The following is a 243,793-nucleotide window of genomic DNA, read 5'->3' on the forward strand; positions in this document are numbered from 1 at the left end:
TATTAGGATTTGTTGTTCGCAAATCGTAGGGAAATATCCTCAGTTTACTGCAAATCAAGAATAGTTTGCTTAGATTTGTGCACTTTTCGCTGTGTGAAATTCACAGTAATCGAGATCAAGTGAAGCCTTTTTTTGCAAAAAATGTTTTAGAGTTTAATGTCGTAGAGAATTACGCAATTTGACTCTTCTGAATGCTGGAAACGAATCCCTACAGCATATTGATAGTTTCTTTCAATAAAATATGCAAATCCGAAATGAAATAATCGACATTAAAATTCTGTATGCGGCTATTTTTATAGCCATTAGGACCGCCCATTAGTGAAAAAGCTACAAACGAAATCAGGTAGAAACAAGCCTCTCAACAAAACTTGAATCAGTTTGGATTGTATCGCCACTGCGAGCAGATGTGTTTTGTGTCGTCTGCACGCTTTCGACAAGAGCGATTACGTCACAGCTGCCAGTCATTAGCATTGGGAAAAAAAAAAACAACGGTGGAGAGCATTGCACAATATCAGCCGTTCTAATGGCTCTAAAAGTTTTCTAAAGAACTATTAGGATTTGTTGTTTGCAAATCGTAGGGAAATATCCTCAGTTTACTGCAAATCAAGAATAGTTTGCTTAGATTTGTGCACTTTTCGCTGTGTGAAATTCACAGTAATCGAGATCAAGTGAAGCTTTCTTTGTTTTTGCGAAAAATGTGAAAAAGGGGAATGCGTGCATAATTCATACAATTGATATTCGCAAGTGTTAAGGAACATGTCAGTTGTTTTCGTATTCACGACATCCAGTTATGTCTCTGACATTACCCACCCGCCTTTTTCTTCGGATTTGACGAAGCGCCAGTCTCGTGCATGGATTGGTATGACTTAGACTAGCCGTTGTTGAAATTTGTTCTCGACAATATCGCTTCTTGCACTGAAAGAAAGTGAACTGAGCGAAAACCATCAACAAAAGGCCATACTCTCAGAGGATTCAAACATTTCAATATTTCACACTCATTGCACTCTCTTAGTGCGCCTGTGGGACAACGCGAGATTGCCGAGTACGAATTTCAACGAGTGCTAGTCCACGTCATACCAATACATGCGCGAGCCTGGTGCTTCCCGTTCCGTCCATCCCTGGTCCCGTGGTAAAAATAATAGTAGTTAAATTTAAACCGCAAAATTAGCACTGACGAGCCGAAGAAAAAGAATATGTGCTTTTGCACAAACCAAGGAAACTCCTAAATGTTCAATAGGAATTAGCTCTTAGTGTAGTATCCGTGTATCGACATAAAGGTTATGATATGAAATTTTTTGAGAAAATAAGTGAAATGTGAAATTCTTTGAAGTGAACCAAAAGTCACTAAAGGCGAAGTGCAATCTATGTGGCAAGAAATATGCGTATACCAGTTTCACAACAAATTTATGGAAAAACCTGCTGCTGCTCAAGTATCAATTGATACTTACAGATATCGATACTTTATTGCCTTTTGATACCATGTATCGATACCCAAAATGTTGGTATCCCGATACCCTAGGTATCGATACTTTACCTTCCGAGTACCATCCCTACTTCCGGCTCCGATTATAGAAGCGACGAAGAAAAAGAGAGATTTTTTCAAAATTAGGCTTGAAACTGTTTCAATTTGTAAGCAATATTTATGTTGGTCGTACGAACCAACTTCGTCTATAGCGGTTCCCAGAATCCAGTTTCAGAAGTACCGGAAATAGAGCTCAAAACTGCAAAACAGAGCTCACCCCTTTTCCTCCAAGATGGTTGATTTTCTCAAACTTAAAGTAATATGAAAATTCTTACGGTTTCATACAGAATTCATGATGGTGTTTTGATGTGTAGATTTTGTTAGGTTACGTCCAAACAAATTTTTCCGTCCAAAGCCTTTCAATATCATAATTACATTTTGAATTGTTCAGAGTAATTTTCAGTCAACTCGTATCTAAAACAAACCCGCTTGGAATTAGCTCCTGTATATTGACCCTTATTTAGATTTACTATAAAACGGTAATCCGAAAATATTTTGTTCTAATTCTCACACAAAACCTACTCAACTTAGGAGAATTATCACCTGTCTTGAAACAATATTCTACAAACGAAATAAAACTAGAGACTAGAATGATGTATAGTTGAAAGATCTAATAACAAAATCTCATAGAATGGGAATGGAAACAACGAAACGGTTAGTTCCTGTAACAAGTATTTATTTGAAGAAAAAAATGTAACAATTTTGAACCGAAATATGGTTATTTCTAACAAAAGTATTGCCTGAAAATTTTCTTTATTAAAAACAAAAAAAGTTTTCTGGAGATGCGGGGCATCGATCCCCGTACCTCTCACATGCTAAGCGAGCGCTCTACCATCTGAGCTACATCCCCATGTCTTACGATTTGGCAAACAGTGCTATGATAAACACATTGCATGACAAACTTTAAAAATACATTTTATCGTGTTTACCAGCAGAATGAATTTTCTGTCAGAAGTGACATACATCAAGCAGATTCATCATAACAAATGAACTGACGTTCATTTTTGATAATTCACGTGCACTGTTTGTTGCGGTTGCAAGAACGTAAGGGCGACTTCCGGTGAAACTCTCAACGGGTGAGCACGTTGCATCGTGTTAGTCCGGAGAATATTCGAATATTTCGCAAGAAAGAAAGGATTTTCACCCGTACTTTGACGACTCCACGCAGCCAAACAGCGAGATTTTCGCTTGTAGTGCAGTGAAAATGAAGTCCATTAGTTGCTGTGCCATCAAATCGACGTCATCTCAAGTGAGGTAACGCCAACCAGAATAAGAAGAAGAACGTAAGGGTCCCTCACGCAGAATTTCGTGTAATGGAATTACATAAATTCTGATTATGCTAATTTATCCATGGTCACTCATCCCATTGTCTCAAACAAAGCTAGTGAGTTGTTGGATATTCACCCCTATTCTATATTTCGATCGAATCGGATTTTGTCAAACGAATGTAAAAATTTGCATTCTCTAATTCGATCGAGTGATGCTTTTGTATGGAAAACTCCAACTCGATCGGGCTACAGAATGCTAAATTTCGTATACGATCGAAACAATCCGATTCGAACGAAATACAGAATCAGGGTGTTTTACTTGTTTTAACCCCAGTGATTCCCAAATTCACCCTGAAACTGCAGTTACGAAGTGAAACGTCTTATGCCTTACCCATGCTGTCAACCAGTAAGGGTTTAGGAAACACCAATTCAAACACTCCACACTTTTTCACAAGTTTTGCAGGACTCAGAAGAGAACCTAGTGAAAACAACTAACTTAGTGACGGGATCGTCGGACTGCCGGTCTGCAGTAAAACAGATCCAGAAAGTAAAGAAGAGGAAAGGTCACGAATTAAGTTTTTGAAAACGCATATTCCTTTGCGAAGAAGCAGCTTATGGGTTTACTTTCCATCGTTCGAATTCAGATCAAAGGTGAAAAAAAACTTCTTGAAAACTGAGGCATAGAGGAAGATGTTTCAAAGTAAATGTTTTTACGTGATACTGTTTGGAACATCTTTCACAATACATTATAACAGGCTTTCACAAAATTCAATCTTTAACAACTAAAGGGTGTTTTTTTTTAACAAAAAGGCACAAATATGTACATTTTTGCGCAAAATTTGGTTTTATTTGAAGAACAATTCATGATAATTACACACTAAGATTTAATTCCTTTGTTCGATATTATTTTTGACGAGAAAATTTCGGTAATCTATAGAAATAACCGATATTTCGGTACATGAGTTTCATTTTACAAAATTATGAAAATTTTTACCGGACGATCAGTTTTACGTAAATTTTCATTACAGAATTTAATTTTAAAACCTGGATAGTCGCCGAATACGGTAAAAACCATACTATCCGTATGGTAAAATTATCTTCCAATAACCGAACTTCTGTGAAAACTGATTGTCGTGAAACTAACTGTCAAACAGTTATTAAAATTTTCAATAAGTGTCTTATTATTAACCAAACGAAAAAAATCTTGAAGAGTTCATCGAATGGATTGAGGTACAGGTGCTAAAGTTTTTAAACCAATAGAACGAATCAGGGTCATTTTGCCGAAAGCCGTTTCGCCGAATCCTGAAATCGTCTTAAAATCGTAATTAGAATTAATTTAAAATGAAGACAAATAAAAGATGATAGCGTTAACACCCGTTTTGTTGAGCGAAATGGTTTTCGGCGAAATGACCCACTCCCCAATAGAACCACTAAAAGCTTTTCGTTTACTTATAGACAGAAAATAATTTTGTATCACTTGTCCACTTGCTGCCTACACAAATCGTTCGAGGGTAATTTCTGGTGGACTCGACGGATTGTGCAGTGTTTTGAAAGGCGCTCATAATTCCGGTCAGTCGGAACATTTGACCCTTTTTTTTCGTGGAATAAAACCATACCACAACAGGTTGGAGTTTTCTTCATTCGTTTTTGTCAATTTGCGTTGTTTCTTGAAATCCGAAAATCCAGAATTTAAACAAAAGGAAAACATACAAACAAAAAATTACCCAACAATCCGTTAGGTCTGTTTGGTTTACAATTTACGGAATTTGTTTGATAGTTCAGCAATTGCCAACCGATCGGTAATCAATTTAATTATCGAACTGATTACCGAACGTTCAGCTATTGAAAATTCGGTAAAAAATTACCGAATTCTGCGAAATTTTCTAACTACACGTTTTTGAATATGACGCCCACAAACCGTGAAGTTGGCTCCATCCTCTTTATAAATAAATGAAGACTGATGATGCCACCAGCGTGAATTCGTCACTTTCCTGGCTGTAATGATGTCTCGGGGCCTTCGTGAGAATTGCTCCTCGCTCCAAAAACGGCAATTTTGTTTGTTTTCAAACTCTGCGCCTCGCCAGAGAACACATTTTTTCGGTAAAAAAGCGGATCTTCGGTCAACTTATCCAATGCTCTCTGAGTGAGTGTTCTACGCTTACCATGGTCGAGCGTCTTCAATTCCTCAACCAACTGGATCATGTATGGAAGTGGACCAAGGTCTTTTCGTAAAATTTTCCATTTGGTCGACGAGCAGAGGTTTACTTGTGATGCGCGCCGGTGAATCGACAAATTCGGGTCTTCCGAAACACTCTTATCAATAGCAGCGTTTGTGGCTTCATTACGCACATTACGCGTTTGTGGCTTGATTTTGACTGTTGGATGACCAGAATGACAGTTACCCCTATCGAAAAAAGTGACACAAAAAACACCCTTTGTAGACAGGGACAAAATTCCAGATTCCATCTCTAGTAATTTATTTTATTTTTTCATTAGTATTCTGTAGGAATCATAAACAATTTGGACTAGATAGGTGAAACTTTATTCAGCGCTTTTGATATTTAATATGGAGATACTCAGTTTGTAAAAAACAAAATTATTTGGAGAACACCCCACCTATAAAAATCAGTGAATGAATTTAAGGAAATACAATCGAAAACGAGGATGCAATCTACAAACTTAATATGAAACATAGTTTCACCAGTCAAAGTTGTGTAATGCCTATAAGATCCAAATGAAGTACGAAAAGTTAACAGAAGCTTATCAGTTTTTCATACAACCTTGCCCACCCAAAGCCAAAACCTTGTTATTACATTCCTTTTGTGGAATTTGACCTCCTGTTTCAACAGACTTCCCAGTCGATTCATTGCGTACAGAACCATTGCATAGCAGGGGCTACGATCCTACTGATTTTAAAAATCCTTACAGGTCAGGGCTGCCCGCCCGACACTCTTAAGTCGTTTTCGCTTGAAGCTAAAACTAACCCAGTTACAACCATAACTGCTGCAGTTCGGGTTTACATCTCATCCAAGTCAGTCGACAAACAAAACCGCTTACGTTGGGGACAGAAGAAACCAAGTACAGTATTGTGTAGTGAACAATAGACCTCGAAAATGAGTGAACCAAACGAACAAAAGCTACCGTCGGTACGAAAGAATACAATTATTGTTGACTTCAGACAGTGCAAAATTCGACCTTCGATACGAGAACTTGAAGGTTTGCTTAAGGAGCAAATGCATCTTGACATTAAACGTGTGCATTTACTTCAATGCAATCAGACAAATAATGTAATTTACAACCAGTTTTATAAAGAGTTGGATGCAATTCAATTCGCAAAAGACAATAACAATGTGCACTATGTGGAGCACGAGAACATTAAGTACAACATTCCAGTATATATGGAAGATAGTGCTATAGAAGTGCGTGTGCATGATCTTCCCTCAAGCGTCATCGATCCTTATATTCGCAAAACCATGTCCCAATACGGAGAGATTCTCTCTATCGAAAAAGAAAAGTGGAAGAATTTTTTTCCCCGGTATTCGAAATGGCGTACGTTTGTTACGCATGCGCTTGAGGAGGCCTATACCTTCTTATGTGACATTCAGTCAGGATACAAGAATCCCGTGCAAATCATTTGTTACCTATGACAATCAGATGACCACATGTCAATATTGCCAAAAAGCTGTTCACTACGGTAAGCCATGTGATAAACCGGACAAGGAGACAACTATACCAAAGGACAACGGTGCTTCCTTCACATCAACCCCAAGCAACCCAAGAACACCTGTGACAGTCACCAACAGCAGTGAAGAATCCTCTTCAACGAAACCATCCAACGTATCCCCTATAGAACAAAGTACACCAGCTGCAGTTAACAGCTTACCATCCAACCAACCAGCAACTGCAAACAATGTACAACAAAGCGCAGCTACAGCAACTAGCAACGAAATCAACAACAATACCACCGATGCGGCAATGGATGACGAGACGAACCACGAACGAAGTGCCCCTCAATCCTCGCAGGAGGAAAATGGAAGCTCTTCTCCCCCTAGAAAAAGGGTGACAACGAGATCCAATACAAAAACAAATCTTTTATTTAAAAATTCAGCTAAATCGGCCACGTAAAGCTTGTACGCAAATAGGCCTAATAATAGAATAAAATATCTTTTGAATAAAAAACCATAACTGCTGTCAAATTCATACATTTGACAGCAGTTGGGGTCGAAACAGGGTTGGGTTTTGATTCAAGCGAAAACGCCATTAAATTGAATACATTTAAGTGCAAGGAATAATTATCCTCATTCTTGTTATCGCCCCTATCGACCATACGACGAACAGATATTTTCGAACAAATACGAATAAGCCATACTTGTTTTCACTCGAATGAACTCTAACACGAATAGTTTGTCACAAAATATTTAAATATCAGTAAACTGTTAAGTTTCGAACGTACGAACAGACGAATAGACAAAATGCCGTGGTTTGGATTAGTCAGTTCAATGTTGCGAATCAACGTTTCAAATACATTAAAAACAGTGTAACCGATTTCCAACAACATTCTTTTTTAGAATTTAAAGGTAATTAGCAATCAAATTATAAATTTGTTTTTTTTTTAATATTGACGAACCTTCGAATATATGCGCTAAGTTTTTACGGATCAAATTTTACTCTAGGTACTTCATGGAAAATACGTCACGGGTTAACATGCTTTATTTTATTTAAAATGAATAATTTTACCAATGGAATAAGTATGTAGACTATCGAAAACATGAAAAATGAAAAATGCAACATATTTTGAGTAGATCGGATTTCAGAACTGACTTTTCAATGCTTTCACTTTGCACGAAGTTTAATTTCAAAATTTTATTTACCGACTTGAATAAAATTTATCTTGAGTACGATATTTATTTATTATGTAGCATTCGTCACTTCTTGGATGCTTGGAATCTTCCTGAAAAACTAGCTGCGATGCCGATCCTTCTTTTGCACATCAATCGCGTTCGTATGCTTTCGAGTGAAAATAAGAATGGCTTGTTTGCATTCGAAAGTATGTGTTCGTCGAATAGTCGATACAAAATCAGCGAAAAAATAAGTCAAATAACAAATGATAACAAACATTTTTGATTACAACATAAGTCTATAACAGACCTGATGGTTTAAAGTTGGATTGGAGTTGTTCTTATGCATGTACGGTGTTTGAAAGTGTGATTGATTCGAACGAAAACGGTACTACGAGATTGACATACTTTCGAACCTATCGCATACGGCCGTTAACAATAATTAGAGTGAATAACATATTAGCATTATTTTGTAAACATACCGGAACGGTCCGGCAGTTGTTTCAAATGATCCAGTAGGGCGCCAACAATATAGTCTAACTTTCGGTAATCGATTATACTAACCTAACGAGCTGAATATCTTGATAAAATGAATTTTTTGTTAACTTTTTACCGAACATTAGAAAACAATTAATACATACTGCTGCACAATACTTTCCTAATTTTGCACTTTGGTACAGAAAGCAAAAGCAAGGTAAAATCTTCCATAGACACTCGGATTGATATTTCTTTTGTTCTAGTTCTAGTCAACTTAATTGATTACAGAATTTTCATTTTTCCCTTCTTTTATTCTTTTCATCCACTTTTTTTCCCAGCGCCTTCATTTGTCCTGCTGCAGATATATGTCCTATTTACAAACATTTACAAGTGGTACACAATAAACGATCCAGTACTAGGTTGTAGTATCCTACGGGTTGCTTGTAACCCCTTTCCTAACCCTTCTTCTTATTTCGCGCACAAAATTTCATTCTCTATCACTCGATCACTCGCACTGTTTTCGTCGATTGCATACCTTGGAGAAATCCCGTTTGCAAAGTTATAGTTGTACGCGCAGTAAACGCCTACACTTCTGTATGTTTCTTTTGTTTTGTCTTGCTTTTACTGGTAGGAGACTTGATCACTTCTAAATTTACAATATGTCTAATATGAATGTATATAATAAAAATTAAAAAATAGATCTTCATATATATTGGTTATCTTCCCCATTTCGCATGCATTATCTTCTTTCTTTCCTCACTGCACTGTTTTTCTTTCTGCTGTGCTTGTTACGACGGTCTCGCCTAATTAGAACAATACTTCATTTCACTTCGGTTTCCAATTATTATCTTCTTTTACAGTTTCTGCTTCTCTTTCATCAAGTTTTGTTCAAGTTCAGTGGTTTCTCTAAATGCCGTTTTGCAACATCGACTCCTCCACCCATCGGTGGTTGTCACTTTTAATGGAATTATTTTGATTGCTCTTTCATAACTGGTGTATGATAGCACGAAAAAATAAGACAACAGATTAATCGCTCGTAATGCAACCTGGGACCTAGGAAGAAGGTTGCAACGATAATGGTTTGATATTGTTTTTTTTAAGTGAGATTGATATATTTTCTAACTAACTAAATCTAACTGATTCTAATCAAACACAAGAACAGTCGAGAATCGAATATTAACTAAACATAATGACATATTTTGGTCTAGACTATTTGAAATATCCTTAACAATAGTTAGTTCATACTACAGTTGAAAGTTCGGTATTGCTGAACGGACAAAACTGAAAAAAAACTAAAATTTGGCCTGCACCCGGTTGATTGAACTCTGAACTAAAAATGACAAAGAAAAAAAACAACAAAAAAGAGGAGTTTGAGCATTTGGCTTCGCTGTTTCGAGCTAATGACTATTCTATAGCAGCTGTGGGAAGGATTTTTTTGGGTGAACTAAAATCACCAATATCATAGCGGTAGGCAGTTTGGCGAAAACTTTAACGCAGAAATGCAGGAATGATTCCTATCATTATCACCTATTGTATCGTAGTAATAGTAATAGTAGTATCATAGTAGTTGCATTAATAAGACCATCAAAAACCAAATCCGTGTAATACTTTTACTGTTTCGTCCCAACAATTACCGCCGTTCAGATTGCTCGAAAAAAATAATCTTTTCCCGTTCAGTGTTTTGTTTTCGTTTAGAAAAATATATATCACATATAGCACTTTTTCTTCATACTCGCTACCTCCCCGTTCGTGTGTACGTTTTATGCAACGCTTACAACGCTATCCGTTTCTATCTGGTTGGTAGCAAAACCCAACATACTTTTTGCTTGTTTGATTCATGAACCTGTGTGATCGATCTAGTCGAGTGATCATTATTCCCATCCCAGTCGAATATGCGTTCTGCGCTGAGACCTGCTACCAGACGACGACGAAATCGTTTCCGATTTTCCCAACATTTGCCTAAACTAGTACTACAATTCAGTTCCACACTCACATCCATAACAGAAGGAAAGTAAAAACTTTATATCTTTTGCAGTTATACTACAATATTTTGTTATACTTTTCTTTGTTACAATAGTTACTTGTTTAACACTGTTTTTTGTTCATTTTGTTTTATTTTTTTCTGGACCCGGAGGAGAGTGATCTCTTCTTTTTTTATGCTTTTCTCGTGTTTTGTTTTTATCTATACTCATACTGAGGGCGCTACCTTGTAAACAACTTTTCTAACTTCTTCCATTCTTTTTTTTCCTCTTTTGTCTGATACGTTTTCCTAATCCTAGCTTCATTCATTGTCTTTACAATTTATGATTTCAGACAGGCAAATGCAAAAATGTTATCCTGTTTTAAAGTGTTTCGTGGCTTCAAAATTACAATAAGAAAACGAAACACTTTCCGCGACGATCAAACAGTCGAGTAGAACTCACGGAATTTCTTAGTGGTTGCTTATTTTTTTTTGTTCTAAATAATGAGAAAAACGTCTATTTGATTCTCGGTTTCCTATTTGAGTGGTGTGTGTACATGCTTGAGTTCTGCATCATACTTGCTTTCAATAATCTTTTTTTTTCTTTGTTCACTGTATTTGTTCTTGTTTTTTTTTTGTTTGTTCACCTTATTAGAAAAATAAAAATATCTTATAAATATTGTTATTGTAGTTGTAGTGGATTTTTCGCTCAACATTCCCGAAGAATGCACCGTTGCTGCGTGTATTATCATCAGCAGTGATCGAAACGTCGTCGGGATGATGATGGCTGTTGCTGCTGTCGCTGCTACTGGACCGGTGATGGTGGCCATCTTGTCAGACCTTATTGTTACTGTAGTGACGACGGGTCTGCTCGCCGTACGTGCTGCGGTCCGGATAGGCTTCGGCGTACAGCTCGGCATTGCTCATCCTGCTATAATTCTGTATCAGTGGCGCAGTTGCTGGAAATCGGTACAAATGATGGACGGTTAGAACAAAAATAGGAAAAGCTAAAATATTTACGCAAATTAGTTAGTCTTCGGGTTAGCACAAACTGAAGAAAAAATAAAATAAAACGAATGCATGTTCGTAGACATGTTAGTATTTGAACGATCTGAAATTAGTAATCCACCTAATGACGACTGCCGGGACGGAATGAAGTTTGTTGAAATTCTACCACCTATTTTATCTGTATATAGATCAATTGAGAAATGTGTTAGTCCAGCAGTCATTGTTAGAAATGAAAATGTTAGTCCAGCAGTCATTGTTAGGACTAAAAATGCGGCATTTTTTTCTTATTGTAATATTCAGTTTAAATTCAACCTACAATGCAGAAGCAGATCCAATATGATCTAGCAATAGTGGTCCCTGTTACGTAGAAAACTTCAGCGATTCAAGTACATACAATGCGAATGACAGTACTGGCCCGTTTAACCTGCTTTATCGCAACTTATTTCACAAATCGTATCGTTGGTTGAACTTCCTTTCGCATTCCGAATGGAGGTTGATTGTGTTTGATTAAATTCGATTGATGTTACGTAGGAATCCCTAAGAAGTAGATTACAAATAGATTTAATGACCGCACAAATCATGTTACACTATTGATAGGTCGCATTGAATCTGCTTCAGGATTATAAATCAGAACTCAACATAACATTTTGCATAAGAAATACCCGCTTCGAAAATAGTTGGTGATTTCAATATCGCAAAAACATTTCAATCGTCGTGAGCGTTTTCCAGGCGACTGTGAAAACGGTCTAAAGCTTGCTTCAGATAGAATTGGAACAAAGACAATTGCCTGTATTTCAGTTATTTATTATTGAAGTCAAGATCTTTTTTTATACAAATGCGTTTCTTCATACTTTTAAGAATGCTTTTTCTTCATACTTTTAAGAAAAAATACGGATCAAATTATAAGTCACGGTTTCGAAGGAATTCTCGAATTTTTTCTGTAACACGACCCATTAGGCGGCATGACAACCATTCCCTTTGCCTTGAGTCTTCTCTTCATGATTGCCCAGTATTTCTCAATAGACCGGAACTGGAGGCAGTTGGGTGGGTTAAGGTTTTTCGGAACAAACTGGACCCCTTTCTCTGCATACCATTCTTGAACGACTTTGCTATAATGTCAGCTTGCAAAATCTTTGCAAAACATTACGGGATGGTCGTGGGATCGAATGAACTGCCAAATTCGTTTTTGGAGACACTCTTTTTGGTATAGTTCCGATGTCATTGTCTTATTTGTAACGAAAACTTTCGTTTTTTTGCCACTGCTGCAATTGCCATGTCAAATCATAAATTTTCTTGTAAATTTGTCGGCAAAAACAAATTTCAATTTGGCTGGAACATCCCCCCGTGCCGTTGCCAAGTAAAATTTTTGACCTGGGATTTGCCCGAAGTCAGCCTTGACATAGGTTTCATCGTCCATCAGAAGACACCCGTCGAACTTGGTCAGCACCTGGTCATATAGTTTCCGAGCACGAATTTTGACCACACTATTCTGTTTTATGGTCCGATTTGGCTGTTTGCTAGCTCGATACGACTTGATTCCTTCCCGGAGTCGAGTTCTCCTCACGGTAATATGGGCAGCACCGAATTTTCTGGCCAAATCACGGTCCGACAGATTAGGATTCTTCTTAAGCGTCTTCAAAATCTTACCACGCAGTTTCCGGTCGACAGTTCCACTCCGACGGTTGGCTTGAGGCTTCCGAATCGTCGTCAATGTTTCCTTATACCATTTGATAACGCGCCATACGGTATTTCTGGGCAATTTCAGCTGTTTAGCTAGCCTAGATGCAGACCACAATGGATTTTCCAAATAACTGTGCACAATTTTTTTCCTTCTTTCGGCTTCCATGTTGATTGTTTACAAAGTACAGTCGATTTGCGGAATGTCAAAAATCATACGTGAAGCTGACAAAATTCCCGACAAGTGGGCGCCAAGAACTTTCAAATCCGTCTGCCAGGAGCACCTCAGTATGAGCAAAAGTTTGTTCCAATTCTAAATGAAGCAAGCTTTAAGATTGTGAAAAGGAAAGACAACAATCCGCGAAGAAGACCACAGGTCCTCAAGAAGTAAACTCTGATCCCGAGGGTTATAGCTGCCATCAGAAAACAGATCCGGGCAGAAAGAACAAGAAATCAGCGACTTGATGGCACAGAAAATTACAAAGGAAGTTTCAAAAGAGGAGTCGAAGGCACGGGAGAAAAATTCACATAATTACCAACCCCATCCAGGAGCTACGAGTTGAGCGCTACAAGCGAAAAAAAACGGTTATCCTGTTTACCGACGAGAGCATGTTTATCATCGATCCTATATCAAATATTAGATCTCTCCCGGTAAAAGATGTATCCGATGAACACAAAAAACGTGTATCTGATCAAGCATCCGGCTAGCGTTAAGGTGTTTTAATTGGTGACATTCGATGGTAAAAAAGGCGGATGGGTAATGTCAGAGACATAACTGAAGGACGTGAATACGAATAAAACCTGCATGCTTCTTTCACGCTTCCATACATCAATAATCGTTCGTATTAGTTGATTGATTGTGTGTTTTCTGTAGCTTTTACTGCTTCGCTTACAAAATTGTAATGGTACATCCATACTAAAGTTTTATTGAAGACAAACAAATTCTACCATTCTACCGCACAAATAACGCAGAAAAAATGAAAGGTAAACAATACAACAAACAATGTTACAGTTTTGTTTTTGAAGATTTACATACTCAGTGGAGAAAAAAATTTGCATAGTTCTTTCGGAATACTTTACTGCTTCTAAAAATAACCGATTTGTGAAATTCATGCGATGTCAACAACTGTTCAGTACTTTTCGCCACCATTTTTTTTATCTACACCAGCACCTGAATGCTGGACATTTAGGAACGAAAAACCTGGAACTGGCTCCAAATTCCCTGGGCTTTGGATGATGAGCTACAAGGGCGCGTACCCCCCTTTGGTGGATGGGGGTGGGAGTCAATTTATACTTCGTATTGACAAAGTCGGACCATACCGAGATCGATCGATCGTTCGCTTATAAAAGTAAAAAGATGAAAATTGTTATGTTATCTGGATCGATCACGGAGTGGACAGGACTAATAATGCTTGAAATTGACAATAGGTCATTAGGTGGTTTCGAGCATTCTTATGCCTGGAATTGGTCACCAATTTGAATTATTTTGATCCAGTTGGGATGAATATTAATATATAATAATCGTCCTGGACTGGTGAATTTAATTCAAAAAGGAGGACTATTGTTATCAGGAATAGGAGTAAATTGATATCTTATGAACCGTTTAGGAACTTTCACCCTTTCCGATCCGGCTAAGTATCGGTAATGTTCACAAGTTGCAATAACAGCGAGGATGATTGATTGGGTGTAAATACACTCTCAAATCGAAAAAGGTTTGAATGTTCTTAGATTTCTCCAACTTGGACACAGATGTCACCTTCTAACTGGGAGTGTGAGATGTGTGTGTCTGGAAGAGAACGGTTCACGTGGACCATTTCATCCAATCACACCTAGTATTTCTTCACGAAATACATGTAGTTCTTGTTTCCTGGATGCGTGCTCAACACTAGAAGGCCCAAAACTTAGTTTAGACCTGAATTGCTCTAAAGAAGTCAAAATTATTGGAAGAGAGAAAGTCAATAATAAAAACTGTGACAGAATAAATAAAAGCTAGTGCAGTGTGCCTAAGTGCATATATCGTTAAATAAAGAATTAAAAAAGTTCACAGAATTTTAAGCAATCCTTACATTGTTTACATATTGTGACTTTCCTGGGCAATCTAGTGTTAAATGCGCATCCTTACGTTATATAATTTAACAAGCTTACTAACACCTGATTTTATTTTATTTTATTTTATGTTCTTAACGAAATCCGAGCCTGATGAAACAAAGGATTATCATCGAAGATTTAAGACCAAGAAACAGACCCTAGAATGTTCTCAAGAAAATGAAATATAATAGGTATTTTATAAAATTACCTAGCTTTTGGTAAGTAAATTTTAGTATTATTATTATTATTCCTTTATTCCTGATAATCTACTAGCTTGTGATATTAACAGGTGTCTCCGGTATAGTAAAAAGCAATGCAATGGGGTAAAAGGAAACGTATCGTAATATCGACAAAGATAGAAACAATTAGAATAGATTAGATTGGATAGTGTAAGTAGACCAAACTTATCTACATTGATTAGGGAACTTCAAAGTAATAATCGTAAGTACCGCTTCAGACATAAAAGACTATATAGGAAAGCAGGGCCAAGACCGAAGCGGATACAATGCGAAATTTTCCAAAGTTTCATCGACGAGGACATTTAAGACACAGAAGCAGCTGGTAGGATGACAAAATAGCAATACGATACAGACGCACGACTCAATGATTGACTGGTTACAGGGTGAAGCACACACTTCCTGCCCAAGTGACAAACTCTCTGGTGAACTTGCAATAGAAGATATTCGTATCTTTCGTTGCAAATTGATAACCGTAAAGGAATCTGTCACTTGGGTTACATGCTGGAGGGAACCTATCAATGATAGGGCGGTTTCCTTCTTCGTTACTAGTGTTCATTTGGGCGCCATAGCCTAGTTCGTCCGGTATGGAAAGTGTGGATCGTTGTAACCACCCCCCTCGGCCAGAGCAGCCTATAAAGGGGAAAAAAAGAAAAACCTGGAACTGGCTCCAAATTCAGTATCAAAATGTCGGGATCCAGATCAAGAATTCAGTTCAGGAATTAGGTTCTAGAATTCGGGAACTGAACTCATTTTCAGAATACCGATTTCGAATTTAATTCTAGCACTAAATTCTGAGCCTGGATTAAGGAACGACAGAATCTAGTTCCAGGGCCCAAGTACTGAGTTCAATTCCAGGTTCTAAATTCTGAACCCGAATCTGATTCGGAGTTCAGAACTAAAATTTGGTTCCAGAATCTAGATCTTGAATTTTGTTTACCAATTCTGAAGTTGAATTCCTGAGAAAGAATTTTAAATATGGATTCCAAACCTAAATTAAAACACTAAATTCAGTTCCCGAATGTAGCCAAGAAACCAGTTTCAAAAATCTATCAGGTGTACAACTTTGATTCCGCCGTTTTCCGATAGGTGGCTGTACCGGCTGAGGCTGGTCAAAATACATAGATGATAATGCCTTTAATAAAAGTGTGTACAGTGCCTAACGAATTGTAATCGCTTTTTCAGTGACAGTTGTTCTTGTTTTCGTATTATTCACGTCCGAAAATGTCTGGTTATGAGCCCAATTCTCGCCATTTGCGGGTAGTTTTATTTTTCTGTTACATTTCGCAAAAAAAAAAATGCAGCTAAAGCGCATCGAATGCTCTCAGAAACTTACGGTGATGCTGCTCTGAGTAGAAGAACATGTCGGGAGTGGTTTCAACGTTTCAAAAATGGTGATTTCGATGTCGAGGACAAACATGGCGGTGGAAGAGAAGAAACCTTCAAAGATGAACATCTAGAAGCATTGCTTGATGAAGAACTCTTAAAACATGGTGAAACCATTACAGGAGATCGCTACCGAACGCAACTGATGCGCCTTCGTCACACGCTAAAAGAAAAGCGGCCACAATATCAAGAGCGACATGACAAAGTCATCATCCTCCAACACGACAATGCTCGGCCTCACATCGCAAAGTGGTCAAAAAGTACATGGAAAGGCTGAAATGGGAGGTCTTGCCCCACCCGCCGTATTCCCCATATGTCACCCGTTCTGACTTTCACCTATTCCGTTCGATGGCACACGGCCTGGCAGATCAACATTTTCAATCCTTCGAGGAGTTGGAAAAATGGATTGCTTCATGGATAGCGTCAAAAGAGGACTCCTTTTTTCGAGCCGGGATCCGAAAATTGCCGGAAAGATGGGAGAAAGTTGTCGCTAGCGATGGACGATACTTTGAATAATACATCTGTAAGCACTATTTCGTAATAAAGCTTTTAATTTTGCAAAAAAAAACGGCGGAAGCAAAGTTGTACACCTGATAGTTTCGGAATGTAGGATTAAGATTCAGTTCCAGAGTCTAAGTCTTAACCTTCGATCCTGTTTTCTGGAACTAAATTACTCTAAAACAGAATTCTAAAACTAAATTTTAAACCCTAAATTATGTTCAGAATTCAGGTGGATCAAAATCCAGATCCTGAAATCAGTTTAGGAATTCAGTTCCAGAATCCAATCCTAATTAGGCTTTACACCACACAGAAGGTCTATTTTTGCTGCTGCTGGTGAAAGGCTACCACGTCACCACGACGGCTAGTTCCGTGTGAAGCACGAGAAGAAATGTTGTACATCGAGACTGAGACTACCTCAGAACCGTTGTCCGAGTGCGAAATTGGCATGCAAGTGTGATGAGTATTTCGTTCATTCTATTCTAGTTGATTGAACAGGAAGTAAAGCAAGTGTATCTTAAGCACCTTATAGCGGTTCAGGTCCAGAGCTCAGTTCACTACGAATTCAATTCCAAGTGACCTAATCAACCAATTAAAATGCACCAAAGTACTCAATATCGGAGGAAATTCCACAATTCGACCCTTCTGAAAGCCAGAAATGAATTTCGTATAGCATTATGATAGATTCTTTCGTTGAAATGTGCAAAAAATGTTTATACTAGTATGGGTGTCATTCCAAAATATGTCGCGGTAAAAGGAATACTCGGTCTCCAGAATACTCGGTTCATACACTCCAAATTATCTGTGGTAGTTAACAATATAATATTGTACTGTTGAAGAAATTATTATAAAGAAAGGTGTCTACTATTTCCTCTACCTTCGTTACATGTTATCATATAGCATATTAGACCAATTATTATTACTATTATTACCTTTTATTTAGCCCCAACTTTAAACCTGTATTTGTCGTACAGAGTTGATATCGTGCTTCATAAGGGCACATTTTCAGTCAGTGAACCAATGTTATTCGTATTCACGTCAATACGGTTATGTCTCTGACATTAGCGACCCCCCTTTTCAATTTGATAAATGCACTGGGCTACTCTACAGACTAAACTCATTAAATTCAACCATTTCTAACTTCACCCGCACGGCAGAAACAGTACGAAAGATAGTACGAAGCATATTGCGATTCATAACACCATTTTGAAATTTTTTCATTTCAGAGTGAACGGTGTCATAGTCTTACGATGTTTTCAAATGAATTGTAACACACCGAAAGATTTGTAGATCCTTATTTGTATGATTTTTAAAATAAAAAACAAAAAAACAGAAGGTTTTGAACATAACACTTGCATAGTTCTTAGGCATCACAATGAATAGGTATCATTCCAAATGCCTATGATGAATTAATTTCTAACAAATGAACATGAAATTCTCTTTAAACAAAATCTCCAGACAATTCTATATAACACAAATTATAAATTTCATGAAGACAGTTTGAGTAATGGATTAGATGATAATGGTAGCCAAACAAGTTAGGGGAGAATTTTCTCCAAAGACATTTTTTTCTATGAAATGAAAAAGCCATGAAAAAGTATAATTATAACAAACAACACTGAAAGATATGTTCTATCTATAGAAGAGATTCCGTTGATGATGGTAACATTGAACGAACTGCTTACGGTCTCATAGAAACAAACATAAACATTCGTTCATACATTTTGAAGATGTTCCAGAGCAATTAGGATAAGGGAACCTAAAAAGAAAACGTACACAGCTCGACTACAGCATTATAAAAAAGTACCTATGGAATTCGTATTACTCTACAGATTTGGTGCAAAATTAAGAAAAAAACGAAAAGTTAGTTAGGCTAATACTATGTTTGTTCAGATTGGATTAGTGAGTGCGAAAAAGAAATACAAACAAAACCAAAAAAAAAAAAAACAAATGCTTACTACTTTTGTTCCGGATCAGTTTTGAACCATAAAGCCTCAAACAAAATTGAGTCTTTTAATGCTTGATGGACACCAATTTGGCGTTTATCGCTAATCCTAGATAGTAAATTTGCTGACTGAACACTCCTTATCAAAAGCATAAAAGTAAACTAGTGATGTCTGTTTTGTTTGTGTATGAAAGGATTGTGTTTGGTTGTTGAATAATTTAGTCCAATCGTTTCTGTTTACGATTTGGTTCTATGCTTACTGGAGTGTCGTTTTTTATGAGCAGCTAAAAAACAAAAACATATAAATTTTCATGATAACAAGCGGAAAATTTCAACTGTAAATAGCGAAAGGGAGAGGGAAAATCTAAGAGAAGAAAAACAGAGGGAGGAAATCTCATCGAAGAGAAATAGGAAACAACTTCAAAAAACATTAGTAACTCTTGGTAGAACACACCTTTCGGTGGATAGTATTGTTGGCCTCTGCCCTCACCATACCCATGCGCTGGCACTCTGGAACTGTTGTTCGGTCGGCTACCCCCAGTGGAGGACGACGGTTGCCCGCTGCGACGTTCACCGTGACCGTCACCACCTCCGCCACCTCTGCTTCGGCCTCCACCAGCACCATTTCCACCTCCGCCACCGCGGGAACGTTCACCGTGCGGCACGGGAACACTTCGGGGCCCGTGCCCATTGTGATGACGCTGAAAAATCAAGAAACGGTTATAATTTTACTTAGCACTAGCTGATCAACTCTCACCATTCGTCTCAGCGTGTTCATTGGCCGTCGCAGGGTGTCGGTGATCCGTCGAGCTGGAGGTTTCTTCGGATTCGAGCTGGGTGTATGAACTGCACAGCATTTTATGAACATACCCATGAAAATGACGAACAGGATGCTGAACAAGCACACCATATACCAGTTCTCTGTTACCCATTGGGCGACAGTTTGCAGTGTTTGCCGGTTGAACAGCATATTCTTGAGCCGCACCAGCGGTCCCTCGGCATCGATGGCACGACATTTTAAAAATACATCACAGTAACCCTGGTTAGGGTAGGGAAAAAGAATAAATGTTAGAAATCGATCGGGGAATAGCTGAATCGAATTGAAGTTCTGAATCGACTTACTTGGAAGTTATCACAGGGTGACCCTGGGCGCAAGCTGATACCGCCATCTGGCAAACCGTAGAGGTGAGCGAACTCACTCGTGCTCCGACACGTGTTCGTATCGTTCCCGTTCTGACATGCCAGTTCGCACAGTTTGCGTTTGTCGATGTTCGGAATGATGTGAGATGTTAGGAAGCACTCGGTCATATTCCACAGCAGACAAATCGATCCGGAACAGTCACCTTTGATGCACAGTTGAGTACCTGTTGGAAGACGCGGTAAAGAAATTAGTTTGAACAAACAAACATCTCAAAACCATTACCATTATTGCACTTGGTCTTATCGTCACGAGGTTTCGGTTCCGGACATTCGGCAGTCGTCCCATTACAGGTCGAACTCCAGGAACATTCAGTTTCTTCCTTGCAGGTGATGTTGGCATAGCTGGAGACGAACTTGCACGTGTTACTGTCACAGCACGGACCCTGCGACGGACTGCACTGTGTACGTGCCTTCCTGGTACAGCCCCGGGCAGTTGCATTCAGACCGAGATCTACCTCACCGATTACACGAGGATAGCAACACTTGTCCGCACACTCTTCGTCGTTGAAACCACAATCACATTCTTCACCGATTTCAACAATCTTGTTGCCGCAGAACGCACCCTCCGATGCTTGGAAACAATTTCGCTTTTTACTGTCTTCTATGGCATCCAGCACATTTGAGATATTCCTAACCGAGCAAGTGGAAAACTTACTGTTGTTCGGTCGGTCTCCGCTAGTGGCACTAGCAAACATGATGAAATTCCCATTAATACCTCCGGGACGGCACTCAGCTGGGTAATCATGCTGTAATGAATTTCAATTAGAAGGATGTATCTATCTATCTATCTGTGCAACGTAGCTGGTGAACTCACCGGTGACCCAAAGTTGTGACCAATTTCATGTGCCAGCGTTAGCTGAGAAACTTTCGGTGGAACACGGCTATTGTAGTTAACGAATGTGATGATACCCGTGTTTAAGGAACGTTTAGTGCTCTGGTACAATCCCGCCACAGTTTCGGTGTAGGTTTTGTACTTTTCACAAATGCCACCGGATGCACCGGAAGCTGAAGCGACCCAGGCAAGACCGAGAGTACCCCCGGTGAAATCTCTGCGGGAAAAAGTGTGAAAGAATGGTGAGTTTAAGTGGAAAACTAAAGAGCCTCTCTTCGATTCTCACCTATAAGTGAACACATAGGCAAGACAGAAAATCTCATGATTTCCAAGCGAGTGCAGATTCAAAAAGTTCGAAACATCAATATTTTCCATGCAGAAAGGATTCGATTCTCCGTTGTAGTTTTCATTGCAGGCGGAGTCATCATCAATTTTGATTCGTTGAACCTGCAATAGAAAGCAATCATCAATAGGTCCAAATCGGGTGTATTTCAATTAGCACACCCACCTCGAATCGAATATTCCGGTGCTCTATCCGTCCGTCAAACTTGGTATTACGATAGATATAATTCACTGCGGTTACATGATGAGCAATGAGTGACAAGATTTCTTCGCGAGTTTTCTCATCAATCTCCGACTTGCGGCCTCGGTCATGCTGGAATGAAAAGCAAACAAAAAATTGACGGAAATTGAAATTATGCGAACGAACGGGTTCACCCCTAAAACAGACACACAAAAGGAGTGTGATAAAAAGAAATTCACAAAACATGTCAAGTGCCAAACACATCAACCGGAAACGACTATGTGAAGGATGACTCGCATTAGCATCGGCATTTGTATTCACTTTCAGCCTACAACGAAACCACCAGCGTTAAATTGAATCGCGTCAACTTCATTCAGGCGCTAATAGCTTCATGTTCGACATAGAATCCTTTGGCATGGAGGCCGTTCCAAAGCACACCAAAGCAAACTGTGATTGGACGCCCACTCGAATCATCACGACGACCAACATTCACAACAGCCCGCAGTGTCTCGGACTTCTCACACACACGATAGAGTCATCCATTAAAACAAACGTGGAAATTTATCATTATGCCTCCCAGAAGTGAAATAAATAAATCATGTCGTAATTTATTATCCCACGGGCTGTGGTCAGTAAAGGTGAAGGAAAGTTTGTCCATCGTCTGCGGTTTGCCAAGTGAAGAGACGACCATAGCCAGTAGTAAATCGGGTGGCAACCGCGGCGGACTGGGTTGACTCTCATGGACATGGACATGGTGACATGGAGGATGAATATCCGAAGTAAAACCAATGTCACCAATGATTAGTGAAAAAAAGATGAGAAAGAAATCGATCTGGGAAATTATGTTTGATTTGGCAGCAATCTGGGATATATTTTATAGGCTTAAAATTGAGGAATATTACAGTCAAACATAGCAGTTCATAAAAAACTTAACATTAAAAACATAAAATTTTGCAAGTTTTCATGATCGAAGCATCATTTTCTAGTCTGTTATTCGCGGGGTGCAGATATCAATTAAAAAATCAATTATGCGATCTGAGATGTTCATGACGATTTTACGTCAAAAAGAAACTAAATAAAGGTTATAGTTACGAGTATTTTGAATAATCTACATTGAATATGATAATTAGTGTAATCAGTTTATAAAAGTAATAAAAAATAAAAAGATGCTATAATAGAAATAGTAAAAGCATCTTACCAATTAACCTTCATATTAATGCCCAGCTAGAAACAGATGAATGAAATAGCGCAAATGTAACTTGCGAAGAAGTATCCTTCCGGAGTTAGAACATTCTTGAAATTTGGGAACACCAGATTTCAAAGACAACATTTTTGAACTATTATTTAGTTCAGTTTTAATATTTTCTCTAATATAAGGCTAATAACGCAAGTAAGCATTTTTAAATTATGACTAGTCATGTAGTGTAGTGATTTTGTCTCATTATTGTGTAGTGATTTCGTCTCATTATTGTTCCCTCAGAAATAACGAAACTGAAAACTTGCGATAAAATTATCCGTCTCCAATCGGAGGTGAAATCTTTCTGCAAATGGTACTACTGTTGTTTTTTCGGATAAAAGAAGATTGTGGATTCAATTTTTTGGCTTGCTTGATTCTTGTGAGAAGGAAATTTGTTTCTTCGTCAAGATGGCAAGTATTTTTTAAATTATTCTTTCATTCAAACATTAAGTAGAAATCACATGCTCAAAAGAATATCGAGAGTTGAGAAATGAAGTATTTTTTCGGTACCTCGATTCAGTAATAGGAAATATTCATAATGACAAGAAGTCTTTCTTGCCTTTCTCATATACAGAGGTTATGCAATCACCCGATTTTTGAAACCAGGCCCAGAGTTCTGAGTATCATATACCATTCGAATCAGTTCGTCAAGATCAGAAAATGTCTGTATGTGTGTATGTATGTATGGCTGAACTGATTTTCTTGTGATCCCATACGAATCTTATCCGGATCCAACTTCCGGTTGTGAAGAGGGTAAATAAGTGGAGATCTGTTCAGTGAGAATATCAGCTCTGATCTTGATTAAAACGGCTTCTTCGGTTCGATAGCCTCCTTGTATCGGTTATATGATTTTTAGTGCTGTTTTGTTAATTACGCAATATAGCATTATCAACAATACAAGACTTCAATACGTTTTTGTTCGAGAGAATATGGGGATTTTCTTGATAGAAGATTTAGGATAATCCAAAGCCTGATAATCAATATTGAAATCACGAACTATTCAGTCCTTTGCAAGACTACCACTAAATCAGTCTTTCCAGACTATCTAGAAAGACAGTCCTTCTTAAGACTTATTCACACTAGGAGTGTTTCTAGAGATGGGCAAAACCGTTCATTTCAAAGAACCGCTTGAAACTTAATAGATCTACCTAAAGAATTAGTTTAACTGAAAAATTCGTTCATTCGTTCTTCTGAAACTTTGAATGTTTCTTCGAAAATAATATTAGAGCTACAAATTATATTTTGTAGGAAACAGATTAAATAATAGTGAGTGCTTTTTGCATGTATTCCTACCAATAATCATTCTCTTTTGGATACGTTTTCAAAAGTCAAGAATGTATGTAACTTCTACCAGACTCCTCAAACCAGCACACGTTTTGAAAGAGGCCACTAATTTGTATACATCCTGAAAGAATATGATTACGTCTATTTCTATTGAGAAGAATTGAGAACTATCATTTTTCAGTAAAGAACTCCAGTTCACTCACACTTCGAGGAGAACTAGTACTTTTGAACTGTACGCGAACAGATTGTTCATCTCTAGTGTATTTCAATACTATTTTAGCTTAATATAGTCAAGAAAAAAGTATACCTAAAAAATAAAAAATAAAAAATGAAAAAAAAATAAAAAATGATTGAACAAGGAACAATTCTTCTTCTGTAGAACCGATTCCATCTAACAATATATACGGTATTCATTCAAAATTGGATTTTAACGACACAGAACAACATCCTTCTAAAATTCTTAAAATGAACGCTTGTCGCTCTGGGAAAACAAAAAAACAATCTATGCTTTTAGTGACTGGGATGGTCTAAATTTGATTCTTCGTCGACATCAATATCCGTATTCTTGTGAGCCTACCATAACCAATCCATGATTTTCTTTGAACAAATCAAACTATCTTCTAAACTTTTCTAAGGTTTTTACAAACTATCAGAAACCGATTTTAGCTCTCAAAGAAGAAAATCAAATACTCCTTGCAAGCGGCGGTTAAAGTCAAGGTCGAAAGCTTTTTCAATTTTGTGAATCCCATTGAAATGAAAACCGAAATTACAACACAAGTATTGTCTCAAGATGATGAAATTAGGGCAATCATTAGCTCACTTAAAGACATGAATTTTATTGAAAATATTACCTTATATTACTTTTGCAAACTTATTCTGAAATTCAAAAGAAATCTAGCAGAAGCATCCACATTATCCTTATTAATCATTATGAGCATTCAATGTGCTGTTATTGATAACAACTAAGAAAGCTCTGATGCTTACTGATTGATTTAAAACTGCTGCCAAAACCCTTACAAAAATCGTTGAACGATAAAAATAAATTTTACTACTTTTTTTGATCTACAAAAGTGGTAAAAAGTAAACGAAACAATCTCAATTCAAAAACAAACTAATTGTTTTGGAAATATCATGGTGAAAAAATCGTGTTTGAAAAAAAGTACATTTCAAAATTGTTCATTATTCACTCTACTTTTCTTTTATATCTGTTCCTATTGATCAACTCCGGAAATATTTTATGAAATAACTCCGGAAATATTTTATGAAATGACTTTAAAGATTGTTTAAATGTATTGAAAAATAATATGTAATATAAACATTATTCTGTTTTTCACAATTTAAAAAATTCCCAAAATAGTATCAGTAAACAATGGCCACTCTAGAAAACCCTCTTAAACCTACAAAAAAGAATAAACAAAAAAATTATATTTTGTCATAACAAACAAAATTGGGGAAATCCATATTTATTGTAGAAAATTGACAAAACGAACTCCACTTGCATTCTACAACTTTTGTTAATCTTTCACGATTCTTAAAAAAAAGAGTTGGTTTAGAGTCAATCCACGAATCGATGCTATTTTTTAGATATCCGTTTAAAGTGAACTGCTTTGAAGTAAGTTCAGTTCAGTTTCAATTCAGTTTCAGTTCAGTTTCAGTTCAGTTTCAGTTCAGTTTCAGTTCAGTTTCAGTTCAGTTTCAGTTCAGTTTCAGTTCAGTCTCAGTTCAGTTTCAGTTCAGTTTCAGTTCAGTTTCAGTTCAGTTTCAGTTCAGTTTCAGTTCAGTTTCAGTTCAGTTTCAGTTCAGTTTCAGTTCAGTTTCAGTTCAGTTTCAGTTCAGTTTCAGTTCAGTTTCAGTTCAGTTTCAGTTCAGTTTCAGTTCAGTTTCAGTTCAGTTTCAGTTCAGTTTCAGTTCAGTTTCAGTTCAGTTTCAGTTCAGTTTCAGTTCAGTTTCAGTTCAGTTTCAGTTTCAGTTCAGTTTCAGTTCAGTTTCAGTTCAGTATCAGTTCAGTTTCAGTTCAGTTTCAGTTCAGTTTCAGTTCAGTTTCAGTTAAGTTTCAGTTAAGTTTCAGTTCAGTTTCAGTTCAGTTTCAGTTCAGTTTCAGTTCAGTTTCAGTTCAGTTTCAGTTCAGTTTCAGTTCAGTTTCAGTTCAGTTTCAGTTCAGTTTCAGTTCAGTTTCAGTTCAGTTTCAGTTCAGTTTCAGTTCAGTTTCAGTTCAGTTTCAGTTCAGTTTCAGTTCAGTTTCAGTTCAGTTTCAGTTCAGTTTCAGTTCAGTTTCAGTTCAGTTTCAGTTCAGTTTCAGTTTCAATTTCAGTTCAGTTTCAGTTCAGTTTCAGTTCAGTTTCCTTTCAGTTCAGTTTCAGTTCAGTTTCAGTTCAGTTCCAGTTCAGTTTCAGTTCAGTTTCAGTTCAGTTTCAGTTCAGTTTCAGTTCAGTTTCAGTTCAGTTTCAGTTCAGTTTCAGTTCAGTTTCAGTTCAGTTTCAGTTCAGTTTCAGTTCAGTTTCAGTTCAGTTTCAGTTCAGTTTCAGTTCAGTTTCAGTTCAGTTTCAGTTCAGTTTCAGTTCAGTTTCAGTTCAGTTTCAGTTCAGTTTCAGTTCAGTTTCAGTTCAGTTTCAGTTCAGTTTCAGTTCAGTTTCAGTTCAGTTTCAGTTCAGTTTCAGTTCAGTTTCAGTTCAGTTTCAGTTCAGTTTCAGTTCAGTTTCAGTTCAGTTTCAGTTCAGTTTCAGTTCAGTTTCAGTTCAGTTTCAGTTCAGTTTCAGTTCAGTTTCAGTTCAGTTTCAGTTCAGTTTCAGTTCAGTTTCAGTTCAGTTTCAGTTCAGTTTCAGTTCAGTTTCAGTTCAGTTTCAGTTCAGTTTCAGTTCAGTTTCAGTTCAGTTTCAGTTCAGTTTCAGTTCAGTTTCAGTTCAGTTTCAGTTCAGTTTCAGTTTAGTTTGGGTTCAGTTTCAATTTAGTTTGGCTTCAGTTACAGTTCTGGTATTTTTAACTTGCTTTCAGGAACATATTTTACATTAGCGGTTTTTGAAATGGCAGCCTGAGTCATTTCTGATTTTATGCAGCGTTATGAACACCCTATCAACGTCCCTTGAATCTTCCTGATTCAAGTTAATCAAATCATAAAATCATACAAAACAAATCATACCAAACCAGGAGCGTTATCAGATCAATACTCACATCAGCGATACTATCCCGGATGTGCCGCCAGATTAGCGGGTCAGTCTGGATGTACAACGAGCAAGTATTTTTGTTCTCCTCCTTCATGCGGAATGCTCGCCGGACCCGTTCGTGGGACCTCTGGTGCCAGTCTCGATCGTCGGGACTCTCGTCCGACGCCCGCCAGTTGGCTGCCTTCGAATACTTTTCGTGAGCAAATTTGAACTCGTAGCCGGTCTCGAGTCGGTTCGTGCCACTGCCGCTACTACTACTACTACTGCTACCGTTATCTGTCTGCCCATAATTATTTGCATTCGCATTCTGTTTAGAATTAATTTTACGATAATTGTTATAATAATTCTGGCTTCCGCCAATGCTACCACTATCGTTAACACTATTATAGTTTGGCTGAGTTGATGATTTTTGGAATAAATCTTCCTCTAAATTATTCACACTGCTATCTGCGCTGTCGTTGCCAGCGTACGAGGCGCTCCGTCGGCGGTCCGAATCATCTTCAGTCCTTTCCACGGTGGTTTTCTCGTTACGCTGCTGTTCCTCGTCGCTCTCGTCTACGGCAGAGTTTTGGACCCGGTCCATCCAAGCAGACACTTCCTCGTTAATACCGCAACCGGAGGGATGACCTGCAATGAAAGAATATACAGCGAGGGTTAGATATGTGCTGAAAATATTTCACCCTGGTGAACAAGGATTTTATCAGATTAGACAGAGCGTAGTACGAAATTATGTGGCCGAGATGATTTTCCTTTTTGGTATAGTGATATGCTTCAGCAGCGCGGATATGATGAGACTGTTTATTGAAGCCAGCCGTTCTGTAGGGATTTGATAAAAAAAACGTGACCTCAAGCATCCGTTGCGCAAATACTTGAACCAAATGAAATTTTCCCCTGCACTCTCTGTATAGTCTTTAACCAGTGATAGTCTAATCAATTTCATGTGTTATTACATGAGTTCAAATATGAATCATCGAATTTAGACATTGACCTGCACAGCTTTGACACTCTGTCGCTAATGAAGAAACGGTTCGGGATCTAGCTACTACAGGGTGCTCCATCTTTTATGTCGGTATGTAAACGCTGAATAACTTTCACATTTCCCAACCGAGCGATTGCATCGGATATGTTTTGGAAACGTCAATTCAGTACAATTTTTGCCATGGATAAATACTGACAATTTACATCGAAAACAGTCGTTCCATTGTGTTAGATCAACGTGCATATCAGAAAAAATATCACGGCGAAAAGGACCATCTGACAATACTATTGACTTTAAACTGACTTGGAATCACTGGTTACAGTGGCGATGACAGCCCTTCACTGAAATCACTTCTGTCCAGGTTTATTTATTTTTCCCGGTTTACTCAAAGCTAGTTTCTTTGACTAAGTCGAATGAGTGGTATCGGGGTTGGCTAGGAAGAATTCTAAAGCAATTCAAAGATTAATCTATGATTCAGCGAAGTAACCCTATCGACAAAATAACCCATTCGGCAAATGAAATCTCGGTAAAACGGCTTTCGGCAAAACAACAGGACTTTAATTAATGTTTCGCTATTTCGTCCCGCCTTTTTTATGATATTCATTAGCCTACCAGCACACAAGAAATTGTTACTCCAGAGCTATGTTTCGGATTCGTATAAAATTTAACCGTTGCCTCTGAGACAGGCTTACTTTTATTTATATTTAATGGTGAATAACGAATAGAAATCGTCTTCGAAAAATGAAGTTTGTTTCCACAAAATTCCATAAAAGGAATATAACATAAATACTTTGCTAGTGTTATTTCTTAGAAAAAGATATTTTGAAATTAATATCATTCAATGTCAAAATAGTCATTATACACCATTGTCGTTCACTGACAAAATAAAGGATAGAATTTATAAGATATTTTGATGATTCAACTTCTTAACTAGAGGATGACGACTCATCAAACTCGCCAAGAGTAGTCGAATAAAGAATATAATTTATCGTCTAGTATTGCCTTTCTCATATAGAAAGGTTATGCAACCACTGTGAAAACCAACTTTTGAACCAAGGGCCGGATAGCCAAGTGCCACATATCATTCGACTCAGTTCTTCGAGTAATGTATATGTGTATGTAACGTTTTTTTTTCACCAAATTTTTTTCTCGGAAATGGCTAAACCAATTTTCACAAACCTAGTTTAAAATGAAAGTTTTCATGGTACCATACAAAATTCCTGAATTTTGTTTGGATTTGACTTTCAACGGTATTTGACGGGATCGGAGTTAAAATGTACAAAAAATAACAATATGTGTACTAATTATTCTTAGAGAAGGCGGGACCGATTTTTACGAGCTTGAATGTTCGTATGGACCTTTACAAATCTTCTGAATTTAATCTGGATTCTGGAATTGTAATGTAGAGTATGTCAAAAATGTTATACCGTCACTTAGAGCGGCAAATTTTTGTTTTTGAAAAAAAAATTACAGGGTTGTGGTTGAAAATGCAATTTTCAAAATCTCCCATCAACAAATTTAAATTTGAAAAATAGGCAAATAATTGTGAAACACTATTTAGGTGTCTACATGGAATGAAATGCCCCAGGTCTCTCACAGAAAAGACATGAATAGTTTCGAACCGTGTATATTTTTGTTAAGCACAAGCCTCTAGATGGCATAATACAAAATTTAACGACAATCTATCCACTAGTATTTGAATAACAGCTGATCGTGTCAGACGAGTTCTATGGAAAGCTATGGAAGAAACGCACCAGCGCATTCAGGCATAAAAGTAACGGTGAAATTGAATGATTTGCGGTACGGATTAGTCCACCATCACCCGTATTCCCCAGACCTGGCCCCCAGCGACTATTATCTATTTCCTGACCTGAAAAGGTTTCTCCAGGGAAAGAAATTTTCGTCGAATGCTGAGGTCATTGCAGGAACGGAAACCTATTTTGAAGGCCTTGACAAATCCTTTTTTTTTTAAAAGGCATCAATAAGGAGTGTATCGATAAGTAGTTAGCAACATTCAAACAGTTATTACTCTGAAATGGCTTAATTTTTTGCAGCTTGTTTTGCGGTTACATTTTTGTTTACATGTCAATAACAGCTGCGCAATCGATTGGTTTTGGTACGGTTTATCGTTTCAATGATGAGTCGAATTGATCCGGAAACGCGAAAGAAAATTCTGCACACTTGGTGCTCAGAAAGTGGTGTCACGTACAACGAAATTGCAAAAAGGGTGAAAGTGCACCACACCAGTGTCAAAAATATTATCGAGAAGTTCGGTAAGACCCTTCCCATGAAGGATTTGCCCCGATCCGGAAGGAAAACGAGTCCCAGCCAGCCCGGCCGGGACTTAAAAGTGGTTCAGTACATCAGGAAAAACCCATCGGCGTCGACGCGGGATTTGGCCAAGCAGTTCAACACCAGTATCGGGATGATTCAACGGTCAAAGGTCGGAACTCCCTGAAAACGTACAAGAAACAGAAGGTGCTGAAAAAGTCCCTGGTACAGCAAGTTCAGGCCAAAACAAGAGCGCGAAAACTGTATAACCGGATTCTACAGAATAAAGACGGATGCATCCTGATCGACGACGAAACCTACGCCAAGGAAGACTCTCGAGCGCAATATTATACGAAATTGGTGTACCAGGACCTGGACGACGCTGACACCACGGTGGCGATGGAAAAGTTTGGGCAGAAGGTGTTGGTCTGGCAAGCAATTTGTACCTGTGGTTTGCGGTCGTCGAATTTCTTCACGAAGGGCACAATTAACGATAATGTGTACAATAATATGGCAACTTCAATTGCTTCGACATTCACCTTACTCGCCCGATTTGGATCTCTCAGACTTTTATTAAATCAGATTTGGCTTACGTAAAATGCTCATCGACGCCATGAGGATCGATAAAATCAATTTATTGTATTTGTTATTGAGCTTCTGTAATTGTTTCAACAGATTTCTATTGCTTATGCTGACAAGCTGACACCTTTAAATGCACATGGAATTTCAGCTGTCGATGTTCATGCGCGATCGCTACACTATAAGTCCAATGAAGATTTTCATTTAAAATTATAGTGCTGAAATTAATTCTCAATTCTCCGTTACGATGAGACGTACAAACAGCTTGATTTAAACCGTTTTCGTTCCCGACAACTCGCCATCTTCAGTTTCAGTTCATAAACCATTCAGTTCTTTCAATTCTAAATTATGCGCAAGCAAACAAAATAGCTGAATTGATAAATTTATTGATAATCAGATGTTGAAATTTTGAAATTTAGAATTCATAAGGGTATATTTGAATATTGATTCAAAACTGTTCCAGAAAGCGAACATTTAGGGGTTTTGGTGGTTTGTGCAAAAATCACATATTTTGTTTCGATTCCTTCGCATTTCGTCTTTGGTTCATCAGTGCTTAAAGTAGTTCAAATTGAGCAGCCATGTCCGCCAAGCAGTTCAGTTTAAACCGCTAAGCAGACGCAAAGTTTGCACTGTTTATGCAACCCTTCAATAATATTGCACCGGTGCAATGTTATTTCTGACGTCTCAGGCGTAAACGAGTGACGACTTATTACTGGCCGTCGCAGAATGTGAACAAGTAGGGGTTTTGTTGGTTTGTGCTTAGTGGTTTATATTGAAATTAAGCACTGATCAGCCGAAGGCGAAATATTCCAGAAAGCAAAGACACCGAAAAAAGCATTATGTTTTTGTGATCTGATAGTCTTCTGGATTAATTTCGTTTTTGTTCGCAATTAACCGTCAAACATTTTGAAGTTGTCTGGAAAATGTGAAAGTTTTTAATCGATTAACGTTGTGGTACACATTGAGCGAATCGGTGAAAAATAAAAGAACGACTGAGAGACAGGTTCAAGAGTTTCTTTGAGAATCTTCAGCCAGAGTGAGACACGAGGAAACATTAATTTATTAGCACTATTAGATTCAAATATAAAGAAGTCACTGCGATTTTTACTAAATAGTTGTTAGAAGGAAATTGTACGGCTAGCAAGCGGTTAACGTGGAAATATAACCCAAAGCTGAAGATTGTTGGTATTTACGTCATTCAGACCTGAAACAAATCTATTGCTTCCGTTGTAGCGACATGATCATCGTCTTAGCTTGGTCTGATTTGATGTCATGTTACTAATAGAAGTTGGACGACAAGTTCTATAGCTCGAAAAACGTAATTTAATGGTAGTGATAATGTTCTTTTGAAATGTAACAGATAAGTAAATAAAACCGGGTCGATGGTTCAGAATAAAAGATGTTGGTCTCGCCAACCAGTTCTTGTATGTTCGAGCTTCGACCTGGAAGGATTCTTGGTGTCAGTAGGATCGTACCATCCTATCCTATATACCTAAGAATCGGTTGCGAGAAATGTTGAAACAGCGATGGTCAAGTTTCGCATCGAAATGCAGTACCCTTTTCTTTTCTAACTTTGCTTTTCTAGACTAGTAAATGATAAGCTAATTTTTTGGAGACTTGCTTTTCAAACTAGATATTATTCTCGAATTGAAAATCTAATATGTTTCTTGGATAACAATGCAAAAATGCACGTCGCATATCGATAGAGATGAAACTTACTGATAATTCCCTGTGCCAATAGAAGAGCTACTTGGCATCATGACAGCCATCATGAGGTATGCAAACATTTGATTGCATAAAGATGAGAAGATGCACCACGAATTTACTGACATCTCGATACAGCAGATCAAGCAGATTTTCATTGTCAAGACGACACTATTACTCATTACCTCTATTATTGGCACACGTTTCATAGTGCCTGCAAGGGGAATTTTGATTTCTTCAATCATCCAAATTTCAATCGCTTGCTGTTCAGTTGTTGTTCGAAGTAATCTTGAAGCGCGGCAACATTCAAAGGTAAATAGATTTTCACTTTGAGTGTAGAGGCGAATCAGATACGAAGCAGCAGAAAAGAGATTCTCAAACCCGTCTGGATTTTAGATACTATCCTTCCGAAGACAGTGACTCATACTCCAATCATTCGTGCAGCAAGGAATCATTTTGATGTATCACGTTCTGCTTCACAATTCAGTTTTGGTACTTCTTCTTTGAACATTTAAAGAATGAACACGAAAAAAATCGGACTCGAGCGTTTTTGTTCCTGGTATTTATTTTTATTATTATTATTATTCTTTGCATCGGTTGTACATGAGTAGGCTTCATGTGCATTGTAAGATCATATTGTCAGTTTTACTTTCTTTGTTTTATAGTTGTCAGTGAAAACTGTTCATTCAGTACTAAAAAAGAAACTTAATAATAATTCAAACTATTATGTAGTTACGACATGCCGAGCGGTATCAGCTAAAGCAACCAACTTCGTGTTTATTCAGAACAAAAACTGCAGCCTCATATTCTGAAGGTATTCAGATTGATTATTTTCATGGTTGCTGCTTTCACAATTTTCTTGGTTGATGAATCCACAAATGTTTGTTTGTTCCTCGGAAAATCACAGTCACAAGTGTTTTAAACTTTGGTGTTACCCTTTTTGTGGAATTGGTGATGTAATTTTATAATTAGTTTTATTCAATTGTTTAATTAAAACCTTGTTTCATCCGCTGATGCAAATTGCTTGCCAAACAAGGATTTCTAAAGTGAATGTTGATGTCTTCTGTAGATTGCACTCTTGCAGATAGAACTAGATATAAAATTATTGTCCAGGAATTTATTCCTTCACACACTTTAGTAGAACGTCCATAAATGTTGCTTGCTTAAATAATGTTACGATCTGATTACAACTTGTGTTTGAGAATTATTCAAAAAAATTCATTTCTTCATTTTCTGGACAATTAACCATTTTTTTTTTAAATTAATTACAGCATCGTTTTTCGTTTTAAAACCATCAATTTCAGGAACAGACTTCGAATTACTCTCCTTTCAGTCAGACCCACTCAAATACTTCCTTATAGACTATTTGACCGGATTACTCAAGGTTAGATTAACGCTTTGGAGATATCCGGCAGAGATACAAGTTACCCAAAAAAAATCCGTGTACATGAATTACTGCACAGATTCGACAAGAGAATTTGTTGTTCATTCTGTCACTTTCGGTTATGTGAGAACTTTTATGCACACATTCAGGAGAGGGTTTCAGTGGCTTATGCTTATGGCAGCTGAAAACAAATTGCTGTCTCAGTTGCAACGTCGAAGCGGATTTAATGATGAAGTTATTGACAGATTTGGACGACGTGCACAGCGTCGAATTTTTCTATGGTATCGATAAATCAAAATAATAAAAAACATCAAGAAGTATATCGTTATTTCATTTCATATCTGATATCGTACCACATCAATCTGTAAAATTTGTCATGAGATGCCACTGATGTGGGGAATACGTACCGCATAAATAAATTCGCATGAAAACAGCACAGCTTCGAAAAATTCCATATAAGCCTTCAAACCTTTTGAAATTCATATTACAAAAAACCCGCATAGCAGCGGCTACAAAATACAGAGGAAAGTCAAAGCAGTTCGTAAGAAAGTGGGTGAATCGATATAAGTTGCGCAATTTTCCTGATCGCTAGAGTGCAAAGATTCTTGCAGAGATTTCGACAAATCTAACTTGTCGAAATCTCTGTGTCGATCATATCATACGAAACGATTAGTGGGTATTTGTTGGCAAATAGAGTGATATATCGGAGTAAGCGGAAGAGAACGTGGAGCGTGAATAGAGCAACGTGATCTTTTCTGATGAATCTTCCTTTTAATCATTTCCTAGCTTCAAACAAATCTACTTTCTCGACAAAATCGAAAAATTTGAGTACCATAAACTTTGTAGAAAACATGCCTCGACTTTGAGTTTTTTGCATTAAATCAGGGGTAGAAATAAGTAAATTTTTTGATTCACAGTGAATAAAAACAGTCAGTATTACCTTTTCATATCACGTGTTTATTGTAGATATTTCAATGCTAATTTTTGGTTTTACTTCCTCGTTATCAGTATCACTGTCTAATTCGGAATCCACATTTCAACAAAGTTATGCTCGTTTCAATGCTATTCTGCGTTCATTAAACAGGTTTGAAGTTCAAATGACTGTCTCTTACGGTTCCGATGATAGCATGGGATAAGTGATGTAAACGTCACAACTGATTACCGCTCAATTTTCTAGGATATGGACTATCCGATATCAATAATTTTAGGCTCGTTAGGTAAGTTTATTTCGTCCGTCGCATCGAAATCCCATACTTCGTGATGTATTTGAAATTTATTCACCAATATCGTCGTGGAGGAGTAATATAATCAATATAAACTGCTAATAACATTGACATACATGCTGCGATAAATAATAATTATAATGATAAGAAAAACACGTTCAATCACAAAGCGTGTTATGCAGCTGATTAATATTATCCTATTTAGCTTGAATATCATACACAAAAGTAACAGGAATGCAGGACTTTGCTACGTCAATTCAAGCGCACCATGCAAACGCTGAGCTAAATGCTGCGCTCCTGTTAATTCTATGAATCAAATTCATTTCAAATAGCGTTTAATTGGGTTTAATCTAAATAGTACACGAACATCATCATCAGCATTAACCAGCTGGAAGTAAAACAAAGTCTTTTGTCGCTATAATCACTATTTGGTGTGGTATATTTTTCTACTAATTTTGCATTGCGAATTGCTTTTGCGCAATGAAAACTGTTGAACTAACATTATCAATGTGATTACGATCCTGAGGATGTTGCACTTGCTGTTCTGACGTTGTGGGTGGGTTATTTTTCTTCTCCAAACACAGGGCGATATACTCTTCTCCCTTCATTAGTTTCAGGTACTCACAATTACTATACCACATGGCATGCTGTTCCCAGGGTTCATCTTCGCCTTCCCAATCTTTCAGCCTCCCTTCACAGCCGAAACATTTGACTCTATCCCTCTTACCAGTATAGAAAAAGCCTACATCACTGAGCTCCCTGGGATTTTGCTTCATAAATTTCGGCCAGTCCTCGTAGCTTTCCAACCGTTTAGCTTCGATAGCATAGATGGGATATTCGGACCGTCTTTGCTGCGGTTCCGGCTGATGGTGTGGTTCGGAAATAGCTCGATCACTCGATATCATGCTCGAATCGGACGTAAGAGAACTAGGCGGCGATGACAGTGAACCGGTGCTGCTTTAAAATTCGATAATTATGTGGCCTTGGCAAATTAAACTATATAAATTCAACGCAATAATCACTACTAACAACCAGTTCAACCAGTTAACGGGCCAAAAATAACGTCTGAATTTATTTTTCCAAAGAAAATGCGTTATGTACTCGATCTTATCACTAAGATAAGAGCTGATAATGATAAAAATGCTACATTCAAAGATTAAATATTGTCGACCATCCAAACAATAAATTTGCAAATAATTAAAATATCTATTGTTTTCAATATTGAGTAATGACCATGCTGTTAAGCAACAGAACGTAGCACACAAACGATCAGCTCATGATTTTCAAAACGATTGTGCAAAATTGGAACGCACTTGACTCCGTAATGAGAACAATTTAACTTATTCCGACTACCAATAGAGCCCAGATTTATTCGTGCTCAACCTCTAGTAATGTCATTGACAAGGTGATACGATTCACGGGTTTCGCACTTGAGCAGTAAGCGGCCAATGACTTCCCGACAGTCAAAGAAAACAAGAAATTGGAATAACGAAACATGAAATCATTGATTGGGTTGGAATAGCGAAAGACGTTTCAGTAAAAAAAAGTCGAGACAAAATACATTCGAAATGAACAAGGAGCAGAAATACGATAGCAACCGTAATCGTACTCTACTCTGAATATATCTAAAAATCCATCGGTAACCATATTCGATATGGAAGCACACAATTGCGGCATTACGTAAACATTACCTTACTTTCGCTTTTCACATCTGACCAAAGGCACTGTCCAGCGTTGAAAAAAAAAGGTACAGCATCGTGTATGAACGGAAATGTTTTTCAATCGTACCAAAAATATTACCGAGCTGTTTTTTTTTCTTCTACATTTTGATTGGTGAGATGAGAAAAATGACTTCCGAACCTAAACCTGCTCAGACCACCTTCGTCGGCGCAGATAACCCCGACTATTTATCGTAATTTACTATCGGCTTCTGCACAATCTGTAACTTTCTTTCGGATGTCTCACTTTCATTATCGAAAAAACCCAAGTGCACAGCGTATGATTAGCCTTCAGTTAGCGGCAGTTTTTATTTCGGCGAAGAGGAAAAGATAAGCAGCGGACGGCACCGCAGGGAGTTCCGAGAAGAAACAGATAGACACAGACCTAGTGGGCACCGGGTTGATACTGGGGCCCCGTGAGATAAACTAACGAACAAACAACGATGATGCGGTCGAAAAGAAAGCGAATGTTTATTTAAAAGGGGTCCCTCGTTGGCAAGGAAAACGTTGTTGCGGAACTTTGACCTTGATGTTTTGGGCGGTTTTCGAAAGTTGCCGTTTTTTTTGTCACGGTTTGGTAAGATTCGCTAATTGAAGTGATAGATAATTGATGAACGACTTCGTTCATCTCGTAGGACTTGAGCCACACTTCGCGTTCGTGAAAGCACTCGAATAAAAGTTGACATTGAAAAATAGCATCGGACTCGAAGCTACCACGAATCTTAATTGCCGTTTATGAGTTTCTAAAGTAATCGGATTGTTGACGGTTAAGCGTTAAATTTGAATGTTTCATGAATGTATTTTTGGCTACAGAGTCTGTCGAATAATCATTAAATTAGCAAATATAAATACTATGAAGTTTTTCCTATGCCTCTTTTTCGTCTGTTCAGTGCTTAGCATTTCAGTCGAAGTCGAAAACGAAACGTAACGGAAATTAAAATTTGTTGCGTTCCCAAATACAAAATAGACACGGAGTAGTGCCAAATTTTGCAGATATATCAAGCGACTTCACGGTTTTACAGGGTGAAACAGAGAAAGAAAAGCTGTACAGTGTTGTGTTTTACACGGGAAATCCTGACATTCGAAAAATCTTCTATTCCATTCAAATGTAATCATTACTTTGAAACAAGACGAAGGCGTCGCAAACACTGTTATTTGCTATATTTATTTTGATGTTCTAAACTCTTTAAAGGTAATTCTGTCTGAGCACGTCTCGTATTTTATGTTGCATACATTCAATACCAGACCAGCTAGGCTACGTTGCCCACGTGAACATTTGAAACGCATGGTCGAGGCTATCATCAATTGATGTTTCATTGGTTTGGCCTGGTCGGGCACCTGTTCAGTTTCAGACCTTGTGTTCAGCAGACGTTAATCGGATATATGATTCTTCATGTGTCTAGTTCTAGGTGTGCCTCTAGTATCTATTAATCTTTTTTTAAAGAGTGAGGGCAAGTAATTAGCAATTTATGTAAATACTCATATATTTTTGACAGGACAATGAGAGATTGAAGCAAGAAGTTCTATGTGTCAAAGTAAAGGGATCGATTTTTTACATTTCTTCTATCATATAGTCCCATAGTCCAGATTAGACTTCTGGTATCCGGAAAACTGAGTGAAAGTATTAAAACCTTCAATTCCAAGGGTGTGTTCTTATAAGTGAAGATGTAAAAAGGAGCAAAAATTTAGAAACTATTCGATAAGCTCTTCTAGTTTGCAAAGTTTGTTGATTATTTGTCGAACTGTGTTGATGGCCGGGTTGGCGGTTCAATGCATAGGACACTGCCCGGGTAGATGTAAATGGCAAACAGAGATCAAAATAATAACACATTTTACTATCATATCTTGTCTTGACGTTTCTCTGCCATCATAGCGATACTTGATATCTTCGTGATATCTCAACTAGAGAATCAAGAAATTGCACAATATCTGTTTAGCATCTAAATTAGTAATTATATCTTATTTCGTTATTAATGAGTTATTATAAAATAGGATTAAGTACAATTGATCCAGTAGTTCTATCTTCAAATAAAATACAATTTAATAAACTGCATCAGAATCAGATAAGAGAAATTCTTATTATATTATTTAATTCTGAATGCTAGAATATAAAATAACTGTGAAATTCTTCTTCTCAAAATATTTTGTTTTTGGTTTGATATTACAATGACCGAATTTTATATTTTATTGACATTTTCTCATGAAGACTTTGTTATGTATTTTGATATTTTAACTATCAAACTGAATAATGTTAATTTCTACCATTGAGAAGTTCGGTTTTAATAATAAATTTGTTATTGGTTTGCAAATCTCTTCTACCCGGGTGGTCTCACGAGCCAGTTGGTCGTATGTTCGAGCCTCGACCTGGAAGGATTCTTAGTGTCAGTAGGATAGTAGCAATAGCCATGCAATGATTCTGTACGCTATGAATCGGCTGCGAAGTCTGTTGAAACAGAAAGGCCAAATTTCACGAAAGGAATGTAATGCTCAGGACTTTTTTTGCTTGTTGATGGTCGAGCCGATTTTAACAAATTCGTATCCAAATGAAGTGCCTTATAATGCCACATGACCCTATTTTATTTTATTGAGTCACCTTCCGGGTTTAGATCAACGATGTCAGACCTGCATATTTGTTTGTAAATCAGCTGATTTCTAAAATAAGCTGCGAACATGTTAAAGTTGCAGAATTTTTTGTAGACTTTTAAAAATCACGTTTTTCGTAGACATTCGTAAAAAATTACAGGTTTATTAAATCGCCGCGGTCTTTTTTTTTTTTGTTCGCTAAACTAATTCCGTGCACCATTCTTTATAGAAAACTGTTCATGAATATATTTGAAATTTTTACCTTGTATCTCTGATGATGAGCACTAAAAATTTTAATTCGTCATTCGGAGTGACGATGCAAAAAACAGTAGCGGTGAAAAACTCCAAAACGAAGTTCACATAAATTTCTCAAAGATGACTGGGACGATTTGTACAGATGTAAAAATTTATTCAAATGAAAGGTGTCATAGACTTATATACTATTTCAACCGAATCCGGCTTCTGGTCTCGGACCAGGTTCCGGAAGTAGCGGTCAGAACTTCAAAATGAAGCTCACACTATGCTCCTGTGTACCGACGCATTTTCTCGAAAATCGATTTTTCCGATTTTCAATTGCTCCAATAATGCACACTTATACTTGCTGTCGATGGTGTTTTTCTTTTTTCGAGGTAGTCCACGAAAATCATATTCTGACAAACCCAAAGAACCGACTGCATAACCATTCCGCCCAATTTCAGCCTATTGTCGGTTATTCATTCGCTTCGTCAACAGTGTCAACAGCATAGGCATCAGAACATGCTTCCGAAATGTGCTTGCGTTCCTGTTTTTAATCCTGAGTATGCAGCATCCTTGAATCTTGCTTAAACTATGATATATTTGCTTAGTACTAATCCTTATGTCACTCTCTGGTCACCCAGTATTATTTCCTTTAATTTTGACATTGATTTTTATAATCACAATGGAAGGCCTGCCGCTACGGACTTCTCTTCACGGTTTAGTCTAATGCTTATGACAGACATGAGATATCGGTATCACTGTACACCATGAGATCACATGTCTGTCACCCTGAATTACGGTGGTATCACGCGAGCATCATGATACAACGGTGATTTCCGTACTACGGTCATTCATCGTTGTACTGCGCAAAATCACATCACTGTTTACTGCTACCAGCGCCATTGACGAGCGATGGTGAACTCACGAAACAATATTTCCTTTTTTCAGAGTATCAAACAATAAACAACTTTTGTTTTGTTTTGAAAAAAAAAATGCTAACCAGTAGCATAAAACTTGTACACTTTATCAACGTTGTAGCTTATTTTAAAAAGGAAGTCAAACCAAGAAATGTTCATAAATTTGGTGATTCATATTTTGAATGCACATGCGGTAATAATAAACGATAAATATACACAACATCTATAAACCAATTGTGTAGTCACAACTTTAAACTCCTCAAAATCCTAATAAAACCATTATGAGATTATATTCCAGCCTAGTAGACCATTTTTCATAAGCGTTATGAAGTAAAACGAAGCATCAAACTTATGTCAAATCTATTTCGGAATGATTTCAAATTCAACTTTTAAAAGCAGCTTTATGATAAACGTAATCCTTCTTATGAAAATTTCGTAATGAATAAAATGTTTCGTTGAAAGCATTTTTTTTTTGAATATGTGTTTGCTATGCCGTTTTTATTGGTTACATAATAAGAATATCTTAGATTTATTTACTATTTTGAGGCTCAATGTTAAAAGTTTATGCGCTCTTATTTTTATTGTGAATAAAAAAAGGAATTATTACTGAACAACTTGAAATTTTTGCGGATTTTGCAAAAGTCGGCTTGATTTACAAACAAAATTCGGTGATTAATCACCTTTCCGGAACAAATCAGCTTCGTTGCATAAAAACTAGTGCTAGTGTTCCGAAAATTAGTTCTGAAAGCCTTTCATACTTCCTTCATTTTCCATTTTTATTTGGTTTTGGTAGAACATCAAAATTGTGGACATCAAATTTTTCCTAATGCTAATTACATTTAAATAGTGAAGATAAAAATCATGTATCCCAGAACAAACGTGTCAAAATTTTACCTTAAAACCATAAAATTTGATATGAGTAAAATTGTTATCCGAAGAACGCTCACACACAAAATTAGTTTTAATTCAGAGAGGCATTGATTATTTATGTCATAAATCAGTTACTAGGAATACACTTCAAACCACAAAAATTATTGGTTTCTATATTATCGATCAAAGTTTTGAGTTGTTTCGTTTCACTGTACATTCTTTCTGTGCGCAAAACATGTCTGTCACCTCATCGTTGTACGCGTACAGCGTTGTACAGAAATCATTGTACGGAAATCACATGTCTGTCAGCGGTATAAAGGAGCTGTAAAAACTGACTTTTGAACCGAGACCCAGAGGGCTGAATTCCACACACAATTCGAATAAGTTCGTCGAGGTAAACCAAACTTGAACTTTAAAAAAAACTTAAATTTTGTTGAAAGGTTTTGTGGTCAGGTATGACGTTCCAAATTTTTTTTCTGACTCCGACTTTCGGTTCCGGAATTACAGGATTATTAGTGTTCAAAAATGAAAATATGTGCACAAACTTTTCTCGGAGATGTTCACAAACTTAATATCAAATGTAAGGGTTTAAGATCTGATTGGAAAATCCTGAATTTCACTTCGATCCGACTTAAAGTTTAAAGTTACAGGGTTTAAAGTTACAGGGTTTAAAGTTACAGGGTGATGCACAAAAAAAAATCGATTGCAAAAAGAAGCGAGTTATTTAAAAGTGGTTGGTGGAATCCTCTAATTAGCAGATCTTGTTAGTTGATGGCCAAAAAAACACATTTCTGTTACCGATTCCGGAAATAATATTTAAAAATCCCAAAATAGAAATTACTTTACTTCGATTTTTCGAAGACTTTTCGACCGGTTTTCATTGATTCAAGTGAAAGATTTTATCATCCCCTAGATTACTATGAACATTTGTATGGATCCGACTTCCGGTTTTGGAATTGTAAAACATTTCCAATATGTAGGTCCTATTAGTTGATGGCCAAACTAAGTAGTTTTGACTATACCGGTTCTCAGATTCCGGTTCCAGAAGTACCGGAAGTAATAGTCCAATGAATGAATAAATAGTATGTATCAAACCAACCGATGAAAGTGTCCGATTTCGGGACTACTATTTCCAATACTTGCAAAACCTAATTTTGAGGACCGCATCACCAGCAACAAATATGACCTACAAATTGGAACAATTTTGAACCTTACTGAAAAGAAATTTTCCCACTTTTGCTTCGTCGCTTTAGGTAGCGGTATAAATTTTTTAACGCTTAACCCAGTAATTACGGAACCGGAAGTCGGATCCAGATGAAAATCTGGATTTTTTTTTGTAGGGATTATAACACCTTCTACTTAAACCTAAGTTCATGAAAATCATCCAAACCGTCTCTGTGAAAATAGTCTGAGTTTCATTTTGGATTAAATGAACCTCAGACACTATTTTCAAAACTTCCAGAATCGGAAATCGGGAAACAGGATAGCCGGAATCTGTTTGATAGGCCGTCTACTAACAATGACTAGCAATGGTTGGAATAATTTCGAGCCCAGTTAAGCATTTTTCCAATGTTTTCTGCTTCGCCACTTAAAGTGACGCTATACGTTTTTAAATACTCTTCACCTTCGTAATTCCGAAAACGAATGTTATTTTCGGGTGAAATTCTAACGGTTTGGATGGGATCACAAGACCTTTAATTTGAATCTAATTTTGTGATCTACGGTCACGCCATATGAGCCAGACCTTCGACTTAAAAAAACAGTGACTTCAAATCGAGTGCCTAGAAAAACGTCGCATTTCTTCTGACAATACATTTTTTCTACCTAGCTCTTGGTGGATTTGGTATCTTGCCATTACGGAAATATGATGATATGCAGCAAGCAATGTCCAGACAAAGCTTAAAAGTGTCACGTGCTGCTTCAAACGAACTGCTTCATTTTCGTTTTTCTACTGTCTCGTTCGTGAATGATCAAATTCAAAACAAACAAAGAGAGAGAGGAAGCATTTTCGTTTTTTTCTTCAACAAAAGAGAGTATCAATGCCAACGTCACTCGTTTCCCTACGACAAGCCGAAACCAAAATATTATTTGCCTGTAAATTCAGTTGAATTTCAATTCTCATTCCTTTTTCAATATATTAAAAATCTGGTTGAGAAGAGACTCTAAAATATGATAAATCGAAGTTATTACATTCTGTAACTTATTTGAAACCAAAATGACTATAGATACAAGCACCAACAGCTAAACATCATTATGTATCGTTTTCTATCATTGTCGATTCTCGAAGCATCCGTTGAACAGTATATGATTATCACTGAAAAACCGAAAATGCATGGAATGCTAAACGAAAGAAAGAACACAAATTTGTAACCATTATTCCGATTTTGTCATTGACTAGAAATTGATTTTGTTTTCAAAATTTACAAGCGGAGTTGGGAGTGACATTTTTTTCGGCTATTTTGAGTCAATGCCAATGAAAATAACAACACGGATAAAAATCCATTGCCGGTACCATGATTAAAAATCATGAAATCATGAATAATGTCTATCATGAATAATAAGTCATGATTTCATGAGCAAAATGATTGTTTTCATGAACAATAACACATCTTCCATAAAAATTTTCATGATATCAATCATTTTGCTCATAAAATTCCATGAAAAGACATGGCTCATGATTTCATGATTAAAAAATCATGATACCGGTAATAGATTTTTATCCGTGGAGGATATAATTTGATATGAATATTGTACCATCGACGGTAATATTACGGTTTTTCTTTTGGTCCAGAAAAGTGCAAGTATTGGATATCAGAAGCAGGTGATCTGTCATTAGCTCAAGGGTTAATATTCCTAGAATTTGACGCCTCTTCACATGGCATTATAATGCGTTAGAGAATTTATAAAAATAATTGAATGTGAGTAGAAATGAAAATTTTCTACTAAATTAAGCTTAGTGCTTAAAAGCGATTGGGCAGATTCTTGAGTTTTTAAATTCCCAAGTAAGTAACAACCAGTCTGTTTGAAGTAGTGAAATTGAGCAAATTCACTTGACTGAAACTAATTAATGATTTCAATCAACTATTCATGTTACACAAAAACAGGTTTCAACTACTGAAACTACGAAAAAAAAAATTAAAAACTGACTCAACACAAAACTATCTAATTCAGTTATCGAAGCGAATGCAATCGCAGAATTGCATCCAATCAGAAGAAAATAACTCGAACAAATATTCACTTCTGGTAGTGAAAAAAGTCGATACAAATACGCTAATCAAAGCACTGCCCGCTACAGTTCAATGCAATGTTCATTCCGCAGCAATCAGATTCTACTATCCATAGCATCCAAATTGCCAAATGTACGTTAGATTTCGCTTTCTAGTAAGAAGCAGAAGCTCTGACCTTCTCTCGATGCCTTCAGTTTTTTTTTTGTAGACGAGAGCAAATCCTGCCAAAAACGATTCTATGTTTTTTTTGCTCGTTGGATTTGTATCTCCCTTTTTTCCGTGCATCATGATTAAACTTGTTTCGTGCCCATCGTTGGCGCTCTGAACGAAATCGGGGCGCATAGAAAAAAAAACACACTGTGAACTTGTCCGACGAGTTGCAGGGATCTTCTGGTGCGAAAAAAAGGTGGTTAATATTGTGCTCTATCTTTCCGGTGCAGACTCGGATCTTCGAGCCGAATGGAGTGCAACTTGTGCCAAGTAGAATCACAATCTAGGTCAGATCGAACCTTGAAAGGGATCATCCAAAAAAGACTAGACATTTTGCTACCGGCATTAATGAAGTGGGATCAGAGCTTCAGATACTGTTAGAAAATATCAGTTTGCCTAGATAACAATTTAGGACGGGGACGTTTTCCTTGAATGAACCCTGAACCGGTTCGTTGTCCATGACCAGTAGTAGTCTCTGACTCATGGATGACAGCCCAGTGGTAAAGAAGTATTACCATTTCCAATTAGGTTTGCGAACTGCTACGAGAGAAAACCAGTACCGAACGCAGACATGTCTAATGACTTCCGAATATAGCATGTTTGTCTGTCAGAGTAGCAAGTTTTGCGTGCACCATTCGACAGTTTTGGATGTCTCAAGTAGGCGGATTGGGCTCAGCAGATCAAATGGCGGTATGATCCAATTTATGTCTCTATTGTATTTCGAACCAAATACTGAACACAATTGACCAACCATCGGCCGCTAATAAGACAATTAGAGCTTCCAATTGAGGCGGTTTACTGGTAATTTTTCATTGCTTAACATTGCATTAATCTCCCTCCTAACCATGAATGCCGTTACGCCGCATAGTACAGCAATGAAACCCCGCCAGCCCGCCCTGCCGCAATCAGCCACTGGCCATTTGCTACGATTTGTTATGTCTGCTCTTATTTCGTCTAGGCTTTCGCGCTACAAGTTATGCAATTTTTATGCTGGTCCTCTGTTTCTGAATAACCGTGATGAATGCAGGTAAAAGTACTACCATTCACCGACATTCGTTCATTCATTTAGTTTGGTGAATTGGGCGGAGCAATAGTCCGTTTATGCAGTCAAACCGCGAAGAAATTCCGCCTACAGTCAGCACTAATTGCAGGTAATAGTCTGTAAAAGAACTCATCTACAAACGAAATAGGTAAGAGCGATGGTTGTGGATAAACCGCTGCACTGCACTGCACTGAAGTGAATGGAATGGTTTGATCCTCATCAATATGAACTCGATATCAATAGTCGGAATATCCTACCTTTCCGCCGTTGCCGGTACGGATCGTCCACATGCTTCTCGTTATAGATGACCGAGTGGAACGGTTTATCGTGGCCATCCACGTGGTGCAACGGGTGTGTGTCCGGGTGGGAACTGTTGCGGAAATAGTGCTTCGCCCGTTCGACATAGTAGCTGTCCCGAGCCGTAATCAGCTTGCCCTCGAACACCCCGTCGATGATGGAACCGAACGCGTGACTGTCGGGGTCACCCAGGACCTCGCCCTGATAGAGGTGGGATGTGTCCGCCTCGATTGGACCACTTTCGGTGTGTATCTGGAAGCGATAGCATGACAGTTAAAAATGGGCGAGTTGAATTATTGATTCGAAGAGCTACTCACTTCTAACTTATCGCTAAATGTACTGAGATCTCGTCTTAGCCTAATGTTAAAATCTCTCCCGTGCGCCTTAAACCTAAGATATACATGGTGATCTTTGGTGACCGATCGCTTCGCTCTACTGTGACTAGCATGCAGATGTTTATGGTCGTAGCTGAGTGTTTCGTAGTGGGATATGTATTCGTTGAGAGGGCGTTCTGAAAAAAAGATACAAGATAAAATATCGTTAAATCTCTGGATAATCGGAGTATTTGAGAGTATTGTTTAGATTTTTTATTTCAAGGAATTTTTTTCTGTGTAAACAATTCACTAAAGATTTTGTAGATAAATGTGATTCAATTAATAGTATAGAGCTTTCAAACCAATCTCAGAAAGTATTGACCCGATTGTTCATTTAAACATGGGCCCAGCAAGCATCCACAAACAATTGCCTTGTTCTACATGGGATCCAGATGATGGATTCGATTAGGAGAGTGTTTCATTGTTGTTCATGGTTGCCGTATAACTACTAGGAACAGAAAGTACCATTGTATATCGGTGTAGATGTCTTCTTGTCCAATTTATCACAAGGCTTACCGTAGCGTTTGGGCAATATTGACATGTAGCCATCTGGTTGTCGTAGGTAACGAGTGATTTACTCGGAATCCTTGTGTCTCGACCGAAAGTCACATAAGAAGATACAGACGTACGCCATTCAGAATATCAGGGAAAAAGTTCTTTCACAATTCCCTTTCGCGATATTTCTCTCCGTATTGGGACATAGTTTTTCGAAATCGAAATGATCACCAGCGCCTGAAGTAAGATCATGCACACACACTTCTATCGCATTATCCTTCATTTGAACTGGTATATTTTAGTTGATGATTTCATACTCCACAAAGTGCACATTGTTATTATCGATTCTTATGGCCAGCAGTTTACATGACCTAATGCATGAGCTGGAAAGTCCCCACATAGATGGCGCTAGTTTTATTACAATCTCTTTTTTCAGTTAATACTAACCTTTAAAAAACGACTGTTAAAATTTCATGATATTCTATTCATTGGTTAGTGAATTGAGTGTGCTGGGAGTGCCACTACTTTTGTTATTTTCAGAACAATGGATCAAAAACAATTTCGTGTTTGAATTTTACACTGCTTCTTGATGGGAAAAAATACCACTCAAGTGAAGCAATGGCTTGAAAACCGTTATGTCCGCTCCATCAGAAACAACAATAAAACGACAGTTTGCTGGCTTCAAACGTGGTCATGAAAAAATCCACAAAATCGTTTTGAATGATCGAAAAGTGAAGTTGATTGAGTTAGTTGACATATCAAAAGAACGTGTTGGCTTTATATTGAATGAGCAAATGACTATGAGAAAGCTCTTTTCAAAGTAGGTGCCGCGTTTGCTCACTGTTGAAAAAAAACCGGAGTGATGTGACAATGGATGAAACATGAATTCAATACTTCCCTCCGGAATCAAAACGATCGTCATCTGAGTGGACAGCAACTGATGAACCTCGTCCAAAGCGCAAAGCGTCCGAAAGCACAACAAACATATGGAAAGGTTATGGCCTCGATATTTTGTAATGTGCGTGGTATAATATTTATTGACTATCTTGAGAAAGGAAATACCATTAACCTTGAATATTATATAGCGTTATTGGAGAGTTTGAAGGTTAAAATTGCAACGCACCGTGTCACAAGTCAATCAAAACAATGGCAAAGCTACATGAATTGAACTTCGAACTGCTCCCACCTACACCGTATTCGCCAAATTTGGCTCCCAGCGACTATTATTATTATATCGTTTATTTATACCCGGTTTTAATCTAGTTACGGTCGTTCACCGGGACGACTACTGACTGTTCGCAGACCTGAGAAAAATGTTCGCCGTTAAGAAATTTCGCACTTGCTCTTGGTGGAAGTGATGAATAAAGTTAATTTTGAACCAAAAAAGTATGGGTATGTAACGTCAGCGACATAACTGGATGTCATGAATACGAATAAAACTGACACTTTCAATTCCGAATATCAATTAGTTGATCGATTGTGTGGATTGTGCCTTTTCGCCGCTAGAATTTGAAACGATACACCTAAACTAAAGTACAGATTAGTTACATTGAACATTCTGACATACAATTAAATATTATGATTAATTGTATATCAGAATGTAAATTCTTCATGATAAAATAATGGTGATTCTAAAAAAAACCTTCTATGAAGGCGTTCGTGATGGAGAGTGACGAGTTGAGTTCGAATTTATTTTGAGTCGGTGCTATGCATTTTACATAGCAAATCAGCAGAAAATACTACTACAAAATACAACTGGTTGAAAAATGGGCCGTATACAGTATAGTATAGTATAGTATAGTAGTAGTATAGTAAAGGAAAATTTTGCAAAATTCTTTGGGTATACAATTATGGTTCCAAATAACAACATACAGAATTTTGATGTCGATTATTTCATTTTGGATTTGAATATTACAGTAAAAGAAATTATCAAAGGACAGTACGGGATTAATTTCTGGCATTCAGAAGGGCCAACTTATGAAATCCTCTAAAATTTTAAACACTGTTGCGAATTCTGCACTGCAAAAGTTGCACAAAGTAGATCAAATAATCTCCGATTTACACTACACTGATGGTTTTATTTACCGCTTTGCAAATAAGCAATAGTTTATAGTTCTTTGAAATTTGGAGTAATTAGAAGGGTTTATTTTGCATAATGTTCCCCATTGTTGTCAATTTTTCGTTGCATTTTGCTCCAATGCAAACGACCAGCAGCAGGATGATGCAATCTTCTTTGAAGGCAAACTGGCTCTGTTACCTGTGCATTTGAGGTTTTGTACCACGCAAAAGGTCTGTCTCATTACTGACTACTGTTGCTTTCTACGATCGAAGCCCAAATGAAAGCACAACCTAAGCGTTTCACGCTTTATACTTGGTTTGTTCTTACTGATGTTGGTGGGAGAACTTCACCTCGACATCCAGTTCCGTCTGAAGCACTAGAAGTAATGAACGATTTTCAATCAAAGTTGACCTCGTCCAGTAGATAATCGGAATTGATATGTGCTTGACTACCTCAAAACCATCGTCCGGGTGATGCATTTTCCTCATTGTTTCCAAAAGATTTAGAAAACGTTGTTTTTCAATTATTTATGGTTATCTCACACTGTTGAAAATTTAATCACAAATTCCTGATCATATTTCCGATAGCTTGTCGAAAAAATTATGTTGTTGGGTTAAGTACATCAAGAGATATTCACGATAAAGTTCTGCCCATTCTTGTACACGGTAAATTTTGAAATAACGCCTCATAGTAAAGTAAGTCGTATTCACGACAAAAAAAATCTTGTTCTTTTTGTTAGGCCCGGAACTTTTCAGCCCATGTGTAATATAATAAAACAGTTTTGAACCCAATTTAGAAGAATTTTTCCTTATTTTGCATCGTCGCTCAGTACGACGATTTAACATTTAAAACATTCATGAGAACAAAATTCAGGAGTTTTGTGAAGAACCGTAAAATCTTTTATTTGCATCTAAGTTCGAGAAAATCGGTTAAACTTCTGGAGCCGGTTTCCGGGGACCGGTATATCCGATGTGAAATCATATGGTTGTCAACTTACCAGACCTATGAACTCGAGACATTTTTTCACTATTGTTGATAAATAAACTAATCTTCCTATTTTCTTCTATAAAAGCAAACTATTGAATTTGGCCTTCAGGCCTAGGTTCAAGAGTTGGTATTCATAGTGATGATCGGTGTGATCTCCTACGAGCAGCTGCAATTTCGTGAAATTGTCAACAACAAATGAAGTATTTGAGCTAAGTAAATACATACTTTTCGATGAATTTATACAGTTGAAGATTCCTCTGTACACAAAAGTTTTGTTACGGTATAAAATTCTGACCTACGCATCGGTATGGCAAATGAAGTATTTTTCACTGGTCTAGAGATTTTTTCAAATCAAGACTATTTTTTTTTTCTTGGAGGAGAAGCGCTTTCCCTGTTATCTAGCGAATGAAGGGGGAGCAGTGGTTCGCTATTCACGCTCCCGTCCATTGGTTCGACATCACTGTTATTGGCGGAACAATCGTTACTTATTTCACAGGCGTTGGGTATGTTGCTAACTGCAGCTGGTGTACTTTGTTCTATAGGGGATACTGATGGTTTCGTTGAGGGAGATGCTTCATTGTTGTTGATGGTTTTCACAGGTATACTGGGGTTGGTGCGAAGGAAGCATCGTTGTCTTTTGGTGTAGTTGTCTCCTTGTCCAGTTTATCACAGCTGTTTCGCAATATTGACATGTGGCCATCTGATTGTCATAGGTAACAAGTGATTTACACGAGATTCTTGTATCCTGACCGAATGTCACATAAGAAGGTATAGCCCTCTTCAAGCGCATACGTAACAGACGTACGCCATTTAGAATACCGGAGAAAAAGTTCTTCTACTATTCTTTTTCAAAAGAGAGAATCTCTCCGTATTGGGACATAGTTTTGCGAATATAACGATCGATGACGCTTGAGGGAAGATCATGCACACGCACTTCTATAGCACTATCTTCCATATATACTGGAATGTTGTACTTAATGTTCTCGTGCTTCACATAGTGCACATTGTTATTGTCTTTTGCGAATTGAATTGCATCCAACTCTTTATAAAACTGGATGTAAACAACATTATTTGTCTTATTGCATTGAAGTAAATGCACACGTTTAATGTCAAGATGCATTTGCTCCTTAACCAAACCTTCAAGTTCTCGTATCGAAGGTCGAATTTTGCACTGCCTGAACAATAATTGTATTATTTCGTAGCGGCGGTAGCTTTTGTTTGTTTGGTTCACTCATTTCGAGATCGTTCTATTGTTCACTAGACAATACTGTACTTGGTTTCTTCCGTCCCGAACGTAAGCGGTTTTGTTTTATCGACTGACTTGGATGAGATGTAAAAGCGTACTGGTCGAAAAATGATGTTTTTATAGAAAAAAGCTCATAGGAAGCTACTTCCTAAAAGCAGTCATTTTCGAGATTTATGAGAAACAAAATCGAGAAAATTAATATTTCATTAGAATATGCCCTTTTTCAAATTAGTCTGGGTTCTCCATCGCCAAATTTATTATTTTTGTAATTCTCATGAAATTTTGAATAAATTATTCTTTGACATCAAAAGACTATGCGAATAACTGTTTTTGAGAAATTTTGAAAACAAAATCGAAGAAAAATCGCTGGTTTATAAACAAACAAGTATTTTTTATAATTTAATTAGGTGCAGTTTTCCATAAGCAATACCAAGGCGGATTCAAGTATTCAAGTTGCAAAGTACAATATTGAAGCTATAATTTGCGAAAAATAATAGGACAATTGTCGTTTTGAAAACCAACTTTATTATTTCCCATCGGCACCAATACTCATTACAGTTTTCATGTTTGGAATATCTTTATAATAATAGACTTTAACTTTAACTAACCATTAAGCTTTATTTTTCGCAGATTTATCTATAATATGATTGCTCGTTTCTGTATCTGTTGAAAATAATTTCACAGCAATCTTTTTTTGTGTTACTGGAATAAGCAGTGATATTTTTGTATACCTTGAATCATTTTATTGTTGTTGATAAATATCTTTTCATTCTACAGCAACATCGTCATATTCGTCTTGTGACATATAACAAAACGAGATTGCTGTAAAATTATCTGGTAAATACGAGCAAAGCAAGAATTGAACGATTAGAGATGAGCAATTAAGAAAAATCGTCTAAAGAAAGATAGCAAAAAACAATTCGTATCTACGACAATGCATCATTGCACAAGTCGAAAGATGTTCGCGACACGCTGGGAAGTCTTCAGTGGGAAGTGCTTGACCTTGACCGGTTTACTCACCAGACCTGGCCCCACCCGACTGCCATCTATTTGCTTCGTTAAATCCCACTCAGTGTGATCCCAGTGTCCTGCCCTGGTTATTCTTACGATGGATAGCTCCCATGATACGTAAGTTAGTTAATGAGAACATTACTATAGTGAATGTATTTCCTTTGACAGTAAGATCTGGTTCAATAGTAACCCAAAATGAAATAAGCAGAAATCACGCTTCTGATATCGCTACCACTTTGTAAATTAACCTAGTTTCCGCTCACTCAAGGTTCTTCCCAAAAAAAAAAAACAAAAAATACCCTAAGCTCACCGGAGCAGAAAATTCCTACCTCATTCAGATCCAAGTAATATAGGAAATAAACTATGTTTGCTGGCAAGTACATCCTCCTCACATTTTCCGCCGGTTTCCACCTTTGATTATGAAATGCCATTTTATTGCCCCATGACCACCCGCAGTGTTTTCGTGCTCTATTTAAGTTCGCAATTCAATTTATCTTCTCATTCTCTCCTTCAATGGCAGCAGCTCCGTACTTGCTAACCCTTCGCCTCGGTAGGGCCAACCATGGCCAGAACGAGAAGCGACGCCCTAGAGGCAGTGGTAGGTAATCCCGATTCTCGACCGACTTTCAACTGCGAAACGATATGACGACATTTCCGGTTGGGAAAATGTAAACTATAGAGAACTGGCAGAAGGGAAAACCGTGTACTAACCTACCATCATATGTACCATCACATACATACATATATGCAAATACAGACCCACTCGAGTTTGCAGTCGTCCGTACGTTATTCTCCTTTTAAGAACAAAAAAATATGCAACATATGCCACTCATCCGGTGGGAAACTGAAAATGGGGTTTTTCTTTCTTTTGAACTTGTTCAATTCCTTTTCCCACGTGATGAGGGAGGGATCTGCTGTGTGAATATCACTGCGCTAGGGTTGTGCTGATGCGGATATGACGAGCAAAGGGTCTGTTTTCTGCGGTACACCTGACAGTACTGTGATGTACTGTTCCGTCACAGGTGTACAACAATACCGAAGATAGGCGTTTGAATCGGGGAGGAGGAGAAGGAGATGGAGAAGACCGGTGTTGATTCCCGGCATCGTAGCCTACTTAACAGAACAGGTGTAATCAAGTTTTATTCCACTTCCTGACTCCTTACCGGTGCCTTGTCAGATTGGATATTTGCGGTTTTGAAGCAGTCCGATCATTACGGAAACGGAAACCGTACGGCAGCCGGATTGTTTCTAGCTATATGAAAGGTACGTGGTTTATTGGCAGTGGGACATTTGCACTAAGCAGGACCCTTTTTGTCGTAAGTTTCGTGTCAAGTAAACGTTTCATGTGAAGAACTTAATATTATAAAGAATATTCTGCAAATGCATTGCTAGCAACAATTCAAAGTGTTGTTATACTAATACTTCATTTGGGTTTTCTGATTCATATAATAACAGACTTTGGTGCATGCCAGGGTACCTGCTATCGATTGAATGCGAACAAATAATGTACGAACATAACAATAAATAATAGTTTTTACAAAACAACACGAAATTGGTCACCGGTTGAAGCCGAACAAAAAAAACCAAACGGATGAAAATATAATTAACCATACATCCATACAAAACGGAGGTGGTTAACCCTCCCAACGTCAGGTTCGTATTAACATCATCAACAACAAGCAGGGAAAACCCTTGCACCGATTGCCGGAAAAAGAGACAATACGATCACTGCGGGTGTGGGTGCAATGGCCTCAGCACCGCCGGAACCAACGAACCGTATTGCATAAGCGAACCGTGCTTAAAAATGACTGGGAAAATTATGCTCGTAATTATCATGCTCACTCGGTGTAATAATATAATTCAGGAATGGACGACTGAACGTGCAAAAACATATAAATATAGTCAGAATGAACTTCTGTGACCGAAGCCCTTCTAACCTTCTTCTTTATCTACAATGTTCAAATCTAGATCTACGTTTATACTTAGTAGCAGTAATTGATTGGGGCCATATTTCAAACGTCACTTATTGTCCCAACCAGTCTCCGGCCATCGCATACTGTATTCGTACTGTACTATTTTGCTACCGTCCGTTAAGAAGAGAAACAAGCAGGCTCAACCTACCGTAATATAATTTCCTCCAACCTGTCTGTCCGCGCGAGTCGAACGAAAATAAAATTTTTCTGGTTTATTTTTCGCTACGTTTGGAATGATCGTGTTTAACAAATTTATTTCAACTTTCGATTGCTGATAATTGCAACCTGAAATCGCTGCTTTTTTACAGGACTGACATAAATTAACATCCCATATTGTCTAGTGGTTAGGATATCCGGCTCTCACCCGGAAGGCCCGGGTTCGATTCCCGGTATGGGAAATTTTTTTCCCTTACACTTTGTTCTCTAATTTTCCAAAGCCCTTTTTTTCATCAACTACAAAAGTAGTTCACATCCATCTCGATGATTGCATGTGAAGTTGCATTCCTCGTTGCAAACAGACATCGAAAACAGAAAACAAAACAAGGGCACTGAAACAAATCACTCAAATGTCTTACCCGGGTCGTGGGAATGTTTCATAACAACGACAGTAAGCATGTGTTCCTGCACCTCGACTGCAGTTCGCATGACACGGTGACGACTAATTCGATATACCGTAGGCTCGGTGAAATACAGTTGAACTTTTTGTTTTGCATCACCTACTGCATTGACAGCGAAGTAACAAACTTTGGATTTGGATGAATGAAGCTGGATTGCATCAATTAACTGTAGCACACGTGGGAGAGTGAGTGCGAGCACCGGACACACTTGCTGAGAAAAAGGAAATACATTGTTTAGATTCAACCTTGTAGAGCTAGGGCACACTGAATCATGTAGATCTAGCAGGTTTGCACTAATTACGAGATGGAATTTAACATACCGTCATCAGATGCAACATTAAGCAAAATATAAAAAAAAAAAATATATGAATGATCTAAAAACAGTAGAAGAATAATGTTGAGTATCATATGATTTTAAATTTCACGATATTAGCCAAATAAAAAAACGTAAAAAGATGCTGACAGCTATGTCATGCCTACCAGTGAATCCACAATTAAACTTAGTCGAAAGAACGAATTTTTTTTTTGATACCGAAGCTGCAACATTTGTTCGAGCGTTATGGTGACGAAAAATTACGAACTCGGTCCTGGGTACATTTTGGCCGTTTTTCTTTTCAAGCCCATATCTGGAGCATTACTTGGAATCGATATAAGTGGCGTCTCGTTATAAAATTTACGAGTTATGCACTGAGTATGTGGTATGATAATATTTAACGAATGAGGAATAGATATTCGCTTGTGGTTTTCAATACAACGAAATAACAATATTCTTTTGGATGGGAATTTTCGGTTAATTTTTTTTTTCGTATCATCGATAAAATAGAAGAATCCGGCGCTCTGTACATCGCGCAAATCCGTCAATAAATTCATCAATAAAATTACTTCGACGTTGCAACTAAGACAGCAATTTGTTTTCAACTGCCATAAGCATAAGCCACTGAAGTCTCTCCTGAAGATGTGCATACAAGTTCTCTCAGAGAACAAACGTTACAGAGATAACAACAAATCTCAGAACTGAATTGAGTGATTCCTTCTCTTCTTGAATCCGTGCAGCAATTCATGTGTACGTAAAAGACGCTAACACAGCGACAAGGCACACTAGAAATATTAAGCTAGATGCATATGAGATATGTGCAAATACACGCAATTTCGGTGCACAAGGCAAAATGCTCGAGTTAAGAGCTCCACGTATTGGCTACGGTTATGCGACATAAAAAGATCGTTTGGCTGCCGTTGACCAACAAGCGAAAATAGCTTAGAGTGAATTTGTGCATTATTTATATCATTATTTTATATTCGGTATCTATAATCTAAAAATAACAAAAATTATTGTGGTCGAGACGCCACTGATAGATACATAAGTTCACTCATGTGATCTTAGTATATTTCGAAGCCAGTCTAGATAATGGTCTCTGATTTTAGATGTATTTTAATGTTTTAGGATTTTATTTGCAATCGTCCATCCATCACTATGGTAGGCTCAATCTACCGTGATATAATTTCCTCCGACTTGTCTGTCCGCGCGAGTCGAACGAAACAAAAAATTCTGGTTTCTTTTTCGCTACGCTTGGAATGATCGTGTTAACAAATTTATTTCAACTTTCGATTAATGATAACTGCATACCATAACCCTATATCACTGCTTTTTTACAGAATTGACATAAATTAACATCCCATATTGTCTAGTGGTTAGGATATCCGACGGTAGCTCAAGCTCAAGATGACAAGTTTTCTCTCCCAGAAGAGTGGCATCGTTAGTCGCCGTGTGACCAGTGATTTACATGGATACATCGAGTCCTGCCCGAAGACCACGTATGAAGGAACAGATTTCTCCATGCGAATATGTGAGCTACGTATGCCATTTTGAATACCGTAGAAAACTTCTTCGCGTTTTTTTTTGTAATAGTGAGAATCACGCCGAATTAATAGATGCCTCTTCGACACAACTCCTCGTAGGCGTTCGGAAGAAAGTTATGTAGTAGCACTTCTATGGCACAATGTTCTACGTACTACAAAATATTCTCGTGTAAATTGCATTGTTAGTTGCGTTCAGTTGAATCTTCTGCACGTTGTCTAAACGTAACACGTTTGCTTCTTAAATCAAACTTTCGTTTATTTTACTAGGTGAAGTAAAAAGTAACGTCCTCAAGGTTTCAACGGTTGAAACAATTGTTCATTTTCTTTATTTTATTAATAAAATAAAATATCGATTTTGCATAATGTTTCATAAGCTCTCTTAGCAGCCAAAATACAATCGAAAAATAATAGGGGTTAATAGCCTATTCATCCTCATTTTGTATCACAACGATTAACGTTGAGCGCACACGTCATAAGAAAGCAGATAGCTAGAAAAAATCGGAAGATTTGGTGATTACCTCCAATAAGGACCGCTGTAAATCTCGTTAAAAGCATTCCCCGAAGAGGCCAGGCCAAGTGGTGGTAACTACACTGTTAATTCATGCTTTGGAATATAGGGGACTGCACACTGGACCAAAAACACGAACGCGAGCACACTTCGGGCAGCGTGTTTGGCCACGTTGATGCGGAATCGGATGAACTTTTGGCGTCGACTGGTAACTGTTGATGAAACCTAAATCCACTATTACACGCTAGAGGACAGAACGAGCGACCGGTAATTCGATGAAGCTGGCACGAGTGCTCCGAAGCAGCCTAGGAGGCTCAAAATATCGATTTTGCATATTATTTCATAGCCTCCTTTAACAATCAAAATTCGCTTCAATCGATAAACAGATTATAGTGTCTAATAGCCCTTCTATCTTTATTTTTTATCACGACGATTAGTGTTGAGCGCACAAGTCATGAAAAAGTAGATAGCTAGAAAAAGTCGAAAGTTTTGGTGATTTCTTCCAATAAGAACCGCTGTAAATTTCGTTGAAAGCATTACCCGAAGAGGCCAGGTCATTCAAAAAGGCGATGGTAACTACACTGCTTCATGGCACTAAAACTTTGTATTAAAAATACTTTCAATAAAAAACCAAAAACACAAACGCGAGCATACTTCGGAAACGTGTTTGGCCAAGTTGATGCGGAATCGGATGAATTTTTTTGCGTCAGCTGGTAACTGTTGATGAAACCAAAATCCACTATTACACGCTAGAGAACAGAATGAATGTCCGGTAATTCGATGAAGCTGGCACGAGTGCTCCGAAGCAGCACAGAAGGCTCAATGGGTCGGAAAAGTTTTGGAATCGAATTTCTGGGATTTTTTTACAAAACAATGAGCAGGTGCGTGACAGTATCGGAACTATGATTATCAAAGATTCAGGGAACCATTTGTTTCTGCATCCACCGATTTAGGTCTCTTGCGAAATTATCTAGTTCATAAACAAAACACAATAAAGATCAGCCCCATGGGGTTGTTCGAGTTATTGATGTGGAACAAGGCAACCAAAATTTATAATAGTCTATATTTTCAATAAAACAGTTCAATCCATCGACTTACTTTTGAATGTGCAATCGCTGTGATTTCCATTAGGATACAACATGGAATACGCGAACCCAGAACATAGACTCTGTTCGACTTGATTTGTATTTGTCTTGTATCCGACGAAATTATATCAATAGCCCAAATATATGCAATTCTATACATGTGCTTACTAGCGTAACGGATTTCGATATTTAAGCTTCTCTTCACCAAGCTTGTGTTCAAGTTTTGCATGCATGCAGTTATTTTTGTAGCGTTCAGTTTCTCTTGTGAATGTGTAACATAGCGATTTTTGGTCCATTCTGCGATTTCGATTGAAGCGATAAATTTTTTCTTATTATTAATGGAGTTCATCTTATTTAAATTAGCAATTCATCTTAAGCACCCTGGGGTAGTTGCAGAATTCTCAGACGAAAATGACATAACATAGCAGTTTATCCAAACTCGCATGCCACTTAAGAACAAACCAAACCAGTTAAGCTACAAATCATTTTATAGCGCTTTGTGTGATACTTGCTGTCTAGCTGCAACCTTCCTCTGACATGTTTCATGTGACACTGAAGCTATAGCAGCGCCAGTTTTACATATTAATGGGTCCGGGGTCGAGGTTTAATTGTGTGTCACTAGCTAACTGAACGATTTTTTGTTTTGCTCGGTTGATCCCATCAAAGGCCTCCCAAGACTGTGATCCCGGGGGAACGTGCCCCTCTGTAAAAGCGTCCCTGAGCTATAGAAATAATTTCGCTTATATTCATAGATTCACGTGCTTCCACAGTTTCGCTTTCGCATTGACCAATTAGAGCGATGCTTCCCAGCTGATAAATCGCCTACTCCTTCAAAACTATCGTCTCGGTCAGGGAAATCCAGTAAGCTTGCATAGTGTTTTAGATTTTAAACAGACAAAACAGGACACTGTTCGCTATTAATCAAAATTTTAAAGATTTATACATTCAAATCGAAATTTTGGAATATTTCCAATCAATATGTGAAGTGTAAGTGTTAGTGTTCAACACCTGACTACATTTATAAGTGTAATGCAAGGCAATCATTCATCCCTTTATTTCTACGGAAGCCTAATTGAGTATCTGACAACAAACCGTTCATCTCGACCCAAGTGTCGAGACGACGAAGAATAATTTTTTCGAACAATTTTCTGATGCAGGACAACATTGCAATGGGTCTGTATGAGTTGTCAGGTGGAACAATATTTTGCTCAAGAAACTTGTTGAACAATTCCAGCAGACGTCTTTTTGCAAGGTCGGGCAGATTCTTCACCAAGTTGAATTTAATTCTGTCCAACCCAGGAGCGTTATTGTTACAAGACATGAGTGCTATGCAAAATTCCATCATTGAAAAGGGGCTATCAACGGGGCTACCATTATTTGGAGAAGACTCCCTAATAATGCTATGCGTAGGAACAGAATCTGGACAAACTTTCCTCGTAAAATCAAATATCCATGAGCTCGAGTATTCCTCACTCTCATTTCCTACGTTACGATTCCTCATTCGTCTGACCGTATTCCAAAGAGTGCTCATTGAGGTTTCTCTTGACAAACCTTCGAGAAAATGTCTCCAAGATCTACATTTCTTGGTCCGAAGTATGCTCTTGTACTTGGTTTCTAAAGTCTAGAATTTTTCAAATAATGGCAAATTTTTCCTTATCCTCGTTTTGAAAACGTCTTGTAAGCATTTTGTTTCGCGTGTTTAGCCTCTGAGCACTCTTTGTCCCACCAAGGGTATGGAGGCCTTCTGTTAGACGATGGACTAAGAAATCATTTGGTTTGTGCTTGTTCTGCGGCCTCCAGACACTTGACATATTACTTCGGTGTTTAATCCAGTCAACATTTTTTGTTAAATCATATGGAATATTAACTGAATCAGCAATGCCTTTGTTACTGCTAATTGAGATGATGATTGGTAAATGATGGCTACCGTGTAAATTAGGAAATTCTTTCCAGGTGAAATCTAGTCGAGGTGAATTGAAGTCGAGCAAAGAGATAAATCTAATGCACTTGGACGTGCAGGAGGTCTTGGGATCCGTGTCATGCTACCCATATTCAATACCGTCATGCTAAAATTGTCGCGAATAATTCCGTGCGAATTGAAATCTCCCAGAATCAATCGAGGAGCAGGGAGGGCTTCGACCATTTCATTAAGCTGTCGTTATCCAACTTGAACTCTTGGAGGAATGTATACCGAAGCAATGCAAATGTCCTTTCATTTAATGTTTATTTGACAAGCAACAACTTTTGTCTGAGAAACACATGTACTTTGCGCATGGTGATTTGTCGACAATACGATTCAGCTACATGGGTCTTCCTCAGGGCTCATGCTTAAGCCCCCTTTTATACAATTTTTACGTAAGTAATATCGATGAATGTATCAACACATCTTGCACGCTAAGACAACTTGCCGACGACAGCGTTGTGTCTATTATAGGACCCAAAGCTGCCGATCTCCAAGGACCATTACAAGATACTCTCGACAACTTATCATCATGGGCTCTTCAAATGGGTATCGAGTTCTCTACGGAGAAAACTGAGCTGGTTGTATTTTCGAGGAAGCGAGAACCAGCACAATTACAGCTTCAACTAGGGGGTGAAACCATAGCTCAGGCCTTCACATTTAAATATCTCGGGGTCTGGTTCGACTCCAAAGGCACCTGGGGATGTCACATTAGGTATCTGAAACAAAAATGCCAGCAGAGAATCAACTTTCTTCGTACAATAACCGGATCATGGTGGGGTGCCCACCCAGGAGACCTGATCAGGTTGTATCAAACAACGATATTGTCCGTGATGGAATACGGATGCTTCTGCTTCCGATCAGTGGCGAACACTCATTTCATCAAGCTGGAAAGAATTCAGTATCGTTGTTTGCGTATTGCCTTGGGTTGCATGCAATCGACTCATACGATGAGCCTCGAAGTGCTGGCAGGCGTTCTTCCACTGAAAAACCGGTTCTGGGATCTCTCATATCGTTTGCTCATTCGATGCGACATTTTGAATCCTCTGGTGATTGAAAACTTCGAAAGGTTAGTTGAGCTTAACTCTCAAACCCGTTTTATGTCCTTGTATTTTGATTACATGGCTCAGAATATTAATCCTTCTTCGTTTGTTTCCAACCGTGCTCATTTCTTGGATACTTCTGATTCTACTGTGTTTTTCGACACATCCATGAGAGAAGAAATTCGTGGAATTCCGGATCACGTGCGCCCTCAAGTGGCCCCAAATATTTTTTATAATAAATTTAGAACAGTCAACTGTGAAAAGGTGTTTTACACTGACGGATCAAACATCAACGAGTCCACAGGCTTCGGCATCTTCAATCAAAACATCACCGCTTCTTACAAACTCAGTGATCCGGCTTCAGTTTACGTCGCAGAATTAGCTGCTATTCAGTACACCCTCGAGATCATTGAAACCATGCCCAAAGACCATTACTTCATTGTCACGGACAGTCTAAGTTCAATAGAAGCTCTCCGGGCAATGAAGCCAGGAAAGTATCCCCCATATTTCCTGGGGAAAATACGGGAACATTTGAGAACTTTATCTGAACGGTCTTATTTAATATCGTTAGTCTGGGTCCCTTCGCATTGTTCCATTCCGGGCAATGAAAAGGCAGACTTATTGGCTAAAGTGGGCGCATTGGAAGGTGATATTTATGAAAGACCAATCTGCTTCAATGAATTTTTCAGTATTTCTCGTCAGAAAACTCTCGAAAGTTGGCAAACTTCATGGACGAATGACGAACTGGGACGATGGCTACACTCCATTATCCCTAAGGTATCGACGAAACCTTGGTTCAAGGGGATGAACATGAGTCGTGATTTCATTCGCGTTATGTCACGGCTCATGTCAAATCACTATACATTCAACGCACATCTCCGGCGTATCGGGATCGTGGAGAACGGGCTCTGCACCTGTGGCGACGGTTATCAGGACATCGAGCATGTCGTGTGGTCGTGCGTAGAGTATCGTGACGCCAGGTCGAAGCTACTGGAATCCCTCAGGGCCCGAGGTAGACCGCCTGAGGTGCCGGTTCGGGATGTGTTGGCGAGTCGGGATAGTTCATATATGCTTCTCATATACCAGTACCTCAAACACATTGATATACAAGTGTAATGTGTTATTCCTCGCTCAGAAAATATAATCTCCACCTACAGGTTCGACACTAACATCCGCCCGATTCTCTCGATCCCCGTCCCTGTTCACCATCTTCATTGGAATTAACAAGATCTTTTTTTTTGTCACTAACTTTTTCGTTCCCCTTTCCCTGTTTTTTCACCATCTCGATGGCAACTAATTAGATCTCTGTCGTTTTCAAACATTTTGTTCCCACACCCCTTTTTTACCCCGTTTCCCACAATATTTACTTCTTTTTTTCATTCTCTTCCGTAACATCACCATCACCGGAAGACCGCTCCAGTCAATGACCAGCATGCGGGCCACCCGCCGGGCCTTCGTAGCCTGGGGGTGTTTCCCGCGGACCCTCACGGACCGAAGAATGCGGCCAACATAGAAAATTACCATCGCCATCTGGAATCATCTCATCCTAAATTCAATTCACCGGCCACTACCGATCGCCAGATACTATATTACATAATGATACTACTCTAGTTTTAAGTTAGACGATAATTAAGATTAGTAAATACCCTTGGCATCTTAGAGCTTAAGCAGTGTGCCTTAATATTATATTATATTATTGAATAAAAAAAAAAGCAACAACTTCTATACTAGAAGTCGAATGAATGTTTAATCTATAACAGGGATAACATTTCTTAATTCCTAAAAGCACTTCACCATACGGAGAGTCTCTATCGAGACGTATAATGTTAAAATCATAACAATTTAAGGCTATGTTTGATGCAAGCCATGTTTCGCACAAAGCAAATACATCACATTTTTGACTATGCAACAAAACATTAAATTCAATTCCACTGCAGGACAGTGATTGCATCATTTGCGGCGGATGATAAATTATCCATGAAATGGAACAAACCCTGAGAGAACTGGCCATTGAGCTGATAACTGTTTCAAAAAAGTTCTAGCTATTGGAAGTAATACCGTTATGATGGTCTTTAGAGATTCAGAAATATTGAATGCTGCGAAAATCCATTCGACAATTTCTGAAAACTTCAGTAATCCTGTTGGTGAATGTGAAACGGAGCCCACTGGATTATTGTCCTCTTTGGTGCTAGTTCCTAGATTGGTTTGTGAGTTTGACAAACAAGGAGGCACAGTTTTTGCTTTTAAATTTGGCTTTTTAGATTTAACACGGGGATCTTTTTATGAAGGGGTAATTTGGGTGGGGACTTCCTCCTCTTAACAGAACCTTGAAGAGTGACTTCACTATTTTCATCAGAGTCAGATTCCTCTGGCTCTAGATTTGATTTAATTTTAATCAATAATTATTTTAAGCATTTCTGGATATGTGCGCTTAGACCGTACTTTTAAAGAAAGCAACTTAAAGTTGTTGAATCAACTTTAATTCGTAATTCATGCCAACATAACATATTTGAAAGCAGAGATGGCATTTCACTAGAATGATACACCAGGGCGTAGGTTTCAATTATACACTGCGGATACATTTGCTCCGCTCCACACAAAGAGCAAAGCGCACTTCTTCTCATTGTCTAGACAGACAGAGTTTGAGTGCTGGTGCGAGAGAAGAGACGGTTGAGAAGCTGGTGCGAGAGAATAACATTCTCTTCGCGCGAATCACTCTCACGTGCTCTCGCCTAAATACACCCAAGTGATCAATGGCGCGTGATGTTGAACGAACACTTCTGTGAACTTCAGTTAATAGAGATCAGATCTGGCCTTGTTATGAAAAATTTGCAATGAAAACTGAAAATTTAACGATAAATTGTTTTATTTTGCTGATTTTGCGTGCCCCACGCTTCTTCTACGCAAACCATACACCAGAGTGCTCACCGGCGTGTACACCTCTGTGAAAGTATCTGCATCCACCTCAGAGAATTTATTAGCTAATGCTCTAGCACTTTGGTGCGATTCAGTGGAAGAGGTAAAAGGAAATAAATAAACGCACTCATGATGCGTGCACACTTTATACAACAGTGGTGTATATATTTATACAACAGTGGTGTATATATATAGCTCTCGTTGAAGTTGCCAGTGCGAGGGGAGAAATTTTGCTTGCTCTTCGTCACACAGAGGAGATGGACATCTCTGTTTGAAAGTATTAAACAGAAACATCTCCCTGTTCGATGAATTTTCTAGAGTGGTTCATGATCTCAGTATGAAAAAACTTCCTCAAATTTTATTGAATGTAAAGTTAGCACCTACTTTCATCCGCCAACTAGTATTACAGTTCGTCACTTGAAAAAATAAATTCATAAGGCTTGAAAGAGTACAAGAGAGAAACTGATTATTTTCTTTAGTATCGACTGTAAATGAAACATCTCATTAACCGAAAAACGGCAACCACGACAAAGTGAAGCAATTAAATTTTGTGTCTAAGCGAAGATTCACTCCAACGCCGTCTACAGGCAAATATTTCACAATCAACCAGAATCCGGTGTAGCAGAGCGAAGAAGGGCAAATTAATTTTCATATTCTTTTCACCATTCACCAGCATAAGGTCGAGATCCCACTCAAAAGCATCGGGGGGAAAAAACATCGCTCGACATTGGTTTTTTATGAAATACAGAAGTTCCCATTCATAGTGCAGTACGGGCGGTTGCCAGGCTTATTTACAACCACCAACCAACGGAATCTTCTCTCCATCATCGTCATCTTCAGCGGTCACAGCATCCGTTGCGGAGCGAAAACATCCAAAGTTTGTTGATGCGCTAAATCGTTCTGTGACGGCTAGTTTATGAAAATTTAATTTCTTTCTCTTGCTGGTTATCTTCATTCAAAAAAAAAAAAACAAAATAGGGATTCAAATGAATATTAATGCTGTACTTTGATTCGTTTTTCTTTGTTGTCAAACCCGATGACGACCGTTTCTTTTTTTTTCTTGCTGACTAAGCTGGACAGTTGCAGCTATGTTAATGCAAAAAAAAAATGGGAACATTTGCTCAGAGGGATTTTGTTTCGGGATCAGACCGGGATCATGACACCTACCCCGTAGAATAAGGGCAAAAACAGACAGAGTCGACTGCTGCTCACAGGCTACCCAGTGCTGAAATTGAATATGAGTTCAGTGAAATAACAGCTTCTGTCATCGTCTTTGAAATATGGTTCTCTGGGAGTTTTCTGTGCTATTATCGGTAATCGGATTCAACATCGTTATTGTTAGCTACTACAAAATTAACGGATGGATTCGATAGCTCAATTTGACTAGCCGTACTGTGACTTCAGAATGAAAAATGTTATGCGAGGGAATTCACGATCCAACTTATGATGAGTATCGGGAACTTGTTATCACGTCACTAACAACCGAAGCTCTTGTTGTTCCATCATCTCGTTTATCACGCCGGAGAACATGACAAAAAAACCTTCTGCATTCTTTTTCTTTATTTTTTTGTATAATCTTTGATGCCGGCGCTGGTGTTATTTTGCCTGACACACTGACTGCCTCACGCGAACACGTTGCAAGTGAGAGTTGGTCATACTCTCGACTACTCGACTCGGCACGTTGTTGGCTCCGTACACAGTATTCATCTTACACGCCATGTTTCGTCTACTAGTTTTCCCCCATTTCCTCAGGGAAAATGTTTAATTTTCCAGCTTGAAAGAAATGAAACTGAAATTGCAAGGTTTCGCATGTTTTCACAGTGGGGCCGACCAGTGCTAATAGAAAAGACGTACAAGCCAATGGGTCCCAACCTTGAACTTTGGGATGTTTCTTCGGGGAAGCTGAAGCTGGGAGCTAGGACATTCCGTTTTTGTTTTCAGCTAGTGGTGATGAGGGGGTTGCCTTTGATCAGCAGTATCAACAAGTCCGATGAAAGTGTTGTATGATGAATACATATTTATCGGATGCATTCCACAGAAGATTTCAGAAATAGATATCATAATTTATGTATCAACTCTGACATCAGGATATTACACATTATTACAGTTTAAAAAAAATCAGGTTGTCAACCAACTACGCGTTACTTCTCCGGTAATTGTGACTGATATATGGTGGAATTTTTTACTCATGTATTTTCGTGAAAACTTGATTTCGTACTGCGTACGCACAAAGCGAAATCTGCTAAAGCACTGACCGTCCCGTCCCGTCCGTACCATACTATTAGATCAATATGCTTCGCATGGCAACCAGCATCGAGTTCGCTGTGAAACAGTACAAAATTAGATTTTAAACAGATTAATTTCTCCGGTTACGACCGTGGCTCGGCCGTTTATGGGTAACAAGGAGGGCTGCAATTGTAATTAGTGCAGTTGCAATTAAAACACACAACAAATGAACGCACATTAAATTTGAATAGTTTGTCTGTGGGCGATGGTAATGAACGGTACTTATGTGAGAGCGTAACTTTTGCAGGGCCAAAGCGGGGGCGGGGGAGCTAGTTTTTATTTGCGCAGTCTTTGTGTTGCCAGTCCGGATGCTGAAAAATAGCATAACTTGTGATCCAATCCAAAGCAAAGAGAATTAATACAATTATTATCATAAACCGTGCAAAAATCCATACTAAATTCCACGTTTAATTTATTACTCAATGTAATTACATAATTATGTGCTTTTTTCTGACTGTGTACTGTGTAGCGACCATGAATTATATATTATGTTAGAGCTTCGCACACAAAAACCCCATGCATTGGTACTGTTCGCTCGAGAAGGATTGCAACTTGCATGGCGGTCAGCTACTAATAGCTCAACTCGAATAGAATCCATCCCTTCGGAACAAGGAAGTGAAGCCTTGAAGTATTTGTGGAATCCTATGTCGGTGTAATTAGACTGGTGCTTTGAGAGTAGCACAAAATGATAGTATTTAGCAAGTTCAAAGCAACGGAAAGGATTTCGTTTTGCACATTAAATACTGCAAATGTTGAAAGCCTAATTATTCTTAGAACGGACCACGAAATGTGTATTTACGTTTCGATGATGGTTTTGGAAAATTTCATACTACTTACTACTGCTAGTTGAGTACTTTTCGATTCGAGCATTAACAGTTCAAATTGAAATTCTAGCGCTTCTAAGCATTTTAAGTTTAGCTGCTCAATCGACTTTTTTCCAGTAACACATGGCAAAACTTACACTACAGCTGTATGTCTTTTTCTTCTTTCTTGGACGAAGCAAAATATTTAGATTTAACGTATGACAAAAAACCTGTTTAAATAAACCTAGTGGTGTAATGATGTCTTTCTCATGTATAATATTGTGGTATTCTATTCAAAATTTTTCTCTTCGATTTAAAAAAAAAACGAGGGATTGCTTGTGCATGAACTAGTATAACATACAGAATGAAACAATACTTTGCTCGCGTAGGTCATCCTTAAGAAAACGAAGTGGGTTCACTTGTATATGCACTTCCAACACCGGAACCCGAGAACCGGTATAATAGAAGTCGGCTCGTACGGCCACCAACTAACATGACGTACAAACTCTACTAGTTTTTATTCAAATTTTGAAGATTTAATACAATTTTACCATCGCACTCTAAATGACGATTTGAACGTTTGTTGTATCCGAAAATATGCAGTAATTTTTGGTAGGACCATAAGACCTTTCATTTCATCCTAAGATTAGGAATAAGGGTGTTGTGCCCAGTTTACAACATTTTTACGGATTTGTTCCGCCAGTTCAAGTGACGGTGTACAATATTGAACACACTTTACCCTATAACTCCGGAACTGGAAGTCGGATCCGGATTAAATTCAGGAATTCCGTATAGGACCGTGAGACCTTTCATTTGAATTTGTGGAAATCGGTCAAACCATCGCTGAGAAAAGTTAGTGAGATTCATTTTGGTATACATGACTACTATTTCCGGTGCTTCAGGAACCGGATACCGGGAACCAGGATAGCCGGAATCGGTTTGTTTAGTTGCCTACTGATAATGACTATCGATTTGTGTAGTTTTGAAACCAGTTTAGAAAATTTTTTACGGTTTTGTTCCGCCAGTTTAAGTGACGGTGTACAATATTGAACACACTTTACCCTAAAACTCCAGAACCGGAAGTTGGATCCGTATGAAATTCAGGAATTCCGTATGATGACGTCCCATGAGACCTTTCATTTGAATCTAAGTTTGTCAAAATCGTCAAACACACACACACACACACACACTACATGACATTTTTACTACTCGGGTTTTCAAGTGATTGCATAACCTTTCTATATGAGAAAGGCAAAACTCACTTTTAAGTATCACATAGAAGGAATCCAGGTGAAGTGTAATAAGTACATTGACTGTTTATATCCTCTTCTAAACAGAAATTCAAAGCTCTGTCTCGAGAACAAGTTATTAAGTTATAAACAAATGTTCAGACCAATCATGCTTTACGCAGTACCTATTGGGTCAAGTTGATTTGGCATAAAAAAAATACATTTTATTAGGGTTGAAAAATTACCACTTGTGACTGAACACCCACCTCAAATCTTATTAAATTAAATCTAATTCATATTGTTATAATAACGGGTGTTTGTCAGGAGTTTAGGATTTCTCTTTCGTCTGCAAGTTGTTTTGACAGTGTAAAGTGACGTCTCTACTCAGTATTGTTTGGCAAATCATCATGAATAGCTTAACTCCAGAACAACGCTTCCACATCGTGGAATTTTATTTTCAAAATCAGTGTTCAATTAAAACTGTTCATAGAGTACTTCGTGAATTTTATGGTGCACAGAGTCGTCCGTCTGAGATCACCTTGAAGAGCGTAGTTACCGAATTTCGGTCTACATTCACTCTTTTGGATGCCAAGCCATCGACAAGAATGAGAAGAGTGCGTACAGAAGAAAATATTGCTGTCGTTCAGGCCAGTTTTGAAAAAATACGACAATTTATCGATTCGTCGTCGTGCGCAAGAAATTGAATTTTGTCCATCGACTTTATGGAATTTTGCGAAAAGATTTGGGTTTGGTGCCATACAAGATTCAATTGGTGCAATAATTAAAGCCACACGACCATCGTATGCGTCGTGAACTCAGTAATTGGTCGCTTAATCAATTGAACGAAGATCCTCAACAAGCAAAATTGCCATATTTGTAGCAAAGATAATCCACACGCCGTTCAAGAATTACCGGTAAATGTACTGTTTAGTGCGGTCGATAGGTAGGTGGAATCATTGATTCTTATTTCTTTCAAAAAGGAGGAAGGACGACGCGTTACCGTGAATGGAAATCGATCAACCATGAACCATGATCAAAGAAATTTTGTTGCCAAATCTTCACGACATGGCGTGGACGAAATGTGGTTTCAACAGGATGGTGCCACTTGTCATACTGCGGTCGAAACATTCGACGTGTCGTGGGTGTGTGATTTGACGTCACTCGATTATTTTTTGTGGTGATACGTGAAGTCTATTGCTTTATGTGGATAAACCAGCAACGATTGATGCTTTGGAAACCAAAATTCAACGTGTCATTGCTAAAATACACCCTCAAATGCTTGAAAAAGTGGTCGAAAATATGAACTCCAGAATAACATTTGTGAAAAATAATCGGACAACCATATGCCCGAAATCATATTTAAATGTTAAATGCCAAGAAATTATCTACCAAATAAAAAAAATGGTTATTTCATAATTGGGTATGTGAATTCAAATCAGTAAGTTCTTAACAAATATCCTATACATTTAAAAGAATGTGATGGATCTACAAACTGGGATCATTTATGGAAACATGACATTGTGTATTAAATACAACACAGGAGCGAGTCAATTCGCCGAATAAGTCGATTCACCGACAACTAACGCTGAAATGGTCGAATGGGATATTTCATCAAATGTGTCATTTCGCATTTCAACGAAACGGTCACTTCTCAGAAATTATAATTTTACTGAATATATCGTACCGAGAATAAATACCACAAAATTTTTAAATGTGACGGACTACAGTTAACTCCAGGTAATCGGTAAGCACTAATAATGGCAGGAAAATAAACTTTTATGAGCACCAACAATTCTTTTAGCTCTATATTTGCGATGTCAGAGTTTATCTGTTGTAAAACAATCAGAATTCAGCTTTCAGAATGCACACTAGCCAGAAATAAGTATTATCTTTGAATAGCCGTAGGGGAAGATGTTCAGTTGCCGGCACCCCACCGTAACTTTTGAGAGAAAGCAGATAGCGTCATTTCGACAAATGTTCTTTTTGTGCCGAATACCAAAGCAAACAGACGCTTGTACTTTTTGTTGCACTCAAAACAATTTTTAATAGCGTGAAAATCAACACAAAATTTTTTTATTACTTTTTTTTAGTATCATAAATTGAAAAGCATCAAACGAAAAGGTGAATGGATTGAATATTTATGAGGTGAAATCAATCCATTCGAGATTTAATACCGGATGCTATCAAAATTTTCGCAACCAAAATTTTTTTTCGTGATTATCGATTTCGAATACCGGCACCCCATTATTTTCGACAAATTGCGAAAAATTGTCAGTGATATGCAGAGATGCCAAGTCTGCAAATTTGTCTGTAAATTATCAAATTTCTTAGTTAACACGTAAACCTTCTTTAGTCTAAAAAATTTTTTACAGACGTTTGAAACCTCGATTGTTTGCAGACATTCGTCAGAAATTGTAGACTTTCGAAAATTGATGCGATCTTTTCGTTTTTGCTAGCTAAACTTATTGTATTACCTGGAATCTCTGGTGACAACTCGACGGCTTCAATATATCCGTCATATAAGTAAAAACTTTGATTATCTGGTTCTGTTAGCCATGGCGACTTCAAACAAGTCGTCCAAGTCAAGGAAAATGAATTTTAATGCACTGATTATTGCCGAAGAAAAGGGTGCTGGTAACCGAACACTCTCCCCCCTATATTTTACAAGCAGGGCTTGCAAATTGAAGCAACGAATATTAACAAAAGAGTTTCACCCTCTGTGCTTTTCACACACATTCGTATGTCAGATAAAATACACAGCGCAACCCAAGCAAGGAGAGCTGCTTCGTTCGTTCATTAGTTCATGAATATGCCCGCTAGCTGACACCTATGCTTCATGAGGTTAGCATTTGATGAATGGTTCTCAAAATGAAGATGCCTATAACTTTTAGTTCCGATGAATATTCATCTAAAGAACATTACTTTTAATGTTTATAGGATATATACACAGTGTAACTTCCCAAAAAACAAATTGATTGTTTCGAAAATGGGCTCAAATGCAAAATTTCTGCAATGAAATGTTTAAAGTATGTTTGAAATGTGATCAAATTTGGTCTTGGAATGCGAACACCAGGTTCAAAAATGATTTCTGTAAACCTACACTGTTAAAACACCGTAAATATTGCCTATATGACTTTACTTCGCGTCTTGTAGCACGCCGTGAAGCAAGGCCTTCTTTCTCGTACAATACTAACGAGAGCGAACCCTTCATTTCATTACATTGCCATGGATTGCTTAGTTCATGTGTTAACTGAGTTCTCAGCACAGGCACTTTACTAGACAAGGGAATTGGTCTGCTCAGTAGCATATACTCTCACGCATCCAGTTTCTCTCTAATATAGGTCTCTCATTCAGCTATGTCAAGCAAAGTGTTCACAGCAGATGTTTTTTTGTTGTTTCGTTCGTTTGAGGATTCACAATACAAGCCCTGGTCTCAAGAGCCAATTAAATATTGTTTGCTTATCGGTTACCTAGGATAGTGCTATTAGTCTCTTAACTAAGAACAGCTGATTTGCTGCGCGATGTTTCGACTACTGATTTTGTTTTCTATCAAAAGAAATATCTTAACGTTTTTCGTCAGATAATCGTATGCCTTTAAAGAGCACCTTTGAAAATGTTAGTAGATAGTGCACAGTGATAAAACTTTTCCTAAAAATTTCATTCTTAAGATCATAAATCTATCTGGAAAGCTCAGTCAATACAGTACTTTTTCAAAAAAAACTATTGGAAAATGATTTCACTCGTTACTTAAAATAGGGAATTTTTCACATGCACGATTTGGAGTTATTAAAACGGGTATAGACATTACTATTTTTATGTTTTGTCGTGAATACGACTTACTTTACTATGGGGCGCCTTTTGAAAATTTACCCTCTGAGAGAGTGATAATTTTTTGATGGTGAATATCTAACGATTCAACATAATTTTTGCTACATGCCATCGGAATTATGATCACAATTTTATGATAAAATTTTCAGTTGTGTGACATAATCTCAAATAATTCAAAATTAAACTTTTCTGAAATGTTTGGTATAAACGAGTATGAAAGAGGATAATTCATAAGACGCGTTTACCTTTCTCTTTTTTTTAAAACTCATAGTTCAGTAATCTGTGAAAGGATTTATATAATCTAACTACCAATAGAATCGAAATTTTTCAACTTCGTACGAGAAAAATGTTCCGATCAGTGCTCTATATCGTAGTGTGTTCCACAATTTGGTCCTTCTGAAGGGCAGGAATGAATCCCGTACAGCATCCTGATAGTTTCTTTCAATGAAATGCAAATCCGAAATGAAATAATCGACATTAAAATTCTGTATGCGGCTATTTTTATAGCCTTCAGGACCGCCCATTAGTGAAAAAGATACAAACGAAATCACGTAAAAAGAAACCTCCTAACGGTACAAAGTGTACGGCACTTTGTTCACAGAGGCGTTAGGTTCGAATACTGCTGCTAGTATATAATTTTCTACAAGTTTCCGTAGGTCAATTGATAATCACGACACGACAAGCCAGTTGCCGTATGTTCGGGCCCAGGTCTGGGGAAGGATTCTTAGTGTCAGTAGGATCGCGTAGCACCAGCCATGCAATGGTCCTGTACACTTTGAATCGGTTGCGAAGTCTGTTGAAACAGAAGGTCAAATTTCACATAAGGAATGTAATACCTAGGCTTTGCTTTTTCAATATCCTAAGAATTCTCCGACCGATAAGCTTTTTAATACTTCATTCACATTTTATCTAAGAATGAATAAGCAAAAATATTCTCATTCATTCTCGATCCTATTCCGTTACAAATGAAAATTCTTCCATGATTTGATTAGAGCGCGGATTTGTCCTACTTTAGTCTTCCCGAAATCACATCACGTCGGTTGACAACGAAAAATATTCCACGTAATAATGTCAACGCGTTGGTCCCAGAGCGTACCAGCGATTATTTACATTGGCCAGAAAAAAGTAGGAATAATTTTCAATCTACCATAACCGGGGACCAGATAAAAAAAATCATACAGTAACCGTTTGCTGGCAGAAATATCCATCCAGCAAACGGGTTTTTTCGGTTGCCGCTGGGGACAAAAAGTGTCGCCGAAAAGTTAGCTCGGAATATGGGATGCTCCGGATAGTTTCTGCTCTGTATACGCATATGCATTCATCCATTCTCATTCATATTGCGCGGGAAAATGTATCCCTGATGTGTACTTTTTTTCGGTTTGAAAGCGATTCCGGGACAAAGGGAAACTATAAACGGCTTTCGTCTCTTCTATCTCGGTGCAGAGCGCGTTGCAGTGGGACTCGGCCGGCATTCCTCCCGGCGTATTGTTATTTGCATCTTAGTGAAGCATTAATTCTCAGAGTTAACCCAGTCCCGGGGTGTAGGTTTTTGGAACAGTTATTTGGTTTACTGTAGCTGTTTCTATACGTCCATGGCCACATGTGAAATCTTTATAGCCGCTATCGGCTATGATCATTATGCAGAAAGAATTTATCCTTCGAAAACTTCACTTTTTTGCGATCTCAAACCAACACACCATTGAATGAAGTTCTTCAGCAAATTTGGGTCTAGCATGATTTTCCTAGCTGATGTTCAGTCGAATCTATTTGGCCTTAACTGTGAAACTGTTTTTTTCTCTGGTGGTTCATACAATTTGCCAATAGACCAGTGCATCGGCTTTCTTCCGGTCCGGAGAGGATCAAACTTTCGTTCGCTTCTACCAGAGACCGTTGACCGGTGGTGCACACTGCACTCATTATGCACTGTTTGCAGCATACTTTTTTCCGCCAAAACCGGGCGCACTGCGATATGGGCTCAAAACTTTTAATGAGATTATCAAAATTTAAGAGTTTTCAGAACGCGATGCTCGTTTCCGTAGTTACTAGCATGCAATGGCGCAGGCAATTATGAGCAGCTAGAGTTAGTTAGTTACATTCAGACCGGGATGCATAAACGTTTGTGTTACCGTTTTATACTTGCGGAGCGAGGCTGAACGTGTTTTTTTTTATTGATATCCTTTACCAACTTTCTGGACAGGACAGGCTTGTTTTATTCTGCTTCCTTGTCATAGATAAGCACAATGTTCCTTATTTTACTTGTTTTTTTTTTTTGGCACGAAAAGGTTGCGCTGCTCACAAGTGTCTTGTTTGTTTGATAACTAATGGAGACAATTTGTTGGAAAACTTTCAATGTAATTAAAAAACTATTTTCGCTGGGTTGTATTTTTTACGCAATGCAACTTTGAAATTAACAGTTTATAATTTTTGGGAATCTCTATCCATATGCAATAGTTTTTATTTGATCAAACCGTTCCATCTGTCAAAATAGTTATAGTATGTAGCAGAGGTGAAAATAAGCCCATTTTGCGCACGAGAATGTGAATCAAGATTTCTGATTGTGAATCAAAGAACCGAACACCGTGAATTGAAAAACTGGTTAGCAAAACTAAAATTGAGATTATTTTTTTAAATTGTGGAAATTGTATATTACACAGAGTAGCAGCAGACCTTATGCGCTCTTTTTATTGCACTGAGACAAATTTGTTCTCATTCTCAGAAGACAACCATGTGCAGGCGAAGAGCTTAACCTGCTCTCACAAAAACTCATTCGCGCATTTGTGTACCACGGCAGAAATTAATGTACAACGCTTCGTTCGCTCTCGGCGCATTTAGCCAAGAACGAGGTACGAGTGCTCCAGTTTAAAAAAATTTATACAATTTGTAAAAATATTAAACCCTACATTTTATGGCAGTGTTTTCAGATACTTGTTTAATTACTTTCCTTGGCGAACGGCACAATCGTTAATAATTAGGTTTTCAAAAGTGGGAAAAAGTATCTGTGACTATTCAATCATTCTAAAGCTTTTTTATCGACTTCTTGAAAATCCTTGTGCGATCTTGCTTAACATCATATTAAGATTTATTTAAAATTGTTTGCGTGGTCAACATAAAAACTATTCAAATACTATCTAGAATTAAATATAGTTATCTCGTTAGTAATTTTAATTATATTAAACTACTTTTCGAACCTGATAATACCGATAATTGGTGTAATTTTTTACACTTGAATGAATTTTGATTCCGAAAAATATTTCAATAGATATATATTATTGAACTTAATTCGTGAAGATAAAAATATTTAATTTTTATACAATTAGATTGAAACGAAAGGTTCGTCAACAATATCCAGTATTTAAGAATCTTTTAGATCTCAAACAACTTGTAGGTTAAATAGTGGGTTGCAATCTGTTAGATAAAATACATAACATTCAAAATGAGGAATGAATCCCGCAGCCGAGGGAAACACGTAGAAAGTTTCCATGCGAAAATTAACACATTTGCTCTCAAAGTACTGTCTGAAATTTTATCCGATTATCCCAGTCAAAGCTTTTTTCCCGGTTGTTGCACTAAAAATGACTTTAAACGTTTTCTGCTCTGGAAAGTTCTAGTCCGGTTTTGGCACACAAAACATAAATTCGGTTTTCGTATTCAAAACTACTTAAAGGGGCCGATCCGGCGAACGACCAAAATTAGGTTAGAGCCGGGTATAAATGAACGATATAAAAAAAAACTTTAAACGATTAGTTGCACTTATTAGCTATTCACTTTTTGAAATCTTTTTTGTTGTTGTCGCTCATTTGAATCAAGAAGGAACTGGTATCGATCGATTTTCACGAACTTAGATTCAAAGTTTGAAATATGCATTTGAATTGGTGTAGCGAAGTCCTGCACTCCTGTTACTTATGTGTATGATATTCAAGCTAAATATGGTAATATTAATCAGCTGCATTGCACGCACAAAGATTGGACATGTTTTTCTTATTAAATTGCTGAATAAATTTCAAATACATCGCAACGCATGGAATTTCGATGAGACCGACAAAATAAACTCACCCAACGAGCCCAAAATTATTGATATCGGATAATCCATATCCGATAAAATTGAGCTTTGACGTTTACGTCACCTTTACCATTATATCACCGGAGTGACAGCCATTTGAACTTCAAACCTGTTTAATGAACACGGAGTAGCATTAAAACGAGCCTAACTTTGATGAAATGTTGATTCCGAATCAGACAGTAATACTGATAACGATAAAGACATTTTTAAATTCTAAGTAAAACCAAAATTTATCTTATAAAAAATAATTTGTTTCAAAATTTATTAAGAAATCTACAATAAATATGTGATATGAAAAGATAATACTGACTATTTTTATTTACTGTGAATCAAAAAATTTGCTTATTTCCACCCCTGGTATGTAGTAAGCAATACTTCAACAGATCCTACCTGCTTTTCATCTGAATCCGATGTAAAATTCTTCGAAAAAAAAAAGTTTAACCAAGTTTGTACAATAAAGCCTTCGATGGTATAACTTTATTATGGAAAATTTGGATACATTCTAGAGTCAGTGCCAGTAACATTTATTTTTTATAATCCATGGAACTGCTCTGCTATTAAGCAACAGTGAAGTTGTATGGCAACCTTGCAAATAAGTGCCATTTTTTTCAATGTTACTTAAAGATCCGCTTATACAGTTGACATCCATTTATGATTTTGTTTTCATATTAGCGGTACATTTGGATATAAAACTTGGTACGTTCTTTGTGACTGATAGTTATAGTTTTTGTCATTTTCTTCACGTTGCGTCTTCGACTAATCAGTGCTTTGGCAGTTCAAATTGGAATGCCATTGTCACCTAGCAGTTCAACTTGAACAACAATTTGAATTTCTGATGCACTGATGAACCGGAGGTAAAAGGCGAAGTAATTGAATGTAAATGAGCTTTCTGCACAAACCGCAACCGAAAATCACTGAATGTTGATAATTATAGGTAAAATTCATGTTGAATGAATACCTTAAAATCATTTTTCGAATTATTACACATTACACACACAGCCATCGCTCAGCTGATGAGCTGTCGAGTGGTTTTTGCTACAATTTTTACTTATCAAAAAGTATACTTTTTTTAGAATATCGTTATCATGTTTTTGTGATAATACTAACAAGTGGGTAGAAATAGTCCAATCTAATAATGATGTTTTATCTGAAATAAAATGGATGGTGCCTTGGTCATAATGTAAGATAGTGAAAAGAAATGATTATCAATTTCATTACAATAAACGCTATCTCTTAACAAGGAGTAGCTGTCATTTTCAGATTGGATTTAATGACTTTTTTATTTCGTTGCGCTTTAATCTCATATAATTTCATATACGGATTTTCAATGCAGAATTTTTCTCCTGAAAAATATGGATTCAAATGTGGCAACTCTGCACGCTATACGAAATTGAACAAAGCACGCTGCGAACGGAGCAAAGGCTGTGGTGTTTTCTTCTTCCGTAGTAGCACGTATCGATGCGTATCGGTTTTGCATTGTTATTTTGTATGACGGTTTGAAAGTTTTAACTCTCATCGCCATATAACTTCGGAACCGGAAGTCGGATCTAGATAAAATTACACAGTATCTTTTAAGACAATGAGAGCTTTAACTTGAAGCATGATTTGTGAAAATCGGTTTGACCGTTGCTAAGAAATCGAAGTGAGTTCCGTTTTTGGATTTGTTTTGAAAAAAATCTCTAATGGAAATCATCGTGCTTTGGAAAACATGTTGCAGATCTGTACATTCAACAGTCTCAATACTCTTAGTATTAAAAAGGTTCAGTGATTAGAACACAAGCTTGAAGTAGAAAGTGAACCAGGAGCAACATGTATGAAGACGGAGAAAAAGGTGAAGAAGATAATTTCATCTCAAATCTCAATGTTCTAACATAGGATTAAACAAATAGATCGATAATTCGCACAGTTACGTCCAGTATGTTTGTTTCCAAATGCAAGGAGTTCCCGAGCTAGAAAACCCGAAAATCTTTACCGGATATAATTGCTGTTTGGTGGATGATAGAACATTCGTCGAAGCTGACCGCCATCTGATTCAAGAACAAGTGCTTTACACCGAAACAGATAAACTCAAAGTGAATGATCGTTTCAAAAAATCGTAAAATTTTGCTACGAAATTACTCTTCACAATATCACCAGTGGAAAGCAAAGTAAAATTTTTGCACACCATCTCATCATTATTTACCATATTTACAAATATTTCGGTGGGATTTAGCTCCCTGCCACTGTTCTAAAAGCGCGCTAGAACGATAAAATGCATGGAATGAAAACTCCCGGGCTTCTCACAAAAAAGACGTGAATAGTTTCGAACCGTATATATTTTTGTTGAGAACTATCCTCTAGATTTCCCAACACCAAATTTCATGACAAAATATCCTCTAGTGTTTGAATAACAACTGATCGTGTCGGACGAGTTCTAGCTATCATCAAGCTATGGAAAAAGAGTTTCATGTTCTGATAGAACAGCAACGGTGAAAATGAATGATTTGCGATGCGGATTGGTCCATCATCTCTCATATTCTCCAGACCTGGCCCACAGCAACTATAATTTATTTCCAAACCTGAAAAAGTTTCTCTAGGGAAAGAAATTCTCGTCGAATGCTGAGGTTATTGCAGGAACGGAAGCCTATTTTGAAGGCCTTGACAAATCTGTTTTTCAAAGGGCATCAAAATGTTGGAGGACCGATGGGTCAAGTGTATCGCTCTGAATGAAGATTATACTGAAGAATAAAAACATTTTCACGGTGAACAATCGACTTTGCCTTTGTTAGGCCCGGACTTCTCATTCCATGTAGTATATTCAATCGATACACATTGAACTTGATGCACTTATTAAAATCAAGGAGAATGTACTAAAGCAAATAATGATCAGTGAAAAATTGATAAAAATTCCCATAAAAAAAAATTTTTCAACACAAAATGATAACAGTTTGAAAAAGAGCAACAAATTTAATGGATACGAAGTACTTCAAATTCTGCGATGAATGAAAAAATAACTAAAAAAAATTAAATAAATCTCATGAAGTATGTAAATTTTACTTTAAATCCTTTATTAAGAAGAAAAACACATTAGTTTGACTTTGACAAAAGGTATAGCAAAATATACTTTATAACGTGTAAAATAACAGACTCAATACATAATTCGAATAACGATATTATTTCTCAGTAATTATTATTTTACTTGCGAGTTCATTATTTCGGTACATGCACTGAAAATTTCCGAATAATTCTTCTAATGACACTGGTTTTGGACTGGAGATTATATTTGTTATATTGATATAACAAAAAACAGAAAAAAACACGAGTGGGTAATGTCATAACTGCCATAACTGTAGGACGTGAATACGAACAAAACAAACATGCTTCTTTCACACCTCCGAATATCAATAATCATTCATATTAGTTGATTGATTGTGTAAATTGTACAACTTTTACTACTTCGCTTCTAGAATTCTAACGGAGCATGTATAATGAAGTATTAGTGGAACTGAATTCGGTACATAGGACTAGCTCCTAGTTCACTTGCAAAGTTCAGGTTCGGAGATCCAGATAATTTATTTAGTTTTGGAATTCTGGAACTGAACTGAGTTTCGAACCTGACTTAAAGCACTGAATGCAGTTCCCAAATCTTGTTCCAGAACCAAAGTTCCTGAATTCAATTCTTGCAAGCTTAATCTGAATGGGTAACGAATTCAGAAACTGGAATCAGGAATTACATTCAGGATCTGAAGTCAGTTTCAAAATTCTGGTTAGAATCCAAAATTCAGATCTAAAATTCATATCATGAAAATTGTTTCGGAATTTTGAAGTTTTGTTCCACAATGAGAATTCTGGACATGAATTCTGAACTCAAATTAAGGCACTAAATTTAGTTTCAAATCTAGTCAAGGAATCAGTTTCAAAAATCTAGCTGCAAAATCCAGAACTCGCATTCTGACAGTTTTATATTTTGAGCCCGTATTCTGAAACTAAATTCCAAAACTGTTAACCAAAATTAAGTTCAAAATTCAGGTGGAATTTGGTTCCAAAATTCAGTTTTAGAATTCAGCTCCAAAGTCCAATCCAAATATTACAAGCGAATGATAGGGCATCTTGAGAGGAATGTGGGGAGGGAATCCCCCTGATCCGGACTTTTGCAGGAGGCCCGACGATTTCAAATTGTGTTCTACTCTCCATTATATAAAATATTGACAATAAATTCATATTTGGCATGTGAATTATTTTGTTAAGCGAATTGAGTTTAAAAATCCCTTAATTCGATGATATTCCCATGCTAATTTTTTTTAAACACTTCATTAGTTTCATACTCCATTGGTTTCATTTGAGGAGCGGTGTATTTAGAGGTTGGCGCCCATATAAAGAGATAAACCGTCAGAACACCTAGAATACAAAGATGTGTCTCAAATAAAAAATAAAAACACTCAATTTTCCAACCGTTTAAATATTCATAGCTCTCCAGATTCACCTGGAAATTGATCGACATCATCTTCCGGACACTGTAAGTAAGCCAACTTAAAAAGTGTGAATAATTTAGTAGTCACATATTTTTTTTCAAAACCCGACAAACAATCATTCTCGTGAGATTGTTATTCCAAACCGGATTTACCCATCCACTTCCAGTGACCAGCGAAGGAGTATTCAGCATCACAAACTTTCATCAAAATAACATATTAATATTTCAGTACTCCTCCATCAAAACACTCTCTGCTTATTCAATGTCAAGCAGGAGGAATAAATCTCCGAAGCCAAGTAAAATGCATGCACGTATGCAACGAACTACCGCAATTCAGGAGTACCTTGATAAAAAATTAGACTATGTGCGCAAATAACATGTAAACCTAAAACGGTGAAGTACTTGGAAAACTTGAAATTCAACTTCTACCTGGATTTTCCCATTTATTATTTAATAAAATTTTTATCAAAGATGAATCTCTCGAAAATCATGAATCAAGTTTGAATCTAACGCTTAGTGGGACTTTATAACGTCTTCGAAAAGGAACATTTGATTTCAAAATCAAGTAATATTGCTGTGCTTTTATTTTTATAATGTATAACATTATTCCTTGATTTTAGTAACCAACTTTTAATATGAATAAGAGAACCGACACGACCACTTTTGTCAATCTGGTAGCAACGATCAAAACACCTATCCATTACGCAAAACTGAAAAACATTTAACTAGTAGCAATAACTACGTCGGCTTAGCGCTAAGTGGCCCATCAATTCTATATAAACTGTTAAGCACATGCAAATCGAAAACGAACGTTCAAAAACTATTTAAACGGTCCATGATACGGTTGTGCTATAAACGCTTGTTCTTCGAGCAGGCCTTTTTCGAGCAAATGCATTATTGTTTAAACACCAAGTTTATGTCCTCTGGAACACCCTATAGATTATCTCTTCTAGTATAGATTAGTAGCGTCTCGTCTTCAAGTGCAACTCGTGCACTGCACAACCGGTCAAATTGAAGAAATTAACTACATCCCCATCCGCATTCAATTATTTTTTAGATTCTCTATTTATTCAATGAAAGGTCGGATGGAATTAAATATAAAATTATGAGCCATTTTATCCACATTACAGTATGCACAAAAATCACCCAAAGCTGCCTGCGCATGGTGGTCAATAACTGCTTATGCTTATGGCAGTTTAAAACAAGTGGCTGTTTCAGTTGCAACGTCGAAGCGGTTTTACTGATGAAGCTATTGACAGATTTACTCCCGGCGCAGAGTATCGAAATCTTCTATAGAATCTATGATACGAAAGTTTAATAAAAAATTCCCATCCAAAAGTATATCGTGATTTCATTATATTGAAAAACACTAGCGAATATCCATTCCTCAATCTTTAGTTTTCACATACAACGAATTGTTACATCTGATATCATTCCACATAAGTAGTGCCCATAAATTTTGTCATAAGACGCCACTGATATAGATGGAAGAATAAAATAGCGAAAATGGAATCTGTGGAAAAGTATCGCTTCAGACATAGGACACGAACCGCGCAGTACGTAAAAAAGATCTCAGTGTAGTTTATATCATATATAACAGCAAGACAGATAGTTGATTGAGAATCGAATGACATAAAGCCACGTTCCCACATGAAACATAAAAAAATATATGACGGGTTAATTCCATGTTTTAAAATTCCAATCTTTTAATTCAGGCTTTCAAATGGTTAACGAGATATTTTACTAGCCGGATAGGAATTCCCATTGACTTCGATGTTGGATAAGAAAAATCATCTGATGAGGTAGCGAATTTCGAACTCGGAATTTTTAAATTTTACTTGCGTTAGCTCTGCCCTTGTTGACAGTGCGTAATGATTCAGATATTTAAACAGAATTCTTCCACACAACTAGCATTACAGTTTGAACTGTCTAGCAGTGCTATGTGCAATTCGTAAGCGTCGATTTAGTACACTGAAAGAAATTCGTTACCAGTAATGTGAATAGAAGTAATGCATTTTCCGATCATGAATAATTTTCAGTGAGAAGATAAAAGTGAATGATTTCACAAATTTTAAATCATGACAAAGATTAAAGAATTATCAAACCATTCACTTTTATCTTCTCACTGAAAATTATTCATGATCGGAAAATGCATTACTTCAAATCCAAAGCCTTGGTATTAGATTGCTTTTGTGAAATTTGATCTTCTGTTTCAACAGACTTCGCAACCGATTCATAAAAGCGTACAGAACCATTGCATGGTTTGTGCTACGATCCTTACTGACACTAAGAATCCTTCCGGGTCGGGGATCGAACATACAACACTTGGCTTGTAAGAGATCAGCACCCTACGCATTGATGTAGTATGTTGCGATGCACCACGAAACTCACACACTTCCCGAGTAAACGTTTCAACAATATCCGATGCTGAAGTCCCGGAAAGTATTGATTCACATTTCTTATTCGTGAAAACTGAAAGAAAATCTTAAATACCATCCCGTAACGAATATCAATTTCCCTATTTTTTGCCTTTCTCTATAGAAAGGTATTAGAATTGCTGGAAAAACCGACTTTCGAACGGAGCCTAGGAGACCCATAGTGTTTTATACCATTCGACTCAGCTCGACGAGATCGGAAAATGTGTGTGTGTGTATGTGTGTGCATTTTTCGAAGATATTTGAACGCGCTCAATTTTCTCAGAGATAGCTGAACCGATTTTAACAAACTTGGGCTCGTTTGAAAGCTACTTTCAATTTGGCATCAAATTTTTTTCGATTTCGAAAATTTCATGTACTCCCCCCTATGGTGATTTTTCAAGATATATGAAAATTCCACTAAGTGGACTGAGAAGCGTTTTTGCCTTTCTCTATAGAAAGGTATTAGAATTGCTGGAAAAACCGACTTTCGAACGGAGCCTCGGAGACCCATAGTGTTATATACCATTCGACTCAGCTCGACGAGATCGGAAAATGTCTGTGTGTGTGTGTGTGTGTGTGTGTGTATGTGTGTGTGTATGTGTGTGTGTGTGTGTGTGTGTGTGTGTGTGTGTATGTATGTGCACTTTTCGAAGATATTTGAACGCGCTCAATTTTCTCAGAGATGGCTCAACCGATTTTAACAAACTTGGGCTCGTTTGAAAGCTACTGTCGGGCCATTGATCAAGTTCGAAGATCAAATGGCTGTGACTTTTGGTTCCGGAGATATGATTGTATAAGTGACGTAACCGACAAAAATCGTGCTATTTGAACGCGCTCAATTTTCTCAGAGATGGCTGAACCGATTTTAACAAACTTGGGCTCGTTTGAAAGCTACTGTCGGACCATTGATCAAGTTCGAAGGTCAAATGGCTGTGAGTTTTGGTTCCGGAGATATGATTGTATAAGTGACGTAACCGACAAAAAGCGTTGTATTTGAACGCGCTCAATTTTCTCAGAGATGGCTCAACCGATTTTAACAAACTTGGGCTCGTTTGAAAGCTACTGTCGGGCCGTTGATCAAGTTCGAAGATCAAATGGTTGTGACTTTTGGTTCCAGATATATGATGGTATAAGTGACGTAACCGACAAAACACGTTGATTTTTACCGCTCTTATATATATAAGGGTGCCAAAATTTTGGGATCAACTCTATTTCCGTAAAGTTCTAGTGCTCAAAAGTTTAAGCACCTCGAAAAAAGCCTTCATGCAAAATTTGACCTAAATCGGACATGCTTAAGGGGTGCTGCCCGGTGGTAAAGGTTTGGCAATTTTCGATCTTGAAAAAGCACCATAGGGGGGAGTACATGAAATTTCCAAAATCGAAAATTTTTTTTGATGCCAAAACTCTTAAAACTGCATAAAACATCGAAATTTAGTGTCATCTCGAAAAAAAATTTTTTTGAAAAAATCAACTTTCTGGGACTTTGAAAAATTTTCGTCCCAAAAAGTCGATTTTTTCAAAAAAAAATTTTTTCGAGATGACACTAAATCTCGACGTTTCATGCAATTCTAAGCCTTTTGGCATCAAAAATTTTTTTTCGATGTCGAAAATTTCATGTACTCCCCCCTATGGTGATTTTTCAAGATATATGAAAATTCCACTAAGTGGACTAAGAAGGCTTTTTTTAGATTAGCATCACTGTTCTCATACAAATAGGCAACGCAAATGTCAAGCACTAGTTTGGAAAAATGATGCTGACTGTGTGACATAAACACTTAAGCATGCTTTTGTGAACTACTCGAATCAATCTGAATCTATTGGTGTCAAAATTAGTATCCAAATTTATTTAATAAAAGTATGAAACATATTTTCATGAGACTGTTATGAAAGAAGAGAAAGGCATTATCACACCACTAGGTGGATTAAGAAGGGTTTTTTTAGATTAGAATCACTCTTCTCATACAAATAGGCAACGCAATTGTCAAGCACTAGTTTGGAAAAAATGATGCTGACTGTGTGACATACACACTGAAGCATGCTTTTGTGAACTACTCGAATCAATCTGAAAAAATTCGTGTCAAAATTAGTATCCGAAATTATTGAATAAAAGTATGAAATATATTTTCATGAGACTGTTATGAAAGAAGAGAAAGGCATTATCATACCACTAGGTGGATTATGAAGGGTTTTTCTAAATGAAATTGGCTGCTACAAAATAAACGAGTGAATAGGATTTAGACAAAATAGTTGATTCATTGTAGTGACATATTCTGTAAATTATATCAAATCATTTTAAATCACCAAACATAAAGTATTGGTTTATCTGGGCAGCCGGCTACCGAGAAAAAAATTATTATTTTATCAAACAAACAAATATTTTCATACTATTTAGTCAATATACCTATCTATGTTGTCTCTGTTATTAACATTGTATATTAATGGATCTTCACAATAGTTAATTTTTACCATTCAATTTATTATATTGAAAGATAAACACTAACATGGAAGAAGCGAAAGATACCTAACAACACTTTTCTCAGAAACTAACCGGAAATTGATGAGATCATATTGTTGAAAAAAAAAATATATTTTTCAAAAAAAAACTGTTCGTTGAATGATAAGATAATTTAGTAAAATAGAGTAATCAGATGTGAAATTTTGAAAAAATCTGATGACTGACGGAAAAAAGAAACCCCTGCATTTGTCGCCTTTTACGACATGGAAGCAGAAACCCAGTGGATCATTCTTGGTTAAGTAATGTTTTCCGCTGGATTCCACCCAGCATCTAGGCTGGTCCTGTACGGAGAAATTCTATCCTTAATAACAAGGCAAAAAGAAAGAAATAATAACAAGGTAAAAAGAACACATTGGAAGGCCGTGTACCGTAAGACAATTTTGATCGATATTCGACTGAAGTTTCGAATGAAAGGAAAAAACCTGTTTTAATCCACCTAATGGTGTACTCATGCCTTTTTCATATCTCACATATTCTCTTATGTGAATGTGAGGAATTTTTCAAAATAATTTTCTTTGATTCTTAACAAACAAAAAAGTTTGTCCGTAAACTAGTGTAACCTACAGAGTAAAACAGTACTCAGGTCGGTTAGGTCATCTCTGAGGAAACGAATAGAGGTACTTCCGAAGCCGGAATCTGGGAACCGGTTTAATCGAAGTTGGTTCGAGAAAAGTGATTGGGATCCATGTTTGAGTCTATGGCTACAATCTTCGGTCATTTATAAAAAATAACCCAAGAACAAGTAAAGCCAAATTAATGTTTGGCTATCTACTGACAATGACTACCGATTGGAATAGTTTTGAAGCAAATTTAAAAATTATTTTACTTTTTATTTTCGGTGCTTCCGGAATCAGAAACCCAGAACCAACATAGCCGGAATCGGGTGGTTTGGTTGTCTATTGATAATGGCCACCGATTGGAATAGTTTCGAGGCAAGTTAAGAAATTCTTTTAACGTGTTTTGTTTCGCCGCTTCAAGTGACGGTATACGCCATCTCTGTGGAAAGTGAGGAAGTAATTTGAAACAAGAAGTCGGATCAAAATAAAATTCAGGAACTTTTTTTAGGACAATTGTACCTTTCATTTGAATCTAAGTTTGTAAGAATCGGTTCAGCCGTCTCTGAGTGCACTTATTTTCATTTCTTTGCACATATCACCCTTTAATTCCGGAACCAGAAGTCGGATCCGAATTAAATTCAAGAACTTTGTGTGGGGTTACAAGACCTTTCATTTAAATCTAAGTTAATGAAAGTCGGTTCAGCCGTCTCCGAGAAAAGTGAGTGCAAAAAAAAGTTATATTTACTTATTTAGAGATTTTGATACCGCATGGGGTGATAATAAAATAGTATAAAAAAATAAAAATTCTAAGTTTATTCACAGTTAGATTGAGTATCATGGTTCTAGTAAACATATTGGCACTACATTCATTCAACGTATAGATCCATTGTATGACAAATGTGCCTCTGAAATTAACTTATTTAGATATATCAAAACATAACATAATATTTAAAAAAAAACTCGAATTCTAAGCCAATATACTCCTTATTTTATTTTGGCAACAAAATAATTCCAAGCAATTGGGTATGTCATCGGAATTAATGCCCGATAAAATAAGCATTGTTGGAAGGTTAGGAAGACAAAGCCACAAAAGAGTTGTCGATATTATCTGATTTATCTACCCATAATTGATTTTCGATTCATCAGTTCTCAATTATTTTCTTGATTATGATTTTATTATCAGTTCAAAACTCAATCTCTACTGAGACAAACATCACCACAAAATACACACAGAACATTCAAAGAAATATGCACATACGTAGAGTTATAGCTGCCAGTAAACTGTGCAATATTAATGAAATTCATTTGATATGCCAGGGTGAAAGATCAAAAGTGTCATCGTTTGTCCACATTGCCAACAGTATGGTGAAAGAGAGAGACTCGGTGCATTAAGACTTGTTCATTTTGCTTGAGTTCGTATGTCGATAGAGGAGAATGCTTGGTGATAGACATACTATGTGATCTTAATTCAGTTTTGTTGCATTCGTACAAGCGATACCAACAGAAAAAATATAAATGTCTGTTGCTGGATCAGTCAGGAAAAGGAAATTTTCTTGAGCCGTTTTAAGTTTTAGATGTTGAAAGATATTCTAAGAGTCACGTTTGCAATTTTTTATCGCGCTAATTTATACTGAAAAGATTAACATTTTGGTAAAACTGCCAAGAATAACAAAGATGATTCTTTAGAATTTGTTTACCAAAAATTTCCATTCAACTATACTTTTCGTCTCAAAATATTTTCCGTATCCTAAACGGATCCTCTTTTTCAACCATTTTTGAGGTTAAACTAAACGGTGTTATCCAAGTGTTAGGAACATGTATGTTTGGACAGACGTCAGTTTCGAAAAGAAGTGAAATGTGTTTGCAAAAAGGATTTACGCTGGCAACTCAAGTCTTTCATGCATATATGCACTATCTAATGGGCGAAATCGTGGGAGGATTTACGGAGAGTAAAGGATTAGCGCAAGCACCACAAACTCCAAGCCCGTTTCGCTAGTAGAAGGAATATTTCAACATTTGTTATCTGTGCTGCGAGCTTTCAGGAAAATAATTTCCAAGTTCTGGAACCCTTCTAACGGTTGGGAGTATCTTTCCACGAGCTGTCGGTGCAAAACAAATTCAATATTACCAATTATCAATAAATTGAAGTTGGCATTCTCCGAATGACAATATGAAAATGATTTTTCCACCACCACCACCACCACCCCATCGTCTACTGTTTCCGAAACTAGTTACAGTTCTAATCACAAACTAGTTACAGTTCTAATCACACCGTCCCAGTTTCGAAACTTTGTATAACCATGTATGTGTATGCGAAAGGGAGTGTAATGTCGAAGTAGTATCCTGTTTCCCCTTTCCATCGTGTTCTAGATGTTGGAAACAATGCACAAAATTCAGTGGTTGTTGGATCAGATGCAGGGTTTCTTTGTTGAAGCTAGGGCAGAACACTGTTTTGAACTGCTGACTCAATTTGTTTTGTGGCACAGCAGCAGTTTCCCCGGTAGCAGAGGTGGCATCGAATGCTGGCTCTGTGCTTTTTCATTGTTGTTCTTTTTCCCAACAAATTTCTGCCAATGAAAGTAAACACGAATAACTTCTCGCCAAAACTCAATGCGCGAATATACATAATTCGGAAAACATTTCGGGTTTGATAGAATCAAACGAGTAACACTATTTGTCTCCCCACCCATTTTTTTAATTTTATGAATATCGAGGATCAGAAAAAATGATTTTCTATAACGTTATTTTTCGCTTTCATCGACTTAACATGGAAAAGCTATTGTAGAGCATCTCTCACGATTGGATTGAGATTATTAGTAAGAGAGTTGAAAAAAAACTAATTCGATTTTCTTATTTAAAGAACAGTTTTTTTGTTGTAATCCTCTCCATTCTCAAAATATCAACTCATTTTTTAACGAAAAACAGATATAAATAGGTAGAACCAAGATACAACGACCACGAAACGAAAAAAGTATTCTTCAGAGACAAGACTCGTACGTTCAAACTTTTCCATACCAAGAAAGCCTAGTGAATTTATCAAATCGTAATATTTACATAAAATGGAAAGAACACGCATACGAGTTGCTTCCGTGAGGTCGCAAAACCAAACAATCATTCTATCGCACCCAATTTATACGTTTGGAGCGAACACATAATTGAAATGGTCAGACTATGAAATCCGTAGTTTTTCATCATGACAACGCTTGACCGCGGGTTGAAATCTCGGTTAACAATCGTTTGGATAGGAAATTCTACCTCACAGCCTACACACTTGGTCTCATCTGACTACCACTTGTTTCGATCAAAATCGATCCCAAAAGCTCTTACCAAAATAGGCTTCAAAAATAGATTCGATTTCTTCTTGGGCTCAAAGGATGAGAGTTTCCGATAGACGATACTCCAAATTAAAAGGTGTAACTAATTTTTCAAAACTCTATAAATACGATCCGAAAGTTCTTACATTTTAAAGTTACATGATTGATCATTTTGAAACAATAGTGCTTAAAAGAAATTTTGATAATGTAAATATATTTTGTAATTTATATTTGAATTACATTATACATCATTATCTAAAAAATTGTTATTAAAAGTTTTTGAAAATTTAAAAGTTTCGAGATCAAATTAAGCAATTTCGTTACAAAATATTCATATTATTTCAGTTTCATCTAATAGAGCAAATTAGTATAGAAGTGTAAATCACTCTAAAAATTTCCCAATACGGATTTTTACCAAAAATATTTAGCAGATTCATTATAGTTAAAGAGGTATTGTATGGGTTCAACTCTTTTATGAAAGTTGAAGAAGGATTGTGTGGGATTAGAGATTAGATTAAATTATGTATGAAATGAGTTTATCGGTTGGTCCAGAGTTTAGAGTGATTTGTACCTGGGTTACACTGCCCATACTTGCATATCAGTCCCATATGGAAAATCAGCATGTCGAGAAAAAGACGTTTAAAATTTTATTTTAGATTTTTTTGATTGATTGTGCTACCTAATGCTAAATCATGATATTATTACATGAAACAACGATAATACAACTTTGCTATTCCAATATTGCAACAAATGAAATTATTGAAATTTGCACTAAATGGGACTGATATGCGAGTACAGGGTCCGGCACTCGAAGTGTAACCAATTAAAAAGGCCATAAATTCAGTTTGGAAAATTACTTTTACTTAATTCAAAGTACAAAATGTGTAAAAATAATACAAAATTCAGAATCAATTCACTTTTGCTCGATATGACCACCTTTTGCCTTGACTTGATGACTTGAGAGAGCGAAGGAGTTGCTTCGTTTGGCCGAATGTGACTTGCAGGTATTTTGGCCCACTCGCGGACAATAACTTTTTTCAGCGCCTCGAGACTGGTGTATCTTTTAGTTCGGACTTCGCTCTCCAAAATGGCCCAAAGAGAATAATCCATTGGATTCGCATCTGGTGAATTCGAGAGCCATTGTGTGGACGTGATGAAGTTCGGTACGTTGTTTTTCAGCCATTCTTGGTTCACTCGAGCTTTGTGAGACGGTGCCGAGTCCTGCTGAAACGTCCATGGTCTGCCACCGAAATGTTTGTCTGCCCACGGCTTCAAAGCAACCTCCAGAATACTTTCCCGATAATATGTCGCATTTACCTTGACGCCAGGCTCGATGAAAACGATTGGAGAGCGCCCATCTGCGGTTACAGCGGTCCAAACCATTATCTGTTGCGGGTGCTGCCTCCTGGTGGCCAATCGATGACTCAAATTCTCGTATGAACGGTCGGTCAAGTAAACCCTATCGTTTTGAGAGTTTACGAATTGCTCAATTGGAAAAATTTTCTCGTCAGAAAATACAATGTTCGGAAATTGACCGCTTTCGGCTAAACGAAGCAACTCCTTCGCTCTCTCAAGTCATCAAGTCAAGGCAAAAGGTGGTCATATCGAGCAAAAGTGAATTGATTCTGAATTTTGTATTATTTTTACACATTTTGTGCTTTGAATTAAGTAAAAGTAATTTTCCAAACTGAATTTATGGCCTTTTTAATTGGTTACACTTCGAGTGCCGGACCCTGTACTTTGCATATGGGACAGACATGAGTTGATATTTTTTTCACATTTTACTGAACAAACCCTCAACTTTTATTGTAATTTCTGAGAGTATATTGAGGATAGATTGCATTCCTCAAGCTAACTCAATATTAGCGAAAATCAATATGGGACTGATATGCGAGTATGAGCAGTACATACTTGTTTGAAAAAACTGGCTGTTGCTAACTACCGATTCTTTAGTAGCAGTACATAACGTAAATCGAGGTATTAATCCAATTTTTAACTTCTCCTTGCAAACAGAATAGCTCGGTAAATAGACTCTGTGTCATCTATCGAAAAAAGTAATAGTAGAATATAGCAACGTTTGGAGAGTACGGTGGGTTGAGAAACATTTCTAACTTAAAAACTTTTTAAGTTGTACGGGGCTTGCTACTTATATTGTTACCAAAATGTAGGAAATATAATTTATTTATGGTTGAAAATGGCTCGTTCAAAAATTGAAAATTCAATGCTCAAAACAATTGGTGCACTCCGATTGAGACATCTTCAAAACGTGGTTTTTGAATGTATTTTCAAGCGTCGAAAATCGTTGACCACGCCATTTTTCCATGATGTGCGGGAATAATAAGAAGTCATTGGGAAGTGTTAAATTAGGACTGTACGGCGGATGATTCGTCTTATCTTGTAAATTTTGCGAAGTATCCGAAGACTTTAGGCAAACAAATTGAGAGTTGGTGCTTCATCTACGAAGGCCGAAAAAGAAGACAATCGAAACACTGTTGTTGGGTGAGATGCACTCGAACAGAGTAAAAAAAATCATCGCACGAAAAGGTTCCCCAGTTACTTCCATTTCCTTGCTGAGATGCAATTTTACACTGATTATAAACAAATAAAATAGCGCTCGCATGACAAAACGTTCTGAAGCTGGTTTTTTGTAAGAAAAGTCAAACTTTACAAAAACGACAACGCTTTTCATCAAACAAAATCCACCAACTATTGTAAAAAAAAGGCGGGTGGGTAATGTCAGAGACATAACTGGATGTCGTGAATACGAAAAAACTGGCACGCTCCCATCACTTTTCCGAATATCAGTTAGTTGATTGATTGTATGAATTGTGCAAGCTTTCCCCTTTTTCACTAATAGAGTTTGAAGCGATGCACATACATTAAAGTACAGATTAGTTACATCAAACAGCTACTATTCTACAACTATATATTCCAAACTTGAAACAATTCCTTTCAATTTGCTAATATAGGAGGCTAGGTACGACAAATTTGTAGTTTATTTTTTTTGAAGCTATGAAGTTCGAAGATATCTGATTCTTCTCGAAATTTCAGTACGAGACAATCGCAATGGCCTGGTCTGAAATGTATCGACGATCTTCGGTATGCAAGAGTAATTTTAATAATAATAATAATAATAATAATAATAATAATAATAATAATAATAATAATAATAATAATAATAATAATAATAATAATAATAATAATAATAATAATAATAATAATAATAATAATAATAATAATAATAATAATAAAAATGTATTCAACATCATCTCTTCCACTTTCGCATTGCCGTTCGTAATTGAATGTGTTAGTGACGGTGCAAATTATTTTAACTTCCATCTTGATGAATCTTTTGGTAGGATATATTGAAAGCAGGCCTTATGCACGCGCGCTCTTTATTTTGCGCTGAAACAAATTTATTCTCATTCTCATGAGACAACCACGCGCATGCGACGCACTTTTGCCGCTCTCAAGAGAACTCTTTGGCACATTTACGTATCGCACCAGAAACTGATGCACGCTTCGTTGTATAGTCTCATCGCATTCTACCAAGAACGAGGCTCAAGCGCTCTTGTCGCATGAGATAGCGCGGCGCGCTCGTTTCATGCAATATACGAGCGGTTTGTATGTTATTTTCATCCGCTTCATCTCTTCCTTTAGGATAGGACACAAGTCGCACGAACCGCTCTAACCATGAACAAATAATTATAACAGTAGCTCTTAATGTTTCTCACATAGCACACAAGCTGCACTCATAAAAAATCTCGTGCGCTGTCTCGTGAGACCAAAGCGCACGAGTCGCGCACAGAAGAAAATGCGATGCTCTGAAATTTCAAGCAACATATCCCGTCTCTATGTGCTCGCTACGCGTCTCTTACACGCTTTTGGTTTGCTCTTTGAGTCAGCGCTCACGCTCACAGGATAAATATGCGACACACACATTTTCGGTGCGCTCTCGCTGTCGCATTTGTGCACGCATGAGCATTCGGAAGGCCTGATTGAAAGTTTAATTAACTCTTAATGATTATCTGTGGCACCAAAAAGTGCCTTGAATTGTCACAATCAACAAGATCTTCATTTAGATCTGAGATGGTTCTCGTGTGTGTCTTGATTCGGCAACAGTTGCTCAGAAAATGGTAGGAAAGCGACAAAATTCAACTAGTTCTTTAGGATGATCTTTAGCACTGAAAAGTGCTTTGAATGGGCCTTGCTGGACTATTTGGCTACCTTTCTATCGGTTTTCGGTGCCATCGTGCTGACGGTGTCTCGTGCGTTCAGAGTCGCTGCTTTAACTTAAATGACGCTATTTCTCACATCACATTTCATTTTATACCTGCTACTGGCAGCGGTGTACGGACAGCCCCTTTGCCAAAATTCCTTTTCTTGTTCGCAGAACGTCTCGTCTTGTTTCGGGAACAGTTGCTTAGCAAATGGTAGGAAATATGAACCACTCAACTTTTATATGGATGCTCTTGTATAGATGCAGACATCTCGCGTTTTGATTGGCTGGTGCTGTCATGGGTTAAATCAAACAGGTTTATCAATAGAGTACTATTGAAAAACTTCAATGTTCTTGCAATACACGCTCAAGTTGAAAATTTTCGATTCTATTGGTAGTTAGATTATATAAATCCTTCTACAGATCACTGAGCTATGAGCTTTCAAAATACGAGAAAGGCAAACGCGCCTTATGAAATATTCTCTTTGATACTCGTTTATACCAAACATTTCAGAAAAGTTTAATTTTGAACTATTTGAGATTATGTCATAGAACTGAAAATTTTATCATAAAATTGTGATCATATTTCCGATGGCATGTAGCAAGAAATATGTTCATTAGATACTCTCTCAGAGGGTAAATTTTGAAAATGCGCCTCATAGTAAAGTAAGTCGTATTCACGACAAAAGCAGCAACCTTTTCAACTATTTTGAGACAAGGGATCAAATCGTTGCTGGTTTATTCTTGTAGACATGACCCTTAACATAAGAAATAGTCCAAAGGCGTTAAACCACACGATCTATGTGACTAATTGACGGTTCCAAAACGTGAGATAAATTGTTTACCAAAAGGCGGCTCTCAATTTGGTTATTGTTTCGCGGCCCGTGCACCGTCTTGTAGAAACCACATATCAGGCATGCCCCATTCTTCCATTTTGGGCAAAAAAAAAACACTTTTTTTTATAAAAACGTGGATCTCTTAATCTCTTATCCTAGCATGAATTTTGATAGTAAAATTCAATAATTTGCAAGCGTTGTTCGTTCTTAAGTCGATTCGTGATTAAATTATAGACCAACCTGAACAAGTTGGACAATGAGACAAGACACGATTCACGCGTTATTTGTCAAAAACAGAGTTGCCAAAAAGATACTAGCAAAAAATCACCCTTTAATACTATAATTAGTCTAATGAATGTGTTCAGATTTCTAAAACGAGACCAACTTCGTTTTAAATTTTATTTATTTATATTGCAGTATAATAAAGGGTGATTTTTTAAGAGCTTGAGAACTTTTTTAAACAATAAAACGCATAAAATTTGCAAAATCTCATCGGTTCTTTATTTTAAACGTTAGATTGGTACATGACATTTACTTTTTGAAGATAATTTCATTTAAATGTTGACCGCGGCTGCGTCTTAGGTGGTCCATTCGGAAAGTCCAATTTTGGGCAACTTTTTCGAGCATTTCGGCCGGAATAGCCCGAATTTCTTCGGAAATGTTGTCTTCCAAAGCTGGAATAGTTACTGGCTTATTTCTGTAGACTTTAGACTTGACGTAGCCCCACAAAAAATAGTCTAAAGGCGTCAAATCGCATGATCTTGGTGGCCAACTTACCGGTCCATTTCTTGAGATGAATTGTTCTCCGAAGTTTTCCCTCAAAATGGCCATAGAATCGCGAGCTGTGTGGCATGTAGCGCCATCTTGTTGAAACCACATGTCAACCAAGTTCAGTTCTTCCATTTTTGGCAACAAAAAGTTTGTTAGCATCGAACGATAGCGATCGCCATTCACTGTAACGTTGCGTCCAACAGCATCTTTGAAAAAATACGGTCCAATGATTCCACCAGCGTACAAACCACACCAAACAGTGCATTTTTCGGGATGCATGGGCAGTTCTTGAACGGCTTCTGGTTGCTCTTCACTCCAAATGCGGCAATTTTGCTTATTTACGTAGCCATTCAACCAGAAATGAGCCTCATCGCTGAACAAAATTTGTCGATAAAAAAGCGGATTTTCCGAATGGACCACCTAAGACGCAGCCGCGGTCAACATTTAAATGAAATTATCTTCAAAAAGTAAATGTCATGTACCAATCTAACGTTTAAAATAAAGAACCGATGAGATTTTGCAAATTTTATGCGTTTTATTGTTTAAAAAAGTTCTCAAGCTCTTAAAAAATCACCCTTTACAAACATTATATCGATCAAAGTCTTATCCCGTAACATCGAAATATTCCGAAACATCGAAACAAACTAAATATTAACTTTAAACCAATGATTAACCAATACTGAGCCAACAATGGGTAAAGTTACCAAGATATCAACTGCATGTCTCATTCCGAATACAGTCACTAGACTATTTCAGCTTCTGGAAGCCATAAAATGATTGCAGAAGCCATACGGATAATTAATGAAACTGAGAAAAATTAGTTTTGTATGCAGTCATGAACGTCTAGCAAAGACAGGTTACAGTAATGTTCTTCGACAATTCATATTTTACTGCACCACAAATGGGATATTGAAGATACAATAAAGACCGATATTATGAAGAAAACAATTAATTTCAACCAACCTCACCAGTGTATCTCAATTCTGCTTTGTGCACATATTTTTTCCAAGTACAATCATTTAGCCTTGCAATACTGGTGGGACGACTCAAAGAACTCACAATACGATGTGGAAAAGGAAGCTCTCATATGTCCCAATCAAGGCTACCGGCAGCCACTTTATTTGAAGCAATGACCAGTTTCCACACAGAATGTTTTATATAATTACATTTTATTCGGATGAACATACCCAAGCCGTATGTATGCAGTACACTCGAACAACTAATAAGGTGAAGCGATGTTGAACTAGTCGAAAAGCCGGGAACAGAGCGCACTACCCTAGCGCATTGAATTGATAAGTTTGGGGCTTTGCCGATTCTCGTGAGGACCGTCGTAATGTGCTGCTGCTGCTGTTTATCTACATGGCATCTTGCGAGAATCCTGGCATATGTTGGAAACCTTGCCTCGGTCTACGAATACCACTTCCGGCGTAATGTACAAAAAGCGTGTCAGACCAAAGTGTAATCCACTGACAGTATGTTTGACTCGACTGCCGACACGAGAGTGAAATGAAAGAGTCCATTAGACCCACAGCATTTTCGCTTGCCCATATTGTGCCGTTTCGGGCTTTGTCTGGACACAGTTCGTAGTAACGCAGCACAGCTTCGGGGCTTAATTTTTTCTCTCACTTCCATCACCCGGGACTGGCAAACTGGGTAGTGCCATAATGGAACACTTTTCCAACTGCAAATAAAACAAACTGAAGCCCTTGTTTATGAATCGGCGCCCGTTCCATCTCACTTTCCCAGTGGGGGATGATGATTCTGTCTGCTGAACAGCAACACGTTCGTGGTTGTCTGACATACGTTCGAAGGCACAGGAAAATCCACGAAGGGTCACGGAAAGAAGTGACGACGGTGAACTGAATAGGCGATGTTTTGCTCTCCGAAATCCTACAACGAACCCGTCGAACAACGTTCGCAACAATCGCCCTCTTTCGCAACTCGTATGATTTCAGCAACTCAAAAGATTGAAATTGTATGCTTGTAACTAGGTCAGCATAAGATGGTTCGCGTTCGCACCAAAAAAAAAACAAAAATTTCGATCTCACGTAGTGGGATTCCAATCGGAGTTCTAAATTGTTGAAAAATTAATGGAGATTTTCCTCCCACCACCACCACCAGAGATGCACCTGTTCTGAAGCTTTCAATACGTACCTTTCTTTATTTCTCTTACGTAACCTACAAAAAAAGAAAGAAAATGAAAATAATTAATTTTTCGTTCAGTTTTGCTACATTATAAATGTAATCATAAGTGCTACTATTAAGCATAGTGACTTTCATCATGCCAGAATAGTTTAACGTTGACGTGTTGGAACCAAGCGACATTAAAAACAATTTATGCAATTTATTCCTCTCCACCCCCACAATTTCAGCTAGCAGTGCATTATGCTCTGAGTCTTGAGCGAGTTTTGTTAACCTTACTCAGACTTCTTAGGCTTCTTGTGCGGTACAGTCAGATGCTCACAAATAACTATTCTTGTGGAACCATTCGCGACCGCAATAGTGAAAAAGCCGTACTTGCATATCCACACACATTCACACAAGAAAGGGTTCGTTGGGGTGTGGGGTGCGGTGTCCACTTGACTATCTTCCGTACAGTCATCGGTACGATGAGGATCGAAGAAAATAACCACTAACTGGTTGGCTGGCTGGGAGGCCACTTATACTGCTGCACTAAACGAGAGTGAACCCATTATTTCGATTACTTTACATTATGCCATAGAAGAAGTGTTCCACGCAGAACAACAGTGGGACGAAGGCGGTAGGTGGGTAGGTGGGTTGAAAGCCGCCATTGGCTACGCGTGTGAACTAGTATCGGCATGGTGGGGATCTTGGAATAACATTCTAAATAATGGGAATGGACGGTGGATGGTTCGGTTAGTCCAGAAGCCGTTTAAAATGCGGCGTTCGGTATCATTAGAATGGGCTCGTAAATTTTAGTGATGAAGCACACGGGAATGGACGCACACACACACTTCTTCAATTATCGAAATAGGAAGGAAATTGGCTACTCTGTTGATAGTTGCTTGGTTTTTATGTGCTCATTCAGTTAATGGAGGTAGTTTGTTGGCTGGTGAAGTGAGATGGTGATTCGGCTTCTTGGAAAGTGTTCCAAAGAACTTATCAAGTGATTTGTTGCATTACATACTTGTTACACGATGAAGTGCCACTGACTCAGTCAGTCAAGAAATCTAGCACGAATTTATGTAACATTTTATTTTATTTCTTAACGGCTACCTAAACTGTGGCAATCAAATACCATACTTTCTATACTAGTCGAGCCGAGCAGAGCCTGTGTTTTACAAAAGATGGCGCTACTGGAAGATTTGTACAAGGTAGTCCGATCGCATTTGTCATCTTCATAGTTTGGATACTTATTGGCCCCGGGAATCTATTGAAACGGAATATATTGGCGAGATGGGTCATAAGTAGTGCATTTGACGTTGAAAATAAGGAGCGCTTCGAATGACTGAAAATATTTGGTTCCGATGGATCGGACACTGCTGCATCTGGATCGGCTGGCAGACGTGAGCGTAACACAAAAAAAAACATTATTTTCTATTATTTTTAAGTTTCGTCTTTGACTCATCAGTTTTCGACTATTTCTGGCCGATGCAGGTTTGGTCATTTAGGGGTTAGTCAAATTTTGTGCTAGGGCTATAGTAAAGTAGGTAGTATTCACGACAAAATGTTCTTATTCAAACTGATTTTTCCCAGAGTCTTTCTATCGAAAACTAGTTCTGAAAGTCATGATTATCCAAGAATCCAATGGAACTTATTTTATGAGGAAATTTTGTGGAATATTGTATTGCTAGTAGGGGCCGATATTTGCAAAAAGTATCGGACAGGACGAGTTCGTCAAATGGTGAGTCGCCACTCACAAGTTCCTATCTCATGCCTTCGGGTGTGTCTTATGATGACCGCCTTCCGCGGTAGTAGCAGAATGAGAGGGTGTGAGCGAGCAAGGGCGCGATAACTTTACCGTGGGCAGAATTGAAGGGCGTTTTTTAAGAGCTTGCTGATTTGAAATTCAAATAAAACACATGCCAAATTGGCATTCAACATTTAAATATGATTTCGGGCCGCCATGACTATTTTTCACAAAGGTCATTCTGCAGGTCCAACAACCACTTTTTCAAGCATTTGAGGGCGTATTTCAGCAATGACACGTTGAATATTTGTTTCTAAAGCATCAATCGTTACTGGTTTGTCCACATAAACCAATGACTTCACGTATCTCCATAAAAAAATAATCGAGTGGCGTAAAATCACACGAACGCGGAGGCCAATTAACCGGTCTTTTTTTTTCGTAATAATGTTGTCGTTGAAATGTTCTTTGAATAAGACTATTGTTTCGGCCGCAGTATGACATGTGGCACCATCCTGTTTGAACCACATCTTGAAGATTTGGTGACAAAAATTCATTGATCATGGTTCTGTATCGATTTTCATTCACGGTAACGCGTCGTTCTTTCTCATTTTTACCTTTTTTTATATATATAAAAAATAGGTATAGAATTCGCTCAAACTTTAGAAAAATTTTCCGAGGCCCGGAGGGCCGAATGTCATATACCAATCGATTCAGCTCGACGAACTGAACAAATGTCCGTGTGTGTGTATGTGTGTGTGTCTGTATGTGTGATGTCAACTAAAAGGTCGAGATCTCAGAGATGGCTGGACCGATTTTGATCAAACTAGTCGCAAATGAAAGGTCTCCCCGTCACCCAGAACGCTATTGAATGGTTTTGAGATCGGATGTTTACTATTTGAGTTATACGAAGTTTTATGTCAAAATTTTTAGTCACACTTGACCTTGAAAACAGAATATGTTTCTATACTTAGATTCCACACTGTAATAGCTATCCAACAAGCCATAGATTGTTAAAATCCGTCCATTTTCAACGGAGATATCGACATTTGTGTATAAGCGACTTTTCCCCTATTACAGCAGTAGGAGTTTTGAGCGCTGTACGACAAAGCAATGCTTGGGAGCAACGTGAAACACGATTTTTTATACTGTTGCATACAATGGTTTCTAAGTACCAAAAAGACTGTGTACAGCATCCTTTTTCATGACAATTTGCCTCGGACCAATTTTAGCACGGTTCGTTTTTGGCAACATAATCGTTCGAATATGACATATGTAAACCATTTAGGGGTTAGCCAAATTTTGTGCTAGGGCACATAACCGTTTTTATTATTTTTACGTTTCGTCTTTGACTCATCAGTGCAGAGCATTTCAAATTAAACTGCTTAGTGCTAAACTCGGCACTGATGAGTCAAAGACGAAACGTAAAAATAATAAAAACGATTATGTGCCCTGTCACAAAATTTGACTAACCCCTAAATGGCCAAACCTGCATCGGCCAGAAATAGTCGAAAACACGTTTTCGTTCGGCACGTCAGAAAAGACATTGCACTCCGTTGCAAAACAAAAAGTGTTTTGTAAATAGCAGAAACTTTACGTCTGCTTAGCGGTTCAAATTGAACTGCCGAGTTTAGCACTAAGCAGTTTAATTTGAACTGCTCTACACTGATGAGTCAAAGACGAAACGTCAAAATAATAAAAACGGTCATGTGCCCTAGCACAAAATTTGGGTAACCCCCAAATGATTATTTTCTAGTCTTGAAGAGCATAGAAATTTATCCAAGTGGTTTGTAAAGGTAGCGGATCCATTCGCCGAAAGTCATTTCGCCGAATGGGACATTTTGCCAAAATGATCATTTCGTCGAATGGGTGAATCAGAATAAATCACATTATAATTTAAAACACTACAAATTCAGGTTATTTATCCAAAATGATTATTTGTTTGTATGTTTCCTAAACAGTATCGCGAAAATATTTAATTATCAAATATCACGACTGAAAAAAATAATGCCTGATTTTAGACAACGATTATCACTATCCGCAAAATCAACGATGACTATGATCACACGACGAGAGTATGGACAAAATCTCATCCCTTTCAATATCACTATAATCATGTTCCATAGACTCACACGTGGTAATGAAATGACAATCGTTCAAAATCAACTTTACGATTATCAGCCTGCTGCGATTTACACTAAAAATAATGATTTTATAATATGGTGGATGACATTACAAAGCATGTTTCATGCAGCAGTTCCAAAAATATTAAAACTATTTAATTGAATTTCATACATAGAAGCAAGGATGGCTTTTATCGTATCAAAGAACGTTTACTGGCAACTCTTCACACGATTGAATCAGTGCCATCAAAGAGAAACGGAAATCATCGCAACAACAGAAACCTGACATGGCTCATTTAACATAGAATCGACACCAGTGCGAGAGCGAATTTCTCTCGATAACATTTCTGAGAATCAAAGGTTAGCACGCTGCTGTGGGGAACCTCTCTGAAGCAACAAACGGTCGCTTATTCTCGTTTCGCGATCCGATTCTATACAGGGAGTTGATAATTGCGATAGAATCATGGTACTATTGCCGCTTATTCTAACTATCTGCATATAACCTTTGTATAAGTTGTGTCTATGAAAATGTCTGCGAATGCTCCACACAAGGGTTTTGAAATATTGCAACCTAGTATGAGAATCATCAAGTTGAATCATCGTTTCGATTTTCTGCGATAGTTGTCAACTTGCGATTCTCTCTTGGGAAATTCCACACAGCAACAATCATTATAAGACTGAAAATTTTTTTTAAGGGCGTGAAATTGTATTAAGTGGAGCGAAGAAATGTAGCAAAATTCTCTCACGGTTCATGCATTGAGAGACTCGAGTTCTTGTAGCATATTCTACCGGATTGAAAATGTTGTATACATTATAGATAGCAATATAGCAGCTTCTGTCAAATTTTCGGCAATCACCAACACTGCATAGAAGTAACAAGAGCGCAGTAGCGAGCACAAACAAGCGTTCGAACCAGCCCGGCAGAAGGGCACGGTTCCAAGCGCCATCTTAGCCAACATGGCTTCTCAGCAGAGGGCTGGTTGGAACGCTGCGCAAAACCCTGCACTCCAGTTACTTCTATAAATCAAATTCATGCTAAATAGTGTTTAATTTGGTATTCTGGAATTAAAACAAAGTCTTTTGTCTCTATAATCAATATTCAGAATGTTTTCTTGTTTCGCTGTATTTGCGTTGCATATTGTTATTGCTTATTGCACTACCGACATCTAAATAACATCATATGCTAGTGAAAATCCTTGCATGGTTGATAATCGCGAGAAAGATCATTCATAATCATATGTGAATATGACTGTAGTGATATTGATATAGGAATGACATTGTACTCAGCGGTTTATATTTGACTAGGTGATAATTGAGCAATACTGATCAGAAGTGAGAATGCTGCTTCAATATCAATCTCAGAAAATCAAACGATTTTCGTTACCATGATCGATGATGATTTTGTAAACGATAATCACCGACGATTACTATCGGTGATAGCTAATTTTTTGAGAATGATAATGCCAAAACTGTTCCATAGCCGAAGCCGGCTGAGTTGGCTGCCGACTCACCGTCAGAAGCGGTGGCATCTCACATATAAATCTGTAACCGCCCCGTTTGCCTGGTCTAATCAAAGCTAGATTTCTTTGACTTAGTCAGATCCAAACTCAGTTAACGGAAAATACCGCAAACATTTGCCTGGTAGATACACAAAAGCAAATGCTTTGATGCTTAATAGCTAGTAAAGTCAGCAAGTTTCCTTGAGGAACCCGTTCCGTGGATCATGAATCAATCGAAAAAATGTATTCAACCGAATAGTCTTTCTGGGTCAAACCCGGGAAATGAATTGATCCTGTATTTTAAATATGAGATATTCCAGAAGCACGATTGTAGGTAAACAAAACGGGTGTAAACACTATAACCTTTCAGTTGTCTTATTTTAAAATTAATTCCAATACGATATTAATGACTTTCGACGAAATAATTCTGACCCGGTTGGAAATTGGGTGCCATTCGAGTTGAAGCCGAATGTTTTCGAACAGCGATTCGAAATATTGCTGAAGCAGTATTGAACAACAAAAACATCTGTAAGACTTCATCCTCGACCATTAGTATTGTGAGCTTAACAAATAATCTAATAGTAGCTCTCAAACGAGGCTAAGTCATTCGAAATCGATTCTTACGTCACATTTCTCGAACCGGATATGCTCACCTTCGGTTATCTCTTCCAAATTTGCTTGACATTGTTAGCTTTCAAATAAGTCATCATAGAGTCATCTTCGAGAAACGTCACTTATACTATTAGATCTTCAGAACTTGAAGCGACAACCACTTGGTTTTCGAACTACATTCAAAATTCAATAGCATTGATCATCGAACTTGATCAATGGTCTAATAGTAGCGTTGAAACGAGCCTAAGCTTGTTGAAATCGGTTCAGCCCCCTCTGGGAAAATTGCGCGGTAAAATTCTTTGAAAAGTGCACACGCAGACACACACAGACGTCTTCCGATCTCGTCGAGCTGAGTCGAAGGGTATATCAGACTATGGGTCTCCGAGGTTTCCAGTAATTGTAATAGCTTTCTATAGAGAAAGGCAAAAAGAGGTTCATTGACTTTCAATCTTCATCACGGAAAAAAATATCAGTTCTTACGTTCGGTCAATGCCAAATAATCATATAGATAAGGCCATGGTCGGCATATGGTGAGAGAACAAGGGATTCATACAAGGTGAGATGAAAAAACTGCAACCAACTTCAGACTGCTGTCATTTCTAAACCGCTCGTCCCACAGCTGTCAGATTTATTCTAGTGACAGCTCATTATATTATTTACAAGCGCACAAAAGCATTTTGGTGGGAATTTTTCAGAAAAAAAGTTATTTGTGATGGAATTCAAGTGTGATAGTGTGATTGCTTTGCATTTGGCTGGAAAACCACAAGTGGCTATCGTTAGAGCCCTCCAGCATTTAAAAGTGAATAAATCTTTTGTGTCTCGTACCATCGCTCGTTACCGTGATACTGGTAGCGTAGCCCGATGTCAAGGAAGTGGACGAAAAAAAACAGCAACATCGGCAGAAATGGTTCGAAAAGTGAAGAAGCGAATTGAACGAAATCCGCGTCGCAGTGGCCGAAAAATGGCTCGTGAGCTGAACATATCGCAATATGCCATTCGGCAAATATTGAAAAATGAGCTTGGACTAAAGCCATTGAAGTTCCAAAAAGTGCAAGATCTTACTGATGCGCAAAAAAAAGTTAGACTCGAAAAAGCTAAAGAGTTGCTTCGCTTGGCCGAAAGTGGTGAACTGCCGAATTTGGTTTTCTCCGATGAGAAACCATTCGTTATCCAGCAGTTTGTAAACAAACAAAATGATCGTGTTTACTTGCCAGAGAGGTCAGCTGAAAATTTGCAACTTCGGTTGGCCACCAGAACTCAAAATCCGGCCATGGTGATGGTGTGGGCCGCCATAACAGCCGATGGTCGCTCGCCGCTCGTATTCATCGACCGTGGGGTCAAAATAAATGCGCAAATCTATCGCGAAAATATTTTGGAGGGAGTTCTGAAGCCCTGGGCACGCAAACATTTCGGCCGCAGACCTTGGACATTCCAACAGGACTCAGCACCATCGCACTCAGCACGCGCCACCCAAGAATGGTTAAGAAATGAGGTTCCTCGCTTCATTTCCACCGCACAATGGCCACCAAAATCTCCGGATGCCAATCCGTTGGACTATTGTGCCTGGGGTATTTTGGAAAGCAAGGTTGGCACTAAAAAATACCAAAGTGTCGATCATCTCAAGCAAGCGCTTCGCCGAGAATGGGACAAAATACCGCAGAGCCACTTTCGGGTAGCGTGTGATGGTTTCATTGGCCGTTTGAAGGCCATAGTTCGTGCCAAAGGTGGCCAATTCGAACAAATCTAAACCGATTCTCAAATTTGATGTTATTTCCGACATTTTTTGCTTTCATTCAATAAAATTTAAAAAAAAATGAAAAAATTATGGCGTTTTACTTTGTTGCAGTTTTTTCATCTCACCTTGTACATACAAATACAAACAAACTTCTTTCGAGTGGAGTAATCGTCACAGAATCATTGTAACCAACAAAAAAAAAACATTCAAGAAGAGCATTAATGGAAAAACGGCCAGAATAAAATCACCACGAAACGCGAGTTTGTAATTTTTCATCACGACAACGCTCAGTTAAATGTTGCAGCTTCGATTAAAAAAAATAATATGATCGTGAATTATATATTCTGTTACAATATCAGCCTCCGAAAAAGAAATGATTAATGAAAGTTTAAATCCATTGTTTTATTATCCGCTTGAGCCCAAATTTCCCAGCTGCCGATGGGTCGAAGCTGAGGGCAATTTGGTGGATTGCCATTTTTCTCAACGAAATTTATACCCTTTTCCGCAAGCCAATTGTGAGTGGTTTTGGTATAGCCTTTGCTAAATCCGGCCAAAATAGTGAAGGTGCTTCTTATATAAAGGCAGCAATCTCTTCTGGAGACACTTAGATCGATAGATTTCTGCATTTATAGTTCCGGTAGTGTAAAAAATAGTTGATTTCAAACCACAGGAACATATTGCTTGCCATACCAGTACCTTTCGACCGAATTTCTCCACTTGAATCGATCTGCACGCATCACTCACATCCTCCCCAACAACAACAGTAAAGTATTGTTGACCTGGAAAGGTTTTTTGACTCCTCCTTTACATAACTCTCATCGTCCATAAAAACACATGCATCCGGACACTGCAAAAGACGCGAATACAATTTCCGGGCCCTTGTTGCTGCTCGCTTCTTCTGTTCTACACTTTTTTCGAGATTTTCTGCTTCTTGTAGGTCTTCTGGTGATTTCACCTCTTGATACGCTGGATCATTCCGACACTCGTTCCTGCTTTTTTGCCCAAATTACGTATTGACATTGATTTGTTCTTCACGATTAGAGATACCTCTTTCTGGTCCAGTTTGGGCTTGGAAGAACCGCGTTTTATGCCTCTTCCTGGTAGCTCATCCAAAGAATAGTGTTCCCCAAACCTATTGATGATGGTTTTAACACTGGCATGATGAATTCCGAACCACTTCACCAATTTTCGCATAGTAATACCCTTTTCACTTAGCCATGTGTCCAGAACTTTAATTTTCACTTCTTTTTCAATACGCGACATTTTGGAAACGCAGAATTTCAACTGCACAAACAAGTAACCAAACGAAAGCTGACTGCCAAACGCACAGCGTGCTGTGATCTGAGCATAAAAAACTATCACAAATACATACGTACAACACAAATGTATGTGGATAGCTTATTTTCGATACACTCCTTACAACAACAGAATATTATTCTCAACATTTGCTACTTAGCCATTGTAGACTAGCTGGCGCACCTTCTTGCAAACGTTCGTCATTAAATTCCGTACAGACTTTTTGGCGACAAGTTTTGACACTTTTTTCCAATCTTTTTCGAACTGTTGAATGGTTTCGGCTGCCGAGACATGTTTCCTAAGATGTGCCTTCGTTAATGCCCAAAATTCCTCAATTGGTCGAAGTTGTGGGCTGGTGGATTCATGTCTTTTGGGACAAAAGTGACATTTTTGGTAGTATACCATTCTACCGTTGATTTCGAGTAGTGGCAAGAAGCAAGATCTAGCTAGAAGGCAACAGGATCCTTGTGGCTTAGAATCATGGGTAGAAGTCGTTTTTGTAAACATTCCTTGATGTATATTTCGCTGTTCATTGAAGCACTGGTGATGAAGGGTTTCGAAATCTTACCGTAGCTAAAAATTGCTTGCCAGACCATAGCTTTCTTACCAAACTTTTCGACTTCAATCAATGTCGCGGACTGCTTTAACACTTGCCCTTCTCGCACCGTATAATATTGTGGTCCCGGCAAGGATTTGTAATCGAGTTTCACGTAGGTTTCGTCGTCTATGATTATGCAGTTCAAATTTCCAGCAAGAATCGTATTGTACAGCTTTCGAACCCTCGGCCTGATCGATGCTTCTTGTTTAGGACTACGTTTTAGTTGTTTCTGCTTCTTATAGGTTTGAAGATTAAAACGTTCTTTAGCACGAAGAACATTTGACTTCGAAGTGCCCACTTTTTTGGCCACATCCCGACCTGAAACCTCCTTCTTTTGCACGAACGCCTTCAGTATACGTTTATCCAACTGAGGGTTAGCAGGACCTTTTTTTCGACCCGTTTCCGGTTTATTCTCAAAGGTGTTATCCTCACCGAACTTCCTGATTGCATTTCGCACGGCTTTCTCACTTACTCCTTCCATTTTTGCTATCTTTCTCAGTGACAGTCGAGCTGATTTGAGCAACGAAGATTAATTACTCACCGTTACTCACCAAAAACTAACGACAAAAAATGTTCCCTTGAAATTTAATCAAACCTTCTCTGTTTAGAGATTCCAAAACCAGATATGTCCATACTCAAATTTCATCAGATTCTTCATGTGAACTTAAAAACATATATTTCTGTGTTCTCGCATCGTTCATTTCCGATTCTGAGGAAAATGTTTCGGCATACTAATCAAAGATCCTTCATTCTAATACTTATGGATGTCTAAAAGATTTTTCTATTTAAAACTACATCTGATTTTAGTGGATATTGAGTTAATGTTTGGTAATAGAAATATTCCTTACAGTTACAGCAATTGAAGTGTTCGCTCACGATGATTTTTACAATACGGAAAGGAATTGGCATCTACAAATCAAGCTAATGCCGGCTTATAATTGCAACGAATAGTTTCTACAAGAATACTATGTCGAACATAATTCCTAACCATTCCAACCAGAAAACTCGATAGCCTCACCTTTTCGATCAGTATCTTCTGCACGAGATAAAGCGCCACCCAACGCCTGACCTTGGTGCTGCGATTCGTAATTTTCTCACGATGCACCACGTTCGATGGCAATTGCAAACAGCAACATCCACACGTGCCATCCGTAAAGTTTACCTTTCCGGTAACACGTGCCATTGGTACTGGCAGCAGCAGCAGCAGCAGCCAGTGTCGGTGCATCTCCTTCCCAGATGCTGCAACGTTCCAACCATCAAACGCAATCCACGGTCATTCCCGGGAACAATTTGCTGCCAGTGCACATGTCCAGCTGTGCCAGCAGTATTATCCTGCCGGTGGAAGCGAACTTGAAATTATTTCCGAAACGTGATTCGAGTGGTGCTTCACAGTACCCGGCACCATTCCGGCAGGATCAAACAGCTGAAGCAGTGATATGCGGATCATCGGTGCACTTTCAGGTAGAAGGGATATATTCCGGCCTAACGATAATCGTCAAAGTCAGTCTTCCACTTGGAATCACGAAACCAGGCGCGTTCGGTCAGGCGTTACGCAGCACATGGCCAAGTTCAAATTTGATCCCATTTACTCGTAATACCCGGACACATTGAATGGAAAAAAAAACAAAATCTTTTCATCAAAGTCATGTTTGCTCGCCGGTCGTTCTTTTTTTATCTGCCGCTAATCCATTCACTTTTTCCGGCTGAACTGAACGGACATGCAATAGATGGGATAAAAAGCACTCGCTTCCATTCAACGTAATGGAACTGAACGCAGCAAGATAGAAGCGAACAAAAAAAATGGACACTCTGCTAGGAAAGAGATTTAGCAAACTACTTCGTACTACCGGTTCGACCAACAAATGTCCGATGGTACGACCATTCGTCAAAGTGTATGTGTGTGTCGAGTTCTAATCGATTGAAAAAATATTAGCTTTCCGAAGTTTACTCCTGAATCGAAATATTCTGTACCCAAAGTGCTCGATTCGTTGTGGACATATGGCAGAGTGAATTTTGGCTTTGAACTGAACTTTTCGACTGAACACAGCTTGCAATATGCAGAATATTAGCAGATTGCTTCAGATGAAATTTTATACCAATGTTGAACTACTAGAATAAAACTTCATGAAGCAAACAATGTCTTAGCGTAACAAAAACAACAACTACTTCAAAATTTTCCATTCGGTTTTTCTAAATAATTATACAGCTAGACAATATTTTCTCACAAACTGAGTTTTAATGAATTCTGAGATAATTATGACTTTCATTGGTTTAGTTTTCAATAAAATTACGCTGAAAAAAAAACAGTTTGAACAAGGAAAAGTTATTTTCAAATAACTTTTTCTCCTTAAAAGCGCCCAACTTGAATTTTTGACTGTAGGTAGGGAACACAATCATCTATCTTGTGACAAAATTTCATCCAAATCAAAAATGTTTTTTTTGCAAATCGACTTAAAATTTTTAAAATCGATTTTTTCAGTGTTGGAGCCGTCTAGGATTTTTCCCATGTTTTTATTCGAAAGCTCGATCAATTGTAGGATTTGTTAGTTTTTGACAACAGCCGTTTGAACAAAGTTTGGCCCTTTTTAAAAGACAGTCTAGATCATTTTCGGAACAAAACAAAGTGGTTTTTTGTGACAAAGGCAAGTTTCATAAAAATCTGAGAGGTGCTGCTAACACTTGTTCGAGTTAGCGCGAAATTCGTCCTGCGTTCTTTTTACTATACATCAATGATCGAGGAATGGTTAGTTCGCAGATCACAACCTCATCCATTTCTTTGCTATTCCTGTAACTGTTTGCGAAAGAGTCTTTATGAAACCGCACTGTCATTTAACCGTTTGTTTGAAGTATTGTTGATGATTTTAATGGTAGCAATATAAATTAAACATAATTCAACATATTTTGTTGTACATTGATTGTAATTGATCTATATAGATTTGCTATCCCATAAGCACTAGTGAAAGTACCATTTGATCAGCATAATAAACTATTTCCTGAATAATCCAAATCACATTCTTGAACGTTTGACGATATATATTATAATTACTTTATGGTATAGGTTTATGCGGGTTAGTTGTAGGTTCGATTTGCTCGTAAGATTTATCACAGTGCACAGTTTACTATAGACTGTCCCAGAAAGTATGGACGCACTTTGATTTCGCTGTAAATAATTCACAAGTGTTAGATATTCAAATTTTATTCGATAAACTGTTAATATTAGAACACAACAACGTTCCTCATTATATTCCGTGCAGACTTCTTGGCGACAAGTTTTGACACTTTTTTCCAATCTTTTTCGAACTGTTGAATGGTTTCGGCTGCCGAGACATGTTTCCTAAGATGTGTCTTCGTTAATGCCCAAAATTCCTCAATTGGTCGAAGTTGTCGGCAATTTGGTGGATTCATGTCTTTTGGGACAAAAATGACATTTTTGGTAGTATACCATTCTACCGTTAATTTCGAGTAGTGGCAAGAAGCAAGATCTAGCCAGAAGACAACAGGATCCTTGTGGCTTCGAATCATGGGTAGAAGTCGTTTTTGTAAACATTCCTTGATGTATATTTCGCTGTTCATTGAAGCAGTGGTGATGAAGGGTTTCGAAATTATACCGCAGCTACAAATTGCTTGCCAAACCATAGCTTTCTTACCAAATTTTTCGACTTCAATTAATGTCTCGGACTGGTTTAAAAAGTGCTCTTCTCGCACCGTATAATATTGTAGTACCGGCAAGGATTTGTAATCGAGTTTCAAGTAGGTTTCGTTGTCCATGATTATGCAGCTCGAATCTCCAGCAAGAATCGTATTGTACAGCTTTCGAACCCACGGCCTGATCAATGCTTCTTGTTTCGGACTTCGAAGTGCCCACTTTTTTGGCCACATCCCGAACTGAAACCTCCTCGAACGCCTTCAGTATACCTTTATCCAACTGAGGGTTAGCAGGACCTTTTTTTCGACCCATTTTCGGTTTATCCTCAAAGGTGTTATCCTCACCGAACTTCCTGATTGCATTTCGCATGGCCTTTTCACTTACTCCTTCTATTTTTGCTATCTTTCTCAGTGACAGTTCGCACCATTTGTACACAATTTGTGACAGTTCTGTGCACCATTTGTACACAATTTTTCGACGTTGTTTTGCTGAAAGTCCACGCATTTCAAAACAAACTAATGAAAACGAATAAACAACTGCACAAGTGGTTAGAGAAGAGTGTAAACAACAGGACGCAGCCATAAAAATTGACAGATTCTGAACCATTGCGAAATGGCAGCGGTTTTTGGTTGCGTCCATTCTTTCGAGGTAAGTCTTTAACTTGTGGCTTTGTGAGTCAACAGCATTTTACAAGGACCTTTATTTCCTTGGCCAAGCACAACGAATGAAGGAATTGTAACACGCACACCATTTGGATTACTTCTCATTGCAACAATTACCCTAAAAATTGTGTAAAAAACATTAAGACACAATCGCACCTCTATGGCATGGTATTACACGAAAACAGTTGTGTTGCATACTTTACACATTATTGATCTGGACAGCAAACATTCAACTTCGTAACTTTGCTTTTTAGTTAAAAATTCAAAATAAATTGCTACGAGTCTCGACATTTTCTCACTACTCTTACTTACATTATCTTATTCCAGCTCCTGTTATTGTCTTGCAGACTAAAGGTAGTTGACGTCTGTATTGAATGAGAAACGAAAGTGAACTGATCGTTGGTTTTGTGGACCTTGATGTAGTCCGACTGAACAACTATGTCGTGAGGTGCCTTGACATGAAAGCTGTTTTCCTTTTTCATTAACTTGACGCTCTTAGTTTATTTTTGTTTCTATAATAGATCAGGAATCAGGAATCAGAACAAATTGGCTCAAATGGCACGTTCCCCTTGATATTTGGAGATTTGTGCCTTGCCATCAATTTGTTTTTAGCATCATTTTCCCGATATATAAGAGGGAAGGATTGAAAGGAAATGGTAAGGGTTGGACTAGGAGGATGGGAAAAATTGACGACACAAAAACACATAAAAGCAGAAGTAAATTCTGCACCCCTAAGGGATGCTGAACAATCTGCTGAGGATCACATTTAGTGGAAGCAGAAGGAAATTCTGAACCTTTACGAGGTCCCGAACAGTCTGCTGTTAATAAAACCTCCAACCCCCGAGAGGATTTAGAGATCTTACAAAAGCGACACCATTCTGCACTCTCGGAAGAATGCAGAACGACTCGCAGTATGTACGAGCAGAAGTAAATTCGGTACCCCCCAAAGAATGCCAAACAATCTGCTAAACCCTATTTAAGGTGAATACAGAAGGGATTCATTCACTCCAGGAAGAACGATGAACCCTTCTGACTATAGCTCCTTACCACATTGGGTGAGAAACGAGAGAATATCCTTCAATTTTAGCTCCACATACACAGACTCAACCATGTATGGAGAACCAAAAACCCGGATACGTAGCTGCGTCAATGCGGAACAGTTACATATCAGATGATATGAAGTACCATAATCGCATTTACACAAATCACACGAATAATACTCAGCACGTTGAATAGTAGCCATGTGATAATTGAGTTTGCAATGTCCAGTCAGAGCTCTGACCAGAATACTTCAATGATACTTGGAGAAATGCAGTAGACACTTTGACATTTTCAGATTTAAATCTGGTAGAAATGCTTTTGTCTGAGCGCAAGTTTGCAAGCTGCGCCAGTAGCTGGCATGTTTGGATGCAGCCCAAGAACGTATCTTGTGCTTTATCCAACTAGTTGAAAGTGGTAAAGCTGGTTCAGGACCAACGAAATCATTCGTTGCACCAGCTCTAGCCAACTCATCAGCCCATTCATTTCCAGTAATACCAGAATGGCCGGGTACCCATAAGAAGTAAACAGCATTTGAAATGCTGAGGTCTTCAATTTGAGTTCGACATGCGATCACTAGATTCGACCGTGAGTCATTCGAACTGAGTGCTTTTAAGGCTGCCTGACTGTCGGAACAAAAATAAATACGTTTACCACAGATCCTCTGCTGAAGTGCCGATTGTACTCCACACAGAATTGCGTAGATTTCTGCTTGGAACACAGTACAGTATCTACCAAGTGAATGAGACTGCTCCAGCCTCATTTCACGACAGTAGACACCAGCACCAGCACGACCATTCAACAGAGAACCGTCCGTAAAACAAACTATGTGTTCATCAAGTTGTCGTTCCAGACAACCAGACAACCATTCCTAACGAAGAGGATAGCTCACATTGAATGTTTTAAAAGGAAAACTGCATGTGAGAGTTAGGTGACTAGGAGCGAGTAAAAACTCATCCCACGTAACCATTTGAGACCACAAGCGAGTGTGGCTGGTAGCATAATCTAATGGGTTACTGTTCCAAAGCGCTGTAACCCTAAGACGGTATGCACAAGATAATGCTTCTTGTTTTAGGAATACATGTAGTGGTTTAATACACAGTAGCGCCCCTAGAGCAGCATTAGGAGTTGTCGTGAATGCTTCTGTCATCGCCATTAGGACCATCCTTTGGAGATGATTTAGCTTTGACTGAACTGTCGCGACTTCTCCTTTCTGCCACCATACAAGACATCCATATGCTAAAATTGGTCTAACAATAGTTGTGTAGATCCAATGAATATATCTGGGTTTGAGTCCCCATGATTTTCCAAAAGCTCGTCTGCATTGGCCGAAAGCCATGCAAGCTCCTTCAATCCTGAAGTCAATGTGGGCAGACCAATTCAGTTTTGAATCAAGAATAACCCCGACGTATTTAACTTGATCGACCACAGTGACCTCTGAACCAAAGAACTGCAACGGACGAGCTCCTGTAATTATCCTACGATGAGTGAAAAGCACCATTGATGTTTTGCCCGGATTTACAGATAATCCAACCTGACAACACCATTGTTCAACAGATCGCAGGGCTTGCTGCATTAAATCAAAGAGAGTGTTAATGCTTATACCGGTCATCAATATATGATAATCGTCGGCAAAACCATAAGTCGGAAATCCAAGGTTATTAAGTTTCCTTAACAAACCATCAGCGACTAGGTTCCATAAAAGTGGGGATAGTACACCACCTTGAGGAAAAACCCAAGATATTCCGTTCACGACTGCAATGTTTAACCTCCTGCAGCCATTCAGCCATCGGCACGGAAATACACCTTGACTTAGGAGTTCCTATTTTTGTGGCCTTTTACGACATGGAACAGGAAACCAGTGGATCAATTCTTGGTAAAAAATAATTCCGCCGGATACCACACGGCTTCCCTTTAACCTTTAACCTTCAGGTCATTCGCCTATTGGACCAGTAAATCGACATGTCCAGAATATATCGATTCCAGTTTCGACAAACAAAGGATCTATCTTCAAAGTGCTGTGTAAATTAAATTCAGTACCGTTTCTGTATCTAGAAAATCTACGACAATATCTCGAAATGTAGGAAATTTTGGCATATCAAAATGATTTAAAACCCCTATTTAATCCACCTAGTGGTGCGATAATGTGTTTCTCTTGCCATTTAAATAGTTTCATTAAACATTTGTGAGATTCTATCCTTGATCATTAGTATTGTGAACTTATCAAAGAACCTAATAGTAGGTTTCAAACGAGTCTAAATATTATGGATCTTACATTTCGAATATGACTTTATTCATTCCATGCAATGCAACAAGCATTGTGAAATACTGGGATTTGTCGGGTACGTCACTCATATCAATATATATCCAGAACCGGAAGTAACAGCCTTTGAGCTTTTAACTTGATCAATAGTCTGATAGTTTCAGCTTTCAAACGAGCCTAAGTTAAAATTGATTGATTCATCTCTGAGAAAATTGAGCGGAAAAAAACATGTTTTGTCGGTTACGCCACTTATACCATCATATCTCCGGAACCGGAAGTAGTAGCCGTTTGATCTTCGAACTTGATCAAAAGCCCAATAGTACCTTTCAAACGAGCCTAAGCTTGTTGAAATCGGTTAAGCCATCTCTGGGAAAATTGAGTGGTGAAAACAACGCATTTTATCGGTTACGTCCCTTATAGAAATCACAGTCAATTTATCTTCGAACTTGATCAATGTCCCAATAGTAGCTTTCAAACGGACCTAAGATTGTTAAAATGGATTCAGCCATCTCCGAGAAAATTGAAATATGAAAAACAACGCGTTTTGTCGGTTATGTCACTTATACCATCATATCTCCGGAAACGGAAATGACAGCCAATTGATCTTCAAACTTGAATGACTCAATATTAACATTCAAACGATCCTATGTTTGTCAAAATCGATTCAGCGATTTCTAAGAAAATTGCGCGGTTGGAAGGTGTACGCACACACACAGACATTTTCCGATCTCTTCGAGCTGCATCTGATTCTAGAACTCATTTGGAAGTGATGTAGAAGTTACACATTTTTATGCCTAGAACAAACGAACACGAATGGTTGGTCCAAAACACATTCGTACTGGACCGTAAATAAATTAAACCTGCAGTTAAGTATGCTCTATGAAGAAAGGAATTTATTGACGAAATCCAATTACGTACTGCGAGGCCGACTATTCCAAGACAAGAAGAATTTATGAATTTCATTCAATCGACAAAGAGGCCCCAGAACCTCAAGTCTCCGATAAAATTTACTCGCTTGAAAAGCAATCTGTAGCTGCGAACTAACAACAGTTTCGTCGCCTTCTGGAATCAGCAAACGCTTAAAATGGAGCTCATTTTCAAGAGGCTTGAAAACGTTTAATAATCAGATATTACAAAACAATAGTAAAACGAATGCCGATTTCAAATAATTATTAAAGTGTGGTGAAGCTACAATTCGGAGATAAAACGCTCGAAAAATATTCTATTTTTTGCCTTTCTCATATAGAAAGGCTATGCAATCACTGTGAAAACCGACTTTTTAACCCAGGCCCGGAGGGCCGAATGTCATATACCATTCGACTCAGCTCGACGAACTGAGCAAATGTCTGTGTGTGTCCTTCCGTGTGTGTGTGTGTATGTGTGTATGTATGTAACAAAAATATGCACTCACTTTTCTCAGAGGTGGCTGAACAGATTTTCACAAACTAAGATTCAATTGAAAGGTTTCATGGTCCCATAGCCTGCTATTGAATTTCATCCCGATCCGACTTCCGGTTCCGGAGATATAGGATGATATGTACCAAAAAAAATGGAAAAAATATGCACTCACTTTTTTCAGAGATCGCTTAACCGATTTTCACAAACCAAGCTTCAAATAATAGGTATTATGGTTCCATAGCCTGCTATTGAATTTCATCTGGATCCGACTTCCGGCTCCTGAGTTATATGGTAATATGTGAATATTTGAGAAAAAGTTTGCACTCAATTATCTCTGAAACAACTCAACCGATTTTCGCAAACTAAGATTTAAATGAAAGTTCTTATAGTTTTCTAAAACTTTGTAAAACATTTTATCTGGATCCGGCTTCCGGTTCCGGAACTAAAGAGTGATAAGTGGAAAATTACTAATTTCATGAGTATTTTTTTACGAACGATGGTTCAAAACAGGTACAAATCCCATAAAACTAAGCAAAACAGGTACAAATCCCATAAACCATAAAGCACCGAAAGTGGTGATGAAAAACTCCAAAAATAGAACTCACTTCGATTTCTCTGCGATGCTTGAACCGATTTTCACAAATCTTGATTTGAATTAAAGCTCATGTTATCTTTGAAGCTACTGTGAAATTTCATCCGGATCCGACATCCGGTTTCGGAGTTATAGGGTAAAGTGTGTTCAATATTGTACATCGTCACTTAAACCGGCGAAACAAAACACGTGAAAAAATTTCTAAACTGGTCTCAAAACTACACAAATCGATAGTCATTATCAGTAGGCAACTTAACAAACCGATTCCGGCTATCCTGGTTCCCTGTCCCTGTCCCGGTTCTGACAAACTTAGATTCAAATGAAAGGTCTTTTGGTCCCATACGAAATTCCTGAATTTCATCCGGATCCGAGTTATAGGGTAAAGTGTGTTCAATATTGTACACTGTCACACCGGCAAAACAAAAATCGAAAAAAATTTCAAAACTGGACTCAAAACCTTTATTCCCAATCTAAGGGTCAAATGAAAGGGCGTGAGGTCCTACCAAAAATTACTGCATATTTTCGGATACTTAAAAAAATTAAATCGTCATTTAAAGTACGATGACGAAATCGTATAAAATCTTCAAAATTTGAATATAAACTAGTAGAGTTTGTACGTCAGGTTAGTTGGTGGCCGTACGAACCGACTTCGATTATACCGGTTCTCGGGTTCCGGTGCTGGAAGTACATTTTGAATAGAATATCACAATATTATATATGAGAAAGGTATCATTACACCACTAGGTGGATTAAAACAGGTTTTTATTTATTTTTTCAGAAAAAGGTAAGAAAGTTCCGTTTGTAGTTCTAGAGTAAGAATAATATTTTAATAAATAAAAAATAAACGAATTGACTAACATCTTGAGCATCTCTTCAGGGTGATCATGAATAAATCGTTTTTCCGTTCACGCACTTCTCTGTACAACATTTTACAAATTAAGAACAGATTCGTGTCGATTAGTTCATTAGTATTTTTATCGTGTCAAAAAAACGAGACAATTCACTTCAAAGTTTAAACGCTTCTTGGGGAATGGCTGGGAAAATTATAAGTAATAAGGATTCGAAATTCAGCTTCGAACCTTTTGAGTTATGTTCTCATGATAACTAATTTATCGATTAAAGCAATAATAATCGATTTCTCACTGATTGCGCTCTATGAAATTCAGACGTTAGAAATGAACTGTAGCTAGGAATTCTTTGAGTGAAATAAAACACTAGTGAATAGAATAGTTTTTTTTGCTCTTTCAGAAGGAAAACATCCACACTCGAATTCCGCTTTGGATCCGATGAAATGACGCATTTTAATTAAAGTACCTTGCATCATCATTTGGACACTCTGTTCGTTAACTTTAGCGGCCATATTCTTCCACCATCTCTCAAAGATTTTCCGTTTAATAATTTTAGCATTAGGGTCTTTTTTTAGCCATTAGGGCCTGTGTTTCATTCATCGGTTTGGCTGTTTACTCTCACCAACCGAACGAGTAAACTTTCGAGTAGACGAATCTTTCAGGTTGCAGTCTTGTTAGAATTGTGACTATCCGAGAGCCTTGGGTTTGCTATAACTATCATCAATTCAGTTGCTGGTCGTAAATTCGATTACGCCGTTTACTGTGTTTTTTTCGAAAAGTGATCAGTTAACGGAAAATCAAGCTATAACAGTGTTTAAAAAAGGTACACGAGAATTATTTTTGCTCATGTTTAACAGATCGCAATATATGAGTGACATGGGAGTGATCGTACTTCTTCACAATTTTTTCCTCAGGGTTCCTCAAGGAAGTCATTTTATACCGTTCATATTTTTACTCTATCTCAATGATTAAAATTTAGTATCAATCCATCTCAAATTCACCTTCTGAACTTTTCGAGTGATCATGACCATTACAAACGTTACTTGAGCACGATTCCTGTGTAGCTCTGATAACAGGTTACATTGATTTTTCCTACGTTTCCAACAGCATATACAACTAATACCCACCAACAATAGGCAAGTGTAAAATCCATTTGCGGTAGGGAAAGGTGCATCGTAAAAATTTTCTTCTTTAGCTTGCATCGATACACACAAATGCAAAGTTCATGCTGCTGGTTCAACAAACAGCGATGATAACTAAATCGATGAATAACTAATCCCAGCACAACTTGGTACAAGTTGGTGAAACTGCAAACTGCACAATGCAAAACTTAGAGCGATCCTATCTGCAATCACGCTCTTGTAAATGGAATAATGCCGAAAGGGTCGGCCGTCGATGCGTACACTCTGTCATCGTAATAAAACTTCTGCTAGTGCAAAATCAAAACTGGTGCCATACTGCGCTCTGCTGTTTCGAATCGGCACAATGGCGAAACCACGAGTCACGTCACAATGTCTATCAGACATTCTTTGGTAAGCTCGGGAGGACAGCCCTCGTAAGTGGTGTGTTACTTAAAACCGAGACTTGAGACGTGTGAGGAAGTCCATGTTTTTTTTTTATTCCACAGTAAACCCCTGAAGCGACATTATGAATCAATCTGCCAGAGATAATGACAAGCTACTTTTTACTTCCACTTAGCAAACTGAGCAATACAGCACATATGAGTCGAAGTGGCGAGTTTGTTTGTTTCCTGAATGAACAACCGATTACTGAATGTTTGATCGGCTAATTATGTTGCAGTACTAGAACAGAACGGATCGACGACGTCAAGCTTATCACACTTTGCACGATTTCAGTTGCTATTATTTCTATCGATTACCTTAAACATTATTGTGTTTTAATCAATCAAACGTCAGCCAGTTAGGGCTGCAACAGACAATTGGATGCAATTGTTTGCAATCGACAAACAACTCGAACAGTTTGTGTTGTATTTATATTGTTTGTACTAACCAGATGTGCACCGTAGAGGCGGAAGTGGTTGGTACCGCACAGACAGCTGAATAGATTGCATTATGTGCGAGTTGAATGTTGTTTAACAGTCATCGGCACGCAAATCTTGATGAGGCATTTTCAGTCGCAATTTTTGCTATATCAAGTAAGAATTGATTCATTTCACAACTTGAAGAACCCGATTAAAATAGTATCAATAATAAGACATTTACAATCAATGTCTAAAGATAACTAAAACAGGTGACAATTAGAGGGAATAAAGAAAAAAAATTACCCGCCCCCGGGTGGACTCGAACCACCAACCTTTCGGTTAACAGCCGAACGCGCTAACCGATTGCGCCACGAAGGCGTGATGATGCTCGGTCGTGCAATTCGGAAAGCGTTATTCTCCGAATCTACTGTCATTGGAGGGGAAATTATCAGACCACGTTGAACAACTCAATCATTGCAATTCAATTCGAAATACAAGTGAATCTATCAGACTAACGAACACAGCCGCATGACGATTGATAACTTTCGATGTTATCGTTGCAAAATATGTTCCCCGAGACAAAGGTTTGGAATTTTCACAGCGCACTTATAAAGGGTGATTTTTTAAGAGCTTGAGAACTTTTTTAAACAATAAAACGCATAAAATTTGCAAAATCTCATCGGTTCTTTATTTTAAACGTTAGATTGGTACATGACATTTACTTTTTGAAGATAATTTCATTTAAATGTTGACCGCGGCTGCGTCTTAGGTGGTCCATTCGGAAAGTCCAATTTTGGGCAACTTTTTCGAGCATTTCGGCCGGAATAGCCCGAATTTCTTCGGAAATGTTGTCTTCCAAAGCTGGAATAGTTACTGGCTTATTTCTGTAGACTTTAGACTTGACGTAGCCCCACAAAAAATAGTCTAAAGGCGTCAAATCGCATGATCTTGGTGGCCAACTTACCGGTCCATTTCTTGAGATGAATTGTTCTCCGAAGTTTTCCCTCAAAATGGCCATAGAATCGCGAGCTGTGTGGCATGTAGCGCCATCTTGTTGAAACCACATGTCAACCAAGTTCAGTTCTTCCATTTTTGGCAACAAAAAGTTTGTTAGCATCGAACGATAGCGATCGCCATTCACTGTAACGTTGCGTCCAACAGCATCTTTGAAAAAATACGGTCCAATGATTCCACCAGCGTACAAACCACACCAAACAGTGCATTTTTCGGGATGCATGGGCAGTTCTTGAACGGCTTCTGGTTGCTCTTCACTCCAAATGCGGCAATTTTGCTTATTTACGTAGCCATTCAACCAGAAATGAGCCTCATCGCTGAACAAAATTTGTCGATAAAAAAGCGGATTTTCCGAATGGACCACCTAAGACGCAGCCGCGGTCAACATTTAAATGAAATTATCTTCAAAAAGTAAATGTCATGTACCAATCTAACGTTTAAAATAAAGAACCGATGAGATTTTGCAAATTTTATGCGTTTTATTGTTTAAAAAAGTTCTCAAGCTCTTAAAAAATCACCCTTTACATTTGAGTTTGTATCGGTTTTATAGTTACTACCTTTATAGTTGTTTTATTTTACACGGGATATCTTAATAATATGAAACAAGTATACTAGCTGTTCGCGTCAAATATGACGAATCAAGAAAGCTTAGTCGATTTTGTTTTTTGAGGAACGACGTAAACAACAAGCATCACTGCTGTTCTGGCACCACTGGCCAACATAATGTTGCGTCGTCATCGGTGAGATGATGAGATGCAGTAGCTGTCAAATGATGTGATAGTGAAAGAGAGAGAGAAAAGATAACGTCAATAGATGGAACATAAAACTGTAAACAAATATGTACGTGAAAGTTAATAGAAAGTGAATATTGATGGCGTGAAAAATTGAGTTATTTTTTGTGAGATAGAAAGGGTTGGATTGAGTTTAGTTTAGAATATATCTGTAAGTGCACTGAACAAATACACACAGTAAAACTAAAACAATAATTGTTAACAGATACAGATAACAGATAACGCCAGACGAGTTTAACTTTGGATAGTTTCCTGGTTAAGAACACAAAGATAGTGTTGTTAGGAAACAAGTAAGTTGAAAAGAATAAAAATAGCCTAAAATGAAAATCCACAATTGTTGCATAAATCAATTTACCAAGTTGTAGTGCAACAATACAAAGACGAATACAATGGGAAGAGAAGGGAAAGATTTTGAGCAGAAAAAAAACAAACAATTGTAAGTAATAGAAGAATGAATGAGAATTTTCGAATAAAGTGAATTTTATTTAGTTTGATCTGCTAATATAGAACAGCAGATTTCCGGAAATATTGTTTTCAACTGCCGTTCGAACAACTTGAAGATTCCCGATATTCTATTTGTTTGTAATGCATGTTTTACAGTGGAAAATTTAGACTTCACTTTGACAAACCACTTTTGTGTAAATTGTTCGGGAACAGGTTAGGTTATGATATTTTACTTTTCATACGAGTCAATTGCATCATGGTTTTACGTTTTTGGATATAATATTTTTAACATTATTTTTAAGGGGATATTGACTTTAAAGTAAAACACCTGAAACCAAAAGAAATTCAGATAATGTCCACGTCTATTGAGAGCCGCAAGTTTTGCACTATCTACACATTACTCAATGGCAGAAAAAATATCATTATTCAAAGATGTAAGCATCCCACTCAGACAAAACAATGCGCATCTCCCAACAACTTTTGGTTCATTATGTTCTTAACTTCCCTCATACATTCTATTTGGAAAATTTTCTTTTGTTTGCAATCGCATTTAAACCGGTCATTTCAAATTTCACAATGCGGTCCGAAGGGTCACATCACATTCATAGATAGATATGTATAGTATACGTGTGATATGCTGAAAAAATCATTAAAATACTTCTGGTATTTAGAAATTATTTTTTCAATTCAGAAATTATTTTTTCACATATAATTTTTCGGGTGTTAGAGGAGAGGAGTTGGGCAACGATATCATATGTAGAAATCTGTTGCTTTCTTTTGTTTTGAAAGAATTTTGAAAGAATTTTGAACGATATGACTCCACTTATAACCCGTAATTTTAGAATCGATGTTCTGATCCAGAGAATAACCAAAAATAACCGTAGGTGGAGCGAATTTCAGTCAAAAGGAAGCAACTCCTGTAGAATCAAAATAAGTATTCTGAATATCGTTCCGGAGACTAAAAAATGTCTTTACTATACTTTTTTTTTCTTTACATAATTCTTTGCTTTTCTCTTTAAACTCAAGTTTCACACTTCGTGATTCGTTACTCAGTAAATTTTTCGTGGCTGTTCTTTAAACTGATTGCTGTGTTTTTCTTCGCTTCATAATTATTCACTCTGTAATTCTTTACTCTTTAATTTAATTACTTAATCTTTCATTCTTTACTTTGTAATCTCTTTGTTTTCTGCTATTGTTTACTATTTAATTTACTCAGAGATGGCGGAGCCGATTTAAACACACCTGGACTCGTTTGAAAGCTACAATTGAATTGTGGGTCAAATTGGAAGATCAAATGGCTGTGACTTTTGGTTCTGAAGATATATGTTAATGGAATAAATGACGTAACCGACAAAACGCGTTGTTTTTTTACCGCCCATTTTTTCTGAGAAGGCTGAGCTGATTTCAACACGCCTAGAATCGTTTGAAAGTTACTATTGAATTGTGGATCAAGTTCGAAAATTGCACGGTTGTCACTTTTGGTTCCCGAGATATAACAGCATAAGTGACGTTACCGACTAACCACACATTTGGCATCGGCTGAATTTACTCGAAGATGACTCAACGAATTTTGATAAACTTTGGCTTATTCGAAAGCTAACAGTATTAATCAAATTTGGAAGGGTTATGGTGGACAACGTTTTTTCGCCTCGAACAGTCATCGGGCGCGGTTCGCTTTTTCGAGCGCTCCGCAAGTAATTTATATTTATTTATTTTTTGACGCGTAGCCTACGTCGTGCGCGGGCTTTTTTCATAGCCTTTCGGACAAATTTTATCTAGAATAATGAAGTGCGGTGTAAAATCGTGTATTAATATTGACGATCGCTTCCTTTGGAAATGCGAATTCTGTGAAAAATCGTACCATTCAGCCTGCATCGGCGTGCAGCGGCATCAAGAAAATTTTATTCTGGCATTTATGGTACCAGTGTGTGCCGACTGTCAACATTTAATAAGGACAGGAGCTGAAACTCTAAAACTACTTCATCTACAGGAGCAACTTCTAAAGCACACAAAAAATCAAACGGAAACGTATCACCGGACCACTGCAGACATGAAAACCCATTACCTGGAAATATTCGACAGTGTCGAGCGCTTGCTCATCGACGTGAAGCAGTCATTGTCCAGTATCAGCAGAAACGACCACAACATTTGCGGTAAAGTAGGTCAGCGCATGCAGTCATCCGAGGCCTCGTTACACAGTGCCATAAAAAACGTTTGCGATTTTAGTAAAGTCAATGACCAGCACATCAAGGAAATGAGCGAACGGCTTCTTCGCCTCGAAGAAAAATTCTTACTACCTACCAAATCTGAAGTCCCTGCAATAATACCTAACACTATTCTGGAAGAATTGAGAGATGAAGTCAAAGCAATATCGACTTCAATCTCCAGTATCGGAACCAAAGACCAAAATACCAAACCTAAGTCTCTAGCTGAAGAACTCAAAGAGAAGGAAATTCAAACATGCGACAGTGGCTGGCGCTTCATTGGAAGTAAAAAAATCTGGAAACGAGACTGGAGTGAGTATGACAAGAAACAGCGCACTCGACGGCTGCAAGAAAAACAAGCTGAGAAAGCAAACATCAGACGAAAACATCGGAAGCGGAAACAACAAAATAATACAAATTACAGTATACGCAGTAAAAACAACAACTACACCAACAACAGCAAACACGACAACAACAACAACAACAACAACAGCAACAACAACAGCAGCAGCAACAACAACAACAACAACGACAATAATGTGCACTACAACAGCAACTTGAATACTAATAGTAACAACACCTGCCCCAACAATAACAATAATATGTCATTACAATATACCTTACCCTTGGACAAGGACTTACTAGCAGCTGCACGGGTTCAATTCTCCGGGCATCCAGGTGCAGATATTGCCTCAAAATTCATAAATTTTCAAAAAGGTGAAACCATCAACCCTTACAAAGGAACAAGAAGTATTCAAAACAACACTACTCCGGTCTTAGGAAGTAATGACATCGAAGCTGCACCATCCACTAACTATGTGAACACATCTTCAATATCACAGAACATAAATACATCTACAGTATCACAGGACATGTTACTCGATGTTACTCGAGGTTACTCGATAAACTCACAATACTAATGGCCCAGAATAGAATGTTATGCATGTTTCAAAGAGGCTACTTAAACGGCAAGAGAAATACATTATCATACCACTAGGTGGACAACGAATGATTTTTTTTTCAAATGCTCATAGTCGAAAACTGACATATCTTGCAAAAATGTGTTGCATTAGTAATCAGTTGAATTTTCGAATACTGAGAAAAAAAATTCAAGTCGAGTCCTACACAGAAGAAAATCGATTTAAAAACATAAATGATTTTTAATTGTGATGAATTTTTATCCCAAAATAGGTAATTATATTCCCTACCAATCGTTCATAAACTGCAAGATGGGTTCATTTAAGAAAAAAAGGCGGGTGGGTAATGTCAGTGACATAACTGGATGACGTGAACACGAATAAAATTGATCGTTCAGTTCAGTTCAGATTCTAAATTCTTTAACTGAAATTCAGGTACCGGATTTTGAATCCGAATACTAGAATTGAGTTCTGGAACTCAATTTCGTTGCAAGATTCGGTCAATGAATTCTGAACTTGAACTCGGTAACTGAATTCTAAATAGTTAAACTCATCACTGAACCTGTGGTGTGGAACTGAATTCGAGACCAGGATTTTTTTTCGGCTCTGAACCTGGGTTCTGATCCGCAGCTGAATTTTAGTTACAGAATTCCGATCCAGGATTTCGTTTCCAGAATTCAAGCCCCAGAGGATCCAGAATTCAGTTGAAGATCGTCCGAATCTAGTTTCTAAATTCAGTTACTTTTCTTGATTTGTAGAACTAAACTTTGGAACCAAAGTCTAGTAGAATAATATTTTAACACCATTCAATTCTACTATATATAGTAGAATTGAAGGATCAGGGTCATTTCGCCGAAAGTCGTTTCGCCGTAAGCCATTTCGCCGAAAGGGTTATTTCGCCGAATGACATTTCGCCGAATTGGTCACCTCGCCGAATGCCATTTCGCCGAAAGGGTCATTTCGCCGTATTCTGAAATCGTCTTGAAATCGTAATTAGAATTGATTCAAATTAAAGACAAACGAAAGATGATAGCGTTAACGCCCGTTTTGTTGATCTACCATTGTACTTCTTGAATAAGGATTGATTGTTGTACTCTTGAATAAAGATTGATTCATGAACCTCAGAAAGTAGTTCCCAAGCAAACTTGTTGACTATTAGCTACTAAGCATCAAAGCAATTGCATAGGTGTATCTACCAGGCAAATGTAGGTGGTATTTTCCGTTTATTAAGTGAAAGTGAAAAAATATCTAATGCGGCTACGCCACATCGTTTTGGTTCATGTGCTGTCTGACCTCGCTACCGCTCGTTCGGACCTAACTAAAGCAAAAAAAACTAGCTTTGAGTACACCGGGCAAATGAGGCGGTTACAGGTTTGTATGCAAAAGGCCGCCGCTTCCGACGGCGGATCGGCGGCCAACTCAGCTGTCGTCGGCTTCGGTTATGTGGCTGCGTCACATCAGTTATACCGGAGACATAGCATGCAGGAGATATGACATAGCATGCAGGAGAAATGACCATTTCGGCGAAATCAACCTTTCGGCGAAATGGCCCTTTCGGCGAAATGACCTATTCGGCGAAACGACTTTCGGCGAAATGGCTTTCGGCGATATGACCCGCTCCCGAATTGAATGGTAACATTCTACTGAACGCTCAAGTGATAAACTAGTGATCAAATTCTAGACTTCCATTCTGGTCTAGAACTCCGAACCTGGACTCTGGAAAGCAGTGTACTCAGTTAATGAAATACAACTTAAATTTGAATCTGAGTTCTGTGCCTGGATTTCGGTCTGGAGATCCTGACTTTCAAATTCAAAATTCTGAAATTATATTCCAGAATTCAGTTTCTAAATTCAGATCCAAAGTCCAGGTTTCGAATCAATCCTGATCTCAGATCCAGAATTCAGTTCCAGAATTATGGTAACGACATTATGCAAACGACCAGCAGCAGGATGACTCAATCGCTCTTGTTTGAAGCGAAACTGGCTCTGCAAATGTCCCACAATTGATTCAATGCTGAACTGAATTCTTGATACTAGAACTGGAACTGAGCTCTGGACCTGAACGAACCGGAATGATGCACTTACTTTACTTCCGGCTCAGTCTACTGCGCAGACTAGAATGAACGAAATGTATCAAGTGTTAATCTTTTTCATATTATTTATTTAACTAGTTAACCTTTTTACCTACCCAGGTACGAGAAAGGCTTCATTCTTTCACAATCGTTGATACCAAACATTTTAGAAAATTTGATTTTGGAATTATTTGTGATTATGAAAATGTTATCATAAATTTCTGATCAAAATTATGTTGATACGTTAGATAGAACAAGAGATATTCACGATCAAAAACTTATCACTCTCTCAGAAGATAAATTTTAAAAAGGCGCTCTATAGTAAAGTAAGTCGTATTCACGACAAAAAGTTCTTATTCAAACTGATTTTTCCCAGAGTCTTTCTATCGAAAAATAGACTGTTCTGAAAGTCATGATTATCCAAGAATCCAATGGATTTCATTTTGTGAGGAAATTTTGTGGAATATTGTATTGCTAGTAGGGGCCGATATTTGCAAAAAGTATCGGACAGGACGAGTTCGTCAAATGGTGAGTCGCCACTCACAAGTTCCTATCTCATGCCTTCGGGTGTGTCTTATGATGACCGCCTTCCGCGGTAGTAGCAGAATGAGAGGGTGTGAGCGAGCAAGGGCGCGATAATTTTACCGTGGCAGAATTGAAGGGTGTTCTTAAGAGCTTGCTGATTTGAAATTCAAATAAAACACATGCCAAATTGGCATTGAACATTTATTTTTTATTTAGCCATTTCGGGCCGCCATGACTATTTTTCACAAAGGTCATTCTGCGGGTCCAACAACCACTTTTTCAAGCATTTGAGGGCGTTTTTCAGCAATGACACGTTGAATATTTGTTTCTAAAGCATCAATCGTTACTGGTTTGTCCACATAAACCAATGACTTCACGTATCCCCATAAAAAAATAATCGAGTGGCGTAAAATCACACGAACGCGGAGGCCAATTAACCGGTCTTTTTTTTCGTAATAATGTTGTCGTTGAAATGATCTTTGAATAAGATGATTGTTTCGGCCGCAGTGTGACATGTGGCACCATCCTGTTTGAACCACATCTTGAAGATTTGGCGACAAAAATTCATTGATCATTTCTTTATCGATTTTCATTCACGGTAATCACCAAGCACCATCAAATTCACGGACTTCTCTATAAACATTTATAGTTAACATGGAGTTATCCTAAAGACTGTCCCAGAAAGTATGGACGCATCCAAAAACCGCTACCATTTCGCAATGATTCAGAATCTGTCAATTTTTATGGCTGCGTCCTGTTGTTTACACTCTTCTCTAATCACTTGTGCAGTTGTTTATTCGTTTTCATTAGTTTGTTTCAAAATGCGTGGACTTTCAGCAGAACAACGTCGAAAAATTGTGTACAAATGGTGCACAGAACGCGGACTGTCACCGAGAAAGATTGCAAAAATGGAAGGAGTAAGTGAAAAAGCCGTGCGAAATGCAATCAGGAAGTTCGGTGAGGATAACACCTTTGAGGATAAACCGAAAACGGGTCGAAAAAAAGGTCCTGATAACCCTCAGTTGGATAAACGTATACTGAAGGCTTTCGAGCAAAAGAAGGAGGTTTCACTTCGGGATGTGGCCAAAAAAATGGGCACTTCGAAGTCAAATGTTCTTTGTGCTAAAGAACGTTTGAATCTTCGAACCTATAAGAAGCAGAAACAACCAAATCGAAGTCCGAAACAAGAAGCATCGATCAGGCCGAGGGTTCGAAAGCTGTACAATACGATTCTTGCTGGAAATTTGAACTGCATAATCATGGACGACGAAAACTACGTGAAACTCGATTACAAATCCTTGCCGGGACCACAATATTATACGGTGCGATAAGGGCAATTGTTAAACCATCGATTGAAGTCGAAAAAATTGGTAAGAAAGCTATGGTCTGGCAAGCAATTTGTAGCTGCGGTAAGATTTCGAAACCCTTCATCATCACTGCATCAATGAACAATGAAATATACATCAAGAAATGTTTACAAAAACGACTTCTTACCATGATTCGAAGCCACAAGGATCCTGTTGTCTTCTGGCCGGAACATGCTTCTTGCCACTACTCGAAATCAACGGTAGAATGGTATACTACCAAAAATGTCACTTTCGTCCCAAAAGACATGAATCCACCAAATTGCCCACAACTTCGACCAATTGAGGAATTTTGAGCATTAACGAAGGCACATCTTAGGAGCATGTCTCGGCAGCCGAAACCATTCAACAGTTCGAAAAAGATTGGAAAAAAGTGTCAAAACTTGTTGCCAAGAAGTCTGTACGGAATTTAATGAGGAACGTTCGCAAGAAGGTGCGCCATCCAGTCTACAATGGCAATGAGAATAATATTCTGTTGTTGTAGTCTAATATTATCAGTATATCGAATAAAATTTGAATATTTAACACTTTTGAATTATTTACAGCGAAATCAAAATGCGTCCATACTTTCTGGGACAGGCTTTATTCATGATGATTTGCCAAACAATACTGAGTAGAGACTTCACTTTATACTGTCAAAACAACTTTTAGACAATCAAGTAATTCCTATTGAGAAAAAAAACAAACCTAAAATAACACCTGTTACAACTCGTTCTCTGGGGTTTGTAAAAAAATGGTACTTCTGATCCAAAAACGCTTTCATTATTGACTCAACTAGCAACATTATCAATCAATGTCCAACAAGACGCGTTGAAGTTATCTATCCATCAGTGTCTAATGCAAACTATTCAGCGCTGGTTCAATAACCGGTGGTTGATGTAAATTACTACGTATCTAGTTCTAAGCCAGCGAAACACAGCTAACAATGAATAACTTTTCAAAATCCACATAGTAACATAAATGTTTATCTGAGTTTAACGATTAGCTTTTCCTTGCTTTATACGATGTTTTCTGAGAGTAAAAACTAGCATCAAAAGCAAAACACTTCTGGATGCGATCTGTAGACTGTGGAAAACTTCGCCGCACTTTCCGTTTCATAATGTGCTTGGATGATTTAAGCTCACTCGCATATTTGTTCTGCGTTATATTTCTACTTCAGAATCCACCATTTGCAAACAACAAGCAAAACACTAATTAATCCGGAGCCTTCCATTTTCATCATTCTCTCACGTACTATACTGTGAATCCAGTGACCGAATATTCATATGTAGAATGTAAACATTATCATCATCAGACCGGCTGCATCTTCTTATAACGTGCCATGACGAACCACGTCTAGTGCTTGCACATCTCAGTCAGACGTCGCAATGAGTTTTTAGATTCAGGAAACGACATTTAAATGTTGATTCGAAAAAAAAAATGTAGGGGAATAATGTCACAGATTTTCTACGGACTCGTAATTAAACGTAAGAAGCAATTGAACATTTAGGGCAGAAAATTGACCAGAAACTAAGGTAAGTAGCTTTCTCAATGTTAGAACATTGAAAAGTCGTACCAAACAGCTCAAACGGACTGTAACTTAAAAAGCGTGCCTACGTAACTTGCAAGCAAAAGCGACTCGTACAGAATAACTTTTATTCCAAGCCATTAAACACTCCGCATGAGTTTTTAGTAAAAAGCAGGCCGCCCGGGTTCCGTTTGGTTTACATACAAATTTCATTGCGAAGAAACAGCACGTTTTTCATGAATGGGAACTATAACAGCGAATTTGCCCAACATTTCGGCGGAACAACTTCCACAGTCAGTGTTTCGTTAAAACACGCATGTTCATCGGAACAGGAGATGAAAATTTTATTCGCAACTACACAACTCCGTTGGTGATTTTTGTGGTTCAAACGAGCACGCAGACAAAACACACAAACCAGCAGAAGCAGAAAAAAAACGAATGGCAAGAGGCTAAAGCTGGAAATAAATCACTATTTCCCGCGGCCTTGGCACCGAAAACGAAATGCATTAAATTACCTTACAGTTTGCAAACAACCGTCCGTCATTCGAGTGCGGTAAACTGGTTGAAACTGCGTAATGGCGCGGGAAAAACGGCGAATCGGAGGCTTGAGTGGAAAACTGTGTGCAATGGAGGCTATAATGCAGCAGCCATTCATTTCACTTTTTATTTTCGTCGGAAAGACCATCCCAGAAGCCACCCCGCCACGGGGTACGGAACAACTTTTATTTTTATTTCTTTTGATATTATTTTATTCGTGCATTATATTTTGCACTTTAAATCATTGGTTTCGAATGCATGGTCGAAATCACGGAACAGCCATTTTTATCGCCATATGAGTTCGACACCGACGGTGTGAATGGAACTGGCCACGTGTGTGTTTTGATACGTCGGTGATCCGTGTGCTTATGGCAGTGCGAGTTTTAATGAGAGAATTAAAAGTTGCATCAAGAAACATGCACTTGCGGCTGTTTGTTTGTGCACGTGCTCACGCAAATTAGCACGCAATTTTCCATTTCACAGTTCCGGAAAACGCAGGAGCTGCACAAAAGTGCTTTCCATATCGCGGCTTCAACACACACTCGGTGTCATGAAACCCATAACCGGTTGCAGATTGGATGGGAAGTGGATTCTGTTCTTGACGGAAGAGCGTCCAGATCCACGTGAAGTTCATTTGGTCCACACTAGTCTAATTAAACCTTTTTCGACTGCTATAAATTGATAATTATAATACTAGATGCCATGAAAAAAAAATTTTTTAATTAGACTCATAGACTGTCCCGAAAAAGACCGCTATCATTAATTGAGACGCTGTTACATTTACTACTTCCTGTTGTGTATATTTTGCTCTCACCACTTTTGTAGCCGTTTATTTTTTTCCATCAGTTTGTTTCAAAATGTGTGAACTCTCAGCAGAACAACGTCGAGATGATGGGCATAAAAACCGGACTGTCGCTAAGAATGAAAGGCAAAATTCACTAAATGAGAAAGCCGTGCGAAGACAAATCAAGAAGTTCGATAAAGAGGTTTAACCGTACATGGGTCGGAAAAAGGTTCTCTTAATTCTTGTTTGAACAAAATATATTTCAAAGGCGTTCGAGCAGAAGAAGAAGATTTCAGTGTAGACTGTGACTAAAGAAAAGGTCAAATTTCATTTTTTTGTGTTAAAGAGCGTGCAGAAGCAATCAAAATGCGGTCCGAAACTACAAGCAATGATCGGTCCCAGAGTTCGAAAGTTATACGGTGCAATACTTACTGGAAATTCGATCTGTATTATCATGGACAACGAAACATACGTGAAATTAAGCTACAAATCCATGCCGGAGTTACAATATTATACTGTGCGAAAAGGATAAGCATTGAATAAGTCCGATACATCAATTCAAGTCGAAAAAATTGGTTAGAAAACTATGGTCTAGCAAGCTATTTGTGGCTGCGGTAAGATTCCGCAACTCTTCAGCACAACGGGTTAGATGAACAGCGAAATATAAATCAAGACACGTGGACTGAAAAGTCCCATATCCTAACAAAGAGGATACGATTTTTTGGTTCAAAATTACCTTTATCCATCAACGTAATATCCATCAAGAGCAACGCAATCATTTCAGCGCTGCTATTACATTTCAATACCACTTTTGTAGAACGATTTATCTCTTGCCTCAGCATAGGCCTCAGCTTTAGCGATAACCTCTTCATTCGTGCGAAATTTCTTACCGGCGAGCATTTTTTCAGGTCTGCGAACAGCCAGTAGTCGCTGGCAGCTCAATTTGACGAATACGGTGGATGTGGGAGCAATTTGAAGTTCAATTCATGCAGTTTTGCCATTGTTTTGATTGATTTGTGATTGTGATTGACTTTTCTTTGCCATACGCGGTTGTTTCTTCGCAATTTCAGCCTTCAAACGCTCCAATAACGCTATATGATATTCACTGTTAATGGTATTTCCTTTCTCAAGATAGTCGATAAATATTATCAGGTGTACAACTTTGCTTCCGCCGTTTTTTTCCAAAATTGAAAGCTTTATTGCGAAAAAGTGCATACAGATGTATTATTCAAAGTATTGTCCGTCAGTAGCGACAACTTCCTTTTATCTTTCCGCCAATTTTCGGATCCCGGCTCGAAAAAAGGAGTCCTCTTTTGACGCTCTCCATGAAGCAATCCATTTTTCCAACTCTTCGAAGGATTGAAAATGGTGATCTGCCAGGCCGTGTGCCATCGAACGGAATAAGTGGAAGTCAGAAGGGCCGACATCTGGGGAATATTTATTTATTTATTTATTTATTTCGTCAAGCAAATGTAGACTACATATAAATTGTTTACAATGTTCACTTACATACTACGCATTATTTCTACGACAAAGCTGAGATTTGATTTGATTTTTTGACATAGTAAGGTCAAGATGTTCGCAGTATTGATTGTAATGGCGCATTATTCGATTGACTGGACTGTATTTTGCATAATTTGTTCTAGTGTTTCTTTCTAAAAATAATTTCCTGGTTCGTAATTGACGGCTAGGTGTATAAAAACTTAGTTGCGATAATAAAGAAGGTGATTGAATGCGTTGAGAAATAATGTCGCTGATAAAATAAAGCATTGCAAGGTCGCGGCGTTCTTTAAGCGTTTGTATATTGATGAGCTTGCAGCGTGCTTCATATGATTGTAGAGGAAATGCTGTCCAGTTTAATTTACGAAGTGCATATAAAAGAAATTGTTTTTGAATAGATTCGATGCGTTCTTCGTGAATAATATTATATGGATTCCATACTAGGCTGCAATATTCCAAAATAGGTCTGACATATGTAGTGTATAATAATTTTATTGTGTATGGGTCCTGAAAGTTATGACTGAAGCGTTTAATAAAGCCCAGCATGCTATTTGCTTTATTGATTATGGTATTGTAGTGTTCCACAAAAGTGAGCTTGGAGTCTAAGATTACGCCTAAATCTCTTACAATTTTACATTTTTCTACAAGTTGATTTCCTAGATGTATGTTTGTGGGTATAGTTTCATTTTTCCTACTGAAAGTTATTGAGTTACATTTTTTTACATTAAGTTGGAGTAGACTTTTGCAGCACCAAATGTAGAATAGATTGATTACGTTCTGGAATATTACAGCGTCGTTGATATTTTTTATTTCCATGAAGAGTTTCATGTCGTCTGCATATATAAGCACTTTCAGATTTTTGAGTATGAAGGAAATGTCGTTTATATGTAAAATGAAAAGGAGAGGCCCTAAGTGAGAACCCTGAGATACGCCAGAAGTTACATTAATTGGTTTAGACAGAATGTTTTGGAAGCGGACTACCTGTACACGATTCGTTAAGTATGATTTGAGCCATTCAAGAAGAGTATGTTTTATGCCATATTTTTGTAGTTTGTGTAGAAGTAAAGGTATGTCAATACGGTCGAAGGCTTTGCTAAAGTCAGTGTAAAGAGTTCCTACGTAGTTGCCGGCGTCCATTGCATTCAGAGTGAATGTCATAAATTCTAAAAGATTTGTTGTAGTTGAGCGGCCTTTAAAAAAGCCATGTTGTTTGTTTGTTATTGCAATTTTAAGTTGATGAAAAAGTTTTTCGTTTACAATTTTTTCAAATAATTTTGGAATGCATGAGATAATGGCTATTCCACGGTAGTTCCGAATGTTAGATTTTGCACCAGATTTAAATATTGGTACAAGAAAGGAAGATTTCCATGCTTTAGGAAAAGTACATTTATATAGTGATAAGTTAAAAAGTAGTTGTAGTGGTAGTGTAAATTCTTCAGCAAGATTTTCTAAGAATATTGGTAGTATACTGTCAGGTCCGTGCCCTTTTGAGGCGTTTAAGTTTTTCAGTGCTGTCGAAATGGCATGTTCTGATAGATAGTTTACTGAGATGGAGTTGGAAAATGCAGGTATGAAAGAGAAGTATTCACGGTCACGGTCAGTTTCTGAATAAGATGTATTTATATACTTCTTGGAAAAAAAATTGCAAAGTGATTGCAGATTTCTGTACTATTTTTCCCTACATGTTCGTCGAGGTGCATTTGAGATGGAAAATTGTTGCTTTTTAGTTTAGTTTTTGTGTAGTTAAAAAAGTTCTTAGGGCAAGTTTTTATTTCGTATTCAATTTTGCTGTTATATTCTTCATGTGCTGTGTTAATGGCTATTTTAAGTTGATTGCATAGATTTAAGTAATTTTGAAGATGAGCGTCACTTTTTTCTTGTTTGTAAGTTTTGTGTGCTTTTTGTTTCCGGTGGGTGGGGCAAGACTTCCCATTTCAGCGTTTCCAGGTACTTTTTGACCACTTTTGAAACGTGAGTCCGAGCATTGTCGTGTTGGAGGATGACTTTGTCATGTCGCTCTTGATATTGTGGCCGCTTTTCTTTTAGCGCGCGACTAAGGCGCATCAGTTGCGTTCGGTAGCGATCTTCTGTGATGGTTTCACCCGATTTTAAGAGCTCGTAGTAAATCACACCGAGCTGATCCCACCAAATTGAAGGTTTTTTCTCGTCGACATCGAAATCACCATTTTTAAAACGTTGAAACCACTCCCGACACGTTCTTTTTTTCAGAGCACCATCACCGTAAGTTTCGGAGAGCATTCGATTCGCTTCAGCTGATTTTTTTTTCGAATTTTAACAGAAAAGTGAAACTTCCGGCAAATGGCGAGAATTGGGCACATAAACAGTCATTTTCAAGCGAGATTAATACGAAAACAAGAACAACTGTCACTGAAACGGCGATGACAATTCGTTCGGCACTGTACACTTCCACTTTAAAGGCATTATCATCTATGTATTTTGACCAGCCTCAGCCGGTACAGACACCTATCGGAAAGCGACGGAAGCAAAGTTGTACACCTGATACACCACGCACATCCCAAAATTTCGAGACCATAACCTTTCCAGTCGATTGTTGTGCTTTCGGGCGCTTTGGACGAGGTTCACCAGTTGCTGTCCACTTAGATGACGATCGTTTTGATTCCGGAGTGAAGTAATGAATCCATGTTTCATCCATTGTCACATATCGACGCAAAAATTCCGGTTTATTACGTTTAAATATGACCAAGCACTGCTCAGAATCATCAACACGTTCTCGTTTTTGGTCAAAAGTGAGCAAACGCGGGTCCCATTTTGAACAAAGCTTTCTCATAGTCAAATGCTCATGCAATATAAAGCCAACACGTTCTTTTGATATCTTTACGATGTCAGCTAAATCATGCCACTTCACTTTTCGATCATTCAAAACCATTTTGTGGATTTTTCATGTTTCCTGGTGTTACTGCCTCATTTGGACGTCCACTGCGTTGTGCATCATCGGTGTTTCGTTTGAAGTCAGCAAACCAACGTTGTATTGTTGTTTCTGATGGAGCGGAGTCTCCATAAAACTTTTCAAGCCATTGCTTAACTTGATTGGCCATCAAGAAGCAGGGTAAAATTAAAACACGAAACTGTATTTGAACCATTGTTCTGAAAATAGCAAATCTAGTGTCTTTCTTAGCACAATAACTCCCAAACTAATGAATAGAATATCATGAAATTTTAACAGCTGTCTTTTGAAGGTTCGTATTAACTGAAGAAAACGGTAACTGCAATAAAACTAGCGCCATATATGTGTTAGGCCTGGGACGTTTCAGCCCATGTGTTACCAGTGATACCGATAGAATGGTATACCATCAGAAATGTTACTTTCATTTCAAAAGACACGAATCCACAGAAATGCCTGCGGAATCGACCAAGTGAAAAAAGTTTAAGGGAGTGACAAAACTATTTTTTTTTGGAAAAGATGTCTCGGCAGCCGCAATCATTCAACAGTTTCGAAAAGATTGGAAAATGTGTTTATATATATATCGCCAAACGTCTGTGCTGAATGTTATGGTCCTGTGGTAGTCTAAAATTAACAATATATTCAATAAATTTAGATATTCATCATATTCGCATTATTTTCATTGTAAACTATGCTGTCCATACTTTCTGGGATTACAACAAAGTGGTCGTACCATCTTCACAATTTAGGTTAAGGGGCGGGGTTTTTACATTTTTTACATATAAAAAACCAGACCCCAACGTTTTCCTTTTCGTTGTTTGTTACTTTGGGGAGGTAAAATCGTAGTTTTCACTTCAAACAACCACCAAAAATTTAAAAAATTTAAACAAAATCAAAACTAAAAATAAATCAAGCCGAATGTCATATCACATTCGACTCAGTTCGTAAGAGTTCATAAAACGTCTGTGTGTATGTGACAAATAATGTCACTCAATTTTCTCAGAGACAGTGATGTCCGAGCTCAGCACACGAGCTGCTCTATACCTGCAGTGTGTGCCTGTTAAACTCGTGTGCTGTGCTTTTCAAACCAGACTCATTAGCGTGTGCTATTTGTGTAGTCCACCTACTGACAAGAAACAATACAAGAGCGGACACTGTGTGCTTAAAAATTATATTATATTATTAAATAAAAAAAATAACGGACACTCAACTCAGCACGTGAGCTAGCACAAGAGTCAGCTCACGAGCTAGCTCCCCATTCCAGCTCATGAGCCAGCAGATGAGCCAGCATCGCGAGCTGGTTTTTCGAAACATACGACTCTCGATCCAGGAGCAACACGGCACACGAGCGTGTGCTTCAGTCTTCGTGTGCATGTTTTTGAAAAGGTACAGCACACGGACTGTATGAGAGCTGGCTCGTGTGCTGGGCCATCACTCCTCAGAGATGGCTGAACTGATTTTCACAAACTTAGATTCAAATAAAAGGCCTCATACAATTTTCTTGAATTTCATTTGAATCCGACTTCCGGTTCCGAAATTAAAAGGTAATATGTGCAAATTTATTAAAAAATGCGCACTCAATTTTGAAATTTCTTAACCGATTTTCCGATAACCGAAGTTCCCGAAAAGTTGATTCAGATCCGACTTCCGGTTCCGGTAATACAGAGCGATTAGTGAAAAATTTCAATTTCATGAGTATTTTTTCAAAAGCGATGGCGAAATGAGGATCACATTTTTATAAAACTTACTGCTAAATTCATCTAGATGGTAGACCTTGTTAGTTAGAGAATAATGGTGTTTCATGCAGATCCGACTTCCGGTCCCGAAATTATAGGGCATTTAACGTCGAGATCTGGTGTTATCTCGAAAATCTCTGGGAATTTTAAGATTTCGAAAACCCTGGAAGAAACGATTACACTACATTTAGACGATTCAGACAATTCTAAGGCATTTGGCATAAAATATGTTTATGATTTCGTAGATTTCATGATGTCTTCTAATCGCTTTAACAAACCGCTAATTGTTGGTAATTATGAACTGTCAAGAGAAAGTCGAATAAATAGCAGACGATTTTGCTGATTGCTACGTCGAAGTTTCAATAAAACTTTTGGCTGTAGTTCCTTAAAACTGAAAACAAAAATTATCCCATTATGGATGAACGACCTTCACAATTGCCAACAATTAGTTTTATGCAGATTAAAATTAAGTCATTCTTAGTAGAATTTTCCTTTAACAGAACAGACAACCTTCCTTCCTGCGAAGCATTTCTGCTTCGCTCCCACCCAATGTAAACATTTTCCTTCGGTACGTCGCTAATATGACCGGGAGCTTAACATGTCGTTCCATTTTAGTCTCGACAGGTATTTAAATTGTCGGTAAATATTTGCTCATTCCGCGAACCGCCAAGCCACCAGGATCTACTTTCGCCGAATTTCACACCTTTTGAATTCTGACAGCGAGGACTTTCACTAAGCCTTCGGTAAATTGTGTGTCGACCCACCCACGGTAGAGGCCAGGGGTGTGTCGGAATGGGATCCTAGAGAATCCTATAAAATTACAATCGAAAAGGGAGTGGTGAAGCATTAGGGATAGACCGGAAGAATGTTTGAAAAGCTGTTAAGCGCCATGGTGATTTTCTTTGCGGTGCCTCAAAATACCGGGATAAGACTTCGATGGGGGAAACAAGGACTCCTTTTTTTACAACCACTTGGTAGTTTGTTGATAATTGTTCGAACAATTCAGGATGCTTTCATGTAAGCCCGTAGCTTATTAATCTGATGCTAAAAAACACAGCATGAAAGGTTGAAATTATAAAATCTTAGAATGGAAAAATTAAAGCGAACCTAATTGCTCCAGTAATATAACTACTGCAGTTGCTTAACACTTGAAGGTAGTTGAATATTCATCAGCCGAACTGAACAATATTGGTTGATGCTAGCGCAGTATACTGTGAGGTTGTGAGGTGTTGATGATAATTAAAAACAAATTGTCGGTGCGGAAATTGCCAGTCACTGACAACATCCTCTATTTACCATAATGAGAAACAAAATTTTAATGCGAATGTCTTTCACGAAATGTTCATTCGACCGATTTCCCAAACCTTCTTTTCCATACTATTTTAGTGGTGACAAATACCCGCTCATTTTGCCACATTATTGTCCATCCGTTTACTCATTATACTCGGACACGGGGCGGCCGCGTGTTCTCCTTTTAACGATGTAATTACCAGCCATCATGCGGTAGCGCAAAACCATATCCCATACTCAACGGCTATGGCAAACACGATGACAAATCCTGCACGATTAAATGAGCCCGCACACGGTGCTGGAGGCTGTCTAATTTTTACCGAAAGCTGCACATGAACCGGGTTGTGTTTCGGGATGAAACTTGTTTGATGAGCACTACGCGAAGAGCTCGGTCAATTAGCAGTACTACACAGTATGTGTGATGTGATTATCTCACGATTCAACAGTAATTACACATACACAGAAAAAAATGGTGTACAGTAAACGACAATAACTTGGCTACGAACTAGACAAATTCTGCTTTTACAAAGGCATTCTACACATTCCTTCTCACCAAACAACATCAACCTACACCGATATAGAACAACATTTGACAAGATTGATCATTGAATACAACATCGTCGGGGTTTTCGTAAAAAAAATCAGGTGTTCCACAAGGTAGTAACTTAGGATCTTTGCTATTCGTGTTATCAACATGATTTTACTTGATTTAAAATGTATTGTAATCATTCTAGATTTAAAAATTTACACTTTCGATCGACTAACAGTAACAAAAATAAATGAAAAAATAAGTTAGTTCGTAGTTAAAAGTTACAATTGGTAAAATGTTCCAGCACATTTTTATGTTACGCGAAAAAAATTTAATATTATTTTAAATATTGAAAATGGTTTTAATCCACCTAGTGGAGTTTCAATACTTGTCTCATTGGCGTTTGCATGAGAAATCGGTGTACGTTTCATTTCGAAATAATTCGACATCCATTTCGCGTATTTCTGATACACAAATATGAGAAATTAGAAAAAGGTAGAGAACTGGCTCAAGCGTTTTACACATTCTACGGAGAAAAATATGTGAATCGAACGATCATTTTCTTACTTCCGAAAGAATAATGTAATAATACCATACAAACTAGAACAGCTTTATTTCACTAAGTTAATGCATCACAAAGAGTGGAAGAATGAAAATACTGAAAGGATTTTTGTACCTGTAAAGTTGTAGTTCTTCACTTTTCCGAGAGTTGAACTTTTTACCTTTTTCATGTTAAAAAGGCTATGCAATCACTGTGAAAACCGACTTTTGGACGGAGTTCCGAAAGCCTGAGTGTTATATACCATTCGACTCAGTTCGTCGAGATAACAAAATGTATGTATGTGTGAGTGTATGTCTGTGTGTACGTGACAGATAATGTCAATCGATTTTTTCAGAGATGGCTGAAACAAACTCAGATTCAAATGAGAGGTCTTACGGTTTCATAGATCGCAATTGAATTTTATTCGAAAAAGCGCACTCAAGAAAAATTCGAAATTTCTTAACCATTTTTAACAAACTAAGAAGTTCCGAAAACGGAACTCACTTCGTTTTCTCAGCAACGGTTAAACCGATTTCCACAAATCATGATTCAAATTAAAGCTATCAGTGTCTTAAAAGATAGTGTACAATTTCATCCAGATCCGACTTCCGGTTCCGAAATTATAGGGCGATGAGTATCAAAGCTTACAAACTATCATACAAAATTATGCAAAACCGGTACGCATCGGTACGTACTAGTTTGAAAGAAAACACCACCGCCTTTACGAAAGAAGCACACAGTGTGCATTGTTCAATTTCGTATAGCGTGCAGGGTTACCACATTTAATATTAACTATATTAACTTGAAATAACTGTTCACGAATTGAAAATGTTATGGTAGTTTATACCCAAAGGAAGTTTTTGATTTTATACAAGCTTGAAAGAATTTTTTTTTATAGAATCTTCTAGTGATATTTTTGAAAATATAAGTAATATGAGAAAGGCATCATTAGACCACTAGATGGATTAAAAACGGTTTTTTTATTGAGTTGTAGGTTTGACTCAAGAAAATTTGATGAATCTAGGATATGTTAAATAAATTCATTTTAATAAACGCGTACTGTCGGTTACGTCGTTTATACGATTATGTCGTCGAAATCGAAGATGTCTGCCATTAGCCGTTTTAACTTGTCAAACGACCTAATAGTAGCTTTCAAATGTGTCATAGATTATCGAAATCGATTCAGGCATCTTCGCGAAAATTGAGCGGATAGAAGACATTGCGCGGATTGTCGGTTACGCCACTTATAAGATTATATCTACAGACCTGTAAAAAAAGTCTTTCGAACATGATCAATGGTCTCGTGGTAGCTTTCAAACAGGCTCAAGATAGTTGAGGTCGATTGAGCTATCTCTGATTAAATTAAACTCTTTGTCGGTTACGTCATCTATACCACCATAACTACAGGACCGGAAATTGCAACCATTTGATCAATGAACCCAATAGCAACTTTAAAACGAGCATAAGTTTGTTGAAATCAGTCCAGGCAAAATTGAGTATAGAAAAATGTGGACACATATCTTTTACGATTTTGTCGAACTGAGTCGAATAGTATATAACGCTCCAGGGCTTCGATCAAAAATCAAAAGTTAGTCCAGTTCTACATCAACATGTGGAATTCAATTTCTTTTCAAATTTTTGTGCAAAAAAAATGCTAAACAGAAATTTTTGAAATACATCACTACAATTTCAATATTTCAATATATGAAATTATTTAAATTTGCACTAATTGTGGGTACTTTGCATATTTTTTCACATTTTACTGAACAAACTCACATATTAAAAATAGACTACTTCCATCACGCTAACGCACTTATGGCGAAAATCGGTATGATACTGATGTGCGAGTATGGATAATTTAGAGAAAGTATGCCCAGTAAGTACTAAAGACTGTCCCAGAAAGTATGGACGCACTTTGATTTCGCTGTAAATAATTCACAAGTGTTAGATATTCAAATTTTATTCGATATACTGATAATATTAGACTACAACAACAGAATATTATTCTCAACATTTGCTACTTAGCCATTGTAGACTTGCTGGCGCACCTTCTTGCGAACGTTCCTCATTAAATTCCGTACAGACTTCTTGGCGACAAGTTTTGACACTTTTTTTCAATCTTTTTCGGACTGTTGAATGGTTTCGGCTGCCGAAACATGTTTCCTAAGATGTGCCTTCGTTAATGCCCAAAATTCCGCAATTGGTCGAAGTTGTGGGCAATTTTGTGGATTCATGTCTTTTGGGACGAAAGTGACTTTTTTTGGTAGTATACCATTCTACCATTGATTTCGAGTAGTGGCAAGAAGTAAGATCTAGCCAGAGAACGACAGGATCCTTGTGGCTTCGAATCATGGGTAGAAGTCGTTTTTGTAAACATTCCTTGTGTATATTTCGCTGTTCATTGAAACAGTGGTGATGAAGGGTTTCGAAATCTTACCGCAGCTACAAATTGCTTGCCAAACCATAGCTTTCATACCAAATTTTTCGACTTCAATCGACGTCTCGGACTGGTTTAACACTTGCCCTTCTCGCACCGTATAATATTGTGGTCCCGGCAAGGATTTGTAATCGAGTTTCACGTAGGTTTCGTCGTCCATGATTATACAGTTCAAATTTCCAGCAAGAATCGTATTGTACAGCTTTCGAACCCTCGAACATTTGACTTCGAAGTGCCCACTTTTTTGGTCACATCCCGAACTGAAACCTTCTTCTTTTGCTCGAACGCCTTCAGTATACGTTTATCCAACTGAGGGTTAGCAGGACCTTTTTTTCGACCCGTTTTCGGTTTATCCTCAAAGGCGTTATCCTCACCGAACTTCCTGATTGCATTTCGCACGGTTTTTTCTCTTACTCCTTCATTTTTTGCTATCTTTCTCAGTGACAGTCCGCGTTATGTGCACCATTTGTACACATTTTTCGACGTTGTTCTGCTGAAAGTCCACGCATTTCGAAACAAACTAATGAAAACGAATAAACAACTGCACAAGTGGTTAGAGAAGAGTGTAAACAACAGGACGCAGCCATAAAAATTGACAGATTCTGAACCATTGCGAAATGGCAGCGGTTTTTGGTTGCATCTATATTTTCTGGGACAGTTTTTAAGAAGTATAAAGAAAGGTAGAAACGGAAACTTTTTCTACAAAAATGAAAAAAAACAACTCATTAAAAAGAAATCCATCGGTAAATTTCTAACCGAAATGGATTGGTAAGTTTCGAACGAAATGCAGGTTTTCAAACTTAGTTTTTTTTTCTTGAATCTCTAGGCAGCCCGGTTACCGAGAGATAAATATGGAGTTATTATAACTGACGGCCAATCAGTTCTACACTGAGCAGCTATGATAGTACTTAACGAATACGATGGTTAGCTTGTTTGAATTTATATTTGATTATTTTCGAATGAACCGATGTTTATGAACAACTATCGTTCTAGTTTAGTGATCCTTGGTTCGTATTACTGTTAAATTTTATAGTCTGTAGCTACTCTCATCCTTAAGCAAAACAAATTTAGAGCTTGCCTTGTTCTGATATTCTACCTCATACTTAGCCTCACACTACGCACTCAGACACTCCAACAATTTCAACTTAAAAATATCTAAGACAACCAAGACGTATGAACCAAAAAGAATTCAAACTTGGTCAATCGAAGGATCCGAAACCTACTTCTAGACCATATCAATCGTGAATATTCTGGACAGATTCCTAGTTTGTAACACACAAAGCATTAAAATAGCTTATTTAGTAAGAAAATATGTGTGCTATTCTAGATGGCTTAGGATATGCATTAGAAAACTAAATTCATAATTTAATTCAAGTTAGTAAAAGCGTTTGAAATAAAGAAAACTACAAACAATAATGAAGCGGAATGGTTTCTGTGGAAGCACCGCCAATGAAATGAGTCATGAGAAAAGCGTATGAATTGAGCTTACCACAACCTATAGTGTTTTGAAAAACGATAAATAACACGAAAGAAGAATTTTTCTCTAGATTAGATTATTCTTAAAAGCTCGAAAGAATAGATAAGAAACCATTGTCTTGAATAATCAAGAATATGTAAAAACAATTGTTAAATGAAGTGATAATTTAGTAAAAAAGAAAAGTTCTGGTAACTCTGGTAGTACGATAAAAGAAACTCCTACGATTGGAGTTTTTTACGACATGGAAGCAGGAACTCAGTGGATCTACTATGGACTACACTTTTTGGCTGCCGGATTCCACCCGGCTCTAGGCTGATAAGATCAGGTACTACATTTTGATCTTAGTCTTTAGGCCGAGAAGCGATGTCCGAAGAAAGACTATTGACATTATCAATCTCCTATTAAAGCCCAGCCCATTCAGACTCGAAATAAAAAAGAAGAGCAAAATTCATATAGCGAAACCTTGAAAAAGAAACTAACCAATCCATCCAAGGAAAAGGCCAATTAAATGAGATGGGTTCCAGTGAGATGTCCTGCTCCGTCTTCGGCGCCGAACAGTTATACAAATTCAACTACTAAGTAAATGTCTTCTTGTTGACATTTTGTCTAAGACTCTTCAATGCATAGACAATGTAAATTTGACGGTTACGTGTTAAAAGCTCAAAATAAGGCTAAATGGATACAGGAATATCAAAAAACGAAATTTTAACTCGTTTTCTTTTCTATGATTTTTCTGTATTTTTACATTGTGTGTGACTCTCAAATTTACTTAACACATCAATGATGATCGAATTTATTTTCTAATCTGACTAGTCCCTTTGCTCCTATTAGAAAGGATATGATTTTACCGTTATGTATCCTATAAGAAGTCAATAAGAATTATATTTAACTAAACTGAGCTAAATTTAGAATTTCTTATAAGTGAACCAAAAAAAGAATCGGATGATTTTTGGTGTTAAAAATCGTTGCTGTGATTCACTCTAACTAATGATTTTAGTAATTGAGATGAATGATGTAGGGTAACATTGTCGAATATCGAAGAAATGTGCATTCAGATAAGAAAGAACAGTTTTGTGTTATGATTTGCCACTGTAAAAAATTGTTTCAAGAGAAGAAAAATTTGCAGAAAGCACTAGAAATATTCGCGTGAATTTAATTTCAAATCGCTTATAAAGGAACCGTCCGCTATCTCTCGTGGTTGGCACCGAATAAACATCACACCGTTCGCCTTTCGCCGTCCCACATCACAAAACCAGCCACGGGAATGTTTGCTAAGAACTGTTACTGCACTGATTATTTTGCGGTCACTCCCGTCGTCATCACATAACGCGGTTGACTTGTTTGATCATGTTCGACTGTGTTTGTTCCTATACACTGACTCACGGCGAACGTTAGCGAGAGGCGTTGTTCCTTACGTTACGAGCGAACAAACATTGGTGTGATTCAGCTGCGAAAAATGTGGAAAGAGCTTTTATTGAAACACAATCTTCGCTACAACTGCCCGGCTAGCTCAGTCGGTAGAGCATGAGACTCTTAATCTCAGGGTCGTGGGTTCGAGCCCCACGTTGGGCGGCACTATTCTTTTGCTCAGGATGTTTCCAGGGATTCAATTTAAAGCGCTAAGCAGACGCAAACTTTATACTATTTATGTAACACTTTAAGAACATTTCACCCAGGTGCAATATACTTCCTGATGTCTCGGACGTAAACGAGTGATAACTGACTGCTCGCCGCATTGATGACGTATTGTAATAAGTGTTGCCATATCTTTAAATATATCGGGCAACTCTCGTTCAACGGGTGGTTTCTTCAAAGAATTTCTTTTGATTCTTGAACTGAAACGAGCAGAAATTATTAACAAATTGATTTGACAGATATTGTATTGCCGAACATTCAATTTGTGCTCATCATCTTATTGCTCGAGTCAATTGTGTTTGCTGGATATTAAATTTGAGCCGTGATATTGTGTTATTTGAGCAAAAACCGATTTTGATTTTGCACTTCAATTGCTGGCTTACCACAATTGTGACCGATCCATTATTGTTTTGTTCTACGATTCGCTATAATGGAGATGAAAAAACAGTGCGGTGATTGTCATCTGGATATTAACGAAATCGAACCGTTAAGCAGTGGTTTCTGTGAGGCTTACTTCCAAATTAGCCTACAGTGTTGTGGATTCAGCTTTAGCCGTGCTAATAAGGAACTTTTTTCGCAAAACAAAGTTATTTATGTCTGCGCAAATTGCCGTAATGAATTGAACGGAATGAGTGTAAAATCGTACCTTTCTAAAAAACTTGCTTCCGAATCTAATATACCATCTGATGATGGCTTGGCGGTACAAGTTCAGCAGTTGACAAAGTTGGTTGAAACCTTGAGTGATAAAGTGGATCGTTGCATTTCGGATACTGATAAATCTAACCGATTGAAAAAGGAATGGCCAAAGCTCGGCGTCAAACGCCGCCGCGGCAACGAAGGGCAACCGATTGGAACATCATCAGATTGTGGAACAAGTACTATTGACCTTAGTGACTTGTCTGTACCCATTCTGAAACCACCGATACATACACCGAAGTTTTGGCTCTACTTATCCGGTTTACATCCTCTTGTTACTGCTGAAGATATGCAAAAAGTCGTATTAGCTTTAATCAGAATTGGCTTTCGGAATCCCAATCCGTTGCCAGTCGTCATTCGATGCAGTCTGGAACTCAAGCTTTCCGTACAAGCGTTCGAATGAAAAATAAATCATTCATTTTGAGTTGCCAAATACGCTCCTAGACTTTACGCGATCCTGAAATTTCGGATTCTTTTCAGTTACTACCGAGCATCTGGGTTGCTTGGGAAGGTTTTGATAGAAACATACATGCAAAATATAAACTAGAACAGCTTAACCGACATTTCCGACATTTGACGGAAATAGTACCTGCCTGGCTTGAGGTGTTATTTTCAATTTCCGTGGCTAGATTAGCACCTTACACGTCCGCATTTCCCTTTCATCTCTCTCTCTCTCTCTCTTCCGAAAATTCTTCATTCAGTAAATATTGAAATTCACGAAACAAGTTGTGCTTCATTCTCAAACTATGAAATCTCATTGACGTTATCTTCTAAATTAAATCTTTTTTTTTCGTTCATGTAAACTATGAATAACTTTACATATTCACGTTTCCTTTAAAACAGAAGTCGTTTCTCAACATGCTAATATTACTTCCTGCATTAGAATGATGGCAACTTAATTATGATAGGTTTAAAAATTAATGTGTTTTAAACTGTAAAAATCGATTTTTTTCTTCCGAGTCCATACTATCGAAAAGATCTTTGATTATATTTGGGTAAACACTCAAATTTCCACTGAGGTCTTTTTTTACGCGGTTTTCTATGCGGTTTCTTGCTGCTTTTTACATGGATTTCCAAAGCTACCGGTTTTTTTTACGTGAATTTTCAAATTCATCCGGTTTTCTTATTTTTGCCTTTCTCATATAGAAAGGTTATGCAATCACTGTGAAAACCGACTTTTGAACCGAGGCCCGGAGGGCCGAGTGTCATATACCATTCGACTCAGTTCGTCGAGTACGCAAAATGTCTGTGTGTGTATGCGTGTGTGTATATAATGTTTTTTGCACTAACTTTTCTCGGAGATGGCTGAACCGATTTTCACAAACTTAGATTCAAATGAAAGGTCTTGTGGTCCCATACAAAATTCCTGCGTAACGTGGATTAAAACAGGTTTTTTTTCTTAGAAATGCATGACTCTTTGTGCGGTTTTATTACGCGGTACATATCCCCACTTAAAGAGATACCTCAGTGTATTTAATTTGCCTACTGATTTGCTGGTATAGCGACTGATCAGTGTTTTCTAGCAACAGTCCTCTTATAAATAATGATTACAACTTAAAATATGAAATACTAATCGACTTATTATATTTAAGAATTACGTCAATCATTGAATAGTAGTATATTTATTGCATTTTTTTCATTTCGAATACATCATATTTTTTTTGTGTGTTATGTTTCCTGTATAACTGATGTGGCGCAGCCACATAAACGAAGCTTCATAAAGCATAAAGCATTCATAAGGCATAAAGCTGCCGAGGCGACGCATACAAACATGTAACCGTCGTTTCAGTTCGGTTTCACATCTCATCCAAGTCAGTCGATAAAACAAAACCGCTTACGTTCGGGACAGAAGAAACCAAGTACAGTATTATGTAGTGAACAATAGAACGATCTCGAAATGAGTGAACCAAACGAACAAAAGCTACAGCCGACACGAAAGAATACAATTGTTGTTGACTTCAGGCAGTGCAAAATTCGACCTTCGATACGAGAACTTGAAGGTTTACTTAAGGATCAAATGCATCTTGACATTAAACGTGTGCATTTACTTCAATGCAATAAGACGAATAATGTTGTTTACATCCAGTTTTATAAAGAGTTAGATGCAATTCAATTCGCAAAAGACAATAACAATGTGCACTATGTGGAGCACGAGAACATTAAGTACAACATTCCAGTATATATGGAAGATAGTGCTATAGAAGTACGTGTGCATGATCTTCCCTCAAGCGTCACTGATTCATATATTGGCAAAACTATGTCCCAATACGGAGAGATTCTCTCTATCGAAAAAGAAAAGTGGAAGAATTTTTTCCTTGGTATTCTAAATGACGTACGTTTATTACGCATACACTTCTATACCTTCTTATGTGATTTTCGGTCAAGATACAAGAATTCCAAATCACTTGTTACCTATGACAATCATATGGCCACATGTCAATATTGCCAAAAAGCTGTTCACTACGGTAAGCCATGTGATAAACTGGACAAGGAGTACACCTGTGACAGCCACCAACAACAATGAAGCATCCCCTTCAACGAATTCATCATCATCCTTTATAGAACAAAGTACACCTGCTGCAGTTAACAAACTTACCCTCCAACCAACCAGCAATTGCAACCAATGTACAACAAGGCGCATCTACAGCAACTAGCAACTAAAAGAAGACGGAAATCGACAACAATACCATCAATGGGGCAATGGATGACGAGACGAACCACGAACGAAGTGCCCTCAATCCTAGCAGGAGGGAAATGGAAGCTCCTCTTCCCCTAGAAAAAGGGTGACGAGATCCAATTCAAAAAAAAATTTATTTAAAAAATAGGCTCAATCGGCCACGTAAAGCTTGTACGCAAATAGGCCTGAATAAAAATATCTTTTAAATAAAAAAAAAGTAACCGTCGTTTGCCCGGTCTACTCGAAGCTAGGTTTCTTTGTTTCAGTTAGGTCCGAAAGAGCGGAGTCGGACAGCACACGAACCAAATCGATATGGCGAAGCCGCATTAGATATTTTTTCACTTAGTAAGCAGAAAATGCAATTGCTTTGATGCTTAGTGGCTAATAGTCAACAAGTTTACTCCGTTCTGAGGTTCATGAATCAATCTTAATTTAGATGTACAATTGTAGGTCAACAAAACTGGCGTTTACATATTATCATTCATTGATGGCGAAATGGCTTTCGGCGAAATGACCTGATCCAGTTCAGAGGGCTTTACTAATTTTTACGTGGTCATGTATATGAAAATACTGGTGCAATATGAAATTAAATTCATTTTTCTTGCAGGATGATAACTGTTATTCCGGAACCGGGAGTCGTATCGAGATAAAGTTTTATAGCATTTTATGGAATTGCAAAACCTTACATTTGAAGCTAAGTTTGTTGATGTTGATTTTATTCAGCCATTTCTGAGAAAATTGAATGCATATTTTTTGCATTTTTTCACATATCACAGTGTAATTCCGGAACCGGTACAATTCAATAGGGTTATATGGGAAAGTAACCTCCCACATGAATTAATTTTCGTACAAATCGGTTTTTACTGCATATTTTACTCGTATACACACAGACATTTTACGATCTCGATGAACTGATCCGAATAGTGTATGACACTCGGCTTTCCGGGCCTCGGTTCAAAAGTCAGTTTTCACAGTGACATTTCTAAATGGTGTTTTTTATAACAGCTTGCTGATTTGAAATTTAAACATGCAAAATTATAAAAAATGGTCACATTTTTTTTATTTGGTAGATAATTTCTTGGCATTTAACATTTAAATATGATTGTGGGCATATGGCCGCCACTGCTATTTTTCTTAAGGGTCATTGTGAAAAGTCCAATTTTCGATCACATTTTTAGGCATTTGAAGGCGGATTTTAGCAATGACACATTGAATATTAGTTTCCAAAGCATCAATCGCTGCTGGTTAATCCAAATAAGCCAATCACAAAAAATAATCGAGTGGCGTAAAATCACACGAACGCGGAGGCCAATTCACCGGTCCATTTATCGAAATAATATTGTCGTTGAAATGTTCTTTCAATAAGTCGATTGTTTCGGCCGCAGTATGACAAGTGGCACTATCCTGTTGAAACCACATTTCGTCCACATCCATATCCTTTAAGCTTTGGGAACAAAAATTCATTGATCATGGTTCTGTATCGATTTCCATTCACGGTAACGCGTCGTCGTTCCTCATTTTTTAAAGAAATAAGGACCGATGATTCCATCAGCACATAGACTGCACTAAACAGTTATCGGGATGCAGAGGGAATTCTTTAACGACGTGTGGGTTATCTTTGCTACAAATACGGTAACCAAAAGTAGGCCTCATCACTGAAGAGAACTCAATCGCTTAGCAGTTGTAGTCAGATGTCCAGCAATAATTAATCTGTACGATATAAGGACACATTTTTTTTATCGGTTGAGTAATATGCAGTATTCACTCAAATTATAATAAAAATATTTCAAGTCTGATCCCAATGCTTCCATGTAATTACAGCACTAGAACTCTTCTTCTATCGAAAAACTTCCAAAAATAAAGCAAGAGAGTATCCTCTCTTTTGGGATAAGAACCGACAGACAGGAAAAATGCATACGAGCGTTAGAAAATACCAAAACAAACGAAATACTCACTAATATTATTTCATTCCATTATTCCGTCACTCTGTTTTTACGTATAATAAAAAATATTCGAAAAAAATAAAACCACAAAAATAACAGCAATATGCTTTCTGATTTCTAATACGGAGATACATAGAATTTAAATAACGTTATTTACCTTACTCTTTTTCAGGATATCGGCAAAATATGTACCAGCTCTCAACAAAATAGAAATACTACACGGTTTGAATATTTTAAAAGGCCTCCTGTACGGCAAATAACTAGTTGAAGCGGGATGATCGAGCTCAAAATTGAACAAATATCGAAACCTTATAAACAACCATTGTCTTCGTTCAGTTCTCATTCTCTCGAAAAAGAGAAAATAAATATTCATAACAAAAGCCTATTGAAGAAGTATTGTCTTGCGCCTGGACCCCTTTTTACCGCAGGTAGTAAATTATAAACGCGTTGAGCCTGGCTCGATCGACAAATAACACAGCATTTATCACAAGGGGATGTAGCTCAGATGGTAGAGCGCTCGCTTAGCATGTGAGAGGTACGGGGATCGATGCCCCGCATCTCCAAGAACTCTTTTTTTTTATTTCAGACAGACGGATTTAAAATATCTAACCTATCGAGTCACTCACCACCTACATTATAGCTGACACAAATGTCACACTTCATAATGATAGCCCGAAAACGGCTGTTATTTGAGGGCACCCATACAATCAGTTGACTATCTTAGACGAGGGGCAATTTATTTCTGTCCCATCAACCTACCCGTTTCGATTGTTACTAGCCGCTAGTAGGCCAACACACGGCGCGCCACATTTACTTGACACACTAAAACCGTTGACCCAGTAGTGCGATTTTATATTTATGTGTTGTGATCCGACAGATAGGTCACTGCTGCGTTATCGCTAGTAGGCTACACGAAGTTTATTGGTTGTCATTTAGACGACGACGACGACGACGACGGCGGCGGCGGTGTGCGGTCTTTGATGCTGGCAATGACTCCATTAAATCTTGCGTGCCGGCCGGTCGTTAGCGTAGTGACCGATTCTGTTGGGATTCCGAAAAACCGTGGAGCGAGAAGTTTTTTTTTGTTTTCTTGCTGGAACCAGTCCTTGAACATTTCTCCTTGAATGGTCTTATTGGAATGCCTATTTCCGTACAAATATCCTTCTAACTGGAAGGTGCACCATAAACTTGCTTGGCCCATTCCGGTACCTGGAATCTAATTAGGAGGGTGAAAGCGTAAGGACGCAAAAGTGGAACATAAAAAGAACGGTTGTGTTCTACGAACGAACGAAACAACAGCCAACCGAATGTGAGGTAGGTATTCGAGAAGTCTTTGCACTTGAGGGGTGCAGGTAGATTGCAGGATTTAGAATCAGACCGGAAACCATGTAAATAGGTGGAAGTACCGCATATGCGGTTTTCAACTATTCTATCGGTATTGTACCCGTTCTAGCCAGCAGTATTTAAAAATAAGATGTTTTTGTAACCATTTTATCAGTACTATTGTTATAATTTACACATAGGAAACCTTCTTCATCTCATGTCGCTAGAACTATCAGCTAGAGTGAGATCTTCCATTTCAGTCATTGGATTGACTCAAAGGATATGATGAGATTTGGTATTCTCGTTTTGAATTTTTGCGTCAATATAGAATAATTATTACACATTATAAACCTTTTAGTTATGCATATTGTTCCCCAGGGACGAAACGACAATATTAGAAATTCGGCCGACTCTTTACATTCGAGATAAATTCCATGAGCATTGTTAGTCGTCGAGGAACTTTAATAAATTCATTCTCATGAGAATCAACAAAATATTTCCTAAGAAATAATCGGGATATTCTCTTCAATTGAAATTTGCCAGAACAACCATTATTATAGAAATAGTCCGAAACGTGTGTCTTATATCTATTATCTTCACTTTTCGTTTGTTAACCTTTATTTCTCTTTAGTTTTAGTTTGTAAAACTGTATTTTGCCTTAGTATCAGTTTGAATAACACCGCAATACCGCAGAAAAAATAATTTTTCAATACTGTTGTTATATCGACGCGAAAACTCGAAGTGAATGCTTCTAATTTTATCTCACTCTTGAGGTCAATCTATCGAACAGAAATAACACATCTCACTTTAACTAATGGTTTTCGTATATGAGATGACTAATGGAGTTGAGATAAAGGGGGTACCGTCACCCTACATTTATCTCTACTATTGGTCGATCGTTAGTCCTGAGTTGAATCGGTGGCCTTTATTACCGTTCTTGCATGCACTTCCTCTTACGCTTCACTCACACAGCAACTCACCCATCAGACATCCTTACAAAATAAACTGGATGAACATCGTTTGACAGCTATCAGTGGTTTGCTCATTGGTTCAGTCATTATTATTTTATTTTATTCTACAATATTCTATCTCATTCCACAGTACTCCATGGTACACAAACCACCAATAAACGTCAAAGATGGATTCGGTTTACTGTTCGTTTGATGTCATCGTGTGAAACCCAATTGGGATACGTTCACTTCACTTAATTTCCACTTCACACTGGTAATAAGGGCCGTAAGTATGAAAATGAAACATAAAACAGAGCTCAGTTAAGCCCTACCGGCCTCTCCATACCCCGGATGTTTGGAGCGTAATGCAATAATTCAATTATGAAGCTAAAAGCTGTAACGCATATCTTAATGAAATTAAAACGTTAATTGATTGTATGTGATGATGTTTGCAATACCGTCAAGCCCACCAACCAATGGGATGATGGTAGGGAAGATAATTACTAATCTTGTTACAAAATTTCAGAATCGCCTTTAAATTCGCCTTTTTTGAGAATCGCCTTTAAATTTTAAAGATCAATTTTTTCATTGTAGGACTGGTTTGGAAATTATTCAGTATTTTTATGCGACTGAATTTAGTTGCAACCTCTTGTGTAACACTTTTTTTTGTAGGATTTCTCATTTTTCGACTATTGTCGTTTGAAATAAAGTTTGACCCCTTTTCAAAAGACAGTTCAGATCAATTTTGGAAAAACTTACTATGCAAAGTGTTTTTTTGAGATAAAATCTAGAAAGCCCAGAAAGTTTCTTCAAGTTTCTAAGAAAAAGGTTTCAAAATCCGAATACCATTGGCGCGATTTTCGTTTAATCGAGTCCCACACTGAAAAAAAATTGTTTTTAAAAATTTATAGTGGATTTTGCCCTAAGATAGGTAATGTTCCTAACCTACTGTCCATATATGGCAAGATGGAAACATCTTGCAATATATGAACGGTTGGTAGGGAACATAAACACCTATGTTGGAACAAAATTTCAACATGTTTTTAAATGTAAGTCGACTTTAAATTTTTACACTCAATTTTTTTCAATGTAGCACTCAGTAAAGAATTTTTTCAACATTTTTTGAATTTTTTTGTTGTGATTTTGTCATAATTACTAATGCAACACTTTTTTCGTAGGATGACATTTTTCGGCTATAACCATTTAAATTTTTTTTAAAGTTTTGCTTATTTCAAAACACTGTTTGGATCAATTTAGAAAAAAAAAAACAAAGCATGCAAAGCGTTTTTTGTTACAAAGTTTTTATGTCCAGCAAATTTAATTTGAATCTGAGTGTGCTGCCAACTGCGAATACGATTTTGCGCGAAATTGCGAAATTTGTCTATAGTCCTATTGATTGGTATTAAATGTAATTACGACTTTCGGTTTCAAAGGAACAGAGTGATGAGTGCTAAATATTTCAACACATAAAAAATTGATACGGAATTTTCCAAACAATACAATTTGTAGATCTTTTTAGTTGATGGCTGATCAAACCTCTGTTCCGGTTCCGGTATAACGGGAAGTAGTGCTAAAAAGTCCGAAATGGAAATTATAAAAGTTGTTTAGAAAGATAACATCACACAAGTAGGTGAATTAAAAAGGGGATATCGTCATTTTGATTTGATTTGTTCAAAATATTTTTTTATGTTTTGTTAACACAATTACTTGTTCCAATCCACCTCGTGGTGTAATGATGTCTTTCTTATATTATTCATTTTCACTTATATATTACAGCCGAAAGTCCTCGAAATACAACAATTTAAAAAGATTTAGAAAAAAGTTTTGAAGATTTCTGTTGCATAACACTACTACATTGATACACTACATTTGAATTTGTGTTTGTGAAAATCTATTCAATCTCGGCATAGTACATTCGGTACATTTAACCATACAAATTTTGTTACGATTCTTAATGACGATTTGAATTTAGGAAAAAAGGTTCCGGTCGATCTTGGATAAAATTATGGTTCCGCAAATTATTTATGGGATTCTCAATGGTTTATTTGGTACAGGATCTCATGGTCTGCAAACTAAAGAAATTCACTAGCCAATTTAAGAAGGTAGCTTATGAAAAAATATTCCTGAAATTTACTCCGGAATCAGTGGTTTGACCTCAATGAAAATAGGAATATTTCTATGGCATCCTGAAACCTTTCGTTTGAATCTAAGGTTGTGAAAATCTGTCACGCCATCTCTGAGAAAAGTGAATGACGATTTGTTTCATTTGTTTGGTGTATATAACCTTGAAATTCCGGAACCGGAAGTCACATCAAAATGATATTCTGGAATTTTGTATGGAACCATAAGACCATTAATTTGAATCTATGTTTGTGAAAATCGTTTTTGTCATCTCCGAGCAATGGGATGCCATTAAATTTTGCACCGAAGTTCAATGCCTTTACTGAGAGCCCAAACCGAGACCAAGTAACGGCTTTCTGGTCGTTATCAGATATTATTCATTTAGAGCAGTGATTCCCAAACTCACCCTACCATTGCGGCAGCGAAGCGAAATGTCTTAAACGCTACCGTGTGTTTACACGCGATATCGACCCTTTTGGGAATGACTTATTTAGTGGATTTGATTACCAAAACAACCAATGCTTAGTAGTGCATGATTATTTTCACCTCTTCAATTACGTGGTGTTTACGACTTATTAGTGCGCTAACAATTCATCAGTTTGACAATCTTATGACGACCAGAAAGTCTCAGTCCCATGGTTTACGTGGTTTATGTTGAAACGATAAGTTGCATCAGCAGTTCAATGTGAACTGTCAAAGTACGGATGAGTCGAAGACGAAACGTAATGCATTTAGGAATGGCTGAAAAAAGTGCATCCAATTCTAGATACGATAATGTACATGCAGTTCATTCCTACGCTGCTGCAACGAGTCCATGCAGCTTGAGTTTTTTAATTTTTCTTACCTGTAATGAGAAGAGAAAAAAGAAATGTTAATTGGAAGCTTGTAATTTTCTGATATTTAAAAGCGGCATCTAGTGTGCCAGATAGAGAAATTAGTTTTTTTTTACAAAAATCACTTCGCAAAAGAATTTTTAGAGAATTGGAGTGCTTAAAAATTTATACGCGCAATTTTAGTACAATAACCTTACTTGATTTATTTCTTCTTACACAGAATCTTCAGCGTATATACAATTTCCAATAGAGCTATGGGAATTGATATTGCTTTGTTAGTTTTTGGTTTAGCGCTTATATAGACCCCAAAATAAGGCCGAAATTTAAATTTTTTGTTAAAAGTTATCCAGAGGAAATATTTTTCTTTTTTTTTTTTGTTTATTTTCGTTCAGGGCAAAGTCTCAAGTGTCGCGAATAAAGTGGTGCATGGTTTCAAATTAAAAATTATTAAAAAAAGAAGCAGACATTTTTTAGTCTCAACGCTTTTTCTAAAAGAAAATCCCGAAATAGCACTTTTTATATAGCTTTACTGAATAGCACTTGACAAGTAGAACTACATATTCATAGCAATTGAGTAACTCAGGAAATCAAGGAATAAAACGCTATGATCATTTGAAGGCAGATGATCATTCGAAAACAGATTAATAATGAGGTTCGGATTGGGAGGACTTCCATTTAGAAAAAAATCTTTTAATCCACCTACAGGTGTAATAATGCCTTTCTCTTGTCATTAAAACAGTCTCATTAAAACATATTTTTTCGTTAGAATAATTTCTGACACGAATTTAGGCTAATTTTTAACACAAATTCATTCGGTTAGTTTATAAAAGCGTGACTCAACGCTTACGCTGTACATTCGACAACATCCTTGAAAGAAAAAGTATGGACAATAATATATTTGAACTTGATCATTGGTTACTTTCTTAAAAAAAAATGCGGATAAAAAAATACGTTTTGTCGGTTACGTCCTTTATATCTTTATATCTCCGGGTCCGGAAGTGACAACCAATTGATCTTCGAACTTGATTCACAACCCAATAGTAGCTTACAAACAAGCTTAAGCTTGTAAAAATCGGTTCAGATATTCCCGGGTATTTTGAGCGGAAGAAAAATGCTGTATGTTGCTTATGTCACTTATACCATTATATATCTCCGGAATCGAAAGTTACAGACAATTGAGTAATCTTGTAGAAATCGGTTCAGTCATCTCGGTGAAAATTGAGCGGATAAAAAAGGCGTATTGTCGGTTCGAAGCATCGAAGTGGAAAGTTCTTCATAAAAATTGTACAATGGTGTCAATATTTTTGGGTCATTTCTAATTTCGTGAAACTCGGAACGTGCTCGAAACTTTAGGCACCTCAAAATAAGTTCCTATGCAAAATTTGAGCTGAATCGGATTTGGATAAGGGGTGCCCGCCCAGCGGTTAATAGTAACATGAAATTTTCGAAATCGAAATTTTTTTATGTCAAATGTGTTAGTATTGCATGCAACGTCGAGTTCTAGTGTCATAGTGACTTAAAAAAAATTTAGAGATTTCCGAAGTCGATAAAAAATTTGAATTTCGCAAAATCGACCTCTAGGACTGAATTTCTGATATTTTCGGAGCCGAAAATATTTTTTTTGAAGCCAAACGTCAAAAATGCGTGAAACGTCGAGATCTCGAAAAAAAAATTTGAAGCAAAATTGACCTTTATGACTTAAAACAAATTTTGAGGTTTTTAAAGTCGAAAAAATGTTGTATTTCGCAAAATCGAAATCTAGGACTAAAAAAAATTGAGATTTTCGAAATCGAATCAATTTTTTTTGAAGCCTAATGTCAGAATTGCAATCAACGTCGAGATTTCGAAAAATTCTGACTTGAAAAAAAATTTGAGATTCCCGAAATCGAAACAAAAAAATTTATGCCAAATTACATGACACGTCGAGATTTTATGTTATAGAGAATTTTTTTTTCAAATATCTACTTGGGACTTTTAAGATTTCCGAAATCGAAATTTTTTTGATACCGAACGTCTTAGAATTGCATGAAATTTTTTCGAATGAACAACAGATCTCCACGTTCATGTAATTCTAAGACAATCGATTCGATTTCAGATTTCCGAGAGAGTCTCAAAGAGTCGGTTTTTCTAAAAAAAAAACTTTTTTTTCGAGATGACACTAGATCTCGACATTTCATGCAAATCTAAGCCTTTTGGCATCCAATCTAAATTAGTCTCGGGCTTAACACATAGATGGCGCCAGTTTTATCGCAGTCACTTCGCAGGGACTTCGCTTCATCAGAAACAACAAAAAAACGTTGGTTTGCTGACTTCAAACGTGGTCGTAGAAACACCGATGATGACACCAGAAAACATTAAGAAAATCCACAAAATCGATTTGAATGATCGAAAAATGAAATTGCGTGAGTTAGTGTGAGACGTCGTAAAGATATCAAAAGAACGTGTTGGCTTTATATTGCATGAGCATTCTATTATGAGACAGCTCTGTTCAAAGTGGGTGCCACTGGTTTGCTCACTGTTGACCAAAAACGAGAACGTGTTGATGATTCTGAGCAGTGTTTGGCCATGTTTAAACGTGACAAACCGGAATTTTTGCATTGATATGTGACAATGGATGAAACATGGATTCATCACTTAACCTAGTTCAAAGCGCCCGAAAGCACAACAATCGGTTGGAAAGGTTATGGCCTCAGTATTTTGAGATGTGCGTGGTGTAATATTTATCGACTGTCTTGAGAAAGGAGATACCGTTAACAGTGAATATTATATAGCGTTATTGGAGCGTTTGAAAGCTGAAATTGCAAAGAAACGACCGCATATCGGAAAAAAATTTTGTTTCATCAAGACAACGCATCGTATCACAAGTCAATCAAAACAATGGATTGAACTTCAAAATGTTCGAGCTGCACTGGAATGATTGTGTTACTTTTGATGGAGATTACGTTAATGAATAATTTAATTTTGAACCAAGGATCTTTTCAGCCCATGTGTAACGTGGTCACCGAAAACTTCGATGTAATTATCAAAACTAATTAATCGATATAATTGGAAGACTGTGATTGTGTTACTGTGTGTAAACAAGTGATTTGTGGATTTTAAAGCCCATCTCATTCATCAATCCGTAGCTCTGGAACCGGAACTCAGATATTAATAAAATTCAATGAAAATTGATAAATTATTTTCTTCTTATCAATTTCTATTGAATAAATCTTTTTACGCCTTTCATTAGAATAAAAACTTGTTGCATTTTGGTCCATCTATCTATGAGACCAATCTGAACACACACAGTACTCCTATTCTCTCTCTCTGTCACACACACACACACACTAAATTTAAAATTATCGAGTCCCAAATGACATGTTATGATCTAAGTTTATCTTAAGTTGGGCATTCATGATAGCTTTTGTACCGATGTATATAACAAAAAATTGCAGATTGAAACACTCCAATCAATGGCAATGACATATGAAATTCAATTATTAAACTGAGATGTTTAAGGGCATATCGTTGCAACGAACTACTAATGCATACGCTGAGCATCGAAAAGTTTTATTTCTTGACAAATGCACGAAGTGCAGAACAAAGAATGAGACCGAGTAAAACTACGACAAAAAAACGACACCAAAACTACGCTATTAATCATCGCTCATTTGGTAGTCGGTAGATTTTTTTTGTCGATTTCAGCATTTCCGTTCCGCCGTTTTTCCGAGAGTGAAAAAAAATTCGGTTTCCATTTCATCTCCGTTCTCCGGTTGGTTCTGTCGAGTCAAATCCGCCGGAAGAGAAAACTGTGTTCACTACAAAAACCGACTGGGTGTTCACTCAAGTTAGGTCTTGTATCAAAAACTGCACTGATGTCTGGATAAGTAAATAGTTATATTCATTTTGATTTTGATTAGGATTTGCGTTGATTAAAAAAACTGTTTCAATTCGATATATAACAAAAACGCTATGACAATTCAAGCTCAATTAGAAACAGATTAGTCGAGAAACAAAGGCACAGTCAGATGCACTAGAAACCAGTTCTCACACAGCAGTCAGCTGGTCGTCACCAGTCGACTGACGGTCAATGACGAGCTCTGTTCCATTTCAACAACCTGTTCGCCATGATAGTGACTCTGGTTGATGGAAATCACAACGGTTACTGGTAAATGTCATTGACACATCGTTGTAATTTTTTTTTTCAAGCTGGTGTAGTCTCGCAAAACTTTTGCTTTGTTCCAAACCATCCACCGTGATGGCATAAATAGGGGGATTGAACTTATGTTCATCCTTCTAGAAAAAAAAAACCCATTCTATTCCCACTGGATGATCAATTTTTCAACCAGCGATAACGGATCGTCACCGGAACACTTTAATATCCGGACTTTGATTACAAACAATAATTTGTGTTAAGTGAGCATACCTAATAGTGCTGAATAACTATAATCTTAAACAATTGTGTTACTCGAGTAGAATCAAACTTTTCGCCTGCTGAATCGAAGAAGTAAGGCCAAGAAAATAATTTATGCATGGAGCTAGTATCGGTACGGCAACCCTAATTATAGCAAGGGGAGATGCAAATATCGCGATGCAACGTGCGATTATTGGATGTGAGTTTTTAATTATTCATTTCCCGAAACGGAATCACACCCTCGCCATGACTAGCACTGGCTGGGTTTTGTTACAAACGAGTGATTTGTGAACCATTAGTGCTCATGTTCGTCGAGAACGGAAATATGAAAATCTGGAACGGCGGCTATTCATCGGCATTGGTATTAACCCACATTGGAAGTCGAAAACAAAGCCGAACAAATAAAACCTAGTGAAAATGCAAAACTTCTAACCATGACACCGATTATCGTAAACGGATGATCGCTGAATTTATGATTTGAAGTTGAACGCAATTAACATTGAAATAGGCAGTGCTATTGTTCTGTAATCCTCTTCAAACACACATAATATTTATAGCATTTCGCTTCCAATTGATCTCGTTCGACCTTTTTCAATAGTAACCACTCGAATCGAATTACGAGACTCGGAAGAGGGATAAAAATCCACACCCATCAGATTTTCATTCGATTCTCGAAGCTTGCGAGGCATTTGTAATGAATCATGATAAGGTGAAGAAAAATATCGATGCGGAACCAATTTTTCTTCGTACAATGAATCAGAGACAATAGTGTGATAGAAAAATATATAAATGATCATTGGTCATATCACACTTGAAAATGAATATTTTAAAGTGTAGCGTCGTGTCGGTAAATCTGTGCAGAAATAGCCTTCCGTCTGCATCCTTTGTAAGCTCAAAGGTCGGAAGCTTTTCTTGTCCCAACACCTAAAAAGGAATTGGACAGACGTCAACGACGACGGTGTAAGATTTACAGCGTTCATTTCAGTTTCTGATTGAGCACGAATAAATTGAGTTCATTGAGAGAATTCTTTTTTTTCGGAAGTTTAAAAGATGACAAACTAGCAAACTTGCAAATTTTTGAAAAGCTTTTAGGGCAGTTAAATTGTTAAAACGTCACAATAAAATGCGAAGATTATGATTTTTATCATTTAGTTCATGTTTGTGTTTTGGACTGCGGGAGTGGGAAACAGTCATATCATTGATTCATCATCAACATCATGGAGAATGCTATCGTCAACAAACAAGCACGAACTGATAAAAACTTTTTCAATATCCAGTAAGAAAAATACGGTTTGCAAAAACACATCCCACAATGGAAAAATTTTGAATCTGTACACATTCTGCAATCCGTGGAACTACTCTACCTTTGAGCTACGGTGGAGATAATAAACGATTATAAACGGCTCGATGAAGAAGAAAGCATCCTTAGGGGAGATCGGGGCTGGTTGGTCGTATTTTGCTTTCGAAATTTATGTACTCATTCTGGTAGGACATTTTGATAAACGGTTTACATTGCCATGAAGATGCAATTTTTGAGTCCAGAAGAAAAATCAGCAGAAAAGTGATTAACACTCCTAATACCAAGCCTAAAAACGTTACGCGGAGCACCAAGCCTCATATAAAATTGGAACGGTAACTTTGATCTATCATAGCTCAGTTGTGACTTGACCAATTTCGATAAATTTTACACCATCGAATTTCGTGAAGTTTGTAGATTATTTTAAGTATATCATTACTGACGATCGTTTAGGAAAAACTAATGAAAATCTGATTTTTCCCGTTCCAAGTCTTTTTTTCAAGCTCAAAATGTGCCCTATCTGCATTCATGCGGCACCTGCATCGCGAATCGGATATTGAGAACTTCAACTTTAGCGAGTCATAACTTTGTTGTTAGTCAACCGATCTTCAAAATTTGTTCACAATTGGAAAGGTACTACTTTCAGAAATAAAATGCACTAAGAAAAATGAAAAAATGGGATTGTCTACCCAAAGTTATAATGAAAACTAACACCTAAGAAAAGGTGAGACTTTTTACAATGATCGTAAATATCTCGAAATTCAAAGCGATGATCTATATATTTTTACACATCATTCGATTGCTAGTGATACCAGCTACAATTTTCGCTCAACTACCATTCCTGCACAATCAAAAGAAAACATTAGGAAATCGAAGAATTTATAAATATATATAAATTTTTCATTTGTTTTTTCACATGTTTGAATATAACTCAAAAATTAAAGCGATGACACGTACATTTTTTTATTCAAAATATTGGAATTATTACCAGAAACAATGTATTGATGATCAAAATTATATATCCGTGCAAAGAATCTCAAGAAATTTGGTACAAATACAGAGAATTAAAATTTTGCCAAACAAAATAAAATCAAAACTTTGAAATTTTTTGACATATATTTTTTTATTACTTTAGTTGGAAATTTATTATGAAAAAAATTTACGAAAAAAAAAACTGAAACTTGGATTTTACTGAAAATGTTAAAAATTTTAGTTAATAACCTAAAACTCTAAAAATAGTTGGATAAAAGATCTAAACAATTTTTTTGCACAACCCTAATGCAATTGATAACTACTAAAATTCTGATTTTGTTGTAGGTTTGCCGTAGAATTTCAAAAAATAGGTTAAAGATCAGAAATTTTAAAATTTCCGAGTTGAATTGCATTGCACAATGGTCCGAATCCACAATTTAAGGGGACAAAAACATTTGTGGCTTAACCTTATACTTTAGTGCTATGATGTCTTCAAAACAAATGATCAGTGAAGATAAGCCATATGTCGATGTACATGGTATTAGGGTGGCTCTTATTATTAAGGTGATCTAAAACTTATTTTCCGGATGTATTGAGATAGAGGACTGCATTCTTCGGCAAAATTGTAGACAAACTTATATCGAGCAGCTTTGCTGAGGGTACCATAGTAGTATCTGCAACGGTTTTAGTGTTACAGCTATTTTTAAAGAGCAACTTAGGGTGTTCCTCAAAAAATCAGATTTTTTGCTCTAGCATTTATATTTTTCTTTTTTCGTACAGGTATCTTTGAACATCCTTCAGAGTTTGTTAAAACTAATTTTTTAATGACTGGCGTATTCAGGTAGCGTTTTCTGAACCGAAGTTATGAGCAAAACTAGTTCAAAAACAGGTTATTTTTGAACTGCTATATCTAACATTGAGGCAAACGAAAAAAATCCGTTTCTTGTATTTGACAAAAAATATTTTTGAGCAAAAAAAGGCGGAGGAGATATTTTTTAAATTTTTTTAAATTATGTTCAAACATTGGGGTTTTTCATTGAAAAATATTCGTATCATGTAAGTCATTTATTTGCTATATATGAAAATAAGGTATTTTTGTCTTCTAAAGTGTTTAATTAATTCAAGTGCATATTCGGGAAGAAATCGTTCTGCATTCTTCTAGGAATGCAGAATGGTGTCGCTTTTGTAAAATATCTAAGGCCTCTCGGTGGTTGGAGGTTTTATCAACAGTGCATTTTGGCATCTGCAGATCGTTCAGCATCCTTTCGGGGATGCAGGACGATTTATTTCTTTATGTTTTGTGCTGTTTTCTCACCTCACTCAATTCCCAATTCACTCCCATGTTCCTTTTATCCTTTCCTTCCCATCAGGAAGTTGATGAGAAGCTACGGCAAGGCACAAATCTCCAAATAACTAGGGGAATATGCCACCTGAGCCAATTAGTTCTGATAACATAGGTGTAGGGTTTCATTCAGTAAAAAGCATTCAAACGAAGAGGTTGTTTTTCGAGACGAAGACAACTGTAAGCTGCAAAAGATTGGTGCAAATCGCAAAGGCTGCTGCAAAGCCAATATTCGGGGCGATTCCAGTTTCATAAGTACCTGAAATAGCGGAACTCACTTCACTGAGAAAGATGGCCTAACCGACTTGAGAACTGTTTCATTTTGTAGGTTACACTAGTTCATGCACTAGCTTTCATGTTTTTCAAAAACCAAACAAAACTGTTTGAAGAATACATTTTTTATATGAGAATAAGAGAAATATGAGAAGGGCATCATTACACCACTAGGTGGATAAAAACAGGTTTTACTTAATTTCGTGTGATTTTTTGTGCTAAATTCGGAAATTTTACTTTTTCGGAATTGTTTACTAATAGAAAATTCAAATAATTTTCGAATTCTATACAATTTCCGAAATAATACTAAGTTTGTGATATTTAAATTTTAGTATTCTATCGATTATAAATGATGTCGTTTAAGATAGCGGAAAATTTAAGATATATGTTTTTGTTCTTAATTGCTTGTAAAACAAAAATCAAGCAATAATTTTTTTTAATTGTTGTTGGTTTCTTTTGCCATGGGTTAGAATATGGAATGCATATAATTTTACGTTCTTTTTCTTATTGTACAAAGCCATTGAAATAATTTAAAATTTTTGTGTTGTCACAAAATTCATTTTATTAATAAAAAAACAAATTCTACGTCTCTTTGAAACAGATGAAATCAAAACGGATTCCAATATTTTCACTTTTATTTGCAGAAACGTTGGAACGCAATATATATTAGAAATTTTGAAATTTCCGAACTTCTATCGTTTTTTGAGATTTTATGGAAAACCTAAAACAAAAAAAATTTTAGTAGTTATCAATTGCGTTTGGGTTGTGCATAAAAATTGTTTAGATCTCTTGTCCAATACAAAAACATAATTATTTTTAGAGTTTAGGTATATTTACCAAAATTTTTAACATTTTCAGTGAAACCCAAGTTTCAGTTTTTTTTGTAAATTTTGTTCATAATAAATTTCCAACTAAAATAATAAAAAAATATATGTCATAAAATTTCAAAGTTTTGAGTTGTTTTTTTTTTTGCAAAATTTTCCCAATAATAGAAATTCTCTGTATTTGTACCAAATTTCTTGAGATTCTTTGCACGGTTATATAATTTTGATCATCAATACATTGTTTCTGGTAATGATTCCAATATTTTGAATAAAAAAATGTACATGTCATCGCTTTAATTTTTGAGTTATATACAAACATGTGAAAAAAAAAGAAAATCTCATATATATTCATACATTCATCGATTTTTTAATGTTTTCTTTTGATTGTGCAGGAATGGTAGTTGAGCGAGAATTGTAGCTGGTATCACTAGCAATCGAATGATGTGTAAAAATATATAAGTCATCGTTTTGAATTTCGAGATATTTACGATCATTGTAAAAAGTCTCACCTTTTCTCAGGTCGTCTATCTACAGTTTTTATTATAAGTTTGGGTAGAAAACCCTATTTTTCGTTTTTTTCAGTGCATTTCATTTCTGGAAGTAGTACCTTTCCAATGATGAACAAATTTTGAAGATCGGTTGGCTAACAACAAAGTTATGACTCGGTAAAGTTGAATGTATTCAATATTTTCTATTCGACGTTTATGCCAAAGGAAAGAAAATAGGAAAGCAGATAGGGCATATTGGGCGCGTGAAAAAACCTGGAACGGGAAAAATCAAATTTTCATTGGTTTTTCTTTACCAATCATCTCCTACAAAGTTTTTGAATCAATCTACGAACTTCACAAAATTCGAGGGTGTAAAATTTATTGAGATTCTTTGAAAAACAGCTGAGATATGACAGCTCAAAGTTACCGTTCCAATTTTTTATAGGCTTGGTATTTGGAGTGTTACCTAGATAAAAAAAACTTCTTTTTATAAAATCATTAGTTTTATGGTCAGACTCACTGATTGACACTTGTTTGATAAAATATAAACATTAAATTCACACCTATAGGCGATTCAATGTTTTGCTCTAATATATGGATCCATTTGATGCAAAATATGCAATTAGGCGGGGCTGAATGCTTGGAATAGGAATTTCTTGATATACGAAATCAGTCGTCGTGGTTCGATTGAAAAATAACTACCTTTGCTTTTCAGGAAATAATCAAAGTTAACTTGAGACAGATTGAATACACGGCTGTCGATGAACGATTTGCAATAATTCAAGATATTTTATTATTATTATTATTATTATTATTCGTTTAATTGACTTCGGATTTAACCGTTTGGTCATTCGCCGGTGGTAAAAATATTTTATATTACAGTGAACAAAACTGCAAAATATCATAATAGCATGAAAAGATAATTAGCAGAACGGAAACAAGAATCATGGTGAAAATTTTTTACGACCGGATTTTCCCGTATTCGGCGTATTCGTTTCGCACCTGTTCTTTGTTGTCTGCCATAAACGGACCCGGACAGACGAAAGACTTTCCGCACCGGATCGAACAAACACAAGGGTGACCCGATCCTGTTCCAGTCGGAGTTCTACTACTGCTGCAAGCATTCGAGAAAATCTTCTAGATCCCCTCGTCGGTGCCGACATCCTGGCCCGTCTGGGTGAGCGTTGCTCAATTAAGAAAGGAACGCAAAATATGCTGCGAGGGCGGGAGCGGTCAAGAGAAACAGGAAAATGGTATTTAATCAGGGCAAAAATGAGACCCTGACTGGATTACAATAACGAGTAGAAGGACTATTAGGAGCTCTCGAGGATAATAAAATTTAAGTTCGGTGAACTGGCAATTGAAGGCAGATGGAATACTTAATACAAGCTTATCATCCAGTGAGTCGAATATTGTTTGAACAGGGGATTTGTTTGTGCATACGCGACTCATTACATCATGCTTCGTGAGAGCTAAGTTTTATCATCAGCTAAAAGCTTACTTAAGGAAACATACTCGGGATAATGCTTCTGGTTACTACTAATCTATGGATGTTTACCATCGGCCGGTCGGATGCATCAATAGATGCTTGCTGAAAGTTTCAGCAACATGTGTTTGGGATCGTCTCGAACATCTCGTTTACTTATTCAAACTAACACTGTTTTGCCATGCAAATCACGTAGCTGTTTCCGTCTAGCCACCGCTACTCACTCACCTATATGCATATATTTGTACAACACAAACCTTAAAGTTGTCGAACTGAGCACCGATTTTCCTGCATCATTGAGAAGCACGATGAGAAGCACAATATCTGAACAGTCCCTCCAGTGAAAACTTTTCCGGAAATTTATCGCCGCAGTCACATCGCCATCGGCGGAACCAATATCGATCGTTCGACATTTTTCTTTTTCTTCAAACAACTGACCGGCGGAGACACCCGGTAGTTTGATAGTATAATGGCTTTCGGTCTAACAAAACGGCGGATTCTTATGCAAATTGGAATCATTCATTCATCCCTACGGATGGCTGGGGAAAACTCGAAATGCTTTTGTTGGCACTGGCAGTTAAAGAATGGCGTTTTTTCAGATGAATCCCAATTTGATTTAGACATCACCAAACGATATCCGTCCCGTACTCCAATATAATATTGGAGAAATAACCGGTTCGGTTTTATATACAGAAAGTAGAAAAAAAGTTAAGGAAAGAAAGCTCGAAACGAAATTCGACCGATTGCTTCCGCCCTGCTACTGATTCCAGACTGGAAGTTTGTGGAGGTCGTTTGAACTTCAGAATGCGGCGCAATAGCGGATTGCTGTACGTGTGTCCCTGGAAACTGGTCTTTGTAGTCGCGCGGTTTACCCGAGACTGAAGTCTAGACTTTGGGTGGGATACGGGAATTGCGTCCACTCTATTATTGTTCCAATTTTACACTTGGCAGCCGAGAAGAAGCCACCTTTTGTGCAGCGGGTTGGATGACCTTCTGGCGAAGAAAATGAACCTTTGATGTCGTTCATGCGTGCGGAATGGGTTCACTTTGATGTTTCAAATGCAATTTGCGTGCGGTGGCAACAGTAGCCTGCTGCTACAGTCTCTAGTGCTCGATGGGAAATGGAAACAAGACGGAGTTGAGATGTAAGCAGTTGCATAAAAAGGTGGGGAAAAAAGCATTTAGATCACTTTGTTCTTTTCAAGTAAATTATAGATCAATCAAGGATCTTCTTGTTTATCAACTTTGTCTGAAGTGTCAGTGTCTAACTAAAAAATGTAAAGAAACCGATTCCGATCCGTAGAATGAAATTTTATAAACGATCGTCAAAAGAAAGGGGCGCACAACTTCCTATCTAATGCCGTTGATCCTCAGCCAAAGCATCATAGCCGAAGAGAAGAACTGGTCTAAAGAGCGCTTTGTAAATGGTCAGTTTCGTGGCGTAATTTTCTGAAGCACAAAAGTTTGGCTGAGATTTTCCGTCCGATGCTGCAGAAAACATGGCCGGCGCTTATTAGTGTTCCCAAATAAACGATATTTTATTCGGATTCACGTTACCAAGTTATACCTCTGGTATTACCCACCCACTTTTTGTCATTCCATCAATTCCTGATTATTATTCATGATTTTATGATGGAAATGATCTCTATCTTAAGCTATAATTCTTCTTCCATGAAAAATAAATCATGTTCGCTATTTACGTTAGTTGCGAAATGTATTTCATTGAACTTTCATTTTCTTCCCACATAGCCCTTTGAACGTTCTGAATCAAGTAATATGAGGCACATTCCCATAATTGGAAGCAAAATTTGGGAACGATAAAAATCAGCTATTGAAATAGAAAACTACTCGAACCATTGACTCTGGGTAAAAGTCATTATATCTTGACCTTATTTTTCTATGCCTTCATGGTAAAACTTGATATTTCACTAAAGAAATGCTACTAATGTCTGCTACATAAGAGCGTGATCACACGGAAAGACCGAAATCAGCATTTTGGATAAAAAATTCGTTGATTCGTTCTGATTTTAGTTAGTTATTTTTTGAGACAACTAAAAAACTCTTACTTTTGCTAATTCATATTTTTAATTCTAATTCCCTTAATAATATTAAAATATTCGTTGAAATGGTTATTTTTTTAGTTGAATTCACCAATTAAACGTGCTGTCATTTTTTTATCTAATTTTTTAGTTGAATTAGATAAATAAAACGTTGGTTGAATTGGCTTCTGCATTTGCAGATATATGACGCTCAGTCACCGAAAAAATGTTAACACCGTAATGACTACTAGCCACTAGATGGCACACTACTACCGAAAAAAATTTCAGTCGCGGTTGTCTTTTCTATATTGGCAGGTATAAATACGATGTTGTATTGAAGAAAACGACATAAACAAAACATAAACTTCGTTTTGAAAATTTTTCTTCTAATTCGCTGTTTTCTTCATTCGACTTCGCGAAATCGACTCTCTCACTAAAAACTTTAAGCACTCGGAAAACAAAAACCGAATACAAGTAGCACATCGGATTTCGTAGCCGAGAAGGTTGGAAGATACAAAAAACATCATTTGACATGTACAATTAGAGTGCAACATTCGAAACTCACTTCACTGTTCCGCGTAAAAACATTATTACGCACAATCGCTTCAAATGCGCACAAATTCTGAATAAATACACTTTCGACGCTGTTAAAAGAGTTTACGTCATTTCTACAAATCGGTTATGAAATTTATATATGGATATAGTGTAACGCATGCGAAAAACATCTAAACAATTTGCAAGCAGTTTTAACAAGACTGTCCTTTTTAGCTTTTAATGGATTGTTTTGCTTTGACACTTCTCATGAGTTTTTGGCTAATAAACTTGTTAATAAAACCCATTTCATTTTTGTTTTCTTTGTGCTGCTCTTCAGTAATGATGGAGATTGATGAATAGAAACAAATTTTCTCATTTTAATAACAAAACTAGTTGTCAATGAGAATTTCGCGTTGGATTGAAATATTGCTGGTATGTGTCCAGGATATTTGCCAACTAAACACATTCTCTAAAAATAAGAGTTTTTTTCAGCAAAGTAAATTCTCAATTTTAACTAGTTTTATGGTTATTTTCGAAATTTTGCTGTTAAAATCAACTCGTTCAAAAACAGTAATACGAATTAGGCGCAGAGGTAATTTCGCTCGTTCCGTGCACGATTACTCGCGATCGGTAAAGTGGGATGGTGTGATATTTTTTTTAACACAGAGGGCAGCAGTGTCCTTGATGCAATGCGAGAATAAATCAGCTGACTATTGTTTACAATTCGATTTCAGCATTTTCCCAAATAAGTATCGCGTACGCTACGCGCTTCAAGGCAGCGATCAAAAAATCCCAAAAATCCCTAAATGACCGAAGCAGCCGCGGCGAAATACATGCAAAAGTCGAAATAGTTTGTGAGTAAGTGGGTGAATCGTGGAGGTGAAAAATGTCGACGACTTTGCAAATCGCGGTATATTATCGGAAAAAGATGAAAAAGTGATTAGTAACCTGTTTCTGAAGAATCCGACATTAACTTAACGTGAAGGTGCTTAAAAATTAACCAAAAAAGTTTAAATATATTGCACGGAGCTGTCCGCAGACATTTGATCGCGAATAATTTGAAATTTCAACCGATGTTGAGTGAAAAACCTGTTCAAATACGTCTTGAATGGGCAAAGGAGCAAAATGGTGTCGTGATCTTGGATTGGCCCTCTCAGTCGCCCGATGTCAATCCAATTGAGAACGTTTGGGCTCAAATGAAGATGAAGCATGGGAAAATCCGACCACACAATTTGAAACAGCTTGTTCGACGAATTCACAAATTTGGAGGTCGTTTTAAGACGAATACGCGCACAGTCTCACTTAAAGTATGCGTCGAAGGTGTCAAGCCATTATTAACGCTGAATGGGATTAGACTTGCTATTAATGTATTTGCATTCAAGTTTTTGATATAATGAAACAATGTTCAAAAGTATTTTCATGTTGAGTCTTTTCATTTGCTCACAACAGTGACCACGCTCTTATGTAAAAGACTGTAACTGTTTGCCAACAACATTAATAATTTCATTTCATTTTGTTATTGATAAAATATTTCAATTTCATTAAGCAATAATTGATCTTACAAACTCAAATCTTTTATGCGTTTTTAAGTGACGTTTTTTATGAAAACTTTAGAAGTTATGATGGTTTCCATTCAAATTTTCAAAGTTATGCGGATCTTTTTAATGGAAGTTTTCGAAGTTGTTAAGACGAAAATTTAAATTTTTAAGATTTCAGAAAATACTTTTTACCTTTTTCATATAGAAAGGCTATGCAATCGCTGTGAAAACCAGAGGGCCGAGTGTCATATACCTTTCGACTCAGTTTGTCGAGATCACAAAATATCTGTGTATGTGTGTCACACAACTTTCTCAGAGATGGATGAGCCGATTTTCACAAGATTCAAATGAAAGGTCGTATGATGCCATACAAAGTTGTTGAATTTCATATGGATTCGACTTCCGGTTTCGGAGTTACGAGGAAATATGTGCAAATTAATAAAAAAAATGCGCACCTCATTTTCTCTGAAACTTTTTAACCGATATCCGGATCCGACTTCCAGTTTCGCTTTATCACCGCTATAAGTGAAAAATGTTCAATTTCACGAGTATTTTTTCACAAGTGATGGCGAAACGTGGTGCAAATTTTTATGAAACCTTATGATAAATTTATTTTTTGGCAGATCTTGTTGATTTCTCAGCAACGGATAAACAGATTTTCACAAAACATGATTCGAATTGCTCACAAGTTCCTATCTCATGCCTTCCGTGTGCCTTAGGTCGACAAAACGGTTTCAAAAGGGTGCGAATCGGTTTGTATTTTGTAGCTCATTCTAAACAAAACAAAAGAGTATTATAACTCTTGGATCGCGTTGCAGAAGTATATTTTAAACCGTTTCAATGTGAATTATTATCTAATCCCAAAAGAATTCAACATTTAAGACAGTACAGAATATTTTCTATGAAGTTTAGAGGTTGTGCACTTCCTATGTAGTATGATATCAGATGCTCGTCGTGAGTTGAAACTAAAGATTGAGGAATGGTTATTCACTTGTGTTTTTCAATACAATGAAATAATGATATATCTCTGGATGGAATTTTTTGTCGTCTATACGACTTACTTTACTATGGGGCGCCTTTTCAAAAATTACCCTCTGAGAGAGTGATAAGTTTTTGATCGTGAATATATCTTGTTGTATCTAACGAATCAACATAATTTTTGCTACATACTATCAGAAATATGATCACAGTTTTATGATAAAATTTTCAGTTGTGTGACATAATCTCAAATTATTCAAAATTAAACTTTTCTGAAATGTTTGGTATAAACGAGTATCAAAGAGGATAATTCATAAGGTGCGTTTGCCTTTCTCGTATTTTTAAAGCTCATAGCTCAGTGATCTGTGAAAAGATTTATATAATCTAACTACAAATAGAATCGAAATTTTTCAACTTAAACGTGTACAGTAACAGCATTGAAGTATTTCAATAGTACACTATTGGAATACCTGTTTCATTTGACCAATGTCAACACCAGCCAATCAGAACGCGTTCTGAGGAAGAAAACAAAATATCTGCTGCTGTACAACAAATCGTTCGAGAAAAATGTTCCGAACAGTGTTTAATATCGTAGTGAGTCCTTCTGAAAGGCAGGAATGAATCCCGAACATCCTGATAGTTTCTTTCACTGAAATGCAAATTTGAAATGTAATAATCGAAATTTAAATTCTATATGCTGCTATTTTTATAGCCGTTAGGATCGCCCATTAGTGAAAAATGGGTGAAAATCACGTAAAAAGAAACCTCTTAAAAATTGGATCAGTTTGGATTCTATCGCCACTGCGAGCAGATGTATTGTGTGTCATTTGCAAAACTAGTTTCGCTTCCGACAATAGCGATTACGTTACAGCTGCCAGTCATTTGCATTGGTGAAAAAACAACGAAAAGAGGATAACGGTGGAGAGCATCACACAAAATCAGCCGTTCTAATGATTCTAAAAGTTTTCTAAAGATCCTTAGTTTAGTGCAAATCTAGAACAGTTTGATTAGATTTGTGCACTTTTCACTGTGTGAAATTCACAGTAATCGAGATCAAGTGCAACTGAGACAGCAATTTGTTTTCAACTACCATAAGCATAAGCTACTGGATCCTCTCCAGAAAGTGTACATACAAGTTCTCCCATAGCCAAACGTGACAGAACAACAAATCTCAGAACTCGGAACCTTCTCTTGAATCTTTGCGGTAACTAAAGTGCACTAATGTAACACATTAACACAGTGAGAAGAGAAATTTAAAGTTGGATATATAAGAGATGTGTGTAAATACATGCAATTTCGATGCATAAGACAACGTGTCCGAATAAAAAGCGCAACGTATTGGTTACGGCAATGCGCTAGAAAAGATCCTTTGGCTGTCATTAACCAACAAGCGCAAGTAGTTTAGGGTGAGTTTGTGCATATTGTGCTGTGGACAAAGTCACTCATAACTTTATATTGGTACCATTCAACCCGCTTTCATCGAATAAATAGAGAATCAAAAAAATAACTGAATGCAACTGGGGATGCAATCAAATCCTTCAATTTGACGGTTGTACAGTGCACGAGGTGCACATGAGAACGAAACGTCACTGTGAGTAAGACTACTTTTCTTAGTTATAAATAATCGTACTATTCATATTATTGTTTCTAAAATAAGGCAAACGGTACTATAAATGATATTCCGATGTGTGGTATGTCATACTATATTCATAGGTTATGACTAGCTGCTTTTGTAGCCTGAAGGTTTGGATACGATTGTTTGCAATCTGCATTATTGATAAGATCTCTGAAATATGTAAATCCATTTGATGCAAACATTGCATTTAGGCGGGGTTACACGATGGAATGATAATATCGGAACACGATTTGTTCTCTATACGCATCGGTTCTTCGGAATTCGATTCAGCTAATATCTGCTAAAATACTATCCGGATGGTGATGTGACAAAAATATATAAAAAATTTCTCAGATGTGTCTGAGCCGATTTCTACAAACTTAGATTGAAATAAAAAATCTTACGAACTATTGCCATTGAACTTGATTAAGATCTGACTTTCAATTCCGGATTTACAGTGGATGTGTGTGAGAATTTTATTCTAAAGAACGTGTTTCTTTACTAGACGATGTAAAAATGAACGTAATCCTTCAAATAAAACATAATTATTTTTTGTAGCGCCATTGTAAGTTGATATCCAAAACATTTCCTTTCGAGAATATACGGAATACAAGAAAGGTTTCATTACACCACTAGGTGGATTTTAATACTGGATGTCTTAGAAAAAACGTTTCACGTTGAGATCTAGTGTAAGACTAAGCTTTGTTTTTTTGTTTCAAAAATATATAATTTTTTTTCGAAGTTATACCATAAATCCAGAAGAGCAGTTTTAAAATAAATTATTTCTTTAGATTTCATGAATTTTCACGACATTTGACAAAAATATTTCATGCATTTCTTAGACATCTGACATAAAAAAATTGATCAATATCGTTATTTTGGGGGTTTGGCTAAAAGCCGTTTTGTGCTTTGGGCACATAACCGATTTCACTATTCTTTACGTTTCGTCTTAGACTCGTCAGACTTCCTTTTCAGAAAATACATTATATCATGAATTACAGTTAAGTTACGGGAATAGTACCTTCAGCAAATTTGTTTTAAATAACTTTCTGAACAACTTTGTCGAAGTAACTTAGCCCCTATGTTGGCCATGAACTAAAATAATATTTGTATCTCATTATTAGGGGGATTAATCACATAAATAAAATTTGCCAACAGATGGCGTCTATCATTCTGAGCAACTTTGCTAAAGATACTGTACCTCAAAAACCACGTTCCTATGAATAATCAATTAAGAGCATGAAATTGCGCTTTTGAACCACTGTGCAGTGCAGAGCAGTTCAAGTTGAACTGCTTAGTGCAAAAACTAAGACAGTTCAATTTGAACCGCTAAGTATGTGTGTATGTATGTATGTGTGAAGCCACCATCAGTTCAAGGCATTACCAGTGGATGCAGGTAGACTTACAGTAGATCCGAATTTGATTATCAGATAACTTTCATATTACTGCTGTTAAGAAGGCCAAAATGGGCGCCTTCCAGCAATAACATCCGGCCATATAATAAAAGAATTCGCTGTACCAGCTTAAACCTGCCTGATGGTTTGTTTGTTAGAAGGGTGCGTCTTACTCATTTCAGACCTTCTGGGGAAAACACACAGCTTTCCCCTGTGAATCGGGTTGACATTTCACTCCTTCATCCAGTCATTCACTTGTAAGATACCCTGATGCACTCCCATCCCTCTTCCCTTACAATGTACTTGAGCATAGTATTATATATAATGTAACATAATACACTTTAATATAATTTCCGGCAGTATAATACAATAAAATACAATATAGTATAAAACGGTGCAAAATCGTATGGTACAGTGTATTATAGTCTACTATAATATTTAATGATGAATATAATAGTATCATAATGTTATGTGACATAATATAGTAAAATATACCATAATATATTATAATATAGTTTGTTCACTATACGACACTGAATATAATAAAATATTATTATGCATAAAATATAAAAATGTAATACATCACAATGCAATATAATACACTTTTAATTGTGTATTAAAAAAATACCTTACAATACTATATAAAACAATACCAAACATTGTCCCATAATGTAGTATAATATAGTACAATGTAATATAATATAATACCACAAAATATGACGTAATATAATATGATACAATTTAATAATATATGTGTAAAGTGAAATGTTTAGTATGGAAATGTAAATTTAGCTGATAATGATAAAGATTATAATAATGGTAACAATAGTAATAATAATAATAATAATCATAAAAATAATAATAATAATAATAATAATAATAATAATAATAATAATAATAATAATAGTAATAATAATAATAATACTTAAATACTACAAAATAATATAATATAACATAATATAGTATAATATATTTTAATTTAATATAATATAATACAATGTCATACAATATAATATATTATAAATCAATATATAAAATAACAGTTAATGTAGAGTGTCAGTTATGCTCTTCTATCTTCGCAATACTGCAGGAAGTAAAATATTTCTCTTCTAATAACAATAATAATATCCACAGCTATAAAAATAATATATGTTATTATTATTGATGACAAATTAATAATACTAACAATAAATATAATAATGAAAATAATAATAAAAAACAACATAATATAGTACAATGAATTATATAATAAATAATAGAATGAATAAAATGATATGTTGCGATATGCTATGATATTATATTACTTCAATTTATATGTCATTTCTCATCCTCTCATTCTGCCATCAACGCATTCCATCGACCAATTGTCACCACAGATATACGTGTAGGCATAAAACAGGAACCAGTGAGGACCAAGCTCACCTTGTGACGACCTTGATATTTAGTTAAAATTTACTTTAAAAATGATAACTTATAAGGAAAACAAATTTATATTTTGCGCAGAGGAACGTAGTACTACTCATAATAAACCCTATAATATAATATAATATAATATAATATAATATAATACAACATAATGCAAAACAATATAACATAATATAATAGAATACAATATAATATAATATATATAATATAATACCATATAATATGATATAATGCAATGCAGTATAATACCATACAACATAGTATATAATAACATAAAATAGTGTAAGACGATAATATGTGAAATAATATGCTATGATACAATATAACAGTTAATGTCGCAGTGTAAGTTACGCTCTTCAATAATAATAATAATAATAATAATAATAATAATAATAATAATAATAATAATAATAATAATAATAATAATAATAATAATAATAATAATAATAATAATAATAATAATAATAATAATACATGATGTAATAAACAACAGAATTATATGTTGTAATATACTATGATAAACACTGCACTTTAGGATGGGCTTCAACCTACATGCCATTTCGCACCCTCTCATTCTGCTACTAACGCAGAAGGCGATAGCACCCAGTCGACGCCGTTCTATTGACCAAATGTCATCATAGACGCTCGGGGAGGCATGAGATAGGGACTTGTGAGGACTTAGTTATCTCACCATTTGACGACCAGTTCAATTTGAACCGCTAAGTGATCAATATCGTTAATTTCATGAATCACCACCCCTTTGATGATATTTCCGATGTCGCATAATGGAAAACTTTGACGTCCGAGCGTATCTCTTTCCAATAGTCCGATTTGGCTCAAATTTTGTTTAGGTTTTTTTTTTTGAGGTGCTAAAGCATTCGGGCTGTACTAGTTTGTGAAATTCAAGGATAGCCTTTTTTGACATCTGTGACTGTATACGTTAACGTTTATTTATATGGCGTTTAAATAACGTAATTAATTTATAAATCCCATTCTCTATTACCGATAAATAATCATGACAACCCTATTCTGGAAACTGTCATTAAAAAAAATTGAAGATAGATCCAGTTTACCTTTTTTCAAATGGTTACTCTTAAACTTTTAATTATGGCCAACCCTTCCCAACCCGATACTGAAATTGAACGACCACCAATGAATCATCGACCTTTTCAACTGATTCTAGTATTTTTTATGGTTTAGCAAAACTAAATAGACTAATCAACATGTTGTCAACTGATTTATTCTGGTAACTCATGAATTGTTTTTGAGTTGTCCAACAAAATCTATCCAGTTTATTTTTTTTAACCCGAAACCCTCTGTCAACTAAATCATTTCGTTTTTTGTGTGTTTGCAATTAACTTACCAACTGGGCAAACAGCTTTTCAGCTTCGTCAGCTGAGTATTAGATGAAATCAAATCCCTCAAAATTGGTTTATCCTAGTTCAACCTAACAAAAAAAGTACAGATACCCAACTCGTATGAACTTAGCTCATCCTCGAATCTGATCATTTTTTGCTCCACCAAGTCACACATAAGAAAAACCGAACCGCTAACATTTTCTTTGTCTGGAACCCGGTACGACACAGCGAACCGCAGGTGGGGGAGTGACCTTTCCCGGGTTCGTTCATTTATTCGGGTACCGAAACGATATTCTTTTCGTTTGGGTGTCACCGTCCCTCCCCTCACTCGGGATGATGCTAACTGTCATAGCTTTTTACCATTTCCCCGCAGCAAGGTCGCCGGAGGCCATCAACTGAACTAGGAGGTAGATTTTTTTTTGTGCCACACGATTTTCTGCGGTCGTTGTTAGAGGCGAGTTTTTCTTCTTCTTCTTCTCGATCACTACTTCGAGGTTCCCGCGACTGATGAAGACATTTTCCCCTCCCTGCTGTTGCTGCTACTGCTGTTGATCCATCGACACATTCGACGGAAGTCATCGTTCATTCGCGCTGTGTATCGCCTGCAAAGATACATTTTCTCCATCACAAAGGTATCCTGCCAGCAGCACCGGTCGGAATTTTCTTGTAATAAATATGCTGCATAATGATCCGACCTGGAAGAAAAGTGCGGAGTGCACTGAAATGAGATGCGAAGTGCTTCTTATTTATGGGTGGGTCTCGCTCGCTACCATGTTACTACCGTTCAGGGAAAGTTACCACCATTTTCGCCGATAGGCAGGCAGACAAACAGGCGATGGTGGTGGTGGTACGAGGAGTGAATGTGAGGCGTGAGGAGGGAAAATGATGAAAGGAAATGAATTACACACGCTCACATTTACTACCGGTAGGACGTCGTCGTCTGTGACGATAAGGCGCTGCTATCGCCGTCAGCATGTGTGATGGATGAAGAATCGAAAGTAACAGTTTATCCCGGGTCTCAGGTGTACAATAATGATTTGAGAGCATGAATACACGGGGATCCTCGAGGAAAATCCTGTGTCGGCTTTTGGCCACGTAACATGCTGTGAGGACGGAGTTTGTTGATAGACTCGCGCGGTAGATCGAATTTACATGGTTGAGTAAGTTTGAAGAATGGTAGTAGAAGTTTTGTATTTGAAACTTAAATTAATACGGTGTAACAACACTGGTGATGATTTACATAGGATCATAGATGGCTAGAGGTAAACAAGAGCGACACGAACCCTATGAACTAGTTACAAGGATGACCTTATTTGCTTCGGAAATTTGCATGGCGAATATGTGCCAAATTATGTGAAGTTGAGATTGCTATGGGTTTCAGAAAATTGAACTTGTGCTTGTGAAATCCCGAATGAAGGTTAAGTTAGTATCTGGAAGTATGATATTAAAATATCGAGGATTGGTACGATTTTCCGAAAATCAGTTGATTTTGTTTTCAATTATATAGGTTTTTTGCCTTTCTCATATAGAAAAGCTATGCAATCACTGTGAAACCCGACTCCAAAAATAGATCTCACTTCGATTTCACTGCGATGCTAGAACCGATTTTCACAAATCTTGATTTGAATTGAAGCTCATATTATCTTTAAAGCTACTGTGAAATTTCATCCGGCTTGCTTTCCCAAGTAACAATTTTTGTTATGCTAGCTTATTTGTGACTAGTTTGCAACCAGAAATTTGAGTTATTGTTACTAACATCTAACCACTTGCGTGACTCAAAAAGCGCAGTTTCTACTAGTTTATATGTCGGCTAAAAATTAGTTGTCGTTACGTTGTAATGCCATACTGAAATAACTTATTTTCCATAACTTGAAAATAACCTGTTTTCAAGTAAACTAGTTGCAACTTTGTCGCCTTCGACATTATAAACTTTGAATGAATCCATATAATATTTTTCTATCAACATTAAAAAGGCAATATAATATTTGAAATTACAAATTTGATACAAGGTACAAATTTCACAACGATTTTAATACTAATACTAATACTAATTAATATTTTAATACTGTCAATTTTAATTAACTGTTTTTTATGCGGCTTCAATTAAAATCTGTTTATGAAGATATGAACAATAAACAACGAAAAACCCTTATGTTCAGAATGCTGAAAATTAATTCAAGTAGAGTGATTTCTCATTATTTTAAATTCATGTATCATAACAATTGTTATATCACAATCGATGTTTAATCCCTATATTGTTTTCTTCGAGTTTATAATAATGCATAGAACAACAATGACTATTCTGCCTTTCATTATTTTCGTCAAAAAGTAGTTTTGAAAAAAGTAATATCCTGGTTTTATTTATGTTTTATACACTTCTTGCGACTCCATAGTGTGATCGCTATATTCAAGCTAACAAAAGATTTTTAGGTGGCATTTCCGTTATCATTACATTGGAAAAGCCTACCGATAGCTTATCTGAATCAATGGACAAATTGTTTATTATAATTTTATAATATCTGAGTTATTGCTACATCAATTCACCGTAACGATTTACATATACGCTTACGTATTTATAATGGTTTCGCAACCTTTCTTCAACAAGTAGCTAAAACCATAGCTGTGATTAAAGATATGTTAGAATCAAGTAACGATAACTTACAAATGATAGCTAGTTCAATGTTTATGTTATAAAGAAACACTGACGTCACCTTGTTTTAACCAGCATAACATAAAAAACATGTTCGTGCTCTTGTTGCAACATAGTTGGGCTAAGTGGTATCAGAACTAGTTACGGGTTGCTAATATTGGAGTCAAATAAACTTATTTTCAACTAGTAACTAGAAGCATAGTTGTTATTAAAGATATGTTTGGATTAAGTAACGATAGCTTATAATTTATAATTATTTCAATATGACAAAAAGATGTGGTGATTTGGAACCCATATAACTATTTCGTAACTAGTTATTTTATGAAGATACATTGATGTCACCTTGTTTTAACCAGCATAACATAAAAAAACATATTCGTGCTCTTGTTGCAACATAGTTTGGACTTAGTCGCATCAGAACTAGTTGCGGATTGCTACTTGGGTTGTCCGTGCTTTTGTCCGTGGATGTCTGCTACTATTGTGTAATATTAGTAAAAGACGGTGCTGCTGTTGATAAAAATTATAGCTATTTTATGATCAGAACGACCGAAAGAATAAGCGAATGTCATTGAATTCAAATTTATTTGAAAAAATATGCAATTTTCACAGCCGGTAGTGCAGTAATACTGTTCTAGTTTTTTTTTTGTTTGGATTATAGAGGTTTCAACCATAAGGTCATTCGCCTCTTCGGACCAGAAAAACTTTCTGACCCTATGTGCGGGGGTTGGGAATCGAACCCAGGCGGGCTGCGTGAAAGGCATCGACTTATCCATCACGCTATACCCGCTCCCCTAACTGTTCTAGTTGTGTGGTGATGTCAATAATAATAATAATAATACTCCTACATGTTTTATGCTGCTGATTCATACTGTTTAGCTTGTCTTACATATTCAAAAATAACATAAACGCAGAATCGCTTCGTTTGTTAGATTTCGTCTAATTGGTTTAATCGAAACAGAGCATGAGATAGTAAGTCTAGGTTTAACTAGGTTCAAAACTGTTCCAATTTTTGGATCACATTTGTTGCTGACAAACAAACCAGCTACGGCTATTCCGTTCATCTGAATCCGGTTTCGGAAGGATTGGAAATGGTGAATAAAAACTGCTTTCCTTCAAGATGGAAAAAATCGTTTTTCGCAAACTTGTAAGTTCAACGGAAGAGTCTTACAGTTTCATACGGAATTTCCGAATTTCTTTTAGATACTACTTCTGGTTCCGGAACTACAGGGTAAAAAGTATTTGTAGAGTTTGTTAGATTAGGTCCGAACAAACTTTCCTATTTCTATTCAATGAACAGTTGTTTCAGTGAATTCCACAGTAATATTTATGATGTTAAGAGTAATATGAGAAAGGCATCATTACACCACTAGGTGGACTAACAGTTCGGCTGAAAAGTTCGTATCGTTTAATAGAAACACACATTTTTTTGCCAAAATTCGTTTTTATTATTCAACATAATTGCCATCAGAGGCGATACAGCGATTATAGCGATCTTCCAACTTTTCGATACCATTTTTGTAGTACGATTTGTCCTTTGCCTCAAAATAGGCCTCAGTTTCAGCGATTACCTCTTCATTGCTTCTAAATTTTTTACCAGCGAGCATTCTCTTGAGGTCTGAGAACAGGAATAAGTCACTGGGGGCCAAATCTGGAGAATACGGTGGATGAGGGAGCAATTCGAAGCCCAATTCGTTCAATTTCAGCATGGTTTTCATCGACTTGTGACACGGTGCTGATGTCTTGATGAAACAAAACTTTTTTCTTCTTCAAATGAGGCCGTTTTTTTGAAATTTCGTCCTTCAAACGCTCTAATAACGCTATATAATAGTCTCTGTTGATGGTTTTTCCCTTTTCAAAGTAGTCGATGAAAATTATACCATGCGAATCCCAAAATACAGACGCCATAACCTTACCGGCCGATTGTTGAGTCTTTCCACGCTTTGGGTTCGGTTCATCGCGTGCAGTCCACTCAGCTGACTGTCGATTGGACTCTGGAGTGAAGTGATGGAGCCATGTTTCGTCCATTGTTATATATCGACGAAAAAAATCGGTTTTATTTCGATATAACAGCTCCAAACACTGCTCAGAATCATCAATTCGTTGTTTTTTTTATCGTTTATTTATACCCGGTTTTAACTTAGTTGCGGTCGTTCACCGGGTAATTCGTTGTTGTTTTTGATCGATCAATTTTTTGGTTTTTTTTCAAGCCATTTTTTGGTATCGGCGGCACGTTTTTTCATCAAAAAGTAGTGTTTCATCAACACACGAAATTCCTTTTTTTTCCATTTTTTTCACAATAACAAAAGTAGCTTCACTCAAAATGCAATATCTCACAAACTAATAATCAGACAGCTGTCAAATTTATACACGTATCTTTTGAAGGTTGGTACTAACTGAAAATGGTATGGATTTAATTCTAGTGGCGCCCTCTCATAGAAACGATACGAACTTTTCAGCCGATCTGTTAAAACAAATTTTTTACGTTTTTATAGTACGGAATACTTTTCAACTAAGTGCAGTTATTTAAGGAGTGGTAACAGACTACAACAAATTGCAGTATCTAGATCATGAGTACATCAAGTACAACATAACAGTGTGTGTAAAGGAATTCACGAATCCCGCGAAAAAAAAAACGCGTAACTTCGGAAATCCGCGTAAAATAACACAAAACAAAAGAATTTCTGAATTTGAAGCCAAATGTTTCAGAAATGCGTGTCGAGATCTGGTGCAAACTTAAAAAAAAAATTTCTGGGTCAGAGAGTTGGCTTAAAAAACAATTTCTGGATAACACCATATCTCAAAACAAAATATTCTTTGGTTACTATTTTTCTGTATTTGCATTTCCATACGTTTGAGTTTTTTCGATTTTGTATATTTCGATTTTATATATTCGCGTTCTGCAAATTTCATGAAGTCGTATATTCATATTTTTATACAACCAACTGTCATTTTTACACGAAAGATGCGTACCGGATCAAATAAATGCGTATTATTAGAATAAAATCATGCAAAGCAAATGCGTATAAAACAGAATGCAGTATTTCAATATTTTAGAGTTTCCACCTATTTGCAGTTCAGTATTTCAATACAGAATAATTTAAAATCAAACGTCAATGCTGATGTTACCAATTCACTTACATTTTCACTGTTATCATTAGATCATTAGCTATCGCCCCGAACAAGCCTCTTTGTGCGCATATTCCCGACCGCGGAGTTTTTTTTTGTTGTTGATGTTCGCCATCACACAATTTATCGAAGAACGCTGCCATCCTTTGATCTAGCGCCGTAGCATGATACGGTGACAAAATTCGCAAAATTGTTCGCGAAAAACAAACTCGTGCAAACAAACCTATTAATCTTGAGTCGTCCAGGCGTACCGCGTTCGCTGCTCAACCCATTTTTCCTCTTTCGCAAAAGATCGTTACGGTTGGCATCAAGCAAAATTGGCTAATATTTGCAAGTTGTGCCGCCGAGTCGAAGTACGAAGCGCCTCCTCTCCAAGCGCGGGAGGACGACGCTGCTCGGGTCGAATCGTAAAAAGCAGCAGCCGATGCTTTCGGGTTTTCGGGGCCAAGCTCCAAAATGAGTGATCAATTTTCTGATTCATTTAATGTAATATTGTTCATAAATCATAAAACGCCGTGGATGGATGGGCGCCAACGTATAAGCAGATGGGCTCGGAACATGAAACGAACTTTCCGCTCGATGGGAGCCTTTCGGTCGATTCTTCAAAAGCGGAGCACATCCTTCATTCGCCGATCCGTTTCGCACCGGCGGATGATGAAAGTGAAAACACATAAAAAAACACATCTCCAGCGGCAGAAACCGTAGCATGTGCCAAAACATCACAGGACGACGAATTTGATGATGTTTCTTCGCTTCGATTATTCATACGGAAGACTTTTAAGAATGCAAGGAAATTTTTCCTGAGTCAGTAAAGGAAATTGCAAGCAAGCTATTTCAACAAAAAAAAAAAGACGATCGAAAAGAACGGTGTTGAAAAACGTACATGACATCGAAAACCGATTTGCGGTTTCTGTCTGTCTTCCACAACAACTGCCACTCGGGTCCCGTGACTTGGAACCACACAGACCAGGTGGACCGGCTGTTTCCGGAAGAAGTGACACTGGTGCGGATCCCCAAACAAACAATTTTAATGCAAGTGGTGTGGAGATATAAGTTCTGCATGAGAAAATATTGTTGTAAGCCGCAAAATGGTCACTCCACGTTTGCTGCTGGTGCTGCCGGTGGTGGTGGTGGTGGTGGAGACAAGGACGAAACTGGTTTGTGGCTGAAGAATTTGTTGTGGTAAGATGACAACACAAAACACGTTTAATGTTCGTTTGTATACCGCAGTTCTCTTTCAAAACTCGACACGAAGTCTTGGGTGGTGAGACCAAGGTGGAAAATGGGAAAAGTTTACGTTTCTGATAAGGGTTACTGTGCTGTGGTGCTGTCGATGTGTGGGTGAAATGGTTCAAAAGTAGTAAGGCGAGACAAACTTTTAATCAAACATGTCTATTCTATAATAACGAAGGGCAGCGAATCTGCCACAACTGCAATTTTTCGATAGGGTTTCGATGCTCTACAACGATGCGAAAATTATGACTTTATTTTCGATTGGCTGTGATAAAACCCACAAAATAGCTGTGCGGGATTTTGTAACAGTGCCTTTCCTACTTCATTGAAAATCTTCAGATTCTGACCGAATAAGCAATAGAAATCGTTCCGTGAAATTTATCAGTCACTTGAAAAGGCTATGATGTGCTAGCATAACTATCATAATAGAAATAGGTCATAATAGAACATGAAAGGGACACTTTGGAGAAAATTACCTTTTCCTACAGATTCCAAAAGCAAAGCATAGTGCAGCTTTTTATGATACACATGAAAATGTTAATGACGTTGATTTTTTCAGCAATGTTATCGTCCGATCTGAAACGTTGCTGAGTATAAATCCTTATTAGTTTGTAATAAGGATTCCGATATGAACCTAGTTAGACATTAGAGCTTGAGCAGGAAGACTATAAATCGGGAGTGGGTCATTTCGTCGAAACCTTACCTATTTTACCGAAAGTCGTTTCATCGAAAGGATCATTTCACTGAAAAGATCGTTCGGCTGAGGAATTCGGCGGAACGACTCTTTCGGTGGAACACCACTCGGTGAAATGGCTTTCGGAGAAACGGTGTTCGGCGAAATGACTTTTGGTGAAATGGTTTTCAGAAAAATGGCTTTCAGTGCAATTATTCTGATCCGTATAATTCATAGTTACAACGAATCATCATGAATCTAAGATGGCAACTGTCAGCCACAATGTCAACCAACCAAGAGTCATCATTGGATGGAAGGAATGTTATGGTTAGTATTGATTATAACTATGAATTAAGTGGACCTTTATGCCCCTACAGTTATCAAGGAAACAAACTTAGATTTGATTTTCTTTAATTTGACCCGACTTGATTCAAGTCCCGGTTGGCGGTTCAAAGCATACGGCACTGGTCTTATAAGCCAGCTATCGTATGTTCGAGCCCTGACCAGGAAGGATTCCTAGTGTCATGCAATGGTACTGTCTGCGAAGTCTTTCGAAAAAGAAAGTCAAATCCCACAAAAGGAATGTAATACCAACGTCTTAATTTTGATTCGAGTTAGGTTTCAAAATTGTAAGTAACGTTTCCTCTACCATGCAGTAACAGTTGATGGGCGGTTGGTTCACTCATCACTCCTTTTCCTTATATTGTGCATTCGACTCGTCATTGCATAACAGTTTAAGTCGAACTGTTATGCCACTTAGCAATTGTTGTGATATGTTGGTATTCTTTCTTATTGGTGTTGATTGAGTAGATCACTTAATTGAATCACATTATTTTTGGATTTTTTTAAACAGTGAATTACTACTTACAAATGATGCAGGCTTTGGAACCCATTAAGTTGAGTCGAACTTTAATCGGTGAAAAAGTTTTTGGGTTAACCATGAATAACATCTGAAACATTGTTTTTACCTATTCTAGTGTGTGATCGTCCAATTGCCTTAAAGATCAGTTCGTGCTCGCATCTCGCACGACACAGTCGAAAATCATTTACGGTCGAAACAACAAAAACAAAGACAATACAGTACAGTGAACAATAGAGTGTACGGAATGGTCAAATACGATTTAACAAAGCCTGAATCTTGTCCTACAAGACCAAATTCAATTTGTATAGATTCCAAAAGTTGCAAAGTTAGACCAGCAGCAAATTACACTTCGAATTGCTTCTTCATCGACCGTATAGTCCAGATCTGGCTCCCAGTGACTACCAATTATTCGCTGATATATAAAAAAAAGTTCGCACGTAAGAAATTAAACTCGAATGATCAAGCAATTGCTAACTGTCAAGCCTATTTTGCAGTAAAAAAAAACAAATGATTCTACAAGCACGGCACCGATAAGTTAAAGAATCGTTAGAATCATTGGATTGCTCTTGAAGGAGAATCGATGAATAAAATCGATTTTCTTAGGCCACGCGACTCATTGAGTGATGTGTTATCACTCGGAAGTCAAATTTGGATAGATTGAAATACCAATTTTTCATACGAGCTTTTAGTTGTTTTTTCTTGATGAGGCCATAGGATCTTTCGGCTACTACTTTTGGTACTTTCGGAACCGGGAACAAGGAGAACGTAAAAATTAGAATAATTTTGAAGGCAGTTAAGAAACCGGACCTCCCACAACCCCTCATCGTCATGGACATTTGATCATCCATGTTTGAAATCAGGATACCAATCTCTCCTTTACTTATTACAATTAGACATATCGCAGAACGAAAAATTTCAGCAGCTGATGTTTCTTTTGCACACAAATATACTATTACAGCGCGAACTCCACAGCTTGCGGTAGCGGACATTGTTTACTGTACGCACAGATAGGCAAATGACTGACCAGGAATAGATGGACGACTAGTACACGTACAAATGAGAGTAAGCTCACGCATGTTACGGTTTATCATTTTTGATATATAGGCGAACGAGCGTTTAAAATATACATCATATCTGATGTTTTCTTATTTGAAATTATACAAGTTATTAGCATCATAAGAAAAAAAACTATTCCTAATCCACCTAGTGGTGTGATAATGCCTTTCTCTGCCAATATATAAGAGCGGTAAAAAGCAACGTGTTTTGTCGGTTACGTCACTTATACAATCATATCTCCGGATCCAGAAGTCACAGTCATTTGATCTTTTAACTTGATCAATGGCTCGACAGTAGCTTTTAAACGAACCTAACTTTGTAAAATCGGTTTAGCCTTCTCTGAGAAAATTGAGCGGTAAAAATATCTTCGAAAAGTGCACACACACACATACATTCACACAGACGATTTTCCAATCTGTATCGAATAGAATATAACACTATGGGTCTTCGAGGCTCCGTTCGAAAGTCGGTTTTTCCAGTAATCCTAATACCTTTATATAGAGAAAGGCAAAACAGTTTATGTCACTGTTTGTAGTATATCAAAACCGAATTGTGTAACGAATCTTCTGCCACGATCTTCACGATAAAGTGAATTAAGGCTATGTAAGCAAAAATTCCATTTGCTTGATCATAAGGTCAAAAGTGCAACAGTTGAAATCGATCGCTATTGGGCTTGAGTGCGGATGCTCTGGTGATGGTATCTTGTGTATGTTGGAATTGCTAATCTGAATAATGTCTTATTGATTATAAAAACTATCAAATTTGCTTTGTTTTTGTAGTTGACAATTAGTGGCTAAATTTTCAAACTCTTCAAGTTCCGGATTATCCGGTATTGCTGCTCATCAATCTGCGAAAAAAAGTAGTAAATTAGGTACTTCAAGGAGTTACCCACCATTGAAGAAGCGACACTGAATTTTCATTTATACAACACAATCGACCGAGAACAGCTATGGCAGATTATGCACGAATACGGGTTTCCGGATAAACTGACGCGATTGGTCAAAGCAGCGATGGATAGAGTGATGTATCTGCGATGCTCTTGAGTCCCTTCGAATCTCGGAGAGGACTACGGTAAGGTGATGGACTCTCTTGTATCTTGTTCAATATTGCCTTGGAAGGAGTGATTCGAAGAGCGAGGATCGACACGAGTGGCATGATCTTCCGAAAGTCCGTATAACTTTTTGGCTTCGCAGACGACACGTAACCTTGAGAAGATGACGGAAACCTACATCGGACTGAAAGCTGAAGCTAGGCGTATCGGAATGGTAATAAAAGCGTCCAAAACAAAGTACATGAGAGGAAGAGGCTCTAGAGAAGAAACACTACGCCTCCTACCACGAATATTGATAGACGGTGACGATATCGAGGTGGTTGACGAGTTCGTGTATTTGGGCTCACTGGTGACCGCTGATAATGACTCCAGCAGAGAAATTCAGAGACATATTTTGGCAGTAAATCGTGCGTACTTTGGACTCAGAAAAACCCTTCGATCGAGAAAAGTACGCCACCGCACGAAATTGACCATCTACAAAAACGCCCTTTAGACCGGTTGTTCTCTATGGGGACGAGACCCGGACTATGTTGGCAGAGGACCAACGCGTCCTCAGTGTTTTCGAAAGAAAGGTTCTGAGGACCATCTATGGCAGAGTGCAGATGGAAGACGGAACGTGGAGACGGCGTATGAATCACGAATTGCAACAGCTGCTAGGGGAACCACCCATCGTACGGACAGCTAAAATCGGCCCAGCGCAAATGATTTTTGAATCTAATCCGACTAGGAAAAGAAGGACACCCCAGGATTACAGCTGTTAGGTAAGGTGAGTTTGGCAACACTGTTTTTGACCAATCACGCGTGAATCGTGTCTTGTACCATTGTCAAACTTGTTCAGTTTGGTCTATAATTTGATCATGAATCGACTTACGAACGAACAACGCTAGCAAATTATTGAATTTTACTATCGAAATTCATGCTCGGTTATCTATTATTTTTTAATCGAAAAATTGTGTTCAGCGACGAAGCTCATTTTTGGTTGAATGGATATGTCAAGAAGTAAAATTGCCGTATCTGGAGTGAAGACCAGCCAGAAGCATTGCCATAGCTATCAATGCATTCCATTTGCCCAAAATAGAAGAATTGGACATATCCGACAGGTGGTTTCAACAAGACGGTGCCACATCCAATACGGCACGCGAAACTCACGTTTTGGACTCATCAATTGATCGCCTAGATCGTGTGATTCAACGCCTTCAACGAAGGATTTATTCGTGAAATACCGAACGATACGTTGGAGAGAGTGTGCCAAAATTGGATTTTGCGCATGAGGCATCGAAAGCGGAGCCGCGGCCAACATTAGCTTGAAATCATCTTCAAACATTAAATTATATTGATCGTTCTATCGATCCTAATAAAGATTTTATCAACCTCCAGTTCGCTTTCACATCTCATCCAAGTCAGTCGATAAAACAAAACCGCTTACGTTCGGGACAGAAGAAACCAAGTACAGTATTGTGTAGTGAACAATAGAGCGACCTCGAAGTGAGTAAACCAAACGAACAAAAGCTACCGCCGACACGAAAAAATACAATTGTTGTTGACTTCAGGCAGTGCAAAATTCGACCTTCGATACGAGAACTTGAAGGTTTGCTTAAGGAGCAAATGCATCTTGACATTAAACGTGTGCATTTACTTCAATGGAATAAGACAAATAATGTTGTTTGCCAGTTTTATAAAGAGTTGGATGCAATTCAATTCGCAAAAGACAATAATAATGTGCATTATGTGGAGCACGTGAACATTAAGTACAACATTCTAGTATATATGGAAGATAGTGCTATAGAAGTGCGTGTGCATGATCTTCCCTCAAGCGTCACCGATTCTTATATTCGCAAAACTATGTCCCAATACCGAGAGATTCTCTTTATCGAAAAAGAAGAGTGGAAGATTTTTTCCCCGGTATTCTAAATGGCGTACGTTTATCACGCATACACTTGAAGAAGGCTATACCTTCTTATGTGATTTTCGGTCAAGATACAAGAATTCCGTGCAAATCACTTGTTACCTATGACAATCAGATGGCCACATGTCAATATTGCCAAAAAGCTGTTCACTACGGTAAGCCATGTGATAAACTGGACAAGGAGACAACCACACCAAAGGACAGCGGCGCTTCCCTCACACCAACCCCAAGCAACCCCAGTACATCTGTGACAGCCACCAACAACAATGAATCATCCCCTTCAGCGAAACCATCAATATCCCCTATAGAACAAAGTACACCAGCTGCATTTAACAACTTACCATCCAACCAACCAGCAACTGCAACCAATGTACAGCAAGGCGCATCTACAGCAACTCTCAACGAGCCTAAGACTACGACCAACGAGTAAAACGAAAAGAAAACGGAAATCACACACAACACCGACGATGAAGCAATGGACGATGAGATAAGCCGCGGACAAAGTGACCCCCGATCCTCGTTGGATGGAAATGGAAACTCATCTCCCCCTAGAAAAAGGGTGACAACGAGATCCAATAGCAAAAAAAAAAATTATGTAACAACAATGTAAGCCAATCGGCCACGTAAAGCTTTTACGCAAAAAGGCCAGATTAAAAATTGTATTATAAACACAAAAGATTTCATCAATGTTCTCAAATTTTTTGTGTTTGTTTTTTTTTATTTTTCTGAGTTATAAGTTCTATTTGCGAAACCTAGCCTCATGATGTGGGTGCTGATGATGCTATGTTTTATAGATTCAGCTTTTTCAGCTACCCACTTCAATCCACACGCTGCTTTGAGTCTCATAGAACTACAAAAAGACAAGATTGAACTGATTTTTTTTATATCTCGATTTACGCTCTGGAAGGACTCTTAGTGTCAGTAGAATCGTAGTACATAAAAAATAGTACATTCACAAAAGGAATGCTATGTCATGACTGTGACTTTACATAGTATTTTGATAGGTTTATGATGTCAAATTAAAAAAAAAACAGGTAAGTTATTTCAACATTAAATTAAAATCATTTCATTACGAGAACCAATAATTGTAATATTCTACCCATTAGACTAACAGATGATTCCAGAAATTATGATTCAACCGATATCAAATCCACAATGAAGCCGTTAACGTCCACAGGTTCGTAATTCTTTCGTACTGGAATCTTTTTTTTCATTACGGGTAACAACCCTGCCGTACGAATGAGACACCCGTACATCGTACATGCAAGCGAAAAAGTTTTTTTTACATCATCCACATGCCCCATATGGTAGTTCTGTTACATTTATTTGAATCATCCTCACCGTCGTAATCGCGCTTGCCGGCGCGCGAATTCTTTTCTCTCGCAGACAACGTTTCCGCTATTCTCGCCGGTTTCAGCCGGCTTCAGACTCATCATCATCATACATGGGTACCGGGGAAAAGGTCAATCACATTTGGTGTGTTCGGTGCTTGGTGCTTCGCCTTTCGCATCTCGTTTCAGATCCCATTACGAGGATTATATATTTGCATTCGAGATGTGTCGATGATGTGCTGCTTTGCTCCAACATATTCGTAGTAGAACTTGCGATGGTGATCACTTTCGAACGGCACTCGGAGAAAAACATTGAAGATCTGAATCGGAGTAATACACCACCAACGGTAAGATGGAATGGGACGACTGTTTTCTTTCTTTATAAGTATCTGTCCAGAAATAATTGGTTTGATTCGCAATGGTAAATTGTTCAGATTTAACAATATAAAGCACGCATGACTTGTAAGGAGATTAAAATCTCGGATTCTTATTGAGTTTCATTTTGTTCCATTGTTGGAATATGGCAACTTTCCGGCTTCTAGCATTTAATTGAAACTGCCGTGGCAAACTCTTCCATTCGACTTGGCACGACTGGCAGTCTTAGTCTTCACTCGAAATTGGTAACAAAATTAGGAAACAATTTCCCTGGCACAAAGAAGTCGCACAGCAATACGGCTACCATTCGAAGGAAGAAGATATTAGCATACACAACCGAATGCGACAGACTGACAGACTGACTGACTGACTGGTAGGAAACATTCAAATTCCCAATGCTGGGTTATGCGCAAAAACTTTCCAGACGAAGAACGTCAACCTAACTTTTGGTGAATTAGTCTGTCGTAAATTTAATTCCATCCGCCGCCGGCATCGTTTGCAAACTATGACGGTTCCTTTGTCGACTTGTCATGACGCAAATCCCTGTCAGCGCAAAACACTCAAGCGATTGTTAGTGAGAGCCAATTCTATCATGAGCATCGAATCTCAAGATCCTTCCGTGACATACTAAAATTCTGTCGTATTCGGAGTTGCGTGTTTCCGATAACAGGCATAAAGAAAACAAAAAATACATCGAACTCAGCAATGTTCTTTGACCACATTCGATAACAGCAGTTTCGGGTGATATGACGAGTGTCGCTGGCCATTTCGTCGCATTCGTCGTTGGCTAAAGTGTCCTGTTTGCTTATTCACTAGCGCTAATGAAAACGTGATAAGAATCACTTAATATCACAGCCCCGGTTAGAGGAAAAAGCGTTGACCGCCGGTGACTGGTGATGAATTTTCATTTATTACTAGTTGGTTTTATTTATTCGAATTGCTGCATTTTTGGTGTCTGCTGGTTAGCCCAAAACCAGCCGAAGAAAAGTACACTTCCGAATGATTTAATCTTTGTCAATGTCATAGTCTAGAAACAGTTATTTTTGTGTGCTAAAATGTTTCACAAGAAACGTGACTACGGCAGATTTTATTCAATAACTTTTAGTTAAAAATAAGCATTAAAATACTTCTGCCATGCAGAAAGACAGAACCATAATCTGGAGATTCTACACACCAGTGCAACGATTACGAATAAAAGTCGTACACTGATCATTTGTAATTTTGTTCCAACCGCACTCTTCCGTCAAGGGATATGAGCAACCTTAGAAAATATCGTTGGAACCAACACCGGTTAAACGATGGAAGTCTATTGGTGTCCGTGCCCATGTTACGGATCGCTGTCAGAATCAAAAAAAAAATCGACCCTTATTGTGTTATTGAGAGCTTAAAAAAACCGTCCAACAACCCACAGTTCGTCAAAATTCGTTCACCCATCGGACATGCACGAAAAAAAAACCATTCGAAAGTTGTTCAATTACCATTCAATCACAAAGAGTAATTATGAAAATTGCGAAAAAAATTCCAACTCACGACCAATCATGGTCGCATTTAGGAAGGAGATGTCCGCTCTAAATGAACGAATCAAATTTATTTCAACTTCATCTGCAACCAATATCGACATAAAGGTTGGATGTCTACTGGGAGACTGATAGCGCACTTATCTAGATGACCTAGATGGTCGTGTAACATCCGGCGGAAAAGAGTTTTTTTTTGCTAAAAATAGATCCACTCTGATCAGTCTCTCTTCTAAAAAAAACGCAAAAATAGCAGGATCTTTCCATATTTACACTTAATAAATTCTTCAAATGTTTTACTTGATTTTGTCTTGCTGTCCTATTCTTTCTCAATACTGTAGTTTTATGTTAGATTTTTTTTTTCGTCACCGTTCGAACAAACATGCTTCCTCAAGCTATTAATAACTGTAATATGTATCGAACAAATATTCCATCTTCTCCGGTACAAAAAAGCTACAAAAAACCGTCAAACTTTTGGTTTTGACTGTAAAATCGCGAAATAGATTTATTTTTTTTTGTTTTCAGATTTTAACACTACAATGAATTGTAGGAAAATGAGGCTCGATTTTGAATGTTTATTTCAACAAAGCTTTGGTATTACATTTCTATTGTAAAATGTGACCATTTTGTTTCTGTAGCTATTGCAGCCGATTCTTAGCGTACAGAACCATTGCATTGCTAGTGCAACAATGATACACGGAAAAAATACTATTACCGTTGTCATGATTAAAAATCAAGAAAACAATTATTTTATCTTCTCATTAAGTCATGATAATTGTTCAGGACTTTATGACCAAACGATCTCAACCATGAGACATGAAAATTAATCATGATCGGAAAATGTGGAATGTAATGTGGAATGTTATTTATTTTGTTTTTTCTATTCGAAATTATAGCATTTAAATACTAGTTTAAGTCTAAAATCTAAAAAATAGAGGAATCATTCTTAAAAAAACAGGTTGATCATACCATTCTGCTTCATTCATATTTAAGATATAAAGCCTGAATTTAAGCTGCATAGAAGACCATCGTAGCCGAAATACGTCAGGCGTCACGCTTAAATTGCAGCGACCAGTTCATGATCCAAAAACTTTCAAATTTCCAGATCAAGGTTCAAATATACGACAATTTGTTTGTAAGACCACGGCCTAACAGATCGGCTTTAAAGTTTGTATCGTTTCTATGAGAGGGCGCCACTAGAATTAAATCCATACCATTTTCAGTTAGTACCAACCTTCAAAAGATACGTGTATAAATTTGACAGCTGTTTAATTATTAGTTTGTGAGATATTGCATTTTGAGTGAAGCAACTTTTGTCATTCAGTAATAGCCGTTCAACCGAGAAGGTTGTGTATAGAAGCGTACAGTTTAATAACGCTGATTGGTTTACACGCGTTAAATACGACAACGGTTGAACTACAGGTAGAAACCTGTTGGCAGCAGCCGTTAAAACGTATAGTCGTGCTGCATAAGAGAGCCCTAGTGCTGGGCCAAGCTGGTGAAGGAAACAACAAAGGGCGTTTCCCAAACTCTACCCAGGCCGCAATATACAGCCACAAGTGCTGAGCAGGAGAGTGCAAAGGCACATCGAAGAGGAAGAGTGCAAAGGCACATAGAAGCAGGAGAGTGCAAAGGCACACCGGTGCGAAGGCACTTCGGTGCAGAAGCATATCGGTGCGGAGCACTAGGAAGAAGGAGACAAGACAACTCGGTCTTTCCACTGCCATACAACACGCAGGTATACACCGGTGACCTGCGCTGGTTACAGCTGGCGAAGACGAAAGCAAATCGGAATTCGAGTGGTGCTGGATGTCAGGTAGCAGTAGCATCACATCATATTCTATCGCTACAGTGAGCTTCAGCATTGTATCAACGTCCAGATACATCCAACAAGAACATCTAGAGCAACGAGGATCTACACGGCAGTGCAACGGAGATAGACAACAATTTCAAGGTAGAAGTTTTTTCTTTTCCTTTTGATTGAGTACTGTGTAGTGTTGGTTTCAAATTTTATTTTAAAGTTTAGTTAAAAATTTTAATGTAATGGATGAATCCATGGACGTAAATCCTAGCATGAATCCGATACCCCCACGAACGAAAAAATATCAGGAGAGCTCTTCTGGGCCTTGGATAGTCTTTTTTAGACGTATATCAAAGCCATTAAACATTTTTCAAATTAATAAAGGTTTGACATCACGATACTCTTCAATCAAAGAGATCATAAAAGTAAATAACGATAAAATTCGTGTTGTGGTAAATAATTTGAAACACGCGAATGATATTGTCTCTTCGGAACATTTCAATAAAGAGTATAAAGTTTACATACCCTCCAAAGATGTCGAAATTGACGGTGTTGTTACCGAAGCGAGTCTTTCGGTAGATGATTTACTCAAGCATGGTGTTGGTCGTTTCAAGAACTCTATGCTTGAGGGTGTGAAAATACTGGAGTGCAAACAACTGTACTCAGTAGTTCATGAAGAGGAAAAAAAAGTTTATCGCCCATCAGACTCGTTTCGAGTGACATTTGCCGGGTCTGCGTTGCCGTCCCATGTCTATGTCGATAAAATTCGCCTCCCTGTTCGGCTTTTTGTTCCAAATGTAATGAATTGTACGAACTGCAAAAAATTCGGCTACACAGCTACTTACTGTAGTAATAAACCAAAATGTATTAAGTGTGAAGGGCCTCATAAAGATAATGATTGCAACAAGGAAATTGAAAAATGTATTTATTGTGGGAATAGTCCTCATGATGATATTTCAGTATGCACTGCATTTAAAGTGCACAAAGACAAAATTAAGCTTTCTTTAAAAGCACGGTCTAAGCGCACATATGCAGAAATGCTTAAAACGGTCATTGATGTCCCCCCTTTGGAAACCGAAAACGGGTTTTCAAATCTATAGGAACCAGAGGACTCTGACTCTGACGAAAATAGTGAAGGTAATTCGTTTATCACTACCCAAGGGTCAGTTAAGAGAAAGAAGTCTTCCTCCAAATTACCAAAAAAGACACCTAAAATTTCATCTTCAAAAAAAGATCCCCGTGTTAAACAAAAAAAGTCAAAACCAAAGACTGTGCCTCCTGGTTTGTCAAATTCACAAACCAATCCAGGATCTAGCACAGAAAAAGGTAATAATCCTGTGGGCTCCATTTCACAGCCACCAACAGGATTACTGAAGTTTTCGGAAATTGTTGAATGGATTTTCTCAGCATTCAATATATCTGAACCCTTAAAGACCCTCATAATGGCATTCCTTCCAATAGCTAGAACCTTTTTGAAGCAGTTATCAGCTCAATGGCCAATTGTCTCAGGTTTTGTATCTTTTGATGGATAATTTATCACCCGTCGCAAATGATACAATCACTGTCCTGCAGTGGAATTGTCGAAGCATCATGCCAAAACTTGATTCATTTAAAATATTATTGCATAGTCAAAAATGTGATGTATTTGCTTTATGCGAAACATGGCTTACTTCAAACATAGCTTTAAATTTTAATGATTTTAACATTATACGTCTCGATAGAGACTCTCCGTATGGTGGAGTGCTTTTGGGAATTAAGAAATGCTATTCCTTTTATAGATTAAACATCCCTTCAACTTCTAGTATAGAAGTTGTTGCTTGCCAAATAAACATTAAAGGCAAAGATATTTGCATAGCTTCGGTTTATATTCCTCCAAAAGCACAAGTTGGACAGCAACAGCTTAATGAAATGGTTGAAGCCCTTCCTGCACCACGATTGATTCTGGGGGATTTAAATTCGCACGGTATTATGTGGGGTTCCGTTTACAATGATAGCAGATCATCTTTAATACAAAACATTTGTGACAATTTTAGCATGACGGTATTAAATATGGGTAGCATGACACGGATCCCAAGACCTCCGGCACGCCCAAGTGCATTAGATCTATCTCTTTGCTCAACATCAATTCGACAAGATTGCACCTGGAAAATACTGCCTGATTTACACGGTAGCGATCATTTACCAATCATCATCTCAATTAGCAGTAGCAATTGCATTGCTACTTCCGCTAGTATTCCATATGATTTGACAAAAAATATCGACTGGATTAAATACCAAAGTAGTATCTCTAGTATTTTGAATTCAATGGAAGAGCTCCCTCCACTTGAAGAATATGACTTCCTCATTTGTTCGATTCTGGAGGCAGCAGAACAATCCCAAACTAAACGCTTTCCTGGGCCAACGACTAACAGAAGGCCTCCCAACCCCTGGTGGGACAAAGAGTGCTCAGAGGCTAAACTCGCAAAACAAAATGCTTGCAAGACGTTTCTAAAACGGGGAGGAGGAACTCCTCAGAATTTTGAAAAACTTATGGTTTTAGAAACCAAGTACAAGAGCATACTTCGAGCCAAAAAATGTAGCTATTGGAGACATTTTGTCGAAGGTTTGTCAAGAGATACCTCAATGAGCACTCTTTGGAACACGGCCAGACGAATGAGGAATCGTACCGTGGGCAATGAGAGTGATGAATACTCGAACCGATGGATATTTGACTTTGCTAGGAAAGTTTGCCCAGATTCTGTTCCTACGCAGAGCATTATACGGGAATCTCCTCCAAATAATGGTTTTATTAATAACCCATTTTCAATGATGGAATTTTCTATAGCACTCTTGTCTTGTAACAATAACACTCCAGGGTTGGACAGAATTAAATTCAACTTGGTGAAGAATCTGCCCAACCTCGCAAAAAGACGTTTGTTGGAATTGTTCAACAAGTTTCTTGAGCAAAATATTGTTCCACCTGACTGGAGACAAGTGAAAGTTATCGCCATTCAAAAACCGGGGAAACCAGCTTCCAATCACAACTCATATAGACCCATTGCGATGTTGTCCTGCATCAGAAAATTGTTCGAAAAAATTATTCTACGACGTCTCGACACTTGGGTCGAGACGAACGGTTTGTTGTCAGATACTCAGTTTGGCTTCCGTAGAAATAAAGGGACGAATGATTGCCTTGCATTACTTTCGTCTGACATCCAAATTGCCTTCGCTCAAAAGCAACAAATGGCATCTGTATTTTTAGACATTAAAGGAGCATTTGATTCAGTTTCCATTGATGTTCTTTCAGACAAGCTTCACCAAAATGGACTCCCAGCGGTTATAAATAATTATTTGCACAACCTTTTGTCAGAGAAACACATGCATTTTTCACATGGCGATTTGGCAACACTCAGAAATAGTTACATGGGTCTCCCGCAAGGCTCATGCCTCAGTCCGCTCCTCTATAATTTTTACGTAAATGACATTGACAGCTGTCTAGTAACCCCATGTACACTAAGACAATTGGCAGATGATGGCGTGGTTTCAGTTACTGGACCCAAAGCTATTGATCTGCATAAACCATTGCAAGATACCTTAGATAACTTGTCCGATTGGGCTGTTCATCTTGGTATCGAATTCTCTGCGGAGAAAACAGAGTTAGTCGTCTTTTCAAGAAAACATGATCCCGCGCAGCTTCAGCTCCATATGATGGGAAGAATGATCCAACAGGTTTTAACTTTTAAATACCTCGGGGTGTGGTTCGATTCCAAATGCACGTGGGGAGGACACATTAGGTTTCTGATAACAAAATGCCAACAAAGAGTAAATTTTCTTCGAACAATAACAGGATCTTGGTGGGGTGCTCATCCGGAAGATCTAATAAAATTGTATCAGACAACGATACTTTCAGTGATGGAATATGGATGCGTTTGCTTTCGTTCCGCTGCAAACTCTCATATTATCAAACTGGAGCGAATTCAGTATCGTTGTTTGCGAATTGCTTTAGGGTGCATGCATTCGACACATACAATGAGTCTTGAAGTTCTGGCGGGAGTTCTTCCATTAAAAGATCGATTTTGGGAGCTTTCATCACGCCTGCTAATAAGATGTGAGGTGCTGAATCCCATGGTAATTAATAATTTCGAACGACTAGTCGAGCTTCGATCTCAAACAAAATTCATGACAGTATATTTTAACCATATGTCACAGGAAATCAACCCTTCAAGATATATTCCTATCCGTGTCAGCCTCCTAAATGTCCCTGACTTAACTTTATTTTTCGATACATCCATGCAGCGCGAAGTGCGTGGAATCCCGGATCATCTACGTTCGACGGAAATCCCAAAAATATTTTCAAGTAAGTTCAGGCATATTGACTCTGAGAAAATGTTTTACACGGACGGATCGCGAATTGAAGAAGCGACAGGGTTTGGTATGTTCAACAATAATGTTTCGGCCTCATTTAGGCTTCAAGAACCTGCATCTGTTTATATAGCAGAGCTAGCAGCAGTTCAATATAGTTTGAGTGTAATCGTCACATTAATTCCAAACCATTATTTCCTCTTCACAGATAGTCTGAGTGCAATTGAAGCCATTCGCTCAAACATGACTGGCAAGACTGAACCGTTTTTCCTGGGCAAAATAAAACAGTGCCTGAACGACATATTGAACAATAATTATCTAATCACTATAGTCTGGGTCCCGGCTCATTGCTCCATTCCTGGCAATGAAAGAGCCGATATTTTAGCCAAACGTGGTGCTATTGAGGGTGAAATTTATGAGAGACCAATTGCTTTCAACGAATTCTTTAGCTCGTCTCGCCAAAGAACACTTGCCAGCTGGCAAGCTTCTTGGGATAAAGATGATCTGGGTCGGTGGATGCACTCAATTATTCCGAAAATATCGACAAAGGCATGGTTCAGGGGACTGGATGTGAGTAGAGATTTCATTCGTGTGATGTCTAGACTCATGTCCAATCACTACACGTTAGATGCACATCTCCTTCGAATTGGGCTCTCCGAGACTAATCATTGTGCTTGTGGCGAAGGTTATCGAGATATTGATCATGTCGTTTGGACATGCGTGGAGTATCGTGATGTCAGATCTCAACTAATAAATTCTTTGCGTACCCAAGGTAGACTATCCAATATCCCAGTTCGAGACATTCTTGCTTGTCGTGACCTTTCATACATGAAACTTATTTATCATTTCATAAAGAAAACTGGAGTTTCAATTTAATAAAGGCCCCTTTCAAGACTTAGTTCTGATCCCAGCTGCGTCCATGAGTTCAACCAATAGCTAAATTAGAATAAAAATAATGTAATGATACAAACAAACTCGAAACAGTTTATGAAATTATTAACAAAATGTCTGAAAATAACAGCTTATTTTATAATTTATAGAAGTTAATCGTTTGGTTCAAATAATATTTCCGAGTAGATTTCATAATTAATGACGAGTTACCTAAGATGATATTTAAGTAATAAGAGAATATGTTTTAATAAATGCAAAACGTTGTGACTATGTTAGAATTAAATTAGGATAAGGATATTATGTAAAATTGATGCTACGGCGAAGAAAAACTTATGTAAACTGCCTTAAGAAATAAACGTATTTATGAAAAAAAAAGCAACTTTTGTTATTGAAAAAATGGCTTGATGAGTGTTATCCAGACTCTGCACCGGGCGAAGCAACAATTCTTAAGTGGTTTGCAAAATTTCGTACTGGTCATATGAGCACCGAAGACGATGAACGCAGTGGACGTCCAAAAGAGGCTGTTACCGATGAAAACGTGAAAAAAATCCACAAAATGATTTTCAATGACCATAAAGTAAAGTTGATCGAGATAGCTGACACCCTAAAGATATCAAAGGAAAGTGTTGAACATATTATTCACGAATATTTGGATATGAGAAAGCTTTGTGCAAAATGGGTGCCGCGTGAGCTCACAATCGATCAAAAATAACAATGAATTGATGATTCTGAGCAGTGTTTGGAGCTGTTATATCGAAATAAAACCGATTTTTTCGTCGATATATAACAATGGACGAAACTTGGCTCCATCACTTCACTCCGGAGTCCAATCGACAGTCAGCTGAGTGGACTGCACGCGATGAACCGAACCCAAAGCGTGAAAAGACTCAACAATCGGCCGGAAAGATTATGGCGTCTGTATTTTGGAATTCGCATGGTATAATTTTCATCGACTACCTTGAAAAGCGAAAAACCATCAACAGTGACTATTATATAGCGTAATTAGAGCGTTTGAAGGACGAAATTTAAAAAAAACGGCCTCATTTGAAGAAGACAAAAGTTTTGTTTCATCAAGACAATGCACCGTGTCACAAGTCGATGAAAACCATGCTGAAATTGAACGAATTGGGCTTCGAATTACTCCCTCATCCACCGTATTCTCCAGATTTGGCCCCCAGTGACTTTTTCCTGTTCTCAGACCTCAAGAGAATGCTCGCTGGTAAAAAATTTAGAAGCAATGAAGAGGTAATCGCTGAAACTGAGGCCTATTTTGAGGCAAAGGACAAATCGTACTACAAAAATGGTATCGAAAAGTGGGAAGATCGCTATAATCGCTGTATCGCCTCTGATGGCAATTATGTTGAATAATAACAACGAATTTTGGCCAAAAAAATGTTGGTTTCTATTAAACGATACGAACTTTTCAGCCGAACTGTTATGTGTTGAAACGCAAATGAAATATTTATTTTAAAAATATTTCGGGGTTCTTTAGCTTTTTAAAAAAAAACAAAAGTGTGATTTGTTAGAAACATATTTTCAAAAATTACGATACACCAGTATTTTTATCGAAACCACTTTTTGCTTTTCTCATATAGAAAGGCTATGCAATCGCTGTGAAAACCGATGTCATACCATTCGACTCAGCACGACGAACTGAGTTATTGCCTGTGCGTGTAAGTGTGTATGTATGTAACAAAAATATGCACTCACTTTTCTCAAAGATTACTGAACCGATTTTCACAAACTAAGATTTGAATGAAGGGTCTAATGGTCCCATAGCCTGCTGTTGAATTTAATCCCGATCCTACTTCCGTTTCCGGAGATATAGGATGATATGTACAGAAAAAAATGGAAAAATATGCACTCATTTTTTTCAGAGATGGATGAACCGATTTTCACAAACTAATATTCAAATAAAAGGTATTATGGTTTCATAACCCGCCATTAGATTTTATTTGGAACCGACTGCCGGTTTCGGAGTTACATGGTAATATCTGAAAATTAGAGAATGTGTGTGCACTCAATTTTCTCGGAATCGGCTAAACCCATTTTTACAAACTCAGATTCAAATGAAAGGCCTTATAGTTTCCTAAAAATTTGAAAAACATTTTATCTGGATCCGACTTCCGGTTCCAGAACTAAAGCGTGATAAGTGGAAAATTGCCAATTTCATTAGTATTTTTTCATGAACGATGGTCAAAAACAGGTACAAATCGAATAAAACTGTCTTATAAATTCTTGTTAGTTCATAGATATAAAAACTTAATTCGGAACTAGGGGGGGCTTTTTTCTGTCCCGGAAGCATCGAAATTGGTGAAGAAAAACTCCAAAAATAGATTTTAACAAATCTTGATTTGAATTGAAGCTCATATTACCTTTAAAGCTACTGTGAAATTTTATCTGAGACAGTGAGACCTTTCATTTGAATCAAAGTTTGTGAAAATCGGTTCATAAATCTCCGAGAAAAGTTAGTGCAAAAATCGTTACATACACACATACACACATTTTGCGTACTCGATGAACTGAGTCGGTATATGACAGTCGGCTCTCCGGGCCTCAGTTCAAAAGTCGGTTTTCACAGTGATTGCATAATCTTTCTACATGAGACAGGCAAAAACAAATACCTTTTTGGTGAAAATCGATTAGGTTCTATTTTTAGAACAGTATAAAAACACATTTATTTCACAGTGTACACTTTCCCAATGGTTACCTGAAATATTATCGAATACACCAAACCAATCTAACAAACCGTTTACGAGGTGTAACCTTTTGAAAATGTTCAAGAAATTTTTACTTAGGCCCTTCTCAAAAACAGTTAAAATGGCAAACTGATGATAAGAGGACGGGCATAGCGTGACGGGTAAGACAGCCTACTTGGGTTGGATTCCGAACCCAGCACACAGGGCCAGGAATTTTTTCTGGCCCGAGACGCAAAGGGCCAAAATGTTAAACCAGAGATAATTGAAATTAAAAAAAAACGGATGATGCAAATTGTCCTTTTTGATCATGGAGAATACTTATACAAATTTGAATCAAATAAAAATATACAAAATCGACCTTCGAATTTATATGGAATTTCTTTGTTTATAGATAAATTAAGGAAGAATAAACAGAATGTGATGTGTTCCTTCTTAACTAGATTGTCTCCTCTCCTAACTCTTTTCTTTATCTTAAACTTAATCCTTTTCTTTCCATCAGGATCCTAGCGTTTTAAAGAGTTCTCATCATAAGTGAACAAAACGTCTGTCCACTGGCCGATCTGTTGAACATAACTAAATTTTTGGTTGTTCTAAGATTTTTTTTCAAAGGTCCTGTGTCGTATTGGTTCCCAGTAATTTTACACCAAGCTTTTTAAGGTTTATTCCGTATTATTATAAAATATATGAATCACTCTGGGAACTCCTTTTAAGTATTTCACAGTGCAGAAATCGGATAGATGAAATTTTATCAGATAGCTACATTTCACAACATAACCGAATTCGCACCAAACGAATATTTTCATAGAATTAGAAAATGTAAAAAAACGGCTTCTAGGAAGCAAATAATTGAGCCGGATTTCCAGCGGAAATAGTACATCGTACCGTAGTCATGTTCGCGAATGGGTCATTCACCTAAAAGTCGTTCGATTAAAAGCCATTACACCAAAACCATGATGCTCAACATTTTATTGAAATGAAAACAGATTTCATCGAAGGTATTTTTTAAAGACGCTAATAGATTTCATAGTTTGAAACGTCCGTATTAATCGCGAGCTCACTACGATTACTCAGTCATATTAAATTTCAGCGAACTGAAGCTTTCGGAGAAATAATTCTTACCTATCATATACATTTTATCCACGCGATATGCTTCGTGCATGCATGTTTGCAAATGATGCACATACAAACATAAGGAAATGATTTTACCTGTTATTTAAAGCAGATTCCAAGATTCCAGATGGGTTAACAAACCGGGTGCCGGAATGGGAATGGGGTGATAATTGTGGTAATGTTTCAGGAAAAACCGGCGGTCACAGTCTTTTAATGAAAACGAATTTTGTGCACTGTCCGACATTTCAACCTTTGATATACACCGTTTCTTAGGAAAACTGATCGGACAGTAAATAAAATTCGTTTGTATTACTACATGGAATGAAAAGTCCCGGACCTCTCACATATTTTCGAATCGTGTATATTTTTGTTGAAAACAAGCCTCTAGATAGCCCAATATCTAATTTCATGACAATCTATCCACTAGGGTTTGAATAACAGCTGATCGTGTCAGACGAGTTGTAGTTTTCAACAAGGTATGGAAAACGGCGTATCAGTGCTTTCATGCATAAAAGCAACGGTGAGGGTGAATGATTTCGCGGTAAGGAATGATCCACCATCCCCCATATTCTCTCGACCTGGCCCCCAGCGACTATTATCTATTCCCAAGCCTGAAAAGGTTTCTCCAGGGAAAGAATTTTTCGTTGAATACTGAGGTCATTGCAGAAAAGGAAGTCTATTTTGAAGGCCTTCACAAATCTGTTTTACCTTTTTTTATATATATAAAAAATAGGTATAGAATTCGCTCAAACTTTCGAAAATTTTTCTGAGGCCCGGAGGGCCGAATGACATATACCAATCGATTCAGCTCGACGAACTGAGCAAATGTCTGTGTGTGTGTGTGTATGTGTGTGTGTCTGTATGTGTGTTGTCAACTAAGAGGTCGAGATCTCAGAGATGGCTGGGCCGATTTTGATCAAACTAGTTGCAAATGAAAGGTCTCCCCGTCACCCAAAACGCTATTGAATGGTTTTGAGATCGGATGTTTACTTTTTGAGTTATACGAAGTTTTATGTCAAAATTTTCAGTTTTTTGACAGTATCTGTCACAATTGACCTTGAAAACAGAATATGTTTTCAGACTTAGATTCCGCACGATAATACCTATCCAACAAGCCATAGATTGTTAAAATCCGTCCATTTTTAACGGAGATAACGAAATTTTTGTGTAAACTACTTTTCCCCCTATTCCAGCAGTAGGAGTTTTGAGCGCTGTATGGCAAAGCAATGCTTGGGAGCAACGGAAAACACGATTTTTTATTCTGTTACATACAATTGTTTCTAAGTACCAAAAAGACTGTGTACAGCATCCTTTTCCATGACATTTAGCCTCGGACCGATTTTAGCACGGCTCGTTTTTGGCAACATAATCGTTCGAATATGACATATATAAACCAGATGATGGCAGATTTTTTTTAATTATATTGTTTTCAACTACATACAGCAATAAATGCTGGAAGAACATAACATCCATATACCATTCGAATCAGTTCGTCGAGATCAGCAAATGCGTGTGTGACAAATAATTTCACTCAATTTTCTCGGAAAATTTCTTTTCTACAAATTCAGATTCATACGAAAAGTCGTATGCTCCCAAACAAAGTTCCTGAATTATGTTTGGTTCCGACCTCTGGTTCCGGAACTACAGGATGATATATGAAACGAAATCAAAATTGTGTAACTCATTCTACTCGTAGATGGCTGAACCGATCTAAGATTCAAATGAATTCTAAGAATCATCTAAGATTCAAATGAAAAGTTTCAAGATTTTATAAAACATTTTGCTCTTCAGCCAGATCCAACATCCGGTTTCGGAGATACAGGGTGATTGGTATAAAAATGTCTATTCCACATAAATTAATCAGGTTTATCGGGTTAGCAGATTTGGATAGCCTATAAAAAAAATTAACTTTTTGTCGATTCAGAAGGCACCTAAAAATTTAATTCGTGCTATGATTTCTCAAAGATGTCTTCACTGATTTTCAAATATTTTGAAACAAATGTAAACTATACAGCTATTCAGGTGAATTTATCTGACTTCGGCCATACCGATTTTAGAATTCCGGTTCCAGTATAAAATCGTTTCTCAAAGCTCAATCGTTTTCTCAAAAAAGCCTAATCAAATATCAGAAACAAAAATTCAAATTAAAATAAACTTATATACAAAATTAACTAATTTTATACATACATACAAAAATTAATTAATTTTATCCAATTATGACTTCCGGTTCTCGAATTACATCATGATGAATTTTTAAAATTCAAACCGATATAGAAGATGGGATTGAGCTTCAAAGTTGAACTCAAAACTGTTGTAATGTATTCGTTTTATGGCCATACGGATCGGTTTGGGTTATTCTGGTTCCTGAATACCGGCTTTGGAAGTACCTTAAATTACCATAAACTCTAAAGTGGAACTTACATATCATGGCATCTTTAATCGATTATCACACTTCTAGATTTAAATTCGATCCGATTTGCAGTTTCGACATTACAGAGTAATGAGTGATTAAAATCTCAAATTGTCGCTTAAAACGACGGTCATTAAAATAATGTCATGAAAACTTAAACACCGAAGAATATTCATGCAAAAAACACATGCAGATTGGTAAAAAAAGGTATCATCTCACTGCTAGGTGGATTAAACACGTTTTTTTTTTTCAAAGGGCATCAAAGTGTATCGCTGTAGATGGAGATTATACTGAAGAAATAAAAAAGTTTTTACGGGAAAAAATCGACTTTTTCTTTGCTAGGCCCGGGACTTCTCCGGGTATAATACTGAAACAGTTGCGTTTTCTGAAATATTACCACTGCCATTTAAAGTGATGCCGGAGGCGTCACAATATTTTCAGTTGATACTCTAGTAGGTGAAGATTGTTTTTGTTGGGCGATTGTAATATTATTTTCGTTTGTTGGATCGGAAGTACTAGGTTTTTTAGTTGCCGATGTTGAACGGTTATTCTTGTTCTTACCTTTCTCTATAGAGTATTAGAATTGCTGGAAAACCGAGTATCGAACGGAGGCTCGGAGACCCATAGTGTAAGATACCAATTGACTCAGCTCGACGAGATCTGAAAATGTCTTAGGCTCGTTTGAAATTTACTGTCACATCTCGTTCCGGAGATATAATGGCATAAGTGACGTAACCGACATAACGCGTTGTATTTTTTACCGCTCAATTTTCTCGGAGATGGCTGAACCGATTATAACTCGTTTGAAAGCTACTAGTAGGCCATTTAAAAGGTTCGAAGACCAAATTGCTGTGACTTCTGGTTCTGGAGATATGATGGTATAAGTTACGTAACCGACAGAACACGTTGTTTTTACCGCTCTAATATATGTAAGGGTGCCAATATTTTGGGATCAAGCACCTTGAAAAAAGTCTCAATGCACAATTTAGGCTAAATCCGATATGAGTAAGGGGTACATGAAATTTCTGAAAAAGAAAACAGAATTTTTAATGCCAAAAGTCGAGATTTAGTGTCATTTTGAAGAAAAAAAATATTTTGAACTTGAAAAAAAAACTCTGTACCAGAAAATCGATTTCTTAAAAAGTCGATTTTCTTTTTTTCGAGGTGACACTAAATCTCGACGTTTCATACAATTCTAAGACTTTTGGCATCAAAATTTTTTTTTCGATTTCGAATAGTGATTTTTCATGATCTATGAAAATACCACTAAGTGGCCTAAGAAGGGTTTTTTTTAGATTAGCAACACTCATCTCATACAAATAGAAAAAGAAAAGCATTTTTACACCACTAGGTGGATTAGGAAGGGTTTTTTTTTATTAAAGATAACTTTTTTTATAGTGAGCTGGTTGCTCACAGAATTGACATTTAGTTAACTGATTTTTATAGGTTACCAGTGGTTTACAAGGATATTGCCTCTCTCGATACTAAATGTCACGGAATCGTCTTACATAGTCGTATGCACACACAGGCCATTCCGGACACCAGGGAAAATCTGTTTTACTTTCCTTTCCCCCTGTCTTGTCGAAAGTAATGTTCACTGACCTGCGAGGGAAGTTCATGTAAACGCATTTCTATGGCACCGTCTACCACGCACTCAGGATTTTTGTATTTCACATTATCATATTCAAAACTGTGCACCTCGTCGTTGACCGAAATGAATGTTACTGAATCAAGTTCACGTTCAAACCTAATATATACTGAGGTACAAGTTTTGTTCAACTGTATCTCGAATACATTCTTTACGTCTAGGTGCGTTTTTATAGTTTAATTTCCATCTCCCCCCGTTGGTGAGTACTCGATAGACTGAAATTTCTCTTCGAAATAATTTTCTCTAGTTTCATTAAATACTTCTCAGTATGTGATAGCAAATTTAAAACAATCATTAGAGAAAAAAACTTGACTCTTATCCAACTATTGTGAAACATGACAAAACAAAATCCCCCATTCTGCACCACCAAAACTCGTTTAAGATTTTCCCTTCGCGAAAGTTTACCATACAGGAGATTTAATTAAGCAGACAAAATAGAAATGCCAAAGTGCACACACTACTAACGCATATCGTACGATCCTCCAGCAGCCAAGTCTCCCTTCTGTCGAATTATGCGTTCGGTTTGTCAGTACGGTGACACTACTCTGCCGTTGTTATATCGCTTACCCGGGAGGGAAATTTGCGAGATCTGACTGCGCTCCGTTTGTCGTTTCATCGTTTTATGATGACGCACGCATTGCACTTGCACATGTCCGCCTATTTATTGCGTATAGCGATGTGAGATGACAGTCGTTGAACCCGGCTGCAGCATATCCCCAGCGCGATACATACGAAGATATGCAAAATAGGGGCAACGAAGCCAGTCAATAGTCTATAATTTGATTATCCGGACGGGCTTCGTCGGAAATCCGAAATGACCCACTGAAATGCAAATCCCGCCCAAAGATTGCGTCGCCTGTCTGTACCGGTTAGGTATGCATGGTTAGCTTTTGGAATTTCGCTAACATCGAACTGACAGAAACAGACGGAAGATCTTGAACAGGCTTCAATCGATAATCTCACGCTCGTTTTGTGATCCAGGGCTGTTAAATATTCGATAGAACTCCAATAGAACAGTTTTCCAATCGTTGGTATTATTTAATTGTAGTTAAAGATTATTAAGCCGTTATGGAACTATTGAAATCAGCAGAATTCCAAATAACTTCGTTCAGATTTAGCTACCGTACAAAAACGATGATGGACGGGTACCAGTAGCATATCGTCACGGACATTCGACCGAAACATGTATGGCGGCCGAGAACTCATGTGTCAATGTGTCGGCACATACTCACCGGTGGAATCTTTGGATGTACACACATTTGTTCTTTCTCCATCTCTGTCACGCGCGGTGGATTGCTATTATGACAGTAAAACAGTGCAGTGTTCGTACATTTCTATCGTTGGAAGTTACCGAACGGGTGCAGATTGTGAGTCAGCCGCCCAGTGATGCAAACATTGCATTATACCACAGCGTTTCCTTTCGTCTGCTCCCATAGCAGTAGCACCATCATCACCACAACACCAAATGCTGCGAATTGAACGGCCCAAGTTCTGTCGGTCACAAGACGTTCAGATTTGTTCACAGCGGGTACATTTGAGTGAAGCTAAACAAAATCTTCTGTAATGGCATACATCAAAAAATTGTCGATCAGTTCAGCAAAAAAAGTTCGATTGTCGATAGGACCCCCTCTCTATCATTGCAACATTACGAGAAATGCAGCGAAACAGAACGACACCAACGGTACACAATCAAGTTAATAGAAATTCATATTTATGACCAATTCAATCCAAGACACATTCCACAGTGAGAGAGCACAACATACAACATACATCACAGTCCTGGTCGGGCTTGCAAACGTGCTCCCACTCGGCATGTGCATAAATATGTGCGGTGAATGTACGACGTCAGCTAGTTCAATTTTCTTTTCCATCTACTTATCGCATCACTTAAAAATTTGAAAACATTACGAAACGTTCATCTCGCTGCGATTAATTCGCCGGGCGATTTTGTTTTTTTTTACGGCGATCCGTTATGCCTGCCTCATAGCAAATGCACTTTTTTATGAATGTGTTCAAGGTTTACGACACCGGTTCCGTCCGATAGCAGTCATCTTCATAATCATCATCTGCCAAGGACGTCTTCGGGGTTTCGCGAAACAAAAAAAAAATAAGTACGACCGCGTTTCCATTTTACGCTTCGCTGAGCGCCGACTCAGCAGTAGCAGCAGCAGCGATGTTCTTGACGAGATCTCCGATTTGTGACTTATCGGAATTAAAGCCACGGCAACAACACCGGCCCCCCCTGCCATGGCTGACGGAAATGGTGCCCGGTTGCTATTAAAAGTAATGCTTCAGCGAATTCGAGTCACTGTCAAGGGTACAAATCGGTTGTTCGGCTACGGTGCCAGTAATGGGATGCGGAATTCAATTCGAATGTGTTTTCGGAAAACATAACGATACACAACTTCCCTCCCGATTTATCAGAAGAGGAAATTGATTTTCGGTTTCCTGTCTTGGACGGAACCCGGGACATTGATTAGCTGTCAGCAGTTTGATGACACATGGGATCTGAAGAGGGTTTTTAGAAGAAGTTTGACGAGGATTTAATTTCGTTCTGAGTGAGTGGTTTTGTTTCTAGAAACGTGTAGTGCAGCGATGAGGAGATTGTATTCACAAGCCCGGCTAGCTCAGTCGGTAGAGCATGAGACTCTTAATCTCAGGGTCGTGGGTTCGAGCCCCACGTTGGGCGATATATTTTTTTCGGAAGAGAGTTTTTTTCGCGTATTATTTTTTCTTTGATGCTTGAAAACCATCGCATATTTAATAATGAAGAATTTATTCCAGCCATACTTATGGAAATCGGGATTAGTTTAACGTGGAATTATTGCTTCTTTTTTTTACTGTAACAAAACTATCCAAAAAAACCTTTTTTAATCCACCTAGTGGTGTAATGATGCCTTTCTCATATTATTTATATTTTCAAAAATATCGCTAGAAGATTCTGTGAAGAAATTCTTTATTTCAATCGCACTAAATTGAATAAAATAAGAAACTTTCTTTGGGTATAAACTAACATTAACCTTTTTAATTTGTAAAAAGTTATGTCAAATTAATAAGATTTTTTCTTTATTTTGCATCGTCGCACTAAATAATTAAACACACTTTACCCTGTAGTTCTGGAACCGGAAGTCGGATTCGGACGAAATTATACAGCAACCTATGAGACTATAGGAATTTTTTTTTGAGCCTGTTTGTGGAAATCGATCAAATCACCTCTGAGAAAATTGAGTGAGTCTCGTTTTAAACTTTTTGACCACTATTTCCGGTACTTCTGGAACCGGGATCTTGGAACTAGTATACCCGAAGTCGGTTCGTTTAGTAAGTAACTAATGTAGCCTACAAATTGAATCAGTTTTAAGCCAAATCTAGAACAATTTCACCCTTTTTTGCATCATCGCTATAAATGACGGTGTGAAATTCAATAGCAACACATGGGACTATGAGATGTTTCATTTTATGAGTGACATTATTTGACACATACGCACATACATTGCTCAGCTCAATAAACTGTGTCGAACGATATAGAACATTTAGCCCTCTGGGTAAATTTTCACTAGTAAGTTTTCAAGTGATTGCATAAACTTCCTATATGAGAAAGGTAATAAGTGTACATTTATAGAAAAGAATCGTTATCATGATTCAACAAATTGAATAAAAGAATTAGAAATTTACATTTTTTTCACCAGGGAAGTCCTCCCGAACCGACGCTTACGGTACGCGTCTACGACCCGACCAAGAGGATGCCTAAGTCGATCTAATGATTCCGGTTGGCTCGTGACTTCCGGTTCACTGGCGCCCTGACGATCCTAGTGGTATTACGCCACGATTTACTCGTCTAGCCCCCGATGAAGGATCCAGACTACTCCGACGAAGAGTTCCCCGGCGAAGGAAGTTCTCCCGACACCGAGTTCTCTGTTACACCACACGGGACACCCGAAGGAGTGCCGAGGTCGGTCCGGTGATTCCGGTTGGAGCATGGCTTCCGGTTCGCTGGCGCCTCGACGACTCGAATCGGTGTTGTGGCGACTGCTCGACTAGCCCCCGCCGGAGGATCTAGCCTACACCGACGAAGGAGGCTCTCCCGAAACCGACGCTTCCGGTTCACTGGTGCCCCGACGATCCTAACAGTTTTACGTACTACTCGTCTAGTCCCCGACGATAGATCTAGACTACTCCGACGAAGAGCTCCCCGGCAAAGGAGGTTCTCCCGGACCGACGTTTATTCGTTGATCCCTCTTGAGCCTACTACGGTTGCACGCGGCTAGCGGTCGCGGCTGCCTGTTGTTGTTCCGCACTACATTTCCGCTGCAATATGCCCGCAATTTGGGATGCCACGGTCGACACTGCGTTCCAGTTCTCTACGCAGTGGCACATTCTCTGGATCAGGTTCTCCGGTGTGGTGTCAATGACGCATGCCTCCAGTAGCTCACTCCTTTGAGGCGCGAAACGGGAACATGCGAACAAGACGTGTTCTGCCGTCTCGATCTCGTCTGGGCAGCCAGGACATACAGGGATGCTGGACCTGTGGAGGTACCATCTGAAGCACCCGTGGCCTGTGAGGAATTGCGTCAGGCCGAAATTCACTTCTCCGTGAGGTCTATCTAACCAACTCGAGACCCTAGGTATGAGCCGATGTGTCCACCTACCCTTGGTTGAGCTGTCCCACTCTTGTTGCCGTCTGCGTATAGAAGCGGCTTTGGAGGCCCTACGGGCATTCCGGTCTCCTCGCATGTTGTAGCACTCCGCGTCTTCCTTCACTTACAGACCGATAGGCATCATACTTGCAACCACCTAGGCCGCACCGTTTATTTAGCAGGGGTGTTTCGTTATCTTCATATGAACTTAGCGAAGTATTTAAAAATTTAAAAACGATTAAGCAACAAATTCAAAATTACCGTAACTAATTTGTAACTAATTAGTAACAAATTAGTCCACCGGGTTTTGATTTGTTTTCAAGCTTAGTTAGTAGCGGTGCTTCGTTAAATTCATATAAACAAATTGAGCAACAAATTCAAAATTACCGTAATTAATTAGCAACTTATTAGCAACGATTTATTAACCTATTTGCGTTATCATCGGCGATAGGTGCTTCGCTAACTTTATGTTCATATTTCCAGTAGTAAAAAGTTCGGAAACCATCTAAAATAACGGAAATTTGATAGTTCCGCCCTTCCTTTCCAGCAATTGAAGTTCTTTGTATTACTAAGATTGAGATTTTTGAAGAATCCGAATTTTTAGGCAAAACTGTAAGATTTGGAAGCATTTATTCGTAGAAAAGAGAAACTTCTTTGAAAAAAAAAACAGCTGATTCATGGTTTCAAGAATTATCTTATTGAAACAGTTTTTGTTTTAGTAATATTATTACATACGTTTTAGTCGAAATATTCCGCGCATATCTTTATTTATTCGTATTAAGGTAAAGTGTCATTTCCACAGTGAATCTGTTTGCCTCCACTTTATAGGGAACACAATTTAGAAACCCTGCGTTCAATAGTAGAACACATTTTCGCCGAAACGAAAAATAAAGCACAGCAATTTTGGTGGCGTGATGGAAAACCATTCTCGCCCACGAACTCTAGGTTCTTGACAACAAAGAATTTCAACATTTTGATGTTTGCCCCCGCCTCATTATTATTATTACTTCTGTTATAATTGAAGCCCGACTGTATATTACTCACCACTTTCGATGTCGATGACGAGAAGAGTGAAAACGATTAATCCACATTTTAGAAACATTTTCCAAACAATGCTGCCGCCACCGTTTGCCAGCCGGCCACTACCCGCTGCTGCCGGTTGCCACCTGCCTGAGAACACCCAGGCCCAGGACCGGGTGCTTCACTGCCAGGCCAGCGCGAAACGGTACCTGCTTGGTGTGTGGATGTTTGTTAGCGTTGTTTCGAGCTCTATCTCGCTCTATCTACACTCACTTCTCCACGCCCAGCAGCAATCTAAACGCGAAATAATAAACAAACGTGACCGCCGCCCCTCGGATTCGGCTACGACTCTAATGGATTGCGCGGATCGCCACTGTGTCACCAATATACTGTTGAGTTTGCAAATTTCGTGTCGCACTTTGATACTTTGGAACAGAGTTTCACTATTTCACAATTTCCATGATGATATTTAGTAGCTTCATGACAATTCACCGTGGGTACTTTGACTGGAACTCATTTCTATTGTGCTAGCGACTTTGACGAATTTAATGACTCCGATGGAACGCTGGATAAACAGGAACTACAGACGACACTTTTTTTCCCCCCGGTTTAGAGTCGTGACGATGACAACCCCAACAAGGAATGAATGCAGCCAACCGAATAACGGCGCATTCGGGCATGCATTATCTGACCAAGAGTTGAGTATGATTTTCCCCCTCTGGTGCTGCTGCGGTTGCTCGGCTGAGACCTTCACTCTGGTCGAAAAGTGTTGGAACACAAGTGGATGCACAAATTTCACCGACTGAGCACTCGAGTGGTGCAAAATTAATCGAGTATTTGTGTATTTTTCCCTTTTTGAATCAATCGAAAGCAGTTGATGGATGGATAGCCGTCGAAAAGCAACACAATCTCGCCACTACACACTCTTGGAAACGGGCAAATAAAAGCTTGTAAAATTAATAACAGACAGCCTCCTAATCGCTAGATCGAGGGCTTTCGGATGCTTGATTTGTAACGCATTATTTGCACTCTCACTTTAACTTTAACAGAACACTTTTGCTTTCCACACGTTGGCACCAATCACACGGCTTATGCACGGAATTGTGTACTTTAAAAACTTCACTCCGTGCAGCCCACGCTGAAGAGGGCTCTTTGTATATCCTGGTATGAATTCCACTAACAACTACTGGCACTGGCGTCGCAGCACTCATTCACTGAACAAAGACACACAGCATCCTTTTTTGCCTTTCACGAAGGACGACATTTCTGATGAACCCACCAATACCAGCACGCGCACGCCAGTGGATCCTCGACTGGAATTCCTGAAACGAAATGAGAATGAGAAGAAAAAGTTTTTATTTGCATTGATTGATCTACGCACCAGACATTGTTCGAAAAAACCTAGGAAAATAATTATTTTACCGAAGAATTTTAGCATATTTTCGAAACGAAACTACTATCGGTACTATTTTTCACATCTCCAAGGGCGACCAGTTACCATCTTGCTAATCAACCTTTCGCCAAAAAAAAAGCACACATAGAATATCACCAGCTGACTGTTTTCGAAGAACTGAATCGTCTACAACAAGAACCCATTGGTTCCGAACGACAGTTCCACTGCTCCTGGATGAATGCCTTTCAAACGATGCAATCCGGGAGCAGAAATTATCAGTCCTTAGTTAACCAGTCACTTGCACAATTTGGAACCAGAAGAAATACTGCCACCGACGAACCGTGTCAAGCAACCCCCGATGAGTTCAAGAGTTCGTCAACAAATTTCCTTTCCTTTGTTATCGCAGCGTTATGATTCTCATAGTCAGGACCAAAAGTGTGTGCTGGGTGAACCACTGCGCAGGTTCTTTCCAGTGAGTCAGTCCTGGAAGGATTCCGACACCAATACAAAGGGGACGAAGAAACGCGCAACGAACGCAGAGAGAGAGAGAGAGGTGGTAACATGTTTCGACAGCACACACATCCGAACTAGGAGAGGATAATCACCACTGGCACGTTGGCTAGTGGAAGGCACATAACTGGATAGAGCAGAGCCTTTCGTGTGTCGTCGTCAGCATTTCCACGATTGTTGTTGGTCATATGTTTTTCCTTTCGAAGATTGTGGAAGAAAAGTGAAATGGGCAGAAACTCGTGGCGAATGGGTTGCGGTGGAATGGGGGAGGGGGTGAAGGAAGTCGGTTCAAGAACCGAGTGTGATGGATTTTAAGCGTACATTGTTCCGGAATTGCGTTCCGGGTGCGCTCGACTGGAAATCCATTGGATTTACCTAAATTACTGAATTTGATTGATATTATCCTAAGGTCGGAACTTTGAAATCAGTGAAACATTTATCGTAGCTGAATAAAAAAGGCTTCGACGAAGCTTTGAATTACGATCAGTGTGAAAATATTCAACAATAAAAAAAATTCAACAATAAACTTTCAAAATGTGGAATAAAAAAACCTAACTGAAACCTAATTAAGGGGTTAAATAAAAATTATTGGAATTAGGAGCACAAAACGCATTTTATTCCATAAACCAGAAATAATTCACCATTTATTGTATGGCGTTAAGAAAAAAATATATAATACTGTGGTACTCTTCAAATAATTTTCTTCGATTCTTGAAAGAATAATCGAAATCAGTTTGTTTGACCGTTCACTGATAAAAACTATCAATTGGAGAAGATTTGAGGTTGATTTAGAAAACTTTCTACGGTTTTTCACCCCTGTCAGTGAACCCCTTTTTTAATACAGTTTACCCTATATTTCCAGATCCGAAAGTCGGATCCGGATGAAATTCAGGAATTACGTATGGGATCACAGGACCTTTCATTTGAACCTAAGTTTGTGAAAATTTGTGGCGCCATCTATGAGAATTTCATTTTTTTCACATTTTACCCCATAATTCCGGAACCGAAAGTCGGATCCAAATAATGTTCAGGAATTTTGTATGGGACCACATTAAAGGTCTCATTTGAATCTAAGTTTGTGAAAATCGGTTCAGCCATCTCCGAGAAAAGTTAGTGCAAAAAAACGTTACATACACACATACAAACAGACATTTTGCGTACTCGACGAACTGAGTCGAATGGTATATGACACTTGGCCCTCCGGGCCTCGGTTCAAAAGTCGGTTTTCACAGTGATTGCATAACCTTTCTATATGAGAAAAGCAAAACCTGCTTTAATTCACTTAGTGATGTAATGATGCCTCTCCCATATTAAGGAGTGTATCGAAAAGTAGTTACCAACATTGATTATTGAATAAAAAAGCGAAAAAAAACATATTTTGACATCAGTTTTCGATATATTGCAGAAAAATTACATTTTCATGCATTTCACTGATTATATTGAAGACAATCCTAGTTTCTGTGAAACGCTCGCACTTTGGACTTGACATTCTTCATTAAATTCTGCACAGTTACTTTTGTGACTTTCCTGGTGGTTTAACTCCTGCATGTTTTGGGACACTGTACCTTCCTTCCGAAAGAGCCGCTTGACAATTGCCCAATACCTTTCAATTGGCCGAAGATCCGGGCAGTTCGGTGGGTTGATGTCCTTTTCCACGAATTGTACATTATTTTTTGACAACCACTGTAGAACGGAGTTGGCGTAGTGGGCTGAAGCCAAATCCGGCCAGAATAGAGGAGGAGCCTTATGCTTTTTGTACAGCGGCAGCATTCTCTTCTTCAAACATTCTTCCTCGTACATCTTGGCGTTAATTGTGCCCTTCGTGAAGATAATGGACGACCGCAAACCACAGGTACAAGTTGCTTGTCAGACCAACACCTTCTGCCCAAACTTTTCCATCGCCACCAACGTCGTCCAGGTCCTGGTTCACCGATTTCGTATAATATTGCGGTCCGGGCAGCGCTCGAGAGTCTTCCTTGGCGTAGGTTTCGTCGTCGATCACGATGCATCCGTCTTTATTCTGTAGAATCCGGTTATACAGTTTTCGCGCTCTTGTTTTGGCCTGAACTTGCTGTACCAGGGACTTTTTCGGCACCTTCTGTTTCTTGTACGTTTTCAGGGAGTTCCGAACTTTGATCCGTTGAATCATCCCGATGCTGGTGTTGAACTGCTTGGCCAAATCCCTCGTCGACGTCGATGGGTTTTTCCTGATGTACTCAACCACTTTTAAGTCCCGAACTAATATTAACCTTTTCAATTTGTAAACAGTTATGTCAAGTTAATAAGAATTTTTCTTGATTATGCATCGGCGCACTAAATGATTGAACACTCTTTACCCTATAGCTCTGTAACCGGAAGTAGGATGAAATTAAACAGCAACCTATGAGATTATAGGAACTTTTTTTTGAACCTGTTTGTGGAAATCGATCAAATCATCTCTTAGAAAATTGAGTGAGTCTCGTTATAAACTTTTTGATCACTACTTCTGGTATTTCTGTAACTGGGAACTTGGAACCAGTATAGCCAAAGTCGGTTCGTTTAGTAAGCAACTAATGTAGCCTACAAATTGAATCAGTTTTAAGGCAAATCTAAAATAACTTTACCCTTGTTAGCATCGTCGCTCTAAATGACGGTGTGAAATTCAATAGCAACCTGTGGGACTACGAGATTTTTTTTATGAGTGACATTATTTGACACGCACAGATCCATACATTGCTCTGCTCGATGAACTGTGTCGAATGATAAAGAATTCTCAGCCCTCTGGGTCAATTTTCACTGCATCAACTTTCTATATGAGAAAGGCAATAAGTGTTCTTTTGTAGAAAAGTATCGTTATCATTATCTTGTAATAACACTAACAAGTAGGTGCAAATTGAATAAAAGAATTAGAAATTTACATTTTTTTCACCTGAAAAATATCAATTTTAATGTGGCAACCCTGCATGCTTTACAAAATTGAACAAAGCACGCTACGAACGGAGCAAAGCCACACGTATAGTCGCGTCCTAGTTTTGCATCGTCACTTTGAATGACGGTTTGAATGTTTTGACACTCATTGCCCTATAATTTCGGAGCCGGAAGTCGGATCTGGATGAAATTGCACAGTATATTTAAAGACAACGAGAGCTTTAATTTGAATCATGATTCGTGAAAATCGGCTTAACCGTGGCTGAGAAATCGAAGTGAGTTCCATTTTTGAAGATTTTCTTCGCTATTATCGGTGCTCTCGGAAGTGGAAACCGGGGACTAGTAGCCCCAAAGTAGTTTTATATATTCACCAACTAACAAGATCTGCCAACTAGATGAATTTAGCAGTCAGTTTTAATAAAAATGTGCACCTCGTCATCGCTTGTGAAAAAATACCCATGCAATTGAAAACTTTCACTAATCGCACTGTAATACCGGAACCGGAAGTCGGATCTGGAATAACTTCTCGGGGACTTTTTAAAGAATTTTTAAACCTTTTATTTGTTTCTTAGTTTGTGAAAATCGGATCCAAATGAAATTCAACAAAATTGTTAAGACCTTTTATTTGAATCTTGGTTAGTAAAAATCGGTTCAGCCATCTCTGAGAAACGTGTGTGACTATTTTTTTTTACTTTTTTTGATGCATATCACCCTGTAATTCCAGAACCGGATGTCACATCCAAATGAAACTCAGGAACTATGTATGGGACCTGCCATTTCTGAGAAAATTGAGTGACATTATTTGTCACATACACACATACACACGTACACACACAGACAGTTTGTGATCTCGACGAACTTAGTCGAATGGTATATTGTTTGGTTTTACAGAATCTAGGTCATAATCAGGCGGCATCCAAGAGTTCTCTGGAAAAATGAAATCAGTATATGAACGCGTGACTGGCGACTTTTACATAGCCTTTGAGTGCGGTTTGTTCTCGTAGTACTACAGCAAATTGATGTCTGTGGTAATGTCTGTGGAAATTCTGGAACCTCCTCGGAATATAGGCCTTGAAGTCTGTCAAAGAAAACGGTGACATTAGTGAGCTTCTTTTTTGCGAGTCTATACTCGTGGTATCACATTCAAATAATTGGACCATTGTGATGCGTTTTGAGGTAGTGCTTGTTCATCCAAAAATTACTTGGAGTATAGACCTTAACATTTACCAGCGTAACCAAGTGAACTATCAAGACCTTTGTACGCGGTTCATGTTCGTGATAGCACATGCAAATAATTTGCTTATTATGAATATTCAAGGTCATCCAAAAACTACCTGCAGTTCAGACCGTAAGATCTACCAGAATAACAAAGTACATTAACAAACTTATCGTTCACGGTCCATACTCGCGAAGTACTTGGACAACTGAAAATATTCCGGAAATAGAATAGAATAGACAAGTAAGCAATATGTAGCTCAATGACTATGAGCAGCATTGAAAAATTGTTCATAAACTGCTGATTGCTCGTGAAAATCTTAAGACCTGTTTTCACTGAAGTTCTTGGAATTCTGAGATCATACCTGGAACAGTTATAAATAGAAAAGTAAGCAATGTGTAGCTCTAAACATATGCAGAGCAAACAAAAATAGATATTAGCCGTTGTAGTTATTGCAATGGCACAGCGTAGTCTCTAAGGACATAATTCCAAGTAGTCCTTGGATCTTGGAATATCTCTTACGGAATTCCATATTCTCAGAATATACTCAGATGGTTTTGCGTATGAACGTAGTTAGATTTTTTTCTGTTATTTACAGTAAAATCGAATGGAATTGAAAAAAACCTTTTTCGCTCGAAAAATTTGAAATAACGTGATGATTTATTTACTTTACGAGAAATTAAACTTACGCACCCCCGACGCCGCGCGTAAATTGAGAGTCCAATGTATTGCGAATTGATACCGTTTAAACTCAAATCGAACATCTCAACAGCACGATAGCCACCATTACCGGCCGGCCCCATCTCCATCGTTCACAGGGAAGTATAAAGGATAAGCGGGAGTGGAAATTTTGTTGCTTCACCTACTTTACGGAAGGCCATTGACTCATCATTCTCTTCCGTATTATTATTATGAATGTTATTTTATTTCACCCCAGTTTTAGCCATTAATTAGCCGTGATTTCGTTCAATAGATGTCGCTGAGTTGGTGATTTGTTGAGTTCTGAAACCTTTTCGATTTATAAACAGTGTTGAGTATAGTTTAGAAGATTTTTTTCCGTTTTTCGAATCGTCGTACTTGAAGAACGGTTTGAAAGTTTAAGTCCTCATCACTTTGTAATTTTTGGTCCGGATAAAATTCACAAGTCTTGTATACTTTTTATTTGAATCTAAGTTTACGAAAATCGGCTCATGCATCTCTGAGAAAACCGTAGTGAGCTCCGTGTGGGAATATTGGGCCACTTTTTCCGGTATTTCCAAAACCGAAACCTAGAAACCGGAACCGTTAAAGCAGCTTCGATTGGCCATAACCTAACGAAGCACACAGTGGAATAGTTTTTTAGCACGGTTCCAAAATGTTTTATTTTCATTTGCATCGTCACCTTATAATATATTGGAATAGGAAGTTCAATCCGGATTAAATTTAAACTGAATAAAACTTTTAGTTTGACGATATGTTTGTGAAAAACGTCTACACCAACTCTGAAAATTTTTAGTGAGGTTAGTTTTGGAGTAATTTATCACTTAAGTTTCCGGTACACATGGGATGAGAAGTTCCGGACCTATCAGAGAAAAAGTTGATTTTTTACCGAGAAAACTTTTTTATTCTTCAATATAATCTCTATCTATCAGGTGTACAACTTTGCTTCCGCCGTTTTTTTAAATTAAAAGCTTTATTGCGAAAAAGTGCTTACAGATGTATTATTCAAAGTATTGTCCGTCTAGCTAGCGACAACTTTCTTCCATCTTTCCGGCAATTTTCGGATTCCGGTTCGAAAAAAGGAGTCCTCTTTTGACGCTATCCATGAAGCAATCCATTTTTCTAACTCTTCGAAGGATTGAAAATGTTGATCTGCCAGGCCGTGTGCCATCGAACGGAATAGATGGAAGTCAGAAGGGGCGAAATCTGGGGAATACGGCGGGTGGGGACGAAAGTGACATTTTTGGTAGTATACCATTCTACCGTTGATTTCGAGTAGTGGCAAGAAGCAAGATCTGGCCAAAAGACAACAGGATCCTTGTGGCTTCGAATCATGGGTAGAAGTCGTTTTTGTAAACATTCCTTGATGTATGCTTCGCTGTTCATTGAAGCAGTGGTGATGAAGGGTTTCGAAATCTTACCGCAGCTACAAATTGCTTGCCAGACCATAGCTTTCTTACCAAATATTTCGACTTCAATCGATGTCTTGAACTGGTTTAACACGCCCTTCTCGCACCGTATAATATTGTGATCCCGGCAAGGATTTGTAATCGAGTTTGACGTAGGTTTCGTCGTCCATGATTATGCAGTTCAAATTTGCAGCAAGAATCGTATTGTACAGCTTTCGAACTCTCGGCCTGATCGATGCTTCTTGTTTCGGACTACGTTTTGGTTGTTTCTGCTTCTTATAGATTCGAAGATTCAAACGTTCTTTAGCACAAAGAACATTCGACTTCAAAGTGCCCACTTTTTTGGCCACATCCCGAACTGAAACCTCCTTCTTTGACTCGAACGCCTTCAGTATACGTTTATCCAACTGAGGGTTAGCAGGACCTTTTTTTTGACTTGCTTTCGGTTTATCCTCAAAACTGTTATCCTCACCGAACTTCCTGATTGCATTTCGCACGGCTTTTTCACTTACGACTTACATTTTTGCTATCTTTTTCAGTGACAGTCCGCGGTCTCTGCACCATTTGTACACCATTTTTCGACGTTGTTCTGCTGAAAGTCCACGCGTTTCGAAACAAACTAATGAAAACGAATAAACAACTGCACAAGTGGTAAGAGAAGAGTGTAAACAACAGGACGCAGCCATAAAAATTGACAGAATCTGAACCATTGCGAAATGGCAGCGGTTTTTGGTTGCGTCCATACTTTCTGGGACTGTCTTTAGTTAACACAAAGTTACTCATAATTAACACAGTGAAAAACAAGTATTTTTTAACTCGAAGCAATATGGACTGAATGTTAACGACAAATGTCTAACCTCTTGAAACTATCGACATCAGCTCTTACTGTTCAATATTCATAACAGCCAGAGCCATCTTTTGAAAACGGACGGAACTAATTTGTACTCCCAATATATAAAATATGGTCAGATTTCGCACTTAATTATTTCAGAAGTTTGCAGAAAGATGCAGATCAAACCATTCTAGTTTGAAAGTATTTTTAATTTTCATCAACACTTCGAAGAACTGGTTTGTACCCGAAAGTATCCTAGGATTATATGAGCGTATGTATATCTGACGTAGGTGAAGGTGAAGGTGAAGGTGAAGTTTCTAGACTTCACGTATGTAAATATAATAATATAAATTGGATTTCGTGAAAAACCACCAATAAATTTAGCATGAATTGAAGGTGAAATACACTTTTGAAATGTGCCAAAAAACAAGGACAACATTAATTTTTAATCAAATGACAGCAAATATACAAATTTGTATCACTGTAAACCCTGGCGACGCTCCCGGATACGTGTTCAGCGATCTGAATCCAAGAACGTTAGACCAATTAGAAACAATCGAAACCATACCAGTGAACAAATCACAGAAGCACTGTATCAATTCTGCTACTCAGCTGTGTAATGTGATACGTGGAACGAAAGATGGAGGGGGGGGGGAAGAGTGATCCCATCCTATCCCCAGCAACCGCACCGATTTTACATCTCGGATCGTGCTCATTCGTATGTTAATAAAACCGGTGGGAAAATGGTAGCTGTTCCGGAGCTGGTTATCGGCGATAGCTCTCACAGACCGTTGGATTCAAGTGAAATGCTACAAAGAATATTGGTACGATTGCGAACAGCATTTCGGTGCGTGGTAACCTTCAAAGGATTACAATTTTGATACTCTGTAACAATTCGAGCAATAGCTTGAAGAACTAAAGCTTTGATGGCTGCAAGAGCTAACTCGCAAAATAGGGAGTCCACAACTCAATTACCACGTAGAAGTTAGTGCAATGTAATTACTGATGTTTCAAACGAACAGTGTAGACAAATCTAAATGATAAAGAGTTTTCACAATTTGATTTGCTACGACAGGAATACAACCGAGAGATACGGGATGTCCTGGTCCGGAACCATAAAATCAAGCTCATCAACTTTGACATCGGTAAACGAAATCAGAATAAAGCAATGAGGATTACACTCAGCAAAATAAACTGCTCGTCGCTAGTAATAAATACAGGAGTCGATCTAACACATAAAACCCAATCGGTCAGCAGAATAATTGTGCCGATCCGGTGCTTTAGTGAATCCTCCCCTTCCACTGTCTAGACCGTTCTTGCGAAAGGGGTTCGAAAATCGCTGCTCCCAGTGAATGTTCGAGTATGAGCTCTGGAATGAGAGAGCACGTTGGCGACGCAACAGAATTGCTACAGCATCCCCTCGGGTACCATGGAGTGAATCGTGAATTCCAATATTGACCAATTTTGTGGCCCTGGTCAACGAATGACCGAGCAGATTTTATTGTTCTTGGAACATTCCGATCCCGAAATATAAATGACTAATGAAGCTAAGGGACTGGACGGATCTGAGGTGGAAGGCATTCAACTGGATACCTTTACTATTAATGCTGCATGGGGCGTCTCCAGGATCGGTAATCGATAGACAAGTGAAGACGAAAAAGGACTCAACAGGTGAATTGTGGAATGGTGGTTGAAAGAAAACGTGCTGCAAAAAAAAACTTAATGAACCACCGAAAATCGCTTTGTCGGATGTCTTCGATTGATCGTTAAAAGCTAGTTAGTGTTTCCTTTGTTATTTTCATATACAATTATCCGCTATGTAATTACAACCTTCGAACGCAGGCGAATCTTCGTGATGGCTTTGTCGAAAATTGGTGATTATTGGGGCGAATGAATTGGTTGGATCTTCTGTGCGGACGAGCTTAAAATTAATGAATGTGAACTTTGTTGAAACATGCTCCGAGAGCTATTCTACTGCGTTATTGAACTCTTCCCTTAGAAAAGCTACAATTTAACAAGCCTTTCAGTACTGTTAGTAACTGAAAAAAATGGAAGAACAATATAGCTTGTTTTTGTTTCACTATTCACTTACCGAACAATCCAAGTATAGTTTTACTAGTCATCGGGAAATAGTTCAATGTAGTCACAACGATTCCCATTACATTCTGAAGAAAATTTTTCACATCTTATTCGAGACGGTCGACACTAAACATCGCTTACAACCGGGACGACAGAAACAAAAAACAATATAATGTTGTAAACAATTAGTCTTGAACATAAACTTAGCGAGGCACCTCTCGCCGATGATAAAACAAATAGGAGAATAATTTGTTGCTAAACCCAGTGGATAGTTTTTTGCTAATTAGTCACGATAATATTGAATTTGTTACTCATTTTTTTTTCTTTTTCTCGAAAACTTCGCTTAGTTTATATCAGTGTTGGTGATTACCGAAAATTTGACAGAAGCTGCTATATTGCTAGCTATATTGTATACAACATTTTCAATCCGGTAGAAGATGCTACAAGAACTCGAGTCTCTCAATGCATGAACCGTGAGAGAATTTTGCTCTATTTCTTCGCTCCACTTCATACTCTGAGTATTTCACACCCTTAAAAAACTTTACAGTCTGATAATGATCGTTACTGTGTGGAATTTCCCAAGAAAGAATCGCAAGTTGACAATTCTCGGTTAATTTTTCAAAAGGGCGTATAAGCAAGTGACAGTTTCTTTTTAATCACTCTCTCTTTTGATTATTGTGATGTGATTAAAAATATTTTCTTTGATATCACTATTCTGTTTGAAAGTCGAAAGTTTCGGGTATCATTTCATACAAAGAGTTGAGTGATAAACGTGGACACCACTTGGTAATTAATAGAAGAGAAAGTAAACAAAGAGAAACTGTCACATGCTTATACGCCCTTTTGAAAAATTAACCGAGAATTATCGCAGAAACTCGAATCGATGATTTAACTTGATGATTCTCATACTAGGTTGCAATATTTCAAAACCCTTGTGTGGAGCATTCACATACATTTTCATAGACACAACTTATACAAAGGTTATATGCACATAGTTAGAATAAGCGGCAATAGTAAAATGATTCTATCGCAATTATCAACTGCCTGTATAGAATCGGATCGCGAAACGGGAATAAGCGACCGTTTGTTGCTTCAGAGAGGATCCCAACAGCAGCGTGCTAACCTTTGATTCTCAGAAATGTCATCGAGAGAAATTCGCTCTCGCACTGGTGTCGATTCTATGTTAAATGAGCCATGCCGGGTTTTTGTTGTTGCGATGATATCCGTCTCTCTTTGATGGAACTAATTCAATCGTGTGAAGAGTTGCCAGTGAGCGTTCTTTAATACGATAAAAGCCATCCTTGGTTTATATATAGTTGACGAAGCATCTCTCCTCAATAGGCTTGAAACAAATTGAAACCAAGTGGACAGTTTGTTGCTAATAAGTTGCGAATAAGTTACAGTCATTTTGAATTTGATGCTCAATTTTTATTTTTTATTAGTACTTCGCTAAGTTTATATGAAGTTTGAAAACAAATCAAAACCAAGTGGACAATTTGTTACTTATTAGTTGCTGATTAGTTACGGTTTTTTTTAATTTGATGCTCATTTATTATGTTTATATGAAGTTAACGAAGCAAAGCAAAGTCTTGGCATCAGAGCTTAAAATTGTGATGCATTCTCAGTGAAAGAATCCAATCCAACAGCGTCATTTTCAATAAGTTACTGTCTCATTCGAAAATGACCGACACCAGAACAAACGAAGAGAAACAAAGCATTTTCGTTTCTCATTGAAAAAAGAGAGAGTATAAATGCTAACGATTCCTGATTCCTCTATGATAAGACGAAACCAAACTAACGTCTGCAGGGAGCATCAGCAGAATCTCAATTCTCATTCTTTCATCGATGTATTGAAAATCTGTGACGCTTGGATATAAAAAGTGACTAAAATATGACAAATCGAAGTAATTACACCCAGATCCTCTTTGATATTCAAAATTACTACAGACTCGAGCACCAACAGGTAAAAGTCATTGTGAAACGTTTTTCCTTCATGTTCAATTCTCACTGCTTCGGTTGAATATCGACACTGCATATTATGGGATTTTCACCGAAAGCCGCTAATGACTGAAAGGGCAAATGAAAGAAAGAACACAATTTTAAAACTACTGTTCCGCTTATGTCATTGACTGGACATGTATTTCGTTCGGAGGGTCGAGTGTTATATACCATTCGACTCAGTTCGTCGAGTACGCAAAATGTCTGTGTGTGTATGTGTGTATGTAACGTTTTTTTGCACTAACTTTTCTCGGAGATGGCTGAACCGATTTTCACAAACTTCAGGAATCATAACAAATTGGCTCAAATGGCACGTTCCCCTTTATATTTGGAGATTTGTGCGTTGCCATCAATTTGTTTTTAACATCATTTTCCCGATATATAAGAGGGAAGGATTGAAGGGAAATGGTAAGGTTTGAACTAGAATGGGGAAAATTGACGACACAAAACACAAAAAAGCAAAAGTAAATTCTGCACCCCTAAGGGATGCAGAACAATCTGCTGGGGATCACATTTAGTGGAAACAGATGTAAATTCTGAACCTCTATGAGGTCCCGAATAGTCTGCTGTAAAACCTATTTAGGTTTGTTATTATGTGAGTTCTTTCTGATGAAAGATGCACAGTTTATAAAACCTCCAACCCCCGAGAGGATTTAGAGATTTTACAAAAGCGACACCATTCTGCACTCCCGGAATAATGCAGAATGATTCGCAGTATGTACGAGCAGAAGTAAAATCGATACCCCATAAAGGATGCCAAACAATCTGCTAAACCCTATTTAAGGTGAATACAGAAAGGATTTATTCACTACAAGAACAATGAACCCTTCTGACTATAGCTCCTTATCACATTGGGTGAGAAACGAGAGAATATCCTTTTGTTGGCATGTTTTGATGCAACCCAAGAACCAATCTTGTGCTTTATCCAACTAGTTGAAAGTGGTAAAGCTGGTTCCGGACTAACGAAATTATTCCTTGCACCAGCTCTAGTCAACTCATCATTGCCGATTCTATTCCACACAGAACCGAGTAGATTTCTGCTTCGAACACAGTACAGTATTTACCAAGTGAATGAGACTGCTCTAGCCTCATTTCACGACAGTGGACACCAGTACCAGCACGACCATTCAACAGAGAACCGTCCGTATAACTAACTATGTGTTCATCAAGTTGTCGTTCCAAATAACCAGACAACCATTCCTCACGAAGAGGATAGCTCACATTGAATGTTTTGAAAGAAAAACTGCATGTGAGAGTTAGGTCACTAGGAGCGAGTAAATACTCATCCCACGTAACCATTTGAGACCACAAGCGAGTGTAGCTAGTAGCATAATCTAAAGGATTACTGTTCCAAAGCCCTGTAACCTTAAGACGGTATGCACAAGATAATGCTTCTTGTTTTAGGAGCACATGTAGTGGTTTAATGCACAGTACCGCCTCTAGAGCAGCAGTAGGAGTTGTCGTGAATGCTCCTGTCATCGCCATTAGGACCATCCTTTGGAGATGATTTAGCTTTGACTGAACTGTCGCAACTTCTCCTTTCTGCCACCATACAAGACATCCGTATGCTAAAATTGGTCTAACGATAGTTGTGTAGATCCAATGAATGTATCTGGGTTTGAGTCTCCATGACTTTCCAAAAGCTCGTCTGCATTGGCCGAAAGCCTCGCAAGCTTTCTTAATCCTGAAGTCAATGTGAGCAGACCAATTCAGTTTTGAGTCAAGAATAACCCCGCCGAATTTAACTTGATCGACCACAGTGACCTCTGAACCAAAGAACTGCAACGGACGAGCTCCTGTGATTATCCTACGATGAGTGAAAAGCACCATTGATGTTTTGCCCGGATTTACAGATAATCCAACCTGACAACACCATTGTTCAACAGATCGCAGGGCTTGTTGCATTAAATCAAAGAGAGTGTTAATGCTTATACCGGTCATCAATATATGATAATCGTCGGCAAAACCATAAGTCGGAAATCCAAGGTTATTAAGTTTCCTTAACAAACCATCAGCGACTAGGTTCCATAAAAGTGGGGATAGTACCCCACCTTGAGGACACCCACAGACACTCAGTTTTCTAATCTCTGCTTGCCGAAGCGATGAACAAAGAAGTCGATTGCTAAGCATTGCGTGTATCCAGTAAGGGAAAAACCCAAGATATTCCGTTCACGACTGCAATGTTTAACCTCCTGCAGCCATTCAGCCATCGGCACGGAAATACACCTTGACTTAGGAGTTCCTATTTTTGTGGCCTTTCACGACATGGAACAGGAAACCAGTGGATCAATTCTTGGTAGAAAATAATTCCGCCGGATGCCACACGGCATACCTGTTTGGTGGACTTATATTACCGGTACAGGTGGACCATAGCATTATTCTTAGCCAGTTGGGAAACCGCTACCGACACTACACGGAAGTTGACATTGATGGACAACTTCCATGGATGGCCGAGCAGATTCAAATGAAAGGTCTTGTGGTCCCATACAAAATTCCTGAATATCATTCGGATCCGACTTCCGGTTCCGGAGTTATGGGGTAAAATGTGCAAAAAATTGTGAAAATAAGTGCACTAACTTTTCTCAGAGATGGCTGAACCGATTTTCACAAACTTAGATTCAAATGTAAGGTCTTAAGGTTCCATAAAAAATTCCTGAATATTATTTGGATCCGACTTTCGGTTCGGGAGTTATGGGGCAAAATGTGCACAAAAAAAGAAAATATATGTTCTAACTTTTCTCATAGATGGCGCGACCGATTTTCACAAACTTAGGTTCAAAGGAAAGGTCCTGTGGTCCCATACGTAATTCCTGAATTTCATGCGGATCCGACTTCTGGATCCGGAAATATAGGGTAAAGTGGGTTAAAAATTGTATACCATCACTGAACCATAAAAAAATTCTAAATCGACCTCAAATGTTTTCCAATTGATAGTTTTTATCAGTAGACGGTCAAACAAACTGATTTCGGTTATTGTTTTAAGAATCGAAGAAAATTATTTTGAAGAATACCACAGCATTATATATGATAGTATGATTGATATGAGAAAGGCATCATTACACCACTAGGTGGATTAAAACAGGTTTTTTACTTTTACCTTTCTAATAAAAACAAGTTTCTACCATTTTACAGGTCTTATTAGTAGATGGGTAAACAAACCTAAGTCGAGTAGGTATATCGGAAGTAGTGTTCCAATTGCTCACTAAAACTCGTGTGAAAATCTGAACACTATTTCTATCTCATTTCAACAAAGATGAGCTCTGGTTCTCTTGTAACATGAGAGAAAAAAATCACACTTGAAATGTGACATACCCATTCCAAACAGTACAACGAAGGGTTGCGAAAAATCAAAACAACATCATCTACAGTAACAGTCATGACAACCTATTTCATGAGCTACTGCTGCTGCTGCTGATGCTGATGTTGCTGGTTGCTGCCGCCAATCAACTGAAGGAGGCAATTAATTCGAACAAATAAACCAACGCAAGGCGAAGTGAAACAAAAATAGCGTTCCAAAATAAACACGACCTTAGGCAGACCAACAAAACCAAGTGAGTCTGCAAAATCGCGTTGGTAGTAGTTTCCAGCACGGCGGGCACTGGCACACATCCCAGCAACCAGATGCAACTCATCTTCGGTGGAGTTTTCTTTCAGTTACTGCGGCAACGTCAGGATCCGGGGGTATCCGAGGTGGTAAGGGAAAAAAGTAAGTGCAATACCCCTCGATGGGGGAGAAATGGTCGAACGATGTTTTTTTTTCCTACTTCTTTTGTTTGCTCTGCATGTTTCACTTGGTGGCCCTTTACACTGTTCGATTCAACCAGCCGTCAGTCAGCTTTTTATTCATTACAAGAACATCACGGCGTAGAGGAGAGAGAGCATTGAACAAGGCAAGCGGAATGGATCGAAACGTGACAATGCCGTTATCTTTTCACTCGATGCGTGTGTGTTGTTATTTGCACCCACACACAAGCCACAGCAGACTGATGGCCGCACCGAGCGTTCCGCGGATGGGACGCGAGCATACACGGAACAGGAGATGACAGAATTCGCTACCCTCGAAATGAAAATGGTGGACTCACTCTCGCTCCGACTTGTACTAGCTGCTGGATGAAGTTGCATGTTCGCGCGAACGTGCCTTTTCTGAATGAAATATTTTCACTCAACAACTAGTGAAAACAGTCGAAACGACCTGCTCCTGCCATCCCTTCGACTCGTACATTCTGGCTAAAGAACTGATCATGTTTTTTTTCACATCGCTAGCATAAACAACAAGTTCTTAGCAGTCGACCCAATTGAAAACACTTTTTCCAAATATCGTTCGCACACTATTTATCTTCTCGGTCGAGCCTGTTGTTTCCTCCCACTTCACTGGACTTGATCTGAAAAAAAGGGGGGCCCTCCAGTTTCCGAATACACACCACACAACAATAATTGATCTGGCTATGCTGCTGCCAACACACCAACACCACCATTCGGGAAAGCATTCTTCGTGAAACATAAAACCAGATGAGAGCAGGCAGAACCGAAGCGAGTGTGTGTGGATGCCAGTGTTGTCAGGCCGATTTCGTGACTGTAAAGTTTTTCAAAAATACTATGAACAAACAGACAGACTATTGAAGAAATGTATTTTTTGGGGTAAATTTATCATTAGGGTTTAAAAACCACTTGTAAGAGTTCAATTTCAATCATCAAATCTCTTTTAATCAAAATGAAAAAATATATAAAATTATTAATGCGTAATAAAATTTCTTTCTCAATTTCACAAATATTCAGTAATATTTTTTTTACGTTTCCGTTTATATAAAGTACTAATGAATTGAATACTAATGGATGCTTTTAAATTGATCTGTACTAGTAGAAAAACGATGAACAGCCAGCCGGTCTGAAGTATTTTGACTCTGTCTGATAAATAAAAGCTTCAATCATTTTCATTTAAGTTTTCAATCAGAAAATATAGTCAACTAGCTGACCCGTCGAACTTCGTTTCGCCGAAAAATTATTTGTTCGAATTTATGTTTTCGGACAGCACAAATCTCCAAATATCAAGGAGAACGTGCTATTTGAGCCAATTTGTTCTGATTCCTGATTCGACACACATTCTGTCTAGCCCAAAACAGAAATATCACCAAAAAATAATGTGAAATGTCAAATACTGCAGTTAATTCTTTGAATCAATGCACTGAACACAGATCCCTCTCTAATGGCTTCGATGTAGTAGACACTTTCTTTTCAAGATGCGATTCTAGCTTCCGGCAATCGACTAAAAACGCTCACTAATCAGAATATTTTATTGATAAAAAAAACGAAATATTGAAGACTTTCTTTGCTAGAGTTGTTCATTCGGTATAGTAGGATATATTTACAATTTGTATTTAGAACAAGTAACCAAAAGCTCGTAAAAAATAGATTTGGCTTAAGCAGCATACAAAGTATTCTGAGTAGTTCGTTTTTTTTAGGAATTGCTCATACTTGAATCTTCACCCGATGCAACAAAACAAACTTTGGAGCTGTTCCTTGTACAGCTTCTAAGCAGCGAGAAAGTTTTCTCATACATTTTTCTGTACGTTCAAAGTTGTCAAAAAGTGCCACGCGTATTTCAGAGCTCTAATAAAGTGAATAGTTTTCAGGTACTGTGGATCTTTTGGTTGCATGGTTGCAGACGACGCTTAATTTTTAATTGGATACTGATCTTACGAATTTGAACATTATTCTCAGGATATGAAATATAAAATGGTAGTCTCAATCTCAAATCTCTTAGTTTAACCATAGCGCTTCTAGAGCACGATGCTTTCATTGAGTTTCTGATTTGTTTATCTCACGCTCACAATGACCAATATTATTCATCTGACTCCATTACACATAATCCATTCACTGGTGAACGATATTAGAACTTTTACTCCTGCCTAGAGCGGTGTTTCTAGAATAGTCGTATGCATTTCGCCAGGCATTTAATAAGCAATAATTTCGATACCCAATTAAGCACGTGGCTTGAATCGACAAATCGCATGGATGAAGTATGCATGTCAAATCTCCACACAAAATTACGCGCCAAACGATTTTATCAACGATCTAGTACTCTTTTCTTCGACGGTCAAATGCTTATGCATGTCGTTATGCACCAACCACCTATCGATGATCTAGCAAGCATGGGCGACTTTTTCAACGGAAAATTCGCATTCACATACAAAACAACTTTATTGATTTTTCCCGATGAATTTTTCTTAAATTTTTTGATGTACAAACCCGGTGGGGATAGAAACTAATCAAACAAAAAAAGAATTATGTAAATCGCGCTAACTCGAACAAATGTTGGCAGCACCCTCTTAGATCTGAATGAAACTTTCAGGACATATAAACTTTGTCACCAAAAGCCACTTAGCACACTCTGTTTTTCCAAATTGATCTACACTGTCTTTTGAAAAGGATCAACCTTTTTCAAGCTATTCTTTTTCTTCAAATAGTTATTGTGGAAAAACGACAAATCGTACAAAAAAGTGTTGTACTAGTGATTTTCACTAAACCAGTCAAATTTTTAAGTAAAAATACTGAAAAAATTTAAATTAAAAATTTAAAATCGATTTACAAAATAAAGACATTTTTAATTTTGATTATGTTCCCTACCAACCGTTCTTACATTGCAACATGGGCATCGTCCAAGTACCATGGTGGTTTTAGGAAATTTTCGATGGAAATTTTTGAAAAATTGACCAAAACTAAAAACATACAGACCTTTGAATTTTCCTAGTGTTACCAAAAATAGCTCTGAAAAATGAGTGTTTTTGTGATCTGTCACAATTATTTGGAAAAATAAAGCGATGATATGATAGTTTTTTATCGAATAAAGAGCTTTTGACTGCAAGGATTACTTTCAAACACATTTTTGGAAAAGCTTTCAACGCTTTTCATGGAAAATCAACGAATTGCATATAACCGATTTCGATGTATTTTGTCGATTTGGAAGTACTAAATGAAAAACGAATTATTTCGCAACGATGATAATTCAATTTATGAACGTAATAATGTATTTTTTTATAAAGTTTCCTAAGTTTTCCACAGCATAAGATCAATTTCGCAATGAACTGAAGAAAATGTGCTTTAGTTTGAATGTGTAATAATTGTGAAAGATCACAAAAACACCTATTTTTTCAGAGCTATTTTTGATAACACTCGGAAAATCCTCAGAATCACTAACAATAACGATTGAATTAGCATATATTCAAAGTCTGAAGGATCCATTCGTAACCGAATGTTCGAAGTGAGCACACGCGTTTTTTTAACAATCGACATCGGTAAGACGAAGGTGCCTATCACAGCAGAGGCTGTAGTATAGGCATTAAATAAAAGTGATAAAAAGTAGCATCCCCGCAAGTGAGTTCTGTCTGTGCACCGGTTTTGTATCGGTATCGACAGTAGACGCTATTGTGCTATCCTCGGGCAGCAGTTATTTCTATTGTTTGCTACCCGCATCGCAGCAGCTAAATCCTGAGTCAAGGTCACGCTGAAGCACAACGAAGGAGTGAAGGAGCAACTCACCTAACAGCTTACCGTGACATACTGTTAAGTATTTTCTCAAACTTTTTCTTTCAACTTTTACTATCCATATATTTTCTTTTCATTTTATTTCTTTCTTTCTCATTTCAAGTGCGGAAGACTTCTTTACTCCCGCACTTTAAATATGAATATTGATGACAGTGGGGGTGTCTCGGAGGAGGGCGAAGCTGAACGAATGAACGAAGAACATTTAGAGGCTGAGTTTGCTTCCGAGATGCCATCTACCCCTCCGATACCATCTCCCCCTCCGATACCATCTCCCCCTCCGATACCATCTCCCTCTCCGATGCCATCTCCCTCTCCGATGCCTCCATTTCCCTCTAAGATATTGCCTGCTCGCCAAAAAGTTTACCAAGACGATGGCTCGGGGGGTCCGTGGGTGGTATACTTCCGGCCCAAATTAAAGTCTCTCAGAGTTTTAAATATTGCTCGGGACCTGGAAAAACATTACTCGGCAATAAAAACAATAGATAAGGTTTCGCCAAACAAGTTACGCGTTGTTGTGTCCGACCTGAAGCAAGCAAACGAGATTGCTACCAGCGAGTTGTTCACGAAGGAGTACCGCGTGTACGTCCCGTCTCATGTGGTGGAGATCGACGGTGTGGTCCGTGACGAAAGTCTGACAATCGAAGATCTGATGAAGGACGGGGTAGGCCGTTTCAAAAACCCCGACCTTCAACCAGTGAAAATTTTGGAGTGCAAGCAATTGCACTCCAAATCGATAGATGGTAAATTTTACCAATCGGACTCATTTCGCGTGACTTTTGCCGGATCTGCACTTCCAAATTATTTGGTAGTGAGTGGAGTTCGTCTACCTGTTCGGCTGTATGTACCGCGGGTAATGCATTGTACAAGCTGCAAACAGCTAGGTCATACGGCAACCTATTGTTGCAACAAACTGCGATGCGGCAAATGCGGAGAGGCCCATGAGGACGATCTCTGCAGAAGAGCAGTGGAAAAGTGTTGCTACTGCGGGGAGAATCCTCATGATCTTTCGGTGTGCCCTACGTACATACAGCGTGCGGAGAAATTGAAGCGATCCGTGAAAGAACGTTCCAAACGTTCTTATGCGGAAATCTTAAAAAGAACCACTCCATCGACCCCTGAGAACCCGTTTGCAATCTTGCCAGTTGAAGAGGATAACTCTGACGACCCAGGCGAAGGACCTTCCTACACACAGGTTGAAGGAAGCAGGAAAATACAAAATCTGGCTTCTCCCAAGCTTCCTCGTAAAGGCCTCAGACTGTCCTCTTCGTCACAAAAGAACCAAACGGAAACAAAAAGTGCTGACTCAAAACCGAAGCAAACACCTCCTGGGTTCAAAAAACTTAGGGATGATAAGGAGTACCCAGCACTTCCTGGGGCATCAAAAAACCCGAATGACCCCAAAGCACAACCAGAAAATCCAACAAACGCTGGATTATTGAAATTTTCTGATATCGTGGACTGGATATTAACAGCCTTCAATATTACTGATCCTCTGAAAAGCTTCCTAACTGCTCTACTGCCAACAGTAAGGACATTTTTAAAACAGTTGACTGAACAATGGCCCCTCCTTGCAGCGATCGTATCTTTTGATGGATAATTTACCACTGAGAATCGAAGATATGATCATTGTGCTTCAGTGGAATTGCAGAAGTATCATCCCAAAACTTGATTCTTTCAAACACTTAATACATACTCATAATTGCGATGTATTCTCCTTGAGTGAAACTTGGCTTACTTCTAACATCAACCTCGACTTCCAAAATTTTAATATAATCCGCCTGGACCGAGAAGACTCTTATGGAGGGGTACTTTTAGGGATTAAAAAGTGCTATTCATTTTATCGTATTAACCTCCCCTCGACACCGGGAATTGAAGTTGTTGCTTGCCAATTTAATATTAAAGGCAAAGATCTATGTATTGCTTCTATCTACATTCCTCCCAGAGTCTCGATAGGGCATCGTCGGCTTGCAGACATCATAGAACTTCTTCCTTCACCGCGGCTGGTTTTAGGGGACTTTAACTCGCATGGTACAGGATGGGGCTGCTTATATGATGATAATCGTTCTTCGTTAATCCAAGATCTGTGTGACAACTTCAATTTGACAATTCTAAACACGGGAGAAATGACACGGAACCCTAGACCGCCAGCACAACCAAGTGCGCTGGATTTATCCCTTTGCTCGACTTCGCTACAGTTAGATTGCAAGTGGAAGGTAATCTGTGATCCTCACGGTAGCGATCACTTGCCGATCATAGTTTCTATCACCAACCGTGGAAGACCATCGGAAACAATCAATGTTTCGTACGATTTCACACGAAACATTGATTGGAAACGTTACGCGAGCTCGATATCTGAGAAACTAGAAACATCACAGGAGCTTCCTCCGGAGGAAGAGTATACATTTTTGGCTGGCTTGATTCTTGACACCGCAATTCAAGCTCAGACGAAACGACTACCTAGCGCGCAAACTAGTATACGTTCTCCCAACCCATGGTGGGACAAAGAGTGCTCAGAGCTGAAAACGAAAAAAGCTTCAGCCTTCATCTCGTTTAGAAGGAACGGAACTCCAGATAATTATCGGAAATACGCGGCGTTAGAATTTCAAATGAAAAGTCTGATTAAAGCTAAGAAAAGCGGGTACTGGCGAAGGTTTGTTGACGGATTAACGAGAGAAACAGCAATGAGCACTCTTTGGAATACGGCCCGTCGCATGCGCAATCGAAATCACGCGAACGAAAGCGAGGAATATTCTAACCGCTGGATATTTGATTTCGCTAAGAAAGTATGTCCTGATTCTGTTCCGGAACAGAAGATATCCCGCGTCGCGACATTGAATACAAACGAAACACCGTTTTCGATGGTAGAGTTCTCACTTGCGCTCTTGTCGTGTAACAATAGAGCCCCGGGGTTAGACAGAATTAAATTCAACTTGTTGAAAAATCTGCCCGACTCTGTCAAAAGGCGCTTGTTGAATTTATTCAACAAGTTCCTCGAGGGTAATATTGTCCCACACGAATGGAAAGAAGTGAGAGTTATTACTATTCAAAAACCTGGAAAACCAGCCTCCGATCACAATTCGTATCGGCCGATTGCTATGCTTTCCTGTATTCGGAAATTGTTGGAGAAAATGATTCTCTTCCGTCTAGACAATTGGGTCGAAACAAATGGATTGCTTTCAGGTACACAATTTGGGTTCCGCAGGGACAAAGGAACGAACGATTGTCTAGCGTTGCTCTCAACAGAAATTCAAATGGCATTTGCTCGTAAAGAACAAATGGCATCAGTTTTCCTCGACATCAAGGGGGCATTCGATTCAGTTTCCATTAACGTTCTATCTGAGAAGTTGCATCAGCATGGTCTTTCACCAGTTTTGAACAACTTTTTATATAATCTATTGTCCGAGAAACACATGCATTTTGAGCATGGTGATTTGACGACAAAGCGATTCAGTTACATGGGTCTTCCTCAGGGCTCATGCTTAAGCCCCCTTTTATACAACTTTTACGTAAATAACATTGATGAATGTATCAACACATCTTGCACGCTAAGACAACTTGCCGACGACAGCGTTGTGTCTATTATAGGACCCAAAGCTGCCGATCTCCAAGGACCATTGCAAGATACCCTCGATAACTTGTCGACATGGGCTTTTCAAATGGGTATCGAGTTCTCTACGGAGAAAACTGAGCTGGTTGTATTTTCAAGAAAGCGAGAACCAGCACAACTACAGCTTCAACTAGGGGGTGAAACCATAGCTCAGGTTTTCACATTTAAATATCTCGGGGTCTGGTTCGATTCCAAAGGTACCTGGGGATGTCACATTAGGTATTTGAAACGAAAATGCCTACAGAGAATCAATTTCCTTCGTACAATAACCGGAACTTGGTGGGGCTCTCACCCAGGAGACCTGATCAGGTTGTACAAAACGACGATATTGTCAGTAATGGAATATGGATGTTTCTGTTTCCGCTCCGCTACGAATATTCATTTCATTAAACTGGAAAGAATTCAGTATCGTTGTTTACGTATTGCCTTGGGTTGCATGCAATCAACCCATACGATGAGTCTTGAAGTGCTGGCGGGCGTCTTACCGTTGAAAAACAGGTTCTGGGATCTCTCATATCGACTGCTAATCCGATGCGACATTTTGAATCCGATGGTGATAGAAAACTTTGAAAAGCTCGTCGAGCTTAATTCACAAACCCGTTTTATGTCCTTGTATTTTGACTACATGGCTCAGAATATAAAACCTTCTTCGTTTGTTCCCAATCGTGTTCATTTTGTGGATACTTCTAATTCTACTGTGTTTTTCGACACATCCATGAAAGAAGAAATTCGTGGAATCCCGGATCCTGTACGCCCTCAAGAGATCCCAAAAATTTTTAATAATAAATTTAAAGAAGTCGACTGTAATAAAATGTTTTACACTGACGGATCATATCTAGACGGGTCCACTGGCTTCGGTATATTCAATGTAAATTTCACCGCTTCCTATAAACTCAGTGATCCAGCTTCAGTTTACGTCGCAGAACTAGCTGCAATTCAGTATACCCTTGAGATCATTGACACTCTGCCCACAGATCACTACTTCATTGTATCGGACAGTCTCAGTTCCATTGAGGCTCTCCGTTCAGTGAAGCCTGGAAAGCACTCACCGTATTTCCTGGGGAAAGTACGGGAACAATTGAGTGCTTTATCTGCAAAATCATACCAGATTACCTTGGTTTGGGTCCCCTCACATTGTTCCATACGGGGCAATGAGAGGGCGGACTCGTTAGCCAAGGTGGGCGCACTAGAAGGTGATATCTATGAAAGACCAATCTGCTTCAATGAATTTTTCAGTTGCTGTCGTCAGAAAACTCTAGCTAGCTGGCAGAATACATGGAATAGTGGAACTCTGGGACGATGGTTACACTCAATAATCCCACAGGTATCGACGAAAGCTTGGTTCCGGGGGTTAGACGTAAGCCGAGACTTTATTCGTGTAATGTCAAGGCTCATGTCTAATCATTATATGTTCAGCGCGCATCTCCGTCGTGTGGGGCTCGCTGAGAGTGGTGTCTGCGTTTGCGGTGAGGGTTATCATGACATCGAACATGTTGTTTGGACATGTGTCGAGTATTGTGATGCCAGGTCCCAACTCATAGGTTCCCTTCGGGCCCGAGGTATACCACCCTTCGTACCAGTCCGCGACGTCTTGGCAACTCGAAATCTTCCTTATATGACTCTCATCTATAACTTCTTGAAAACTATCAATGCTCAAATTTAGTGCTCTCCCTATCTCTTTCTCGTCTACAGCTCTACCGCACTCTTCTTTACGTTGCTGGAAGTATGGCCTGTGTAAACGATGCTTCGGAGCATGCACCTGCCTTGAACTGACTGAGTTGCTGGAAGCTACCCAAAAACGTCACATCAACGTCAGAACACACCAACGAAGCATCCCAATCCAGAATAATCTCTTCATTGCTACAAGCTGAAAAACATGAAGATTCATCGAACGCAAAATGTGTCTAAAAGATGTATGCCACAAACCAATGATGTATTCAAATTTCAATTCAATACTGTGTAGGTCCCACCCTCCCTATGTCCCCTTACTAACTGGGGAGTATGCCGCCCCGTAATACGGCATCCCTTTCTCTCTCCCTAACAACAAGACAATCGGCCACGTTAAGCTAAAGCAAATGAGCCTAATAAAAATTTTATTTGAAAAAAAAAAAAAAAAGTCTGAAGGATTCAAAAATCCATTACGTCCAGTCTTATTTACAAGGCAACATTACGAGAGGTAAGCCCACTGCACATAATCACTGAAAAAAGTTCTGGTTTCTATGTGTCGGTTTTTCTTGTTATGCTTTGGGCGATGGTTCGTTCAACTGAAGCGGATAAAATTTTGCGCATTTTATGACGCTACATTTCACCTCAAAGCTTGAGTTTAAACGATCACTCTTGGCTGTCACTCCGTTACTGATCAAGATCAGCTGAAATTGCGCAAAGAATTTATAGTAAATCAGTCCTGTGATTGGAAAATCATTCTTCAATGTACATCTTCTGGTAACCCCAGAATAAAATAAAATCATTTTACTGAAAAGAACTCCGGGAGTGTAAACACTGTAGTAGAGTTCTGAATTCCATTAAAAACATTTCCGAATTCTATTAAAAACATTTTTATAGTGTGGGGCTAAACCAGACATTTCGTGAAAGTTGAGGTTTTTACTCAATTTTTCTGTACAGATGTGTAGCTTCAATTTTTAGCTACAACTCTCAATATGTAACTCGAAAAAAAATGCATTTTTCTAGTTTTTGGAGTGACCAACCCAAAATTCAATATTGAGGAACCGCGGAACTAAACCGGACTACAAAGTTTCACACAAAAAAAAACGAATACAGTAGGGTGCCAAATCTTAAAATAACTTAATGAACACAAAAGAAATGTAATCGTGTTCAAATAGATTGTCTTCGTACCCTGCAGAACCAAATAATTGTTGTTGAAACTGAATTTAGAGTCTTTATTGAAGACTATTTGATTGTTTCGCTACATGTAATGAACGTTTTGAATAAGTTTATAGTAAATCTAGTTTTAATAAGTGATAAGAAGTAGAATTGACTTACAAATATCAGTATTTAGGTACGTTTTAAGAATCCGTTAAAAATTTCAAGTCGAAAATTATGTGTCCGATTGAGCCCTAAATTTGGTCGATTAAGCAACGCACAGACAATTCATTTTTGAAAAAACAATAATTTTATTTTCCACGTAATCGAAAGCACTAATTAGACCGACATTACAATGCACAGAAATCAAATACACATAAAAAATTAGAAAATTTTCAAAAGTTTCAGTAAAAACCGTACAAGTTTTGACACGAACACGATTGACGCCGAACTGAAGGTTTAACCCCGTGTCCGGACTAGCCCCAGCCTCCCCTACACATAAATAGGGGCTGTTTTATTCGTATGACAATTGTAAATGTTATTTAGTCTGAAGAAAATTGTTAACTACAGGATGACATTTGGTAACGTACATTACCAGAAATTGCATGCATTGTTGCATAATGTTGCAGTACATTTTCAATATCTGATTATACAGTATTGCCGGTAACACTGCCGAAGCAAGCACACACACACTTCAATAATTCTGATTCCATTGAACAAATTATCGTTGGTTATATTTTCACTCTTCTCCTTTCATCATGATTTTCTCCTAAGCTCATTAGAGCAGAACTATTAAAAAATATACGGAAAAGGCCTCAACAACCTTTGAAATATCTCCATCAAATCAGCAACATCCTACCTTGATTCTTGATTCCCATCCGTCGAAAACTTTGTTTTTCGTGTCAACGTTCAAAACAGCCGACAAGCCAACGTATCACCGAGGGAAACCGAGCCACAATCGCCGTGACTCATACGACGAGACCATTCATCCAAAACTGGTAGAACCAGTTCCATTTGCTCCGATTTTCTACACTCACTTTGTTGCTTGCCTTTTTCTGTGTCAAACTTGGCAGAACCGAAACGACAACGAGACGGGAACTGTTCACGAAACATCCATTCACTTTTGAAAGCAGGAAATTGTATCTCACGCAGCACAGATATTTCCGAACCAAGCACCGGAATAGTTGTTATTCTTTCCACGGGACACCAACCGTTGGCCTCTCCCTGGACGACACTGCTGTGTGATCGATTCTTCAGAGCTACTAGCAATAAAAACCACACACTGATAGACGCGGAACGTACCGAAACACGACACGGCACCACTAACAACCAAACACCATACTTCGAAGAGGAAGCCCAACACAGAACTAAACCGACCGTGCCGCTGGTTTCTGCTGTTGAGCCGGACAAACGGACTACAAAAGATCACTCGCTGATGGACTGGAGAATGTCGTCGCGAGCATAAAAAACCAATCGCCTCTCTGATGATAAACGGATCGCGAGAATATGTTTTGCCGTGCTGTTTCGTTGCGATCAGCGTTGCCAGGTTGCCAGATTTGTCCAGGAAATGCCAGATTTTTCTCGTTTCGCCAGACACTCAAACTAACCAGATCTTTTGCCAGATTTTCCAAATTTTCCCAGATTTTTCAAATTTTCCTAGATTTTGTCAGATCTCGCTAGATCTTTACGGTTTTTTCCTCTATACGATAGGTAGAGAGACCTTTTTTTCGTTTTTTTTGCTCACTGAAAATGAAGCCCGGCAAAAATT

General features: G+C 37.8%; 1 protein-coding gene and 6 non-coding genes across 12 annotated transcripts; 4 read left to right on the plus strand and 3 right to left on the minus strand.

Moving 5' to 3' along the window:
- Positions 1–2,299: 2,299 nt before the first annotated feature.
- Trnaa-agc (transfer RNA alanine (anticodon AGC)) lies at positions 2,300–2,372 on the minus strand. The gene has a single exon. It is a non-coding gene; the product is annotated as a tRNA-Ala (tRNA).
- Positions 2,373–8,395: 6,023 nt separating this feature from the next.
- LOC131431279 (disintegrin and metalloproteinase domain-containing protein 10) lies at positions 8,396–243,490 on the minus strand. Of its 6 annotated transcripts, XR_009229659.1 has the most exons (15): positions 242,885–243,490; positions 215,038–216,335; positions 97,952–97,975; positions 46,699–46,892; positions 46,342–46,633; positions 27,148–27,767; positions 21,444–21,590; positions 21,222–21,382; positions 20,918–21,152; positions 20,327–20,849; positions 20,026–20,267; positions 19,661–19,942; positions 19,358–19,604; positions 18,917–19,187; positions 10,887–11,024 (listed from the first exon to the last, which is right to left on the minus strand). XR_009229659.1 is itself a non-coding variant. In XM_058596894.1 (14 exons), exons 2-14 carry the CDS (start codon positions 215,093–215,095, stop codon positions 10,997–10,999), a joined length of 3,012 nt encoding a protein of 1,003 aa, XP_058452877.1. In that variant the 5' UTR covers positions 215,096–216,335; positions 242,885–243,489; the 3' UTR covers positions 8,396–10,996. The 6 variants fall into 6 exon arrangements, 5 of the variants coding, with proteins under 5 accessions (XP_058452877.1, XP_058452873.1, XP_058452876.1 ...); XM_058596894.1 differs by lacking the exon at positions 18,917–19,187 and having other exon boundaries at positions 8,396–11,024; positions 19,399–19,604; positions 242,885–243,489; XM_058596890.1 differs by lacking the exon at positions 18,917–19,187 and having other exon boundaries at positions 8,396–11,024; positions 242,885–243,488.
- Positions 54,853–54,924, plus strand: Trnae-cuc (transfer RNA glutamic acid (anticodon CUC)). Its single transcript has one exon. It is a non-coding gene; the product is annotated as a tRNA-Glu (tRNA).
- Positions 120,261–120,334, minus strand: Trnan-guu (transfer RNA asparagine (anticodon GUU)). Its single transcript has one exon. It is a non-coding gene; the product is annotated as a tRNA-Asn (tRNA).
- Positions 146,048–146,120, plus strand: Trnak-cuu (transfer RNA lysine (anticodon CUU)). The gene has a single exon. It is a non-coding gene; the product is annotated as a tRNA-Lys (tRNA).
- Trnaa-agc (transfer RNA alanine (anticodon AGC)) lies at positions 151,990–152,062 on the plus strand. The gene has a single exon. It is a non-coding gene; the product is annotated as a tRNA-Ala (tRNA).
- Trnak-cuu (transfer RNA lysine (anticodon CUU)) lies at positions 211,976–212,048 on the plus strand. Its single transcript has one exon. It is a non-coding gene; the product is annotated as a tRNA-Lys (tRNA).
- Positions 243,491–243,793: the final 303 nt, after the last annotated feature.

Source organism: Malaya genurostris, chromosome 2, assembly GCF_030247185.1.
Source record: "Malaya genurostris strain Urasoe2022 chromosome 2, Malgen_1.1, whole genome shotgun sequence".
Lineage (NCBI taxonomy): Eukaryota > Metazoa > Arthropoda > Insecta > Diptera > Culicidae > Malaya > Malaya genurostris.

Bases quoted from the DNA above. Each gene is read 5' to 3' on its own strand.
- LOC131431279 (XM_058596890.1), bottom strand. From the start codon at position 215,095: ATGTTTCTAAAATGTGGATTAATCGTTTTCACTCTTCTCGTCATCGAC. The intron at 46,634-46,698 runs GTGAGTAGCTCT...TATCGCTTCCAG, and splicing joins CATTTAGCGATAAGTTAGAA to ATACACACCGAAAGTGGTCC. The intron at 27,768-46,341 runs GTAGGATATTCC...CTTTCATTGCAG, and splicing joins GTACCGGCAACGGCGGAAAG to GTCATCCCTCCGGTTGCGGT.